Genomic DNA, 288,358 nt, shown 5'->3' on the forward strand with positions numbered 1-288,358 from the left:
ACTTTATTAGTGCACTATAATATCCAATAAACATCAAAAAAATAATTCAAGGTGTGCAAAAGGGTTTTTGTAAAAGAATGGTTATTACAACATTATTTACCAAACTGAGAAAATGGAAACAAATAGTCAAAAAGTAGAGAACTGATTAAACAAATTATGATACATGCACACTGGAATCTTGTATAATCATAAAACATTATATTGCAGTAATTAAGTTCCTAAGAGAATTTTGTGATATATATTAAGAGAAAAAAACAGGTTATAAAATTATAGAGTCTAAGTTAACAGTGGTATCTCTGGGGTGATGCCAAAAAATCCTGAATTTTTTCTCTGCCCTTTTTTAAATTTTCTTTGTAATCAAAGAGCAATAACTTGTCATAAGAAGACATTTCATTTGCAAATCTGCTGAAAAATGGTGCATACTTTAATCCCATTTTTACACAAGAACTCTCAGATTACTTAGCATGTCAGAGATGCATCCACTTACAGTTCTCATCAATTTTTAAAAAATACCCCATAACTTCCTCCCATGTTTGGAAGCTTTCTGCTTTCTGTTTATGTAATGCATTGGGGAAATTAAGTTTGCTTGTGCCAAAGTCATCAGAAGTGGCTTTAATTTTGTTTCTGTGAAATTTCTTTAGAAGTTGTTAGGCCGTGTTAATAGGCTGTTAAGTTGGTCAAGAGGCTATCAGGGCTGCAATAAAATAGCTCTTTATGACTACAAAAATCTCCATGGACAAACTCCATCCCTAAAGCAGCAGGCACAACTCAGAAATTGCAAAGAAGACCGACATGTTAAGTCAGGATGCTCCTGTATACACAGCACAGACCAAGCTACTTCACTAAATACGGAGAATTGAGGCTTCCAGCAGTAAAAGTGTAGGCCGGAAGAGATCAGTCCGAAGGTTAATACATCCTAGTGGGGGAGGAACCCTGTCCACTGCAGTGTCACAGCACAAATGAGAAAATGAGTCTTGGTTAGGCAGGATATTCTATTAAACAGTATTATCCGAGCATGTCAGGAAACAGTGTCCCTGTTCTAACTGCACCTGATTTAAGACTCATCTGTTGAGGGAAACCACGTTTTAAAAACTACAAAATCTCTGCAGTAGTATCTCATTTCAGCCGTGTCTGTCTGTCTCTCATGTACACACACAATAGGGAGAAAGATATTTTAAGATGGGAGTGTCTGGAATTCTCAGTGTTCCCTCCTGTCACATCTCTGCCTGTGGCCTAGAGCTCTTCTTTTCCCCCTGGGTACTCATATTTCTTCCCTCCACCCCACACCATGTGAAAACCCCACTTCATGGAGGATAATGAAGTAGCATTACTCCAGTCCCCAGCTGCCCAGGTTACATGCTCTAGGGAAGGAGAAACTCTAGCCCACACTGTGACTACAGAGTTGCTGACTGTGGGTAGAGAGGCCCACAAGAATGCAGTTGTTTGGTGCCCACTCCACAGAGATGAGGAAACTGAGTCAGTGGAGATGAGTGAACTGAGGATGAGTTGAGATGAAAGAGAAAGGGTTAATACTGTGAGCGAGATCAGGACACTGAAGCATGATCTAGGCGGGGTGGAGAATGAGGCAGATGTGTTCTCAGGGTGAGCTACTAAAGAAGGGTCACAGTAGGAGGTGTGATCAGTAAAGACTGGCTCTTGCAGTGGAGATCTGTGCATTGTTCATTGTCTTGGTTTTGTGTATCCAAAAATTTCTTTATTTTTCTGTCACTTAAGGTGTAGTCTACCTGGATGTAACTCTACATTGACTGTTTTGTTCTTTCAACACTTCAAAGACTGCTTTCTCCATTGTTTTGTAGTATTTAGGGTTGCTGCGGAGAAGTCTAATAGCATTCTTATTTCTCCTCCTCCTCCTCTTCTTCTCTTAAAAAATAATCTGCATTTTCTTTCACGTGGGTTTAAGATCTTCTTTTATTCTAAATCGTATTACAAAGTTCTTAGCTGGGGGTTTATTTTTTATTTTTACAGTATCAAAAGTGAAGTTTCAATGTGAAGATCTGTGTATTTTCTCTGGAGAATTCTTGGCCGGTACTTTCTTGTTAAGCACCTTGGGTTGCTTCTCTCTCATTCTTTTCACTCTCTTCTCCTGGGATGCATATTATATGCCCATGACAACTTTTTTGTATGCTTGAACTTTTTGTCTTTCTGAGTTGAATTTGGGCATAAACTCTGCCCTATGAGCTTCCTAGTCACTAGTACTTCCTTTCCTGAGTCTAGAATTCATTCCATCTACTCAGCACTTTAATTATTTAATTAATTAATTAATTTATTTATTTGGTACTGGGAATTGAAACCAGAGTTGCTTTACCACTGAGCCATATCCCCAGCCCTTTTTATTTTCTATTTTGAGACAGGATCTTGCTAAGTTGCTTAGGGCCTTGCTAAGTTGCTGAAACTGGCCTTGAACTTGGGATCCTTTTGCCTTGGCCTCCCCAGCTGCTGGGATTATAGGCTGCACCATAGTGCCTGGCTACTCAGCATTTTTAAAATACCAAGAGACATGGTTTCACTTCCAAGAGTTCTGTTTGGTTATTTTGTGCATTCATCTGTTCTCGATTCATTTATGCCTGTTTTTGTTTCATAATGGCTAGTTCTTTTTGTAACTGTTATTTATAACTTTTGGGGCATTATTATTTTAACCAATTTGTCATACATCATTAAAATTAATTTCATACCAGAGTTTTATTCTGATTTTGTATCCTACTGACTGTGTTTTTTAGGATTAGATTTCATGAATTTCAGATTTTTGATTTGTAAGCTATTTTTGAATTGAAGTATTGTTGATATTTGCTTTTTTTCTGTCTCTCTTTCCTCCCTGTGTCCATTTTTGTAAGTCCAGAGGTTCTGTGGTTATGTTTTTACCTGACTCTCTGGAATCCCACTTCAAAACTGGGCAGCTCAAGATTGTTGGCCATAGTGATATCACAGTTATCTCAGGCCTAGTTACCAAGCCAGCATGTGCCTGTGGTCTCTTCCTGGTTTGGAGTCTCTATCTGTGTTCTCTCACCTGGCTGGGCATGCAGATTCTCCTCAATCACAGCTCACACAGCCTCTGGTCAATGATCTAATTCAGGTCCCTTGTGTCAAACTCCCATGCCCAGCCCCCACCACCTGATTCTGGTCCTAGAGACCAGCAGGTTAGTGGCCTCAATCCAACTCACTCTTTTGCATTATGGGTTTTTTAAAAAATAATTTGCAGACATAGTAATCTTTTTTTTTTTTTTAAACAGTTTATCTATCTTTGCCATGTGTTTGGGGAAGAACAGCAATTTCAGTGTGAACTTCCTGACTAATTTTTTTACACATTTTAAAAGTTTTATGCAAAATAATTTTGCATATAGTATGATACAGCATGATATGATACATACATTCAATGTGAAGTAATCAAATCAGAGTGATTAGCATATATATCACTTCAACTATTTATCATTTGTTTGTGATAAGAACATTAAAAATCTGTTCTAGTTATTCTGTAATATGCATTAAATGACTCTTAACTATAATCACACTACTGTGCTACAGAACACTTGAACTTATTACTCCTAACTATGACACAAATTTTAACGTATTATGATTTCATTTTGATTTGGTTTAAAATGTTCCTTGCATATTCTTTTTTTTTTCATTTTTATTGATTCCTTTTTGTTATACATAGCATTAGGATTCATTTGGACATAATTATATAAGTTTGGAATGATTTGTCCTAATTCAGTGCTTAGTACTTCCGCTTTCTGTCTCCTCCTTCCTCCCCCATTCTCTTTCCTCTATTCTACTGATCTTTCTGCTATTTACTTATAGATTTTTTTTTAAGTTAGTGTCTTGTAGATATACATGATGGTGGATTCACTGTGGTATATTTATATATTTATATAGGAAAATTAGGTTAGATGCATTACTGTCTTCCCTTATCCTGTCCCTCCTCTTTCCCCCTCAATCCCTTTCATCTGATTCACCAATTTTGATGGAATGTCCCTTATTTTTTTCCTATCCCTCCTCATTCTTAACCCCTTATTTTGAATAACTTCCACATATCAGAGAAAATGTTCAACTTTTGACTTTTGGGATCTGGCTTATTTAGACTGATAGTCTGGTTCCATCCATGTTCCAGTAAATGCCATAATTTCATTCTTTTTAGAGTTGAGTAATAATATTCTGTTGTGTATATATACACCACATTTTCTCTATCCATTCATCCACTGAAGGGCACCTGGGTTGGCTGCATAGCCTGGCTACTGTGAATTGTGTTGCTATAAACATTGATGTGTCTGTGGCGCTGTAGTACGCTGATTTTAAATCCTTTGACTATTCTGAGTGGGATAGCTGGTCTTACAGTAGTTCTATTCCCAGTTTGTGGTGGAAACTCCATACTGCTTTCCAGGGTGGTTGCACTAATTTGCAGTCCCACCAACAATGAATAAGTGTACCTTTTCCCCCACATCCTTGCCAACATTTATTGTTACTTGTATTTTTTTTTAAATATTTTTAGTTGCAGATGGACACAATACCTTTGATGTATTTATTTATTTTTATGTGGTGTGGAGGATGGAACCCAGTGCCTCACACATGCCAGGCAAGCGCTCTACCACTGAGGTACAACCCCAGCCCCTGTTACTTGCATTCTTGATAATTGCCATTCTGACTGGAGTGAGATGAAATCTCAGTTAGTTTCGATTTGCATTTCCCTAATTGCTAGAGATGTTGAACATGTTTTCAAATATTTGTTGACCATTTGTATTTCATCATTTGAGAAGTGCCTGTTTAGTTCTTTAGTCCATTTATTGATTGGGTTATTTGTTTTTTGGTGCTGTTTTTTGAGTCTTTGTATATTCTGAATATTGATGCCCTGAGGAGTAGGTGGTAAAGATCTTCCTGTTCAATTTTATTAGAAGTCCAGCAACTGTCTTTAAACATCTACCTTGCTGTGCTCCTATTTTTCTTAGACAAATGACCATTACAGTACATAGGAAATGGGTTGTCATGCTTAAGGAAAAATTGAGAATTTTGTATTTAGCAAAGCTAAGATGACTTGCCAAATATAAAACTAATGGGGCGGGATTTTCCCTATCAAGAGAAACTGTTCTCACTGGAACACCAGCTCTACATCTAACTGGGCATGGTGGCACATGCCCGTAATCCCAGTAGCTCAGGAGGCTTGAGGCAGGAGGATCACAAGTTCAAAGCCAGCCTCAGCAACTTTTTGAGGCCCTGAACTACTTAGTGAGACCCTGTCTCAAAAATAAAAAATAAAAAGAACTGGGGTTCTGGATCAATGGTAAAGTACTCCTGGGCTCAATGCTGGTATAAAACAACAAAACACACAAAAAAACCAATTCTGCATCTGAATTGATTTTGCAAATTTGGTGGTCTTTCAAGATCTAAAATCCAGAAAAAACAAGTATATGTTCTCAAGATTTTATGTAAGCACAGAATTTTAGAGACCAAAGGAACATCAAAGATCATATATTACGTGTCCCTCATTTCTGGATCTGGAAGAGGACACTAAGAGAAATTAAAGGTCTTGCTCAAGGTTACATGATAAGCTAGAGTTTGAATAACTGGGTTCTTTTAGGTTTGTATTTCTCCAACAAACTGGTCTTTAGCATATAGAAGTGATAGAACTAGGAGTTTGAAAAAAGTTTTCTACTAAAGTGTTTAATTATTTACAAAGTGGAGGTACTTCACAGAACAAATCACATCCAGGTATCTTAAATTCTCAATTTCAGTCTACTGTGTGTTTTGTAAGAGGCAGTTATGTACACACCAGCATTTCTTGGTTCAGAAAGAAAGCTGATTTAGTAAGGAGACTCCTTATTCTGTCTGTCACATGGCCATGCCCTTTTCAATGTCTGATTCAGGTAAATATGAGATTAAAAAAGAAAAGTAGCTAAAAACATAAAGCTTATTATATATTTCAAAGTGCGGAGTCACAAACTTCAAATTCTGACTCTGATTCAGCAGAAAAGTAGTTTACTACAGAGTTTTGTGTAACTCACAAACTCATGGAAAGGGCTGGAGAACCAGACTTGAGGATAAGCTTCCAGAAAGGACCCCACACTTTAGAACAAGCTTGCTGAGAAAAAATCCCTGCTGCTGCAGGCACTGAGCACTAGGTGCTAGAGTGAACCCAATGCTTATGGGAACTTGACTTTACTGACACTATAACTACCATCACTATCACCACTATTTCTGCTATGGATAATGCCCTCTAGGGTCACCACAGCTTAAGTTATGAAAATCAGTCACCTCCCTGCCCAAAGTGTCCTTTATCAAGCAAGAAATTGGCACACTATGGTTCACATACTAACAAGCAAGGGAGGAGGAAGCAAGTTTTCTTTCTTCAGTCTTGGAGAGACAGGGCTCTTGATGTGGAAACTTATTCTGTTACAGTCACAATGTTCAGAATGCTTACTACATTACATAAGTTAAAATTGCCAAACGAAGAATTTGAGGTGACCATGGGGTTGCATGTGAAATAAGAAGGCATTACTATTGTTTTTGTTCATTTCATTACTATTGTACAACATTCAAAATATTGTAATGAATATCTTTGTGCATGAATCTTTGGGCACAGTTGGGGAATTTCTCTAGGCTGGATATTTGGAAGTAGAATTATTGCTTGAAAGGCATGTCCACTTAAGGTTTTGATAATGAAGGCCAAAATCATCCTCCAGAAAGAACATTTCAATGTATACTTCCACCAAAGTATCTAAGAATAACATTTTCTCACTCTTTCAATAATATTGATTAGCACTATTTTTGGTGTTTACTAACCTGAATTACTCTGATTATAATGAGCCTGAGCATCTTATATTTCCTTTTTGAAGAATTTCTTATTATTTTTATAATATTCTCTTACTATAATGTTATCTTAGGCACCAAAAAGGTATTGAAGAACACAGGAATGTACACAGAACTATAAACAACCTTACAGGCTTTCTCTACACTGGGTGTACATCTGCTAACAAAGAATTAAATGCAGTTATTTGATGAGCCACAGATCTCCCTGTCAGTCTACAACCTGGGCAACATCAAATGAGTATTATGAGTATTTTTGCAAAGCACTCTGCTGAGAAAAAGATTCACTTTACCTGGCATTTCTATATTCTGTATCTTTTAGTCCTATCGGAAAATAATATGAAGGTTGTTTTGTACTTTCTTAATGATTAGTTAATGTTTATGTAATGTGCCTTTGGGAATGTTTTGCAGAAAGTAATGCTCGACTCACTTTATAGATTCTGTAATCAGTTTTCTTTCCATTTCCATTTCCATTTCTTTCCATTAAAAAAAAAATCTGTATTCTTGCTTGGCTTGTATTTCTGGCACTTACCAGTGGTTCTGAGACCTATAATCTTTGGCCCATCTGCAAGTCTGTATACTGAGTTCTCTCTGACTCTCCTCACTTCAATTAACTCTCTGTGTTACTTGTTACACCTTTCCCAGTTTGAAGATCAAGTTCCTTGCTGGAGAATAAAGAAGCAATTGAGTGGCTCTGCCTTTCTTCTGTAAGAAGTCAGTTTATTCTTTTCTTCATCTTTCTGCTTCAAACTGTGGTGTGTTCTTTAAAGTCCTCTCTGTGGTCTTCCTCACTTAGCACTTCTCAGCTCCTTCTTGAGTTTCACCTTACAGGGTTTATGTCACTGTCTTTCTCACCTTGGTTTGTGTCCTTTCCCTAATTTTTGCACGTGTCATTTTGAAATATAGATTTATCACATAGGGTCACATTGACTTCTGCAGTTAACATTATAATGCAAAGTTTCATTTTTAAAAGTTTCACAATAAAAAAAATTCCTTTTTACTGTCTGTGGCCTTTGGATTATATTTATATCTCTACACATTTTTTTGAAGTTTGTTTCCCTTAGAGCCTCAATTATACATCTACTGTGATCAAAGGTTCTTTTATTTTTTCTATTTCAGAATCTGGTATAACTTAATCCCTTTATTTCATCTTTAGGAAGGCAAAGACTGCATTTTGTTTCACATTTGTTGAAGTGAAGATTTCCTCTCTCTCTCTCTTTCCTTCTGTAATACTGGTGTTTGAAAGCAGGGGTGCTCTATCACAGGGTCTTGCTGAGTTGACCAGGTTAGCTTTGAACTTGGGATCTTTCTGCCTCAGGCAGAAAGATGCAGGCATGTACCATCACACCCAGCTTGAAGTCTAGACTTCTGTCTTATAAATATCACTAAAAAACCCTTCCTTGCTGGTTAGAATTTACTGTAGGGTAGCAGCTCCTGCCACACCTTTCTAAAAATGGAATTATCCAGAAGGCAAATCAAGAATGCATTAAATTCTAAGATTGTTGTAGAGATTTAGAACAGACGTCTAAATAATTGAAGTAACACATCAGTATCATGTCTTGCCTCTGACATTTTAATTATTTGATTTAGGAAAACATCTTCCATCTCCTTCACTTAGTCTGGCATTCCTAGCGTGCTCCCACAAATAACAGTACCCCTTCACTCTTGTTTAATTCTCTCCACATGCTGTACTGGTGGAGGCCACATATTTTCATAGACATTTGGTGGTAATATATACCCATTTTTACCAGATTTGTTTGATATTGAGAAGAACACACCATTCCATTGCTTCACCTGGTTCCACTTCCCAATAACACAGAAAATCATATTTATCAATGTAGGGGTGCTATGGTACCCCACGCCTTCCCCTTTGGCAATAAAGGAAGTAATGTGTGGCATGAGACTTCTAACTACTAGAAACCTGGTTTTCATTTCTCAGTCCCTTTGGGGACTGCCTCAGCTGAAGGGAGTGTCCTCATCCCCAAGGTCATTCTAGGGCAGCTTACATTCATTTACTGATCAATGTGGGTGGTAAGGGATTGGGTGGCCCTCTTGCCCCAGTTCAGGACAGCTCTGAAGGGCCATTACATCTTCAGAGCTCCATCCGCAGGGCTGGTTGAGGCATTCCCCTGAGACTGCATGAGTGCTCCACTTTTCCCCTGCTTGGTCTTGCTTCTTTCCTTCCCTTCCACAGAACTTAATTCCCCAAATCACTGCCTAATAAATGTCTTAAATGCCAGTATCCATCTCAGGATCTGCTTTCTGAGAATCCCAACTGGGGACCATCTGCTTATTTTTTGTTATTGTTGTTTTGTTTCTTTTTTCACAGAGTCTTGCTGTGTTGTCCAGGCTGGCCTTGAACAGAATAGCTGGGACTGCAGGCATGTACCACTGTACTTGGCTCAATGTGTTTGTTTTAAACTTCAGTTATATTGTGTTATCTTGTACATTGAAATGTGAATAATTAAGCCACAAGTATTATTCACAGCCTAATTCTTAAATGTTTTATTTTCTTGGAATTACTGGGTTTCTCTGTATTCCTCTGTGAATATTTTTAATGCTTTTTATGTTAACTTCTTATGGAATTTATTTTTTTTCTCAGTCTTTTCTCCCGTCCATATAAACTTCATGCAAAGACTTATCGTCAATCCCCAAAGCATTTTTTCTATCCTTTCTAACATGCATTGTTTTGCTTTTGGCAAGAATTTGTTATTTTGGCATTATAAATCAGAGTTGAGAAGAAAATATATTAGCAACATCTTCTGAGACACATTTTCACCTCCAGCAATCTTCTTTATCCTCCAAAAGCACAACTTTGAACTGGAGGAGTCAAGAGAGTATTGCTGCAGTAAGTCCTTCACCCATAATCGTCCCTGGCCAGCAGCTCAGGGTCCTCTGTCTGCAGCCAGCAGGGATCTGAGTGAGAAGGGCCAAGCGGGCTCACATTTTTGTAGGGGTTCTGAGGGTCAGTGTTTGCTTCTGGGAGCAAGATAGGACAGATTCAAGAGTTCAAGAATCAGGATGAAGCAGGAGGGAGCATACTAGAGCAGGGAAAGATTTCAAACCCTGGTGTGGATCTGACATCAGTGAAGGGAAAGTGAGGGGGAACAGAGTTGAATAGGGAGAACTTTAGACCGTGCCACAGATAGAACAAGGTCTCAGTCAACCCAGTGGAGAGATTTGGAGCAAAGACTATTTGTTAGCGATGTTTTATAATAAGCAGGAATGGCCAGGTCCTCATATCCTTCCTGTGCTCAGTCACTGACTGGGGGCTACCTGAGAAGATCCTGGCCTGGGCTTGAAAGTTGAGGTGCATCCTAATGGCTGATTGACAAACTCTTGCATTAGCTGCCCCAGTTTCCTTCTTTATACAAGCAGGCAGTTCCTCCAGGATCAACTGGATCTGTCTTCCTGCAGGGAGACTTAGAAAAGGAAGGTTGGTGGGATGAACTACATCTTTCATCACTCCAACACCATTCAGGAGTGGCCTGCTCGTGGCTAAATGGTCAATGGATGATCCAGGCCCAGCATCTCATCTTATCACTTCCTTTTTTGAACCATTGTCTATTATCAACTGTGTCATTTGGGTCCTCCAGGAAGAGATGCTGAGAAACAACTGATAATGCATGAGTTTTGAGGTAGAAGACACCCGAGGAAGATAAAGGGAAGGAAGCGGGACAAGGTAGATCTAACCTCCTCTGTGAAAAGAAATGTCAAGGAAGCAGAATTGGAAAGGGAGAGAATCAGATTGAAGTGCAGAATTGAAAGTTTTGGTAAACCTAATGGGGAATTCTGGATTAAAGTTGATTTGGTTAGAGAAACCTTGCAGTGGGAGAAGTGTCTGGCCGGCTTCATGCTCACTCTTGACTAGAGCTATATGGGAAGAGCATGGCCTTGGCATTAAAGCTGCAGAATGTCAGCTGATTGGGTCTTTTCAGCTAAACAGCAAGTTCTTTTTTGAAGGGAGATCTAAGTGTTGCACCTCTCTGTTACCACATCTTGCCCAAGCATGCCAACTCAGACTTGATGGCACTAGAGAACTGGGTTTTATATCCTCTTATGGCACAGTCACATATCCTGGTTTGATCATGGCTTCACAAAGTGAACTATATAATGAGGGGGCCTAGCAGTGTAGTTTGCAGTAAAGGAAGGGACCCCTTGTCTACAGAATAAAATAAATCTCATTTTGGGGGAAGTTGCCTTTCTAGAATACTAACATGATCTTCAGTGCTCAAAAAGATTAAAAGCTCTACTGCTAACTCTGCTATTAGATTCTGAGACAGTCAAAGACATCTATCCATTTCCAAAGAAGGGCCAGGGCACTAGGCTTTGTTGAGAGGGTAGACTTTAGGCAGGCCATGGGAGCCCCACCTGTCCTTGGATAGGTGCCTAGAGGCCTCGTTGTCCATATGTGGACTGTAGGTTGGATCCAAGTTCCAGGAGATGGAAGATATTTAAATTCCTGGACCACAAGCCATGCTTGTAATTTAGGTTGTAATATTAATGGTATCTTCAGTTTTGATTTCTCATTTGTTTATTCCTCCTGTCTAGTTCAGCCTTTTAATAAACAGTTCTGTCTCATACAGACTGTGCTAAAGTTATCAAGGGAAGGATTGTTAGTCTATGCTTGGACCTTGCTTTAAAAATGAGATATTACAACAAATACTAGAGGGGCTAACCTAAAGTTCAGATGACCAAAGAATGATCTCCCCACAGGGGCGTTCATCAACTCTCCTATGCAATAAATACTTTTAACTCCTCAGGCAGAAACAGCAGATCCCTCATGTTCTACAATATCTTCCTCAGAGAGTGAGAGCATACTTTTTAGTCCCAAATCCTTCCTTATGAATAAATGATTTTATTAGTAGTAGTTAGCATTTAAGTTGCAATTACTACCAAGGGACTCTTCTGAGCATCTTATAATTGTAAACTTTTTATTTTTACAACAATAAGCTGTTCAAGGTGGGTGCTATTTTCCCCATTTTTCAGATAGTGATCCTGGAGAATAAGGAGGTGCAGTGTCTTTTTGAAGGTCATATAACCAGCAGGCGGGCAGTGAAACCAGGTATACATCAAAGTAGCCTGGTTCTGAGTCCACCTAGAAACCCCTAGACTATACTGCCCATTAAAAGATGCATCAAATCTCCCTGTGGTGCCTCAAGAAATCTTACAAGAAGATTCAAGAATAGGTCACTAATTGTTAAAATTTGAGCCAGAGATGGGTTGTTTGTTGGGTGAGATCTTCCAATTTTTTTCCCCTTGGAAATCAATATTGCCATATGCCAAGCCTCTCCACCAGGGCTGCTGATTCTGGGGCTGCAGAGATGTTTTAGTCTGAGGCTGGTCTTCTCCTAAACTGTTACTCTCTCACTCTTCCTTTCTACACAGGCTTGACCTATCAAGTAAAGTAGTTAACACCTGAAAGGGAGAGCCCCTTCTTGGTGGCAATCTACAATAATTAATTTATCTCTTCTCACCTGTTTGCCAAGACCATTCTGTGAGCCTCTTGGTCTAGGAAACTGTGAGAAACATTTTAATATACTTTCTTCTTTTCTAAATTATATTTTCTACCCTTAGGAAACAAGCAAAGCAATGAATATTTAGAAATAAATTAAGGTGAAAGTAGACTAATCCATTTTGGAAAGATTTTTTGTACTGAAAGATTTTTTCCCAGTTAACCTTCCATCTCCCATTACACAGAAAATTAAATTAAAAAGAATGTCTAATTCCCTGAGCAAGATGGTTAATCCATATTTAAATGGAAAACAAAGTTAATATTTACAGTCATTAATCTGATTTTCCTCTAGAGGACCTGTTCATTGGATTAATGGGTTTTTTATTTTTAAATTTGTTCTAATTAGTTATACATGACTGTAGAATACATTTTGACACATTGTACACAAATGGAGCATAACTTCTGGTTTTTCTTGTTGTACATGGTGCAGAGTCACACCTGTTGTATAACCATACATATATATAGGATAATAATGTCTGTCTCATTCTACTGTTCTTCCCATCCCCACCACCCATCCCTCCCCTCTGCAAATCCAAAGTTCCTTTATTCTTCCCCTACCTCCCCACGTTACCCTGCTATGCATCAGCATCTACTTATCAGAAAAAAAAAAAAAATTTGGCCTTCTGTTTTTTCAGATTAACTTTTTTCATTTAGCATGATATTCTCTAGTTCCATCCATTTACCTGAAAATGCCATAATTTCATTCTTCTGTAAGACTGAGTAATATTCATTGTGTATATGTACCACATTTTCTTTATCCATTCATCTGTTGAAGGGCATCTAGGTTGGTGATTAATGTTTCTTACTTGTAACTCTATTACCTTGTGAATATCTCCAATCTTGTTTTTTTTTTTTTTAACTTGTTTGAGAATGGTTTAAGAATTCTGCCCTAAGTATAAGAAAATGTTTCTAGAATTGGTTCATGAGATAAATATCACAGAGTTACTTGTGGAAAATGAAAATGTACATCATTTTTCTTATGATGTAAACTGGAATAGATAAACATTTAAGTGGTTCTGGTTTGTGTACTAGTACTGACTGGATCCTATTGATTTGCTATAATTTTGTATGGCATATATTTATCAGCTTTTAGAAATAACTGTGAACCCAGTGTCATGTCCTTTCACCAAGTTTGGATATAATATTTACAAGATTCTTCAAAACCTGTGGAGCATTTCCTAGATTACAAAGAAGCTAGAGTTATGGTCCATGATCACCTACATCAGATCCCCTTAGGGACAGTGTTAAAAATGGATATTCTAAGGCTACTTGCAGGACTATTGAATGAAAAGATTCAGAATCAGACCCAAGAATGTGAATTTTATAATTCTTAGGTACATTGAAGTTTAAGAACCACAAGCTAACCATGATAAATAATGCAAGTTAATATGGGTAACTTAAGGTTAGGGTTTTTTTTTTTTTGTAGATATCCATAATCCAATTATATAATTTATATAGAAAGGCAAACAGAATAGTCAATTTTGAAAAAGAGTAACAAGGTTGGAAGAGTCATATTACTTGTTTCAGGACTTACTAAAAAGTTACAGTAATCAAAACTGTGTGATGTTGGCAAAAAAGTAGGCACATACACTGGTGAAACAGAATAGAGTTCAGAAATAACTCACACAAACATGGACAATTGAACTTTGGCAAAGTGCATATGTAATTCAAAAGAGAAAGGACAATCTTTTCATCAAATGATGCAAGAGTAATCTAATGACCATTTGCATGAAAATGAACATCAACCTATACCTCACATTTTTTACAGAAATTAACTCAAAATGGATCATGGGCATAAACATAAAACAAAACCATAAGAAGACTTTTAGAAGAAGACATAAGAGAAAAATCTTTGTGAGTTTGAGTTACTCAGAGTTCTTAGAACAGCAAAAGCACAATCTCCAAAAGAAAAACATTGAGATGGTGGACTGGAGGAAAGCTTCTTTTCTCTTAGCTCCATGACACAGGACTCAAGCAGAAGGAATACTCTTTGAGGTGGGTGAAAAAAGGGACTTCCCTGGTGCTCAGTAGTGGACAAAGAGCCTTGGAGACTTGGGAATTTGGGGTGCATTAAACAAAGAAAAGGAACAAAATTGGAGCTGGGCTCCTGGTGGGAGCAGGGAATTGGTACAAGAGGTTGGAAAAGGCTGAGATGTGCTGCCCACAGCCTTGGCGTGGAGAACCCTGCAGTCGGAGGGGCAGCCTCCCCCGGGCCCACCCAGAGGCCATTTGGCTCATTAAATTGGTGCACAAAAGACATTCTGGGTTTGCCATTTGTGCATGGGAGCTTAAGTAGGAGCCATCTTGATTTGACTGCCCTGTAGCGACACCAACAGACACCAGGAGCTCAGATCCCTGAGTTTGGGTCTAAGTCCAATACATGCAGCCATGGGATCCAGACTGAGCCTAGCAAATCTGGAGAATTTCAGGCATTGAGAGTATTTTTCCTGGGGGTAATGCAGGTCAGGGAGACCAGAGATAGCCCTCCTCCCTCCCCTCCTTTGAGTCCACCAGCATGCAGGTCCAGCAGCAGCGGGTTGGGAATTTGAACAGGCAGGAGTGATGGTGCTCAGAGACAGACCCCAGGAGGCCAGGAAGGGCAGTGTCTGTGAACAACAGAAGAGGCTAAGGATTGGTTCCCCTATCCTACAAGTGGAGCCCTGGGGAGGCTACTGGGGGTACAGTCCTAGAGGTGCATTGATTTAATATTACCTCCAAATTTCCCACCCAATAAAACACGTGGGGCCACACTAGACCTAAGTCCTGCTCCCTGGAGCTTCACCTACAGAAACTAATTTCCCAGAACCCAGAAGCATCTATATCTTGGAAGTGGAGCTGACAGTACTTCCCACATCATTCTGCTGAGAAGAGAAGCTGAGAAACAGAAAGACAGTTCAGCATAGACAGTGAGCATATTCTCTCATTGACTATTCTGGTTTTTTAAAAATATGTTCTTATTGATTCATGGACATTTATACATATACATAATTGTTCCTGCTTTCTCATTTCTAGCATTTTTAACAATTTTTTTGTTTTAATATTTTTTTAGTTGTCAATGGATTTTTAAAATTTATTTATAGGTGATGCTGAGTATCAAACCAGGGCCTCACACATGCCAGGCAAGCTCTCTATCACTGAGCCACAACTCCAGCCCTAACATTTCTTGAAGGTGTTATTTTCCTTTATTTTGTTTTTTGAGGGTTAGGGTTTTGGATTAGTATATTTTTTGGTTTTGTATTGTCTGTTTCACAACTCCATTTCTCTTTCTCCTTTCTCTTACTAACAGCAAAACTCTATTGTTCTTTCACTCTTCCTTTGATTCGTTACTTCCACTTTTTCTCCTCTCTCATTATAAACAACACATCCTCCATCACTTCTGCATCTGCCCTATTCACCTTTTGAAATTGCAAACCCTTTTCTACCCTCCAATCTCTTCTTCCTCCCTCTTAATTAACTCTGTTCTTAAGCTCTCTTAACACTAATTGCTTTATAAAATGCCAGACCCCGCTACTAATGCTATGGCAATGATTAAAACAGCAGAAGTTATAGATAACACCTATTGACTGATTTTTATGACAGAATAATTAATGATTACTTACTGTCTTTATTACAGAAATTGCTGATCCTACCATTTCTTTTTTAAAAAAAATTTTTTAGTTGGAAATGGATCTTTATTTTATTTATTTATATATGGTGCTGAGAATCAAACCCAGTGCTTTGCACATGCTAGGCAAGCTTTCTGCTACTGAGTCACAACCCCAGCCCATAATCCTACCATTTCTTTTTATTGTGTCAATTAACATTGTAAATGTCATAATAGGAACTAAGTACTTAATTTAGTTCTATATACTGTATGCATAGGTTGTTGCTATTAATTGGCAACCCCTAATTTGTGAGGCACTGGAGACCTACAGGATCACTAAAAACTCATAGAATAGAAGCTCTGCTATCCCTTATCCCTATCTATCCCTTAAGATAGACACACAAACAATATGAAAAAGCAAGGGAACAAATCATCCCAAACAAACCAGAATGACTCAACAATAGACTCCACTAACACCGCAGTGGAGGGAATGGCAGAGAAGGAATTTGTAAAGTTTATTTTTAAACTGATCTATGAGATAAAAGATGACATAAGCAGTGACATCAGAGAGAAAACACAAGAAGTGAAAGATCACTACAATAAGGAGACTGAATTTCTGAAGAAGAATCTGTCTAAAATTTTCCAAATGCAAGAATCAATAAACCAAATTAAAAATTCAGTGGAAAGCATCACCAATAGATTAGACCATTTGGAAGACAGATTTTCAGGTAACAAAGACAAAGCACATAATCTTGAAAATAAGTTGATCATGGAGAAAAGATGTTAAGAGACCATGAACAGAATTTTCAAGAAATATGGGATAATATTAAAAGGTCAAATCTGAGATTCAAAGAGATAGAGAAAGGCTCTGAAGTATAAACCAAAGGAATGAACAATTTTTCAATGCAATAATAACAATAAACATAAGAATGAAATGGAAAATCAAATACAAGAGGCATACAGGACTCCAAATATACAAAATTACAACAGAACTACTCCCAGGAACATTTTGAAAATGCCTAACATGCAAAATAAGGATAGAATTTTAAAAGTGGCTGGCAGAAAAATGACTGATCACATGTAGCAGTAAACCAATCCATATCTTAGCTGATTTTTCAACTCAGACCCTAAAAACTAGGAGGCCTTAGATTAATATATACCAAGCTCTGAAAGAAAATGGATGCCGACCAAGAATCCTATATCCAGAAAAACCAAACTTCAGATTTGAAGGTGAGGTAAAAACTTTCCATTATGGACAAAAGTTAAAAGAATTCACAACTAGAAAGTCGGCACTGCAAAACATACTCAATAAACTATTTCACAAAGAAGATATGGAGAATACAAAGGATAGCCAGCAGAGGGTGAAAGTACACTAGAAGAATAGTATATCAGCAGAGAAGGTAATTCAACTTAAAAACTAGAGATAAATCAAAATGACAGGAAATAAAAATCATCTCTCAATGACACTGAATGTTAATGGACTCAACTCATCAACTCAAAGACCTAGGCTGGTATATTGGATTCAAAAACAAGACCCAGGGCATCCAGGAGACAAAAGTGGCCATGGCTAGTGATTTCTACCTGCACCACTACATAAGGCACAAGGGCAAGTTTGGACACAAGTTTCTAGAGTTCAAGTTTCGGCCAGAGAGAAAGCTTAGATATGCCAACAACAGCAATTACAAAGAACAATGTCATGATCAGGAAAGAGGCATATATACGTAAGAATGCAGCGGAAGAACTGAAGAGAATTACTGATGACAGTGAAATTACAAAAGAAGATGATCCCTATGGCCTCCCCCTGACAAGGCTGGGTGAAAGGAGCTTGAAATTGTAATTGTAGATGAACACATTTCTTTTACCACATCAAAAGTAGTCGAAGGATCCTGAAGACATTCAAGTATTTACTATTTGGTACAGGATTTGAAATGTTTAGTTTTCAGTCTCATTGGATTACACTTCAAGATTAAACCAATTTAACTTGTGTTTTTGAAGCAGTTTGTATATTTAATTAAAGGATAAGTAAGGGAGGGTTTATTTGCCATTACCAATATTGGGATTTTTATGAATGTGAAACAAAATGTTTTCTTTTTTTGGTACATAAACTGAATATTGAAAATAAATGAATAGGCTTAATGGTTTTTCTCACTTAGGGTCAAGTAGGTTAGATGTCCCCACACACATTAAGTTCTGTAAGTAAAAGTCACTTTTTGTTGAAATTTTGTTCTAATAAAACATCAAATTCTGGGGGGAAAAAAAAAAAACAAGACCCAACAATATGCTGTCTTCAAGAGATTCACTTCATAAACAAAGACATCCACAAACTGAAGGCAAAAGGATAGGAAACAACTTATCATTAATATGGATCTCATAAACAAGCGGGGTTTCTATCCTTGTATCTGATAAAGTGGACTTCAAGTCAAAGTTAATCAGAAGAGACAAAGAAGGTCATTGCATACGACTTAAGGGAGTCATACAACAACAAGAAGTAAGAGTTGTAAATAGTTATGCCCCAAACATAAACATCAATGTACATCAAACAAACCTCTTCAATATAAAAAATCAAATAGACCACAACACAATAACGCTGGATGACTTTAGCATGCCTCTCTCATCCCTAGACAGATCATCCAAACAAAAACTAAGTAAAAAAGTGACAGAACTAAAAAATACAATTAATAAGTTAAACTTAATAGTAGAATATTTCATCAATGACTGAATACACTTTATCCTCAGAAGCACATGGAACAGTTTCTGAAATAGACCATATTTTAGGCAATGAAGTAAATCTTAGCAAATAAAAAAAAAAAAAAACTGATAGAACTGCATTCTATCAGTTCATAATGGAATGAAATTAGAAATCAAAAATAAGATAAAAAATAGAAATTACTCTGACATTACTTGAATACTTAGAAGCTAAATAATTCATTATTGAATGATGAATACTTAGCAGGAGAAATTTATTTCAGGGGTGAAATAAAAAATACTTAGAGGATAAAGGAGAATAGTGACACAACATACCAAAATCTCTGGGACACTATGAAGGTGGTTCTAAGAGGAAAATTCATAGCATTGAGCTCATTCATTAAAAGAATAGAAAGATACAAAATAAAAAATCTAACATTACATCTCGAGGCCCTAGAAAAAGAACAAATCAACAACCAAATCAGCAGAAGTCAGGAAATAATTAAAATCAGAGCTGAAATAAATGAAATCAAGAGAAAAATAATTCAAAAAAATTAATGAATCAGAAAGTAGATTCTTTGAAAGAACAAACAAAATTGACAAACCCTTAGCCAAGTTACCTAAAAGAGAGAAAACCTCAAATTGTTAAAATCTGTGATGAAAATGGAAATATCACCATAGACACGACTGAAATACAGAGGATAATTGGAAACTACTTTGAAAATTTATACTCCAAAAAGCTAGAAAATATTGAATACATCAACAAATTCCTAGAGACATATGACCTAGCCAAATTGAACCAGGAGGATGTAGAAAATTTAAACATATTAATTTCAAATAATGAAATTTAAGAAGCCATCGGAAGCTTACCAGTGAAGAAAATCCCAGGATTAGATGCATTCTCAGCAGAGCTTTAGAGAAGAGCAAATACCAATCCTCCTCAAATTATTCCATGAAATAGAAAAAGAGGAAACTCTTCCAAACACATTCTATGAAACTAGTATTACCCTGATTGCAAAGCTAAAGATACATCAAGCAAAGAAAACTTCAGACTAATATCCTTGTGAACATAGGTGCAAAAATTCTCAATAAAATACTGGTAAATTGCATACAAGAACACATTAAAAAGATAGTGCACCATGATCAAGTGCAAGGTTGGTTCAACATATGGAAATCAAATAATCAAATAAATGTAATTTATCACATAAATAGACTTAAGAATCATACAATTATCTCAACAAATGCAGGAAAAGCATTCAACCAAATATAGCATTCATTCATGATTAAAACACTAGCAGAAGTAGGGATGGAAGGACTATACCTCAAAATTATAAAAGCTATGTATGACAAACCCAAGGACAACATCATTTTAAATGGAGAAAAACTTAAAGCATTCCCTCTAAAAATAGGAACAAGACAAGGGTGCCCACTTTCATCACTTCTATTCAACATATTCCCTGAATTTCTAACCAGAGTAGTTAAGAAAAAGAAAGAAATTAAAGATATATGAATAGGAAAAGAAAAGCTAAAACTATCTCTGCCCACAACATGATTCTATATTTAGAAACTCAAACTACTCCACCAGAAAACTCTAGAACTCATAAATGAATTCAGCAAAGTAGCAGGATACAAAATTAACAGTCATAAAATCTATTGCATTCCTATATTCCAATGATGAAGAAGCTGAAAGAGAAATTAGGAAAACCATCTCATTCATAATGGCTTCAAATAAAAAGAACAACTAAAAACCTTGGGAATCAATCCAACAAAAGAGGTGAAAGACTCTGCAATGAAAACTACAGAACACTACAGAAAGAAATTGAGGAAGACCTCAATATTGTCAAAAATGGACATACTACCAAAAGTGCTTTACAGATTCAATGCAATTTCCAACAAAATTCCAATGATGTTCTTCATAGAAATGAAAAAGCAGTCATGAAATTCATTTGGAAAAATAAGAAACTCCAGAACAGCAAAAACAATTCTTAGAAAAGCAAAGCAGGAGGTGTTGAAACATCAGACCTTAAATTATACTACAGAGTTATAGTAACAAAAGCAGCGTGGTATTGGCACCAAAACAGGCAAGAATACCAATGGAACAGAATAGAAGACACAGAGAGAAACCCACAAAATCATAGTTACCTTATACTAGACAAAGGTGCCAAAAACATATATTGAAGAAAAGATAGCTTCTTCAACAAATGCTGCTGGGAAAACTGGAAATCCATATGTAGAAAAATGAAATTAAACCCCAATCTCTCACCCTGCACAAAACTCAATTCAAACTGAATCAAGGACCTAGTATTAGACCAGAAGCCTTGCACCTAGTAGAATAAAATGTAGACACAACACTCCAACATGCCAGCTCAGGGAATGATTTCCTTAACAAGACTCCAAAAGCACAAGATGTAAAATCAATAATAAAAGGAATGGCGCCCACCCCAAAGTCAGACCCAGTGCTGAGCCCCCCACCCGCCCCCACACTGAGGACGGAGGCTGGTAGCTGAGCCTGCCTACATGTTCCCCTACTGCTGAGAGACACTGTGCCTGTCTCCGTGCTGACTCAGTGCACCCTTGCTGGGGCTCCCCAGCTGCTTTGGAGGCTGGTGCAGGCATTTTGAATTATTCCCGAGGGTGTGGCCATCATCATTGGAAGGACAGCTCCCTTCCTGAGACACCTACAGAAGACTGGAGTCCCTTTGACAGGAACCTCTATTTACTCACTTCCATCCTACACCCTTTCCCATCCTCTTGTTCACAACTAGAAATACTGTAAATAGAAATCGAACTGATCCTGTTCATTACAATAATGTTGAAGTCTTTATAGGGGCTGTCTGGTTCAGGGCTGCATTTTCTCTGTATTGGATGCTACTGGTATTGATCTATCCTTCAAAGGAGAGGTAGTGGAAAACTGCCAGGGGAGAACTTCAGTATCCCTGCTCTTCACTGCTAGAGGGGAATATATAGAAAAAACATGAAAAAACAGGGGAAGAAAGTGTCCCTAAAAAAACCAAGATGCTATGACAGCATGGCAGTAGAAATGACAGAAAGAGAGTTCAGAATCTGCATAATTAAAATGATCCACGAAGCAAAAAACGAGATAAGAGAGCAAATGCATGACCATTCTAGTAAACAGTTAAAAGAGCAAATGCAGGAAGCAAAAGAACATTTCAATAAAGAGATAGAGATTCTGAAAAAAAAAAAAAAAAAAAAAAAACAGAAATACTTGAAATGCAAGAAACAATAAACCAAATTAAAAATTGAATAGAAAGCATCACCAACAGAATAGATCTCATGGAAGACAGAATCTCAGACAATGAAGACAAAATATTTAATCTTGAAAATAAACTTGAACAAATTGAGAAGATGTTAAGAAGTCATGAACAGAACCTCCAAAAATTATGTGATATCATGAAAAGACTGAATTTAAGAATTATTGGGATTGAGGAAGGCACAGAGATACAAACCAAAGGCATGAACAACCTGTTCAATGAAATAATATCAGAAAATTTCCCAAACCTGAAAAATGAAATGGAAAATCAAATACACCAGGTGCACAAAATTACAACAGATCCACACCAAGACACATTATAATGAAAACACCTCACATACAAAATAGAGATAGGATTTTAAAGGCTGTGAGAGAAAGGCATCAGATTACATATAAGGGGAAACCAATACAGATATCAGCAGATTTCTCAGCCCAGACTCTAAAAGCAAGAAGAGCCTGGAACAATATATTTCAAGCTCTGAAAGAACACCGAGGCCAACCAAGAATCCTATAACCAGCAAAACTAACCTTCAGATTTGATGATGAAATAAAATCTTTCCATGATAAACAAAAGTTAAATGAATTTACTAATAGAAAGCCTTCCCTACAGAACATTCTCAGCAAAATATTTCTTGAGGAGGAAGTGAAAAGCAACAATACAAATCGGCAAAGGGAGGAACTACCCTAAAGGAAAAGCCAATCAAAGGAGAAACCAAGTCAAGTTAAAAACCAAAAATAAGCCAAAATGACCAGGAATACAAATCATATCACAATAATAACCCTGAATGTCAATGACCTAAGCTCAATAATCAAAAGACATAGACTGGCAGATTGGATTAAAAAGAAGGACCCAACAATATGCTGCCTTCAAGAGACTCATCTCATAGAAAAAGACATCCACAGATTAAAGGTGAAAGGATGGGGAAAAACATACCATGCACATGGGCCCATTAAAAAGGCAGGGGTCTCCATCCTCATATCAGATAAAGTGGACTCCAAATCTAAGTTAGTCAGAAGGGATAAAGAAGGACATTTCATTTTATGCTTAAGGGAATCATAAAACAGCAAGATATAACAATTTTAAATATTTATGCTCCAAACAATCAGCATCTATGTATATCAAATGAACTCTTCTCAATTTTAAGAATCAAATAGACCAAAACAAATTAATAGTGAGGGACTTTAACACACTGCTTTCACCGCTGGATAGATCCTCTAAACAAAAACTGAACAAAGAAACTATAGAACTAAATAATACAATCAATGATAAAGACTTAATGGATATTTACAGAGTATTTCATCCATCATCGAGCAAATGTACTTTCCTCTCAGCAGCTCGTGGATCCTTCTCCAAAATAGACCATATGCTATGCCACAAAGAAGCCATTAGTAAATACAAAAAAATAGAGATCCTACCCCATATTCTATCAGATCATAATGGAATGCAATTAGAAATGAACAATAAAATAACAAACAAAAACTGCTCATACACCTGGAGACTGAATAATATGATATCGAATGATGCAATGATAACAGAAGACATCAGGGAAGAAATAAAAAAAACTCTTAGAGGTAAATGAGAACAATGACACAACATATCAAAATCTCTGGGACACTCTGAAAGCAGTACTAAGAGGAAAGTTCATTGCACTGAGCTCATACATTAAAAAAATAAAAAGTCAACAACTAAATGGCCTAACATTACATCTCAAAGCCCTAGAAAAAAAGAAGAACAGATCACCACCAAAAATAGTAGAAGACAGGAAATAATTAAAATCAGAGTTGAAATCAATGAGATTGAAACAAGAGAAACAATTCAAAAAATTGACAAAGCAAAATGTTGGTTCTTTGAAAAAGTAATCAAAATCGATAAACTTCTAGCCACACTACTGAAGAGAAGGAGAGAGAAAACCCAAATTACTAGCATTCATGATGGAAAAGGAAAGATCATGACAGACACCATTAAATTACATAACATAATTAGAAGCTACTTTGAAAATCTATACTACAACAAAATAGAAAATATCAAAGATATTGACAAATTTTTAGAGACATATGATCCTCCCAAACTGAATCAGGAAGACATACACAATCTAAACAGATCAGTTTCAAGTACCGAAATAGAAGAAGCCATCAAAAGCCTACCAACCAAGAAAAGCCCAGGACCAGATGGATTCTCAGCTGAATTCTACAAGACCTTAAAGAAGAACTGATGCTAATACTTCTCAAAGTATTCCAGGAAATAGAAAAGAAGGGAACCCTTCCAAATTCATTCTATGAGGCTAGGATCACTCTGATACCAAAACCCACAAAGACACATCAAGGAAAGAAAACCTTAGACCAATATCCCTGATGAACATAAATGCAAAAATACTTAACAAAATACTGGCAAATTGCACACAAAAATATATTAAAAAGATAGTGCATCATGATCAAGTGGGGTTTATCCCAGGGATACAAGGTTGGTTCAACATCCAGAAATCAATAAATGTAATTCATCACATCATTAGGCTTAAAGTTAAGAATTGCATGATTATGTCAGTAGATGCTGAGAAAGCATTTGGTAAAATACAGCATCCCTTCATGCTTAAAACACTAGAAAAAATAGGAATAGTAGGAACATATCTCAACATTGTAAAGGCTATCTATGCTAAGCCCATGGCCAACATAATTCTTAATGTAGAAAAACTGAAAGCATTCCCTCTAAAAACTGGAATAAGACAGGGATGCCTTCTTTTACCACTTCTATTCAACATCATCCTTGAAACACTTGCCAGAGCAATTAGACAGACCAAAGAAAATTAAAGGGATACAAATAGGAAAAGGAGAACTAAAGCTGTCACTATTTGCTGATGACATGATCCTGTATTTAGAAGATCCAAAAAACTCCACTAGGAAACTTCTAGAACTAATAAATGATTTCAGCAAAGTAGCAGGATATAAAATCAATATGTGTAAATCTAATGCATTTCTATTCATGAGTGATGAATCCTCTGAAAGAGAAATTAGGAAAACTACTCCATTCACAATAGCCTCAAAAAAAATTAAATACTTGGAAATTAATCTAACAAAAGAGGTGAAAGATCTGTACAATGAAAACTACAGAACACTGAAGAAAGAAATTGAAGAAATCCTTCAAAGATGGAAAGATCTCCCATGTTCTTAGATAGGCAGAATTAACATTGTCAAAATGGCCATTCTACCAAAGGCACTATACAAATTCAATGCAATTCCATTTAAAATCCCAATGACATTCCTCATAGAAATAGAGAAAGCAATCATGAACTTCATTTGGAAGAACAAGAGATCTTGAATAGCCAAAACAATCCTGAGTAGAAAAAGTGAAACAGGAGGTATCACAATACCAGACATTAAACTATACTATAGAGCAATAGTAACAAAAACAACATGGTATTGGCACCAAAATAGTCAGGCAGACCAATGGTACAGAATAGAAGATACAGAGACAAAACCACATAAATACAGTCACCTCATACTAGACAAAGGAGCCAAAAACATACAATGGAGAAAAGATAGCCTGTTCAACAAATGGTGCCAGGAAAACTGGAAATCTATATGCAATAAAATGAAATTAAACCTCTATCTCTCACCCTCCATAAAATTCAACTCAAAATGGATCAAGGACATAGGAATTAGACCAGAGACCCTGCACCTAATTGAAGAAAAAGTAGGCCTGAATCTTCATGATGTTGGCTTAGGATCAGACTTCCTCAACAAGACTCCCAAAGCATAAGAAATCAAAGCAAGAATCAATAAATGGGATGGACTCAAATTAAAAAGCTTTTTCTCAGCAAAGGATACAATCAAGAATGTGAAGAGAGAGCCTACAGAGTGGGAGAAAATCTTTTCCACACACACTTCAGATAGAGCACTTATCTCCAAAATTTATAAAGAACTTACAAAACTTTACACCAAAAATACAAATAATCCAATCAATAAATGGGCCAAGGAACTGGACAGACACTTTACAGAAGAAGACATACAGGCGATTAATAAATATATGAAAAAGTGTTTAACATCTTTAGTAATTAGAGAAATGCAAATTAAAACAACTCTAAGATTTCATCTTACTCCAATTAGAATGGCTATTATCAAGAACACAAGCAATAATAGATGTTGGCATGGATGTGGGGAAAAAGGCACACTTTTACATTGCTGGTGGAGTTGCAAATTGGTACAGCCACTCCGGAAAGCAGTATGGACAATCCTCAGAAAACTTGGAATGGACCCACCTTTTGACCCAGTTATCCCACTCCTCAGTTTATACCCAAGGACTTAAAATCAGCCTACTACTGTAATGCAGTCACATCAATATTTATAGCAGCTCAATTCACAATAGCTAGATTGTGGAACCAACCTAGATGCCCTTCAACAGATGAATGGATAGAAACTGTGGTGTATGTACACAATGGAATACTATTCAGCTATAAAGAAAAATAATATTATGGCATTTGCAAATAAAATGGTTGGAGTCGGAGAATGCTAAGTGAAATAAGCCAATCCCAAAAAACCAAAGGCCAAATGTTTTACCTGTTAAGTGGAGAATGATATATAATGGGGGTGAGGGGGTGGGGAGGGAGAGCAGAATGGGGGAACTTTAGATTATGTAGAAGGAAATGAGAGGAAGGTGGGTATAAAAAATGATGGAATGAGACAGACATCATTACCATACGTACATGTATAATTACACAAATGGTATGAATCTACATCGTGTACAACCATAGAAATTAAATGATGTCCCTATTTGTGTACAATGAATCAAAATGCAATCTGTACAAAATTAAAAGATAAATAAAAAAATAAAATTAAAAATTAAAAAAAAAAAGAATGGCATCAAACTACATAGCTTCTTCACAGCAAAGGAAACAATCAAAAGCATGAAGAGAGACTCTACGGAATGGGAGAAAATCTTTGCCACTTGCACTTCAGATAGGGCATTGATTTCCAGGATATATAAAGAACTCAAAACAATACCAAAAATAAAAATAATAATCCAGTCAAAAAATTGGCAAAGAAACTGAACAGAGGCTTCACAGAAGAAGAAATAAGAATGGTTAACAAGGGGCTGGGATTGTGGCTCAGTCATAGTGCACTTGCCTAGCATGTGTGAGGCACTGGGTTCAATTCTTAGCACCACGTATAAATAAACGAATAAAATAAAAGTCTATTAAAAGAATGGTTAACAAATATATGAAAAAATGCTCAACATCTCTAGCAGTTCGGGAATTGAAAATCAAAACTACAGTGAGAATTCATCTCACTCCACTCAGAAGGACAATTATCAAGAATACAAGTAACAATAAATATTAGTGAGGATGTGGGACAAAAGGTACACTCATATTGCTGTTGGGACTGCAAATTAGTGCAACCACTCTGGGAAACAATATGGTGACTCCTCAAAAAACTAGGAATGGAACCACCATTTGGCTCATTTGGCCCATAAATCCAAAAGATTTAAAATCAGCATACTTCAGGGATGCAGCCACATCAATATTTACAGCAGCACAGTTCACAATAGCTAAGCTATGGAACCAACCTAGGTGCCCTTCAACAGATGAATGGATAAAGAAAATATGATATATATACAATGGAGTATATTACTAAGACATAAAGAAGAATGACTTTATGGCATTTGCCAGTAAATGAATGGATCTGGAGAATATCATGTAATTAAAATAAGCCAATTCCAAAAACCAAAGGTCAAATGTTTTCTTTCATATGCTGAAGCTAACCCACAATAAGGGGAGAGGATAATAGATGTTCAGTAGATTAGACAAAGGAGACTGGAGGGAAGGGAGAGGGATAGGAAAAGAAAAGACAGTGGATTGAAGGTGACCTAATTCTCCCATGTACATATATGAAAACATCACAGTGAATCCCACCATCATGTACATCCACAAGATTGGGGTCCTAACTAGAATAAGATATATTCCATACTTGTATAATTATATCAAAATGGATTATACTGTCATGTATAACTAAAAAGAACCAATAAATAAATTAAAATTGGTAAATGAACTGGATGAAAATGTAAAATTTTGCTTCACATAAATATCATTAAGAGAATGAAGTATAAGTGTTACAGATTGGGGTAAAATATTTGCACATTGCAAATATGATGAAGGATTTTATCCAAAACGCATAAAGAACTCAAAATTCAACAATAAGGAAATAAACAACTCATTAAAAAAGTAAAAGATTTGAACAAGTACTTCATTAAAAAAGATAATGCATGAATGGCAAAGAAACACATGAAAAAATGTTCAACACCATTATTTATTAGGAAAACACTGATTGAAATCACATTGCACAATGAGATTACACTCTACATCTATTAGAATATCTAAAACAACCCTTGCAAACACACACAAACAACTCCAAGAGCTGATGTAAATGTTATGGAGAAATTGAAACGCATAATTTCTGATAAGAACACCATGGTACAGTCATATTGTATTCTTACATAGCATCAACAAAGTAAAGTTAAACATACAATTAGCTTATCAGTCTACTACCCAGGAGTCTCACTTTTAGGTGTTTGCTGTAGTTTGTAGAAGAGGTGTCCCCCAAACCTCCTGGGTTTATGCAGGCAGGGAAATAATTAGATTATGAGCTGTAACCTAATGGATGGATTAATAATTTGAATTGACTAACTTGTAACTATCAGCATGTGTGGAATGACTGGAGGAAGTAGGTCACTGTGGGTATGCCTTCGGGGTTTATATTTGTCCCTGGCACTTTGCTCTTTCTCTGTTTCTTGTCTACCATAACCTGAGCAACTTTGCTACGCCAAGCTCTTCCTTCACCCTTCACCCTGATGCTTTGCCTCATTTTAGGCCCAGAGCAAAGGAGTTGGCCAGTCATAGACTGAACCTCCCAAACTGTGAGTTCAAACTTTTCCTCCTTCTGCCTGGTCAGTTATTTTGGTCAGAGCAATGAAAAACTAAATTCGTATTTATCCAAGAGAAATGAAAACGTTTGCTCATAGAAAAACCCAAATGCAAATGGTTACAACAGCATAATTCATTATTGCCCCAAACTGGGAACAACTGAAATATCCTTCAACTGGCGAATGGATAGACTATGGTATATCTATACAAAGGAATAGTACTCATAACAAAGAAAGAACCAAAGTACCCCAAAATGAATGACTCTCAAATGCATTTTTTTAACTGAAACAACCATATAATATATCCATTATATGACAGTTAGGCAAAGGCTAAACTGGGCAGAGAACTGATAGTATTTTCCAGGGACTCAGGGAAAGGAAAGTTTTGACCATGAAGGGGCAGCACATATGAGGGAGCTTTTTAGAGGTAAGGAACTGTTCCAAATGTTAATTGTGGTGGTTATACCACTCTGTGCATTTGCCATGACTCAGGACTATACACCAACCAGTAGAAGTTTTACTTACATGAATTTTAAAAAAATGTTTTAATACATTGGCTGAGGCATATCTGATTTGAAACCACCCATGGAGGCAAATCAATATTTGTTGAGCACCTATTATGAACAGGGCCTGGACTGGTGGTGTGAGGAAAAACGAAGCCTCACAGTAAGCTCCTGTGCACTGATGCCAGGGTCCTGGGAGACAGGACAGTACACAAGTAACTACACCGAGCAAGTGGTGGGTTTGTTCCAAAAAAGGAACAAATAATGTGTGGAAAAAAAAAAAAAAAAAGAACACTGAATTCTTTCCATGAAAATGGTAAGCTTGGGTAACTGTAAGGATGAATGACAGAAAATAAAAATAAGATTTCAGAATAACCAAACTAAGACAGGAGAAAGTAATGAATGAGGAAAAATGTGGTGGTTGATCAGGAAGGCAATATAAGTAGACTCTAAATGCACTGAGGTTGAACCCACGAATGTGATGCTGTTTTTAACAGGGCAAGTCAAGTAATTCAGTACTGATTCTTCTCAAGGAAGGTAAATGAAGAGATAAGAGGGTATGTAGTTGTGTTGGCTTCAGATTCAATGGGAAATTTCTTGATTCTGTTTCTACCTCCTGTAAAAATATTTTCCTACTCTGAGAACTACTATTGAAAAGGAACATCTCCCCTAAGTGGAATGTTAGGTTATTATTCAGAGACCTTTGTCTTTCTTGGGTGTGAGGGAATCAAAATAGTTAGACTTTGTCTTCAAAGAGGTATAAAATTAAAGTATATGTCTAGAATAGTGCTTCTGAAACCATGGATCCTGGCCCAGTTGCAAGACATCATTTGGCACTTGTTAGAAATGCAAATTCTGAGGCTTTATGCCAGAACTACTGAATGAGAAACCCTGGAGTTGACCCAGCAACCTGGGCTTTAGCAAGCCCTACAGGTGATTCTGGTGATTGAAACTTTGGAGAGGAGATGTTAAAACTCAATCACAAAGATATAGTGGAAATTGGAAGTAAGACAATGAGAGGGAGGGAGGGAGGGAGGAAAGGATAAGGAAAGAAATATGGGAACAATCTAACAGAACCATGTTATATACATATATAAATGTACCAAAGGGAATATCTCCTTTCTAGATGTATAAAGAACAAATCAAAACAAATAAAGAAAGGAAGATCAGTGGAATAGAGGAGAAAGAAATGGAGGAAGGGAGGAGGGAGGAACAGGGAGGGGAATGGGAACTGAAATCAAATTCCTTGTATGTATATTTATGTCAAAAAGAACCAGATTCTATGTATAAATATAATGCTATAATTAAAAAATCTAAAAAGAATGTAAAGGGTTATCTCTCATACAGGGAAGAAGAAGAAAAAAAAAAACTGAATGCTGTGCTTGACTTGGAACCTACTGAAGCTAATAAAGGGATGTGAACTTTTAGTGATGCTCCTTAGGCAGCCCCTCATTGGGCCTAACTGAAGATTCTCCTGACCAATAAGCATTGAGGATTGCTTTGACCAATCAAGTAAGACTTAGCAAATGGGTCTGTCCTATCCATAGTATTAGTTTTCAATGCTTAATTAGCACGACCACCTTGAGTCACCTCCACCTTTCTAAAGCATCTGTAAAATTCTGACTTTTCCTTCTCAGCACAATAGTTGGTGATTGTTTTTCCCCTGACAGATATTTTCTCTTTTTAGGCATGAAATCAACTCTTAATTTGCTTTCTTTTCTAGAATTAAAGGTCTGGTGGGCTTTGTTTTACTCATTTACAGACAGCAGGCAGTCAGCAAATGACTCTAGGAGGTCAAGTTTTAAGTTTACATTTTCATCTCTGGACAAGCACTTTAGGATGATTGGAAGACCTCTATTCTAATCCTTGCGCCAACCCAAATTGTGGGAATGTCTTGGGCAAGCTACTTAATGTCTCTTAGAGTCAGTTTACTCATCAGTAAAGACCCAGGGGCTAATTATCCCTGTCCATCTCAGTTGACATAATGGCCATAGAGTTGTTTGGCAAAGTAGAGAGTGATACACATGTAAGTGTTATTATCATTTTGTGAGATTTTTTAAATACTGTGCTTAATATCCTGAATTTCCCTCCCCTTGTCATCAGAGCACTGTACTGGGAAAGTCTGCAGCCTGGCCATGGTCCAGACTCTTCTGGAGGCCTAGGCAGCAGTACAACTAACATAATTTTGACATTACTCTGGTAAAATGGAATAACAGACAATGTTCCAGCCTAGGGGATGATGGATAAAAACATTAGATGACTACTGGAATACATAAAAGACTTTCCATCAGAACATGGAAATGACATTGAAAATTGGTCTGTGATTTCACAATAGAATGTGCTTCAATCCTTGGAATGAGTAATGGGCTTATAGCAAATCTTCTGAGCTTCCCCCAAATGATAATCCAGAGAAAGCATTTTGTATGCTGAACATCTCATTACCTGCAGGAAACAGATAGGGTACAGCTGATGTCAATGTCTAGCCATCTTGGAAATTAACTGCTGCTTCTGGCAAAGAGGTGGTAATTTATGCTGAATTATTTGCTAAGGGTCAAATTAGTTCTTGCAGTGCAAACAGCATTTCTGAAACATTTTCCTGATAAATAATGCCTTGATTCATGCAATTATTACTACATATGATGTAGAAATGATCCAGAAACGTTTCCAGGACCTGTAGGAATAAGGGGTTTTCCAAATGTATTGAATTCCCACAGCTCTAGAGAATGGCAATTCCAAGGTCAAAGCACCTTGTTGGTGTATCTTCATAGGGTGGGAGGGGCAGAAGGGGCAGAACTCATTCTCTCAAACCCCACATTTTTTTTTTCTTTTGTTTTGTGTTTTGTGTTTTTTTGACATAATGAACATTGAACCCAGGGTCTTGGGCCTGTCAGGCGTGTGCTCTAATACTGAAGTACTTGCACAGGTTTTTTTTTTTTTTGTTTTTGTTTTTTTTTCCTGAGAGTGGTCCTCCTGTCTTGGTGTCCCAAGTAGAGAGGATTAGAGCCTGTTATGGTTTGTATGTGAGATGTCCCCTGCACAGGGTCCTGTGCTAGTGCAGGGAGGTGAAATGATTGGATTGGTAGAGCTGCAACCTTCATTCTATCCTAGGGGGAATGGACTGACTTGCTGGTTACTATCAGCAGGTGGGACATGGCTAGTTACTATAGACAGCAGCTCAGTGGGGTCAGGCACTGGAAGGGTTCTTTATCCCTGTAACATTGCTCCTTCTCTCTCTGTTTCTGTCTCTGCCTCTTTGCTGCCCTGCAGGGAGCATCTTTCCTCTACTGGAACCCTTCCCTCATGATGGCCTACCTCAGCTTGGGCCTAGAGCAATAGAGTCAGCAATCTGTTGACAGAGACCACTGAAACCTTGACCCCTGTGTAAACATTTCATCCTCTAAGTTTTTCTTGTTGGGTGTCTAAACGACAGTGATGATAAAGTTAATTAAAATACAGCCATAGGTCATCATTCCCAGCTTGACATATATACTCATGTGTGTGCCTGTGTGTATGTGTGTGCGTGTTTTCATGTGCACTTACACATGCATTGCTGGGAACTGAACCAGGTGCCTGAGCATGCTGGAGAAGCACTCCTAAAGTACACATCCCATCCCTGGGGTTGGAGCCACATGGCCAGACCACCTGCTTATGCAGTTGGTCTCCACTAGAGGTGTCCTGTGGGAGGGGAGTACTCAGTACTTGGGAGAGTACTTGGATTAAGTACTCAGATCTTGATGAAGACAGAAAGATGTTTGGCAAAGCAAATTCATGGCAATGATAAAAGCTAGTGCCACTTTTGTTTTCTACAAGATGTGGAAGAATAATGTAGCAGAAAAACCCCAACTGTATTCTATGGTACTGAACACACAGTGTATCTGCATGTAACATTGTGACATCACTGACTGAAGGGGTGGGGATGGAGAGGCACAGCAGCAGCATTCTCTACACTAGTGAAGTTGCCCTGCTATAGTTTAGTATTGGGGTGGTGTTTCTCGTGTTAAATGGAACCCCCATGGGAACCACAAAGAATTACCTATAGGACATAGCCAAAGTGAGAGGTATGGAATTGAAATGTTTCACTACAAACATCAACTAAACAGGAGAGAAGACAGGCATATGATGACATAAGTCACACTGAATCAAACTTGCCCTGGTCTCCTTATGAGGATGCAAGCCACACTGAACCATGAGCTCACCCTAGAACTTTATGACCCTGTCTTAGGTAATCACATCCTCACAATGCCATTTCTGGCAAAAATGACTTTTTTCAAATATATCTTGCATACATGTATAACACTTGGTGGCTAGTCTGGGATCTTGACTGTGAATTTTTCATGACATAGTATACATGGTCAGATCCATGCATGTGCCACATGGAAATGGGTCCAGGAGCATCTTTATCAGGGTTTTCCTTATCCCCTCCCTTAAAGCAATCTCCTCATTTTTATTTTTCTGGGCTTCCTCTTTGGTTCTCCAATCAAAAATTTGGAGCTCTGTTTATTCACTGTGTCGTTACATACTTTTCTCAAGTTCACTTATGTCTGGATAGAGCCATGCAGCACTAGGACATAAACAAACAAACAAACAAAATCTGAAAATCATCTCTGACCAGAGAAGGTAGGTTCTCCTCTCTTCATCTACACTGTGGACTCCTGCAATCCCTGTTTTGGCCACTGATGCTCACTCTGCCATGCTACTGTGGGATTTCTTTGGAGCTGGGCATGAGAGAGTGGAGAAACAGAAAGGCAAAAAGTTATTTTCTCTCATTCTCTCTGATCACGGGACCACCTTTCCCTGGTCTTTGAACCAGAGCTAATGGTGGCTTCTTTTGGAACTCTGCCAAGGCAGATGCTTAATTCCAGCTTTTGGGTAGCTTAGAGTTTAGCCTGAGTGTATTGAGTTAGTAAACTCATCACGTATTTTATGGTGCTTCAAATTCTGAGTTTCCTCACTCACCAGGTGTCATTCAATTTTCAGAATCCTCGAATAGCTCCATTCATTGTTTCCTCCATTTTGCCCAGAACTGATACCTGTTTTGAACTACTGAATTATTGTTGGGTTGTTGTTGTTGTTTTGTTAAAGCAGCTAGGCCTAGCCTAACTTACTGAGTCCATTCCACCACCCCTTTGTTCTTGCATTGCACATTTCTGCAAAATCCCTTAATCTTGGATCAATCCTCAAATCCACCTCTCTGTCCACTATACCTGAGTGATGTGGTGGGCTGGAGAAAATTGATTTAGCCATGTGGCCTGGTGAGTTCCTCTTGTGAAATATCTCTTTCCCATTTTTCATTAAATTACTCTTTTTTATTGTTTGTTCTATTTAGTTATACATGACAGTAGAATGTATTTTGATTCATTGTATGCAAATGGAGTACAACTTTTCATTTCTCTGGTTGTACACAATGTAGTCACACCATTTGTGTAATCATACATGTACACAGGGTAATGATGTTTGTCTCATTCCACCATCTTGCCTCCCCACCTTGTTGCCTCCCCTCACATTTTCCTCTACACAATCCAACTTTCCTCCATTCTTCCCTTACCCACTCCCCTTCCCCAGTTATATATCATCCATCCACTTATCAGAGAAAACATTTGGCCTTTGGTTTTGGGGGGATTGGCTCATCTCACTTAGCATGATATTCCCCAACTCCATCCATTTACCTGCAAATGCCATAATTTTATTTTTCTTTATGGCTGAGTAATATTCCATTGTGTATATATACCACAGTTTCTTTATCCATTCATTTATTGAAGGGCATCTAGGTTGGTTCCACAATCTAGCTATTGTGAATTGAGCTGCTATGAACATTGATGTGGATATGTCACTGTAGTATGCTGATTTTAAGTGCTTTGGGTATAAACTGAGGAGTGGGATAGCTGAGTCAAATGGTGGGTCTGTTCCAAGTTTTCTGAGGAATCTCCATACTGCTTTCCAGAATGGCTGCACCAATTTGCAACTCCACCAGCCATATATGAGTGTGCCTTTCCCCCACATCCTCACCAACACCTATTGTTTGTATTCTTGATAATAGCCATTCTAATTGGAGTAAGATGAATTTTTGAGACAGGGTATCGCTAAATTGCTTAGGGCCTTACTAACTTGTTGAGGCTGGCCTCAGACTTGTGATTCCCTGCCTCAGTCTCCTGAGTTGCAGGAATTACAGGTGCAGGTTACCATGCCCAGCTGGACACACATTTCTTGATTGTGGCAACTTATACTGTGCATGACTATGAAAGAAGTAAACTCATCAGCCTTTTCTCTCAAATCAGAGAAATTCCATGACAGTCCCTCACTACCTGATTGCCATCTTCTTACAATGACTAATCTGCACCCCTGCATCACCACCTTCACTTCTTCCACAGGTGTGTATGTGCCAAAGGCACTCAATCTAGGGGAACTTTCCTGCCACAGGGACAAAAGGAGGTGAGGATAATAACTAAAGGTATAATTCTTTGAGTGACCCAATAGGAGATAGGGTAATCAGTCCTAACTAACAAGCAGTGGCCTCTGTCCCTTTCCTTAGCAGCAATTTGGGCCAAAGATTGTGCGGTCAGCCCCACCAATGGGCAATAGCCAAGTACTTTTGCATCAAGGATAAAAGTTGAGCAAACTGCCTGCTGGGTACACCTGCTTTGGTTTTGATTGCTGTGTGTCCTTTGGCATGTAGAAGTAAAATTCTTGCCTTACCTACAGAGCTAATTAGTCACTGAGTGTTTATTCCTGGTTTCCAGGGTGTCCTGGACCCCAGAACCCCTGTTATTTCCAACAACAGGACACCTAATATCCTTGGTTCCCTCTCAGTAAATGCCATCAGTGCCGGGAGACAAAGTTGTCTCCTGGTAACTTTGACAACCAAAAGCATCCAATATATGCCTTAGGGAGCAGTATTCCTGCTGTTTAGAGGCACTGAATTAAGTAAACAAACCCATATGAGGGTCCAAGAAGACTAATGTGCCTGTCCTGTGGCACAACCATTCCGTGGCCTGGTGTAACAGAGAAATCCAGCTGGTGGGGAAAAGGGACAAGGCTGGATGGATTGGATTGAGTATCTAGTTTAGAATGGAGAAACAATTCCAGGTGGGATAATAAGTCAGAACTTAGAGTGGAAACCAGGGAAAGAATTTCAGGGACTCAAGTCAACATATGGAGAGAGCAAACCTAGAAAGAACTGTGGCTGTAGGCTACATGAATACCCAGGTGTTATAGTTTGGATCTCGAATGCCCAAAGTCCATGTGTTAAAGGCCACCAGCCTGTGGTGCTATTGGGAGGTGGTGGTACATTTAAGGAATGAGGAAGTTAGGTCACTGAGGGCAAACCATTGAAGGGCATATTGGGACCTCATTCCATGCTTCTCTCTTTGCTTCCCAGCCACAATGAAGTAGTTTCTTTGCAACGTGCTCTCGCCATTATGCACTGTGCTGCTACAGGTTCCAAAAAAAAAAAACAAAAAAAAAACCAAACCCACAGGTCCAAACAACCTTGGACTGAAATCATGAGCCAAAATAAATAAACCTTTCCTTCTTATAAGTTGATTATCTCAAGTGTTTCTTCCCAGTGATGGAAAGATGACTAATAGCAGATTCGTTCTCAATGCCTGAGACCCCAGATCTACCTAAAAGGGAAGAATTCTGGGTGATGACAGGAGCCTGGATGTATTGGCTTTGTTTCTGAGATTTAAGCCTGGGAAGGTGACTTGTTTCCAAACTCCTATGCACAGCTCCAGTCAGAAATGCCTCTTTATCAGGCATGAACTCAAGTAGCAGCAGCTGAAAAGAAAGCAGAGGCTGCAGAGGCCAGTAGCCTCAGTTTACCAGCCCCAAGCATGTGCTCTTGAGGGTATGTCTTACATAGCAACATTTGAGTTTCTTGAATTATATTTTGCCCTCATTTTAACACAATCTGCTCATTACTCAAATGAAAAAATATCTTTAAAAAAACAGGACTTAAATGGCATTTGCCGTCATTCCTCACTTCACCCACATACCAGTTATCTGTTGGTTTCCTCGGGGTAGACACAAAACAGCTGCTTTGAACTCATTTGCCGTCCATTTCCAAAAGTGGGGTCATGAAGGTGTGGCCATGAATTCAGGCAATGTTTATACTGAATCCCACAATTTAGAAGGATAAGTACATAATTCTGCTTGGAGCCCAGCCTGAGATCAGCCCCACAATCCACGCTTTGTGACTCAGAAGCTGAGCAACACTTACACACACTTGATATTCCCTGAAGTCCCTCTGAACAGATCATGCCTCATCTCCTGTTCTGTTCCCAAAGCCCCATCCAAGGCAACTATCTAATCTCTGCTCAGTATTCAGATTACTTGATTGTTTTTTTTTTTTGTTGTTGTTGTTGTTAACTCCAGTGGGTTGAGCAGGTTCCTTTGTACACACAGTTCCTGGAAAAGTTAAAAAAAAAAAAAATGTTCGTTTCAATTACAGCCTTTTCAGAGGTTCTATTACTTCATTTGTCACATTAACTATAGTAGAGGGTCATCTATAGAGGAGGGTCATGAGAAGAACAAGTTCAGGTTTATAGTCTTTGATGGAATGTATTAGCAAAATTTAGTCTTAAAGAGAAAGGAAAGTTTTCGTGCCTGAGAAAAGATTTTACCATGTAAAAAGAGCGAAGGAATTACAGAAGAAATTATCTGCAATTACAGAACAATTAAGGAGATAGTTGGCTTTTTTCCTTCCAGGAGCATCTCAATCATGCTTGAGATAACTGCGGAAGCACACCCCTGAGGTCCTGAGTCCTTTGGATGACCTTTCGCCTGTTCCCAAACACCTCTGTCCCTCCACTCTCCCCTCTCCCTATCCATAGCAGTCTCCAATCCTGGCTTAGCCCCTATCCTTTGAACACATGGCTGGGCAGACCTGAGGGCCCCTTACCTTTTCTTTTTCCCTCAATGTCACAGAACAATGATTTGATCCCTTGGCAGTTGAAGACCTGAGAGGCCACCAGAAGTAGATTTGGAAAGATACTTGGTGAAAGGAAATCTATCCACATGTGCTAATCAATTCTCAGTGCATTTTTCTGTATGAATGTGTCCTTTGCATTTTCTTGTTTGTATCTCAATTTAATCCAGATCCACTCCCCTTTCAGAATATCCTTAAGGTTCCCTACTGACCACAAAATCAAGCCTACATTTGTTAACATAGTGTGCAAGATCCTCTAAGATTTGCCCCCATAAGCCTTTCTAACAACTTCTTTCATTGAAAAAACAAAAACAACAAAACAAAACAAAACAAAACAAAACAAAACAAAGCTGTAGGAATCAGCGACTGAATATGTAGCCTCAGGACTCAATTCTGGCTTCTTCACTGTGCATTGTGCCCTCAGCTAAGTTACTTAACCCTCTCAATGCCTCAGTTTCCTCAACTGAGGAAATGGGATAATATTAGTAATAATTTGAGTTGTGTGAGAATCAAGGTAATTAATAAATATTAGGTGTTAAGAATATCATGCTGACACATGATAAGCACCATCTATTGCTATGGTTGTTATTACCCACTACCCCCTATGAACTTGAATTTTTCCAGCTTTATGCCTTTTGATTATGGTTACCAATTTCTGAAATGCTCTCTCCTTCTTTTCACCCTTTAAGTTCTTCCTAACTTTTAAAGTACCCATCAAATTCTTCCTCCTCTGCAAACTTCCATGGACCATTCAGTTTACAGTGTTTTCTTATTTATCCATTGTTATAATGATCTATTCCAATAATTTTATAAGTAGTCATTTGTTATATCCTGAAACTTCTTTTACGGCTGCTTTGTGTCAGTAATTTTGAATGTAATTTTTTCTGAACCTACTGCTTTCTACCCTGGGAGTTCTTTGTACAGAGCTAAACAACTGGTATATTGCCTTTCCAATATTAGCTCAGTAAATATCTATTTATTTGAATTGATTTGATTCACAGGTTGAATGCAGGTTTGCTGGATGCCTTTGGGACCAGTGAACCAAAGTGAGGGTGGAAGAGCCCAAACTTTTTCTTTACTTATGGAACATTTAGGAAATGTCTGTGCCAGAGGCTTAACTTTCACCTTGCATATGGCAAGATATCACCCACCCTGCCTCACTCCAGTAGGAAATTCCAGGATGGTCTGACTGACAAATGTCCACTAGTAAGAGATTAGGCACTGTTTTGGGCCAAAGGGAGTCGGGTTTGGCAGCCAAAGAGCTCTTGGAACAGCAATTTAGCTAGATGCAGAGAGGCAGGGGCAGAGTTCCCAGGCATGGCTGCAAAATAGTTGCTTCCACAAAGAAGTGTTGTAAATTCAAACTTCCCTTCCTTGGCTGCTCAGATTTCTCTCTGGAAATCTTTGGCATTTAAGGGCCAGAACCAAGTAAGATAGGAAAAGAGCTCATGTATTGTTGGGTCAATTCTTTGTGTTCTACAGAACCAACCAAATTATATTGTTATTTTGTGTGTATGTATGCATATGTGCAAATCTCACTCTTATGTATAATTATAATACATCAATAAAACCAAACCAGTGTTTGTGTTCTAGTTCAGATTCTTTTGTGTTCTAGTTCAGATTCTTTCAGTAACTTCCTGGGCAGCCTTGGACACATGTCAGGGACATGCAACTCCCCTATCTACCAGTAAGGGTGTTGGATCAATGTATACTCTCATGGGTTTCTGATGACTCCAATATCTATCACACTTGGATTCTTCTCACAGTGGAGTCACTGGTATCTACGAAGGGAGAGAGAGACCTCCTTCATCTTCCAGCTGGGGAAATCCAATGCACTGGAGCTCAGCTGAGTCAGTCCCCAGGGTGTGGGATGGTCTCATTTCCTTGGGAGTAGCCCTCTTACCACAGTCTTGAAATCCTCTTCCTTCTCCACCCCATCTGAGAAAGTAAGGACTCAGAGACTAGGATAAGGAAGAGAAAGCAGAGCAATAATGGACAAAGGACTTAAATTAGGGTGATCTCTACTTACTGGGCCAATTCTACTTCCCTCTGGATTACCAGTGAATGTTGCTTCCTTACTGTCCCTCCTGAAAGGACCAATATCACAGCTATTGGTGACAGTAGGAGATGAAGCAGGATTCCACTGAGGCTTGGTAGCAAGTGTGTGTGTACCAGTGGTCTGAGAACCCATCCGGACTGTGGGCTCAGTTCTTACTTCGGCATTACGCTTGCCCACCTCCCCTCCTGCAGCCAGATAGTCACCCAGGATGTCCTTGGCAGCCTCGTTCAGATGCTCTGGACACTCTCTCTTCAGCACCACCTCTCCCACCCAATTTCAACTCACAGCAGCCCCTCCCACTAATTCTCTTTTCCCTCAGCCAGGGCAGTGGACCTGCCTTCTTAAGTCCAATTCCTGGGACATGCAAGGCCAGGGCCTCATGTTTCTGGCCTGTAAGTCCATCTTGTGCCTGGAAAATCGTGCTGAGGAGAATACTGCTGCTGTTATACTGCCACCATGGGAAACTGCGCTATGTTCTAGGAGTTGGGAAATATGTGTGGCAGACAGGATATGCACAAAGATATCAGTAGAGGTAGAATGAGTGGCCAAGTGTGAAAACAGACATCCGTTCCAGTGACCTGCCAGTGAAATTCCTGCTTTCTTTTCTCTCTTCCTAGCAGTGCAGCAGCCTTGCTAGGTGCTTGGCTCTGTTAAGACTTGCTGGATCGGGGAGGGAGGGAAGAGAAAACACGTGGCCTGGACCTCCAAGGAGCTTTCTATCTGGTAGAGAAGTAAGGCAGGCACACATGTGCATATGCACACACCTGTTCGTAAGGGAGGCAGAGGGAATTTTATCCTCGAATCCAGGTTAGGTTTAGGGAACCTAAAAGCCCCTCTATGAGAGAAGATCCATAGTTATTTGATTTCAAAGGCACAATAGACCCCCATCCCCAAGAGGATGAAGAATCAAGCTCAAGTTGGAAGGCCTGGCTGTAGTCCTAGGTTTCCATTTGCTATCTATGTGATGACAAATAACTTAACCTCCCAATCCTCCATTTCTTAACCTGGAAAGTGGGAAGAATAATTCTGTCCTGCTCATCTCTCAGAGTTGTTGAGAGCACCAAATGAGATAAGTAGGTGAAAACATTTTATAAAACATCATACAGGTAAAAGGTATCATTGATACTTAAAACTAAATCCTAAGACCATACAGAATGACAAATATAGGGCTTACTGGAACCTGGGAGATGTCTACTCCAATATTTTCCACTTGCAGACAATGATATGGAGACTGGGAAGTGACCCAGGGGCAAGCAGTTACCCTAGGGCAGAGCCAAGACCAGAGAACAGTCTCTTCAGGGCTGTGCCCTGGAGCTGCGGGGGTTACAGCTTCCAGATCACCCAGTACAGCTCTCTGCCTCTATGAATCCTTTGCTGCAGGCAGAACCTCTTGGTCCCTCAGCCTCATGGAAAACACTATCTGGCTAAACCTGGGGTTATTTACTTCCATATGCCACACCAGCTCCATTTCTGTTCCTTACCACCAGCCTGAAAATGGCTTCTGATGGAACTGGATTTCAAGTTACATCACCACTACATAATCAATGACATTGCAGAAGAGACCCAGAGACAAGATTGGGACAGCTTGTATGGAAAATTGAGAGTCCTAGCAGCCAATCTAATATTGCATACAGAATTCTTGCCAGGATGGCTCACACCAGTGCAAGGCAAACATCTAGGTACAAGCTCATGGAACAAATGGTACAGAGGCAGCCTTGGAGGGCGACCCTAGCATGTTGGTTGCAGGTGGGTGAGGAAGGACATGAGCTTTTCATCTGTTCGTTTCTCTCCAGCTACTTCTATGGCCCTCTTATGTTTATGAGTTCTTTTGTTTTTTAATCTAGAAGCAAACCTTGGAAGTTAGCTCATTCAGGTCATGCTTCCATCCCTACGCTGGATGTTGCGTGCGGCTTTCAGAACACAAAGGTTCTGTTCTTTCAGTGAATGCTTCTGGAGAAAAGTGCCCAGTCATTCTCTGTGGCCCATTCTAATATTAACTGTTGTCAAATCTTGAAAAGTGGTCCTCACGTTGCCCTTAAACCGCCACCCCCCCCCCCACAGTTGGCCTTCTTTTCCTCTGATTCTGAGGTGGGGAATAGCCACTCCCAAGTTTCCCACTTAAAAGTATTCTGTTAACTATTTGATCACAATAAGCCCCTTTAACCTACATTTATCCAGACCTAATAATTTTAGAAACATTTTATCCATTTACCTTAATCATGTCCTTCCTGACTGTTCTATACTCTCTGTTACCTCACTGTAGCTCCCCTCTCCCCATGGTGCTGCCCACTCTTTTCTAGGGACCCACCTCTTTTCCCTAACTAAGAAAGAAACTTTCCCATTTTCAGTTCACCAACATTTGAATAAGCACAAAATGTTTAATTTGGGAACAGTCTTTGTGGGAAGGAACGCTTTGTTAGTTTCCTAAGTAATGTGAAGCTTAATTTAGAAAGTAATATAACCTTGTTGTTGGTTTAGAAGGCACAGATTATGAATTGCACTGCAGAGGCAGCCTGCCCGATGATTTTGCAGCACTGGGTTTTTCTGCAGCAATTGCATTTCACTCTCATTCATTGACACAGAGGGTTAGCCCAGTGGAAGCATTTACTCCTTGGGGAGACCTTTGTCTTGTTCAGTCTCTCTGTAAGGCCAGGACCTGGCAAGGGCAAGTACGTGGGGAAAGTTTTCACATGTTGAACTGTATCGCGTTGCCGGTCTGGCCCCTCCTCCCTACCTTGTTCATAAACTTAGTCCAAACAGGTTCTAGAACTAGGAACTAACAGCAACTACCTAGCATTGAACAAGGCAGGGACAGGTATGATTAGATCAAATAGGTGTGATCAGATCAAATTGCCTACTTTCCTTGATTCCTGGAGAAAGTGAAAGTGTCCACATTGAAAAGTACCCTTTTCTACCAGATCAAAACTAGTCTCTTCCTCTCAGGGACACACAGGGCTAGGGTCTGAAAATTGAAGGGAATATAAATAGAATAGGACAGATTTGGAGGCAGGGCCCATGAAATGTAGAAATTAGGAGGCTACCTCACCCCCACCACCTTAATACAAATATTCGGGGCTGGAACTGAGACAGACTGCTTTTGAGCCTCACTGCTATAGAGCCCTCAGTGAGTTCCAGGCAAAGCAGTCTTCTGTTATTCAATGGGGGTGCCTCCTGACTGTCATGGAATGTTCTGGCACCTTAAAACAATGATAATCCACATTTTTTTTTTTTATTCCCCAAGGCCCAAAATTCCAGAAAGAGATATAAAATTCTGTTCCTTCAAAGGTTGAGATGTATCTAGTCTATGTGAGGGCAATTTGGAGAGAAAGTCAAAGGGTGTGAGGCTGAGTATCTCTATTTTTCACCTGGAGTCCCTCAGTCCTTAATCCTAAGAGTTTAAGAGTTCTAGTATTTTCTGGAAGTGGTGGGGGGCTGTCTTGTTTAGAAAAAAAAAAAAACAAACAACAACAAAAACAATAATGCTGTCACTAGAGTTATACTCCTGGTGTAGGCAGCTTCTCTAAAAAAAAAAAAAAATAAGGAAACTCTTGTGGGTTGATAGGGGAATCAGTGGCTTGAGGGAGGTGGGCAGAGTAGGCTGCAATAACCAGCAGGCAGCAAAAACACGACAGGGCAAGGGCAGCCCACCTGGAAGACAGAGACATGAAAGATGTGGCTTCACCGCCACATGCTGGCAGAGTTAGCCATTTTTGCTTCACAGCATATTTTAGGTTATATTCAGTGTTAGCTTGTGCTAAATCCTGAAACCCCTCAAAGCTCAGCCTGTGGATCTCCATGCATTTTTTTTTCATTAGCTTGACAAGTGGGTCAAGAATGATACAAAGAAACAAGAAAACAGCACTTACAGACACACAAAGGCAGGGAAACCGATGACGACAAAAAGATACACACAAAGAAATACTGGGAGAGCCTGAGAAAAGGCGTGAGACCAAGAGTAACGCAGAATGCCATTTGGTTCTAGAGATAGATTCGATGAAGATGGCGTTTCCTGAGAGATGCTAGCTGGGTCCCCCAAGATGGGCATCAAGCCACTCTGGCTGAAGCCTACCGGGATTAAGAAGCAACCCGAAGAGAAGACACAAAGCTTCATTGTTCTGTTAGTCCTACGGTTTGGCTCCTGCAAACTGTGCTGGGTTTCTGACACACGCCCTGAGCTCCCCCTGCTGGACGCTCTTTAGAATTTCATCGGAATCCAAAGTGAAATCGGATTACGTAACCCCTTTTCGAAGTGCCCCTCCCACCTACACTCCCCAGCCAAGTGGCTTCTGCAAAGCCTGCTATTGCCTGAGCCTTAATATCCTAATGGCCAGGGCCCTAAGGCCCAGAGAGGTCAGTCCTGAGAGACCCATGCTATAGACAGGGCACGCAGAAAGCTAGATGAACAAACCTCTATCGAACACGTGCCTCATAAAAAGCGCTGCGGAAAGATCTGAAAATGGACGGCATTTGGCCTTCAGTCTTCTTGACTCTAGAATTAATCTGGCTTTCTGAGCCTGGGGAGGGGTATGCTCCCATCCAGGTCTGACCAGCTGGAGCAGTCTTCCAAAATAAGTCTGAGCAAAGCCTGGAGGGGTAGCAGCGACGGCCTTCCCTTTCCTTGCTTTGTCTCTCCCACTTCATCACCGGCCCCCCCACCCCCACCCCACTCTGCATGAAAAGGAAGAGTTGCAATGAAAAGAAGAAATTGCAAAGATCTTGTGGGCAGGAGAGAGAGAAACACAAGTCCTCCGAAATGCCTCACCTATTCTACTACCAACAATGCTTTTTATCTCTGGGAGGAAGGGCAGAGAGCTGGTCCCCACCCCCACCCCTGCTCCACTTTTCCCTCTCCTTAAGGTTGAAGAAAAGGGGTATCTAAAGTGATTGAGATCTGAGCCACAAAGGCTGGATAGAGACCTATGGGAGGACAGAACCTACGTTCAGAGAACTAAGGCAGGAGGTGAGGGAGAAGGAAAGAGGAGGAATAATGGAGGAGAAACAGGAAAAACAGAATACAGGAGTCTGCAATACCAGACCACTAGACAGAGGTAGTCAGACTTTCCCCAAGAGACCATAATGGGGCCAGTTTGGGCTGTAGACAGTGGACCCCAAATCTGGCTGTACATGAGCATCACCTTCAGAGAGGGGAACAGATGACCAGACCTCTGGCTAGGGTGTATGCTCATAAAAGGAATTCTTTTCCCTCCTCTCAGTTCCTCAGAGGTTAGAAATCCAAATCATCTCTAAAAATCAGCAAGTTTTTCTTTCATAAATGTGCTGCACTTTCAGGGCAGAAAGTAAAAATGCTCCTAAAATATTAGCTTAGTGGTATAGGGCTATTTTCAAGGCCTGATTCCCTTTCCTTTGTTAATGATGAACAAAAACACAGTAAAACACATTGCAGAAAGCAGTAGCTGCCCTCGGGAAATAGGCCATTTGTGCTTTCGCTCCCTTTTTACCTGCTTGGCCTTGGCCTTCTGGGTCTTTCTCTTGTCCACCTTTCCTCCCCAGCTCCCCTCTTTACCTCTTATTCTATCAGCCTTTGGCTTAGGCTGTCTGTTCTGGTCTCCCTGAGCTTCTGACTTCTTGCCTTACTTACTTTCCTGTTGCTCCTGGATCTACTTCCCTGATCAGGGTGCCAATGTGGAAGGAAGGGGAAGGAAGCGTAGCTTATCTGTTTAGAGTCCCCAAAATGTGCGATGTCCAGTCCGGTTCTAATGGGACTAACAGATATTCCACAAAATGAGGACAATCAGGCTCTGGGACTCTTTTACTCAATATTCAGTCTGCAAACCACCCATGAAAAACTACTGGCCAGCTGACAGCCCATAAGTTATATTATTTCCTATCTTAAATAGTCCCTGTTCATTTATTTTTTTAAAATTTTGTTCTTACTAGTTATACATGACAGTAGACTGTATTTTGACATATTATACATATATGGAGTATAACTCCTCCTTCTGGTTGTACATGATGTCCCTGTTCATTTCTGCCATAGAAGAGTATTTTAGTGACTTGTGAGTCCATGGTAGCAGATGGGCCTTTATCTCTGGGAGGAAGGGCAGAGAGCTAGTCCCCACCGCCACCCCTGCTCCACATTTCCTTCTCCTTAATGTTGACATAAAGGGGTAGCGAGCCCCTTATACCAATAATCATTATACCAATAATCATTATCACCAATGCAAGTGTCTCATAAATAACTGAAACTGACCCAGTTTTGTTTCTGTTGAATAAAAGGAAAAAAAAAAAAAAAAAAAAACCTCAAAAATAAAAAATAAAATGGAAATGCTCCGTGGAAAATGTCACTTCTCTGTGTTGTTATAGCTGAAAAAATTGTAGCATTTTTTTAATGCTCCTGGAAGAAGAAGGTTACAGCAAGAAGCCTGCTCTGCTGCCTGGTGGTGTGGCTCTCACCAGGTCATAGCCAGCAGGGGGCAGCCTTCAGTTACAAACAAAGACTGCAGGGTGGATAGCAGGGACAGGGCAAGTGAAAATTCCAAGGTCATAAACTGATTATTCTGTGCTGTAAGTACCTGCTTGGGCCTGTGCACACCCCCAGAGATCTTTGTCTATAATTCTTAGTAGAAGAATCTAGATTTCTTGTAACAAGTTCCTTGAAACACGTTTTCTTTTGTTTACACGGTTAAAACCCAGGCAGAAAATGCTGGATCGGCATATCGCCCTCTGGGTGCGGCAAGCTATTTAATGTGTAGTCACTGCAGTGATTTGTGCCTGTCCCAGGCCTGACAAAGTCACTTAAAGTTATATAATGTTTGGAGTGGGGATGTTTGGGCTTATACCTGACTTGGAAAAGCAAGTGCTGTGTCACAGACTGGGTGAAAGAGTCCCTTCTGTCCGCCATTCCCTTTTGTTAAATAAGTGAGGAGAAACCCTGGGAAAAGCAGAGATCAGAGGGAAGACTGCTGGAAACGTTTCCTTGTGATCTGGGCCAGCTTAGAACTCTGCTCTTAAGTGTATACATTCAAGGGATCTGAAAACATCTGTCAGCCCAAAAGCCAGTACATGAATGCTCATGGCATCGTTATTCATCATAGGTAAAAAGTAGAAAGAAGCCACTGTCCCTTGACTGATGAATGGCTAAACAAAAGTCATAAGAATCTATGAAATATTGATATATCAACATACCATGGATTAACCTTGGAAACTTTACTAATTGAAGGAAGCCAGTGATAATAGATCATGATAATAGATAGATAATAGATCCCCATTTATACCTATTTATATGAGGTGCCCAGAACATGAAAATCCATAAAAACAAAAAATAGATCATCAGTTGCTGGGGGCTAGGGGAATGGAGGAATGAGAAGTGACTCCTAATAAAAATGAGATTTCTTTTTGGATTGGTAAGAATGTCTTGAAATTAGATAGTGGTGTGAGTTGCACAACTCTGTGAATATACTAAAACCCACTGAATTGCACATTTTAAGAGAGTCGGTTTTAAGTATGCAAATTATAACTCCATAAAACTATTAATATATATTTAATAATAAATATATATTTTAATAATAATTTTATGTAGATATATCTCTCCATCAAAGTATTATATAATCATATATATATGTGTGTGTGTGTGTGTTGTGTGTGTGTGTGTGTGTGTGTGTGTGTGTGTATAAATACATTTGGCCAAGACAGACATTTTAGAGGAGGGAAACAGAGCAGGAATAAGGAGAATAAAAAGAGAATATCTGGCTTCTAGGAGAACCAGTCACATTCCCAATCCAAAATAAATTTTTTTTGGATGAGAAAAAAGTAGATTTAATTCAGGGTAGAGACAGAGGTAGCCAAAATCAGTGTAGGAGGCAAGAAGAATCGTCCACTCTGATGAGCCGTCCCCACCTCTTCTCCGGCTGGCCCACTTGTGAAGAGTTTACACATTCAGTGTGGTCATGCTGGCCGTGGTAGAGCAGGTGCTGTTCCATTCAAGGTATGAGAACTATGAAAAATTGATGTCATGGTGACCCCTGTGCAGAGGGAAAATCACACTCTTTAGGCCACAGTAACATGAAAGGCTTCCCAGGCTCTCAGAAAGTGGCAAAAAAGGAAGGTGATAATAGTTGTCGCCAGCTTAGCTGCTGGGACATCACAGTCACACTGGAGTCCCAGGTGTGTTATCGGTAACATCCACCAGAGGCCAAAAATTTGTGTTCTTTCCTTCTGGAGTCCCCACAGCACTTTATGGACACAAGACCCCTTAATAAATGCTCGGAAAAAGTAGAACAATCCTGGAATAGATAAGGACGCAACTGAAAAGGCCGGGACGCACCCCAGGTGCAGCCTTGGTGGACACATCAGATATTTCACAAGTGGAACTCATCAGGCCACATGGCTAAATTAATTTTCTCCAGCCCACCACATCACTCAGGTGTAGTGGGCAGAGAGGTGAGTTTTAGGATCGAGCTAAGTTTAAGGGACTTTGCAGAAATGTGCAATGCAAGAACAAAAGGGTGGTAGAATGGACTCAGTAAGTTAGGATAGGACTAGCTTCCTTAACAAAAAAACGAACCAAGAACAACAACAAAAAGTGTCCTATGAAGAAGACAGGGAGACTCAGTTCATACTATATAATTGTGAAGAAGGAGGAGGAGGTAGTAGGGGAGGTGGCAGGGAGAGGAGGAGGAGGAATAGGAAGAGGAAGAGAAATAAGGAAGAGAAGAAGAAAGAAGGAGGAGGAGGAGGGGAAGGGAGAAGAAAGGAGGAGGGTGGAGGTGGAGGAGAAGGAAAAATGTTTTCATTTGCCTGCTTTTTAACAGAACCAGAGGTTATGCAGGCCAGCGATGTCCCACACCACCTGAGCATACCCTTCCACTACAGCTCTCTTGCTATGTCTTTCATCTCCTACCTTCATTCAGTTTCTGGACAGAAATTGAAATATATTAATATCATTATGTGCTATCAAATCAGAATTTGTTTCTCAGATACATTGTGAAGAAACTATACAAAAGTATACCTTTGAAAATTTGTGTTTACTGATTTAAAAAACTCAACAACATCTTTCTGTCCTGTAATTGTTCCTGGTGACCAGAGACGACAACGATTCTATAGTGTGATAAAATATTTTCCAGTCTTGTGTTTGTCTCCAGGTCTAGTCCTCTGGGTGAGTGTTACGCATTTTGGGGAACTGGGGAATATGTCTGACTACATCTTCCGAAACTTGCTTAATTATAGATTCAGCCAGGAATTGGGAACTCAGTACTTACTACATAGCTAAAGTTTCAAATGAGCCTTGAAACTGGAGCACATAACACTTTCAGCTATGTAGTAAATAAGAAGTTAAAACAAATGGTGAAATACCAATTGTTTTTAATAAATTGCATGAATTTAGACGTGAAAAGGATTGATTTGGGAGTTGAGTAGATCTGGGTTTAAACCTGACCTCTTCCTTCAGTTACTCCTTGAGTAAATGTGTATTGATCATCTACCATGTGCCAGGCACTGTGTGAGGTATTGACAATAAAAGCACATGAGTGCCAGGCCTGGTGGCACACACCTGTCTTCCCAGTGGCTTGGGAGGCTGAGGCAGTAGGATCTCGAGTTCAAAGCCAGCCTCAGCAAATTAGCGAGGAGCTAAGCAACTCAGTGAGACCCTGTCTCTAAATAAAATACAAAATAGGGCTGGGGATGTGGCTCAGAGGTCTAGTGCCCCTGAGTTCAATCCCCGGCACACGACCCCTCCTGCAAAAAAAAAAAAAAAAAAAAAAAAGTACACGAGGAAGACCAGAGCTTACAGTTCCACAGCCCCAGTAAATACTTGTTATCTTCAAAAAAGTATTAAACCTTTCTGCATCTAGGTCTGTAAGATGGAAAAGAACACACCTAATGTTGAGTGTTGTTATAAGGGTTCAATTGAATCCCTTAAACAAAACGCCTAGGATGTTGCATTTTAAAAGTGTTCTTTCCTTCCAATGTACACACCCTCTTAGTGTCATTTCATTATTTGATACCACATACTATTACCTCTAACTGAAGCTTCCTAGCCTAAAGGGAGACCAAATGGGCAGAGGTTTGGATGGAAATCACAAAGCACCTCCATTAGGAAACACTGAGTATTACAGTTGAGAACTTGGGGGTTGGCATTAGAAATACCCAGGTTAGAAACCAACTCTGCAACTTGCTGATTTGGGGCAAGTTATTTAATCTATTGAGCTTTCAGTTTCCTCCTCTGTAAAATGGGGCTAATAATCCCCATCCTCTTGTAGTTGTTGGGGGAACAAGGGGATACTATACATAAAACACTTGGCTCAGTGTCTAGCACATAGCAGGGGGTGGGTAAAGGCTGCTATAATTATTTGTCTTGTAGAATATCAGTCTTCAGCGCTGGCACTGGTCATGATTGGCATCGTGGCCAACTCCACACTTTATAGATGAGGAAGATGAGGTTCAGAATTGTTTGACCAAGTCATGCTGTTAGTTGGAGGCAGAACAGGAATCTCTGATTCTTGCCTCAGGGTTCTTTGTCTTTATTTCATGTTCACAGATGGATTTGGCTAGAATAGTCAAATTAGTTGGAGGATCATTGAGTTTGCACATGGAGGGTGTGATAAAAAGCCATGCCCCTCTCCTTAGACTCGTTTCTTTATGTACAGTGTTGGAGTTGGCTAATTGATTCTACTCAAGGTTCTAAGACACCATGCCTTTCTAAGGAGAAGACATGGAAAATAAATAACCATGAACTACTTCACCTGACCCTTGCTAAGTTCAGGCTCTTGCTCTATTTCAATATTAGAAAATAAATACAGGATTCTCCCTCCATGCTCCTCTGTACAAGGCAGTTCTGCCTGACCTTGCAGGTGGCTGCTTATTCCATGACAGCGATTTCCAAACTGCAGATCATAACCTATTAGTGAGTCTTGACATGAAGTGAATGGGTCAATAAATGAAATAGAAGAAAATTTAAAATATCAAAGGGTATCCCCAGTAGTACTATTATTTTGTAAAATCCTTGCTATAGATGTGCAAGTTGATTTATGTTCTATGACATCACAATTTGAAAATATTTTTTAGGGTGGGCAGCAACTAAAAAAAAAAACTGAAAGCTACTGCTTCAAGACAAGATCTTAAAGCATTTTAATTGCCTACAATTAAAATTTTTTTCACTTTGTTTTTTACCCCTTCATTCATTCACTCAACAACCATTTGTTGAGCACCTCCTAAATGCCAGGCCCTGTTGTAGGCCCTAAAAAGAGCAGTGAGTAAAACAGAGAAAGATTCTTGTAGTTATGGGGCTTGCTCTTTGGTGAGGGAAACACAAGAAATACATAGATAAGGTATAAAAATTAGGAATAGATAAATTACAGATAAGGAGAGGGGCAAGAACAAAGGAAGGAAAGAATTCTGGACATTCATAATCAACAACCCAAAGAAAGCACTGTTACCACTTTGGTTTGTGTCCTCACAGACCTTTCTCCATGTGCAGATATCATTCATCTTGACATTCTGTGGACATCAGGATTGCAGGTGTCAGGTTTTTACACATGGTGGATTCTGACCAAAATCTGGTCCTTGGAAGTATGGGTTTCTCCAATTCGACTTCTCTCCCTCTTCCATCTGCCCCACAGCCGGCTCCATGTAGCCGCTTTTTCCTTTCTGTGTTAACTGTATCATCAAGTCCCCAGCCCTAGGGATCTGGACCTCTATTGCTTACGAAATGGGCATGGTGCCAGCATTCTATGCACCTGGAAGTTCTGTATTAGGGTTCTGTTGAATACTGATTTCGAATGTCATTAATGATTTAATCACTTTATAGATTAAAAAAAAAACAAAACAAAGATGGAGTTCCAGAAAGGCTGTGACTTGTCCAAGTTCTCCCCAACGGCAAGCAGAGGCAAAAGTCTGAAATGTCTATGTGTCACCATTTGAGAGCTTCTGTTTGGTTTCTCCATCTACCATGTATTTTAAATTCCCTCCTTATTGTGACAACAGGTTTAAAAAAATTAAAGATACTACACTTTCATATTTGCTGTTTTAAGTGGCTGTTTTCTAAGAGGTGTAAATTGGTTAGATTTATCTTGGTATAAGAGATAATTCATGTAGTAAAATTCCTGGTATTTTGTGACCAACATACTAAAAGTCATAAAAAGAAATGGGTCAGGTGCGATGGCACATGCCTGTAATCCCAGCAGCTGGGGAGGCTGAGGCAGGAAGATCATGAGTTCAAAGTCAGCCTCAGCAACTTAGCAAGGCCCTAAGCAATTCAGTGAGACCCTGTCTCTAAATAAAATACAAAATAGGGCTGGGGATGTGGTTCAGTGGTCAAGTGCCCTTGAGTAGCACCCTCCCCCCACCCCCACCCCCAAAAAAAGAGAAATGTAATAAGAAGCTATACCTGGGCCCAGCAGCCCAGGAGATAGAATTGAATCCTTTCCAAAACCAGGGTTTATGCTTCGATGCAGCTGGCTTTCTCACTCACTTTAACAAGTTAGTTCATGAGGTAACTTTATCCTTAAAAACACTGGAAAGTTTTTGAAGAGATGGCTTATGGGAGAGAGTAAGGAATGTAAAATCAAAAGGTTTGGGTGACCCTAGACTAGTCACTTCCCTTCTCTGAGACTCCCGCCCACACCCAATATACAGTGTGGACTACATAGAATTTTGCAAACCATGGTCAGTGGGGCTTTCCAAGACATATTAAGTAAAGGCTCAGAAACTGGGGTTCCAGAATACTGCTTCCTCACCCAAAGAAAAGTTCTGGGTTTTTGTTTGTTTGTTTTGTGGTTCTGGGGATTGAACCCAGGGTTTCTTGCATGGTAGGCAAGCTCTCTACACTGAGTTACACTCCTAGCCCAGTTCTACTGTTTAATAGCATTTAAAAATCACCAGAACAGTCAGGTGTGGTGGTGCATGCCTGTAATACCAGCTGCCCAGGGAGGCTGAGGCAGGAATTTTTTTTATGTTCAAAGACAGCTTCAGCAACTTAGCAAGACCCTGTCTCAAAATAAGAAAGGCTGGGGATGTAGCTCAGCGATAGAGCACCTCTGGGTTCAATCTCCAGTAATCTCCTACCCCTGCAAAAACAAAACCACTACAGATGCTATGAAAGATCCTTTCCACTTCTAACATTCTGTAGTTTCTTTGCTCTGTGGACATGCCCACCAATCACTCCTAAATTATAATATTCTCTCTGCTGACCCGTAGTGTGCAGCATGTATTATGCTGATCATAAAGCTTCTGGAAAAGAGCTTGTCTGGTAATCCTGCTCTAATAATGTTGCAGCCGGCAGGAAAGAACATTTGAGCAGTGCTTTTTGCTGACCAGGGATTTTATTTTATTTTCTTAATTTGCAGGCATTTGTTCCAAGCGCTTTGGAAGAACAGTCCCAGAATTGTCCGCAGTCCTGGCCAGCACGGCAGCATCTCGGCATCTCATTTGTAAGCTGCCCCTTTGTGTAGCAAAAGGCATTGTGCGACGCCATTCCTAACTGCTCCCCACTGTGGTTAACAGCGATTCGGGTTGCAGCCCACACCCTCTCCTGCACATTTTGTTTTTCTGGTTGTCTGTCTCATTGCACGCTCCCAAAGTTGCCTCTGAAAGCTAGCGATCTTTAGCTGCCCCCGCCGTCTGGGCTGAGCCTGGCTGTGCCTGCCCAGCCCTGCCTAGTGCACAGCCTTTGCTAGTACTGATGAATTTCACACGCAAGGCGGCTGCATTGCCCAGAGTGGAGCCAGAGCATTTTTCCTTTACAAAGAACGATTTAGACTTCCATTAAAGTTCACTGATGATAAAATCAGATAGAGATAAATCAGCGGTTTCTCCTCACTGCAGGTCAGTAAGGTTCAAGAATTTGCTGGAAGACATGTACATCAGGATGTAAACAGGAGGGTGAACACTGCACAGAGCACTCTGAGTGTGCTTTGCCTCATTTAATCTTTATAATAACCCTCCTAAGTAGGTATTGGACCCTCATCCCCATTTGAAAGACGAAGAAACAGGCTGGGAGAGGTAGAATAACTTGTCTAGACACATGTTTAGGAAGTGGCAGATGCAGGAATTGAACTTGTTCTATCTGGCACCAAATGCTCTGTTCTTCCCACTACACCATGCTGCCTTCTTGAGCATGCTGACTCATTTGGGAAGTTATGTAAGCTTGTAAATCACTCTGAGATTCCCAGATAATGTGACTGCATAAAGAAGAACAAAGTGTTGCCATGAGGAGCTCTGGTGCAGTGGCAGAAGCACGCGCTAGGCACTGCGCAGTTGGGAAGGACTCGGCAGAACTGTTGAGAGGGAGAGGGCTGCACCAGTGGGCTCTGAACCAGAGGCTATCCTCTGTCTGTTCTTCCCCTCCCAAACTGTTCTGCAAATAAACACACTTTTCATGATAAATATAAAGGTTGGGGTTGTGGCTCAGTGGTACAGTGCTTGCCTGGCATGCCTGAGGCACTGGGTTCAATTCTCAGCACCACATATAAATAAATATATGAAAAAAGGTCCATTGACAATGAAAAAATATATATTAAAAAAATGAAATAAATAAATAAATCTATCCCTACATTTAATATATAGGTAGTGAATGAAAGACTGATCCAAACTTCGGTCACCTGCAAGAGGTATGCCAAGTTGCCCAGGGTCAGGCAGTTTGGTACCACACAAGACAGTACTTCATCAGGGGAAGTAAGCAAAGCTGGTCTTTAGTATCATCTGCATATACTTTTTATTCACTAGAGAAGTGTCACAGTCAGATTTGGACTTCAGGAAGTTATCCTTGGCCTCTCTGTGGGGAGAAAGGCCATTGGGGGTTGTCAGGGCCCTACCAAGGTCTGTGGCCCCTGCAGCCTGGCTCGGCAGTGTGCTCAGCCCATACACAGCACAGATTAGAGGTGCTGGGGAGCTCGTGCCCCTGAGACCAGCCTCCAGCAATGATGAGTGAAGGGTTGCAAGGTAAAGACCCCAGCTTCCCTGCAAGTCCATTGGGACGACTCTGAGCCCTGTTCTATACTCTCTTCCAGAGTTTCCCAGTAGGATGAAGCTCCAGTGCCCTGGAGTGTTTGATAACGTACCTTTTATTGGCTTCCTTCACTTCCCTGTCTCAGTCTTACCTCTCAAGCAAGTTATTTATCATCAAATCCTATCTCAGGCTGTGTTTCTAGGAGAACCCAAATCAAGACCATTTCATACTTGGTGTAAAGATAGGTAACAGGGCCTGGACCAAGGGAGCATGGGAATAAAGAGGAGGGGATGAATAGGGGGAATATTTGCCCTGAGATTGACAACTTCAAACAGGGAACTCCTACAACCCAATAGGAACAAAAGAAACAACAACAACAAACCAATAGCCCAATTTTAAAATAGTCTAAGGACTCGAACAGTCATTTCTCCAAAGAAGACACATAAATGGTCAACAGGTATATGAAAAAGCGTTCAACATCACTATTCATCAGGGACATGAAAATCTAAACCACAATGAGATATCACCTCACACCTCACAAGATGATTAGGATAAAGAAATAAGACAATGTATGTTGGTGAGGATGTGGAAGAAGGTGGAACCCTCCTACAGTGCTGATGGGAATGTAAAATGGTGTAGTTGCTATGGAGCCTCAAAACTATTAAAACAGAACTATCAAGTGAACATGCGATCCCACTTCAGACTATTTATCCAAAAGAATTGAAACCAGAATCTTGAAACAGTACTAGCACACTTGTGTTCATTGCAGAACCCATCACATCAGCTAAGTTGTAAAACAGCTTGAATGTCCATGGAAAGATGAATGGATTAATGTGTATTATATTTATATGTATTATATATGTAACATATATTATGTACAGTATATAATCTATATACTATAATATGTAGACCATAACATACATTTAATACATATGGTATACAGACTATATAGTATATAAAATATAAATATATCTACATGCTATCTGGGTTAAATATATATACATATATTTGTACATATATAATAATTTGTATATATACATAAATATTTGTATATATATATATATAAAACCTACATACAGTAGAATACGTTAGTTTTAAAAAGGAAGGAAATTCTGCAATAGAGGAAAATGATTGAAACTTGAGGACATGCTCAGTAAAATAAGCCAGTCAGAGAAAGACTAATATTGTATGAGTTCACTAATATGAATATCTAAATAGTCATATTCACAGAATCATAGAATGGTGTAAAATGAAACACTGTCAGGGATTGCTTTCAGCTAATCCAGCAAAAAGAAAACTGAAGTGTATATGGATAAAACAATATTGGCAAAATATTTAAAATTGTAAAAGCTGGGTACTAAAAAGCATGTGTTCATTATAACATTTCCTCTACTTTTGTATGTCTGAAAATTTCTGCAATAAAAAGAAGTAGTCTGGTACTTTCAAAATGCTCCCAGGAGGATATTCTAAATAATTGTCTTTAACACCTGTGAACACCTGTTTTACAAGAATGGGAAGTTATACTCCATGTATGTATGATATGTCAAAATACATTCTACTGTCAGGTATAACTAAAAAGAACAAATTATAAATAAATAAAATTTTTACAATGTGCGTTTTAAAACTTTGATTGCATTTTATGTTTTTTGAAGCAAAGAAAGCTGATTCTTTCAAGAAATAGATTTGTAGGTGCTGGATTTTAAAAGAGAAGAAATCTGGATTCAGATATAGAATGTTATACAGCTAGTTGAGCTTACCTAAGAGAGCCTAACAAACCATCTAATGACTCTACCACATCCTCCCACGGTGGTTCTACATCAGGTGATTTGTATGCATGATCTCATTTTATCTCCAAAACTTTGTCTAGGGATCCAGAAAGGCTAGAAAGGTCAGATCTTTAGCTTAAAGATATAAAGCTATCTTTATATCTTTATAAAGATATAAAGTGATATCTTGCAGGGGTATTAGACCCTGGGTTTGAAGCTCCATGTGTCTGGTTCCAAAGTCTGGTATATTTCACAGCCTTTGGCCCAGCTCACTGTGTTGGACCTAAGTCAGCTTGCCAATCCAAGAGGTGATCATTCATAATCTGGCTCCCACTGAATTGATTTCCCGAAAATTGGCCTTCGTTAGGACAAGTCTAAATAACGAGAAATTAAAAGCATGCTCCATGGGCAGGGATGACAAGGTGAATAGACCAAGTGAAGATTGTCAGGTAAGCATCAAACCTGTTCACCCCAGATTCTAGAGAGACTGACAGGTTGCCAGGAAGGCTGAGGTGGACACAGCACCTAGAAGAGCTGACTGGGAGAGAAGGAAAGATAAACTGAACTGCAAATAAGCAAACAACTCCACAAGCAAATATAAAATGTTTAGAAAAGTGCTTATTTACTTAAAAAAAAAAAAAAAAAAAAAAAAAAACAAAAAAAAAAACTTTAAGGTCCATTAAAGGACACAATTAAATAAATTAATTTTTTTCCTTCTGTTGGAGTATGTCCATAATATTATGAATATTATTATCTATGATAAAACTCTAGAAAGCTGCTTATTTTTAAAACTTTAGGAAAAAGCAGAATAAAGTAAATATATATTACATATACATACAACTTTTTTTTTCAGTACTGGGGATTGAACCCAGTCAAGTGCTGTACAACTGAGCTACACTCTCAGCCCAAATTAGAATTTTCTAAAACCACTTTCTATTTGGAAAAAAGATTGAAAGAAAAAAATGTTTAAAGTTATATTAGTTTTTGGAAATATGGATTTTTAAGATTTTTATTTTATTTTAAATTTTTCATAATGAAATGTATTACTTTATTTTTATCCTGACTTATTCTGGGTAATGAAAATGCTTATAGGAATGAAAGAAATTAAAGATATTTATAGTTTCTTGTTGATAACTTAAGTATAATTTGGTAGGAAATCTGAGCAAACCTTATCACTGGATTTCCATCTCTTTTGCTTGATCTTAAACTTGAGAAATTCTGTTTCTAAAGCTCACACCAGTGATAGCACAATCCAGACTTCTAGCAACAGGTCTCTCCCTAGACCACAGGAGGTTGAATACATACAGAAATATTTTAAATAAGCCAACTTTTTGGTATATGCAGCAAGACTCAATAGTTACTTTGTAAATGATAGTCTTTCAGGGGTTAGACTTGTGCTGAACTTTAGAAAGACAGAGTCAACTGGAGAAAACTTCTATATCTCCCACCTGGATAGAAAACTTCTCCCTAAGATCCTTTAACCAAGAGCTATAGTATACCCACTCACAGAACCTAGAGTGCTTTGGCAGGTAGTAGTGGTTTCTTTTCGCTGACTCTGAAATGGAAACATTGGATATTTGGTATTTAGAAATACGAACCTCAGTAACTTTTTTTTTTTTTGGCACTGAGGATTGAACCTAGGGGCACTTAACCACTGAGCCACATCCCCAGCAACCACACCCACCCCCGTTTTTGTATTTTATTTAGAGACAGGTCTCATTAAGTTTCTTAGGGCCTCCCTAAGTTGCTGAGGCTGGCTTTGAATTTGCGATCCTCAGCCTCCCAAAACACAGTAGCTTTCTTTTTTTTTGGGGGGGGGGGGGGGGGGGCGGGGCATGCTGGGGATTGAACCCAGGGCCTTGTGCTTGTGAGGCAAACACTCTACCAACTGAGTTATCTCCCCAGCCCCTCAGTAGCTTTCTTGAAGAGATTTTAACTCTGAAGAAAAGAAATGTATGTTGTGCTATAATCCAAACAGCATTAGAACCTGCCATGTGTCCTGTATCTAGGACAGGTTCTGCAGCAGGAATGTCCAGTAAGAAATAGAACTTGCTTTAAGAGGAGAGGAAGAAAAAACCAAGTATAAAATTGTCTGTACCTGGGGGCTTTATGGAAAGGTTTTCCAGGGGATGTGATCTTTGAAGCAGACCTTGATGGACATAAGATTTCAGTCAGCTGCAGACAGCAGGAAGGGTGTAGGATGGTATTAATGGACTACCAAGCAAAACACAAGATGAAAAAGAACCAATGCTTTTGGTTCCAAAATTTTTAAAACACTTTTTAGTTATAGTTGTTGATGGTCCTTTGTTTTATTTATTTATTTTTATGTGGTGCTAAGGATCCAACCCAGTGCCTCACACATGCTAGCACTGAGCTACAGTCCCAGCCCCAAATTTTACAATATCCCTATGAACTGAGGACCCCAGGAGTCATGGCCTGGCTTATGGGTGGGCTTTGTTTTGATGGGTGTGGTTTGGAGCCCTGGGAGGCAGGTGAAGGAGGAGGCAGCCTGGCTGGAGGCGCTCCCAGAGCAGACTCGGGATGAAACAGTTTCTACTGCTAGAGAGATAAAAACTTACAGGCAAAGAGATGTTAGAAGGGCACGGTGAGGGGCATTTTATTTTGTGATATGCTCCTCCTCTTCTGTATCTTCTGAAATCTTTGGTAAAAATCTGTATTTCTGGACAATGTGCTGAACTTGAATGTTGAATTATTTGTGGGGGGCAATAGTGAGGGGCAGCAGGTGTGGTATATGGCACCTGGTCTGGAGGTGCATATGGGATGGAAGGAGAGGCAGAAAGAGGGGTGTAGAGGCACTTGGTTAATATACTCATTTTGAGATGAGAAAAGGTAACTATTCATTCATCACTGTATGATGTACCAACACTGTGCTAGTATGGGATGAGGGTAAGCCAAGTGCGATGTGGTCTTGGTCTTCAAAGAGCTTACATTCTAGTGGTAACTGGGGGTGCAGGGTGGGCAGAGATTGACAAAATAATAAAAATGGTAAAGATTGCAATTGGTATTATGAAAGAGAAGTCTACAGTGCTAGGTCAGTTCATAGAGGGATTTGACATTGTTGGTTAGCTAAGGGGCTAGAAAATTGAGTTCTGAAGGATGAACAGGAGTCCAGTGTAGTATAATGTTTGAGGCAGTGTGAAGAGAAAGTGCAGAGGCCCTGGAAGGCAGGAACTGAAGCGAGCTGGTATAGCCAGAGCACAGACAGTGATGTGGAGCAAGGAGCTGAGGGGAGCTGAGGAGGCAGGAAGCAGAATGCAATGAGTGCTGTAAACCATGTAAGGGTTTAATTAGAAGTGATAGATCATGTATATTTTAGAAGAGCACGCTGGCTGCTGTACAGAAAAGAAATGGGAGTATGGAAAGAATAGACACATGTGAGAAAACCAACCTGGAGGCTGTGCTCTCCCCAAGCAGAAGATGATGACAGGGCAATACTTGATCTCCAAGATGAAGACACGGCATAGCCTCAACTACAAGGATCAACCCTATCGCACATAAATGGAAAACTTCTAAGAAAATGTCCTCTTACACTAGGTACAAAACTTCTTGCTCCATTCAAGTACAAATATGCACTTATGTAAGTGACTTTAGTAATAAGAACAGATATATACTAACATAAGAAGCAAAGACTGTCTCTGAAAAAGAGGAATGCAAAATGTAATATTCATAAGCTTTTGGATATGTCTACATGACAGATGTGTTTCTAAGTGTACTGTATATTTTTAGCAGAAATCTTTTTTTTTCTCTCTCCTGGTAGGTTTGTATACAGCACCCTAAATGGATGGAACAACGAAACCATTATGTAGGCGTTACTTTGTCTTTTTGATTACAATTAACAGAAGCATGCATTTAAAAATATTTCCATATCACCTTCAGTTCACACTGAGGTCTCTAATCTTGCTCAAGGAAAAAATGTCAAACTATAATGGCTTTCAGAGATTATAGTAAAACTATTGGAATTAGATCAAATAGATAAAATGAATAAGGATATGAAGAGATCCAAACCACACAATTACCAAGCTTGTTCTAACTTTGTACTCACTGATTACAGAATAAATATTTTTAAATTTACATGGAAGTATTATAAAAGCTGAGTATGTATACTTAGAAAGATGTGTGCACTTTGTAATAACTCATTGAACAGAATACGTATTATTTGTGCATTTTTCTATCTGAAAGTTATATTTCAATAAAATGTTTTATTTTAAAAAAGCCAAGCCAACTACAAGATAAAAAAAAAAAAAATGACCACATATAAAGTCCCAGAGAGAATCTAAGAAAATTTCAAAGGACCAAAGTTCTCTTACCAAAGTTCTCTCATCACAGTTCTCTCACAATAGGTAATTAAATTAGAAATTAACAATAAAAACATGGTTAAAACATCTTTTGGAAAGCAAGAAATGCATTTCACAGTAATACATTAATTTAAAGATAATAAAAATTATGAAATATTCAACACTACATGACAATGAAAATATTAATAAAAATTTATGAAGATGTAACTAAATGTACAGAAGTATATGCAGATATTATAAGCTATAAAAACAAAAACAAATAAGAAAAGCATTTCGTTTAAAAAGCTAGAAAAAAGAGTAAAACAAAAAAGTAGTAGAAAGAAGCAGAAGAAATAAATATAAATGGAAAAATTATTTATAGATGATTAACACAATAAAAATGGAATCCAAATTTTAAAAATCTCAAAAATTTATTATGTGGATGATGACAGTCTGATTCTAAAGTTCATTTGGAGAGGAAAAAAAAAAAAATCAGATTAGCAATATTTTAAGAATCTCCCAGATTAGAGGCAATACAGACTCCTAGATTCCCTGTGAATTTCCAAGAACATAACAGAAATTAGAGTTAAAATAAACTCCTTAGTTTTTAAAAAAATTATTAGAGTTTTATAGTTATGCATAGTAGTTGGGTTCATTCTGACAAACTTACACATGCATGGAAATTTATTTCAGTTCATGATCCTCCCTTTTCTCCCCATCCTCCCCTTTTCCATTCTCCTTCCACTACTCGACTAGACTTCCTTCTGCTCATCTATTAATTTATGTATGTTATCCTATCCTTCCCTCCCCCTTTCCTTCATTATACTCTAGCTTCCACACATGAGAGAAAACATTGGACATTTGAGTTTCTGAAAAAAACTCCATATATTTAACAATCATCCTAAATGAGCCTTATGATAATCAGCAAAGTTTAGAAATAACCAACTACCTAAACTCATCCAAAGATCTTGCTTTAACAAAATTTCTCTTTCCCTCTTAAATCTTATTTAACATTGTGGGCTAGCTTGTGCGCACTATACTCTTTCCTTTATCTTTTTATTCTTTTTAATTCCCCTCTTCCTAGAGCAGGGTCAAAAACAAAAGGTTTTTAACATTTTATCTATGTAGTCTTTAGAATTTTACAACTTGCTCCTGCTTTTCATATTTTTTTAGTAATATTTCAAAACACCTCCAAACAAATCAGAACTTCCTTTTTTTAATCTTGTGCTATTTTAAAGTTGAGTGTGAATGATGTATCTCAAATTTCTTTTTTCTACATTCTCTCAGCCTGCATTCTCATGAGTCTATTATACTCCAAATTCATAGGTACATTAAACTACTTGCAGATACTACCCTGCTCTGCCTGTTCTTGCACTGTCTGATTGGCAGCTTCTGGAAGACAAACACCCCAGTCTCCATTTCTTCTGTATTTTCCCCACTGGGACTAGAAGACTGACCGAGACTGACTGGTGTGCAGTGTGCTTCACGTGGTGGGTACTTAATAAATATTTTAAAACAGTATTAAAATGCTGAATTAATTTAACAGCAGTGTTGCTCCTCATTAAAGTGCCAACACTTTCTAGCTCCCTTCTCTGCCTAGCAACCATTTTTCCACGTACCTTCATATCCCCAGATAGTTCAGCCAAGCTGAGGCTCTCTTGATCTAGCTTTCCTTGCTTGAGTTATGGAAAAACTGTTTACATTTTTTACCCTGAGGAGTATCTTTATTGGTACCTAAAAACACTGCTGAATAACTTGCTTCTTTTTCTCACTGATGGTAGTGGGGGACGGGACTGGGAGCTGGGGAGGGGAAGGGACCGAGGAATGAAGGTTACACTTAGTGTGTTACTCCCCCATCCCCAAACTATTTTTTTTTTTTTTTTTTTTTTTTTGTACTGGAGATTAAACCCAGGGATACTTTTTCACTGACTCGCATCCTCAGCCCTTTTTAAATTTTGAGTCAGGGTCCCGCCAAGCTGCTGAGGCTATCCTCGAACGCGGGATGATTCTGCCTCAGCCTCCTGAATCGCTGGGATTACGGGCATAGTCAATCTTGCCGGACTCTCCAAATCATCTTTCACAGTGAGATACAATGCCCCTTTGTGTACCTTCATGTCTATAAGAATGTTTTTCATTTTTAGTATCCGAAATGTGCTAAGGATTTTAAGTACGAGGTTTTAACCTCTTAAGGTATTGTTTCTTCAGGAGCTTTATTCAGTATCTCCTTTCCCGCTCACTACACTCAGGCAACCCTCCTCGTATATCATCCTTACCATCTTATGAACATTGTTTCATTCCTATGAAGTGTTATGTTTGTGACCTAACGCGGTAAGGTACAGACTAGCTTTTTATTTTGGATAGGGAATTATGTTTCACAAAGCACTTCGGCGTCTACTCATTAGTTTATTTAACTCTCATTTTTGCTAGAAGGATGAAATAGGGGTCATTATCTCCAGGATAAGGAAAAGGAACTCTAGAGACATTAAATGACTTTTCTAAGGTCACACAGTCTGGATAGACCCACACCGAAAACTAGGACTTTGCATGCCTGAGTCAGCCCGGTTCCCCTGTCCCAGCCAGTCTCACAGTTCAACCTCACGAAGATCTGCTAGGAAGCTTCAGAAGGGCTGGGCGCGGGGAAGTGGAGCCGAGGCAGCACAATACGCATGCGCACACCGCGGATAGCGCGCTAGCAAGTGGAGGAAGGTCGGGGACAAAGACAGGCTTTTGGCTAAACTCCACCCCTGCTGTCCCAGTAACGCGCAGGCGCACTTCCTGAGGCTGCGGTTCAGAGCTACGCAGGCGCACTTGCGCCAGGGCGCCAAGATGTCGTTCCCGAAGTATAAGCCCTCGCGCTTGGCCACTTTACCCCCTACCCTCGACCCAGCCGAATATGACATATCTCCGGACACCCGGAAGGCGCAAGCCGAGAGGTTGGCCATAAGATCCCGGCTTAAACGGGAGTATCTGCTTCAGTACAACGACCCCAACCGCCGAGGGCTCATCGTGAGTGGGGGGCCGGTCGGGCGGGACTCGGGCCGGAGTCTGGAAGGTCGGCTCAGACTGAGCAGCCCAGACTCGCCAAGGTGCACCACGCGGTGGGCAGCCGCCGTTCCCAGTGTCTTAGACATGGGCCCTCATCCAGGCCCCGAAGACAGGCCGACTTCTAGCCCTTTGACCTTGGCCAGAGAGCTTGGTCAGGATGGGTTCGAGTCCCGGCTTGATCACTTCCCTTCTGTGTGATCTTGAGAAAGTTTCTCATCTCTGCGTAGCTTTGTCTTTCCTATCTGAAAAACGAGCCTAGCATATTTCTTCCTCTCTAACCAGGCTGTTTTCAAGATTGAATGAGATAAGACACGTGATTGGCCTGGCATACAGCAGGCGTGTTCAGGCCCCCCCCCCCATATATGTATAATTAAAGAATATTTTATACTTTTCTGATCACAACTAGTAGGAATACTGCTCACTCCTGATGGGAATATAGTGATTCTTCATCCTATATTTTTAAAAGACCCCGCAGCTTACTGGAGCTTTGGACTTAAGAGTAAGACTCCAAAGCACTACACACTGGCAAACTATGACCTCGGGCAACTTACCTAACCCCTTGAATTCATAGTTATTTTGTTTTAATGTTCATACAAAAATGATGTGTATTCTTCAAGGACTTGAGATTAAATGAGGTAGTGTAACATTCTCAGAATATATGCCCAGTAAGCTGATAGTTATTATTTACCAAGTATGCTTTTACATAGTTTTCTGTGCTAGAGCTGTCAAAATATCTCAAGATTTAAAAAAGACGACTTTTGCACTGCTGTTCTATAGGAATTTTTGGAAGTTGTGAGGATTGAAGGAAAGTTACAATGTGCCAGACACTATTCCAAAACCTTTCTGAATATTTCTTTATTCACATGTCACAACTATTCAGTGCATTAAGGTCTTTTACTCTTCCATTTTTCCAGTTGAGAAGATAACAGAGGAATAACAGATATCTCATACAGATATATCCACTAGCAAGTCGTAGAGCTGAAGTTGTACCCTGGTCTCTGCAACCCAACAGCATTTGCTTTTATTTAGTTAGCTGTACTTTTTCCAGCCAGAATTTGTTTACTTGGGAAGAAGGTTCAGAAAAAGCACATCTGTTATGTACATATGCACATAATTCAGTTTGATGTGTTAGATAGTATGTAGTAAAACAAGAAATTAAAAGGGTGAACTTGAGACTCGAACCCTAGATATTCTGTTTTCCAACTCTGACCCAGAGCAGTTTTCAGTTTTCTCACCTGTAAAATAGAAGTAATAATACTCGCCTCTTTAATTCTGTTAATTGAAAGTGTGGCATGCTCATTTATTAATCAATACCTGTAAATTCTCTTTCCTAATCTTTAGGCATTTAAGAATAATTGATTCAGTCAGTAAATAACTGCCAGGGTTTATTATGGGCCTGTTTTAGATGCTGAGGTAACAAAGGAGGACAAAGCCAGCAAAAATTTCTGTCCTTGTAGAGCTTTATTTCCAGTGGTAGAGCAAGCAAGTGGTAATAAGCAAAAAATGAAATCATTAACAAATGATTAAAAAATGAAATCATTTAACATATTAAATAGTGGTAGGAAAAGAAAGGAGAAGGGATTAGGAGTGTATGTAGTAGAAAGGATAAGCAACTGCTTGGAATGTGACATTTTGAAGATCTGACAAAAGTAAGGCCATGGAGCTAGCCTCATATAGGAAGTAGCATGCTGGTTAGTGGGAATGGTAAATACAAGGGCTCTTAGGCAGGAGTGTGCCTGGCTAATTCAAAAATGTCCTAGTGATTCTGGAGGCTAAGGCAGGAGGATGACACATTTGAGACCAACCTAGGTGACTTAGTGAGTCCCTGTCTCAAAAATAGAAAAATAAAAAAGACGGGATGTAGCTCAGTGGCAAAGTGCCTCTGGGTCCCCAGTACCCCACCTCAACTTGCTGTCTTAAGTAGAGAAGGATGATGGCAGAGTGGAAAAGATGGGGTCTGAGAGGTATTTAGGACCAGGTCACACCAGCCTATATCATTGTAAGGATTTCTACTGATAAGGGAGTCACATAATCTGAATTTAAATTTTAACAAGCTCTCTCTGGTTGATTAGTTGAGAATTGAATATGGGGAAGCAAGGGCAGGAACAGAAAGATGAGTTAAGAATAACAATGCTGCCTTAATTGATAGTTGCTACCAGGGTGGTGGCAGTGGAGGTGGTGAGAAGTGGTCAGTTTGGGGTAGGTATTAAAAGTAGAGCCAAACGGATTTGCTGGCAGATTATATGTGGTGTATGAGAGAAAGGGAGAAGTCCAGGATGACCCAACATTTTCGACCTAAGCAATTAGAAGAATGAAATTGCCTTTTAAAAGAAAGAGAAGGAACCAGTATGGTGATGGAATGGAATATTATGAAATCATAATTGGGATGAGTAACATTCAAGATGCCTGTTAGACAATATGTCAGTGTTGAATAGGTGCTTGGATATTAAGTCTGGAGTTCAGGGTAGCAGTCTAGGGTTAGAGGTATAATTTGGGGAGTCATTAGCCTGTAGATATTAAAGTCATGTGACTGGATGACATTAGTGGAGTGAATGTAGATAGGAAATACCAGCAAGGTCTAAGTCCCAATATTAAAGAGATTGGGGACATGGAAGGAAAAGAGCAAAAGAGATGAAGAGAACATGGCCAGTTAGGAGGAAAACAAAGCAGGCGTGGGCCCTGGAAGTCAAGGGAAGAAATGGTTTCAAGGACTATTCACTATGTCGCTTGCTGCTGATACTCCATTAACTGATGAATGGAGTCACAGAAGGGAAAGCTGTTTCCCATGGTGTGCCTTTTGAAACATCTCTTAATCTCTCTTAATAATAGTACTGTACTTAATGAACCATGGTCATAGGGCAATTGATATTTTTACAAAATGAAATGTCTGTTTATGGAAGGCAGATGTGGCAGATAGATATTAAAGCATAGAAAGGTGACTGGCAGGTTGAGAAGTCTGTTGCTAGATCATCATTCAAATGCATTTATAGCAGAAGTGATAAATAGATGTATTTATCCTTCATGTATTGAGCTCAAATATCCGTTTGAACCTATATCTTGCGTCCTTACCCTCTTTACTGTTTCTCTTCACACTATAGGCATAGTAATGAACACTGTGGCAGAATGCTGTTGTGTTTGTTTTCATTTTAACATGGTGTGATAATATTAATAGTTTCTAGAGCAGCAGAAGGTATTTTTGGATTTTGAGTCTAGTAGTGAGTGTTCACACCCTGAAGGAATTTTAGCCTGATTGAAATGAAGGGGAGCATTTACACTAAAAGGTTTTTTTTTTTATTTCTGAGCTCCAGCTGATGATTATCTTGGGTTGAAATTGCTATAATTTAGTTTGGTGTGAAATATGACTGTGGAAGACCCAGTTCAATTATTTTAGTCCTACCAGTTGTGACTTTATGTTAGTTAGGACCCTGAATGTTCAGTTAATTGGAGAGAATAACTTTATAAAAATCATTTGGGGATTGAGCTAATTAAATTTAATCATGTGTTTGGGTAGATTTGCTATTCTTAGATAGTTATTCTAATATAAATATATTACAATGGGCAATTACCTTTTTTTTCTTTAACCAAGACAAGCTGATTATTTTTCTTTAACAACTTTGACCTTTCTATAAAACTTTTAATAGTGTGAAGTACACTAATTTTGATTTTAAAATATCAACTTAAGAAACTTACAGTTTTGGTTGGAGTTGTGGCTCAGTGGTAGAGCCCTTGCCTTGAATGTGTGAGGCCCTGGGTTTGATTCTTAGCACTCCATATAAATAAATGAAAAAAAGGCCCATCAACAACTAAAAAAATATTTTTTTAAAAAAGAAACTTGTAGTTCAGTTAACCTACTTCTGTCTTCATCTTCCTGCAGCTATTTGTAACCTGGAAAGACCAGTATTGGAATGGCACTAAAAGAGTTCCTAGACAAAATTCAAAGCTTGATACTTCCCTTATCACCTTGTAGCTCCTCTTCCTTTCAATCGGGTTGAAATCTTCAGGGCATGAACACTCATTCCTTAACTCAGAAGTTCAAAAATACCTTCTGCTGCTCCAATATGATCACACCATATTAAAATGAAAGCAGATACAATAGTGTTCTGTAGCAGTGTTCATTACTATGCTTGTAGTGCAAACACACAGTAAAGAGGGTAAGGACACAAGATACAAATTCAAAGGAATGTTTGAGCGCACTATAATACAAAGGTATGTAATCTTCCTTCACAGGGAATTCTGTGTGGTTCTGATGGTTATACTTCAAGAAAGATAATGATGCTGAAAACAGTCTAGAGAACAATAGATAAAAATGATGATGGAGGAAAAATGGCTTCTCTGATAGTTTGGAAGATAAGGAGTCTTAAATGGAAAGCTAAAGGGCAATAAGAATATTTTAAATTCTGAAGAATTTGAACAGGATTATCAGTATTTTAAAAATAGCTAGAAATGAAAGATCTTTACTGCAACTATTTAGGAATATTCAGGATATATCCTTAAGTATTGTAGAGAACAAAAGATGTCTTCTATGCTCCTTCGCAGAAGTCCTGATGAATTTGTTTCTCAGTATTGCCCAAGTTTTGTAATTTTTTGTTTTCATTAATTTTAGGAAGACCCTGCCTTAATTCGCTGGACCTACGCAAGATCAGCAAATATCTATCCAAATTTCAGACCCACTCCCAAGAACTCACTCTTAGGAGCTCTGGTTGGAATTGGACCCCTCATATTCTGGTATTATGTTTTCAAAACTGATAGGGTAAGTGTTAGAGCCAGATGTTTAGTATTGGTGTGATAGGTTCCTTTAGCAGGTACCAGCTATAGCTCTTCTAATGATTGCCCCCAGTGCCCCTTCCATGTTAGCCCTGAACTCTTCTTTCCCTTTCTTCTTTTATCTTTATTCCTTTCCAGTGAGAGTTCAAATAGGAAGTTTTTAATTAATTAATTGGTTTTACTGCTTTGCTGTTTCAACTCATATAAACATACTTTGTTAAAAATTGCAGTAGCCTCTTTGCCTTTCAGATTAAATTTAATGACTGCTATACAATTTAAAGAAATAAAATGGCCAATTTAAATTTCAAAAACTTGAACTTGGCTTATGAAGGTGTTTTTTAGATAACATAAGGACATTACTGTGATTGTTAGGCAAAAGAATACTGAAATAACTTTTTTAAAGTTTAACTTTTTTGCATTAGAAGATATGTAGAGACTAAACTTTTATGATTAACTTTCAGATACCTTTGCAAAATTTTCATTTAGTTTCTTTGTTCTAAAGGAGATGATGTTGATTGAGTCAAGTATTAGCTGAATACATAAATCATGTAGCATGTTCCTTGTTGGTATGAATCTAGTATGTTGGTCACATTTTGTGAATTAATGGTAAAACATGTTGATACCCTAACAACAGAGAAGCAAAAGCAGCCTGGGCTGGGAATCACTGCATTCAGAGGTCTGCATGTATGATTAAAGAGAAAGCCAAGCTTACCTTTGGAACTGGGCCACTCACTCCTGGCTCTGGACCCTGAGCCACAACCCCCCAGGCTTTATGCTGCCATCTGGACTGGAGCCCATTCATCTACCATTGATTTAAACTAGCCAACCCACTCTCTATCAGAGTTCATGTCCTTTGATTATCTGATAAATTGGTCACTCTTTCCCACAAGGTGTTTGATTTTGTTTTCAATATGTACTTTTTAGTGGGGTTAATTTATTTCTAATTTCTAAAATGTGGGTAAGAAATTTTAGAGTAGGAGCATTTTCTTGTTGTCTCTTTAATTTTTCAGCTTACTACCTCCTCCCACTCCTTGAACTGTAGATGATGAAACTGCAATTAAGTTTGGAGTATGTTATTCTGATTTTCAGAGTTGTACCATGAGTTGTTCCAGAATGCATTGTTTTTAATATACTTTTTTTCTGTCTCTACAGGATAGGAAAGAAAAACTTATCCAGGAAGGAAAATTGGACCGAAAATTTAATATCTCATATTAAGTCTGACAAAGATGACTAATATATTCTTGCTTAAATAAATCTTCTAATAATCATTAAATAGTTTCTCCTTCTTGGTATTATTTTGAGTCCGTGTTAAAACTTACTTATACCTTAACAACAGAGAAGCAAAAGTGTCCTTCTGGGAGTCACTGCCCTATCATTGTGATATGTGCTAAGAATACAACATGGTAAGGCCGACTTAGTATGTGTGCTTAAGGAATACATACTCACAACTGTTCATTGAGCAGTTATTACTTGAATTAGCTTACGTGTCTGGTACCACCTAATACCTAACCCAGTTATACTGCAGGGGAATAGTAACAACGGTTTAAAAAATAAGTGATATTCAGGTAAAATGATGTAGGTAAGCTGATGAAGAAGCAGCTCAGTTTGAATCTAAGGAAACAATATTTGATCTAGGTTCTCAAGTTCACAAAGCAAAACAGGAGCACAAAAGGGCAGAATGTGTAGAATATGGCTAATATGGCTGAATTGGGTTCCTTGGCGGGGTGAAAAGAGGGAGGGTGGAGGTCATGGTGAGGAACAAAAGTGTTAATGGGCTTTGGAGGTCAGGTCTGGGTTAAAGATATTTAAATTTAGCAATTAGAATTCAGGGCTTCTGTTACAGCATGGCAATAGTCACTACCTCAAAAGGTCATGGAGATGAAAATGAAATAACAGTATTAATAACAGCTACTCCCTGCTTTGTAGTTCAGTCTTGAAACAGTATGGTGACAATTTCATCCATAAAGACAGTAAAATCAAGTACTGTAGACAAACAGTATGCTTTGTAGGGATGATTTACATGAATACATTAGTTTTGAACTTTCAAATCGTATGTACTACTGTTCTCATTTGATTTTGGTATTAGCCTTTATTACACTAAAAACAAAGCCAGAAGGAGGCTTGTATGCAGGTAGCTTATGTTAGGATCTGAAAGAACAGGAGTGGGAGACTGGGAAGAGTGAAACATGGAAGGAGAGAGAGCCCATCAAGTGCATGCTGTTCCTCTGAGAGGAACAGGCTCCACGAGGGCCTTCTGAGGAGACCTGTAGAATGTACAGTCTTTTTCCCTCCAGCATTTTGCCGCTGAACCACACCCCAGCCTCTGAACTGGTTCTTCCAGGCATACGTGAGGAGGAAGGAAACTTAGGGCAGAAAGCAAGTGATGGGCTGTGCAGCTGAGGTAAATAAAAGTATTGTCAAGTCACACCTGCAGGCAACTGATAGTGACAACCATAATTGGAGTCAGGAGACAGATCAAGTGGTTGTGAGGAAGGCCCAGAGGTATATGATTTCTTTATTCCATCTTCTATGTAGATGTGTTTGTGCATGGAGTCTAATCTGTAATATGTCCTCAAAGGTGATGGCTAGGTACAATCTACAGAACACTCAGTGTAGGAGGGTCAGTGAAACAAGCTACAGTCCATGCTATTGCTACTGGCCCAGAGGCCATGACATAGTCACCGTCTCCCCCAACCATGTCCCTTTCTTGGTCATCACTTTAGCAGATCTAGATTGCTTGCCTAATGGAGTCACCAAGACCTTCATTTCCAAAGACCAGAACCTTAGTTACTCTACTTATCATCAGGCCTTTGCTGCAGCAATCCCCCGTTCACAGTTTCCCTGGATGTGAAGGCATCAAGATGCTCCAGTGAATTCTTGGTCTCCAGATATATCCCTTTCTGTCCTCATTGGGGAGCAGTTACCCTAGCTCCTTGTAATTAGTGTCACTGATGCCAATATGGAAATGTTGTACTTGTTTCCCAGATACAAGAAGAAGCCCAAATAACCAGTAGGTAGTCATAGCTTCAGATTTTTTTGATTCCCTGACATAACTGTTCTCCCCATGCTCCACCATGCTGGGATTTCTTAAGCAGCGAAACAATATTGAAGAAGCAAAGCACACATTCCACAAGTTAGTTGCTGGAATGACAAAAGGGGCCAATCCTACTTTTCTTGGTTCTCACGCTCAAGAATTCTAGCTGTTGGGGCATAGCACTGTATCAATGGCCATTGCATCCACATGGTCAACCCTGCAGTATGTCCCCAAGCAGGTACCTTAGCTTAGTCTTTAGTAGGCTTAACCTGTATTCACTTGTGCCCTAAAGTCGCTATGTTCACCTGCCATCATGACTCAGTGCTTCTGAAATGCAGATCATGATGGAGAGCTTTTGTTGAATGATTACTTGAGATGGTTGATGCTCAACTGCTTTTAGAATGGTGAATTGTTCTCCACTGCAGAAGGCATAGTCTTGCTTTAGACTTTTAGAAGTCTGCATTGCAACTATACTGTTTGCAAGAGACTCTAAGCAGCATCTTTATATACCACAAATTGCTGGAGTATTGACTCTATTGCCTATTCTGGGCTCCATTTAAAACTGGCAGCGTGACTGACGTGTGAGGCCTTGGGTTTGATCTCCAGCACCACAAAACAACAAAAACAACTGGCACCTTTATGAATCACCCCATAAGTACGTCAGAGCAGTGTTTCCAAGTGGGATATGCATTACCTCCAAAATTCAGAGACTGACGAAGAGGTGCTTTTTCCTCAGTAAGACCATGCGTTATGTGGAAGAACTTGCCCTTGACTTTGGAGGTGGCTGTGTTGGCATACTGAAAACCACTGGACCCCTACAAATATCCCTGATATGGAAAGCTTTAAACCCTTATAGACATTATCTCCCACCTTCTGCTATCTCATTCTATGATACTGAAGGAATGAGAAGCCTAATCTAAGTGAACTGAAGCTTTGAGGCAGAAATAATGGACAGTGCAAGAAACAGCAATTCAGAGGGGCCAGAGTGATAGACACATGGAGAAGCTCTGTGTAATGGGAGAATGCTGGAGTGAAAGTCCAGGAATTTCTGCAAAACCATCTTGGATCTATAACCAAATCATGTGATTATCATTTCAATATCCATGGGATTCCTGTTTTTAATTTGCTCCTGACTATATCATTACAATTACTGTCTGCCCCTGCCTCTCCCAGCCCTCTTAATGACCATTACTCTTAAATTGTTCTCCAGACTTTAAATAATTGTAATATTTCATTCTTATTTTACCAGAGGGCAGAAGCAGGAGGAATCCTACTTTGACCTTCAGTTTTCTTTTAGAGGTAGCTGTGGTGTATTATTTTTATGCAACTGTGTAAGTCTATTTTAAGAAACCTAGAAGATAGTTAAGTAAGAGAATGAAATAAAAATCACTCCCAGTTCCATCATGCAGGAATAATATTTTGGTACTATCTTTCTAAAGTGTTCTTTTTGCCCTCTCTGTTTATATATCTTCACCCCCTGCAACAAAATGAGATCCACTGTGCATAATGATTTAAGTTTCTGGTCCCAGTGATTTGTCTTGAATATTTTTCCATGGAATGACATGATTTTCCTTCAATTTCTTTCTCTCTCTCTCTCTCTCTCTCTCTCTCTCTCTCTCTCTCTCTCTCTTTTTCTTTTCTCTTATTATGTTACCAGGGATTGAACCCAGGGGCACTTAATCACTGAGCCACATCTGCAGTCCTTTTTACATTATATTTAGAGACAGGGTCTCACTAAGTTGCTTAGGGCCTTGCAAAATTGCTGAGGCTGGCTTTGAACTTGTGATCCTCCTGCCTCAGCCTCCTGAGCCACTGGGATTACAGGCATGTGCTACCACGCCCAGCTTTTTCTTTTTAATGCCGGGGATTGAATCCAGGACCTGATGCATACTATGTACCTGTGCTACCACTGAGCTATACCACCAGCCCTACAGCATTTGTTTAGTGATTGCTATTAGAATTCTATTATATGTATCTATCATAATTTACTTATTCTCATAGATGAAAACTTCATTTTCCAAATTTTTGCTGTTAGGATCAATACAATAGATAGCTTTTTTGGTGAATTTTTGTTTATGTCCCTAAATTTTTTCATAGGATAAATTACTGGGAGTGGAATTTCTGGGTCAAGTATGCAAATGTTTTCTGTCTGGAATAAATATAAAAGGTTTTATAATTGTGTATTTCCAATCAATGAATAATTGATTCCCTGTTTCCCAGCACTGAGTACTATTAGTACATCATACTGTTTAACACAGCCTCCAAAGCCAAATTCCTTGCCTTTACATTCCTGCTTTACCACTAAGTGGTGAAGTGACCTGGAAAGTATTTAAAGTCTGTGCCTCAGTTTCCTTATCTCTATAATAGAAATACTGATCACATTCATAGTATTGTTTCATGAGTTATTATTTATAAAAGACTTACAAAGTGACATATAGTCTCAATGAGTGTTTACTATTATTATTTTTAAACCTGAATGATGAAATATATTTAAGATTCATCTTGGGTTTATTATTGATGTTTAACATTTTTTCACATACTTTGCCCATTTATATTTATTTTGATGTTTGCTTGTTCAAATCCACTACCCATCTTTTCTGATGTAATATGTTTTTTTTCTTAATGATTTTAAGGCTTAAACAAAATAAAGATATTAATCCTTGATCATACCAATCATCTTTCATCAGGAATTATCTAGTATCCCTACTCATGGGAAGAATATTTACATAGTATCCTTGATGCCTAATTGTTGAAAGAAAGCAGTACCCAGAGCAATTTTTGCATAGCAGGAATTTTTAAAGCATTTTTAACACTGAGAATTATTGAGAAGTGTGTTTTTATGAGTCTAATCAATTTTAAAATATTTTTTATTAGTTAAAAAATGTCTCAAATGAGTAGTCTGATGAGAACACCAATTGCCACCTTGTCTGAGTTCCAAATGCTGCCATCTGTCTCACTGATGCTGCTAGAACTGGGCACTGAAGCCCACACTGGTACTGCTGAGCATCCAAAAAATGACAAGTGTATAATGAGGAAGGTAACCAGGAACCAGATCATAAGGCCTTGTCACAAAGAGCTTAGACTTCTGCATAATGGTAGTGAGAGCCCTTGAAGGTATTAAGCAGGACTAATCTGATTGGATTTGCATTCCTGGAAGATCACTCTGATTCCTGGGTGGAGGATGATCACAGAGCAAGAGAAGCTGCAGGAAGACCAGTAATGAGGCTGTGAATTTTCAGTTAGACATGATTTTCAATTTTTGAGACAGCCCTCATTACAGAATAAAGCAGCCCCTGCCAATCCCAGGATGACTCATGTGGATGTGAACTTGTCAAAAGATTTATGAACGTCTAAATATATTATCTCTATTAGTTTCCCTTTATGCACATGCATGAGGAGCCAGTCTTCTTAATAATTCCTTATCCTTGTATGACATCTGTTCCCCTTCTCTGAAACAGTCTTGCTTTCCTGACAGACTGGTTTGTTTGAGTACTATGTCTTTTTACCTTTGAGCATGGATCCTGCCTGTAGAAAGAGGTCATATTTATGCTCTGAAATCGCTTGGATCCAGTCCCTGATTTGTTTTCCTTTATGTGTTTTTTCATTTCTAGTGGAACCTGATGTAGCCTTCACATAACTTTGGGGGAGTTACAGAGAACTTGTTACCTATCTCTGTATTGTTCAGGATAATCAATGAGGCATCTGAAGATATTAGAAATCTGTAAAAGAATCTGTTTCCATCAAATTTTCATAATTGTAAAATATAGACAGCACTTTAAAATTACTAAAAATATGGGCTGGAGTTGTGGCTCAGTGGTAGAGCGTGTGCCTAGCATGTGTGGGGCACTGGGTTCGATCCTCAGCACCACATATAAATAAATAAATAAAACAAAGGTCCATCAACAATTAAAAAATTATTTAAAAATTACTAAAAATACAATTCTATAATATATTAAACTATTCTGGGTATGTAGCTCCACAGTAAAGCACTTGCCTAGCATGGGTGAGATCCCAGTTTCAATCCCAGCATGGCATAAAAAGAAAAGAAAAAATATTCTGAATTTTCAAAATTTCCATTGCCATTTGCTATCTTTACTTGAACAAAAACAGTTTTATCATGTTTCTATTTCTTTTCTGGCAGACCTGTTTGTACCTGTATCCATGACTATAATTCTTCCCCGCTGACTGCCTTAGTTATTGCCATTTTTCTGGCTGAGATAGAGACTTCTCAATCTGCTGATACTCACTGGGACCTGGGGAAACACCAAGCCATGCCATCTACCTGGAGACTCTTCATTTTGAGTTACTAAGAAAGTGCAGGGTGAATCAATATCTCATGATCAAACTTCAGATTCAAAGGATTAAAGAAAGTTCAACATCTGACCTCTAAATTTCTCTGGAGATGGATGGCTGGTGGAATGTCTGAGATGCCTGGAGCAAACCTGGCACTAGAGTTCAAGTTAATTTTCCCCCTAATCACAAGGAGCAACACTTTAGTTTTGAGTCAATTCTTTACTGCTATTACCAGTTGCTTTAAAATCATATATCTCTTAAAATTAGGTTCTGGAAGAATTTGGGGGCTGGGTGATGGAGGAAATGGCTAAGGCTACTATAGCAATCAACATAGGAGGCTACAATCTGGTATGAAATTGTTAAGGGGAAGAGGGACATCTATTTTTTAAATGTCTTCATTAGTGTGTTGAGTTATACATTATAGTGGGGTTGATTTTGACATATTTATAAATGTATATAGCATAATTTGCTCCATTTCAATCCCCAATACTTCCCTTTTCCCTCCTTCTCATCTCCTTCCTCTATCCTACTGGTCTTCCTCATATTTATTTATTGTTTTTTAATTGGTATAATATAATTATACATAAAAGGGAAAACTCATTGTGATATATTCTCAAATACACATAGCATAGTTTGGTCAATTTCATTTTGCAGTCCCTCCTCTCTCCTACCCCTTCTCTCTCCTCCTGGATCCCCTTCCTCAACTCTACTGTTCTCCCTTCTATTTTCATGAGATCCTCCTCTTTTTAAATGACTTTTCTTTAGCTTCTGCATATGAGAAAAAGCATTCAAGCTTTGACTTTTGAAGTCTGGCTTATTTCACTTAACATGATGTTCTGTAGTTCCATTTGCCAGCAAGTCACATAATTTTATTCTTCTTTATGGCCCAGTAGAACTCTACTGTGCATACATACCACATTTTTTATCCATTCATCTGTTGACAGAGACCTAAACTTGTTCCATAACTTGGTGATTGTAAACTGTACCACTATAAACATTGGAATGCATTTATCACTATTGTATGCTCATTTCTGCTCTTTTGGAGAAATACCAATGAGTAGAATAGCTGGGTCATATGGCGGTTCTGCTCCTTATCTGTTGAGGAATTCCAAGCTGCTTTCTGAAGTGATTGTACTAATTTGCAGTAGGTGGGTAACTTCTCTGGATGTTCTTTGCACACTTAAGTACTTAAAAAAACTTAACATTGCATGTTTCATACAATTAAAAACAAAGTTTTCTAAAGAGGTTTTATTCATATTTTATATAGGATGTAGAGAGCATCAGTCTTACTATTCTATATGAGGTAGCTGGGGTGATGATGGGATTTATCAATTATGCTGAAGCCATCTCTTACAAGCTAAATAGGTAAATTTTCCTCCAAAATTATACTTTGCAGAAGGGGTAACCCATAAATGATTTGGTTCTTTCAGGTATTTGAGAGGAGACCCCAGTATAGGCCACAAGAAGGATGAGCAGCCATTGGTCTGCAGATCCTGGGGATTGATTTTCTGGAGACACTGGGCAGAGAGGAACCTGCATCTTATTGAATTCTTGTAGGACAAAAAATTGACTTGCAAGACTTCTCTGTGCGTTGATCGAACACTTACTAAGCCCCTGTTATTTTCTAGCATTGAGAATACCAACATGAAGAAGGTAAAATCTCTCTTAGAGAAACTCATGGTTGAAAAAGACAATTATAGCAGCCAACACTTAAGAAACTCTGATGTGTATTCTAAGCTAAACTAAGGGCTTTACACATCTCCTAAAATACCTCAAAACAACCTTTGTAGGTAGGTCCTACTATCCTCATTACACAGGTGAGATTTAGAGGGGTTAATAGTGCCCATGTCCAGGGAGCTAGTAAGAGTTGAAGTAGGACATAAATTTGGGCAGCCTCCCTCTGAGGTGTGTCTTTCACCATTCTTTGAACTGGATAAGGACAGACAGAGTGGGGAGGTGGGTACAGAGAAAAGACACCTAATTCAGCATAAGAGACATAAGGGCATGAGAGACGTTGCCATACAGAGCAGGGACTTAAACTTGCACTTTTAGGCTTTCTAGGACATTCATAGACTTATAGAATATTAAAGCTGAAGAATCTTTAAAGATCTGCTAGCTCACAGCCTTTCTACAGAAAAGGTTCGAATAGAAGAAACGACTTGTCCAATTCTTGAAGAAACCCTGCTAATTTGAAGATTAGGATTTTTTGGGGGGGAGGGAGAGGTGGGGACACTTAAAACACTGACTCAAATCCCCAGGCCCCTTTTTATATTTTATTTAGAGACAGGGTCTCTAAATTGCTTAGGGCCTTACTAAATGGCTAAGGCTGACTTTGAACTCGTGATCCTTCTGTCTCAGCCTCCTGAGCCGCTGGGATTATATGCGGGCAACACTGCACCCAAAAAGAGTAGGATTCTTGGTTTTGGTTAGGAACCACTACTCTGATTGCCCTTGTCACCTACTTCTGATTAGAAGTGACATTGTCAGTTACTAGACAATTGCCCATTTTCTGACCTCATATGAACAGAAGACTGACAAGTCGTTTTAATCAGGAAAGATTTGGAAATAAATCAGGCAGATGTTTAAAGCATTTTATGTGTAAAGCAAGTATTGGCAGACATCTTTTCTTGAGACTGTGAGAATGAAGGCATTCAAACCCAGTGCCTCCTGTACTAATAGCTAAAGTGCCATTAGAGGTTATTTATGGCAGGAATTAGGTGTTGCCCACAGCCCAGTTGCACAAGGGCAGTGGGATATGTCACTGAGAGAGCAAAGAAAATATCCAGAAACAACTTATGAGACATAAGGTTTATCAAAAAATACTTTTATAAGGAAGGTCCATTGGTGATGGGCTGGATAAGTAGTGCCTCCATTTTTCATTGTCTATCTGGTACTTAGCCAGTGAACATTTCTCCATCCCTCATGACACTTTATCCAGTGGTGGTTGGCTGGACAAGTATTTATCCTCTCCACAGTGCTCTGCTCTGCACCAGTTACCACAGTATGGGGGCTTTATAGTGACATCATCAGCTTATCTCACTTTGATCCATTGTATGACCAACATTCTAAGAAATTTGGCATGCATGCAAGAAAGAAGCTTTTTACCAGTAATACTAACTTGTCCCAAATCCCAGCATGCATGAGAGAAAGCCAGTGTTCTTTAAGAAAATTACCTGGAATAGTGGATACATATGCTTTTATTAAAAGAAGTGGAATCATAATATATGCCTGCCCTTCTGATTTTAATTTTATGCATATAATCCAAAAAGAAGGCAGTATATGCTCATGAATGAGCGAAACAGCTCCATTAGTTAAGTTGTTCTCCCACGAACCATGTAGCATTGTATATGCTTAATTTTTACAAGGTATCACCATTAATAGTGCCATAGTGGTTTGTGTTGAAGCTTCTGATATAAGTTTACAAACCTCGATTTGGCTATTAAGAGTCCCAAGGGTCCACATCATTAATCAGGATTGTTCTAGGAAAAGCTCTGTACATAGTCACATGGAAATGCTTTTATCAAAGCCAGTTTAAAGCCTGTCTTAACTTCTACTTCAATTGATCTATTAATATACATCGTTGAGATTTTAAATTAAACTTCAATTAAAACTTTCTTTCTCTTAGACCTAAAATGACCAGAAGGATAAAACATTTCCTTTCCCCCCTACTTTGGACATCTGTTACTTACTGTATTAGAAGAGTACATACCTTTCGCTTCTGCTAAATGCTTATTTATTTAGGAACAAGGACTTCAGCTCACTCACTCTGGTATCTCCTACAGTAGGTGGCACTATAGCCTCCCTGAGGCAGGAGCTGAGGATTCACTGAGCCACAATGGTTAATGGTAAACAATAACAGTAATAATAGCTGGCATTTTCCTGTGCTTCCCATGTATTGAAAACAGGTGGGTGCCTTCAACACATCAGATCATTTAATGCTCACAAAATCCCTGTGAAATAAATCATTTCTTTTTTCCAAATGAGGAAGGTAAGGTTTATAAATTTCTCAAGCGCACTTGATTATAAAAGTATAGTCTGAATTTCAGATCTATGTTCATTTTGTTTGTTTTTGTGTTTGTTTTGTGTGTGCTATTGGGATTGAGCCCAGGGGCATTCAGCCACTGAGCTACATCCACAACTCTTTTAAAATATTTTGAGACAGATTCTCACTAAGTTGCCAAAGCTGCCTCAAACTTGTGATCCTCCTGCCTCAGCCTCCCAAGATCATGGGATTACAGTTGTATGCTATGGTGCCCGGGTCAGAGCATATATTCTTAATTAGTATTCTTTCCAAAAGTTGAAATTCAGGCATAATAGTTATTGTTATTAACTAACTAACAGTAAAATTAAAAACTAGTATTATTGAAAGGTGAAATAGTGGGAAATGTTATTGGCCAAATTATTTTTGTTACAGTATGTGCATAATAATGAATCCCACTATTATGTATAATTGCAATGCACCAATAAAAATATGGGAAAAATAGAATTGCTTTCCATTTTAAAGACTCTTTAAATTCCAATATTTAATTACAATAACAATAAAAACAACAAAGAAAAAAAACCCTAGTGTATCAAGGTTAAGATTTTAAAAACCCACTCTGAATAATAGTTACGTGTTATACAGTGCTTGTTATGTGATAGGCATTTTTTTGAGCAATTTACCTATCTTAACTCATTTACCTAACACTGCGAAGTAGGTACTATCATTATTATTTTACAGTTAAGGAAAGAGAAACTTGTAGAGGTTAATTGCTCAGGGTCACAGAGCTAACAAGTTGTAGAACCTGGATTTGAACCTGAGCAGCCTGGATTTAGCATTTGTGCTCTTAACCACACACCATACTGGCTGACAAGAGCATACATTTTAGATATACATCAGATTTTGTGACATAATTATGTAAAACTGATTATATCAAATTGAATGCTTGCTGATCACTAAGCATAACAAATACGTTTAAATGTCAGCACTCAAGCTACTTTTGTTTTAGTAGCAAAGTATATCCAGAAGGACAAAATTTCCTTCAAACTCAGTAGTGATAACTCATCACTCTGGAAATTCATAAAACAGAAACTGCATGTTAACTTCTCACTTAATGGTTTATATCTAGGCCTCAGCTTCCATTAACAGCCCCTCCCCTAACTCTCACTTTCTGATGGAGATGGTCTCGCAACACTGCCCAGGAGCGTGCGATCCCTGGGCAATCCCTCATCCCACACTGCCATCCTATTCCATTTCATATTTACTAGAAATTGGAGGAGGTTTAGGGATTTTTTTGAACTTCCTTTTTGTAGACCCTAGGAAACCCTGAGTTGAACCAAGATCTAAGGTTGGAAAAAAGATATTTTCACTACTAATTTTAAATTTCTGAAACAGTGGTCCTTGGCCTTGCCTGTGCATTGAACTCAACTGAAGAGTTTCAAAAAAGTTCTCACAGTTGGGCTCCATCTCTAATGTTTCTGATTCAGTTGGTCTGTGGTATACCCTGGGCACTGGGAGTTCAAGAAGCTGCTGGAAGCTCCAAAGTACAGCTGAAGCTGAGACCCACTTTGCCTACTGACATTTAGCACAGGACAGTTCTTTGTTGTAGGAGACTTTCTTGTGCATTGTAGGATGTTTCTCAGCATCCCTAGCCTTTATTGGCCAGTGCCAGTGTTCTCTCTAGTTGTGACAATCATACATTCCTGTAGATTTTGCTAGATGTCTTGCTAGGGGGACAAAACCACCTGCTTTGAGACCCACTGGTGCAGAGTCATTGTTAGTAGCCTGGGCTGTGAGACAAGTCTCTCAGAAAGGAAAAGAGAGGGTGGCTGCTATTACACCCTCCTCTAATAGCAAAATCTGCCAAGATGCTGTTGGGTGCTGTCAGAAAACCCTCTTGTCAAGGCAGGAAGCCTAATCAGGTACTTTTTGTTCTTTAGGTTTTCTATTTCTATTCAAAGAGATGGTATATTTCTTGAGGAACACAGTAAAGGAAGGCATTATGGAGAACAGGGAATTAAGGAAATGATACAAATCTTCATAGATGATCTGAGGCACAACAGAAGGAAACTAAATCTTTTTTAATTAGAGCGAACAGTCTGGTCTGGGTAAAATACTGTCTCTAGCTGGAGTGTTGCTGCCAGGAGCAAGGAAATAATGCACAAGGGCTTGGGTGCTAAGTGTGTGGAAACCTGGCACGTTGGGCCTGGCCCAGGAAGGCCCTGGCACCAAACCAATAAAAGAGTGAAGTGAAAAGTTCAGAGTGTGGAGGTACCATGTGCATAGGAGTTGGGGTAGAATGAGCTCATGCTGGGGCTAGTGGTATTTTAGTTTGGGGTTGAGGGAAGAGCCCCATGAGACAGGGAAAGTGAGAGAAAGGAAGGAAGCAAATAGTGATGTATTAGCAATAATTTGCCATGATGGGTGCCTGGAACTTACTCCCTTGTGGAGTCTCAGGGAACCAAGGGCTGAGCATAAGCCTCAGAAACATGGGGTGAGAGAGCTGCCATATTTAATCACCAATTCCTGTTTGTCATTTGTTAGGGCCATTTATTTCTTAGCACTTTGTCTGAGCTCTGGTTTTGTCCTCAGGTGGAGTTGCAGGTCCTGGCCGTTGAGAGCAACCAATTGGCAGTGAATGGTGATTGCTGTTGGAATATGGGAAGGAGTGGGGGACACTGGCAGCTTCTGTGACAGTGGTCAAATTTTAAATTTATTCAAAGGCATTCATTACTAGTTAACAATGTTTAGTTTTTAATGAATACTTCATTATTAAAGAATATTGGGAAAGCATACCAACTTGTCACTCTCAAAGATACTTCTACCTTATTTTTTTGAGATTATGAAGTACCACTGCCAGAAACCCAGCTGTCATCCCTGCCCTGCTCTCAACTCCTTTCCCTCATTCTTTACACCCTATGCAACAAGCCTTTCAGATCCACTCCAGAACATTCTGGAAGTTATTAGACCCTGTCTCTGTTGCTACCCCAATAATTCAGGATGATGTTACTTCTTTTCCTGGACTATTGCAATAGCCTCCTCCTGTGCTTCTCACATCTCTTCTTTCAGCTCCTTGAACCCACAAGGCACTTTGTTGGAATGTTATTCCTCTTCTTCATTTCACCCCACTCCCACCCCCACCCTTCCAATGACTTGCTTCTTCCTATCCTTCAGATCTGGCTAAATGTCACTTCTTCATTGAGGACCTTTCTTTTTAAAGAAAGATCTCTCCCATTCATCCTACCTGTTGTTCTATTTCTATCCCTGTTTTCTTCTCAGCATGCTTCAACTGTTTGTAATTATTTTGTTTGTTGATTTTGTTTGAAATGTAAACTCAGTAAGGGCAAGCACCATGTCTATCTCCTTGAACCCTACATCTCTCCTAGGATTGCCAAATTTAGCAAATATAAATAGTTGATTCCAAGTTAAATTCGAAGTTCAAATAAACCATGAATAATTTTTTAGTAAAAGAATGTCCAAGAATAACATGACATACTTACACTAAAAATGATTTGTGGTTTGTCTGAGATTCAAATTTATCTGGGCGTCTAGCAGAATTGGTAATTCTAATCTTTAGGTCCTGACCCATAGCTAACTCTCGTTACATATTGTTGAATGAGAACTTGGTAGCAGCATTTTGAAACTGCTACTATGGCAACGAAGTGGGGGAAATGTGCTAAAACTAACAGAACTGAAACAGTGTTGAACAACTCTCCCTATCATGTTTCTGATTTGTGTGTCTTCTTACCCCCAGAGCACTCAAAGTCTTGGGCAACCCAATAGTCTGGGCGGGATGCTCACTATAGTAAGGGAGCTATTAAGTACAGCCTTCTACATGGTACTGCCTCATTTTTATCAGGGCCCTGTGCCTCAATCTCGATTCCCTTTGACCTTAATCTCCCAGACCATCAGCAACCTAAGGAGAGATACTGCTTCTTCCTTTTCAACCCATCATCCCCAGCATCTTGCTTTGTAGCTGGGAGTAAGGACTCAACACATAGGTACTAAATGGTTTAATAAATAAGTGTGTAGTAGGTTGAACAACTATTCCAGCTTGACTAGGACTGAAGGGTGTCCTGGGATACAGCGCTTCGATTGCAAAAATTGGAGCAGTCCTGAGCAAATCAGAACAGTAGATCATCCAAGTGAATGAAATCTCTCTTCTTTGGAACAGGGGTTCTTGTTCAATATCATCATATTGGCTACTACATGACTACCAAGATTAGACAGACTACAGTCCTGGCTACCCATCTATTTTAGGCTCACAGATGTATGTTTGGAACTCTGCTGACCACTTGGATTTCCCCATGCATGAAATAAATCCTAAGAATTTGACCTTGCGCTTCAGCCTCAGCTCATGCCCTAATGCTTTGCCTATCCTGCCTGGTCTTATGGACTCAGAGATGATTATACTTGTGCTCTTAAAATAAAGGTTCTCTGGACAACTACATGGGAAGGAACACTAGCCTTGGTCCAATCTCTTGGATTTACTTGGCCCACCAGTCCTGGTCACTATAGATCTGCTTCTTCAAGTCTTGATATAATCATTCACCATTTTGACAGAATACAAGCAAATTTTATTGAGTAAGTAAGCTGACAGCCATAGAACTTTCCAAATAGATTTCCACAAATGTTCTGTTACTACCAGAAGGCATGAGATTCTCAGGAAATGGCACAAATCTATTCTCTATGGTAACAATGCTCCAGGTTCAGTTTAATCCTGCTGGTTTCCTGGAATTGGGGGTGAAGTGGCTCTTGAGAGGTTCCCAGCATTTATAGTAGTTCTCATCCAAACAATTTGAGGTCTGGAGTCCCCATTTGGTGACAGCCAAATTTAGGGAAGATTCAAACATAAATGCCTGTAGAAAATGAGGATGGAGATGAGAAAGAAGGGATGAGGTAGACAATAAAGAACATTTCATTAACTGTCAAGAGAAGATGAAGGTAGGCAAAATCTTCAGTTCGTCAATTGGTGAGGAGAGGAAGTCCAAGACCTGGTTCTGGTTCTGGTCCTACTACTCAGAAGCTGGTGAGACCTTGTGCAAGACCTTTAACTTCTCAGGGCCTCAAGTTTCATTCTGTGAAGTAGAATTGGGTACTTAGGCATCACATTATCCTTCTAGTATTATGGAGCTTATTTTACTACATCCAAAGGCAGAGGTGGAAGAATCCTGGGATATTCTTCTTCTCAGGGATCATCACTTACCATGGCCATGTCCTTGTGAGAGAGGGCATGCTCTCTGTTTTGCCAAGGAGGAAGCTAAGGCTCAGAGCCGGGAAGTGAGTTGTCTCAGGTGATAAGTTGTGGCAAAGCTGAGATTTGAGCTGCTCTTTCAAGACTCTGACCAAGAAATAGACTGGAAAAAGGAAATGGAGGAAGAGAAAGAGAGGAGAGGAAAAGGCAGGAATAACTGCAGCACTTTTAAAGCCATATCCTGGTAGGGTCTGAACAGTGTATCTCACACTGTTCTGGATGGAGATTTTTGTCAACAACAGAAAGAATATACTATTACTCTGTGCAACTTAGACATTTCAGCTTCATCAGTAGCTAATTTTCCTATCACAGTGGCCTTAAAAAATAAGAGCAAAACCCGAAAAACAAACCCTATGATTCTTATATACTTACATTAAGAAATTGAAAGAATATCGCTTTCGTGGGGGGAGTGGGGGAGGGATGCTGGGAATTGAACCCAGGGCTTCACACATGCTAGGTAAGTGGTCTATCAACTGGCTACATTCCCAGTCAAGATATTTAAAGAATATAGACTGACAAAAGAGAATGATACAATTTTCTCATGATACTATCTGGAGCACCCATATTAATGTTTGATGTCTCATATACATTAGCTTCTTTTTGCCTAAATCAATGGAGATGAATGTTCTTGCCTGACTTCCTATGGCAGACTCCATGTGAGTTCTGGATGAGATTGAATGGAGTGCTATTATGTAAGATATAAAGCACTATTCAAGTATAAGCTATTATGGCAATTAATATTACTGTCTTTTGCTGACTGCTTCCTAGAGTACCAAAAGTCCCATCCCAGTTGAGCTACAAAGACTGTATTATATCAAGTTAATCACTCCAAATTAGAATAAGAATAAGGCATATTCATTGACCTTAGGTCTAAATTATATAATGGGAATGAGTGAGGGAGGCCCAAAGTTGGGTACAGTGTTGGGTACTCCCCACCAGGTATTGTGGGCTCCCAGATACCCTGGGACTCTCATCCTGATACCTCTACATGGAGAGCTCTTTCTCATGTCTAGTCTAGGCCCAGACATTACCTGAAGTCTTGCTCCTCATAAAGACTGCTTCCTGGTAACAATGACTATCCAAAGCCAATTTTTGGGACCAACAAATGGCTATTGAGTGACAACTCAGGAGTAGCCTGTGCACTTTCAGGAGCCTTCAGAGACAATCATTTAAATAAGATTGTTAAACCATGTGACATAGATATAGGGGTCTTATAGGAACTCTGCAGATACCCTTGCAAGGGACCTCAGCATAAACCAAGTCCAAGCAGATGGGAGTACTCTATACTCCTTCCTCCTCAAAGAAACTCCACCAACTCTGACTTTGGGGTTGAGATTGAAAGCAAACTGCATTGGGCAGATGGACAGCTAGGGTTCACTGCTTAGGTAATTTACGACTGGGCAAGGAGTCAAACAGGTCTGTGTTATAGATTTTAAACCAGGTAGCATTGGAGACATTTGTTTAAAAATGTAAAGTAAATTTGCATATGATTTAGCATAAAATTACTTCTTGTGGTCCATTAACTCTACCTCCAAGAATGCAAAAATAAAATAAAACCAAGTACCGCAGCTAACTGCAATTGTGTTCAGCCTCAATGTTTACAGCCTGACATGGGAAGAATACAGAACAGCTTCTAAATCCCATCAGTTTCATTCTATGCCAAAACAGACCTAAGGAAAATGAGAAAACAGCTGAGAATTCTTGCTCACAAGCCTTGACCAGAGTAAGGCAAAGGCTTCCTGATCCTCCTTGGCTTGAGTAACAGGCTGAAGGTGACATCCTGCCTCCCCTGCTGTTGTGGCCCTGGAGAATTATTGCCCAAAGCAGAGGACTCTGAAACAGCACAGGCACAGGGATGCATATGGATATTAATAATATTTCCTTGCATTTGAACAGTTCACAATATTAACTCACAACCATCTGTGGGGCTGGATAGCATAGCTTTCCTACAGATGGGGAAAATGGAGCACAGAGAAGTAAAGTGACGGTTCAAGGTCACACAAGAATTAAGGATAAGATTTGAATGGAGGTCTGACTCCACGTCCAAAGGTCTTCCTACACCCTATACCACAAGTCTAGTATGTATACAAGTGTGTGTATTTATACACAAGTAAACTTGTACAAACACACAACTCTCCTTAGTCCACCTCTGTGACTCTGGAGAAAAAAGGCATGTTCCTCTCAACAAAGTTGGGGAGCCCAGAGGCCACCAGAGCTGGCATTTGATTTGCTTACCATGGTGCCATCAGCAATCCTCTCAGGAGCCAGCTTGGCCTTGCTGGCCTTTTCAAAGCAATCTGCATCAGGGCCATGGGGGGTCATGGCACTGTGCAAGCTGCCTCCCCCTGGCAGGAATCCACCTTGTTTTGCCTCATAGTGACCTTTGATGAGTCCCATGAATTCACTCATGCAGTTTCCTGGAAAGGTTGAAGCAGCATTATTCAAGGCAAGAACAATAAAACATCAAGACCTCTCAAATATTATTTCTGTAGAACGCCAAGAAGATAGGTAGAGCTGATAATTTTTTTAGGATTAATAAGGAGTATGGACTGACAGAAAAACAACAGAACCTTCATCAGTCTAACATTCTTGCTAGGCAAAACTCTACTCCATGGTTATGTAGATTATCTAAAGTCTCGAGTTCCAGCATCTGAAAGAAACTAACTAGATCTAAAGAAACCAAGGACAAACAAGACAATGATAAAAATGTAAATCATAATAACAAGTGGATAGATTCCCACATTAGAGTCGTCTTCTCTTCCAGATCAGAGCTCCTTCCTCAATAGCTGCTGCACAACAGTAAATGGTATCATCACATCCCTGGTTCCCAGTCTAGAAAGATGAAATGGGGTTTGTGTGCATGCACGCGTGCGTGTGTGCATGTGTGTTGATGGTCAGTGATGTAATGAAAAGAAGCCTGGACTTAGAGTCTATTATTAAATGATAATCTGTGTGACAGAATCTTGATATCTACAAAACACAGATCATAAATGATATTCATCTTAACAAACATTAGCTTCTCTATCTAAATTGGATATCATCTTATTCTTCTGTTCTTCTATAATAATAAATCTTAAAATTGGAAAGGATTCCTACTGCTTGCTCCTCATCACAGAAAAATTTTCTACATCTTTCCTGACAGATTCCTGGGTTCTGCCTGTTAGCCTTCTATGAATTGAAGTTCTCTATTCTACAAAGAAATCTATCATATAATTTAACCACTTTGGGTGTTAGAAAGTTCTTTTTTTTTATTAAATGGAAATTTGCTTTCATGTAAGCTAAATTTATTAGTCTTAGTTGTGCTTTCTGGAGTAATACACAATTTGACAGACATTACCATGCTTCCACTCTTTCAGTCTTATGTTTTTATTGTAATAAAGGTCTTTATTAGAATAATAACACATTTAGAGGGAGAATTAAAGAAATACAACAACTGCGTGAATTTAAGTGCCTTTCCATCTCCATCTGCCATCTACCCCATCCCTCCACTCATTTGCCCATTTCCCACTTCACCCATCTGCCCATCCTTCCAATGCATATAATTAGACACTGTGCTAAGTTCGGTGATAAGAAGTAACCTGTTTAATGCTATTCATAGTCTGTCCTGCGAGGGTGCTGAGAATGCAAACCGTGGACAGAGACGAGACACGGAAGTTACAACCCTTACAAAGTCAAACATTTGTCATGATCCCTGCCCTGCCCTTCTTCCTTACGTGCACAGTATAAACAAGTGCTAAAATACTTCTGTAATCCACTGAGCACTCGCTCCCACCCCATCCCCAAAGCAAAAGTGCTGTGGGGTCCTACAAAGTAAGTGAGAGAGTGACAATCTCTACCAAGGGGGTGAGACCCAGGTCGTAGTCCTATTTGCTTCTCCAGAAAGTAGAAATAGAGGAAAAGAAGGGAAGGGAAGCAGGAAGAATCCACATTTTTAAATAGTTCTGCTCATGACTTAAATTTGCTGTCACGCTCCCCATTCTAGTATGTGTCCTCTGGGTCACCTTCACAGCTTAATTTTAAGAAGAGAGCAAGATGGAATTTAGCTTTGATCTGAATATGAATTTAGGTAGCAATGAGTTTGGCTATGACATTTCTACATCACTTTCGATATTTCAAAGGACAGCGGGAGGGTAGACCTTGCCTTTCTGATTAAAGCCGAATCTCATTGACTAAAGTGCATTAAAATGACTGGAGGCAATATTTCTAGAGAAATAATTCCCTGCTTCTCCTTTAAAGTCACATCAAAGTAGCAAAGATTCTGAGTATTGCTAAGGCAATATTTTTAATATCTCTAGCAAAACCAATTTCTAACTTAGGGCTCTGTGTTTTTTTCTCAACCAACTCAGGGTGACCATACCTTTATGAGGTTTATCCTTTGACCAAATTACTTAGGGAGTCATTAAAAAAATTATAGAAGGCATTTCACAAGGCCATTTTCCCCCCACAAGGTCTGAAGTACAGATCAAGATGAAGGGGTATGAGAATTTGTAGTACAGTAGCAAACCTGACCATGTCACTACACTCTATTATCTCTCTACGTAGGTGGGGTGACAAAGCCACACCACTATTTCTCAACATAAGGTCTGTAGACCTTCTTCTACATCAGAACACCTTGGCTTGTTGGCTTAAAATGCAGATTCAGAGGTTCTACCTTAAAGCCAGCAAATTAAATTCCATGTGTGGGCCTTGAGAATAAACTTAAAAAGAAAAAAAGAAAGGCACTCTTGATAGTAACACCTGAAAGGGGAGATGGGGACACAGGGCAGGGCCATGACGTGGGTTCTTTCATCCCACGGGCCTTACCTCGCCACCCTCACAGGTGCCTAAATTGCCCATCCAGGGCAGTTTAGGCATTATTGAGCCTGGTGCCTGGCAACTGTTACAGAGAAGATCCTCCTAGAAAAAGAAGGTCCTGTTCTAACTAAAATCTGTCCTAGAGTCTTTCTAGAGTTCTACATCCAAAAATATAATCTCTGGGAAGCAGAATTGTTCATCAACTTTTAGATTTGAGTTTTCAGCTAGCTATAGAACAATTAAAAATGTTAACTTCACTAAATATAGCCATGACATAATGCATTCATTCTTGATGATGTATTCACTTGTTGAATAAATATTTATTAGACGTGTATTATGTGCCAGGCACTAGGCCAGCTACATCAGTCAATGGTCATAAGTGTCTGCTCTGGCATCAGACGGTCTGCAATTAAATCCTGACTCTTCCACTAATTAGTTTGTGAGGCCTTGAGAGTTACTTAATCCCTCTGTGTCTGTTTTATCTACTGAAAAACAAGAGGATAATGATATTATCTATATCTTGCAGCTAATTTATATGAATTAATATTTTTCAAGAATTTATAATAGAGGCTTAGAAACTGACCAACAATCATTAACCATTAGTCACAATAATTTTAATAAAACAAACATAGTAGGTTTGTTAGCTCCAGTTCTAAGCAACAAATGCTCTGTAGAGACTCCTTCCAGAATAGGGTCTCTTCCCTAGGGCAGACAATAATCAGCTCCATACTGCCAAAGTAACTGGAATAGGTAAACTTCCTCAAATCAACAAACAACTAACAACATCACTGCCATTCCCCATCCTATAAAAGAAAAATCTGATGGAAACTTCTTGATTCCTGCTTTACCAACTTTTCTGCCTCTCTTCAGGTCCAGAGAAATGGGGATCTGGGTTCCAAGTCAAGGCATCCCTGCCATCCGCAGGAATTGTGCTTGAGCAGCTTGAAGCCTGGGAGTAGCAGGGGGCCTGGGGAAGCAGGATCCTGGCTCGGGGCAGGGCAGGGAGTCCAGAAACAACCTGGGCACTATTCCCAGTGCATAGTGCTCACTGCTTTGCTGTCTCTAGTTCCCAAATGTGGCTTGGTAAAAGAAAGACTTACTGTGGTAATAAGGAGGCCTGAAAGTCTTATCAGCAACCCCCCATCGAGGTGGGAAGATGACAAAATCAGCAATGGCCACTCCAGGGCGGACAGACTTGGCAGTCAACACTGTGAAAATGGATGGGTCCTGTAACACAGAAGGAGAGGCAGAATGCAAGATGCCAGGGAAGTGACTGGACAATGACAAACATATCAACAGCACATGAAGCTGCTTTCAAGTGACAGTCTAATTTCTGATCAAATGACAGAAGTCTGGACTTCTGCTTGAGGTGCACTAATCACTCATCTGACTGTTCCCTTGCTGTGCTTGAAGCAAAATGAATTCACACCAGCTAAGAGCATTCTGGCTGCTTTCTCACCCTGTTGAGCCCACATTATACACACCCTGCTACCTCAGACTCCAAGAGCCATGTGTCTTCCTTCCAATCTTGGGCCAGGGCAGCAGAGAGCTCCAAGCAAAAGAGATGCTCAGAGAAAAGTGGACACAGAAAGAAAACAGCCTTAAATTTTGGTGTAGATGTGCTTCTCTTTGGGGTAATCACAGAGATTCCTGATAGTATCCATGGGCAGGAAATTCTGAAGACTTGTTCTTTGCTTTCTGATCAATTGATGGTCAGATCTAAAATATACCATTCACGTGGTGGATGTGTAGAGGGGGTAGGTCGAGAGTCAAGATTATGCTTTGTAAAGATCTTTGGGCTTTTTCAGTGGAAAGACTGAGATTCAGTTTAACTGAAATTAACAATCATGTTCAATTTCAGATACCACGCCAACATCTAGGGAGTTCAACATGATTGGGATCTAGTCCCTGCTCTGTTAGTTCTGATTAAGGGGAGAGGAAAGAGACTATTTCTATCCAAAAAGATCAGAAAAGACTTCAAAAAGGAGGTGTCATTTAAGCTTGGTGTTGGAAATTCACAGAAGAAAAGAAAGAACGGAGGGAGGCAGGGAAGGAAGAAGAAAGTAGGAAAGAAGGAGGGAAGAAAAGAAGGAGGCCTTTTATCACAGAAAACAGAAACAACATCCAAGTGCACAGAGATTTTGTTAAGAGGAGAGAAAGTTAAAACCCAGGGTGTATTGACAGAAGGAAGAGGGGCAAGAGGTGGTATTTAAAAAATGAGTCCAGGACCAGATGGTGAAGAGCAACAAATACCACGCTTCAGAGCTCAGACTTAATCCTAAGCCATGGGGAGCTTGCAAAGGTTTTCTAATGCAGTGGTGGAATGGTCAGATCTGAATTTTGGAAAAATAACTACAGCAGCAGCAGCACAGGGAAGATTGAACCTGTGTGAATTCAAATGACAAAAAAAAAAAAAAAAAAAAAAAAAAAACCCTTATTGCTTGGAGAGTTAACATTGCTTCATCTATCATGGGAAATGGCTAAAACTATTAAATAAAAGAAAAGGTAGTGAGGCTAAAGTAAAGCTTTATCAGTGCCTCAAGATGCTTCTTCATGTTAGTTTGGGCTTGGTGTCTCAATTTTATTTTTCCCTTTGGCTTTATTAAGAGTTGCTCTTATTCAGAAAGGTAGTTTTGTCCCTCCAGAGATAAACCAAACTGACTCAGAATAATCCCTCTTTCTATGATTTTCTGGCTTTGGACCTAATTATCTCTCCTCCTTGTGGGTTGTTAATCTATTATGAACTAGGCTTTCCCCCAGGATCTCAGAACTTACACTTTATCAAGAATGTGGGGCCTTGGGAGGGTCTACACTATAGACTAGGGATCTGTTATGCTCCCCTAATTGATTGAAAAATATGACCAACTTCATACACTAGCATTTCTTTGGTTGAAGTTCAAGCACTCAATATTATGAGTGACTTTAGAAGAGGGTTATCTGCTCTATCACTGTCAATAACAGCCAGGAGTAGAGGTACCTGGGAGGAAGCCAGAGCAGTAGGGTAGACTCCTAAGATGTGAGGAGTACAGAGACTTCTCAAAATCTATAAATGTTCTTTTCTCCTGACTCCAACACTACTATTAGAAGTTGTATTTTTTTTTAAAGTTTTTACCCACTTATGAAAATTATTGTGATTGTAGAGAACTAGGTTGTGTTCATGGATGAATGTTGAGTTCTTGGCTTCCTCATTAGCTACATTATTGACTCCTTCACCAATGGACAAATGACTCTATCTAGGCCTGCCTTCCAAGGGTGACCTTGGAAATATGAAATCTATTAATGCTACTGATCTGCTGCAGATCCCTTTTGCCCAAAGGTTGCCCCATCCCCAGGACCCCTTTATGGTCCAGACTTACTGCATGGTCAAAGGCCACTGAGTTGATGACCATGAAGTTCTCCAGGTTGTACTTGTAGGGTGTATAGTTTCCGTGCCAGGCCACGACATTGAATGGGGAAACATGCTAATCACAAGAAGCAGGAAAAGACGATCTTAGTATCTAATGTTTTTGTAAATGTGATCTTACAATATGTACTAGACATAACTCTCTTTTCATTTGATATTGTTAAAAATTTAATTATACTATCCTTTGAGAGAAGTATATTCTTAATCTCTCCATGGTTGTTTCACACACCCTTGACCAAGCCCTCACTTAGTTACTGACCCCATCTTTCCAGTTCATAAGCTGAGGCTGACTTTTGATTACATGTGCAGCAGAAGCACAACACAGTCACCAGATAGTGGTTTTTCAACAATTTTTAACATAATCATGGGAATCTGTGGATGCCAGCATTTCTCAATCTAGGTTCCCTGTTTCCTGGTGCAGTGGGTACTTGCTGTGACAAATCTCCAGGCTTTTGCAACCTAGAAGAGCTACCCATGGACATAATGCCTGGGTTGGTGAGTATAGAGGTGGGGAGCAGACCTCTAAGAGTTCCAGCCCCAAGGATCTGCAACTTCAGAGTGATCTAAGGTCCTTCTTGATCCTGTTTGAGGTAGGAGGGGATCAGTGTTCTGCTATTGGAAGGAGGTCTCCAGTGCTGCTCTGGGTCTATTTGGGAAAGAGAATCCCAATCAGAATGTTCTGAGGACTCCAGTGAACAGACTACTCACAGAGATGCAGTTAAGTATAAGTAGAACGAGTAGAGGTGTGGAGGTATCTGAGCCTCACAACAGTGGGAAGACATTGTCATTCCTAGGCGCAAGGAATAAGGGAGGGAAATACTGTTGCAGAACTCCAGCAAGAGATAGAATCGTGAAGAAGGGGGTTCCCAGAGGTACGCTAGTATATATTTAACAACTGGCTTTCTGGAGGAAAAATAATCATTGATTTATAGCATTTGCTGATTTCTGCAGGACAGATACTCTCATCATGATCAATTTTGAGCAACCAATGTGACATTATTGAAAACAGAGTTGTGAAGAGGTGTGCATTTCAGCATTTGTGAGTTGGTATGAATTGGTTCCAGCACACCCCTGGGACTACCACCAGGAGCCAGGTCATAGAGGGATGAAGCTACTGTCAGGAACCCAGTCTAAAACAGGGAGGAACCAGGAAGAATACCTGATGTATCATTCCTCTGGCCTTCCAATTTCCTGAGGGTTGAACCATACAAAAGTCAGGAGAATAAGGAGCCCGGTCCTTAGTCTTAGGCCAACCTCCCAGACACAGGTTGTGGCAAAGGAGAGAGTGTGTCAGTGGGGCTCACTCAAAGAGTAACACAGGTCCACGTGGGAAGTGAAAACCCTTCTGGAGAGCTGCTGGCTGCTTGTAGGATGATGGTTTTCTATCCACCATACATAAAAATAATCTGAGGAAGATGCTTAAGTTGAATGCAGATTTCCACCTCTCATCCTCATAGGTTATCATTTTTGCCAGGCGGAAATACTATCTAAAGATCTAAATTTTAAATAAGCTTTTCTGAAGGTTCAACACAAATAGTTCCTGAATCACTTTTGAGAAACCCCAATCCTAAAATGAGGGTGACAATGTATGTTCCTTCAGGGTTAATTTTCAGAGTCAAACTGGTTGGCCTTTGCTAGGTGGCATGACCTCCAGATGCTGTACAAGGAAAATAATATACCTTGTCAAATATAAGAAATAAATCAGATGGACAAGCAAATAATGTTAATAGAGAGATCTTTGGGTTCTTTTTATTATATGATTAATTTAGCTTTATATATATATATTTTATGATTTACCTTTATATATTTCTTATGATTAATTTACCTTTATATATACATATAATAGTTTACATAACAACACATAGTAACATTATCAATTATATACTGTTTTCATTTTAAAAATTATTTTTATTATTTTCTCTGCTTTTGCTTATATCCTGAGTTTTCCAGGCTGGTGGTGGTATAAACCAAGTCAAGTTAATTAACTGAGTTCTACTTATTTTGTATTAACCATTACTTATATTTGAAATAAGGTAAACACTGCAGAACATAAATCTCAGCTGTCTTCTTGTTATCTCTTTTTCCTTTTCAGAACACATTCTCTGCCTGCATATTATGTTTTCCACATCATTTATAGAGAGCTACACATTGCCAGGATTTGCCTAGCTTGGTGAGCAGAAAAAGCATAACCTTAGGAATCAGAAAGAGGTGGTTTGAAGGCTGGTTCTGCTACTTATAGGGACATTAGTAAATTATTTATCACTATCTGGTCTGTTTTCATGACTGTGAATAAGATAAATAGTACCTTATGTGTGGCACTTTTGGTGGTGTGGTAAAGATGAAAGGATGTATGGAAAGTACCTAACACTCGTCTTGGCCATCAGTCAGAGCTTAATAACTTTATTCATTCCCTCCCCTGGGTGCCAACCCTCTTACTTTACCTGTTTGGAAGCAAACAACTTGCCCTGGTACTTATTAATCACAGTGTAACCACCCGGTACTTGACGATCTTCATACCAGGCAACAGGTATCAAGAAGTCACGAGGATTGGCCAAGCCATTGGCTCCTAAAACACAGTAACCCGAAGTCCTTTTAGACACTTGAAATCACATATGAAAGATGCTCACAAAGACAGCATCCTGTCAACAAATTGCTTTCATTGCTTGAAGACTCGCTTGATTCCCAATCTGGTACCTTTTCTGGAGGACCCAAGGAATTTGGTCAGGGAAAATTTTGCAGTTATCATCTTTATCATTACCAACATATCCTAATGGAGTGACTATGGTTTACAAAATCATTTTACATTCATTATCTATCTCTACAGGTGAGGAGAAAGGACAGGAAAGAACTAGAAAAGAGGAAAAGGGAAGATCTGACAGAATATCATATCTTTGTCTTTCCAAGGAAACTCTGAAGACTCTAGAACATATCTACAGTCCTTGATCTCAGGAAGAACCACACACCATTGTCCCAGGCAGTCCTCTGCTCCTTAGTCAGAACTCAGAATCCAAGACTGTAAAGTTGCTCTCCAGTCTGAAAAATCTGTCTGCCACTCAGGGAAAAAGTCTTCAGGATGTGCCTGCTTAGCCCTGCCTCAGAGCAAGTGTTCCCTCAGAGGAGGAAAATAAATCAAAAGACCAAATATGAAAAGCATAAGTGCGAAAACATAATTTAACTCAGAGAGGAAAGAACTGGGGAGTGTTTTATCATTTCCAGCTCCTGGGGTTAAATAAAATAAGCCCCCAGCTGGTTAGTAAATTATATATATTTTCCAGAGGGTACATGTTCCGGGGAACCTGGAGGCTATGCTGCCTGCAGAACAGCAGGAAGCCAGACCAAAGTGGGAAGAGTGGGTGGTGAGCAGGATGACAGACGGCCCACCAGGGCTCCAGCTGCTTCTCTGCTGCCTCCCACCTTCCTCTGAATATTTGGATCCCCCAGGGGAGTGACCAGAAGGCACATGCTGGCCTGTCCCTGTTTTGCTCTGAAAAGCTGTTGACAAGGAAAGCAACTGGGAGGTGTGGCCACAGATGGAACTGAGGGCCAGTTTCCCAGTTCTCCTTGTGCTCCAAGAAAGGCTTGGAGAATAACCCCTCCTAACACCTTCCCTTCTTTCCTGAATCTCCTGCCTCCAGCTTGCCAGAAGAATCAGGACTGGGGGAACTTGGTTCAGTTTGGGAAGTTTTAATCTGCCTCACGGCAGCTGTTGTTTCTAGCTCCTTCATAGTACTGAGCGATGTACCATTTTTACTGTTAAGGGTGTGGATTTTGTGCAGTGTGCTCAGGAGAAAGGTGAGGTTCACAGACTTTGTGTCACTCCGTCCACTTCCCATTTCCATAGGACTAGAGGTCTGGCCATTTTTATGGCTTTCCCCACTTTATTCTCTATACCCAACCCATTGATGTAAGAAAGCAGTTATTCCACAAAGCTCATTCCCATTTGTATGCTTTTGCTTAAGTTGTTCCCTTTCCTCTTCTCCTCACTTTTTCATCAAGAATCAGTCAAATCTCATCTCTTCTGTGCAGCTGTTCCTGGTGACCCCACCCACAGTAAACCAAACTTCTACATCCTCTGCAGAAATTTATTACACACTGTCTTTATCACCAATATTCTATTCTAGAGGGAAATTTGTAATGTGTTCGCTTGGTCATTTTCTGTTGTGTATATTTTATGCATAATAGACACTTGGTCTAGCTGAAGAGGAAAATTGAGATTTGAACAAGATGGTGAGAGGGAAAGATGTTTAGCTTTCATGCATTTCTGAGTCCTGCATCTCAAGCAAGGCTGAGAGGCTACAGTGAAGATTTACCAATGGGTCCCAGGTCAGGTAACTCGAAGTGAACACCATAGACTTCCAGGATGTAGCCCCTGGTCTCCTCGAAGACATCTATGCTGAACCTCATTCCTCTCTGGAATTGAAAGCAGAGACACAGGGGTGGCCTCTTAAATCAAACATGTTGTTATAAAGAAGCTGCCACAGAGCCACAAGCAAAAGCAAAACTATAGTTTGTTGAGATATGGTTGAGAGATGACCAGATCAAAGATGAGTTAGAAAGAAAAACTTCACTCCTAATCACACCTGTGACTCAAGCCAGTTCTAGTCTAATCTCTGCCTAGGTCCAGAAATACCAGTGGCCCTGATATAGCCACACTGAAAAATAAATAAAACAAACAACAACAAAAATAAATTTCACTGCCTCCTACCTTCAACAGAACCTTATGCAGAGTGGGCATAAACACTTAGAAAAGTGAATGACGAATGCTCTTTGCTCTGTGGTTGTGTGCTATATTAAAACCAAGCAGCACAAAAGCCTGCTTACCCTTCAGCATACGAAGCCTTCTGAGCAACTCAGACTCCCTCCCCCTTGCCCAGACATGACAGAGAAATTTTAGAGTTGGAAATAGCAGCAGTTGAAACATCTGATTGCTCCCAAATTAGGGAGAGGCAGGGAGGAGAAGGGGGCACATTACCAACCTGAATGACGCAGATCTCATTGGGCTGCACAAGCATCTTGCCAAACTCAGTGTAAATGAGAAGCTTCCCTTTCTGGGGAACTGATAAAAAAAGACAGGGCATTGGTGAGCAACTCTTTCTGTGCAAGAACCATTTCATAAAGCCTTAAGGGCTGCATTTGCTTTTTATTTCACATCAAAAGAGCTTTACTGCGTGTCTCAGGGGAAAATGTATAGTCCAACAACTTCAGTTAGCTATTTTACTATCTGGAGGAATGTAAATAATAATAATAATAAGCCCCATATTTTTTCCCAGATGCTAGGTAAGGAGCTTGTATATGCACAATTTTGTGAATTGACCAAAAAGGGCATTTGCATTTCTAATGTTTATACCAAAATGTTGGCTCCAAAAAAATCAACACTAAAACCACCAAATGGAATGGGAAGATCAGAATAAAACTCAGATGAGTCCTTACATTTTAGATGGTCTCATGAAAATTTGCATTTCTATTGCAGTTATCAATGACAGATGGGCTTTTCTTGGGTGAGTTTGAAGGCAGAGTTATCTTAATAAGTCAATTACATGCTGGTACCACTTATTTCTTTTCAGTTGCCCAAATCTCCCACATCAGAAAGACCTAGAGAATATGTGCAAAGGCAGAATCTAGGAAATGGAGTAGGAACTTTGAGATATGCGAGGAATCTTTTCCAGACCACCAGTGGCCTCTAGACCTCAGTCTATAAATTGCATTAAATGAAATAAAAAAGAGAGAATGAAGGAAAATAATATGTAGAAAATTAGAAAGAAGTTTGTGGCTAGAGATAATGAACAGTGAAGGGGTCTGAAATCTTCAGAACTTACCAATCAAGAAGTCTCCATCTGAATTATAAAAGCATCTGAAACATAAAGAGTATTTTCTGTCATCTTCATTTTTAACACGTCTAGACAAATAAATTCATTGCACAAATTATTGCTTTGTGCCTACTATGTACCAGGTTTAGCACTGGGTATACAATGGTCAGCAGGATGACCCAGTCTCTGCCCTGGTGGAGCTTAGAGCTTGATAGGGAGTCAGACTGCAAACAATTACAGAACTAAATCACTGCAAACTATAATGGCCCAAGAAAGTCAAGTTCAGGCAAATGAAAGAAAAAGGGAGAGGACAATCCAGACAAAAGGACCAGCATACACATGCTCTGGGGCAAATGGACCCATGCAGGTTGAAAGAAGTGAATTAAGGCCAGTGTGGCTTGAGTGGAGGAGGAGGTGGCCCAATATAAGACTGGACCCAAAGGGAGGTTGTCAAAGACTTGCCATAAGGTTGTGATCTTGGTCTTGATTTGGGGCTCAGAGAAGCTAAATGGCTCATGCAAGTTTGTTCCACCAACAAAACTAGAGTTGGGTTTTGGATGCAACATGTGGGTCTACTTGTAGTGCAAAATAGCTACCCGAGTCTGCCTCCCAAAGAAATACAGGAATGCCATTTACCTTTTTTTAAATTAAACAAACAAACAAACTAAAAAAGCCAGTCTGTAAACTGCTCTACTCAGCAACATGAGGCTTACAGAAAGCTTGAAGCCAATTCTATTAGCTTGGCCTGCCACCAACAGGTGGCCTAATGGCTGCCCATGCAGTGACTTTGGTCTCAAGAACAGACCTTAGAAATTAAGAATATTCTGACCCAAACCCACCTAAAGACCTTTTGAACCATGCCTGCATTCCAAGGTCCCACCTTCCCTTTTCTGCTTACACTGTTACATGACCTTGTTTGTCACAAGAGTCAGTAAAAATAGAAATGTTTATTTATTATTATTTTTAATAAATATAAATTAACATTGCTCTGAAGGAAAAAAAAATAAAAAAACAACAAAGTATGTGCATGTGTGACTTTGTAAAAGTGGACACTTGTCCTTCATCTTCTGGCCAACAGCCCTTGGAGAATGGGATGCCCACCCCCAGCACTGAGTCCCTTACCTGTTCTCCATGGAAGTGTTGCACAGGAAAATATGGATGGCAAGCCCATTGTTAGACCTGATGTCTCCAGCTCCACACAAGGTGTGCAGGCCCTGGGAGAGACCCATGGGAGACAGAGGTTGAGTACAAGTAGTGCCCAAGAGCCCAGCCTTCTCCCTGACCCCTGAGGGTCATGAGGCAATGTTTTAGAAGGCTCTTCCCTTGGGGGCCAGTGGGGACATTTGGGATCTGGGCTAACTCTGGGGAGCCTGGACTTTACACTTACATATGGTTGTTTGTAGCTCACCCTACCTGCCAGCTGTGGCCTAAATCTGACTGTCTTAATGACTACATCACATGAATTTATAGGCAAGAATTTATTATTTTTAATTACTTCAAAAGTGACAGTTTGATGCTTAAGTTCAACCTGGAGAAGTGATTCTGTTGGAGGTGATATCAGGTATCTAGGAGGCTTAGGGAAGATGGTTGTAGCTTCAGGTGCCAGTTAATGCCCCTCCAGTCTACCCCCAAGTGGGCAGTCCTCTGCTTGTGAAGAGGGTCAACCTAACCTCCAGAACAGGGAAAAGAGGAACATATTCTGACTGTAATTCTCTCTGCTGTGTGACCAGATGATTGATACACAGTTCAAGGAACTCGAATACACAGTCTTCAAAACTGCTCCCAGCCCCGAAGTTGTAGATGGAAAGCCCAAAAGGAGAGAGCTCTGCTCCTCAGAGACCCATAATTTATCCTGGAAGTGGGGAATTTCTTTTTATATTTTAATTTGATTTGCAAGTATGTGGTCTATTGAAGTGAGTCTACACAGGATTTTGGAGCACTTAATAAAGGTAAAGAAATCAAGACAATTTAAACAATTTGGCCTTGTGGCTGGACACCTAGATAGTCCCTAGGTAAGCTACGCCCCGAGTTGATCTGCTGAACACTCCACTGGCCTCTGAGCCCCACCTCCATATCATATAGCTCCCTCTGGTCACAGGTATTCCAGTACTCCCCCACCCTCAAATGCCGAGAGAGCTGCCAATCAACTTTGTATAACTAGAGGTGTTGCCCTGAGTTGATGCCATTCTAGCCCACTCATCCACTTCAGGGATTCATGAACTTGGATGGGAAAAGTTTTCTATTTATTTTCTCTAATCTCTGAGTGAAATTTATCATTCCCTCCAATTAACATGAATATAGGCAAGAAAACACAGGAGTATTAGAAGCGCCTGTGTTCAATGATAGAAATCATGGATATTTTCATATCTCATATCACAGGTATCCTAAAGCATCATTTATGCTCATATCGTAGTTATTCTCTCCAGTAGAACTCAATATTTAGTATACTAACAAGAAATCATATGTATGACTATAAATCAAACATTTTTTTTTCGGTGCTAGGGATTGAACTCAGGGCCTTGTGCTTGCGAGGCAAGCACTCTACCAACTGAGCTATCTCCCCAGCCCCCCACAATTTATTTTTAGAAATATTTTTAATATTGTGTTTCAATATAATTGGCTTCTTTCACACATAATATCTTTCACACATTAAAATTACAGGTATCTGTGGGCGCAGTGGCATATTCTTGTTACCCAGGAGGCTGAAGAAAGGATTGTGAGTTTGAGGTCAGCCTGGGCAACTTAGAGAGACCCTGTTTCAAAGTAAAAAATAAAAAGGGCTGAAAATGTAGTTCAGAGGTAGAGGGCTTGCCCAGCATGTGCAAAGCCCTGGGTTCAATCTCCAGCGCTACAAACAAAACAAACAAAAACCCCTGTGGGTGTCAGCACAGTATCAAAGGGGTCCCTGGAGTAAAAAGGATAAGAGCTTTGTTCTAACCACAAGAAAAGAAGCTCAAGGCAGGAACATGTCCACTGCCCTTGGTCTTTCTGAGATGTAAAAGCTCACTAGTGCCCTTTGGTGTCAGGAACCACATTGTGCCTATAAGTAAGACATCCCTTGGCCAGTCCCCCATGGCAGATGCAGGTGGTTTTGCTTCTGTTGCCTCCAAATAAGGCTGCTTCTGTTTGGCATTCAGCCTATGGATGGTGAGATCATTCACTGCAGAACAGGGGGCAGGGGGAAGGTGTAGCATGGACTTACGCTCACAAAGTCCACTTTCTTCTGAGAGGATTTAGGAATCTCAAACGGTTTCCATCTAAGCTGGAAAAGAAATACATAGGAAAATGATTTTAAAAAGGAAAACCTAGGCTTTCTAAATATGTAGCATCAGTTACATGGAAGAAAGAGGACAGCTACTCCCTCTCTGAGGTTTGGACCACTTTTGATTTTGTTATTTTAAAATTAATGATAATCCATCACTTCTTTAGAGGGGTTCTACTGGGATGTGTGTGTGTGTGTGTGTGTGTGTGTGTGTGTGTGTGTGTGATGTGTACATGTGTGTATGTGTGTGTGTTGAAACCTATCTGAATATAAACTGTCTTTGTTCCTTAGAACTTTCAATTATAAAAATAAAGAGAAATCATTGCTTTCTCCTTCAGAAGCTGTTTGTTTCTTTTAACATTTTATTCAGGCACATCAGAAGTTTTGACTGATGCCGCTTTTCCTGCTATTTATAATCAGCTCCCTTTCCTGGCACGCCAGCTTCTCTGTGTGGGCTCCTGACACTGCAGGGGAAGGTTCTACTTCTACTTCCAGCCCTTAAGAGAAAAAAAAAAAAAAAAGAGAGAGAGAGAAAAAAAAGCACCCCGCTGAGATTGGATTTGGTAAATGCAATACTGGGTTCAGTTTCTTCACCAAACCGCGCGTTTGTCCCCAGGATGCCTGATGGTTCCGTTTAAATCATAACAATCTTTAATTTTATAATGAACTGAGCTAAGGAATTGGGGAGAAGACTCAGCAGGTTCAGGCCTCTCTTGAAGTGTCAGCCCAGCACTTATTAATCCGTGTGGTGGCAGCCTGACCCAGCTAGGCTGGTGACTGATACATCCAGCTACCCCAGGGCACATCTCAGGAGTGACCTGCACCCCAGGGCTGGCTCCATTGCCTATAGTGCCCAGTGAAGGCAGGCTGAGAAGGGCCTCCATCAGGTCCCAGGGTTCAGCTCATTTTGTATGTCTGAAGGACAGCCAGGTAGGAAAAGGAAGCAGCAAATGCAAGAGGTGGCACTGGGATTATTCTGCCTCTCTGACATACACAGGCAGGTAGTAGCCTTCATTTCTTAAAAGCAAAGCAGATCAATCACATTCTGATACTTCTTTAAAAAGACATGAGCAGGGCATGTTGGCAAACGCCTATAATCCTGGCAGCTTGGGAGGCTGAGGAAGGAGGATTGCAAGTTCAAAGCCAGCCTCAGCAACTTAGTGAGTCCCTAAGCAGCTCAGCAAGACCCTATCTCTAAATAAATACAAAAAAGGGCTGAGTATGTGGCTCAGTGGTTAAGTGCCCCTAGGTTCAATCCCCAGTAACAAAAAGTAAAATGAAATAAAATGACATGAAAGATAGATTTGAAAAAGATCATTCAAATCATGCTTCCAAGAAAGAAGAAAATGCTTCTGGACTGATCCCATTAATGATGATGGCTCTTGGGGGAAGAGAGGGGAACCTGAGAGCAAGGATGTAGGAAGGGCACTATTGACATTTTTGTGCTGCATAATTCTTTATTGCAGTGCTATGCTTCATAGGATGTTTGGTATCAACCCCGACCTCTACCCACTAGATGCCAGTAGCATCCCTCCAAGTTGTAGCAAAAAAAAAAAAAAAAAAAAAAATCCCCAGACATTGTCAAACGTCCCTTGGGGAACAAATATCCCTTGGTTAAGAACTATAGCAATAGAAGGACATTCCCCTGACCTCAGGAAGAGCCACAGCTGAACACTGTTGGATGCTGTGCTTGTGTGTGCGTGTGTGCTGGGATTGAACCCATAGCCTCATGCATGCTCAGCACGTGCCCTGCCACTGACACACCCCCAACCCTGAGCACTGCTGGAGCTCTGAGAGGAGGTTCTGGTCTGCTACTATCTATACCTGCTGCTTCCCTCTAGGTAGCAGTGCAGTGTTTGTATACCAAGGAAAATTGCCAGAAAAAGACTCATCATTTTAGATTTCCCCATGGAAGAGATTTAAGTATCAAATCAATGGTTGCCTGGGCAACCTTTTAGCTCTAACCAGAGATTCTCAACATGATTTTCAACCCGATTCATGGAAATCACCTGAAGAGGTTTTGAAACCAAGACCAAATTAAGTCAGAATCTGTGAAGGTGGGCTCTGGCATTGGTATTTTTTAAAAGCTCTCCTAATGTGCAGCTACACTTTAAGACTCACCACATCCAAGACCATTGCAATGCTGAACCAAACGCCATGCTTGCAAAAATCCATCCAGTCAACCAACCAATCAATCAACTAAACAGTGGTATCCTGGGCCAAGTGGCGGTGATGATGTCGCTACTAAATTGCAGAGAAATTTAAATAATAAAGTATAAGGATTTATAATCCAAGAAAAGAGAGAAGAAAGCAAAAAGGGAAAGAAAGAGGAGAGAGAGAACCAGATTTCAATAGCAAGGGAAGTGAGAGGACTCGAAGGGCAGATGAAGAGGCAAGCATGTGATGATGCAGGAAGCACACCTTCCACAGGTCCCCGCCCTGATGAAGCAATGGCCTTGATGAACCTTCTCTAAGGCAAAAAACGATTCCTTCAGATGACAGATGGTGTGGGGAGAGGAATCATTTATCTCTTGGGTCTGATGGCAGCAGATTGTACATAGTCTATATTCCAATTGTACTGGGTCTATATTATGAAGGATGATAAAGACCCCAAGGTGGTTCTGATAAACTCAGTACCCAGAGAAGGAAGCCAGCTTTGGGTCCTCCACCAAGATTTTGGTCAAGAGCCCTGATGTGATATTTTGGTGAATGCAAGTAAGGAGATTTGGGGAGAGGATGAACAGGAAGAGTCCATAGAGTGCAGAGTATAAACATCTCCTGCCAAAGTCAGATGTTCAGCTTAATTGTACATATGCTGTGGAGCAGTACCTCTCTGATCCAAGGCCAGACCAAGAGGTTGGTGCATTGGACTGAACCTGGAGACTTGGTTTTTGCTACTGCCTCCATTCCCATTTATTCTGTGACCTCAGACAGGTCATTTTCTCTCTCTGGATTGTGTTTTCTCACATATAATAATGAGGTACTAGTAAGAACTATATAATTCCATAAATCTTTTCAGAGAAGAGCTTCTAAAAACAGTAAAGAATGCTTATTAACTGGTTTATTCCTTGCTGCAAGTTTACTAAATTGTGTCAACTCCAAATTCATATGTTGAATTTCTAACCTCTAATGTGATTGTTTTCGAGATAGGGCCCTTATGAGGTAGTTAGGGTTCAATGAAATCATAACTTGGGGGCTCTAATCTGTAGGGAACATTCCTCAACCTTATCTGACAGCAGTCGCTGATACCATGGTCTAAGTAAGCCAAACAGTCTGGACAGAGAAACTAGGTAATGGTAAAGATTTGCCATGGAGTGAAGGTCTTTGCAGCTGTTGAGGCTGAGTTATGAGCTGAGGGGAGGCCTCGGCTCTGTCAAGCATCCCAGCAGGCTGTGATGTGAGCTGCCTTGCCTCATGCTGTGTGCAGGAGCTTACTATCCCCCCAGTCCTTTGTCTCAGACCTGTTGCTGGGCAGAATTGCTTAGACATGGTTGGTTTGTTTACACTACCTCGACCCTTGACGTATAATTCACCTATAGGCTGACTTTTACACTTTAACAAGCATGTTAACCTGATTAGATAATGTGCCTTTATATGTCCTGTACAACCCTAAATAAAATTAGATCCGTGCCTTCAGAGCTCGATCTCTGACACCTGAGTAAGCACGCTGGGTAAGGCTAAGTAAGGTAGGTGTTGTTCATCCTCACCCTCAGCGAACCCTGTCTCTGAACATCTACACTAATCCAATAAGATCAGTGGCCTTTTGGAAAGATGAGATCTCACTCTCCTTATGTACTCAAGAGGACAATCCACGTGAAGACGTAGTGAGAAGGTAGCCATATACAAGCCAAAGAGAGGCCTTACCAGAGGCCTTACCAATCCTTCTGGCACTTTGATCTGGGACTTCCAGTCTCCAGACTGTGAGAAAATAAATTACCATCAGTCTAAGGCATTTTGTTATGGCAGTTCAATTAGGTTAATATAATCCAACAACTTTTTACTCGTAGGTTTTAATGGTATATTTTATTCATACTATATGTTATTGCTAAATGGTTCTCCCATGCAGAATTTCATTATTAAACATTTAAAAAACAATGACATCGATTGTAATGCATGATGCAGTGTCTTGACTATGATAGGCATCAATAAGTATTTATTGAAATATTAGATGGATGAATAAGTAAAAGGCACTCAGAACAATGCTTGTATTTCAAAGAACCAGAATAAAGGAAATTTGTAAGAGCTTTTGGACTCAAAATGACAGGCAATAACCAGCAAATTGACAAATGTTTTTAGAAGTTCAAAGATTATTTCCAAAATATAAGCCAGTTCTTCATGCATATGAAAAATCACCACTTCTATATCCATCCTGATTTTCTGTCCAGTTATATCAACTATTGAGAGAAGAGTGTTAAAGTCTCCAGCTATGATTGTGGAAATGAATGTCTAATTCTCCTGTAAGTTCTATCATTGCTTCACATATTTTGCAATTGTATCCTACAAATCTGTTTTAGTCAGCATTTTTGTTGCTGTGACTGAATGACACAACTATAAAGGAGGAAATGTTTATTTGAGGGCTCATGGTTTCAGAGGTCTTAGTCCATAGAAAACCAGCTCCATTCTTTGCAGCTCCAGGTGAGGCAGAATATCATGGCAGGAGAGGTGGTGGAGGGAAGCAGCTTACACCACAGTCATCAGGAAGCAGAGAGAGAGAGAGAGAGAGAGAGAGAGAGAGAGAGAGAGACTCCACTCTCCAGATACAAAATTTATACCCCACAGCCACTCCCCATTTCCCACCTCCTCCAGTCACACCCTGCCACTTCAATTCATCCCTCCTGGGATTAATCCACTGCTTGGGTTCAGACTCTTAGAACCCCATCATTTATCCTCTAATCCTTCCTGCATTGTTTCACATGTGAAGTTTTGAGGAACACCTCACATCCAAACCATAACAAAATCCTACTGGAAAATAAAATTTTTCTTTCTAAGAGTGAGATGGTAAAAATAGTTTTAAAAACAATTTCAAGGGTATCCAAAGTTATAACTAAAAATTATCTAATATTATCCAAGGAGGAAGACAGATAATTGATGGCAATATTTAATGATTAAGATTCAAAATTCATGCTCAGAGATGAAAAGGAAATATGAAAGAATTAGTCTCAGTATTTCCAAAGTTAGAAGACTGGGAATTGGGCTAGATGATCTGAATATCCTTTTCAACATTGAGATTCTTTGATTTATTGAGATTCCATCCAAAATTGTCATGAACTCAACTAAATTGGATGAATTGAAGGCTCTTAATGACATTAACTTGCTAGAGGTAGACATATCATTAGAAGTCACACCAACTATCCAAGAATTTTGAAGTAATTTGTGGGCGAAATTGTTATCTTAATGTTCAAGCAATTATTAGTGGTAGCTATGACTGGGAGAAGTCCAGGGTAGTTGGTAGTGGTGAGTTTCAGTCCAGATAGGGAATATAGGGGTGAATAAAATAAAACAGTGGCTCACTGAATTCCTCAAAAAATCCAGCAATTTGAGGGGAAAAAGAGAGAGAATCAGGCTTTGATTCTCTTTCTCTTCAATTCATGGACTTCTTTGAGGTAATGGACAAGAATACATATAGGGAAGATCCAAGTCACACTAATTTATTTAGACTTTCTAAAGTTTTTCATGAGTCTACAAAAAAAGATAAGCTATACTTTTCGACCTTACTTTTGAATTAAAACTAGGGGCTTTACATTCATTATTCAGTGCTATGGTTTAAATGTTATATCAGTCAACTTCCCACTACTATTATGAAATGCCTGAGATGAACAACCTATAAAGAGAAAAGGTTTATTTTGGCTCATGGTCCAAGATTTAGTAGCTGCATTTATTTGGGTCCTTGGGGAAGGAGGCATATAATGATAGAAACATGTGCCAGAGCAAACTTCTCACTTTATGAATAAAGAAGCAAAGAAAAGAAACACTCACTGACCCTCACTCACACACCCTCACTGACCTAGGGACCCACCAAGGCCCTACCTCCTAAAGGCTCCATCAACTCCCAATAGTGCCACTCTGGGAAACAAACCTTTGATACATTGGGGGACAATCATCCAAACCATAGCAAATGTGCTGAAAAGTTTATATGTTAAAAACTTAATCCCCAAATTCATATGCCAGTAGTATTTGGAGGTAGAGCCTTTGAAAAATAATTAGGATTAGATGAGGTCATGGAGGTGGGGACCCCATGATGGTATTAATGACTTTATTTATTTATTTATTTTTTATTGTAAACAAATGGGATACAAGTTGTTTCTCTGTTTGTACATGGAATCAAGGCACACCATTTGTGTAATCATAAATTTACATAGGGTAATGTTGTTTGATTCATTCTGTTATTTTTTTCCTTCCCCCCCACCCCTCCAACCCCTCTTTTCCCTCTATATAGTCCTTCCTTCCTCCATTCTTGCCCCCCTCCTTAACCCTAACCCTAACCTAACCCTAACCCTAACGCTAACCCCTCCCACCCCCATTATAAGTCATCATCCGCTTATCAGCAAGATCATTCGTCCTTTGGTTTTTTGAGATTGGCTTATCTCACTCAGCATGATATCCTCCAATTTCATCCATTTGCCTGCAAATGCCATAATTTTATCATTCTTCATGGCAGAGTAATATTCCATTGTATATAATATGCCACAGTTTCTTTATCCATTCATCAACTGAAGGGCATCTAGGTTGGCTCCACCATCTGGCTATGGTGAATTGAGCAGCTATGAACATTGATGTGGCTGTATCTCTGTAGTATGCTGATTTTAAGTCCTTTGGGTATAGGCCAAGGAGTGGGATAGCTGGGTCAAATGGTGGGTCCATTCCAAGCTTTCTAAGGAATCTCCACATTGCTTTCCAGAGTGGCTGCACTAATTTGCAACCCCACCAGCAATGTATGAGTGTACCTTTTTCCCCACATCCTCGCCAACACCTATTGTTGCTTGTGTTCTTGATAATCGCCATTCTAATTCGGGTGAGATGGAATCTTAGGGTAGTTTTGATTTGCATTTCTCTTATTACTAGAGATGTTGAACATTTTTTCATATATCTGTTGATCGCATGACTTTAAAAGAGGAAAAGAAACCTAGGTTAGCATGTTTGCTCTTTCTCTCCATGTGATGCCTTCCATCATGTTATGATGCAAAAAGAAGGCCCTCATCAGATGTAGCACCACACTCTTGGACTTTCCAGCCTCTAGAACCCTGAACTAAATAAACCTCTGTTCTTTATAACTTATCCCTTCCCATGTATTTTGTTATAGTAACAGAAAATGGACTAAGAGGGCTGGGGACGTGACTCTGTGGTAGAGCACTTATTTAGCATGCATTAGCCCTGTGTTTCACCACCATCTCCATGAAAGGGGGTAAATAAAGAAAAGAAAATAGATTAAGACACCTGGCATCTTGCATAGATCATGGAACACAGTAGGCATTCAATATATGTTAGGTGCTTAACCTTCACAACTCTCTGAGGCACCTATGATTATTAATCTCTCTTTTTTTAGTAGTAAGAAAGCTGATAACTTAGAGAAGACAAATTTTCTCTCCTAAGAACTGATGCCAATACTCTTTGGTCACTTTTATCAATGTGTACCCTGAGCACTTTGAGCTCAACCTGTCTTGATCTGCTCACAAACTACTCCTGATTTCCTTGCCTCCTGAACCCAGCTTTACCTCCGTTTAATGTTCTTGTATGTGATCTTTCATCCTGACCTTATTTGCTTCAGTGCTGAGTTGCCTTGATCTAGTTGGACTCTCCTCCTGGTAAGGACCTTTGGGATTGGCATTCTTGTCCAAACCCCTTATGTTAATTCATTCAAACAATATTCATTGAATCTCTACCTGTGTCAGATCATGTGCTAGGTGCTGGAGGGGAACACTACATAGTTTCTCCCTCAGGGAAACAATTCTAGAAAATCCTGGAAGTATGGAGACTTTCTGATAAGAAAACAAGGGATACAAATAATGTAAATGACTTTGGAAGAAAAATGTAAACAGGAATATTCCCTTAGGAATAAGTTCTGGAGCAGGGTCTATTTAACATTCTTATATATGAAAAATAGGAGGCATAAACAATGAAATCACCAGTTTGCAGACAGTTTCAATATCTTTCCAAGGAGTAAAATGTAAGTTGATAAAGATGTACCGTAAAAAAGATCTAGCAAGCTGTCCAAAAAGGGCTGAACAGGGCAATGTACACTGCAATGTTGGCAAACTCCAGTGAATGCATTTAGGGAAAGGCAATCTAGTCTATTTAAAGGATGATGAGATCTGAGCTATCAGGGAGTATCAACAAATGCTTGCAATTTTACTGTTTGGAAGAAGGTACGTGCTGGGTACTGCACATAAGACAAAGATGATGGAGATATAGATTCTTTTTCTAAAATAACCTAAGAAATACTGAAAGTTTAATGAAAAAAGTGGTATTTAAAATTAAAGTCTTAAATTATGGGTGGGATTCTGACAGGTGAATATTTATGAAGAAGAGGAATTCCAGGTAGATGAAATAGCATAAAGCACCAAGGAAAGAGAATTTAGGATATTTTCCTGGAAAAAATATGGTTCTAGTATGACTGCAAGTAGGGCACATGACAGGAAGTAGAGAGTTTGAAAGTCCATGACAGGAAACTGGGGTTCTTTTTTTTTTTTTTTTTAATTATTTTTTGATTTTTTTTTTTTTTTTTTAGTTGTTAATGGACCTTCATTTTCATCCATTTATTTGTGTGCAGTTCTGAGAATTGCACACAGTGCCTCACATATGCTAGGCAAGCACTCCACTGCTGAGCCACAACCCCAGCCCCAGAACTGGGGTTCTTGATCTCCCATCTTGAGAGCCTGTACTTGACTGTCTGGGCAGTGGAGGGGAGGGGTGATGGTGGGGGTTTAAAGATTTCACAGAGGGTAATTCAGCAAACTGAATCTGGCAATAGGATGTAAGATACGGTAAGGAAGACACATGGATCAATTAGGATCAATTATAATAGGCAAGGGCAAATGAGGTCTGTACTAAGAAGAGTCAGGAGAAGGAAGGAGAGAACCAGAGAAAGTTCTATAGCAATATTTCTTAAAGTGTGGTCCAGGGCCAATCTGAGTGGGAATCATCTAGAGGCACTCCTGAACACCACCTTATATCTACTAGATTGAAGAGCAAAATGTAGATTTGGAATCTACATTTTCAACAAGACTCTGTGATTCACTCTTATATATACTTTGGGAATCACCATTTTGTGGACTTGCCACTTAATTCCATGTGGAAGGAGAAAGAAAAAAGTTTTTTAAAATGACTTTAAGGATTCAAACCTGGGTATGTGAAAGAATGGTTGTCAGTAACAGGCTTAGAAAAGACAGAGAGAGACAATAATTTGGATGGGACTATGATGTTTTCAGTACAGGATCTCTTGAGTTGGAACATACACATGACAACATCCAATGTGGATTCTGAAATTGGAGGGAAGATTTGTAAAACATACTGCAGAGAGATGACAGTTAATGTCATGGCTATGAATGACATTTATTCATTTTTAAAAAAGGAAAACCTGGGAGATTCAAAAGATGATAAGAGGGAGAAAAAGTGGATGATAGGATATAAATGAGATTTCCACATTGACACCAACCCTAGAATGGCTTCTGAACCCCAAAGTTGTGTGACTGACTTCCTACAATGTGGCCTACAAGGTTATAGCAAGCTCTGAGCTGGAGTTATGTTGGGTAAAGTCATGCTTTTATAGAATTCTACGTACTGAGGTATGTACCTATACATGTGCTGAGGGGGCCCCAGGGAAGTGAACTAAAAAATCTCTGTTGTCAAGGAGTTCCTCCCCTGGGTTCACTCCAGTGGGGAATTTCTCATCAACAACTCTCCCTTCATCTCTAAGGCAAACAGAATCCAATAAAAGTGGGAACCAATGGCCAATATTTGGAAGGAAAGGGGAAGAAAGCAGAGGAAGAGTATTATGGGCTTTATTGCATTTTTCTCAAATTCATATGCTGAAACTCTAACCCAGTACCTCATATGCGGCTATATTCAGATAGACTCCTTTTTTGTTATTTTTAGATATATATGATAGTAGAGTATATTTTGACATATTATACATACATGAAACATAACTTATATAGAATCTTTATAGAAATAATAAGTTTAAATGAAATGAGGTCCTTCAAGTTGACCTAACTGAATATGACTTATGTCCATAGATGAAGAGGAAATATGGACACACACAAGGAGAAAACAACTGTCTACAAGCCAAGGAGAGAGGCCTCAGAAGAAATAACCCTACTGACACTTCAATCTTGGGGTACCAAACAGAGAATGTAAATCTTTGTTGGTTAAACCACACAGGCTGTTTTTGTTATGGCAGCCCTAACAAACTAGCACAGAAGGGATGTGGGAAATGTGTGTAATAAGAAAGAAAAAAGAAAGGTAAAAGGTCAATTAGGAAGAGGAGATGGGAGGAGAGAGTAAGTACTCCCCCATCTTCCAGGCAGGAGATGGAGAATAGGGGAAGATAAGAGTTTAGTTGAGGACCCTGGAGAGCACTCATTTTGCAGGTTTAGGAGTCAGTGCAATGACAGAGAACCCATAAAGGACAGAGATTCAGGAAAGAGGGAGCTCTTTTGTTCACGTTTTGGGATGCTGCAGAGACAAGGGATGGAATTAGCCATGGATGATTTATAATAGTGAAAATGGAAACAACCTAAATATATGGCAATAGAGGAATTGCTTTATAAACATATTGGATTATAATATAGCATTAAAAATTATCTGGCCTCAAGGAGTTTACAAAGACATGGGGAAAGGCATGAAATATGATGTTTAAATTTAAAAAATAGAATGTAACTCTGTATTACAGCATGACCATAATTAGAGTAAATACATATATGTATGTGTGTGTGTATGTGTGTGTGTCTGATTTTCAAAAAAAAACATTAAGAGCATTCACAGTCTCCTCTTCTTCCCATCTAGATTTTCTATGAAAAGTTCTGATTTTCCCATCCTCACTGGAATCCCGTGAACTCCAGTGTCACTGCAGATATCAGGACTTCGTGTGTGTGTGTCCTGGGGAGAAGATGGGGAATCTACACAGCAAGTGCCATTCTGTAGAGCAAGAAGGTAGGAGGAAGAGAAAAGCCAAGAAGCAGTGGTAACATGGCACCAGGAGTTTGGGGAAGGGAAGAGGTGAAGGGAAAGAGGATTTTGGGCAAGAGAAGGTAGAGTCTGGAGAAAATGGGGAAAAAAAGATTTTTTAAAAAGTTTTGCTAAAGTCAAGGGTGTTGCCCAGTGGTATGACACTTGTCTAAACACATGAGGCTCCGGGTTTGATACCCAGCACCACAAAAAAGAGGGGGAAAGGCTGGCTGCTAATAGAGACTTGGGCAAAAGCTTGAAAGATGTAGGAAAATCCGACATGTGTGTGGGGCGGGGTTTTCAGAATGGCAAGACTTGAATCGTTTGACAAATTAGAGAGCAAATACTCTGTAAGGCTGTATCATTTTGAAATATTTTTTGATAATTTGAATGAACTGGGGACAGAAGGAATTCTATGATATGCACTTTACTTAGCTTAGAGATAATTCCAATTTGGTAATTGGAACCAAAAGGTAATTTCCTCAGTTGATGTTTTAACTGGGTCAAGAGTCTGACTTCCCAACAATCAAAAGTTCAGGATGTAGTAATAAGAAGTTTTTAAGGACTCTATCTTCTCCACTGGAATGCTAATTCAAGAATGCTAATTGAAATCTGTAAAATTGTGGTTGAATCAGATGCAGGCTTATTCATTAAATTCTGAGATTTCACAAACTAGAGGAAAGCATATGATAAAATTAGACATACTTCTTATGTGAGGTATTAATGTACTGAATTTATGTCCATGGGCTGAGTTTAAATGTACTCAAGAGTTTGCATTAATTCTTGCATGACTGATTAAATATGTACTACTGGAAACGAAAACTTTGGGGGGATGGTCTCCATCTTCCTGGGAGGGTATCAAGGATGACAGTGATGATTACCTATCCCATGATGTTCTCTGTGGGAGTGAATGTTAGACTAGAGGAAACATTAGGCAGTTTTCACATCTTCAGATTTCCAGAGATGTCCAATGTGGGTAGTTGGCGAAGCTGTAGAAGTACAGGTTTTGGGCTTTGACTGATAGGTGAAGACATACCTATCATAGAGGCTTCAGTTGGGAAGGACTGTCAGGCACCTAAATATAATTTTCTCAGACTTTCTGGGTGAGAGTCTGGAGTACATATTTGGAAGAGGTTATGAAAGGAAAAAGTGATGAATGCAGAATGTTGTGGTTAATTAATGAGGCATAAAATTGGAAAGAGATATTAACTTGTCAAGGAGAAAATGAAAAGACAAAAGGTTACATTTTGCCAAGAACAGTCAGGGTGTAACAGAGAAGGGGAAGCAGATGGCAGGAGACAGGTCACAGGTCAGGAAGATGGTAAAGAGCTACCTCGTTGGAGCTGATGTTCACGGAGGCACTGTGGAATTCTGAGCCATGTCTCTCCCGGTATGTGAATACAGGACTGTGAATGAGCAGGGGAGATATTGGAGAATGGTCATTATCAACAAAATGTTCAAAGAATTCAAAATAGGAGAAAAGTAACAAGTTCAGGGGCAAATGCAAAGCAATGTTTGAATGGAAAACACAGGAAGCTTGTAGATTGAGCACGTAGGAATTTCTGATACAGCTCTTTTGTTGACTCTGTGAATTTCAAACTTTGAATATAATGCCATGAATTTCTCTGTCAAAATGTATGTTAACTGTGAAAGAAAGAATTGACATCTGCAACTAATACACACATCACTCTCACCTCTGATATGAGACTTCCGGTTTTTACTTTATTAATTCCTACATCATTTGAGGTTTTTATAAATATACGTTACTTGTATAATAAGATAAAACTAGAAAAATTATATTGGGACAGGGTTAGTTTTGATAGAAGAAAAAAATTTGAGATGTCCTAAATTTAATGACAAAAGCCAGAAGGTGAAGGGCAAAAGAAGTAAGGGAAGTTAACCAGCCAACGACTTGTGGCAAAACCAGCAAAGAAAAAAAAAAAAAAAAAAAAGACTGATGATGTTGAAATCTTGAGTGAAATCCAAACAGTGAGCACCTGTGTCACCATACCTTGTTTGCATATAAACTTTTGGGACTGTTAACTCTAACCCAACATCTAGAAGCATCTGTTACTCTCCTTATGACTGCCCTCCTATCCACAAGCTTCCCAGCTCACCATTATCCCACTCCTCTCATCAACAATGGCCAATGTAGGTTACAGCACTTGCCTACCCCAGATTTTGTTTTAAAATATTCTTGGCTCTGATCTGCTATGTAACCCTGCTACTGGTAGTTGTGGCACCCTGTCCTGAATTCCAGTCCTTTCCTTTTCTGGCTAGCATTTGTGAATGGCTCAATAAATCCTTTTATTATTTCAGAGATCCCTTGGTTGCTAGAGTTTTGGTTTCATGGCTTCCATTGATATGTCACCTGTATCTCAAAACAACTATAAAAAAGGTATAAAATGGACTTACAAATTGAATTATATAAAAGAAGTATATTAACAGGGACTTTACAAATAAATTATATTTTAAAAAGTCTGGCTCCACTGTTGCCCAAATAACTCCAAGCAAATACATCTATGAGGATGTAGGAAGGTTTGAAGGCCTAGACAACTGCTGTGAACAAGGTGAGCAGGTGGGGCACTGGAACTCCAAGGCCCATCCCATTTACCACTAGTGATTTGTTAGCTTGAAGACCACACGATTTGAATTCCTGAAATCTGCCTATGGAATTTTCCAGAAATCCTTCATTTAGTCTAGCTCAGTGGTTCTCAAACTTAGTATAGGTACAAATTACCTACTAGACAGCACATATAGAACTATGTATCCTATACTTTAGGGGTGATTAAAGGGATTTTCAGGTATAATGTTGCGCCTAACTTTTGTCTTACTTGCTGATTTTATAACCACTTTGTTTCTTTGTGTAATATGAAATTTTACTCTAATAGAGTGGTCAGAAACATAAAAGAATCACCTGTGCCACCCAAAGAAAGAACTAGAAAACTTACTATGATCCAAATATTTTTCTGATCTTCCAAAAGTAGTCTACAATAAATGTTTGGTGGACATTAAGCCTGATCAGGAATCCCACAAAAGCACAGAGAAGAGATTGAAAGTTGTTACCACACCCTGACAGGCTTTCTTCTCTGAAGGCAGCTCTAAGAGGTTACCTAAGAGGCTTTATCTGTACAGTAAGACTACCTTTGTTCACAGTGAAGTTTTGTCCCTCACCTTTATTAGAGTGAGACCTGAGGAAGAGGGAAAGTCAGGCTTTCTTGGGTTTAGTTGTACAAATTGTAGCCCTGTCCTGCACAAGGGATGAGTCCAGCTGAAGGAGAAGGGGCAGGAATTTCCTGAGCCCTTGTGTGGGCAGAGTCTGTGGTGTAGGGGTTGGAGCAGGGGTTGCCTTTCCCCCAACAGGCTCAAAGGCAATATGCAGGCCTGGGGTGCTGGGAGAATGTCTTTGGCACACATTAAACTTCAAAATAGTTAAGGGTCAGGTATTTAGACAAAATATGCCAGTTTCAAAATGGCTAATATTTTAATATTGGTATATTTTAAGATGAATAATTTTAAGGTGAATAATCTTTTAAGATGCAAACTCGCATATTCTTGACCCTGAAAGCTGGTTTCCCTTTCATCTCTCCTGGAGAGGGTTAGACAGCATGTAAGCTGTACTTAGCTCTTCAGGATTTCTATAATTAAGGGAAGAGATGGAGCAGGGCAGGAAACCAAAGGTGACTGTGAATTATTCCAGCTTTTGTTCTACAGAAAGTCTAAGCATTTAGGGGAAGTAGATTTGCAGAGATTTGCAGGTATAGATGAAATGTCTTATTGAACAAAAGAAAAGCAAGTGATTTCCTTGGCTGAGGAAAGGGGAGAGAGACAGGGCAGATGGGGACCTCAAAATAAAAAATAGCATCAAATTTAAAAAACAAGTTTACCCGAATTTTATAAATTCTGAGATTTATACTTTACTCTTGCCTTTAAGCAAATGTATCAAAAGGGCTGTCTCAGAGTCATGGTTCTTAGTGACTACATGCCAGGTAGCTTGTGAAGCACGTTCACACCTATTCTCTCATGTAATCCTCACAACAACACTCAAAGCAGATGCTGCTGTCACATTTTATAGGTGAAACAGCATGACTCAAGGACACAGCTGGTAAGTAGAAGGACCAGGGATGCAAACCTGCTTTTGCTTTTTTCCTGCTCTGTAGATGGATTATCAGTGGCATGTACCTTAACTCAGAGACAAAGGAATACATTGAGGTTCTCAGAAGGTTAAAGTCAAAAGATCTCAGTCCTGTATAGTATTTGAGTCTGTCTCGTTCCATGAGCAGATATCTCATTGACATGCTTGAGCAGAGTATATAAATAATACTGACACCCACAGGAAAAGCCCCACTCATCACTGGACTAAAAGGGGGAAACTCCTGGGCAAAGACTACAAGTTCCGAAGTCTGAAGAGAATGTGAAAGCAATGTGTCGGGAGACTTAAAGAATCCTGCTCAGACAATAAGACCCTCACGCCTGTGCCACATTTCAGAGGCCCTTCTTCAAGAATGTCAGTATTGAAGATATTTTCTATATTCAATGGTAAGTTTAGGCTAAAACAAAACAAAACAAAAAGCCTATGGGCATGAAGGCATTTTGACCAGCCTATGTAACTTCTATTCATCCAGTTCACCTGGGCACTCCCACCAGGTCTGAACCACTCCTGTGCTATCAACATGCCGTTAGGCTAGAAAGACACAAATGTACACACATGCCAATCAAGTCCCAAATCCCCACCCAAGTTTAAGCCCTAAACAAACAAACTAGCATTTATTTTTAAAAGCTGCCTTTCTTTTCAAAGGCCCTGGCTCTGGTTTAAAGATTTCTATTCAAGGCTTTGGACACATGAGTTTGCTCCAAGTCACAGGACCAGGTTACCTGGTTAGGATCAGGGCCAACTTCATCCCAGTTGTGAGTGACATGACCTTGGTCAATGGATTCAAAGGGCTTGTGAGAAACTGAAGGTAGAATCCTGTACAGCCAGCTAGGGAGAAACAAGAACACACAAACCTTAAGGTAATGTTCTAAGTGACACAGAGACTGGCTCAGGAGGTGCCATCAGGAAGACACTCAAGTCAACAACCATCTGTGGGCTTTAATGTGAGAAGCAATGACAGCATTACTTCTCAATAGCCATTTGCTGCCTGGAGCTCTGGCCCCTACTCTCCTTTCCACTATATCTATCAATTTTCAGATTGAGCTCCTGCTCCTGTTTATTCCCATACTGCCAAAAAATGAAGGACTCTCTTTCCCACCAACTGTAAGGGAAGAGGAAGTACCTTGAGGGATATCAGTGCAGTGAAATCCATACAAAAACATTAGTTTATTTACACCATAGGATGCTAATCCTTACTCTCAAAAGTTAGGACAGTGAACTCTATGTTGATTGAGATATATGAGTGTTATCTTTGTTATTTTTGAAATATAAATCCGTCTTTTTCTTTGAAAATTTTAGAAGTGATACATGGCAATGGTAAAAATAATTCAAGTAATTTAAAAAGTTGTGAAAGGTAAGTGGTTCCTTCTCTTCTACTCTCTTCATAGCGACTTCTTAGCAGCATCACAGCTTAATGGGTTTCTTACATATTCTCTTAGATACTTTCAATGCATATATAAGCAAAATTGTCAAATCATTTTACTACTTTATTCTCATAACAAGAATATGTGAGAATGTCTGATCACCCGTATTTTCCCCAAGATTAGGGAAGATAGTATTTGAGTATCTAATAGTTTTGATCATATATTTTTTTATCCTGAATGAGTAAATATTAGGGTTGGAATTAGGCTGAATATAAAAACATATGAAATTGAGATTTTTACATACTAGGTATAGGAATTGTTTTCATAAAAATCAGTAGAAGTTATAATAGGAAATAAAATAATAAGGAATAATATTATAATAAAAGAGGAGAATAGATTAATTATTTTTATTTGGAGTTGCACCAGTTTTGTGGTTCCTAAGATCAAGCGATTACTTCCATCCTTTAAAGGGTGAGAAAGCCACAGCATTAGATGTGGAGGCATGAATTGGCAGTTCTTGTATGCTTTCTCAGTAAATGAGTTTTAATCTTCTATTAAATCTTTCTATTATGAAGTATCATTAATAATTTTAGGTTTGTGGTGAAAAAATATTCTCTCATTTTATTTTATATTCCCTTTGTTATGAGTAAGGTTGAGAATCTGTTCATTTATTAGCACTCTGTAATTTTTCTATGAATTATCTATACAAGTTCTATACTATTTTCAATTGGGTTGTCTTTTTGATATTAATCTGTAGAGATTTTAAAATTAATACTTCTGTACTCCAAAAATTGTTAGAGTCATGTGCATGTTTCAATACAGTATACTTATGGTTTGTTGGGTTTTTCGTTTTCTTTTTTTTTTTCCCCTTAACTTCTACTCTCTGTATGTGTCAAGGCCTGAGCCAATGTTCTCTCTACCAGGACCAGATCTTCAGAAAAGGAAGAAGAGTCTGATGAAATAAATCTGAATGACACCAGGAGGAGAACCTTCCAGAAGTTGAGAGGGACACTGAAACTCACTACAAGGGACCCAAGCATTTCCAGAGGCCATAACCCTGATGGGGTACAGAAGGAGGCAGGACCCTACTTCTGACAATGAAACACTAGATCTATTTAATATCGTTTGATCCTGTAAGCCCAAGGACAGTCTACCCCAGGGAGTGGAGGCGATTAATCTGGCCTGGCCCAACACTGAACCATGTGGGAGATAAATTGGCTAGCTTTGTTCTTCCCATCTGATTCCTGTAACTCTTGAAGGTGTGATCTCAGACCTTGGACTTACTAAACCTCTCCAACACCCAGTGGTATATGGGATTGAAAGAATGTGTGTGTATCTTAGAACCAGCTGTGTGATTCAGGGCAAGTTACTAAACTTCCCAGATCCTATGTTCTTTGTCCTTATCTCCTCCTAATATTGTTGTGAGGACCGGAAGAGTTCATGTGCATGAAATGCCTGGCACATAGTAGGTGATCTCTTATTAGATGCTTGTTAAATTGTCTATCTTCCCCTTACTCTTTGGGGTTCTCATCATGGTCCAATTTTTCCATATCCTTTGTCCTATTTGTCACCTTCTCAGGACTCAAGTGTTCTAAGTAACCTAATAAAAATTAATCCTGATAAATAGATAGAATCCCTAATGGTTTTGTGGTTTCCTCCATTCTGGTTTAAGTGAGTCATGACTGAGAATTTCAGGCTGATGCACCTACAGATGGGGCTGCATCCATCTTCCTACTGGGAAATTCTTGAGGATACCCTTAGAGAGTTCTACACAGATGGGTGAGCCATGCCCAATATCCCTTATTTATTTATTTATTTATTTTTTAGCTGAGTTTATAAAACTCCCCAGGCAGCGCTACATTGCCCTGGACAGAGATTTAATTCTGACTCAGGGAACTTTGCCAGCTTCTTAATGAAATGCCAACAGCTCCTTTTCAGCCTCCTGGAACACAGCTCAGCTCCTGCTGGCTGAAGATATTGCTGAATAATGGGGGCAGGCAGAAGAATCCGGAAACCAGGTGGCCTGTTAGTGGATGGGCCATAAAGTCTAGAACATGGTCATGGGGCCAGATTGTCATAAATTAAAATGGATAGGAATTGTCTGAGTACTTACCTTACCCTGTCTACTTGGGTTTGCAGAAGGAGAGCTGATTAAATGCAATAGAAGTTACCTCTGATTTTGACATGTATGAGAAACTATCTTCCCCTGTCCTTCCATGCACACATCTATCAAGAGAAACCAATACTGATACACACTTACTGCCTCCTGAAACTCACCTTGTACCATAGCACCTGCTGTATCTTATGCTTCAGCTCTCTAAATAACCCTGAAAATATTACTAGAAATACTCGGGAATGGAAACAGAAGTTCTTCTATGGTGTCAATAATGACGATGATTTTAACAATAACTCATGTTAATTGATCACTAACCAGGTGCCAGGAAATGACCTCACCAAAACTCTGAAATAGGTGCTGTAATTATCCCTATTTTACAAATGAAGAGGTTCTGAGAGGAAAGATGATTTCCCCATGTTCACCCAACTGAAGAAGGAGCCTGGTTTTAAAATCAGGGGGCCTAACTCCAGAGTGGGTATGTTTCTGTGTTCACTATCTCATTGATTTCTCAAGAAACCCTGTGGGGATAAACACACCCACTCTTTCTAAGCAATGTGATACCACCTGTCCTCTTCCCCAGCTCTCCAATGTCAGCAGCAGCCCTCTTCACAGATGCCTTAACCTGAAAGTCCTCTGATTACATACTGCTTATTTCAATCATGACACTTACAGCCTCCTGAATCTACCCCATCTACTCCAACCAGCTGCCCCAGAGGAGTTAATCAAGGGAGTAAGTTCATTGACCTGCTTTCCAAGAAGGTCAAATTCCAAAGAGCAAAAACCTTACTAATTCAAACCAGGAGGGGCCACAATACAAGAACTTTTCAACTACTTAGGCTTTGCTTATCCAACATTTTCATGTATAGAATGTAATGTTTCTAGTTAACTGAGGAAGTCCTTGCTCTAAATCTTCTATAATTGTGACTCAATTATATGCAAAAAAACAAAAACAAAATAAGTAAATTAAAAAACAAAGCTCAACTGGACAATCCTTAGAAGATCAGAGCATTAGAAATGTTTTCTTTTTAAAAAAAAGAAGGAAAAAAACATATTTTCTTCTGAGTACTGGTGAGAATTTGTAGGTGGAACTGGACTGGTGTGTTTCCTGTGTAGTTTGTTCCCTCACCATCTCCCTTTAGTCACTTGATTCCAGCTGGGAACAAGTCCAGTCCCCTCTGCCTGTGATCCAGGATACAGCCTGAAGGATCTATGACCAGGGTATGGGAGGCAGGACCAGTCCTGGTCATAGTTCCACTGCCTGCAGGTCAGAATTAATCTAATCCTCTTACCTTCTCTTATTGGTGCTCCTTGGACAAGTGAAAGCTGATCCTGAGAGCTGTTCAGCATATAGATTATAGGGGCAGACTTGAGGATTATTCTAAAACCAAAAGAGGCAATAAACAATGATTCTTACATCCAAAAAGCATCCTCCCAAACCTTTCCACCAATCAATTCAGTGGGGACTCCTTCCTGAGTGGGGAGAGTCTGGGCCACTCTCCATGATCACCCCAAACTCATTTATACTTCTTGTAATAACTTTTTATGTAAATGTTCCCCCTGATTATAAAAACAACATATGCTTATTATTGAGAACTTATAACATATGAAATATGATATCACCCATTATCTCACCAAGTAGAAGTAAATCAATGTTCACCTAAGTGTATTTATTTCCCTTCTTATCCTCCGCATATAGGGATCTCATGATACCTGTAACTATAATATTCAGGATTTGCTTTTTTATAAGGAAATAATATAGCAAAAGCATTTTTTTGTGCTGTGAAATAGTCTCCAAAAAGTTTTGAAAGAATTTTTGTTTGCTGTAGTTTTGCTATTATAACCAACACTGGTGCAAACATCTTTATACAAACATTTCTAAAGTAACTTATTTTCTCATTATTGTTATATCTTCTGCTTTTCAAGGGAAGTAGAAGGAAAGATCCCTAGCCCTGGACTTTGGGGTTTCTCCAGGAAATCCTACAGCTAATTCTACTAATTTGAGTTGGGTACTTTGCATAGGTAATAACCACCAGTCCTCAAGTTGAATTTTTGTATTGTCATTGTTCTATGTCCCAGTTTTCCTAATAACTTGTGAAGCTTCCAAACAGTTCACCTGCTAGATTAGAAGAACCTTGTTGAGTGGAGACATTTTGGCCTGAGGGTCAGTCATCCAGGCTCACAAGTTAGCATTTTCCAAGCATTTTATTCACTCATACCTGGCCCTCGGGCAGGGAACCTGGACAGCGTGGGTCCTCTGAAGCACATTCATTCCCAAATCCAGAAATGTACTGCATGTGACAAAGACATAAATGCCACTATTAGTGGGATTTAAAGAGCATTTCATAACATTGACCGACCACAAAGGTAAGAATTTCTGTGTGGTCATGCGGGGGCACCTGGCTCTCCTTGCAGTGCTTGACAGAGTTCCACTCAAGGATGATTGCAGAGACTCATCCTAAAAGGATTGTAGCCAGATGTATGCCTCCCTAGCTTGGATGTTATTCTGTGGAGTTTTCCTAATAATATATCACTCACTTCAGTCTGAGGATCTTGCTAGAGGTGATGGGAATAATTCTACAAATTTCCAGGAAAATCATCATGGAGACAAAAACACATGTTGAAACCCTGTGATGTTAACCTCACTACAGGAGAATGTTTTTATTATGTTAAAAATCAAACACTGCATTTACTGGCATAGCCAGAACCTGTTGGGGCACAGAAACTTATAGATAACAATGTTTCCCCAAGTTCTAAGCACAAAGCATCTCCCACAGTAGCTACTAGATATGGACTAGCTTATTTTATCAATGGCAAGCCCTGGTACCCCCCTAAAGGCAAGCCCTTAGAGAAGGTAGATATCGATCTCCCCCTGTCTCCTACAAGGTGGTTTAATTCAGATGATGGTTTTGTTTATGTGTGGTGGTAAGGTAAAAGAATAAGGTTTCACAACATTCCTTCCTTCCTACAAAGAATATGTCACCCCTATAATAAACGTTGGTACACAATAACCATTGGGACCGCTGGCCTCCTGTAACCCTTAACTCAGCAATTTAGATATTAACCAGAAGGACCTAGCAGAGATGGTCACATGACATTATTTGTCTATCGCTTTACTGCAAAAATAATAAAAATAGTCTTATGTCATATAGAATTTAGATATTAAGGAAATAAACATTGTATTAGCTCATTGACGTAATTAGATATTTTTAAAATAATTGTGATTAAGTAAGGATAATCTGTAAGGTTACTGTTTTCTCATAATCTTTCGGTAAAAACAATTTCTGCCTATGCTTTGGAAACTTCTTTGATTTTATTAATAATAAGCCTGTCATCATAGCCTGAAGAAAAATGTATATAAACCCAGCCTTCCCCAGAATAAAGTGGGATTGATTGCACCAGAACTAGAGTCTGTGTCTTTCTTTCTCCATCCATCGCCGACGCCGTCTCCCCGTGCCCCCTTACCAGTGTGGAACCCATGGACTCCTGCTAGGGCTGGACCCCGGCATGGTCATGTGTCTGTGTATGATCCATACATAATATCTTTGCTATGTCTTGACACGTAAGTAATTTAGGAAAGAGGATGTATTTTGTGTAAAATTTTAAAGACTTCTACTTAATCAATACCCTTCATGGTACTTGGTTGATAATAGGCTTGTTTTTCCTTATCTCCTCTCAAGAATAAGCTCTTTAATTCCAGTTCCATCTGGAAGTTCCTGAGAGGGAAGATGGTTCAACTCCAGATTAGGAGGATCTTTCTGAACCTAGATTGCAACCTCCCTAAGCTTGGGACTCCATTCCCCCTCCTCCCAATATCCTAGAAAAAAAAAAAAAAAAAGCAACCAGGAAGAGGAATTTGGATCTAAAATCACAGCAAAATCCTTGCCAGAAAGCTCTCTCCAAACTAGCCTTGCTGCAGGCAGAAACCTGCAGTATCTGGCTCATCTATGGAGTACATGTATATTTATACTTTTATCTGTGAGGATATGTGAAAATGAAGTTGAAAGATAGGGGTGGCTTTCAGGAGATGTGCCAGCCCAGAATCTTTTCACAATGGCCCAAAGGAGCCTACTGTGATTGCCATCTCTTAACTTTATACCCAGAAGGGAAAAGTTAAAGAGATTTCTCAACAAGGCAAATTATGGGGATCCCTTGAAATTTACTTGTTTTTTTTTTTCATGGTAAATGAAAGTTAGTAAATGTCAATAAATATTGATTCCCAGAGAAGAGCTCTGATATTTATGAGATTACTGGTCCATAGAGAGTGAAACTGAACCCAGGGTACTGGGACAACTGAAGTCAATCCCACTTCTTGTGAAATGAGTCCTCAGTGAGCTAACATGGCACCTGCTATTCTACCAGCTGTAAGAACCAGGGTGGCTTGAAACAGGAAGGTATCAGCTACCCCACCCTTTAGATGTACTACAATTCCGTTATCCTCCTGAAACACCTTTGTTTCTATGGAACTTTTTTTTCAAAATGCCTGCAATTTATTTTATGCCTGCAGCATTTATGGTCCTCTGGGCAATCTGATGACGAAGCAGCAGATTTGTAGCATTTTGGCTCAGTTACTGCCACCAACCAAGACCTGAGATTTACTCTTGCAATACTTAATACACCTGTGAGTATTGTCAGGGGTCTGTCACTGGCTTCTTTGCTCTCCTATAAGTTTCATGAAGGCTGGGACTGTGGCAGTCTTGTCTACTCTATGTACTTGTGCCCTGGCCCACAGAAGGTATTCAGTAGCTGTCAGAGGACTGATTTGGTTTTTCACTTAGAGCTAGCTTCTACTACAAGTGCATGTAGGGTCTGTGAAGTGGGGTTAGAGACTCCTTCGCTCTAACTTAAACACCAATTGATTTTAGTCCAGGAGAAGGAGAGTGCAGCCTTGCTGGGTGAATGAAATGCCACCATCTGAGCACATTTCTTTAGAAGATATAAGAAGGATGGGTGTGGGTGGAGGGTAGGCCCTCCAGAGTTCTTGGCAGCATGGGGAAGGATGAGCTAGATGTAACATGCCTGGATGTGTGAGTGATGATCAGGCCAACAGTGTCTATATTTGGAAGGAATATTGAATGTGAAATGTTATGACCTAGAAAGCAATGGAAGTGAAATTATTCTTTTGCTTTCAGACACATTTTTTTGGGGTGGGGGGAGCTGGAGATTGAACCAGGCATCACATATGTTAAGTATGTGCTGTACCACTGAGTTATGCCTCCAGCCCCCACAATTTTTTGTATATTTGAAAATTCATCATCACACAAAAACCCCACCAAGTTATAATCAGATTTGTTCCCAGCAGCACCATTCCGTTTGGAATGATATTTTGGAGGAAAATGGCAGAGATTATCCAGCATCTTCATTCTTCACAGAATACTGTTTTCTTCTTTCAAAATGAAGTGCGCGCTCACCATCAACAAGGATTGAATTTGAGTTGCTGAGAATCGGTAATGACCCCAAATTATCTTTAATTCTGTGCAATGGAATTTTTGCCCAGTCTGTGACTGAAGCCACTGAGTATGACAGTGCCTTGTCTTTGTTCAGCTGCTGCATTGTTTCTCTCTGCAAGGAGGAAGGAAGGTTCCAGAGCTGCCCAGTACAGCTGAGCTTTCTGGCAGCATGAGTGGATTTACTTATTAACCTTCCCATTCTTTGCAACTGCTGGACTCAGAACAGAGGTCATATGTGTATTCGGAACAAGGAAAAAGAGAGTGTATGTGCCTCTGAAGCATTTGATTCAGGCTGTGCTTTAGAAAATAGAAAAGAAAGCAGAAAGAACAGCTGGTGGTCTGGAAGGGAGCCACCCCAGAGCTGAGAGAGGTGTGAGTTCTGAATCCCCTTCTCCACCTTAGCTGCGGTGCATTGGCTAAAGAAGAGGTGGAAATTGCTGAGTCACTACTGACTTCTTTGGTTTTCCTAACCTTCTGAGAGCAAAGTTACAGATGAGTATATTAGAGCTTTAAAATGCCATTTCCCTCACTGCTGAAGGCTTCTGAACTGAGGAAGCTGTACTTTGCAGCTCCTTTCTCAAGGCTTTGAGCTCAAGGACAGAGTCTGAACTCTGCTTTTATCAGGGATGAAAATCCAAACATTCAACTCCAGCTGGTTCAGTGATTATGTAGAAATGTACCTTATAGGAAAATGTAGCAAAATAAAAATCTGACATTCAGCCAGCTTGTTTGCATGCTTTCTTCATTTCAAATTTCTGAATAATTTGATTTAACATAAAAATATGATTTTCTTTCCAAGAGAATTTTATGCACATTTTCTAAACCAAAGAATAAATTATTGAACTCCATGTGACTTCAGTACCTTCAGTTCTTTGGCAGCTCACTAGTATGCAGCTTTTTAATTCTCACCTGGTCCCTAGGATGTGATTTACTTGTCAGAATAGTTTTATGAGGTGCTTTCTCCTGAGTCAGATTCTAAGCACTATCTAACAGGACAAGCAGATGGTATATCTCACTTCCTTTTACTGGTCATGAAGAAAAAGAAGTCAGGGTAAAGATGGCACTACTGCTCCCTTTTTTTTCTTATACAAAGAAAGAGTCTGATATTTCTGGCTAACATTAATTGCTAGGGAAACTTGTAGACTATTGCTGTAGGTTGAATAATGGCCCTGAAATGTCTTACTCCTAGAAATTTAGGAGTGTTACAATATATAGTGAAAGAGAAATTTGCAGATATGATTAAGTAAAGGGTCTTGGCATGGGGCAATTCCTTATTATTTGGGTGCACCCTGAATGTAATCACAAATACAGAGACAGAGAAAGAGGGAGATTTGACTGCAAAAGAGGAAAAGGTGATGTGATGACAGAAGTAGAGATCTGAGCAATGCCCTTTGAAGAGAGAGGAAGTGAGCACAAGCCAAGGAATGAAAGCATTCTCTGGAAGCTGGTGAAGCCAGGGAAACAGATACTTGTGTATCTGTTGTCCAGAAGAAAACTGCCAAGCTGATACCTTGATTTTAGTCCATGAAACTGATTTCAGACTTCTTAAGGCAGGAAGATAGAGTTAAAAGTTTAAACTGGTTGCATGACTGTAATCTCAGTGGCTCTGGAGGTTGAAGCAGAAGGATTACAGATTCTAAGTCAGCCTCAAAAACTTGGTGAGGCCCTAAGCAACTTAGTGAGACCCTGTCTCAAAATAAAAATAAATAAATAAATAAAAGGGGTTTGGGATGTGGCTCAGTAGTTAAGTGCCTCCAAAGGTAGGCAATCAATCTCTGGTACAAAAAAAAAAAAAAAAAAAATTAAGCTGGTGATGGAAAGGGACTGTATGCTTTATGTTTAAGAATAATGGTAAAAAAAAAAAAAAAAAAAAAAAAAAAAAACTCCCCAACTACCTTGGTTGTTCAAAATAAATGACAAGAAAAATTTTTTGTTTTTTTGAGGTTTTCTCTCTCTCTTTTTTTTTTTTTAATTTGGAGGATGGTAAGAATGAGGAAGAAAGGAATGACAAGAAAATTTTAAACTCATGCAAGCAGATCTGACCACAAGCCCTTGACTGAAAGTAACCAGAACCCTCATTTAAATGCATTTCCACGTTAAAAGACATGCTCAGGAGGGAGACCTAACACAATTTTAGACACAATTTTGACCACATGCGAAATGGTGCAGGCACAGGAAGAGATTGCAATACAATCATGAATTTTGTTATGTAATCTGTAAATATGGAAATTCCTGATCCACAACTATATAAATGTTGTTTACCCTATGACTTTGACTTTCTTGCCTATCTATGGAGTGATCATTGCTGCCTGGCTACTCTGCTTAAGGGGCTGCCACCTTACTATATTAATCAATGCATTTAATGATTTTTTTCTAACCCTCTCTTTGTTAGCCATGTCTGATTTCTATCTTGAAGGAACTGAAGTACCTGCTGAGCTGGTGACATTTTGGCCTCCAGAACTGTAAGAGAATAAACTTGGGTTGGTTTTTTTGGGATGTTGATAGACCTTTATTTTACTCATTTATTTATATGTAATGCTCGAACCCAGTGTCTCACACATGCTAGGCAAGCACTCTACCATTGAGCCACAACTCCAGCCCAGATTTGGGCTGTTTTAAACCAGTAAAATTGTGGTAATTTGTGACTGCACCAACAGGAAACTAATTATGTAAGCCAGTGGGTCCCATCTCTAGCTAATAATTAAAGTCTTTTCAGAAATATGATAAGATTCAAAGCTAGTGAATCAAAGATCTGGTGGTGGGCTCCGAAGTCTGCATGTAAAACCAGCTCTTCATTTTAGAAATGAAGAATCCAAGGCCTGGAGAAGTGAAGCAACTTAAGAAGTGGGCAGTCGATTTTTAAATTTAATTTTATTATTTTATCTTTTGACTTTTCTTCCCCCAGTTGTGCTTTAATGGAGATGTGATTTCATTTGAGGTTTTGTGCTGATATATCCATTAAAATGAAGGGAAAAAAAGAGAAATGTTTTCTGAAGTTATGTAATGTTTATTGATTAGAATGTGCATGATGCAATCTGGCTTTCTGCATTTAGATTTCTGACCTCTGCAGCTAACCTTTTCTTCTGGAGATTAGACAGCAGGCTGGGAACGCTTTTGAACTTGAGAACCAGCATGCAATTTACATTGGTGTGGTGATGCTACGCATAATAAATTGCTTAAAAATTACAGCAGGATAGGATTTAGGTATAATTTATTTATAAATGGTAAGGATGTTTCCAGCCCTGCCGAACTTCCTTGTGGAATTTTTATCAGAAAACAGTTTCTATGTTTTCTCCCTTCTCCATGACTCCAGCCAGCACCATTGACATGATGACCCCATATTTATTCCCCTAGCCCTGCCCACTGACCTGAGTTCCAGATCCAGACATCCAACTACCTCCCAGGTACTTCCATTTGGCTGGATCTCCATCAACTCCAATTAGGCTGGGATACTGGGACCCTAGAACTTGCAGAACTTTCTGCATATTTTGTGCTTTTGCATATGCTGTTTCTTATGGCCCCATCCTTCACTTCACTGATGCCTACTTTTCCCAAGACTCAGCCTAAGAATAGCCTCCTTGCAGAATTTCCTCTTGACTCTACTTAGGTTGGACTCACTTCCTACCCTATATTAATCTGCAGCATCACACACTGACACATACTATTTGCTGAATGAAAGAATGAGAGTTAACTCTCAGTCGGGCATAAAATAAACTCCTTTACTCTGGTGTTGAGTGTGTTTAGGATCCCTATCAATTAGGGAGATGCCAGATTCTTCAAACTCAGTATCAGGTAAAGGGCATCAGGGCATTCTGGGAAGTGGTGGGAGGGGGCCTATCCCAATCAGTTTGAACCAAGGTTCAGGGCAGTTCTGTTCACCTCTACTTGTATTAGGCCCTGATGTCAGTCTGCGCTGGGCATTAGGCATGGTTTTAGATACTGGGGATTCTCCTTTCCCTTGCCTTAAGGCTTCAGTCTAGGAGGAGCCAACAAGCCTCCTTTTTTGAGTCTGGGATTTGAATTCAGACAAACCTAAGGATGCCTACAGATGCCCAAGACAATATTTGAAATGAACAAAGGCAAGAGATGGTCAGTATCCTTTTCCTTTATCATTTCTCCTTTGTTTCCCCAACTGTTCTCACAGATACTACTGTGAAGCCTCTGAACACAGGGGTTTTGATTGAGTCATTTTCAAATCTGACACCCTGGAGTTTTCAGAAGCTTCTATAAATTCTGGCTGAAGAAGCCACTGCAAACTTGCCAGGTGGTTCCTTTTGGTGCTGGGGATAGAACCCAGAGCCTTGAACATATTAAATTCACTCTCTACCTCTGTGCTATTCCCCAACCCCAGCCAGCCCCAGCCAGATGGTTTCTTACCATCAACTCAGCCATTTCCCTTCTGCTTTAAGTGTGATGACTTCGGGAAATCCAGATCCAGGGAAAGTATGCAGCCAAATGTTCTGTTTCTCCTTACTACCTTCTGGATGTTCTTGTTCCCACTATGTCACTGTGCCTCACTGGTCAGCAGGTCTCTCAAGGGAGCCAAAAGACTTGCCTAACTGTTGAATATATTAGGCAGAAAGTCCAGTCATCTTTTATCTAAACATCTTATGCAACTGTTTTGTTTTTCTTTGCAGTGCTGGGGATCAAACCCAGGGTGTCACACGTGCTAGGCAAGCATTTTGCCACTGAACTACATCCCCAGCCTTTTGGCTTTTTATTAAACACAGGCTGTTTCTGGAAGAGTTGGCAGAAGCCTGGCTCCTCTTCACCTGAGATAAATATTGGCCAATTATTTGTTCCACTTAAAAGAAGGAGGCTTATTACAAAAGGCAGAGAATTTAACACTATCTAGAGAATTTAACACTATCTGGGAAAGGAAATATGAGAGTTAGTGCCTACTGACAGTGGTAGTGGATTCTCCACTGAGTCCTGCCTCAGGCCAGGAAGGGGTAGGGAAGAATGCTCATTTCTCCAGAGAAGAGTGAGAAAATGAACTATGCTCCCATCCAGGTATTTCCTCAGAGCTTCCTGAAGACAGGGCCTGGGCACAAGTGTCTAACCCTCTGTAGCTGCCTCCCAGGAATGAGCTCAGTTTCCTGGGTGAATTGTTCAGAGCCTGAAGCACTTCACTCACAGCAAACTGAAGTGTTTTATACTTTTTTTAAATTATTATTTCTTAAAATATATTTAGTTAATTTATTTCTTATACATTCTTTTGGAATTGTGTTCCCTAATGCCTTTCTCCCTCTAAAACCAGGTCAAGGGATTACTCTCTAGCCACTTTCTCCAAGGACTCTCCTGCCCTTTATCTTGGCAATTCTCCTCAGTCACCAGAAGGTAGTGACTTCGTGGCTGGTGATATTCAGGAAGGAAGCAAATGTACATTGAGTGCTTGCTTGTGCCAGGTTTTTCTACAGATACTACTTCATTTAATTTCACAAAAATATTTTTGTAAAGTAGGCTTTATTATCACAAACTCAATGCAACAGACCAGGTAGGAAATGTAAATGAGTAAAGCAGCATATGTGATTTTTTGAGATAAGGTATAGGTACAATTTTTAAACATTGGCAAAGGAAAGAAATATTAAGTTAAACTTTTGAGACTAAGAGGTCTTTGAAAATTTAGGATTTATTAGATGTACAGATGCTCCTCCCATTAACAGATAAAGTTTTTTTCTTAACAAACATGATGCTTAGGTCTTGTAAATTTTTTGCAGTCTGAGACCAACACGCAAATAAGCAGGGCCACTAACTTCCAGAGGTCCAGGTAACGGCTGCCCTAACTGCCAAATGTGTGAAGGAGGCAATTTGGTTGCCAGGTGACTGCAGATGCATGAGTGATCCTAGGTGAGCCAAACCGGATCAACCGTTAGCTAAACCCAGCCCAAGTTGCTGACCTCCAGAACTGTGAGCAAATGGAATGATGACATTGTATGCTATTAAGTGTTGGGGTCATTTGCTAAACAGTGATAGATAAAGGATTCATTTATGCAGTCAAAAACATAGAAAGGTAGCCAGGCAGTGGCTTGGGAGGCTAAGGCAGGACGACTGAGGGTTCAAAGCCAGTCTCAGCAACTTAGCAAGGCCCTGAGCAAATCAGTGAGACCCTGTCTCAAAATAAAATATAAAAAAGGGCTGAGGATGTGGCTCAGTGGTTTAGTGTCCCTGAGTTTAATCCTCAGTACCAAAAAAAAAAAAAAAAAAAAAAAAAAAAAAAATCCAAAAAACAAAAAAGCATATAAAGGCGTGAAATGGCTAGAGGTTGCCAGTTTGATACCCTCTCCATTAGACAACTAGGTCTAAGCACCCTCCAGAGGTCCCTGGGCTACAGCATATTCAGTAACAACAGAATAATTTGTCTGTGTGAGGTGGTCACACAGAAAGGGCCAGACAAAAGGGAAACAAGTGATATGTTGGTGACAAACTGTGAATTGATACCTGCAGACCCGGAAGCTTACTGGGCATCTCAGCATGTCAGCATAGACAGATGACATTGTGGTATTATTTATGTAAGCTTCTCCAGAATGTATGTGCAAACCAGGAAGAAGGGTGGAGACCCTTGCTTTATTGAGGATAAGTTTCCACTATTTGTGAAAGATGTAGGCTCAAAATAGAAAATAAATTCGAGGAAGATATCTCTTGCACATCTGAGTATATGAGTATCTTGGACCTTGAATCTCTATTGATCTTGGGAATTAGCCTTTGGGGGTTAAAAAAAGAAAAAAGAAAAGAAAAGAAAAGAAAAACCTTTAGTGCTTTACTTTTCCATAAACGTTCTGTGCTCTTTCTATGAAACCAGCTTTGATGGCAGATTTAAGAGGTGTTTCAGTTCTTCCTTAGGAGTGAGAGGTTTCCAAAGAAGTTGGAGAGCAGATCATTATATGAAAATAACTTTGAGGGACCTGAAAATATTTAAAATTGAATTAACGTTTTCCCAGACTTTAGGGATTCCTCCTAGGCAGATTAACTTTAATTCCTGTCCTTTTCTATTTTTGTTACAAAAAAATCAATGAAAGAAGTACTTGCTTTATAACTATTATAAGCCAGGCACTGTGCTATATACATAACCCAGTGGATATAAGATTAAATAAAACAGGTAGACAGCTCCGATTCTCTAATGGTTTTCCATTTGAATTAATATAATCACACATTCACTCATTTAATAAGTTTTGAGAACCATTACAGTATGTGGTAAGTGCTGTGATAGCGAAGAGCCCAGGGTGTTAAGGGAGGTATCAGGGAGCACAGCCCAGGCCAGCAGGATCAGGAAAGGCTTCCTGGAGGAGGAGATGTCTGAGCCACATCACATAGGATGGGAGGTGGATAGAAAGGGCCTTAACAGGGGGAAGAAGAATTTGTACAGATAGAAAAGCAGAAGTGCAGTGTATTCAGTGAACTATGTTCAGGACCCTCCGACCAAAATTAGCGGAGTGGAGGCGTCTAGTCAGGGAAGGCTTCTGGGAAGGGGAAAGTTTTGGCAGACATTCAAGGCAGGAAAAATGGAGATGGCCTTCTGGATAGGACCATCAGCTTTCAAAAAGATACCAGGGGTAGGAGTAGGCTGTATGGGGTTAAGTAAAAACAATATTGAACCAAAGCAGAGTCACAATGTCAAAGTAATGAACAACAAAAACAAAGTTGCTAAAATCCAGGCAACAGGAGGAAGGATTTGGTGAATCAATGTGGGGAACATGTGAGGCAGAGAACCTGAAAGGCAGCAGGAATTGGGGACAGCAGACAGCTCTCCCAGATTTAACACAAGATAGGGCTTTAACTCTGCAAAAACTCTGGAAAAAAGTCCAAACACACAAACACCAGGAAGTGAGGGGGTTGGACCAAAACCAAGTGTAATAAGCAGTGATGAAACCTTCAGCCCGCTGAGTGCCATGGTGTGCATCGTAGCCCCAGCTGCTCAGGAGGCTGGGCCAGCAGGATGACTTGACCCAGGAGTTCAGGCCCAACGTGGACAACACAGAGACCTCGACTCAAAAACAAAACAAACACTGCCAGGCTCCTTTGCCCACTGTACTTCCGAAATGCTATCAGCAAGTATTTTATTCTCCCAATATTAGTCTGGAAGATTATTCTTTAGGACAGTGACTTGGAAATATGATAATTTGAATAAATTGTTATTAAATATAAAATGAAAAATTTCCAGAAATACTTCTTTTAATGAAGTATATGTTTCTCTCCTTTAACTTATATACCCATAAATGAACAATTTCTATACCCATAAATTAACCCATAAATGAACAATTCTTATTTCTAAAGGGAAATGAGAATTTGGTATTATTCAGAATTCAGTATTATTTCATCCTATTCTTTTTGGTTTTACATATGTGAATGTTGAGAAAATTTGTTCACATAAATGATGTTTTGATTAACATCAAAAATCTCTTAGTGATTTATCATTAAATATTATTTTAAATATCATTAAATGATGATTTTAAATGATCAATAACTCATTGAGGTTATTCTTTAATTGCATTTGAAGGAAGTAATTGGAAATCTGATTGGAAAAGACTTTATTACCCAGCCATTTGAACCATTTACTTTAAATATTACACTTCCATTTAGAGGTACTTTGTCTAACTCATTTATTAAGAAGGGGCTGAGGAAATAGAGATGTTAACTTTTATATTCCTTTTTTATATGATTTTTTTGGAGGATACTGGGGATTGAACTCAAGGACACTTGGCCACTGAGCCTCATCCCCAGCCCTATTTTGTATTTTATTTAGAGACAGTGTCTCACTGAATTGCTTGCTTTTGCTGACGCTGGTTTTGAACTCAAGATCCTCCTGCCTCAGCCTCCCCAGCTGGTGGGATTATAGGTGTGTGCCACCATGCTCGACTAATATTTTTGATAATTTTTTGATACTTTTATAAACTAAGCCTTGCCATGAAGAATATGCCACAACCTTGGTTATTTCTTACCCAAACTCTCCTCTTTACTTTGAGGAATTTAAAAAAAAAAATTGTGGTGGGTAGGGTAGGTAAATTCTTAAATCAAACAAATATTTAGGACTGTCCTTTTGTTGGTATCATGAAGACATTTGCACACTGGGCAATATACTGTTGTACTATTTGACAAAGATACATACATATGGAAATCAATGCTCTGGAAAATGATTTCCTTAAAACTATCTGTGCTTATATACCTCTCAAAAGGGATACTTCTATCTATCCCAATTTGAAGACCACTGACCCACACCAAGAAAATGGAAAACATCAAAGAAGTTAGGGATTGTTAGAGGGCAATGAGAAGCAGGATCACAGAGCGATCACCCCAGGATATAGTTAGACCATAGAGAACTCCAGCACAGCTGCAAATAGATGGGTCTGAGCGAAGTTTTGCATCTTAACTGGGGTTTAGAAGTTCCATTCTTCACCAATCCTTACTGAAGGCTTTGGTAAAGTCAGGTGGTTGAACAGCTGAGAAAAAAGAGGGGGGATGTTTAAGATGGCAAGGTACTGACTAGAAACAGATATACCTGGATTATAAAGAACAAGTGGCAGCAACAAAATGATAGTAGAACATCAAAGACCAGCTCTTCCTGTTTGGCCAATAGGTGATATGATCTCATGTTCACCTTGGTATGTGTGACCTTAAGAGGGGGGAAATAGATTTGTTCCTTAAGGTGAGATCATGTAGCAGCAAAGAACTTTGATAACTCTTCTATAATGGTGCTCATAAAAGTAGAGTCTACAGTCTATGCATGTTCTCCTTTTCTTATTAATCTTTCTGAAAGGCTAGATCCTGACTGTACACCTGCATCAGAATCACCTGGTTTGTCAGTTAAAAATACAAAATCCTGGCCTTATCTCATACATATAGAATTGGCAGGGGAATGAGGCAGAGATGAAATCTTGGAATCTGTTTTAAATGAGCACTTTGGGGAATTTTTCTATACTTTTGAACTTGAAAACCTTTAAGTTCTTTTATGAAATTGCAGATTAATCCTAACTGGAAGTCAAATCCTTTTCTTATTCAATGGAGTGGCCCTGGCAAACTCTGGTTCCACTTTTTGCACAGGCAAACGTACTGTGGAGTATTTGAGACCCAGTTAGATTTCCTGAACATATCCTCTCCCACCACAATGATTTAGCTCAGTCTCGTGACTGGAGAAATGAATTTTTAATTTCCTTCTCTTCTTTTCCCCCAAACAGTATCCTCCTTTGAATTTTAACAGGTATTAAATCAATGCAGACATCCTGTTAGACCTTCAAACTTCCTAAAATAGGATCTACCTGTGCTTTAAAAAATTCAATTAAAGCACCATCTATTAAATATCCTTATAAAGCCCTACCCTTGTTGGGTGCTATAACACACACTACTGAAATGAAGACTCAAAAACATAATGGCAGCAATTAAGAGCTCTTCATCTCAGTTTAATGGCCCAGAACATCAGTTCCATGAAGCCCATTTTCAGAATGGATAGAAAAACAGTAGTGTGAAGCATAGTTGTGTGCTTCAAGGAAGGAAAATTATGAGAACCTGAGCTAACCCTAACAGGGACTCAATCCCTTGGGGAGTAGCTCTTAAGAGCAGTGAAAGGGGAAGAGAGATTTCTTTTCTCATTCATGGCTAGGTTCATGGCTGAGGCATCTCTGACAAAAGGCAGATTAACAGGAGAAAAGCATTTATTTAATGTTTATTGCATAATATACTTATTTAATATAAATTCGAAGACTCAGAGAAACGGAAAAAAAATCTACTTTTACAGACAGTTGTGCATTAGTATGATTGGAGGTTCATGCTAATGAACCTAGCAAGGTCTGTTTGTTCAGATTCCACTTGGTATCTATCTCTGTCTTCAAGGACAACAATGTTCCTTTCCTCCAGGTATAGGGAGGGTACTTCTGGAATAAAGGTTTTATGACCTATATCACAGGGAAGGCCAACTAGATTTTTTGACCTGCTTCAGGAGAGAAACAGTGAAGGGGAGGTGTGAGTGATCTTTCTGCAAATGCCCATGGCTATATTTTGGAGTAGTGTGTCCTGAACCCCATCAGCATTAAGGTGAAGAGATCGATCTAAATCCTTAATTGGATTCCAATTAAGGATCTTGCCCACCTGAGGAACAGATGAATGGCTATATGCCTTCACAACTGGTCACCTCTACAATGGGTGAGGATATTGGTTTAGAGCTGGACTGGGGTGGGGGCGGGAATGCACAAAACCTGTCTACTGTTAGCAACTTGCTCTATAAAAAAGGTAAGAAAATTAAAATTAATACTTTCTAAAACCTATTTTTGTATTTGTACTTATTATCTATAAGCAATTTTTATGACTAATTCTTAGCAAAAATTATGCTTCAAAATATTCCTTGGAAGAAATATGGTTATTAACATTGTGATGACAGTCTTATTTTACTGCTACTAAAGTAACAAATTTACCTTAGATTATTAAAAATTATTTTTTCTTAGAAAACTAATTCAAGGAATAAAGCTGGTAGCAAGAAGAAATGTAGTTGAAAAAAAACTGTTAACTTTTCAAACCTGAACCTGTAGTCATCAATGATGACTTACTTTTATTTTTATTCATTTATTTTTTTTTTTTGAGATAGGGTCACATGATGTTGCTCATACTATGTATGACAACTATTGAGCCTCAAACTTGGCAATCCTCCTACTTCAGACTTTTATTTCTTAATAAGAGAGAAAATAAATTGGGATGGATTTATTATTATTATTATTATTATTATTATTAAAGAAAAGGAAGGAGAGGGAAAGGAATTTTGACATTTAAAAAAATTTTTGCAATGATAGGGACCAAACCAAGGGTCTTACATGTGCTAGGGGTTTCTATCCTTTATAAAAAGGAAAATTCAAAATATTTTAGCTGATTTTTGTGTAGCATTTGGTTTCTACTTCTCAACTGCACAGTATCTGGCATAACACACTTATACCATATTCCATATTCAGATCATGATTTGGATTACTCTCCTTTATGTTGAAAAAGAAACCAGAGTAAGGTCTTATCAGTGAGGAAGTGGACTGGAGAATAATTTAGCTGATGAAAAGTGCTTTGAAAATGCTTTTTTCAAATTCCCTAGACTGCCTCCTAAAAGCACTCACTAACATTATTTTTTAATATCCTGTTTCAGCATACCTTGATTTCTAAACTACTTTTGAAATTTAATTAAATGAATAAAAAATGAGAGCTGAAGTTGTATATTTATTATTATTTTTAAAATATAGAACAAAATCAGAGATTGTAGCAGTGATGGAAAGAATATAGATGATAAGGTAATAAAAGAAGACAACAAATTAGTTTTTTGAAACCAATTTTAAGTACTAAGGAAGAACTGGGGGAAGAGACAAGCAAAAAATAATGATGGACAATTATGCACACATGCACATGAACACACACACACACACACACGCACACACCATTCTTCAAAAGCTTTGGAGTGATTATGAAATCCAAGAATCCTAGTTCATAATTCATGGAAATGTGTGGCTTCTGTGAAACTTATTTTTACTTTTCTCCACACATACACTGTTGACACAGAATAATACAGTCAGTAAACTATATTTAAGGAACATTTCAGGAGTTGAATTTCTTTAAAAAAACAAAACAAACAGAAAAACACTGAAGTTGTAAATCTCTGACTCTCCTTGTATAGGTCTTAGATTTCACTCTACCTATTTCCAAATAGAAAACAGTAGAAGACTGCAGACAGTTGTAAACTAACAAGTGAAGGAGCTGTCAATTTCTCACAGAATTCCTCTTTTCTGGTACTGCTGTTCTCTATGTATTATTAATCCGTACTTATATTTAACTCCAACTATTAGTTGGCCTCTTCCAGCCACCAAGCCATTTGCAAAGAAGAGGAAAGGGAAACAAGGATTGCTATTCTTAGACATCCCTGTGTGTGATGAGGGGGAGACAATTAAATAACACCATTTAGCATCTTTGAAAATGACATAGATTGTTTTGGGTGGACAACTCAGGGCTGGTTAACAAACTTTCCTCTCAAGAAAGTAAATTTAAGAACAGAGATACATTTTTGAAGTAGTTAATTAAGGCTTCAGCAATGAGTGTGGGAAAATTACAGACCCATAAAAACCTTCCAGTTCCAGTCAAGAGTACATTTTCTCTGCAGTACTGTCACTGCTCATTTACTGCATCATGTTGACAATGTCTCATATTTCCACAAGGCTTTTATATAACCTATAAACAGGGACAGAAAGGTGAGGAACAGAGAGAACTGGACAAAGTCTGGACCTCCCACATTGTCACTTCCTTTCATTTTTCCATTAAAGGGTGAGGGTGGAGGATCATTTTAAGACAGTTTTGTCTAAAGGCTGAGATGTTAATAATTGACACAGCAAGAGGAAAGCTGTGAAAACTGCCACTGCTTGCTCGCTCTTCCAAAGGATGAGTGTAATTCAGTCATAATGAAGACTCTTTAATGTTCCTCCCCCAAACCTTTTTCGATCAGGAAAGCCTGGAATCTGCAGGCAAGAAAGACAATCATATTAAGATTTAAGTAGAAAAATTCAAATGCTAATACTAGAAATTTTTCCCTGTTTTTTTGTTTCTGTATGTCAGCCTGTTGTTCATTTTAGAACTAGCTTTCTGAAGTTTTGCTCAGAAAACCACAGATTAAATAATAAAGAAAATTCTACTAAAATGGAAAACATTTGCCAACAAATTGGTGATAATGTCAACTAAATCAGAAAGAATGAAGGTGAATCTCCTAATATTCACCTACTGGACTTTTATGTGCATTATCTATATTGTGACAGACACAGGTATATCAGACATATACCTTCAGAGTCACAGCAAATGGTTTTCCTCTATTATTTGTAATATAGCTTTATCCCTGAATTCTTCCTATATCTTAGATCCTTATTTTCCCTTTGCTCTGATTTTCTCCTTTTGCATTTAAATAGACGGGATAAAATAAGTTGCCTGTGCCTACAAAGGGCTCTTCCCCAACTTTTTAAAAAACTTCTGAAAATAAATTTAGAAACCATTTCTCTCCAAATCTGAGAACCCATTTTATCAGGAAAAGATAGATACCAACCTGATTACCTTCTCTTAAAAAGTATCTCTTTTCTATGACCTGCGAGAAACAAATAAAGATTTTAAGACTGCACACTGATCTGGAAAAAGCAGCTAATTGTAATGGTCAGTGATGGGACTAAAAGGAATACAACCAAATTAAGATTTTTTTTTTCCAATAGTTGTAGACATTTTCTACAGTAAGTTAAAATCAGTTGCGAAGATCAGGATTGTGGGAATATTTCCAGAAAGGCCTGCTTCATTCCAAAAAGCATGAGAGATGAAAAAAATAAATGAACAACTAACCAACCAAATGACAGAATGAGATAAAATCCCATGCAATTTCTAGAGTATGGTAGCAAATCTGACTCTAAGGTTCCTAGCAGTCAGCCTTAAAATGCACAAAACAGAATCCTTAGTAAAAGCAAAGCACTTGCCCATTATAATAGTATAGCTATTCTTTAAAAAGGACCATGTGATGTGGTGAACTGCCACATCCTACAGGAAGCAGTGATAAAATCTGCACATCCTTAATGATGACAGATGATTATGTCAATAACAGTAAATTAGCTTCCTTTATGGACTTCATCTGCACCTTAGTTCAGGGATTCTGAACTGTCTGTATATGATTAAGATAAACAAGTTAAATCAGTGGATGTATTTGCACAGATCTATCACTACTATTGAAAAGAAACCCTTAAAATATATGTTCTAATGTAATGAACTTAAGAGCACCGTATTTTCAGATGTTGAAAAACATTTTTAAAATTAATGAAATGCTGGGTGCAGTGGTGCACACCTGTAATCCCAGTGGCTTGGGAGGCTGAGGCAGGAGGATCACGAATTCAAAGCCAGACTCAGCAAAAGCAAGGCACTAAGCAACTCAGTGAGACCCTGTTTCTAAATAAAATACAAAATAGGGCTGGGGATATGGCTCAGTGGTCGAGTGCTTCTGAGTTCAATCCCTGGTACCCCATCCTCCCGCCCCCGCCCCCCAAATAAAGAATTACTCAGAATAAGAGTAGTGCATGTTCTTCCTGCCTGTACCAGTTACTTTCACTGGCCTGAGAGCCAAATTATCCAGATTTTTTTCTATCTTGGAGTCTATGGCTGGGTTATCTTAAGCCACAAGAAACCCAGAGTAAAGTTGCATTCATTGGCCTCAAGGGTAAAAAAGCTGGTTCCAAACTGGTGTACATCTCAAAACACTTGACCCCACAAAAACCAACAAGGAACTGTTTCCCTTTCCTCTGTCGACTGGATGAGAGGAAAATCTTACCATTCTAGAGTGGGATTACTACTACCCAATGGAGTCGAGAGAAGAAATCTCCCTTTTGGAGAAGAAATCTTTACATTAACTTCTGGAAGATATGATATATAGAAAACTGGGTACAATTTTACTGCAGTTGCCTAGGTTTTAGGCAATCATTTCAGATCTGTAGAGGTCTGGTCAACCTCATAATCCACATACATTTTGTTGAGATTTAGGCAGCAAAGAGAAAAATGACACTGTTTGCTTTTCTTGATAATTCTTTATCCCCAACTTGCAATGTCCTTTTCTTACCAAACCTTAATGCCTCAAGACAATCAAATTGTTTCTTCTTTTTTAAAAATAAACCTTGCCTGACAACCTGGCTTACTCTAGTCTATAACTCATTGTTTATCTATATCTTATTTTTTTAATTTCAAAATTAATAATTTAAAAATTTAAATAATAGGCTGTGGGACTTTTCTGGGTCAGACACAGACATTTATGATGTTGTTCTTTGGGGATAGAATTTTATATGAGATTGGGAACAGTGGGTACCAAATGGAAATTCTTAACTTTAGATTTGAAAACAATGTGGAGGGAAACTCTGGTTCTTTGCAGTGTTCCCCAATGTTTTTCATGTCATGACACAATTAGAAAATGCTAATATTTGTACAGCACACTGGGGTAAACAGAAGAGGCTGCCCCTTATTACCCAGACCCTCTGTCTGGAGGCTGTGGCTGCTCTGAGAGCTGTGGGAATCAATATCAGGACATATCTGTATCTTGTTTACCACATGCCACTCAAGAAGTTCTCAGTGAGACAAAAATTTTCCAAATGGGCTAATAGTAAACACAGAGGGAAGTGGGGCTTTTCTTATGGTGATATGGAAAAAGGTAGATATTCATGATCCTTAAATAGTTAAAAATTATTCATAATGAAGATCTACAAGGATGGAAGTGTTTTTCTTAGGGAATTATACTTAAAAAGAAATATAATACAGAAATTAATCTTTTTCAATGATACATGCAGGAAAGCATCCTATTTTATTTTACCATCCAATGTCAACATTAGGCAAATAACAAACTTGATTAATGTTACGTGCAATGCAGCTGTTTGGCCTTGTGAAGGAAAGACTAGTACACTGAGTCATTCTACAGTTTCATTCTAGCTCAGTGACAGTAAGATAACACTAGCAAAGAGTCAATAACTTGAAAGCAAAGGTTTCTGTTAGGGAAATATCATGGAATTAAAAAGACAACATAACCTTACAAAGTTACGGTAACACTTAATGGAGAATATTAATAGCTGAAAGAACAGAAAGAACTCAAGGTTTGAATGGAGCAGAATCTTCTCAGTTCAGTGACTTTTGGGGTGGGGAGTATGAAGAAGTACACAAAGAGCTAGAAAATGGGTAAGCATAAATTGTTTCAAGGAGAGGAATTAGGTATCTTTGAAAAACTCCACTTGAATCCAGTAGTTTTCACCCTTTGCTTAGAGAACATTGGTGATGGAATAAGTACGTCAGCAGGCCTTGAGCAATTATTTCAACAGATAAGAGAGATCAAAACAGGTATTATTCAGGCTGTAAAGTTTTGGATGAAGGAATAAAGGGACACAGCATTCCACAAAGACTTTAAACTCTCAAAAAATATAAATTAAGTTTAAAAATAACTTAATTGAAGTCATTACCTTATCAAAAAACCTACTGATCTTGACAGCATTGGAAGAACCTGCAGCTAAGTACCGAGGATTTGTACAATCCTAGAAAACATAAGATCCACAAATAAAAGTTAGAAGCAAAAGCTCTTCGTTAATTTTAACATCCTGTTGCACATTTCTATACTAAATAATTAAGAAACTCATAAAATATTCAAATAATTTTCAAATTATTATGCACAAAGCAAACAGGAAAGTACCAAAGAAAGATAAGGCTACTTACTCTTTGTCCTTTAAACAATTTTAGAGTGTAGGGAATCAATTCATCATCAATTCTTAAAGGAAGACAGAATTGCTAATAGTTTACTAACAAACGAACAAACAAAAACAAGATACTAGGCAGGAACCTGTCTGCATTTATCCTGAAAACCAGAAATAGAGCTATTATAAATAGTCCTCATTTTTTAGGACTAGGTACTCAGTAGTGCTCCACCAAATACTATATGGCTTATAAAACAGAAGGAAGCATTAAAATAAGGATTTACAGAAGTACAGAATAAACAGAAGAGCTGTCAAGGATTTCTCCATCTTGTAGGCCACAAAGATATACTCTTTTTGACAACAATAGATACATTACTATTATTCAGTAGGATTCTTTAAAATAGGAAAACAACATGGCACATTATATCATTATAGTAACTTGTAAAGACCTTAAAAAGCTTACTATCCTTCTCTTGGAATCTCAGTGGCAAAATGTCTGTGCTTGTTACCACGGACTTGCCACCTCAAGAGACAGAGTATACTTTGATGTTGATCTCAAATGCCACCTAAAACCAAACTATGAGTATATCCTGTTGGCTTCTTTACAAGGATATCTGTCCATGCCCCTTGAGAACTACTAAAATAACTGTTTTTGTATTTATTCTGTTTTGTAATCTTTAGGTTTACACAGTTCCTTTCTAATGAATTTAGTAACAATCACATATTTCATCCACATAGAACACTGCAAAGATCATGTTTTAAATTTTAGCCAGAAACTGCAATACATTTTCCAAAACCACAAAAAAGAGACAACAAAAAATTTCAAAATCAGAAGGGAAATCAGGGGTCTTTGGAGCCTGTGAGTTCTGTATTTGAATATCTGTGCCAATATTTCTACACTGTATAATGCTGTTTAGATGACTAAGCTTTTATAATTGGGCTTACTCATTTGTGAAGTGGGAATAATACTACTTATTCCATAGGATTTTTGTGAAAATTAATGAGATAATTCATGTCTTGCACATAGAAAGTACTGGAATATTAGTTTCCTTTTCCATTCTATGAAAATACAGGTTGAATTTGTGAGCATAAAAGCATCTAACACAATAAAGATAATGTATATGGATTAAATGCACCAAAACATCATCATTCACATTGTCATATTTGAAATAATGTGTGAACACATTTCTACGGCTACTGGGGCATAAAAATGAAAAACTTTAGACCTGCATTAGATATGTTTTGCAAAATAAATATTGATTACCTATTCATCAGAATGTCAAAAATTTCAAAGATGATTCTAAAATACAGTTAAATTACTAAATACAAAAACCAAATCAAACAGCAAACAAACCATCCTTCCCCAAAAACCTTAATTGTAGAGGGCCACAATTTTAAGTTGCCTAGGGAATCTAAAACTCTATGATTTTTAGGATGAAAATCTTAGAGCTGAAAGAGTCATCTGCCATTGATCATGGATGAAGGCAAGGTTTGAAAATTAATAGCTCTAAATAGCTTGTCTGAGCTTGAGAAAGGACTATTAACTAGGGAAGATGCTTCAGTATGATCACTTTGAAATAAACACGTAACCAAAAAGTTTGTACTAGACACAGAAAATCTAATGAGATTTTTAAATAGTAAGTAATCTTCCACCATATAATGGGCTTGAATTATAAACAATTTGCATTTACTCAGGCAGAACTTTCATTCTGCTTTTTGATGTATACATTTGTTATATTCTCACCTTTCTTTAGTCTTAAGTAAATTCATATAATAACTGATGAATCAGCACTAATACTAATACTGTTACATTAGTCTTCAATTTGAGGTTTTATATTTACTTGCTGAGTCTTTTTGACTCCTTTGTTTTGAAACACTTCCATTCAATTTTATAATTTTTTTGTTTTTTCCAGTATCCTCATCACTCTCTCCTTTCTTTTCTGCTCTGTTCTTAAAGCTACACTCTGATAAAAGCCAAAAGCATGATGTAATTTAAATTCTTTGGAGACTATGTGAGCTGAAGTCCCACTATTTGCATACCTTTACATCTTGCTAACAAATAAAGGTAGCCCTGCTTCTGTAAGGCAAATAGGAATAATATACATCTAGAAATTCACAGGCACTGGAAAGAGATATATTCAGAAATATATTAAAAGTTATCACTGGAACAAATTAAGTATATTCAAAGGTAAAATTATCTTTGGAAATAATGTTCAATGAAGTAATCCCAGCACTTCTTCAACGTGGATATTATATATTTCAAGAGTAGGAATCCTTTGGCAGCACTGACTACCTGGAGTACTTACATTGAATATTCCATGGTGGCAGCTGAGAAAAATAAGGCAATTTCTAGTGCAAAGCAGAATGTAAAAAAAAACAATGGAATGGCAGGCAGGAACTGACTCAGTTATGGGGGTACAGATGGGGTTAAATCAAGCAGGGTTCACAAATATTTATTCAAAGAGCAAGAGAATCAGAATCACCTGAAGTATCTGTTAAGATTACAGACATGGGGGTTGGGGTGTAGCTCAGTGGTACAGTGTATGCTTAGCATGTGTAAGGCTGTGGCTTGGATCCCCAGCACCATAGTTTGAAGAAAACAAAAGGGTGAACGAAATTAAAGCATCCTGGACTTCCCACCAGAGGTTATGAATGAAAATCTCCAGCTGTTGGGGGCAGGTACTCAAAAATTTCTCATAGGTACTATTAGCAATATAAATACCAAGTCAGGTTTGGGTAACTGTTGGTCTACATGATTTCCAAGAGTTCTTTCAGCTCAGAAACTGTTAATATTAGTTGAAGGATAAATAAGAGAGAAACGGGTTTAACTGCAGACAACAGGCTTTGGAGTCGAGAGAGTCTTATTTGACCAGTGTAATTTTGGCATAGTTACTTCTCTCTCCTTCTTGTCTTCCTGTTTAAAATGGGGATAGTAATAGTGTGTCCTTAATAGTGTTGACGTGAAGATGATGCCTGTGAGAAGACGTTTGTAAAGCACTAGAACAGAGTTTGGCATATAATAAGTGCTCAACACATCTTGGCCATTAGTATTATTAAACCACTTTCACTGCATATCCGAAATGCAACACACTCACTGATTATGTTACAGAAATCCTACTTGTGAACAATTACAAATAACCATGACTGAAAGTGCTGGCCAGGATCCTTATTAGGGGAATGCTAACTGGCTTATAGAAGAACAGTTTCTTAGCCCTTTGAGCCCTCAGTTGTAATTAAACTAGCTATCTCGATGGTGGGGGGGGGACGACTCTCTGTATGTATAAATTTATATACATCAGTCTTTATGATGCACCCCTAGTTTATAGTTTGCAATTTTCTCATAGGTCTATTTGGTTGCACTTTAGGATAAATTTTGTTGTTTAAGCAGATAGGAGGTTTTTCTAAAGTAAGAACAATCGAGGTATAGTGTAACCTTCATCAATTTAATTATTTTGATTTTGGTGTGATTTAAAAAATTACTCTCAAGAAAAAGCTCATGATTTATATTATTCATAGAATAAAGTTTGAACATTTCAACATATCAGTATACAAGGCTGAAGTGACTAAGACCAGCTAATCTAGATATGTGTACTCCAATCTTGTTTACATTTTGCCTTTACCTTGTAATAATATAAACATACATTAGTGAAAATACATACCAAATTAATTTCTTCTGCATTGAAATCCTCAGCCAGGAAAGCAGTTCTAGTTAAAACTTCATGACGCTTGGTTTCATGAATCTGGTCTAGTTTAGTGCCTATTACTAAAAGTGGGATCTGGTTATCAGCAAACTGTTCCTGATCATATTCCCTGTGATAAATAATAATGAAGAGGTGAATGGAATTTACCTTTCCATTGCAGATGTGCAACATTTAAATGCAAGTAGCTTTATACTATTTTCACTGATAATTCTTGATTCTTGCTCACTCATCACATATAACTCTACTTTTCTTCCAGTTTCTTCTATTTACTTGTATATTTATCAACCCTTCATCATCATCATCTATCAAAGTTCAACTGTTCATCTAACTACTCAAGATTTGTTCTTGTATGTCTTTACAATAGACTACTTGAACAACTACTTGAGTGCTCACCAAGTATACCACGGTCATCTGACTTGACTTCCCCAAGGTCTGTCTTCTACAGCTAATGACTCAGAAATTTTTAATTAGAGAAGCAAAGAGTAGATTCAAACTTCAGTGTAGGAAAAACATACAGGAGTCTAATATGGTACTCAGGCCTTATGCCAGAGAGGAAGATAGCAAGCTCCTTTTGTGTATGCACAAAATATATATATCTATCATACATATTTCTGTCTATGAGTAAAGAAGAGATCATTCCAGGAAAAGGAAGAAATAGGGAAGCTAAAGCCTAGAATAAACTGAATATGGTACACCACAGTCCAGAGAAAAATAAATTAAACAAATGGAAACAAATGAAGTGAAAATGAATAGTAAGAGCAAAATATTTAGTACCAAATAGTTATTTGTCCTGACATGTGAGCATGGGAGATTGGGCAATCAGAATCATTTAGGGTTAGTGGCCTTGGGTCACTGACTATTATAACAAAATTTTCTATATTTATCTAAAAGATAGAGTGATAATATAAATGATATTTCTAATTTCTGAAAGGAACATGAAGTCCAATGTTGAACTAATTGAAATTTTGGTCACAGAATTAAAAGACATGCAATTCTGAATGTTGAAGCTCAATATATAAAAGTAAAATCTGCTTTTGAAAAATTTATGTGGCTCAGTGGTAGAGTGCTTGCTTATCACGTGTGAGGCACTGGGTTTGATCCTCAGTACCACGTAAAAAAACAAATAAAATAAAGGTATTATGTCCAACTATACTTAAAAATATTTTGAAAAGAATTTATGAGTAAATAAATATTGTATAATCCAATCAACAAAACCCAGTTAAACATAGTTTTTCTTCTTTCTTTAATACCAATTTTCTTTCTTTTTGGGCAACTAAAATGAGGCAGAGGGCAAAATTATTAAATCTTTATGCCCTTCACAAACAGCTTGGAACACAATTGTTTTGAACTACATAATCTTCCATCACATTCAAAAATTATTATTCTATTTACTGCATCAAAATCAATAATAGATCAAGTTCAAGGCCTTTGAGTTTTCTTACCAGTATAATAGCAATTTGGAAGACATGAGTCAAAACTGAAATTTGATTCATTAGAGAAAAAAGATTTCAAAGTGTCCTCCTTAAGAGTGTTTTCCTCTCTTACATTCACTAATTCTTTCTCATAAAAATCTGTATATATTCTAACAAGTTTTTTTTTCTTTTCTCAGGAGTAGGGATTGAACCCAGAGTCTGTGCATGCCAGGCAATAACTTCACCATTGAGCTACATGTCCAGCCAGATAACATCTTTGACATACATAGAATTCTACCACTTGTAATCTATGTAAAGCACATACATATATATATATATATATATATATATACATATATATATATATGTATTTGTTCTCTTATTTCTTTCTGGCTTTCTTTGTTTTCTTTTATAACATCTTAGTTCCAATTTGATCTTCAACTGAGGGGAAATTTTATCATTGGGAGACAAGGCAGATAACTGCTTAAAATCAATTCTCTCCCATTGTGTAAGTACTTTTTAATTTGAAGTCACAGGATAATCTTTTCAACAAATGGTGCTGGAATAACCCAACATTCAAATGCAAAAGTTAACCTCAGACAAAACCTCACATCTTATATAAAACTAACTTAAAGCAAACCATAGATCTAAATATAAACCCCAAACTATAAAACCTGCATGATCAGGGACTATGCGAGGTTTTAGACATGATATGAAAACATATTCCAAAAAAAAGTAAGAGATTCGTCAAAATAAAGACAGTGCTTTGTGAAAGACCCTGTTAAGAAAATGAAAAGAACTGGGTATAGCATATGCCTATAATCCTAGAGAGACTCAGGAGGCTGAAGCAAGAGGATTATAGGTTCAAGGCCAGCTTCAGGAACTTAGTGAGACTCAGCAACTTAGCAAGAGCCTATCTCAAAATAAAATATAAAAAAGGACTGGGATAAAGTGCCCCTGGGTTCAATTCCCAGGAGAGAGAGAGAGAGAGAGAAAGAAAGGATAATCTATAGAGTAGTAGAAAATATTTGCAAATCAAATATCTTACAAAATGTTATTTTGCAAAGACCATTCCTTATGATTATTAAAACATTTCAAACAATTGTAAAGTAATTCCAAGCTTACCCATTTGTCACCAAAACTCCAGTTGGCACCAAATCCCTATTGAGAGCTTCCAATGACCAACGATACAAATTTTGGGATGACTTTTTATTTGTTAAGTCATGTACCAAAATAATACCTAAAATAATCAGAGACAATAATCTTAGTGTTGTAAACAACTCTTCTTCATATCACAATCGGCAAAGTTAAGCCTAATAAGTACAAACATTAGGTGGTTTAATCAATCTGATATTCTAGTATTACTAATAATCTCAGACAATTTTTAAAAAATTTCCTCTACAAACACTTAGAAATAGCTATAAAACTCTGTCAGTTTTATATTATGAAAAAAATCTTAGAAGGGCTGGCAAAATGTCTTTAAATATTTCTAATGTCTCTTCCTATTCTACATTCAACACTTCCTGAGTTCCTACTTTATGTCTGGTCCTACTTGCAGAACTACTTTATCAATCAAGAACATCAAAACTAAAGTATAATTAGAAATCATATTGGTTCAAAGTTATATTGTTTCTGCACTGTATATAGTCATGCAACACATATCAGTACAAACATACTCACTGAAAATCATACTAATAAAAATGTAGTAAAGTGGCATTGTTTTACTTTGCACAACTGCTTTTCCTTAGCAGACAAAATGTAGTCCTAAAGATACGTGGGCTCGATGAAAGTGAAAGTTTTGTTTTCTAGTTTTTGGCATTATGGTTAGCTATGTAAGCTTGCTACCTATAAGAGATTTAGTTAATAGAGCAAAAGAAATATGCTACCAGGAGAGCAGGAAGAGATAATCAAGCATACAAATAATATAAAATATGTAACTTTTGAGATATGGAGAAAAATAACAAAATGTAATGAAGTTCAGACATAAAATTAAGCTGAATCAATAAGATACTAGACAGAAAGGCAAAAGCAGGTTATTATTTTAATAAGATAGAGATAAAAGAAGAAAGGCTTTAATGCCTAGTCTCTTGTGGTCAAGACTATAGTTTTTCAAATTCCCAATCCTTTCCTATATTAGCCTAATTCTACTGTGAAAAGAGGACACAAAATTGATGATTTCTCCATTTTCAAATATGGGATATATCAAATTGAAAAAGGACAGAAGAAGCAGAATTAATTGGCTTCTCAAGTTTTTCAGCTGTCTGTATAACTAAGGTGCTTGTATACTGGATTTATTCCAACCAGCTCTGATAAACCTGTACCTCTCCTGCTGTCTTGAGCAAATACAGATCTGACACTTGCCCCCATATCCAACTGTACTCACAGAGGTTCTCATAGGCATCAAGAACATAGATTGAAAAAAAAAAAAAAAAAAACCTACCATTTAAGATATAATATTTTTAGCACTTATGTGCCAGATTTTTTAATTGTGTTATCTAGTTTAATTTTCAGAACAGTCCTATGAAGTATTATTATATATTTCTACACTTGAGGAAATGAGGCTCAGAGAGGCTGAGTAATTTACCCTAGGTTAACAAGTAAGTAGGGTAGTCAGAATTTAACAAGGACTCCCTGAACTGCAATTATGTCCTTTATTACACACCTCCATCTGGAGGTCTCCTTCTAATACTTGAATATTTATAACTGGATGAAACTTCTGCATTCCTAAAAACACCCTTAGGCAGCTCTTTAAAATTACAAAGGACTCTCTCTAAGGGGCAGATGAAAGAAATCTGCATCTCTGGATATCTGGCTTAAGACTATAGGATTGCTCTCAACTGACTGATGAAACAGCACTCCCAGGGACAGTGTTTTAAAAGTTCCATTTTATGCCAAGTACCCAAAATACAATTTTAATTTTCAATATTTTGTTTATGACAATACTATAAATAGAAGGACTTAGACAAAGCAAATGTTTACTGTTCTGAGTCACATGGTTAGAACCTAGAAACATAAATTGAAGTGTAATATCCATATTTAAGTCAAAAGTGGTATTTTAAATCTTTCTCAAATTAAGTTGAGTTTGGCAAGTCATTAGCATTTCATATAAGATGGTATATATTCATAGACCATTAAAATGTCGTAGAAATAAAAGATGCTTTACCATTCACGGAGTTGTAGAATACTGCTCTTGTGCTTTTCACACTGCTGGCACTGCCCACAGAGCCTCCAACATCCCATAATTCTATATAGTAGGTCCTCTCTTCTGGGGTTCCTTCTTTGTAGTCATGAACCTAACAAAGCAATCAACTAAAATAATTATTATAGCCACTAAACAAACTAATAAGCACCTCACTCAGTTTAAATCACTGGACATTTCATTTCAGCATATCATTCTCAGATCACCACCTTCTATCTTTCAAGCTTATTCTCTCAAACACTCCAACTCTAATCATCTTTGATCCTAGAAGAACTTATAGTTAATTGATTGTAACATCTGTTACAGATCCCTCTTCTACTTCCAAAGCTTTAATTCCTTCCTAACTAAGCATAAATCTCATGATCCATCGTTATAGGTACTTCTTTGCCTTCCTCTCACACTGTTTACTAACAAAATCCCAACCCTGGTTATTCCCCCTATTCCATGCCTATAACCCAGCTACCTGAACAAGGAGCTTGGAAAAATACACATTCAAGTTGATGGAATTCATTTTAATAAACATGTGCCTTTGGAGCTGCCCTTCCATCAATTCTGTAGTTCATTTACCCTTTTCTTCTCCCAGGTAACTATTTCATATTTTCTCTTCTTTTTAGAACTTTAATATCTCTTCCCTATACTTGGTAAGAGCTACTATCTTTGCTTTCTATGACAGAATCAATTTTTTAAAAAGTACTCCTATAATTTGCTCTTTCCATCTCTAACTACCTCTCTCCATGTATACCTATATCACCTGCTTTCCCTTCTGCTATTCCCCTAGGGGGCCTATGGTCCTACGGCTAAATCCTAAATGCTCCTCTGTGCATGAAATTCTTTCCCCACTTTCTTACTCAAAGATGTAGTTACACCAATTCTCCCCTTTCTTTCCAATTTTTCCTTCTCTGTTGGATAATTCTCACCAGCATAACAACATATTTTTCTTTTCTCTCTTTCTTTCCCTCCCTCCTTCCTTTCCTTTTTTTTTTTTTTTTTTTTTTTTCCCCCTAGTACCAGGGATTGAACCTATGGTTTCTCTACCATTGAGCTATATAGCCCCAGCGCCTCCACCCCAACATTTTTTTTTTTTTTTTTTTTGAGATAGGGTGTCACTTAATTTCTCAACTGGTCTTGAACTTGTGATCCTCCTGCCTCAGTCTTTCAAGTAGCTGGGATTATAGGTATGTGCCACCACACCAGCAATTTTTCCAATCTTTCAAAATAACCTATTGACTTCAAGTCCTCCTCCAGCTACTATGCTACTTTTGCGTTTCTTTTCACAGAACAACTCTTCAAAGAGTGTCTATTCTCAACTCTTTTTCTTACTCTTTTTTGAACTGATTCCTATGAAACTTTTGCCCTATCACCCTATGAACTATTCCTGGTCAAGGTTAACCATGGCTAACTACAATGGTTAAGTGACAGTTTTTATTTCATTCTGCCATTTGACACAACTAATCATTCCTGTGTTTTGCAATACTTCTTAAACTTCCAGGCTATTACACCCTCCTGGTTTTCTTCCCACCTCACTAGCTAATCTTTTCCAGTCTCCATTTGGGTTCTCCTTATATGACCTCCAATTGCTGAAATGTTCTGTAGCCTCTTATCTTCTCTATCAACATTCATTCTCTTGGCAATTTCATCTACTCTTATGATTTCAAATGTCATCTTTATGTTGATGAATTTCAAGTTTATATTCATCCTGGAAACTTCAGAGTACCATTTTCACCAGACCATAATCTGGATGTCTAAAAGGCAACTCAAATTTAACATATCCAAAAATAATTTTCCAATCTCACTCCCAAATTTATTTCTCTTGCCATTTTCTCTCTTTCAGAAAAAGGCAATTCTATACTTCCATTTGGGCCAAAAACTTAGGAATGATCTTTGACTCCTTTTATATTGTGAATTTGTTTTGTCAGTAAATCCTGTTGCTTTAACTTTAAAAATATGTCCCAGATCTATTCATTTCTAACCACCTCCTCTATTATCACTCAGGTCAAAGTCTCTACACACACCTCTTTGCTTGAGCTAATGAACTATATCCTGACCTATATATCTACTAGAGACATTCTAACCATCCCCCACTTGTTTTGTATACAGTAGAGGAATCGTTTAAAAGTCAAAGTTAGAACATATCACTTTTCTGCTCAAAACTCTCTGACTTTCTCACAGTAAACTCCAGAGTTTCCTTCTTATGATTTAGACTTTTATTGCCTATTTAACTGTTCAGAAACAAATTCTCACATATGGCACCAGATTAAAGTATGGTAGTTCAGGAGTACATATCAGAATCTTCCAAGAATTTTTTTAATTTAGAAATATACATGCTAGACTTACTGAATTAGAATTGTTGGGGTGAGTCCTAGGAAGGCGTATTTTGAATAATTCTCCAAATAATTCTGCTGTAACTAGTTAAGAACTGCTTATTTTATAGAATGGAACTATTCTGTTATCAGGAGGCCTAGATTCTCAATTTTAATTGCCATGGATTATCTATGGTATCTTTATGCCTCAATTTCTTTGCATTTATAATGAAGGAGTTGTATTATGTGATTTCTAAAATATCCACTAGATTTGAAATAATAATATATTATTTCTTTGAAATAATAAAGACAACTCAGGAGTTAAAATAGACTAAAACTCACGTATTTGATAGAATGCTTTACATTTTATTCACAATTTTTTGGCCTGAATTCTTTTGGCCAAGGAAAAGTTTAAGCAAATGTGGTACTCTAAAGATAGCCATGTTAACATTAGGAAGACAAGGATCAGACTGATGCCAGAGACAATATTGGACAGAAAAATCAAAATTGAAGCTGGGACCATTTTGGATAATGCAAATTAATCCTATATAATGCAATAAAAGTCACACTATTTTGCTATATGGCATAAGTAACTGATAACATGTGATCATGCCAAATAATCAATAGAAAAGTTACATTATGTGAGTTCTATTTAAGGAAACAAATGTATAAGACATTTTAGCAAGATTTCTAAGCAAAACATGATGCTATGAGGAATAAGTTATCTGTTATAGAAAAACTCAGCCACTTCCATAAAGTTTTCCAGATCCTGCCTCCTCCCTCCACAAACCAACCAGGACTGGTTAGGTCCTCCTTTTATTTGCTTCTATAACATCCTGTATATTTCCATCTTTTTACTGACCACACTGTCTTGTCTCCTGATATCTCTTCTATTATTAGACTCTGAGCTTGAGAGCAGGAACCATGTAGCCCCACCTTTGTAGCCCTAGAAAAGAGCATAATTCCTAGCACATAACAGATGCTTGGACATGTTTGTTCAATAAGTGAATAAATTTTGGATATCTCAGCCTCCAAGGTTTTATTACGTTTAGTTTATTAGGTTACTGTATTCTGAATCTTCTTAAGCACAGGTCTGAAAATGAACAAAATCAGAACCAGCAGAAACTTTGTTTAAAAAATATGGATTTCTGAAGCTTCAAGGATGGGGCTCAGAAGTCTACATATTTTTTTAAAAGTTCCCTATACAACTTTTGTACATAAGTTTAGAAACAATGGTAGTACACCACTTTTTTCTCTAAAAATATTTCAAGTGTCTAACATTGCCTCCCCTAAAAGGCTGCAACTCCCCTAAAAATCCTCATCATATAATACAATTCCTGAGGAGCATGCCCTCAGTCTTATAATATATCAAGTTTGTTAGCTAGGACCTTCTGTGGGCCAGATGACCCACTTATCTATACTCTCCATCACAAAAAATCATCTGAATCAAAACTTTTCATGTTTCCTTCTAGAATTAGAAGAGAAGGTATCTTTCTTTTTTTCCAACTTGCTCTAATACTGGCTAAATTTAACTTAATTCACATGGAATGAGTCCAGTAGGTTATAGCTTATAGCTATGATACTATATTTTTCACATGGGTGAATAATCTTCAAGGAAAAGACTGACATTATAACAAGTATTGCTCTTGACACAGTAAGTGGCACCCTCATGTTAGACTAGGAGCTCAACATGGTGGGGGTTAATACCAAACTGTAAGAAGTGTTTTATATTTAAATCAGGTCATCAAGGATCTAGTACTTAAAAGTCATAAAAGACCTTACAGCTCTCTAGGAAGTAATAGTATATGCTGATCATCAGATGGGAAAAGGCAACATACGCCTCAATGCTGCTGCCATTTTGGACCTTTCTATTTACTCACTGCTAGAGATTTATTGGAAACCAAATCAAGACAATGTACAAACAGTTTTGTCTCATTTGAAGATTTGACTATATTTTTATTTTTAGGTACTGGGGATTTAACCCAGGGGCACTCTACCACTGAGCTGTGTCCTCAGCCCTTTTATTTTTTTATTTTGAGACAGGGTCTTGCTAAGTTGCTTAGGGCCTTGCTAAGCCTCAAACTTGTGATCGTCCTGCCTCAGTCTCCCAAGTTGCTGGGATTACAAGCATGCACCACTGTACCTGGTTTACTGTAACTTTTAAAAAGCAGAAACAAATCTAGTAAGGAAAATGACCTACACCAAGAAGCAACGCTGGGTGTTACACCTCTTAATAATTAGTTTTAAGACATTATTACCCTACATACACATATGATAACATGAATGGTGTGAATCTACATTGTGTACAACCATAGAAATGAAAAGTTGTACCCTGCTTGTGTACAATGAATCAAAATGCAGTCTGAAAAAATTTAAAAAATTAAAAAATAATTAGTTTTAGTATCTATATCTACAGAATTATTATTAGAGAGAAAGGAAGATAGAAAGTCTTAGGAGAGGACTGGGACAAAAGACAGGGATAGAAAAGATATCCAGATAGAAAAAAAGATAGAAAAAAGATACCAGGGAAATAGGAATTATTTGTCTAATTTACTGCTATGCTTAAAGTACCTTGCCCAGGTCTGGGACCCAGTAGGTATACAACACATATAGTGAATGAACAAATGAATGAATAAATAGTAGAGGTTACTGTTAACTGCTCTTCCTTTATAGTAAATTCTCTATTTACTTCAAGTAACTTCTCTAGTAACCTGAAGTTCGTGTCCTCTATGTTTAAAACAAAACAAAACCCTTCCCTTCTATTCTGCACATATAAATTCCTTTAACTTTTAAACTTTGTGAAAGACTGATTTAAATGTCTGTATTTCTTTTTTTCTCAGATATGTTATAACAGGGACTCAGAGAGGCTGCTTTTGCTAAAAGCATTGATTCTGATACAGGTAGCCCAGCTAGGGAGCCTTCCTGGATCTCAGCTGCCTGGGTTTGGCACTAGCCCATATAAAAAAGAGCCAAATGATGGAAAAAAGGAAAAATAATTTTTATGTGGTTTGAGCAACCTGCTGGTCCTACTGAAGCAGTTACAATTTACAGAAGCAAAAGTCAGATTATATAGGTAGTTTTAGCTAGGCTGTACTTAGCCAGGGAATATGTCAGTCTTAATTTCCTTGGTGTCTGTCCTCAGCATGAGGAAGTGTTTATTATCAGAGTGAGGTAATTCGGGAGCTCTCTGCTTCACTTCCTCACTTGAGGACACAGATGTCCAATGGGTAACTAAAAGCAGAACAAAGCTTGGCATCTCTGCCTTAATTTTGTTCCTCTTTTGTTGCCTTAACTTTAGGGTCAGATTCCTGCTTAACTCTGCACACAGTCATGTCATGTTAATCATTGAAGGAATGTTCATCCCAAACTGGTAATCTGCCCCTTTTGAGGATAAAGACAACAGTAACTAAGGCATAAAAGTTACTAAGTTAAGACTGTCAATGCCAGTTTTTATAAGGTCCTGTTCCAGACTTCTGGAATGGTACCTGGAAGTCTTCAGTCATTTACCAACACCATCGAGAACAGTGGAACCTTGCAAGCAGATCACCCCACAATTAAACTGTCCTCTACCCCAATCCAAGCAGAATCAATTATCTCAAGTTTGACCAGGATTACTTAACTATGCATACCTTTTGCTCCCTGTCCCAATTCTCCCTCTAATTAAATCTAAAGCTTATGTCAGTACCCAGGAAGCCAGGCTGAGATGCTTAATCTCACTTGTCTTCCCAATATAACCATACTGACTAGTGTTCCTTTCCCGCTTTTTATTGTTACTTTTTTTCACTGTTTTCATTTGTTTTTTGGGATAAGTGGTTGGACCTGATTATTGAGAGCCCCAGAGTCAGGCCTTTGGCCTAGGTTTCCAGTAAACAACATAATCTGCTTTCTTTCACTAATATGCAATTGTTCTTTCAAATAACAGCACTAACTTCATTGTCACCAAATACAATGTTTGTTTTTCTCTCTTGATCCTTATATCTTTACAGCATTTCATACTAAAAATCAATCTATCCTTCATGAAATTCTTGTTTCTTTTTGCTCTTGTGGTAGTTCATTACCTCCTGCTCCTGATTAATCATTCTCTGACCCCTCTTTCACCTCATCTCTATGGATATTCTCCAAGATTCGTTCTTTTTCTAAATTTTCTTTTATAAAACATCATTTGTAGCCACATGTGATGTCACATGCCTATGGTTCCAGCTAGAGAATTCTGAGGCAGGAGGCTTGCTTGAGCCCAGGAGCTTGTGGACTCAAGTGTGGGCAAAACAGTGCAGCCCCATCTCATAAAAATATCCCATCTCACAAAAAAATACAAAACAAAGACCTAATTAGTTCTCACAGTTCAGGATTATTTCTATGAAGATGATTCCAACTCCAGAACTCTTTCTTGTGCTTTAGGACCTCATTTCCAAATACTTTTTAGACAATTTCTGTTGAAGGGCTCACAAATACCTATCTTCACCAAGGCCAGAACTGAACTTATTATCATTTTCTTCTCTTTTACCTATGATATAACTCCCTTCTTAGGGGAATAATTCATCCACCCAGCTACCAACTCCACCCATTTAATCATTAACACCTAGCAGAATTTTATATTATTCACATGCACACCACCCTTTTGGAACTACTGTAATAATATATTCTATACCAGTGCTGTCCCATAGAACTTTCATTAATAATGTAAATGTCCAATGTAGTAACCACTAGCAACATGTGATTACTGAGTAGTTGAAATGTGCCTTACTCAACTGTGGAACTAAACATTTAATTTTAGTTAATATAAACTTGCATTATCACATGGGGCAGTGGTTACTACCTTGAATACCAGCAGAATACCTATTTCTTAATTCAAAGTACAAAGTAATAATAAAAAATACAAGATCTTGAGGCAGATTGCCTGGGTTTGAATCCCAACCCCATCATTTACTAGCAATGTGACCTTGGACAAGTCAGGTTAGCATCTCTGCCTCAACCACTTCAAGTGTTAAACGGGACACTAATAGTACCCACCTTACTGAGTTGTTATAAGAATTAACAATTTGTATGTAAGTGGGTGCTTAGCCAAAGTAAGCACTAAAACAAGTTAGCTATCATTATTAATATTAAAGATCATATATATGTATATATGTATGTGTTGTGTGTGTATATATATATATATATATATATATATATATATATATATATATGAACATGTGAACCTTGTCCCCCCTGCTAGGTCTACCTCATATTCTTAGTGAGGATAGACTATGCCTTTTCTTATTTTCCCCCAGTGCCATTATTTGGACATTGTTGTCTAAAGAGGACATCAATAAATATTGATTGTATGCAATGTGCAAATTAGAGAGTTAAAATCCCATTAAAGTGAACCAGAAATGGGAAATTAATTTCTTTATTTATAATTATAATATTTGAAAAGATTAAAACTTTGAAAGTATTTTTATAATTAGGAAGACTCATGCATTTATATTACTCCATTAGACTTGAGGTAACAAAATGAGAAGAGAAATGAATGAAAAATACCACAAAATAAAACTTTTCCTTCATCTTAAAAACTTTTTTTTGTAATTGTAGATGGACACAATACCATTTGTTTATTTATTTTTATGTGGCACTGAGAATCAAACTCAGTGCCTCACATGTACGTTAGGCAAGCACTCTACCACTAAGCCACAACCCCAGCCCCAAACTTTTCTCCAATTCACCTCTATGCTGAATACCGAATCCAAAATATTAATAATTACTGAGTACATACTTTAAACTCATTAGCTTCAACCAGTACCTAAAATCAAACAATTATCATTTCTATTTTTAGTTGGCTTTTACCAGATCTAAAATGAGCTAAAATGGAGCAATTGCTTGTAACATTTTTGAATGGGGGTATTCGTGTATCTACATTAGTTTTGAAGATTCCTTTTCACAGGTCTCAATAACATAGAAACTATAATTGCAATATAAAAGTTGCTTTAAGAGACAACTTCCTAGCTATTTAGGCAAAGTCTTTATAAGCTTTAAACATTTTTTTTTTAAGGGAGAAGAACTATTTTACTATAATAACAGTAAAAATGATAGACGTGTCTGTGACAATTTATTATTTTTTAAAAAAAATTTTAGATGTTGATAGACCTTTATTTTATTCATTTATTTTTTATGTGGTGCTTAGAATTGAACCCGGTGCCTCACACATGCTAGGCAAGCACTCTACCACTGAGTCACAATTCCAGCCCTTGACAATTTAAGATTAGTTTAAAAAATGCCTTTTATTTATGTTGTCAAAAAGTGTATGCTTTTCAAAGGTGAAAGACAGAGATCAACCAGTTCAAGATAGCCCCATTCATCTATACAAATTCAATTCAGACCAGACTGGCTTTAAAGGAATCAATTAGTACCATACTCATGCCAATAAAATCAGTCACACTATTACATAACTTTTTTTTTTTTTTTTTTTTTTAACTATTTGTACTCCTGTCTCTGCTTGGGCAGTTTTTTGTCCTTCCAAGAATTCCTAGAACTACATGAGGAGTTCAAAAACCTGTAGTCTAGCATAAGCTAATTGTAAGGGAACCCTATGTACTTTCTTCAAAAGCAGGGGGTTTCCAAAGGGAACTGCTGTTGTTGCTTCTAAAATTTGGTCAGTCTTGAGAACTAATTTCATGTTGGCCTGCTCTCTGGGATTTGCAGACAAGTATTAATTGCAAACACAATCAAGTCCCCACTCTAATATACAGAGGACTGCTGAGATAGTTACTTTTGAAAGTTTTGCAACCAGTTATACTTAGGAAATTTTACATATCTGTTACCCTCAGTTACTTTGCAGGTTCAGTCCTTAACTAATCTCTCATATTCTTGTCCCCAAACTGCTCTCTGCTTTCTTTATACCTCATTCAATCCTCAATTGTTTCGTATCTCCAAATATTTCTATTTTTCTCCTGGAACATTACTCCATGATTACAAAATTCATCTTATCTTCAACCTCACTTAATTTCTAGTGCCTACCTCTATCCTTAATGCACTTCTCTTTTATGCCTCTCAGATATATGCCGTTCACTCTATAACAGTCTACCTTCAAGTTGAGAAATAGGAAATGACTTGCTTACACTCCAAAGGTACTTTTATACAGCATTATTCTATCCTTATGTAAGAAACCTATTCTTGTGAAGAGACAGCCTACAGAATGGGAGAAAATCTTTGCCACCTGCACCTCAGATACAGCATTAATCTCCAGAATACATAAAGAACTAAAAAACTTAACACCAAAATAACAAATAACCCAGTCAATAACTGGGCAAAGGAACTGAACAGAAAAATCACAGAAGAAACATGATGGGTCAACAAATATATGAAAAAGTGTTCAATATTTCTAGCAATTAGAGAAATGCAAATTAAAACTACACTGAGATTTTGTCTCACTCCAGTCAGAATGGCAATTATCAAGAATACAAGTAATAAGTGTTGGTGAGGATGTGGGGGAAAAGGTACAATCATACATTGCTGATAGGACTGCAAATTAGTACAACCAATCTGGAAAACAATATGGAAATTTCTCAGAAAACTTGGAATGGAACCACCATTTGACCTAGTTATTCCACTACTCAGTATATACCCAAAGGACTAAAAGTCAGTATATTATAATGATACAGCCACATCAATGTTTATAGCACCTTGATTCACAATAGCTAAGCTATGGAACCAACATAGGTGCTCTTCAACAGATGAATGGATAAAGAAAATGTGGTACATATACACAATGGAATATTAGCCATAAAGAAAAAATGAAATTATGGCATTTGCTGGTAAATGGATGGAAATGAAGACTATCATGGTAAGTGACATAGCCAATCCCCAAAACCAAAGAGCAAATGTTCTCTCTGACATGCCAATGCTAACACACAATAAATTAGTATATACCTAGTAATATAAGCTCAAAATATATAAGTGAAAAACAGAATTAAAAAATGGACAAATCTATACTTAGAGTAGGAGACTATACTACTCATTCCTTAGTAACTGATAAAAAAGACAGGAAAAAAATCAGTAGCCATACAGAACAACTGAACAAAAGGATTAACAACCTTGATCTAACTAACAAACATACTTAGAACACCGTACTCCACAATTATAGAACATACATTATTCTTAAATGCAAAAGTTACCAAAATTGGCCATAAAAAGAAACATAAAGCAAATTTCAATAAATTTTAAAGGATGAAATCATATGGTATCTATTTTCTGAACACAATATAAGTAGGCTAGAAATCAATAATCAAAAGATAATCAACACTGTCAAATATTTGGAAATTAAGAAGCACATTTTAAAATTACACATGAGTCAAAGAAGAAATCACATTGGAAATTAGACAATATTTTGAGCTGAATGATAATGAACAAAATTTCAGAGATGTAGCTAAAGCTGTGACTAGACAGAAATTTTAGAACCTCAGAGCTCTTAAAAAGAAGCCTGGGGGGCGGCGGCGGTGGGACAGAATACATGAAGCAATTTCTCATTTTGAGAAGTTAGAAAAAAGACTACAAATTAAACCCAAAGAAAGTATGTACATTGTAAAGAGCAGAAATTAATGAAATATAAAACAAATATATAATATAGAAAATCAACAAAGCCAGAAACCAGTCTTTGCTAGATCTCTGGCAAGACTGATCAAAAAATAAAAGCCACAAATTATGCACACCAGAAATGAAAAATGAATTTTTGTAGAATATGCAGTACATCTTATTGTTCAATTGTCTGACTGAAAGTAAGAGAAAAACAAGCTTCTTGACAATTTACCTGAAATAGACAAATTCTTTCAAAAACATAAATCACAATTGACATAAGGAAAAGTACATTTTCCTATTTTCTTTAGTGTTATTTAAAAGCTTCCCATATAGAAAAACTTAGGTCCAGATGGTTATACCTGTGAATTCAAATATTTAAGGGAAAAAATAACATCAATCTTTCACAAACTCTTTCAGAGAATAATACAGAAACAATATTCACCAACTTTTTTATGAGGCTAACATAAGCCTAAAATCAAAATTCTACAAGGAGGGCTGGGGATGTGGCTCAGTGGTAGCATGCTTGCCTAACATGTATAACAAGGGGATTGATTCTCAGCACAATATAAAAATAAAGTAAATAGAATAAAGGTACAGTATCCATCTACAAACAACAACAACAAAATTCTACAACATGATTATAAGAAAGAACAATAATAGGCCAATCTTTCTCATGAATTTACATGCAAATAACTGAAAAAAAATTAGCAAACTGAATCTAGTGATAAAACAAAAGACAGGCTCTTCAAGACAAGTTGGATTTATTCCAGAATTGCAAGGTTGATTTAACATTTAAAAAAAATTAACATAATTTACCACAGCAAAATTAAGCAGGAAAATAATGATAATCATGAAAACTGAAGTGATAAAATTCAACACCCACTCATGATACAAACTTTTATCAAAATAGGAATAGAAAGGAATTTCGTTAATAAAATGTACCTACAAAAAAATCCTACAGCAAACACTTTACTTAATGTTACAACTGAAAATTTCCCAAGATTGGAAATGCAATAAAGATGCTTGTTATTGACACTTTGATTTCACACAGTATTGAATTTTAGCTGATTCAATAAGACTGGAAAAAGAATGAGATGAAAGTGGTATATGAGCAGGCTGGAGGTAGAATATGGGCTCCAGGAGGGGACCAGAAAAAAGGGTGGGGTAAGGGTAAAGAAGGGACAAAATCTGATAGAAGTTCAATTTCAACTACAAATTGTAAAGCACTGGAGTATAATTTTGTATCTATTAAGCTTCTCTGATTCTCTTTATAAACTGACAGACTAGATAAAGCAGATACTGTTACTTATTTCTATTTTGTAGATGATATAACTAAGTATCAGGAGGTAAACTGGTGAGTCCAAAGTCACTCTTAAAGAAGCAAAAGCAGTTGCCTGCAAGAGACTCATCTCATAGAAAGAGATACCCATAGACTAAAGGTGAAAGGATGGGGAAAAACATACTATGCACATGGACTCAGCAAAAAAGCTGGAGTATCCATCCTCATTTCTGATAATGTGGACATCAAGCCAAAGTTAGTCAGAAGGGATAAAGAAGGACATTTCATACTGCTTAAGGGAAGCATAAATCAGCAAGATATAACAATCATAAACATCTATGCCCCAAACAGTGGCTCATCCATGTATGTCAAACAAATCCTTCTCAATTTCAGAAACCAAATAGACCATAACACAATAATACTAGGTGATTGTAACACGCCTCTCTCACCACTGGACAGATCTTCCAAACAAAAATTGAACAAAGAAACCACAGATCTCAATAACACAATCAATAATTTAGACTTAACAGACGTTTATAGAATATACCATCCAACCAAGAGCGAATACACTTTCTTCTCAGCAGCACATGGATCCTTCTCTAAAATAGACCATATATTATGCCACAAAGCTACTGTTAGCAAATACAAGAAGATAGAGACACTACCTTATATTCTATCAGATCATAATGGATTGAAGTTAGAAATAAATGAAAGAGTAAAAAACAGAAACTACTCTAACACCTGGAGATTAAACAATATGCTATTATATGATGAATGGATAGCAGAAGATATTAGGAAGGAAATTTAAAAATTCTTAGAGGTAAATGAGAACAAAGAAACATCATATCAAAAAAATCTCTGGGACACTATGAAAGCAATACTTAGAGGAAAATTTATTTCATGGAGCGCATTTAATAAAAGAAGTAAAACTCAACAAATAAACGACCTAACACTACGGCTCAAAGCCCTAGAAAAAGAAGAACAGACCAGCATCAAAAGTAGTAGAAGACAGGAAATAGTTAAAATCAGAGCTGAAATCAATGAAATTGAAACAAAAGAAACAATACAAAAAATTGACAAAATAAATAGTTGGTTCTTCGAAAAAATAAACAAAATTGATAAACCTTTAGCCACGCTAACAAAGAGAAGACGAGAGAAAACCCAAATCACTAAAATTCGGAATGAACAAGGAAATATCACAACAGACAGGATTGAAATACAAAACATAATTAGAAGCTATTTTGAAAATCTATACTCCAACAGAATAGAAAATTGTGAAGACATCAGCAGGTTTCTAGAGACATATGAATTGCCTAAACTGAACGAGGAGGACATAAACAATTTAAATAGACCAATTTCAAGTACTGAAATAGAAGAAGTCATCAAAAGCCTACCAACAAAGAAAAGTCCGGGACCAGATGGGTTCTCAGCTGAGTTCTACAAAACCTTTAAAGAAGAGCTCATTCCAATACTTCTCAAAGTATTCCATAAAATAGAAGAGGAGGGAACCCTCCCAAACTCATTCTATGAAGCCAATATCACCCTGATACCTAAACCAGACAGAGACACATCGAGGAAAGAAAACTTCAGAACAATATCCTTAATGAACATCGACGCAAAAATTCTCAACAAAATTTTAGCAAATCGCATACAAAAACATATTAAAAAGATAGTGCACCATGACCAAGTGGGTTTCATCCCAGGTATGCAAGGTTGGTTCAACATCAGGAAATCAATAAACGTAATTCACCATATTAATAGACTTAAAGTCAAGAATCACATGATTATTTCAATAGATGCAGAAAAAGCATTTGATAAAATACAGCACCCCTTCATGCTCAAAACACTAGAAAAAATAGGGATAGTGGGAACATTCCTTAACATTGTAAAGGCCATTTATGCTAAGCCCATGGCTAATATCATTCTAAATGGTGAAAAACTGAAAGCATTCCCCCTAAAAACTGGAACAAGGCAGGGATGCCCTCTTTCACCACTTCTATTCAACATCATTCTTGAGACTCTGGCCAGAGCAATTAGACAGACCAAAGAAATTAAAGGGATACGAATAGGAAAAGAAGAACTCAAACTATCCCTATTTGCTGATAATATGATTATATACTTAGAGGAACCAGGAAATTCCACCAGAAAACTTTTAGAACTCATAAGTGAATTCAGTAAAGTAGCAGGATATAACATCAATGCACATAAATCTAATGCATTTTTATACATAAGTGATGAATCTTTGGAAAGAATAATTAGGAAAACCACCTCATTCACAATAGCCTCGAAAAAAATAAAATACTTGGGAATCAATCTCACAAAAGAGGTGAAAGACCTCTACGATGAGAACTACAGAACACTAAAGAAAGAAATTAAAAGAAAACCTTAGAGGAACGTGGCCACTTGGATTCGGAGTGACTGCACCAGAGCTACAGGCGGTTGCCAGAGGAGAAGCTGCGCAGCGAGCTGTTTGGACTCAGAACTACGCTTCTGAACACCGGGGCCTGCCCTGAGGACGAGGAGGAGGAAGAGGAGCGCGGCCGCTTGGATTCGGGGTGACTACACCAGAGCTACAGGCGGTTGCCAGAGAAGGGGCTGCGTGGCGAGCTGTTTGGACTCAGACCACTTCTGAACACCGGGGCCTGCCCGGAGGAGTAGGAGGAGGAGGAGGAGGAGCGCGGCGGGTCCTTTGGACTCGCAGTGACTGCATTAGTGCTCCAGGCGGCCGCTCGGAGGAGAAGGCGAGTGGTGAGTTGTTTGGACTTAAAGGGACAGCTCCTGAACACAGGGGGGCTGCCTGGAGGAGAAGCGTGGTGGGTCGCTTGGTCTTGAGTGGCCACACCAGAGCTCCGGGTGGTTGCCCAGAGGACGCGTGCAGCGGGTCACGTGGATTCAGAGCCACTCAGAGCGACCGCTCCTGAACACCCGGGGGGTTATCTGGAGAAGGAGGAGGAACGGGGACGGTCACTTCGACTCGGAGTAATTGATTGCCCAGGGCTACGGGTGGTTTGTGGGAGGAGGCACGAAGTGAGTTTCTCGTACTCCTAGTGACCGCACCGGAATACTGGGCGGCTGTCTGGAGGAAGAGGCGTGTGGCGGGTCTCTGGGACTCAGAGCGATTGTACGGGGCCCCAGGTGGCTGCTCAGAGGAGGGGCTGCATAGCCAGGCGATTAGGTGCAGAGCAGGGTCCCAGGATCTAGGAGGCTTCTGGGTGGAAGAGCCGCACAGAGACAGGCTAAGGGCGGAGCGAAGGTTCCAGGCCTGCGGGCAGAACTCTGAGGAGGGGCAGCCTAAGGAGATTCATCTGCGAAGGGTGAGGCTCCCAGGCCCAGGAGGTAGGGCCGGGCCCCTGGGAACTTTGCAGAGGAGGCAGCCTAGCCCAGGCGGTAGCTGTAAATTGAGGGGAACCTCTACGAGGGAACTGACCAGCGAGACCTCCCCACCGGGTGAGTCTTCCCTGTTGGGGGAGGTTTCCCCACAAGGACGGTAAAACCAGAGACTCAGGCCCAAACAGGCCTTGCCTCAGCCCGCAGCCTAGGTCCCCTTTGGATGACCATTGGTCAACAAGTGGAGGCACCTCTGCCCACTAGCAGGGATTATACCCCACCTGAAGGCCACCACTCCTAGAGAGGCAGCTTCCTTGTGGAGCACCACATTATCAACTTCCTCCAAGACTTCAGCCTACTGAAGGCTAAGGGGGGATATATATAGAAATCTTCAGGGACATTGTAAGTCAATAGAGGAAATCTGCAATATCTCAGCGGTTCACTGATACCTGAACAGTATGAGAAAACAAGGAAAGAAAATGCTGCAAACAAATCTAGATGTTACATCAATAAAACCCAATGACAGCATGGCAGAAGAAATGACAGAAAAGGAGTTCAGAATGTACATAATTAAAATGATCAGAGAAGCAAACGATGAGATGAAAGAGCAAATGCAAGCATTGAATGATCGCACCAATCGACAGTTAAAAGAGCAAATACAGGAAGCAAAAGATCATTTCAATAAAGAGTTAGAGATATTGAAAAAAAACCAAACAGAAATCCTTGACATGAAGGAAACAATAAACCAAATTAAGAACTCCATAGAAAGCATATCCAATAGGATAGAACACCTGGAAGACAGAACCTCAGACATTGAAGACAAAATATTTAACCTTGAAAACAAAGTTGAACAAACAGAAGATGGTAAGAAATCATGAACAGAATCTACAAGAACTATGGGATATCATGAAAAGGCCAAATTTAAGAATTATTGGGATTGAGGAAGGCCTAGAGAAACAAGCCAAAGGAATGAACAATTTATTCAATGAAATAATATCATAAAATTTCCCAAATCTGAAGAATGAAATGGAAAATCAAGTTCAAGAGGCTTATAGGACTCCAAACACACAAAATTACAACAGACCCACACCAAAGCACATTATAATGAAAATACCTAACATACAAAATAAAGACAGAATTTTAAATGCTGTGAGAGAAAAGAACCAAATTACATTCAGGGGGAAACCAACACGGATATCAGCAGACTTTTCAATCCAGACCCTAAAAGCTAGAAGGGCCTGGAACAACATTTTCCAAGCCTTGAAAGAAAATGGATGCCAACCAAGAATCTTATACCCAGCAAAACTTACCTTCAAATTTGACGATGAAATAAAATCCTTCCATGATAAACAAAAGCTAAAAGAATTTACAAAAAGAAAGCCAGCATTACAGAACATTCTCAGCAAAATATTCCATGAGGAAGAGATGAAAAACAAAGAAGCAAATCAGCAAAGGGAGGAATTATCCTAAAGGAATTGTCGAATAAAGGAGGAAAGAAGTTGTGTCAAACAAATAAATAAACAAAATTTAAAGAATGAACCAATGACTGGGAAACCAAATCATTTCTCTATAATAACCCTGAATGTTAATGGCCTGAATTCATCAATCAAAAGACATAGACTAGCAGACTGGATTAAAAAGAAAGATCCAACAATATGTTGCCTGCAGGAGACTCACCTCATAGAAAAAGATACCCATAGACTAAAGGTGAAAGGATGGGGAAAAACATACCACGCACATGGACTCAGCAAAAAAGCTGGAGTATCCATCCTCATTTCTGATAATGTGGACTTCAAGCCAAAGTTAGTCAGAAGGGATAAAGAAGGTCATTTCATACTTCTTAAGGGAAGCATAAATCTGCAAGATATAACAATCATAAACATCTATGCCCCAAACAGTGGCTCATCCATGTATGTCAAACAAATCCTTCTCAATTTCAGAAACCAAATAGACCATAACACAATAATACTAGGTGATTGTAACACGCCTCTCTCACCACTGGACAGATCTTCCAAACAAAAATTGAACAAAGAAACCACAGATCTCAATAACACAATCAATAATTTAGACTTAACGGACATTTATAGAATATACCATCCAACCAAGAGCGAATACACTTTCTTCTCAGCAGCACATGGATCCTTCTCTAAAACAGACCATATATTATGCCACAAAGCTAATGTTAGCAAATACAAGAAGATAGAGACACTACCTTATATTCTATCAGATCATAATGGATTGAAGATAGAAATAAATGAAAGAGTAAAACACAGAAACTATTCCAACATCTGGAGATTAAACAATATGCTATTATATGATGAATGGATAACAGAAGATATTAGGAAGGAAATTAAAAAATTCTTAGAGGTAAATGAGAACAAAGAAGCATCATATCAAAATCTCTTGGACACTATGAAAGCAGTACTTAGAGGGAAATTTATTTCAAGGAGCGCATTTAATAAAAGAAGTAAAACTCAACAAATAAACGACCTAACACTACAGCTCAAAGCCCTAGAAAAAGAAGAACAGAACAGCACCAAAAGTAGTAGAAAGCAGGAAAGAGTTAAACTCAGAGCTGAAATCAATGAAATTGAAACAAAAGAAACAATACAAAAAATTGACAAAATAAATAGTTGGTTCTTCGAAAAAATAAACAAAATCGATAAACCTTTAGCCACACTAACAAAGAGAAGACGAGAGAAAACCCAAATCACTAAAATTCGGAATGAACAAGGAAATATCACAACAGACAGGATTGAAATACAAAACATAATTAGAAGCTATTTTGAAAATCTATACTCCAACAGAATAGAAAATTGTGAAGACATCAACAGGTTTCTAGAGACATATGAATTGCCTAAACTGAACGAGGAGGACATAAACAATTTAAATAGACCAATTTCAAGTACTGAAATAGAAGAAGTCATCAAAAGCCTACCAACAAAGAAAAGTCCGGGACCAGATGGGTTCTCAGCTGAGTTCTACAAAACCTTTAAAGAAGAGCTCATTCCAATACTTCTCAAAGTATTCCATAAAATAGAAGAGGAGGGAACCCTCCCAAACTCATTCTATGAAGCCAATATCACCCTGATACCTAAACCAGACAGAGACACATCGAGGAAAGAAAACTTCAGAACAATATCCTTAATGAACATCGACGCAAAAATTCTCAACAAAATTTTAGCAAATCGCATACAAAAACATATTAAAAAGATAGTGCACCATGAGCAAGTGGGTTTCATCCCAGGTATGCAAGGTTGGTTCAACATCAGGAAATCAATAAACGTAATTCACCATATTAATAGACTTAGAGTCAAGAATCACATGATTATTTCAATAGATGCAGAAAAAGCATTTGATAAAATACAGCACCCCTTCATGCTCAAAACACTAGAAAAAATAGGGATAGTGGGAACATTCCTTAACATTGTAAAGGCCATTTATGCTAAGCCCATGGCTAATATCATTCTAAATGGTGAAAAACTGAAAGCATTCCCCCTAAAAACTGGAACAAGGCAGGGATACCCTCTTTCACCACTTCTATTCAACATCGTTCTTGAGACTCTGGCCAGAGCAATTAGACAAACTAAAGAAATTAAATGGATACGAATTGGAAAAGAAGAACTCAAACTATCCCTGTTCGCTGATGACATGATTATATATTTAGAGGAACCTGGAAATTCCACCAGAAAACTTTTAGAACTCATAAGTGAATTCAGTAAAGTAGCAGGATATAACATCAATGCCCATAAATCCAACGCATTTTTATACATAAGTGATGAATCTTCAGAAAGAGAAATTAGGAAAACTACCCCATTCAAAATAGCCTCGAAGAAAATAAAATACTTGGGAATCAATCTCACAAAAGAGGTGAAAGACCTCTACAATGAGAACTATACAACACTAAAGAAAGAAATTAAAGAACACCTTAGAAGATGGAAAGATCTTCCATGTTCTTGGATAGGAAGAATTAATATTGTCAAAATGGCCATACTACCTAAAGTGCTATACAAATTCAATGCAATTCCAATTAAAATCCCAATGACGTACCTTACAGAAATAGAGCAAGCAATTATGAAATTCATCTGGAAGAATAAGAAACCCAGAATAGCTAAAGCAATCCTTAGCAGGAAGAGTGAAACAGGGGGTATTGCAATACCAGATCTTCAACTCTACTACAAAGCAATAGTAACAAAAACGGCATGGTATTGGTACCAAAATAGAAAGGTAGATCAATGGTACAGAATAGAGGACACGGACACAAACCCAAATAAATACAATTTTCTCATACTAGACAAAGGGGCCAAAAATATGCAATGGAGAAAAGATAGCCTCTTCAACAAATGTTGCTGGGAGAATTGGAAATCCACATGCAACAGAATGAAACTAAACCTATATCTCTCACCATGCACGAAACTAAACTCAAAATGGATTAAGGACCTCGGAATCAGACCAGAGACCCTGCAGATTATAGAAGAAAAAGTAGGTCCAAATCTTCACCTTGTTGGTCTAGGATCAGACTTCCGTAACAGGACTCCCATAGCACAAGAAATAAAAGCTAGAATCAACCACTGGGATAGATTCAAACTAAAAAGCTTTCTCTCAGCAAAGGAAACTATCAGCAATGCGAAGAAAGAGCCTACAGAGTGGGAGAATATCTTTGCCAATCATACTTCAGATAGAGCACTAATCTCCAGAATCTATAAAGAACTCAAAAAACTCTACTCCAAGAATTCAAATAATCCAGTCGACAAATGGGCTAAGGAAATGAATAGACACTTCACAGAAGAAGATCTACAAACAATCAACAAACATATGGAAAAATGTTCAACATCTCTAGTAATAAGAGAAATGCAAATCAAAACCACCCTAAGATTCCATCTCACCCCAATTAGAATGGCGATTATCAAGAATACGAGCAACAACAGGTGTTGGCAAGGATGTGGGGAGAAAGGTACACTCATACATTGCTGGTGGGGCTGCAAATTAGTGCAGCCACTCTGGAAAGCAGTGTGGAGATTCCTTAGAAAACTCGGAATGGACCCTCCATTTGACCCAGCTATCCCACTCCTTGGCCTATACCCAAAGGACTTAAAATCAGCATACTACAGAGATACAGCCACATCAATGTTCACAGCTGCTTAATTCACAATAGCCAGACTGTGGAACCAACCTAGATGCCCTTCAATTGATGAGTGGATAAAGAAACTGTGGTATAAATATACAATGGAATATTACTCAGCCATAAAGAATGATAAAATGATGGCATTTGCAGGCAAATGGATGAAACTGGAGAATATCATGCTAAGTGAGAAAAGCCAATCTCAAAAAGCCAAAGGACGAATGATATCGCTAATAAGTGGAGGATGACACATAATGGGGGGGAGGGAAGGGTTAGTGTTAGGGTTAGAGTTAGGGTTAGGGAGGGGGGAAAGTATGGAGGAAGGAACTACTGTATAGAGGGTAAAGAGGGGTCGGAGGGGTGGGGGGAAGGGAAAAAATAACAGAATGAATCAAACAACATTACTCTATGTAAATTTATGATTACAGAAATGGTATGCCTTTACGCCATGTACAGAGAAACAACATGTATCCCATTTGTTTACAATAAAAAAAAAAAAAAAAAACAATCAGCCAGTTAAACTATACCCACCTGAGTAGGTTGTAACCAATTAAAAAAAAAAAAAAAAAAAAAAAAAAAAAAAAGAAAACCTTAGAAGATGGAAAGATCTCCCATGTTCTTGGATAGGAAGAATTAATATTGTCAAAATGGCCATACTACCAATAGTGCTATACAGATTCAATGCAATTCCAATTAAAATCCCAATGACGTACCTTACAGAAATAGAGCAAGCAATTATGAAATTCATCTGGAAGAATAAGAAACCCAGAATAGCCAAAGCAATCCTTAGCAGAAGAGTGAAGCAGGGGGTATCACAATACCAGATCTTCAACTCTACTTCAAAGCAACAGTAACAAAAACGGCATGGTATTGGTACCAAAATAGAAAGGTAGATCAATGGTACAGAATAGAGGACATGGACACAAACCCAAATAAATACAATTTTCTCATACTAGACAAAGGGGCCAAAAATATGCAATGGAGAAAAGATAGCCTCTTCAACAAATGTTGCTGGGAGAATTGGAAATCCATATGCAACAGAATGAAACTAAACCCATATCTCTCACTGTGCACGAAATAAACTCAAAATGGATTAAGGACCTCGGAATCAGACCAGAGACCCTGCAGATTATAGAAGAAAAAGTAGGTCCAGATCTTCAACATGTCGGCTTAGGACCAGACTTCCTCAACAGGACTCCTATAGCACACGAAATAAAAGCAAGAATCAATAACTGGGATAGATTCAAACTAAAAAGCTTTCTCTCAGCAAAGGAAACTACTAGCAATGCGAAGAAAGAGCCTACAGAGTGGGAGAAAATCTTTGCCAATCATACTTCAGATAGAGCACTAATCTCCAGAATCTATAAAGAACTCAAAAAACTCTACACCAAGAATACAAATAATCCAATCGACAAATGGGCTAAGGAAATGAATAGATACTTCACAGAAGAAGATCTACAAACAATCAACAATCATATGGAAAAATGTTCAACATCTCTAGTAATGAGAGAAATGCAAATCAAAACCACCCTAAGATTCCATCTCACTCCAATTAGAATGGCGATTATCAAGAATACGAGCAACAACAGGTGTTGGCGAGGATGTGGGGAGAAAAGTACACTTGTACATTGCTGGTGGGGCTGCAAATTAGTGCAGCCACTCTGGAAAGCAGTGTGGAGATTCTTTAGAAAACTTGGAATGGACCCACCATTTGACCCAGTGTCCCACTCCTTGGCCTATACCCAAAGGACTTAAAATCAGCATACTACAGAGATACAGCCACATCAATGTTCATAGCTGCTCAATTCACCACAGCCAGATTGTGGAACCAACCTAGATGCCCTTCAATTGATGAATGGATAAAGAAACTGTGGTGTATATATACAATGGAATATTATTCAGCCATAAAGAATGATAAAATTATGGCATTTGCAGCCAAATGGATGAAACTGGAGAATATCATGGTAAGTGAGATAAGCCAATCTCAAAAAACCAAAGGACGAATGATATTGCTAATAAGTGGATGATGACGACACATAATGGGGGGAGGGAGGGGTTAGTGTTAGGGTTAGAGTTAGGGTTAGGGAGGGGGGCAAGAATGAATGAAGGACGGACTGTATAGAGGGAAAAGCGGGGTGGGAGGGGTGGGGGAAAGGGGAAAAAACAGAATGAATCAAACAACATTACCCTATGTAAATTTATGATTATAGATATGGTATGCCTTTACGCCATGTACAAACAGAGAAACAACATGTATCCCATTTGTTTACAATAAAAAAAAAAAGAAGCAAAAGCAATTAACTGAGGGAGTAGGGGTTTACATCTAAGTTTCTTTTCAATGTGCTATAACCATTTGTAGAAAGGGAGCTAGAAGAGTCTAAAGAAAAATTTTGTTCAGTGTATGCTATATTGTCTCCCAAACCTAAATAAAATTACCATTGAATTCACAATCTAAAACTCATATTTCTTCTGTAAGCATTTAGAAACATGGTAGGCTGAAATAACACAGAGAGGTCACTTCCCTTTTCAAAACTCATACAAATGCTATGAAAATATTTTCAGAAAGAGAAAGAAAGAGAGAATAAACTACCCCAAAAGAAAGTCAAGAGAAAGAAAGGGATATCTCCAAAGGATAGAAATGAAGATAGCACTTAACTCAGAGTAAGAAGTGAGAACTGACACAAATTCAGATATAGCTTCAGGGGCTGGTGACTGGATTTTAGTGTCTATCCAGGAATAGCAGACCCATTTTCCAGCTTTTAAGGTAAGACTCTGTGTGGGTGAATGATAAAAACTAAAATGTGATTTTTTTCTTGAAATCTGGACACTTGATGAGCTGCCTAGTCAGTGAAAGAGATAGTTGGAAAATTTCTGTCCACAGACTCAGGGAAACAGAAAAAAAACTTTGTCAAGGATCAGCTGGGGGTGGTAGAGAACAGGCAAAAGGTCTACAGAACCATACGCCTGTACTAAATCGGATGCTGGGAGAATTTATATGACATTATTTATATGACATGGAAACTGAGCTGAGAAATTACAAGAACCATGAACATTCCAGGGGGCTTAGGAAACAAAAGATATAAAAAGGCACTGTACAAGGATATTTTTACAACATCTGAGAATTTAGAAACATGTAGAACTTCAACAGGATGAAGAAAAAAAATTCTGCTGAAAATGTGAATATTTTCCAAGAATTACAAACAATACAAGGAGATATATTTTTACAAAATAGAGCAGCATATACAGTAGGTAGGACTCTTCTCCTATAACCACCGAAATAGTATAATCCAAAAGAAACTATAAGTATGCTGAAATGATTACAATAAAAACTGAAACCATACTGAGAAAAATAGTACATTTAAAATATTTTGGGCACTTGAAAAAGAACCAAAAGGTACACCGAGAAATTAAAACTTACAGTTACTTAAAATGAAAAACTTGATGAATACATTAAAAAGTAGATTAGATATAGTAGAAAGAGACTCTCAGTTAACTAGAAGAAAAATGAGTACACCATCCAGAATACAGCGAGAAGAAATAAAGAATAGAAAGTATGGAAGTACAATTAAAAGATACTGAGGGAAAACATAAAAATTCAAAAGGAAGAGAGAGTGAATGAGAAACAAACAGATAATGGTTTAAAATTCTGAAAAATGAAGATATGAGAAGTATAACAATTTCTGAATAGGATGATGAAGGAAACCTCATTTGTACCTAGACATATGTTAGAATAACTGCAGAACATTAAATATTTTAAAAACCCATATTTTTATAAGCAACTAGAAAAGAAATTAACCTTAAAAAGAATAGTAATTAGGTGAAGAGAAGATTTCTAATCAAAAGCAATATAAGTCAGAGTTCAAAGAAGAGAATAATAATAACATCAGTTTAGCTACCTACCTACTATTCCTTCCCTGTTTGCTTCTTCTATTTTTTTATTTTTATTTTTTTTTACATTTTTAAAAATTTATTTATTTATTTTATTTTTTTTAATTGTAAACAAATGGGATACATGTTGTTTCTCTGTTTGTACATGGTGTAAAGGCATACCATTTGCGTAATCATAAATTTACATAATGTTGTTTGATTCATTCTGTTATTTTTTCCCTTCCCCCAACCCCTCTCACCCCTCTTTTCCCTCTATATAGTCCTTCCTTCCTCCATTCTTGCCCCCCTCCCTAACCCTAACTCTAACCCTAACACTAACCCTTCCGTCCCCCCCATTATGTGTCATCCTCCACTTATTAGCGATATCATTCGTCCTTTGGCTTTTTGAGATTGGCTTATCTCACTTAGCATGATATTCTCCAATTTCATCCATTTGCCTGCAAATGCCATCATTTTATCATTCTTTATGGCTGAGTAATATTCCATTGTATATATATACCACAGTTTCTTTATCCACTCATCAATTGAAGGGCATCTAGGTTGGTTCCACAGTCTGGCTATTGTGAATTAAGCAGCTGTGAACATTGATGTGGCTGTATCTCTGTAGTATGCTGATTTTAAGTCCTTTGGGTATAGGCCAAGGAGTGGGATAGCTGGGTCAAATGGAGGGTCCATTCCAAGTTTTCTAAGGAATCTCCACACTGCTTTCCAGAGTGGCTGCACTAATTTGCAGCCCCACCAGCAATGTATGAGTGTACCTTTCTCCCCACATCCTTGCCAACACCTGTTGTTGCTCGTATTCTTGATAATCGCCATTCTAATTGGGGTGAGATGGAATCTTAGGGTGGTTTTGATTTGCATTTCTCTTATTACTAGAGATGTTGAACATTTTTCCATATGTTTGTTGATTGTTTGTAGATCTTCTTCTGTGAAGTATCTATTCATTTCCTTAGCCCATTTGTCAACTGGATTATATGAATTCTTGGAGTAGAGTTTTTTGAGTTCTTTATAGATTCTGGAGATTAGTGCTCTATCTGAAGTATGATTGGCAAAGATATTCTCCCACTCTGTAGGCTCTTTCTTCACATTGCTGATAGTTTCCTTTGCTGAGAGAAAGCTTTTTAGTCTGAATCTATCCCAGTCATTGATTCTTGCTCTTATTTCTTGTGCTATGGGAGTCCTGTTGAGGAAGTCTGGTCCTAAACCAACATGTTGAAGATCTGGACCTACTTTTTCTTCTATAATCTGCAGGGTCTCTGGTCTGATTCCGAGGTCCTTAATCCATTTTGAGTTTAGTTTCGTGCATGGTGAGAGATATGGGTTTAGTTTCATTCTGTTGCATATGGATTTCCAATTCTCCCAGCAACATTTGTTGAAGAGGCTATCTTTTCTCCATTGCATATTTTTGGCACCTTTGTCTAGGATGAGAAAATTGTATTTATTTGGGTTTGTGTCCATGTCCTCTATTCTTTACCATTGATCTACCTTTCTATTTTGGTACCAATACCATGCCGTTTTTGTTACTATTGCTTTGTAGTAGAGTTGAAGATCTGGTATTGTGATACCCCCTGTTTCATTTTTCCTGCTAAGGATTGCTTTAGCTATTCTGGGTTTCTTATTCTTCCAGATGAATTTCATAATTGTTTGCTCTATTTCTGTAAGGTACGTCATTGGGATTTTAATTGGAATTGCATTGAATCTGTATAGCACTTTAGGTAGTATGGCCATTTTGACAATATTAATTCTTCCTATCCAAGATCATGGAAGATCTTTCCATCTTCTAAGGTGTTCTTTAATTTCTTTCTTTAGTGTTGTATAGTTCTCATTGTAGAGGTCTTCCACCTCTTTTGTGAGATTGATTCCCAAGTATTTTATTTTTTTCGAGGCTATTGTGAATGGGGTAGTTTTCCTAATTTCTCTTTCTGAAGATTCATCACTTATGTATAAAAATGCGTTGGATTTATGGGCATTGATGTTATATCCTGCTACTTTACTGAATTCACTTATGAGTTCTAAAAGTTTTCTGGTGGAATTTCCAGGTTCCTCTAAATATATAATCATGTCATCAGCGAACAGGGATAGTTTGAGTTCTTCTTTTCCAATTCGTATCCATTTAATTTCTTTAGTTTGTCTAATTGCTCTGGCCAGAGTCTCAAGAACGATGTTGAATAGAAGTGGTGAAAGAGGGCATCCCTGCCTTGTTTCAGTTTTTAGGGGGAATGCTTTCAGTTTTTCACCATTTAGAATGATATTAGCCATGGGCTTAGCATAAATGGCCTTTACAATGTTAAGGAATGTTCCCACTATCCCTATTTTTTCTAGTGTTTTGAGCATGAAGGGGTGCTGTATTTTATCAAATGCTTTTTCTGCATCTATTGAAATAATCATGTGATTCTTGACTTTAAGTCTATTAATATGGTGAATTACGTTTATTGATTTCCTGATGTTGAACCAACCTTGCATACCTGGGATGAAACCCACTTGATCATGGTGCACTATCTTTTTAATATGTTTTTGTATGCGATTTGCTAAAATTTTGTTGAGAATTTTTGCGTCGATGTTTATTAAGGATATTGGTCTGAAGTTTTCTTTCCTCAATGTGTCTCTGTCTGGTTTAGGTATCAGTGTGATATTGGCTTCATAGAATGAGTTTGGGAGGGTTCCCTCCTCTTCTATTTTATGGAATACTTTGAGAAGTATTGGAATGAGCTCTTCTTTAAAGGTTTTGTAGAACTCAGCTGAGAACCCATCTGGTCCCGGACTTTTCTTTGTTGGTAGGCTTTTGATGACTTCTTCTATTTCAGTACTTGAAATTGGTCTATTTAAATTGTTTATGTCCTCCTCGTTCAGTTTAGGCAATTCATATGTCTCTAGAAACCTGTTGATGTCGTCGAAATTTTCTATTTTTTTGGAGTATAGATTTTCAAAATAGCTTCTAATTATGTTTTGTATTTCACTTGTGTCTGTTGTGATATTTCCTTGTTCATTCCGAATTTTAGTGATTTGGGTTTTCTCTCGTCTTCTCTTTGTTAGTGTGGTAAAGGTTTATCAATTTTGTTTATTTTTTTGAAGAACCAACTATTTATTTTGTCAATTTTTTATATTGTTTCTTTTGTTTCAATTTCATTGATTTCAGCTCTGATTTTAACTATTTCCTGTCTTCTACTACTTTTGATGCTGTTCTGTTCTTCTTTTTCTACAGCTTTGAGCTGTAGTGTTAGGTCGTTTATTTGTTGAGTTTTACTTCTTTTATTAAATGCGCTCCATGAAATAAATTTCCCTCTAAGTACTGCTTTCATAGTGTCCCAGAGATTTTGATATGATGTTTCTTTGTTCTCACTTACCTCTAAGAGTTTTTAAATTTCCTTCCTAATATCTTCTGTTATCCATTCATCATATAATAGCATATTGTTTAATCTCCAGATGTTGGAATAGTTTCTGTGTTTTACTCTTTCATTTATTTCTAACTTCAATCCATTATGATCTGATAGAATACATGGTATATTTAACCTTGAAAACAAAGTTGAACAAACAGAGAAGATGGTAAGAAATCATGAACAGAATCTACAAGAACTATGGGATATCATGAAAAGGCCAAATTTAAGAATTATTGGGATTGAGGATGGCCTAGAGAAACCAGCCAAAGGAATGAACAATTTATTCAATGAAATAATATCAGAAAATTTCCCAAATCTGAAGAATGAAATGGAAAATAAAGTTCAAGAGGCTTATAGGACTCCAAATACACAAAATTACAACAGACCCACATCAAAGCACATTATAATGAAAATACCTAACATAGAAAATAAAGACAGAATTTTAAAGGCTGAGAGAGAAAAGAACCAAATTACATTCAGGGGGAAACCAATACGGATATCAGCAGATTTTTCAATCCAGACCCTAAAAGCTAGAAGGGCCTGGAACAACATTTTTCAAGCCTTGAAAGAAAATGGATGCCAACCAAGAATCTTATACCCAGCAAAACTTACCTTCAAATTTGACAATGAAATAAAATCCTTCCATGATAAACAAAAGCTAAAAGAATTTACAAAAAGAAAGCCAGCATTACAGATCATTCTCAGCAAAATATTCCATGAGGAAGAGATGAAAAACAAAGAAGCAAATCAGCAAAGGGAGGAATTATCCTAAAGGAATTGTCAAATAAAAGAGGAAACCAGTTGTGTCAAACAAATAAATAAACAAAATTTTAAAAATGAACCAAATGACCGGGAAACCAAATCATATCTCTATAATAACCCTGAATGTTAATGGCCTGAATTCATCAATCAAAAGACATAGACTGGCAGATTGGATTAAAAAGAAAAATCCAACAATATGTTGCCTGCAGGAGACTCACCTCATAGAAAAAGATACCCAGAGACTAAAGGTGAAAGGATGGGGAAAAACATACTATGCACATGGACTCAGCAAAAAAGCTGGAGTATCCATTCTCATTTCAGATAATGTGGACTTCAAGCCCAAGTTAGTCAGAAGGGATAACGAAGGTCATTTCATACTGCTTAAGGGAAGCATAAATCAACAAGATATAACAATCATAAACATCTATGCCCCAAACAGTGGCTCATCCATGTATGTCAAACAAATCCTTCTCAATTCCAGAAACCAAATAGACCATAACACAATAATACTAGGTGATTTTAACACGCCTCTCTCACTACTGGACAGATCTTCCAGACAAAAATTGAACAAAGAAACCATAGATCTCAATAACACAATCAATAATTTAGACTTAACGGACATTTATAGAATATACCATCCAACCAAGAGTGAATACATTTTCTTCTCAGCAGCACATGGATCCTTCTCTAAAATAGACCATATATTATGCCCTGTTTGCTTCTTAACTCAAAGGTGAGCAGTGTGTCAGCTTATCAGACTTGTCCAGAACTAGCTGGAATTAGCAAAGACCAACAGTATCTGGGAAGATACTTAATTCATTGGAAACTGCACCTGATTCCTAAATGTGAGGTGAAACAGATAACCTAGACATGAGGATCCAAAAGCTTCTGCCTTTCCACTGTTTCTAAGCCAAAAGTTGCAATCTTAGTGGCACAGGCTTAGGCAGAATTACTTATAGATCATGTTAATCAAACTCTGGATATATATCATAGTGATTAAAAATGAAGTCTGTGGAATCAGACTAAATGTTTCAAATCTCACCCTATTTTTTATAAGTTGAGTGAATTAGTTGTTACTTGTCTATGCCTTAGATTTTGCACCTTTATAGCACAGCTTCAAAAAAATTATATAAGCTAAGACATGTAAAGCATATGGCATAGTACATGGCACATACCAGCTATTTAACAAAACCCAGCTTTTATTATTACTTAATCTTTACTGTAGTATAATTTGATCATTTAGTATGAAGGTATTATCTTTAGTATGACTACTAAAAATATGAAATGTAAGATATACATACTCTGACGTCCACTGAGCAGCCTACAGTCCATGATGGATTTCCCAGCACTTGATTTTGGCATAGAAGATGGACTAGTGAAGATTTCCCAACACCTGGAAAAGATACAAGAACTCTAGTCATTTAAAAGACATACTGAAATCTATTATGGTCAAAGTAATGAGAATATGCAGTAATAACTGTATTTAAAGCACAGTTGTTTAAAGGGTGTTCAGAACATACCAGCAATATAAGCTTTACTGAATGAAAGTGAAGATGGTTAAGGGCAGTGATCCTCTACAATTTAGCATAACAATCAGAAAGCTTGTTAAAACACAGAATGCTGGGTCTTGGCTCCGGGCTTTTGGATTTAGCAGGTCTGTAATGGGGTTCGGGATTTTAAAATTTCTATCATGTTCCCAGGTAATATTGATGCTACGAGTCTGAGAGCTTCACTTTGAGAACCATTGGAGTAGGGCAATTTCATAACTAATTCCTTTCCTGGTGAATATTTGATTATTTATTCAGCCTATTTTAGAACTATAGAATGTTACCAGATCTTGGAGGTAATCTATCTACCCTGCATACCCATGATGAATAGGTCCCTTTTCATGGCACCTTGTTAGCCTGTGCGTGAATGCTGTCAGTAGCAGGACTCACCATCTAACAAATCTATATTCAGGCACTCCAGTTCTCCCATTTTTTAAAAGCAGCCAACTGCTTGGCACAAATTTACCCTTTAGATCAAAAGAGAGACTTTATTTTCTTCTACATCATGGCCTTTTTCTTGGAAGCAGCACTTAATCCCATTTTAGATCTCTTTCTGGTCTTCAGGCAATCTAATTATTAATGCTAAGGGTGGCACTTGGAGATCTGTATGAAGAAAGGGAATGAACACTCCCCTTACATCCATCTGTGGAGTCTCTCATTCATTTAAAAGCATTTTGGGATTCCATCATGGCAAATATAGTTGGGAAATCTTTATGACTCACTAGCTACAGCAATGATTTAGATCATCTCTTTTTGTGAATTATTATGCATGAATCCATCACTTATGCTTATTCCTTGTTAGGAAAAAAAAAATATTTAAAGACATCTAGAAAGTACCAAAAAAAAAAAGAAGAAGAAGGAAAGAAAAATCATTGGGAGACCATTGTTGTCAACATGTAGGTTTATTTAAATTCCACTAGATGGGTTTTTCTATAAGCAGGTGGTTACTGTGATTATATACATAGTATACTTTAAAAACAATAAAAAGATAAATCTTTCCTCACAGAGCTTGCTCTACCAGGAACAGCCTACCCATCCTTTCATCTCCCACAATGACCTGGTCAATTGCTCTTTCGAGGCTCAGGAACATTAAAAAAGTATTTTATGACTCCATTCAGGTAGAACTAAGCACATCATCCACTGGGCTTCCACTATACGCAGTACTTTTTCCTACAGGGCACTTCAAACAGTCTCACTCGTTTCTCGGTTTTATTCACTGTTTTAAGTTCCTTGAGGGTTGGGGCTGGGTTTACTCATCTTCATCTATCGTACTCAGAACAGGACCTTAATTAGTATTTATTTAGTGACTCAAAGTTTGCACGTGAATGGGTATGGTTGTGTTATGTCTGTGACCTGGGAGGCTGAGGCAGGAGGATTCCAAGTTCAAGGACAGTTTGGCAAGTCAGCAAGACCCTGTCGCAATACATAGCAAATAAAAGGCCTGGGGGTATAACTCAGTGGGTAGAGCACATCTGGGTTTAATCCTCAGTATCATGGTGAGGGAGAGTTCACATGTTGTTATATAATCTTCATACACATTTTTAATATTCCCATAGTACTTTAGACAGTAGATATAATGATTTATTTAACTATATTCCCATTATTACATATTTAGGGTGTTTAAAAATATCTCCTTGGTAGTCTTCCCAGAAAAATCAACATGTACAAAGGAAAAAATTTAAAAGTTCTTAATACATGTTGACAAATTACTTTCATCTCATTACACTGTCACCAGTCACACACATGAATGTGTGTATTTTTATGTACAATAGTATCATATAGCTATCTTTCTTCAACTTTGCTATTTTGATAAGAGAAAAAAATGACATTTGCTTTAGTCTGCTTTTCTTTACTTTCTGAGAATGACATACATTATGATCATCTCTGCAGATCTTTCCCCTCTTATGAATTCTCTGTTGATGAGCTCTGCCCATTTATCTACTGGGTTTTAGTGTTAATTTATATGACTTCTTTATACACTGAAATTATATCATCTAATATAATTGAACAATTTTCTCAAGTTTTTCTTTTATTCTTTTTTTCTTAACATATTGGTATTTAGGATTTCTGAGTACTCAAATTTCATTTCATTGCATAAGTTCATTACTGCATTGCATATGTTATGGTTAATCTTTAGGGCACATTGTTAACATTGTGTTTACATATGGGTTTATGTTGGAGGCACATATCAAGGCATTTAGTTATCAGCCTGATGCAAGGCTTCAGTCTTAATTTAGCTTAACTGTATCAGGGTAAATATGCAGTTAATATTATATATCCCTCCATGAACAAACAACTTTGGATGGTAAGTATTAGTGACATTGGATCAAACTCTTAATAATTACAAACAGCTGAAATACTAGGGTATAGTGGCCAATTATTCATTTCTTTCACAATTTTAGGAGGTTCTTATTCTATGCTTTTGCCTTTACAAGTAAATTAGATCAAAAGAATGAACTTGATTTACTTTGGGAAAAAAGGCCCAATATAATCAAATAAATATCAGTTCCAAATACAGCTGTTGGTAATGTATAAAGCTCATCTCTAATCTCTGAAAGAACAAAAACAGTATGTGTATGTTATAAAATCCTTTCACAATTCCTTATTAGATCATCAGATATTTCTGTAGGATACAAAAGAAGCCTCTAAATCTCAAGTCATCCCTTTATGTATTTGTAAAACTCTCAAAATTTCACACGGGAAATAAGCCTTTATTCAAAAATTAACTTTAAAGTTTGAATAGTCAGATAAAGTGTAAAGTGTGTATTCTGACCTGTTAGATAGAAAATCACTGTTAAAAGGAAACTGATAAAAAGACAATAACTGACTTTGCACATAAAACCTAATAGTGAATGTGTGACAAGATTAGTCACTTTCCAGGTGGGCACTGTGTGGGCCCTGATGTCTGTTTTTAAAAATAATGAATAATGGAGTGGGGGAAAAGCTCACTAATTGCCTACTTTTCCATACTTAATACAGTAGCCAATTCCACCTGTTAATGCAATGCACTGATTCTATAGTTAAAAGCCCTGCACCTAACTCAGTGCCTACTGAAAAACACAATCAATAAACTAATTCCAACAGCAAGTAACATAAAGAGATTGCTAGCTACAGTAGAAAAGGGAATTATACATCTACTTTACACATCGTTAAGAACTGTTAGCTCTGGAGTCTAGTTTTACATTGTATTTGGTGATCTCTTGCCAAGTCTCTTCAGGCCACCATTACTTTCTTCATCTATAAAACTGAGTGATTTTATTGACAATGCCACTTTAAGCTACATAATAGAAGAAATGAAATTGACATACATTGGAATTATATTCATAGATTTTCATAATGCAACTTTCTTTGAGGACTATTAAATAATACTTTTTGTAAGATATTTTGTAATGTAAATGCTCCCAGGCAATGTGAAGCTGTTCCTCTCCCCACCACAATTTGATATACTTTCTGTAAGGCTAGCTTTCACCAAGTTCTTTGGGGTATGCCTTCTTTGTCTCCAAACATGGAACACAATGTTATTCCTCATAGCACACAAAGGTCAACTCCAGAAAAGCACATCTATAAATACACAGCATTTATTCAAGTTAAGGCGAGTAGGAGGTTATGGTAGGAAAGATTGTAAGGCTGCGGGGTCCAGTAATGGCGATGGTGCAGATTTCAACGGTAGTTTTCAAAACTACCAGAGTGTCAAAAGAAATATTTTAACACTAGAATTAAGTTGGGCTTAGCAGTAAGTCCTAGCCACTTCCGAGTGTGGCCTTCATTTTAATTTCTCTATTTCCTACCATTTAGAACATAGTAGATTTTTCAGTTAAGATTATATGAGAAAATGGAAATCCAGTTTGGGATTAAGAGTGAAATAGGGCTACCACTCACTATTTCACTGCATAATTTATGTGTTTAAACGCGTGGGTTCAAACCAGTTGTCATTTATAACTCTGCGTCTCGCTTTTCCCTCCTCCAAAACGGGATCAAAGGACTAATCTCGGAATTAAATGAGTTACTATAGCAAAGCGCTTGCCAGTATCATTTTTGGTGCACGTCTGACTTAACAAAATATCTTGAAGGCACTGTTCTACTAACTTCTGTCCCTTACAGTGCTCCCAATAAAAAAAACCAGTGCCAGCATTTTTTTTAAAATAAAGCAACTGACAAAAATAGATTATCATTATTATTTTTAAATAAATTAATTATCTTAAGCAGGGTTCACTCGGGAGCCAGACTTGGAAAATCGCGACGGCAGAGAAGGGCCATAGCCCCACGACTGCCACTCGCGCGACGACGACGCTTCGTCAAATGGAGCAAAGTCCTCTGGGAAGTGTAGTCTTTAGGCTTTGAAAGGGATCTCAGCTACGGACCGAAAAGCCAGGAAGTTGGGGGACAGCAGTGAGGGGTGAGGGGTATTGGATAACTGAAAAGTGTCGGGAGCCCCAGAGGTGGATTTAGTCGCTCACCTGAGTCTCCCAACACCAGTACCTTCACCCGATCCAGGGACGCCATCTTGCTACTGTTCCCCGGGGTCAACGCCTGTTCCGGGATTCTAGGCCAATCACAGCGGGACATGGAGGGCAGGGCTTCAATTTCATTGGCCGGTCGCAGCGTGACTGTCTTGATTGAAGGCTACATTGTACCGATAGGCTGGTCTGGTTAAAGGCAGCGAGTGGTTTCCAACGCTGGTCGCAGAAATAAGACGTTTTCTTTGTCGCACAAGTGGCGTGGGCTTGTTTAAGCCGGTAGTTGAGGTGCTGAGGGAAGCTGTAGTGGGAGTGTTCGAGGATTCGCTTCGGTAAACCTAATTCCCTTGTTCCCTGTGGCCTGGCGTCGTATTTCATGGCTTCTCTTTTCGCTCCTCTTTCTTTAACTGTCCCCCTCTCCCTAGCCACCTTTTATCTTTAGTCCTCCAAAGAACCATTGACCCCGGAGCGGCCCGTCTGCGACCTCGGGTAGGACGGACGTGGCTGCGCCAAGTGTGGCCCTCGACCCACAGGAAGAGCCTGAGGGAATGTGGGGTCTCGGGGTCTCGCAGTGGGGAGGACTGAACACTACTGAACGCGGCTCCTGGAGGGCTGCGGGGTCAGGAGGTTTCGCGGTAGTGTGCCGCTTTATGTGAAGGCGTGGAGCGTGCCATGAAATACAGTGACTGAGAAAAATGCAGGTAGACTTGTGGAATCTAAGTTCTTCTAGAACTGAGTAGTAGTATACTGGAATAATTCAGTTGGACGCCCTGCATCCACTCCTTTCTCCTTTTATTCTCTACCCAGTCGGCATAATCTTTCACAGTCGTGAATTTGATTTAGTCATAGCCTGCTTAAAACCATTCTAAGAAGGTAGCAAAGAGTCTGTCTTCTGTCGTGGAAGAAGTGAATCTTGGGGAAGCTGGCAGGGTGGGCATGTGGGAAGAACACGTGCGTAGCATTGAAAGTACTTGACTGGATGCTAGAAATTAATTAGTGAGCAAGATGAAGTCCCTGAACCTAGACATGGAGAAAGTACTATGGGGAAAGAGCTGTGGAAACATGTGAAAGGAGGTCATTCTGTGCTACAGTGGAGAATCTGGGAAGCCTCTGAGGATATGTGACTTGACTTGGACGGTTAGGGGAAAGTGGTTTGGGCTTAGTTTTGGGCACAGAGGGAACAGCATGTGCAAGTAGAGAAAGCACGTGTGGCTCATGCCGTCCTGAGTGTGTCAGTGTGCTGGATATGAGGCTTAGAAGGGTAGACATTGGGTAGAGTGTTTTCTTTTCAACTTTGTTTCTCCAGTTCCATGCCTGGGGCATAATAGTCCTTCAAGTGTGTGCATGATTAGGATATATTGTGAATCTGGACTGGGTAGAGAGGTAGTTGAAGCTGGGAGGTAACTGATGAAGTATGAAATAAGAAAAGGAAAGGAGGTCATTGAGAGAGCACACACTCAAATGTCTCCAGAGACCGGCAAAACTTCTTCCTTGTCTAGAAGTGTCAACTGCTATTCAGCTTCAATTTATTGTTCCTATGTGGGGACATGATCTCATTTCCCCCACCTGATATTTTGTTTTCCAGAGGGGCCGGAAGTTGAAATTTATGTGAACTCAAAATTTTTAAAATGTTGACAACTAATTTTTTTTTGACAACTAATTTAGAAAATGTTCAAACATTCTTTGGGTGAAACTGTGTATGGCCAATCTTTGCATTTCATAAGTAGCTTAAGAATGCAGAAATTGAGTAAGGAGATTCAGCATTCAGTGGGGAAGGGGAAGTGGTGGAGGAGAGTAGACCGTGATCAGGAAGGAGGATTTCAAAATGCAGAGATTTTTGAATAACGTAGTTCAGCTTGGAGCTCAGAACGTTAGCATACGGAATTTCCTCAACGATATGCAACTAAAAGTGAATGCCTCATTTCTTCCACACACTCCTTCAAGTGTTACCTGCTTGTCATAATACTACTTTTCCTAGTTACAGGGACTCAAAGCAAAGAGCTGTTTAAGATTTTTTCCTATTCTAGTTTCCAAAATATTGTTGGATCCTTTTGCTTTTGGTTTTGTAATAAATTACATTCATCTTGTCCTCTTTGAATTTTTTGCTTTCTACCTTAGTTTTAAGTTTTATTTCTACTGTTCCTTATACTTCCACAGTGCCTTCACCTTCATTTCAGTTCATTCCTCATATTGCTCCAAGACTCACTTTTATAAATAGGGGATTTTGTTATTAATGCCAGTATTTAATGAACTCCTGCCAACCCTGAAAACCAAACACTTGGTTGGGGATTTAACTCAGTGGCACTTGACCACTGAGCCACACCCCCAGCCGTATTTTGTATTTTATTTAGGGACAGGATCTCACTGAGTTGCTTAGCACCTCATTTTGCTGAGGCTGGCTTCGAACTCGAGATCCTCCTGCCTCAGCCTCCTGAGCTGCTAGGATTACAGGCATGCACCACTGTGCCTGGCAAGCCAAACGCTATATTAATGATTTTATTTAATCCATACTTCAACTGTATGAAAAAGACATTGTTAATCACTTTTTATATATGCAGAACTTAAAGCTGAGTATTTTCTGAGGTCTGTTGGATGACAGGGTCCTCATGTTACTCAATTGCTCTCATCTCTAGGGCTCACTAGGGTGTTTCAGGCAAAGGAAACAGGCTAAATAAGTGACACAAGTACCTTTCCATTGTGGAATGTGCATTGGTAGAGCAAATAATAGCCAGGGACCTAGATTATCTAGAGCAGAGGTCAGGGACTTTTGCTGTGAATTTCTTTTAAAATTAGTGCCTAACCTCTCAGACCAGTTGAAACAAAACTACTGGGAATGGGATTCAGAGTTAGTAGTCTTAAGATGCTCCCCAGATAATTCTGCTTTATAACCTGGGTTGAGAATCATTGATCTATTGTATTGGGTGGAGGAAAGGAGAAAACAATATTAGAAAGCAATACTGGAAAAATAGGTTATGTTGACATTTGTCTGCCATTCTGTGATCTTTGGATGTTTCTGAAGTCATAATGTATTCTGTCAACTGTTGAACATGTAAAACAACAAAAAACCCAAACTGAGTTTAAGTACAGTATATAGACCAAATTAGAAAGGAGAGCAAAATGTCTAGTAGTATGCCATTATTCTATGACATTTTTAAGCCCTGGGGTGACCTGAAGGCCCTCAGAGCACAGGTTTGAATTGAGATGCTACTTTCTTATCTCTCCTTGTATATACTTAGGCTTGAGAATTTACTATCTGAAGTATATTTTTTATTGTAAGAATCTTTTTCTTTGTTACTGGTCGGACCTTATGTTTTTCTCCCAAAATGTGTATATAGGTTGGTTATTTAAGAATTTTTTTAATAGTATTGTGGCTATAAAAGTATTATAAAAGGAATATTAGGGGCTGGGGCTACAGCTCAGTGGCAGAGCACTTGCCGAGCACATGTGAGGCACTAGATTCAATCTTCAGCACCACATAAAAATAAACAAAGGCATTCTGTCCATCTGCAACTCAAAAAAGTAAAAGGAATATTAAACTGATAGATAACCAATAATTTCAAGTAAAAGGGTTCAGTTGAAACTAGTTTTAATAGCAGAATATTAGTCCTTGTTGACATAGTTCAGTGGCATATCTCTGTCAAAAATCTCTCTACTCCATAAATTTCACCACATCTAAAATGTTGTGGATAGCCTGGCTATTTTTAATTGGACGTATCAAATCAATATGGAAACTGTCCTTGCTAATAAGCCCTCCTACATACTGTACTTATATTCTCATTTATTAATAAAAACACCCCTTTTATCCTTACTTCTTAGAGAAAATAATGTGGCCTCAAGTTGTTTAAGGGATTTGGTCATGCTCACACAGCTACCAAAACACAGGATGTCTAACTGAATTCCAGAGCCCATGTTTTTTGACAGTTCAAGTCTAAGAATGACATGACATGCCGGCTTGAACTTTGAGAGGACAGCTTTCTGGGCCATGCCATGGAATTACATCCATTTAGCTTCTCCTTTGACCTATAATTGATCCAGCATTTAGGGCATCTTGGTCTGTTTTCCCGGTCTATTTTATTTCTTTTAAAAGACTGGTTGTTATTTACTTAATTGTCAGATTTAACTTTTCAGGGTTGGTAAAGCCATCTGGATCTTAGTGTTAATTTCTTTCAAATTTATAATAGTTAATGATTTTTGTCAAACATTCTAACAGGTAATTACTTGTACTTTATTGTTTTGATTTCATTACAAAAGCATGACTGTGTCAAACATCCTATAGTCTTAGTAGAAAAATTAAAATAAAGACATTTTAAGTATGTGTTAACTACTGGGTTTCTCAGGGGGTTTCCAAAGATCTATATCATTAAGAATTGTTAGTACCTCATTGAGCATTTTTGTGTTTCTTTCTGAAATTACATGGGTTTGATGTAATATATCATTGTTATGAATAGCAAGTCACTCTTTTTGAATCAAGCGCACTGTTGGCTATGAAAGTAACCATTTAGGAAATATGTCAAGCTTTTTAGCTATGATCTTTTGTGCTTTATTGAGAAAAATTCTGTTCTTTCCCTATTAGATGCTTGGGTATTAAAAGTCTTTTAAGATAATGTTTGAGTACCCTTAGGCTCTCCAAGCATAGTAGTAGATATTAGCTAGCAGGTTGGTTTTTCTAGATTTAAAATGATTACCATGTCTTCTTGCCTACTAATCCTGGTTTTTTTTTTTTTTTTTTTTCTTAATTCAGAATATTTAAAGTTGAAGGTTGCTGCTAAAGATGGCAGACCCAGATGTCCTCACTGAGGTTCCAGCAGCATTGAAGAGGTTAGCCAAGTATGTGATTCGGGGGTTTTATGGCATTGAGCATGCTTTGGCCTTGGACATTTTGATCCGGAACCCCTGTGTGAAAGAGGAAGACATGCTGGAGTTGCTCAAGTTTGATCGGAAGCAACTTCGATCAGTTTTGAACAATTTAAAGGGAGACAAATTCATCAAATGCAGAATGAGGGTAGAGACTGCTGCAGATGGGAAAACCACTCGCCATAACTACTACTTTATCAATTATCGTACTCTTGTTAATGTGGTAAAATATAAATTGGACCACATGAGAAGGAGGATTGAAACGGATGAGAGAGATTCCACCAACCGGGCTTCCTTCAAATGTCCTGTCTGTAGTAATACTTTCACAGACTTAGAAGCTAATCAACTCTTTGATCCCATGACAGGTGAGACTTATTCCAGTTTGAAAATCCAGTAAAATATGTGCTCATTTTCTTTTAATTCAGCTAAATTTTAAACCAATCATACCTTATCATAAAAGTGAATGAATTGGTGTGATTCAGCATGGAAGTAGTTTGCTGTCCTGGTTGGCTGTCATATTACTTTGAGAAGCTTTTATAAAACCTTTCTCCTTCATAAGGGAGTATACTCATTTATATGATTTCCTGCCAATGACCCTTCTGCTTCTGCCTCTCGCCCTATCCCTACCCTTTATTAACAGTTGTGGCCTAAAGGATTGTTTTCTTATACCACTTTGAGACTGTTCTGACAACTTTACTTTTGACCTCTTCTTTTAACAAATATTTGAGCACTATGTGCAGTCACTGCACATAGTTACAACACAATATCTTTAAAAGTTTTGTTACCGGAAGTATAAAGTGCCATCAAGAGTACATAACAAGGGTGTATAATCTGGATTCAAGGAAAGCCTCCGTAAAAAGTTAACAGCTGAGATTTAAAAGGAAGAGCCAGATGAAATAAGAGGAGAGTCCTTTCTAAATTAATTAAAGGATAGATATATATTGTCTCATAGTCATGCATTAATAGAAGAGGATTGGCAACAACATTAACTTACCTCATTTAATCCAACATTTTGGTTTTAAGAATTTTTCTTAACATAGTTTACAAAGCATGTACTTTCCAAAAATATAATGTATCTAGCATTATGAGAAATTTTAACTTTATCATACTGGATTATGGAGTTATTTTTAAACTTGAAAAGAGACTAGTTTTGCTAATTACTCTGTGGATTGATTTTTGTCTTATTTTCTGGAAGTAAAAACATAGAAGGAGTCAATGCTGTTAAATTAGATTATCCTTATGTTAAATTAGAATTCAAGAGTGTAGATTATTTTTTAGTTTAATTTTTTTATATTTTATAATTTATAATTTTGTATAAAAATTTCTATTTTGAACTTTATACATGAAACCTTTTGTTTTGAATAATTACATATTTGTGTATGTGCTTAATTTTCTGTTTTGTGTATGTAATATATGGTTCATTTAAAAAATTTAAATGGGAAATAATCCCACTGTCAATTAGGTTATTAACAAATAGAACTAAAGTGACTTTTTAAATTTTATTTATTTATTCTTTCTTATTGTGAGGTGTTTATTTTGGGTGAAAAATCATTTAAAGAATTCTCCTTTAATTATTATATGTCTGAACCTATTTGTTTACCCTGGAAGGACTTAACTAGGAAAGATCATAAGAAAATATTAACTATTCTGGTATAATTGCTTGAGTACTCTACAGAGAAAGGTTTTAGAATATATCTGGAGCTCTTTCAAAATAGACTAAATGGGTCTTGTAATTTTTGCCACTTACTTGAACATATTTCTTAAAAGAGCTCTGGGTTTTGGTTTTGTGATTCTCTGCAGATGTTGGTGTTACAGTGGTCCTGTCTTCATCACTCTTGACTGCAGTGGAAGGTGTTATCCAGTTCCTCAGAGAGGATAATCTGAAGTAATATGCTTCTACTATATTTATTCATCATTTGGGTCTTTCTTAATTTCATGAAGCTTTCTAGAAAGAGGTGATTCCCCTATTTATATATCAATATTTAGGATATTGATCCATGATGCTCTTTAAATTTTACCCAGGATTAGTGTCTGAATGAAATTAGCCTACATAAGAGCTAGCCTAATACCCAAATATAGCCAGAGTTACGTGAATCAGTGAATTGAGATAGGGTAAAAAAGAGTAGTGACTATGTTTAATATGAGGGTTATGGTTAGCATGAAGTTAGAAGGGGGTGCAGAAAAGCAAGAAAAAGTCACTTAACCTTGATGTTACTCAGAGGAGGGGTACCCTGATCATCTTGGATACTGTTATTCAGTTAGCAGTTCTTTCGGTACATGAATGGAAGCTTGAGTTATCTTGATTGAAAATTTTATAATCATAAGCGATCCTCGTTCTGAGAATATACTTGCCTCTTGATTATAATTTGGCTTTTGTTGAGTTCCCTTTGAGAACAAAATATGCTAGTTAGTTGATATTAGCCCCAGTCTACTTATCAATTCTTTGTTTTTTCCTTTTACGAATACCTTCCCTTGATTTGTACATTCTCCTCAGAAATCTTTTCTTTTTGTTTGCTTCCTGTTTTATTCAGTTTTCATTCTTCCTCTCTTCATTATGAAAAGATAAGGAAACATTTGGTGTATGTAGCAGGGGAGGAAGTAACATCTCCTGTAGTGTTTATATATGGTCTGTGTTCATAGGTTGTAATTTTTATCTAACCTTAGTTCTAAACAAATGTACCTTATTTCCTGGTTTCTCTTAGAAACTGATTTTTTTTTGTTTTTAACCATATTTCTATCCAGATCATGGGGACAACTGATGGGCTCTATCTTTGTTTCTTTCTCCACTATTCTTATTCTTGAATTATCTTTTTATCTTAGCAATTGGAGAACATTCAGGAATTAGATTGAAGGCTTCTAGAGTTTTCTAAACTTTTTTTTCTTCTAGACTTTTTTTCTCTGATGAAAAATTCTGTCACTGAACAAAGGATACTGATTCCTAGATGAGCTCCAGAGGAGCACCTGAAAATTCTGGATCTGAGATCTGAGTCTGGCAAGGATCATTTTGCCACCATTAATTCACAATGGGCCAGTGATCTTCCTATTTTAGTTTACAGTGTTTCCCTGCTCTGTCTTTCCTTTCCTAAAGATCGTAGATTTCCTCCATCTTTGCCATTAAGATTTTGCCTTTGGTGTTCTGGGTTCAACTCTGTGTTTGACACTCACTATGTATAAATTCTCTCTTTATTTCATTAATATAGAATAGCTTAGTCTTTGCCCACTAGCCCATGGTTTCAGAAGCTTCATTGGACAAAACTGACTATTGTAATTACTGAAATATGGGTATTTATATAATTAGAACAAAGACAACATGACATGAACTCCTTCAAATCAGCAATACAGCATCTTCTGCTTCAAAAATGCATGTTTTAGATTTAGCAAGTTTTCTGACAATGTAAATAGACTTAGTATTTCTATTTTAGCTGTCTCAGCCATGGGTGACACATAGTTAATGCACTTCTAAGTTAAGCTCAGCAACATGTCTTACATTCTTTTTAGTTGTTAAGGTTAGATAATATGGAAATAGCTTTATGTTTTCTATTTTTATTTCAGTATGCAAACATAATATCAGAGAAAATTTCGAAGAGAAAAAAAATCACCCATAAAGCTACTAGCCTTTTGAGATCATAGCCTAAAGCAGTTTGTGTTCCTTGGTTCCTTAATGTATCAAACTGTTTCTGTTTGGTGTTCAAAGTATATTTTAATAGTTGTGACTTCTCCTGTTTTCCTTGTACCCCTTTTGGGTACTTTGATTTTACCTATTTTTTTGCTAGTATGAATAAGATACTTTGAATACCTTTGTACATATTGTATTTTATTTCTGTTTAAGTTTTTCTTTAAGAATTTGCCAATACTAGACATATTGGCTAAAGAATGTAGTCTTATGACTTCTGTAAAAACATATGGCATTGTAGTTTTATTGGGGGGGTTGAGTAAAATTGTTAGATGAAATAAAAAGTGGTTTGGAAGACCTACAAATAACTGAATTTATCTAGAGTCCAAAAAAATCCCATTTTAGGTAAACTTTGAGATAAGAGATACTTTTAATTTTTGAAAAAGGAATCATAAATATATTTAATAAAGTCTTAAAAATAGGAATTTTGAGATTATCTAGTCCAACTCATCAAATGATGTGTGTGGCTACTACATGTACCATGCCTATGTTCTTGGATTTGAAAGATTTTATGTAAGTCTAGGGATATATAAATTGATAGGATGTTTTAAACTGATTTAGGAAGAGTATGATAGCATTCGTGGAGATTCAGCTTACTATGTGGTTTCCAAGAAAAGATTTAGAGATAATAGGTTTTAGGGTTAGCATAAAGAAGTCTTTTATAAATAAACTATGTCTGTAATAAGTAACTCAAATATTACCAACAATAATCTAGTGATAAGTTCCAAATTATTTGGAATATTCAAGTAAACCTGGTATCTACTTGGGATATTTGTATATAAATGCTTGATGTTAAATCATGGGTCCCTTACTTCATGACTGCAAGAGAAGCTTTTTGGTTTTGATAAATCAACTATCTGATCCCTGTATCATTGAAATTCCTTTTGTATTCCCTTTTTGTAATATTTGCAAACTACAAAATACAAAACAAAATACATTTGTGAGACTCTCAAAGACTTGTTAATAATGTTTGCTACCGGTCAGTCTACTTTTCCTATCTTCATCTCCTAGTATTTAGGCCAGGAGATGCCTTATAAGCAATATTTTCAATTCCTAAAATGCTAAAAGCAGAGACAAACACAAAAGAAATCTAAGATCATTTGCTTAATTGCTTCTTAGTCATCTTTGGAATCTTGACCAGGATGAGATAATTAGAAAATTATACAAGAAAACTCAAAGGTGTAGATTTGGGTGGTGATGGTAAATGTGGAAGAGGTGATTATTAGTTAAAGTTAAATGAATATGTAAAAACAAGTTATGAAAAGATTGTAAGGAATATGTGCCTTCCCTCATTACCCTTCTCTATCTCCTAATCCTTTAGGTCTTGTACTTTTTAAATTTTGACAGTTGATCTTGAGAATTTGAGTGCTTTTTTTTTTTTTTTTAACTTTTGTGTTTTATGTCTTTTTTAAAAACGTATTTTGATGCTGACATAAAAGCAAACTTATTTGTGAAGAATTTCTTTTGCCTTTTACTTTTGATGCTGGCATACATGTTTAGTTGATTGTTGTCTTTCAAATATTCACATCAAAACCACCAACTTTTTGCCTGCCTACTGCATGTTGAGATGAATTTGATTTAAGCCTAATTTATAAAATTTTTTGCAAGCTGAATATTCATCCAAGGACCCTCCTTGAATTCATCATTTGTTGCCCTGCCCCCAGATGTAGTACATTTTTTTCCCTTTATAATAAGTTTCAAAATCTAGGAATTGTATATGACTAGACCAGTTTAACAGAACAGTAGCCAGTTTCATTGATAAATTGAATTGCAGTGGTGGCGCTTGGGGGTTGTATTGGGCACATGATGAATACATTTGAAATCTTATGAATTTCAAAAATTAAACCTTCTCTATTCTTGTCCTTTTATATGCACATGAATATTTTTGCAGTGTAATGTGTTCTGCAGTGAATTATTAAGGGTAATTTTTCAAAATTTTATTACAGGTAAAATAATTATATAAATGTACAACTCCGAGTCACGTGTACTGTTAGATAATAGCAGCTTTTTTCTTATATTTTTCTTTTGTCCAATTTAACTGAAGAAATTTGCTCTTATGAAAATTAAGTTTGGGAATTAGAATAAAAGGTAATTGACTTTTTTAGACTTTAGCATTTGACTAAACATTTTAATATATATCCTCTTGAATGTACTGAGTTATAAAACTTTTAACAAAGGGCTTGATAATTCTGTCAGAATAGCCCAGAAATAACTATATAACTTTCACATATTGTTTAAAAAGGAATTGAGTGCTTTGGAACTGTTCAAAATAATATTTGTTGGGATTGGAGATGTAGTTCAGTGTAGAGTGCTTGCCTAGTATGTATGAGGAAAGCACTTTGATCCCCCAGACCACAAAACAAAATAAAAATTTGTTTTCTTTTTAAAATATGTAAGTAACATATGAATGTAAACTTGTTTACATATGTGTAATGGTAGGAATTAATGTATATTAAAATTACAAACTTGTTTTTCTTTCTGTGGCTCTTCTACTCAACCAGTCCCCACTCTTAACCACCTTTCTCAGTCTTAACAACTGTTAAGATTGTGGTCAATCTTCTAGTCCTTTTACCTTGCATGCCTTCACCCACCCTCTGTTAAGCCCTTTTGAAATCTAACAAGGTAGTGATTCTTAGTTTATATTTTGTTATAGCAGTTTATGGTTATTATGCTTGTTCAACTTCTCACAGAATTGTAGTTTTTTTAGAACATTTATTATATGGGGTCCTTTTGCATAATCATTGTGTTCTGTGGACAGGTTATTTCCAGAAGGTGCTTGTTTGTTTGGTTTGTTTTTAAAACTGTGGCTTTAAAACAGTAAAATAACAGTACATTGGAATTCCAGAGACGTTTAAAATTAAGTTCAGTATGTTTTATACCATATATAGTTTGACTTGAAATTTAGGTTGTTTTATCCCTGCTTTTAGAGAATGATGTTAGTCACTTTTGGTTTATTTGGAAGCCTTGGTTAGGACCCTACAACTTCCATACATAGTAGTTTTCATATAGAAAATATGCTCTGTTTAATTATGATGTCTTCGGAAACATACTTGTGACAGTGGAGAATGATATTTTCAGTTTTAGGTACTCTTATTTTACCAAGCTTCCCACTTCACTACTTTTCTCAATATATACATAATTCACAAAATATTCTAGTGTTAGGGGGAAACAGTGTCCAAATGTGTTTCCTGAGGTATTTGATAGTATTTTTACAGTGCAGGAAAATTAACCATATGTTAATGTTATGCCTTAAAGTTTATAGTTTCCTATTTTTTGTAGTTCGGGTCTTCCTGTGTTTCCCAGGCTGGTCTTGAGCTCCTAGACTCAAGTGATTCTCCCATCCCCACCTCCCAAGTGCTGGGACTACAAGGGTGTGCCTGACTCTTAAGAGTTTCCTTTTTATCCCACTAAAGTCTTAGGAATTTTAGTTACGTGGAATTGATTCTTTTGTTGTTGTTGTTGTATCATTTTTTTTTTGAAGTGAAAAACTTATATTTAGAGGATTTTAGGGTAGTCTTGTCTGGAAAAGTTTGCAAGCTTTTATCTCTTGCTTGATTTTAAGCTACTCTAAGGGAGTCTCCTTGTTTTCATTAACCAATTCTCTTTTCACTTTTGCTGCCCAGAGACTGTTTGTTGCATTAGCCCTCTAAAGAGCACATCAGGTAATGTCACTCTTCCCTTCAAAACTCTCCAAAGGCTTCTTCCTTCACTCAGAAGAGTCAAAAGTCATTAACAGACATTATAAGGTCTTTTATCTAGTCCCCTCAACTTTGCCACCTCGAAACTTAAGAGACTTTATTTTTACCACTCTCTCCCATGTTCACAGGAGCCATCTTATTTATGCCTTGCAAATATCAGGCATGCCTTTGCTTCTTCTTGCCTTTTTGCTCTTTTTTCAGATATCTGCATGGCTTTCTGCCTTTTTTTACCTTGAAATTTCCACTTATGCATCTTTTTTCCCCATTATACTTTTCAGCACCTAATGTTATTTTTTTGACTTGACTAATTCCCACTAGCAGGAAAGAAGGTCAGAAGTTTGGCTAGACTTAGGAAAGCAGAATGTCAGAAATCTTGAGACATCAAACTCACTGTTATAGGGTGAGGTCTCTTCAACAGCAGACATTTGATCCTCCCAATTTCCTTGGCCAGCCTTGAGAACTTGGGCTGCAACATGACTCTCCCCCTTGTGCACTGCAGCACTGGTCCATAACAAAGCAGTTGTCCTTTTTTAAAAATTAATTAATTATTTTATTTTATTTTTGATACTGGGGATTGAACCCAGGAGTGCTTTACCCTGAGCTACATACCCAGCCCTTTTTATTTTCTCTCTTAAGACAGAGTCTAAGTTGCTTAGAGCCTCACTAAGTTGCTGAGGCTGGCCTCAAACTTGCAAACCTTCTGCCTCAGCCTCCTGAGTTGCTGAGGCTACCAGAGCATGCCACTGTACCCAGTGTATTATTTTTATTCTTGTAAGAATAAAATGACTGAATAGTACTCTAGTCACCTAACATCTTTGACAAATCCTTGATAATGAATTGTGGACATTACCTCATAGCCTACTCATTGTGTGTACTAAAGTGAAGAGGCCTGTATCAGAGAGATATCTCATGAATTTCCTATATATGAATTTCCTTCATGCCCTTTTTTTTAATCCTCCTTTCCTGCTTTGTTTCCCCCCATAATACTTACCAGCACCCAATGTTATTTTTTTTGTCTTGACTAATTCCCACTGAAATGTGAACTCTAGAAAAGCTCCTCACAAGAAGATTGTTTAGGACTTGATGCTTAATGTCTTCTACCCATAGTCTCATTTTATATATGTTTTATCAGTTACAAATTTTCAAAGCACTTTCTTGCCAAACTAAGGGGATAGTTTTTTCACTTTGTTATGTATTGTTTTATAATTAAAGTGACATATTTGTTAAAATGAGTGATGTACTAGAAGCAGTGAAGTTGAAGGCCTTGGCTAACACTATAGACACCACTTCTGTGTTTTCTCAGTTTTGTTGACCTTTATTTGTCATTTGTTGTCTCTGTCTTTTGTTTCTTGTTCCCCTTACTTTTCATATTTGAGGAGAAAGTTAAGATGAAATAGTATTCTCCCCTTGTCTTCTCCTCCTCCCTCTCCCACCTCACAATTAGTTCTCCATTTCTTTTCTCCTCCTTTAGAGTGATAACTTACTTTATTAGAAGAGTGCTGAACCATAGAGCATTTCTATAATATTGAATAGATAACCATAACAGTTTTGAAATGTGTATTTGTAAAATGTCTTTTTTTCTCTCTACTTTGAATGCCTATAATTTGCAACTTGATGTATTTTGATCCTTCTGGTAAACCTGATAGGTTAAGACTCAGCTAAGTAAATGCAGACTTGTGAATTCTTTTTATTCCATCTTAAAAAAAAAAAGATAAGACCTTTTATATATACATGAGAAATTTACTAAACAGTTGGTGGCAAGGATGAGAGGAGGTTGGGAAAGGAATGTGTAATTCAGGATGGTACAATGAATTTAGTGTTTTGAGTCAGACAAATTTGTGTATGAATCCAGGTTTAATGGATTTTGTTTTCAAGTTATGATCTGGCAAATTTAACATCTCTAAGTCTTCATTCCCTTATATGTCAGATTTGGATAGTATTATTGCCTAGACTTGTCTCTGATGAATACGTGAAAATATTTGTAGAGTAGCTTGCTTTCTTCTTTTGTAGTTTGTGAGTATAGATGTCAAACAAAAGTGTTATCCTTGAACTCATTTTTCCCCCAGTCCCATCATTTATCAAGCTTTGCCTCCAGAATCTTGGTAGCTTTCATTTTCTCTCTGCTATCACATCATCAGATCTAGCTTACATATATTCCCTTATGTGACTTAGAGTCACTGTTTCTGGTTTTTGCCTTGGTCTTATAGGTGGGAAAGATGGTACAGAGCACTACTACATTTCAATTTCAGTTTCTTCTCAAGAGAAGAAACTTGTTCTTGAGTAGTCAATTCTGTGCGTACAACTTAGTGTAGAGTGGTTTAGTTATAAGAAGAGTTGGAATATTTATAATTTCAATTACCTAACAGCAATTCTCCACCAAGGGTAAGCATCAGAATTCTTTGTGATACTTTAAAATTTACATTCTTGGGCCCCACTCAGACCAATTGAATTGGTGTCTCTGGGGCAGGGCCTAAGTTTTAATTCCACTATGATGAATTAATGTTTGTAAATATTATAATAAGTTTTGATCACCTCATGTTCTTCAGTGGCTTTCCTATTACTGAGGAATAAAGTCAAAATGATGCACAACATTCAAGATCTATTTATGATCACCTAGTTTCTTATAAATTCTGGTTTTTGCCATCCTCTCTGATAATTGTATTTCTACCATTGACATGGCAGTTTAGCATCATTTTTCAACCACCTACTTCTGTTATCTAAAATATCCCCTTTCTTTGACCTCTGTAGCAATGTTTTGTCTTCAAAAATCTGCCTCAAAAAGGTACACCTTCTTCACAATCCTTCCTTTATGCCCTCAGTTGGAAGTTATATTCCTCCAAAATATTTATGTTCTTTATTTTTGCACTGTTCTCTGGTCATGTTTAAATCCCACTACCTTTCTTCTTTACTAAACTCTATGCTTTTTGATGACAAGTTCTGTGTCCATGTCTGTCTCACCACTACTCTGCCTAATACATACAGTGTATGTACTGAGTATTCACAGCCTTCCTCTCTCCTTGCCTGCCACGCCTTCTGGTTTGGGAAAACTGATTTGCATTTTCATAATGCTTAATGAAATTCATAAAAATGCTTTTGGTGTGTTAAACTAATCCTAAATAATTTTCCATTAAATGTCAAATTTCTACTTTTGGCTTTTGATAGGCTGCTTCTCATTTACAACTTGTATTTTTGTGATAAACATAGGACTCAGAGATGTCAAGCTAGCTTTTCTTCTGGTAATGTTTGCCAGATATGGTAATTATTGGGGACAATTCTCCATGGGACTCTCATATGTTATGCATGTCTTGTAAGCAGAGGTACTGACTAACTGCCTTTTCTTTGTACTTTTTTAAGGATGTTAATATTGCAGGCAGTCTTAGAAAATAGAATGTTGCTCTCTAGAGCGAAGAGCAGGTTTACTTACTATCTATTATAATAAAAAGCATCTCCCTCAAGAACATGTTTACTTAATGTCCAGTAAAGATCATATAGGCCTTCCAAAGTAAAGCATTTGCATGCTTATGCCTATCATAAAAAATTCATATATGTACAGTTGTCCCCTGGCCTTCTTGTGTCACTGTATGAGAACTGGGGCCCAGGGACTGGCTTAAATACTGACACTTGTTACTTCTATTGCTGTGAGTAATAAAGTTCTTTGTCTCTGATCCTTGAATCTTATGTCTTCTGCCAGCATCCATGAAACTGTGGCAGATTAACTCGTAAGCTTGCAAGGAGAATAAAATCTCAGACCCTTCACAATTCTTGGCAGTAATATAAAAGTCACTCTTATTAGAACTGCAAGATGGGCCCTTTTGTAAGTAGGGTAAATCTGGATGAAGCTAGAATTCAGGTTCCTTATGACCAAATGTTGTTTTTTTTTCTTATATTTTTTATGAAAATAAATTTGTTCAACTTAAAGGAGTGTCATTCTGCGATTTTCCTTCCATGAAAATGATGGTACTCTCCTAACAGCAAAAAAATATTGCTATTTTATAAGGACAAGCTATGACAAGCATGTTGATTCGTTTACTTAAAGCTGAGGTTTGGAATATATATTATCTTCAAAATAGAAATGGGTGTTCGGGAGGACATTTAAACATTTTAAAAAATACTTACGCTCATAAACTAGATAAAAAGGCATATGTTGGATGATAATGTCAAGGAAAAAGAAAAATTATAGGATGGTTGGGTGTAGACAGAACAGTGTTGGAATTTTATATAATGATGGTGAAGGAAGGCCTTACTGAGGTGATTTTTGAGTAAAGAACTAAAGTGTGCTAGGAGATTAGCTATTTGACTCTCCGGAGGAATAGCATTCTGGGCAGAGATGAGCAGTGAGAAAGCCTCTGCAGAAAAGCGTGCCTGTTGGGAGACTTTGAGGAGGCTGGTTAGTCATGCTTCAAAAATTTGTGATGAGGGGATTAGGGTATTGCTCTTTGTCTTGGCTTTCTGTGCTTTTACCAGAACAGTAGCTGGTATATATTAGGCACTTTTCATGTAAGGAATGAGATTCCTTTTAAACTAGATAACTTGGCTTCTGAAGTATTCTTAGTTCTCCTTGATAGTCCTTATAAATGCCTATCTTTAAACAGTCAACTTAAATCCTATATTGATTTTTTTTTTAATTCAGGTATTTGAGAGCTGTATTCAACCTTATTTTTATATCATTTATTTTTTGACTCCCACATGGATTATATTCTTTATGTTTCTGTTGAAGAGGCTTGTAACAGAGTATAATCTAAGATAGTGTACCTCTACACCTTCTCTAATCAAAGTCAATACTTACCTTTTGCTACTAAATAGAAAAACTGGTTTTTGATTCTCGTTGACCTTGAAAAGTTAGGACCATACTATTTCCTTCAAACACATTCTGCCCCTCTGGTGATAACTGTTTCTGTTTCACAAGGAACAGAACCTGTTCTTTGACAACCTGTTCTTTTCACTCTCCTGAATGTCTTTGGATATTCTGATCTACCTTGGCTTCAGATATCCCTCTACGTTCTCATATCTAAATTTCTAGTCTAAACTCCCCTCTCAAAGAAACTCTAAGCAGTTGTAAAGTGAGCTTCTAACACACCTATTTCAATGACCAGTGTACAACATGGATTCAAATATCTAAAGTAACTTGATATGTTTTACCTACAAAAAGAGAAGAACTTCCTTTCTTTATCCTGGTAAGTGGTGTCCTTGTCCAGTTGATTAAGCCAGGATCTTTATGTTGATGCCCTTTAGTCAAAGTCATGCTATGTATGCCTGTAGCAACCAAAGTTATGTTTATGAATGCTTTCTGTAGCAAGAGGAGTCACATACCATGGGAAACTAGAGTGTCTCAGTAAGATGGTACTGGACGGACTTAAAGAATTTGGGCTTTTGTTGGGTAATTTTGGGGAGGATTCTAGAAAGTGGTGGGGTTTGCTCTAGACTAGATGCTATCAAGAAGTGGGGTAATTCTGTAATTTGGTACCTTAATAAATCTTCCCTACTAGGTGAGAGGAATAGGACAAAACTGTAATTAAAACTGTAATTGGCAAAGAGGGTTCACTGGGCATCCTCCCCACAAGTGGTTTGTACAGAGTCCTCGCCTTTGACTCCATAGTGGTTTGTTTGGCCTCACTTCATTACGGTTATACAGGATCTTATTGGATATTAGTGAGCTGTGAGTGCTGGGCCACCTCCTAGCTGTGAGGTTCTGCTTTTCTCTGTTTTTTTTTTTGTGTGTGTGTGTTTGTTTGTTTGTTTTGTTTGTTTGTTTGTTTTTACTTATTTGGGATAGACATGGAAAATTATGTAGCATTTAGATAGCAGGAAGATAGAAGAATGTTTTCGACAGGGTGTATGAATAATGAATTTACGTGCTATTGGCTATGGGGGAGGAACAATAAAGTAACCTATTCTGCTGGGAATATATATCAGTAAAATCTAGTATTCCATTGAAGCATAAATGCTAGTTTATTTTGTATCTGGGGTACAGAGGGTAGGAGTGAGGTTACATGTCATTCACTTATGGAGCATTTTAAAGCTGAATGTTTGAATACTTATTATGTGCTAGGTACTGTTAATCAGCTTTACATCACTGTGATCAAAGTAACTGACAAGAACAACTTAAAGGAAAAGTTTATTTCGGCTCACAGTTTCAGAGGTAGAGTTCATGGTCAGTCTACTCCATTGCTGTGGGCCTGAGGGGAGGCAGAACATCATGATGGAAGTCATGGCACAGGAAAGCTGCTCAGCCCACCGGGGCCAGGAAACAGCAGAGTACAAAGGAGCCAGGGACAAAATCCCAAGTCATGCCTCCAGTGACCTACTTCTCCAGCCATACCCTACCTGTCTGTAGTTATGACTCAGTGCAGTTGTCCTTTCAGATTATCACCCCATCAAATGAATTAGTCCACTGACTAGATCACAACTTAAAATGTAATCATTTCACTTCTGAGCCTTCCTGCATTATCTATCACATAAGCTTTTAGGGGGTCACCTCATATCCAAACCATAACAGGCACTAAATTACTTTTATCTTTTAATCCCTCAGGAAAGTTGAATTAGAAAGGATAGATGGTTCTTATGCAGAATAAGAACCAAACTGGAAACCCAAGTGCAGTGCTAGTGGTGTAGACTGTTAGATGACATGTGCTTGAGTTTTAACATAATAGTTTGGATTGATTTGATTCCTACCCTTCCTCCCAGCTCATATTTTATTTGTATGATCTTGAGCAAATTACTGAGCCCCTTAGAACTTGTATTTTACAGATTTATTTTTTCTTTCTTTCTTTCTCTTTCTTTTTTTTTTTTTTTTTTTTTTTTTTTTTTTTTTTTTTTGTTAGTTCTCAGGGATTAAACCCAGGAACTCTTATCCACTGAACCATATCCCCTGCCCTTTTTTTTATAGTTTATTTAGATACAGGGTCTCACTGAGTTGTTCAGGGCTTCGCTAAATTACTGAGGCTGGTTTTGAACTCTCAATCCTACTGCCTCAGCCTTCCAGGCTCCTGGGATTACAGGTGTCTGCCACTGTACCTGGCTTATTTTACACATTTAAATGGACAACACCAAATTCAGAGGGTTGGTGGTACCCGACACTTCATAAAATCTTAATATAAAATAATTGCTGTTTTTTTCTTATATTAGCTATGTGACTTTTGGCAAATCCCAAATTCCTAAGAGACTTAGTTCTAATATCACTTTCCAGGCTTGGTATAAGGATTAAAAGTAACAGGTGGAAGCATTTTAGAAACAAAGCACTGTACAAATAAAATAATTTTCTTGACAGATAGAGGATGGTGGTTGGTTATGAGGTTTAGGCCAGTTTCTGCAAGGTCTTAAATGTTAGGATGAGAAATTTTAGATTTTATGCTGTGCACATTAGAAATCCAGGTATCAAATATTTCAGAGCAAGAGGCTAAGGTGATAGAAGTACATGGCATAGAAAACTTGGAATTGGAAAGGGAGAACCTAGAAATTTAAGGCCATATTTAGGAAATCCTTTGAAGCTAAGTAGTGGTGGCCTAGACTTAAATAATGACAGTAGGTGTGAAAAATCTAGGACATTTCGGAGGAATTACTGAAGTTTAATACTAAGTTGGATATGAGAAATTATAGAAATAAGAAAAAGGTTTCTTGAATTTTAATTTTGGAAATGGACTGATTAAATTTATTTAGGTATAAATGGTTAATAAGTTTGAAGGAATAGCCCCCTGATGATGTACAAGATGATCAGAAGCTTTTAGTTTTAGGTATTTAATTGACTTTCCTTGTGATGTAGACAGACCCAAATGTATAACATGTGGAAAGGAAGTTGTTGGGAAAGGGTACAAGTAGACTGGTAAGTTGTAAAGAATTTGGCTTTAAGTTAAAATACAGGTAGATAACTTAGAAATGTGATTAAGAACTATTATGGGTGAAATTACTTTGAAATGAATAAAAAATGGACGCATAGAGAGATGAGTAGATAAGTGATAAATATAGCAAAATGTTAATTGTAGAATCTAGAATGTGGGCACATGGATGTTCACTGCAAAATTCTTTAAGCTGTTCTGCGTATTTGAAACTTTTACTAAAATGTTGGGGGAGGAGTGGAGACAAACTGTTTGCTAAAGCCTTGTCTGAAAGATTTTTACCTCTCTGACCTCAAAGTTTTGTTTTTTCTATAGGAACTTTCCGCTGTACTTTTTGCCATACAGAGGTAGAAGAGGATGAATCAGCAATGCCCAAAAAGGATGCACGCACACTTTTGGCAAGGTTTAATGAACAAATTGAGCCCATTTATGAATTGCTTCGGGAGACAGAGGATGTGAACTTGGCCTATGAAATACTTGAGCCAGAACCCACAGAAATCCCAGCCCTGAAACAAAGGTGAGTGGAGGCCCTGTGCCCTTACCAAGGACCCTTAAACTTACACTTGCTTTAACTTTGGAGAGCAAGAGTGGTAAAGTAATTTACCAGGAAACAAAGGCTATAATGTTACTTAGGCTTTCCTTGTGATGTAGACCCAAATGGGTAATGCATGAAAAGGCAGTTGTTGGGAAAGGGTACAAGTTAGCTCTGCCTCACTTGTGCTTGTAATGAAATTTGTTTATATTGAATGCAGAGCAGTGTGGACCTTAAGCAAAAATCTTTAAATAGTCGGGTTTGACTTCAGCTACTCACTCTGCTCAGCCCTGCAGTAAAGTAACTCAGCCAGTTTTTTGCTAGTTCTGAATTAGTTGTGCCTCTTGGGGATATTTGAATTTTCCTAGACTGATTTTGAAGACTGAAATTCTTCCATACAACATTTTCTTTTTTGTTTTTAAAACATTTTAACCACACATTTCTTGCCTGCCTTAATTTTAAGTGTAACTTCTTTGAAAGTATAGTTCAGAGTTACTTTAACAATGGTTCCCTATTTTTATCATTTGTACACTACTGTCTGAATTGCAGAGGCAGCCTTAGTTCTATCATAAAAAATGGTTTTATTCTTTTTTGAAAAACAAACAAGAACTGAGGTCAGTGAGTATTCTACCCTTTGTACTTTTCATCTCTTCCTGGTATGAAGATAAATTTTTATCCATCTACTCTGTTCTATAGAGCTCAATAAGTCCTCGTTGTACAGCTTTTAGGAATACTCTTAGCATTTTATTCCGTCTGGTCATGATGTTACAGAATAGAGTCTTGAGTTTCTTTTGGGTGGTTAAAAAAAGTTCAATTAGCCAGAGAAAGTTTGCAGTTATTGTGAATTTTCTAATCTGATTCCATATATCAGGATGGCCTTTGCCTATGATGACAGAAAATCCCAACTAGAAGTAGATTGAACAAATTTGTCTTGTGACCAGAAGCCCTGAGGCTTCTGTACAGTTCAGAATTGGGTAATTTCATAGCTTAGTTACATTCTAAAGGATCCAGATTTGTTCCATCTTTATACTCTGCTTATCTTCTCCTGCCAGTTGTTCTCTTGGAAGCTAGCCTATGGTGACCTGTCTTTCTAGAGTATCACATTGTTTAAATTTCTGTAATAGAATACTCAAAACAAGAATCTTTAAAGACAGTCTTTTGTTAACATTTATTTTAATTATTCTGTTCTTTCTAGTTTTCTTGTTTTTCTCTATTCAAAGTATTATTTATACCTTTATGAGATAGTTTTCAGAGTTAACACTAAAGATGGAGCATATATGAAAATTATGTGTTCAGAAATATGTATAAAGAGAAATAGATGCCAGGCCGAGTGACTCATACCTGAATTCCCAACTCAGGAGGCTGAAGCAGGAGGATCTCAAATTCTAAATCAGCCTGGGAAAAATTAAAAATTAAAAGAGCCGAGAATGTAACTCAGTGGTAGGGTGCTCCTGGGTTCAATCCCCAGTTCTGCAAGGAAAAAAACAAGAACAAAAACCGAGTAGCCTGAGAAAGAGTGATCAAACCATTTAAGAAGGAAAAACAGATAACCTTGTCTCTCCCAGGCGGGGTTAGCTAGCTAGCTCAAGAGACACAGTAAGCACAAAAACAAAAACAGATCAGGCCAAGAGAGAAAAGAAAGAAAAGTGAATGCTAATGGAAACCAAAATTCAAAAGCCAACACACCAAAGTAAGCAGAGCCAGATTACAGTGAAGGCATCTACATAGCCTTTTAGAAGACAATATGGAATGGGTAGAAAACAACAAAAATGACCTGGGACTTAGGTTGGGGCTGTAGCTCAGTGGCAGAGCGCTTGCCTAGCATGTGTGAGGCACTGGGTTTGATCCTTAATATCATATAAAAATAAAACATAAAATAAAGGCATTCTGACCATCTACAATTTACAAAAAAAAATTTTTTTAAATGATTAGGGGCAGATTATTCAATTGAGATAAACAGTAAATGATACAAAAAGTACTCTCACATGAATTCAGAAAGAAGATAGAAACCAGTTACTTGCAACTGTTGCTTGAAACTTCAGAATATAGCAAACAAATAGATGGATCAGATATATTTAGAAAAATTCAAGAGAGGGAGAGTAAGCAACTGGTAGAGAGTGGGAACCAGGAAGCAGATAGGGAAGAGGCAAAAGAAGTCCCTGAGATATGGAACAGATACAATAGGTGCCAGAAAGAAAAGGCTGTGTTAAAGAGGGGTATACAAAGTAGTCCTGGGTACAACTTGAATAATGAAAAGAATGCAGAAGCAGTAGCTGGAAAGCATGGATTACATGATGGGGTCAGGATGACTCAACAACTGGAAAGTGCTTGTTTGATTGCAGAAGTATCACTGAATCTGAAGATGTCCAGAGTCAGGACAGGAAGAATGGGACAAGTCCAAGTTTACCTCCTGAGGAAGTTCAGAAACAGTGTTCCAAAAGAGAGATGTAACAGGCTAGTCAGATACAACAGAGATGTATGTCAGAGAAACCTCAACTAAGCACAAGACAGAAAGCTTGAGTAGTTATGAAGTGGGCCCAGAAAGAAATATAGAACAATGTAGTTAGCAGAACAGACAGGGACCAAAATGAAGGAAAAATAAGAAATGATTTATGAAGAGAGAAGACAAATGAAGGATAGGTTATCATCAGAATGAGTCTTCACACACAAGGTGGTCCAGGTTCCAAGGAAAAGATTCAGAGATATCAAGGAGAAACATGAGGCTAAGAAATTCAGTAAGTGAACACTGAAAAGAAGATAGCAAAAGGTATAGAGTGAGCAGTTATTTCAAGAAACTTGGAAGTTTGCCATACCTATATAATATCAGCAACTTGGGAGGCTGAAACAGGAGGACCACAAGTTCAAGGCCAGCCTTAGCAACTTAATGAGACCCTGTATCAAAATAAAAATTTAAAAAGGCTGGGGATGTGGCGTAGTGTTAAAGTGCCCCTGGATTCAATTCACAGTACCCCTACCCCTGCACCACCACCACCAAAAAGAAAAAAAAAAAAAAAAACTTGAAGTTTATGGAATGAGACACAGCTATAGCTGTCTACACAGCAAGGGGGTGCCTAGGATGTCCTTTGGTGGTACAGTGCTTGCCTAGCATTGTAGGAGGCCTGCATTTAATCCCTACTACTGCAGTAAATATGTAAACAGAGGAATGGGGAGTTTTACATAGAAATTGTTGCCAAAAAAAAAATAATAATAATAGCAGACAGAAAGACGAGGCTTGAGCTCAATCAGGTATATTCAAAAGAATTTGGAATAGATTGCAAGAAGTAGGGAAATCAGGAAACAGCCAAAAGACTGGAAATTTGTCTTAACTCAGAAATGGGAGAACACAAGTGACTGGAGAAAGATGAGGAATGATCACACTTAAATTAACAGGGAAAGGTCAGGGGGAAGTAGAGGTAAAGAGTAAAGTAAACAAAAAAGACTGAAAAATAGATCATAGTCCCTATGGGGTAGAAACAGTGGTGGAGGACTTATACAGAGAGATAGCATTAGGTATGGACCAACCTGATAGAAAATAGGCTGGTCTTTGCAGAGGGATATGTGATACTTCGTGAGTTGTAAAAGGAGAATTTAATTCTGAGTTGAGGTTTTACTCTGTAGAATAATTTTCTAATAACCTTCTGTGGTCAGCACCCAAAATCACTTTGGATTACTCTGGGTTGAGTTAAGAAAATATTTTTAAAAATTATAACGTATTTTATTTTAAACATGAAAGATGTTACTAGGAAAGTTCCTAATTTTAGTTTTTTTATTTTTTTTTAATCTTTAAGTGAATTATGTAACCATTATCATTCCTGCCCTCTCGTAGATTTATTGAAACATCACAATCTATAAAACCACAGGATTCAGTGTTTGAGGAACTTAAAAATAAATATGATGGCTTTTAAAAAATTTTTAATATCTTTATTTTCTTTATTTTTATGTTGTGTTGAGAATCAAATCCAGTGCCTTACACGTTCGAGGCAAGTGCTCTACCACTGAGCTATAAACCCAGCCCCACGATGTCTTGCTATGATCCATGCAACTTTCTCCCTGAGTTACAGAAGAGATGCCTGAGAATTATTAAAGCTGAAGAGCATTTATTCATGACACTTTAGTGACCATCTTCTTTTCCAACACTGAGACTTAATTTTTCTTCTTCCTACTTTCCTCTAATCTTTTTATATAGCAAAGACCGTTCAGCAACTCCTGCTGGAGCTGCTGGATTGTCAGGTGGGCACCACCGAGAAGCATGGACTACCAAAGGCCCCTCCTATGAGGACTTATACACTCAGAATGTTGTCATTAACATGGAAGATCAAGATGATGTTCATCGCACATCACTGGAGGGTAAATCTGCCAAGGAGAGACCAATTTGGTTGAGAGAGAGCACTGTCCAAGGAGCATATAGTTCTGAAGAGATGAAGGAAGGTAAGAGTAGAAGTTTTTGTTCTTGGGTTCAGTAGAAAATGAACTTGACTTAGTGGAAAATAGCTGGGCAATTCACTGTACCTGTTTTACAAATTCATTTGTCCTTTAATCTTCTACTACCCTAATTTATATGTATTTTTATTTTTCTGAATTGAAAGCCATAACTATACATTAGTTCAAATATTTTAATATTATTTCCTCTAAAATATGAAGGTGTTTGTGCTACTTTAAATGTATACAAAATGCTACATATGTAAAGAATTGAATATCTCATATTCCAAGGTTGACGAAAATTTATTCTAAAGAATTTTGGGACTCTAGGAGCCAGAAAGGGTTGAGAATTGCATAATAATCTTCACAAGTTTGAGAACTATAAAATTTTGCTTTTTAAGTTCAGGTCTTGGATACTGGATTCAAGACTTTGTGTGATAATATAGAAAATGGGAGGCTAAGACTGGACAAGGACTACTCAGAAACTAGAAAAACAGGTGGCAGGGAGGCTCTGTTCCTCTGGTTAGATTTCATCAGCCCCTATTCCCAGGTTATATATTGTTGTTAGCATATCACCTGAGTATGGTTCTTTATTGATGAGGAATCATCAGTAACTGAAATTCACTAGGTTTTGGCCTTTCCCCTAACCTCTTTTCCTTTTAAAAATGAACATTTAGTATACTGTGTATTCTAGGGATTGTAAAGGTAATGTTGAGTTTTAGATAGTTTCTCTAGTGTGATTCTCTTTGACATTTTAACTCTAGTCAGAAAAAAGTTTTCTTTGATCACCATACTGTACTCTCCCCTCCTCACTAAATTAGTTTGGTGTATTTAGTTATTTTGATTCAAGTTGTTCTAGATTATATAGCAGTTAGACTGTCACTTTCATGAGGTGGAACAGACTAACAGTGCATGTATGAAGTGGGTCATATTTGTCCTATACTTAAATTTTCCTTAAACCTCAAGTCACGTTGGTATCTTTCCAGATGTTACAGACTTCAATCATGTCCTCGTTACTGTACTGAAAGTTCTAACTCCTTTCTATTCTGCTGTCCTTACAAATAGTCTTCTTGCCCAGAGCCATCCCCACCCATAGTTATTTTACTTTGTCTTTTTTCATACCATTTTTCATCCTAATATACTTGAGATGTAGTGACCAGAATGGTGTGTTTATACATGATTAATCATTAATGATTTCAGTTTTATTTCCAGTATATTTCTGATTTTTACCTGACATTTTGGTTGTTTCTTTGATTCTGGAAACATGATAATAGAAACATGTTCAGGAACCTTTTAGGATGCTCTTTTGCCCTGTATTTGATAGCTTGGATCATGTCTTTAATATATTTTAGATTATTTTTCTGTAGACACATTTATTTTGCATTTTTCTATATAAAAATAGATCTGCTACCTTTCTGTCCACTTACACAATCTTTAGCTCTTCCTATATTTTTTGTTGCAGCTTGACCTTTAAGCCCCAGAATTGCTTATTGTCATCAGTGAACTTGTTTCATAGTATACATCTTAATAATTTATAACTGTTAAGTAAGACTTTTCCTAGAATTGCTGTTTCTACTTTTCTCTCATTTATCCTTGCTTTTTCCTGTCTGTATCTTTAATAAAACAATTCCTTTCTTTCTCCAAACCTCTTTGTTAGAAATCTCTTAGTTATTACTTCATTTACCTTACAAAACTAATTTGTTTTTTTTTTTGGCTAATTTCACATTTACTTTAAACATAAATTAAAATCCTGTGTTGGTAACTGTTTGGAACATTCTTTTCTTAGCAGTTTTCCCTCAGAGACTCATGTGCATTCCTTGCTGTTTTCCATTGAAATAGATCCCTTGGGAAGAGATTCTGCCTTTGGCAATATTTTAAAATGGTTAAATTTGATTTTCTCTTTTCTTTTTTTTGGTACTGGGGATTGAACCCAGGGGCACTTTACCACTGAGCTACATCCTCAGCTCTTTTTATTTTGTATTTTGAGACAAGGTCTCCCTAAGTTGTTCAGGCTGGCCTTGAACTTGCCATCCTCCTGCCTTGGCCTCCCAAGTTGCTGGGAGTGTGCCATCAAGCCCAGCTGTTAAGTTTGATTTTTAACTCCAGCTTAGTTATCCATATTGTCATAAATCTTTTTTCGGACCTTCTTTTTTCTCTCTTATCTACCCCAAACCTAATCATAGGAGTTTTCTTCTTTCCAAAATGTTCAGTGTTCCTGTTCATCCATACTGATGTGTTAATGAGAAGATGTTTTTCCTTCATTCATGGCTAGAACTGACCATTTTTTAGCCTTCTCTTGGTGATGATGATGATGATGGTAGATAATACTTTCCTAAGTGCTAGGCCCATTCTAAGTACTTCACATCCATTTAATTGCCACAATAATTCAGTGAGGTAAATACTATTACTTTTTTCCCTTTATGTACTTGAGAAAAGTGAAGCAGAGAGAGATGATGTAAGAATCACACAGCTAATAAATTATTAGTATTTGAATCAAGGAGTCAGATTCCATCCAATACTTTTAATTCTTTTATATATTTAAATAGTAGTATGTTTGGTATTATCAGAATGCAGAATACAAATGTTTTTCTTAAATTTTTCTTCTACAACATATCAGTCAAGATGAATATACAAAATGATAGATCTGTGATGAGAGAATATTCTTGAAATCAGATACCTTTTTATAAAAAGTTTGAAGTATGCTTATTTTGCTTCAGGAAAATGAAACTGCCGTTTATTCACCCATTTATCAAATACTGATTCAAAGTCTAACAAATGGCAGGTATTATTCTGTGTGTGGACTATTAGTGAATTAAGAAAGATAAATATTTATTGTAGTAAAACCTACATCCTTGAATCTACATATATCTACTGTGACAAACACCGTAGGTAAATGTTATTTATGATGTTAGAAAATAAGTGCTTTGGAGAAAAAATAGAGCATTGATAAAATGACATTTAAGTAAAAACATGGAAGTACATAAGGGAGTTAGTTGTTTGAAGACCTACAGGAAAACTATTCCAGGCAAGAGGGAACAGGCATTACAAATGCCCCGAGGTAGAGGTGTGCCTGTATATGCTAGGAACACCATGGAGGCTACTGTGACTTGACACAGAATGAGGAAGCGGAAGAACAGATAAGAGGTAAGTGGTCAGGTGGTGTTCCAGATGGAATAGAACCTTATGGGCCATTACAAGGCCTTTGACTTTTACTCTGAGCAAGATGGGGAGCCATGTTTTGATATCCTATTTTGCCAGCTACTGTACTTGGTCCTTCATAGACATCATTTCATATGCTCATATTCAGTGTCTTAGAAGGTAGATTCTTTTATCATCCCATTTTATAGAAAAGGTACTGAACTTTAGAGGTTAAATAACTTGCTCAAGGTGATGTAGCTTGCATTGTGGAATAACCAGTATTCATATCCGCTCTATTTTATTCATAAAAATCTGTGTATTTGGCCATTATACTCTTTAAGCTATAGATTGTGAGAAACATTTTGAATATTTTATGGATAGCAACTCAATAAAATGGAACCAGTGAGGTCTGTGGTATTATATTATTACCTATTAAAACATAGCACATTAAAATATATATATTTCATTAGTTATGAAGGATTTCTTTTTATATTTAAGGATCTTAACTTTCTGGCTTTTAACCCCCAGGTGGCATAGATATGGATGCATTTCAGGAGCGTGAGGAAGGCCATGCAGGGCCTGATGATAATGAGGAGGTCATGCGAGCACTCCTCATTCATGAGAAGAAGACTCCCTCTGCCACAGCTGGCTCAGTGGGAGCAGCTGCTCCTGTGACTGCTGGCAATGGCAGTGACTCAGAGAGTGAAACCAGTGAGTCTGATGATGACTCTCCACCCCGTCAGTCAGCTGCTATGGCTGCACATCGTCGGGAAGAGGATGAGGAAGACGATGATGAGTTTGAGGAAGTAGCAGATGACCCCATTGTCTTGGTGGCTGGCCGTCCATTCTCATACAGTGAAGTGAGCCAGCGGCCAGAGCTGGTGACCCAGATGACACCAGAAGAGAAGGAAGCATACATAGCAATGGGACAGCGCATGTTTGAAGATCTCTTTGAATGATCTTTCCCTATCTTTTCCTCCTTTCTGTAATGCTCACTTCAAAAAGAAATTCCCCACCCTTGAAGAAAAGTATTTAAGAGTCTTTCCGGCTCTGTTGATGTTAAGCACCCGTTAATCTTGTACAAAGAATAATGGGAGAGAAAGTTCGATTTTTATGCCAGAAACTTCCCAGAAAGGTAGGTTGGCTATAAGCATTCCCTTCCCTGCTATTACTACAGTATTAATATTTTACTGTATTTCCTTCTCTTAATTTTTTTCCTTTCCTTTGAAAGACATTTTTCTCCCTTTTGAAATGAGTGAGGAAAACCCATAAGGTAAATTCTTCTTACCTGCCTACAGAAGCCTACTACAATAAATTCCAGTAATTCACTGATGACATCTTTTTATCTAGTCTGACCAAATATTCCAAACAATTCCTTTTATTGCCGCCAACCAGAGCAGCTTGCTAATAGGCAAACCACTAATGAGGAGAAACACACCAAAACTTCATATTTTCCCCCAAATAAGGTTGGGGGTCAAGATGTAAGGAGAGGTGAGAACAGAAGAGGGAAGGATATGCGTGAATCTTGTTAATTAATGTCTAATCTGGAATTCATGTCTTTAGAATTGACCAGACTGGTAGATTCTGTTTTGCTTAATGCCTTTTGGTTTGGATTTGGGTGATAGAATACAGTATGCTTGTTAAACCTTTGTGAAGAAATTAGAAAAACATGAACAAAAGACAAAAAGTTCATATAAAGGGTCAAAGAGTGAAGGGTATTGGGAACAGTGCCTTAGAATTGTCTGAGTTTGTTCTGATTTGAAAATCCTTTATACAAAGTTGAGACTGGTCCCATTTTTTTCCTTCTACAGGCCTCTTGCCAGTGCTACAAGTTAAGGAGATCATTCCCTCAGAAATAAGCATGGAAAAATTGATTATACTCATACACACTCTCTCCCTCTTTCTAAACATCGTTGAAGGCTTACTTTGTCTTGATTTTGATTCTTGTCAGACATGGTATTTTAGAGTGCATTCTATATATTGTTGAGCATTATAACCTTAAGGAACATAGTTTATTTGGATTCTGATATGTAGCATGGTATTATTCCTGAAGGCAGAACTTTAAAAATAAAGGACTTTCATATAAGGATCTATAGCAATTGTATTTTTTGTAATATTTTTTCTTTGCATTGTAATTTTTAAGTATTTATCGTTTTATAATCCATGCGTGAAATTAAAACATTTTAGAGTATCTGCGCCTTGTATGAAGTGATGTTTCATTTACCTGAGTTGTATTAATGACTGAATATTGACAATAAACCTATTTTATACTAACTGAAATTGGTTATTTTCTAGCTCTGTAACATCTTGGAGCATAACTAAAGTGTGTATTCTTACTATTTAAAAAAGTTAGTAACTTTTTTCTTATAAATCATTATTTCATATAATAGGTATAATTTTATAGAATCTAAAGTTTTCTGGCAGTAATTGCCTTAAGAATGACTTTATGCCAGGTGGCAGTGTCACATGACTATAATTCCAGCAGCTCAGGAGTCTGAGGCAGTATGATCACAAGTTAAAGGCCAACCTCAGCAACTTAGTGAGACCTTTTTTCAAAATTTAAAAATTGATGGCTGGGTGTTGGTTGCACATGCCTGTAATTCCAGCAGCTCAGGCAGCTGAGGTAGGAGGATTGTTGAGTTCAAAGCCAGCCTCAGCCATTTAGTGAGGCCCTAAGCAACTTAGCAAGACCCTGTTTCTAAACAAAATATAGAAAGGGCTGGGGATGTATCTCAGTGGTTAAGTGTCCCTGGGTTCAATCCCTGGTACTGCCTCCCTCCAAGAAAGATCTAAAAATTGCACTGGTTGGGGGTGTAACTCAGTGGTTAAGTGCTTCTGGGTCCAATCCCCACCCAGTATTAAAAAAAAGAAAAAGAACTTTATGTATGTATCTTATATACATGGGGTTATTAAAAAAATTGTTTTTTTAAATTCTCATAGCTCTAGAAAGAAGTCAATTTAAATAAAATGATAACCAGATGTTGATTTTTAAAACATAGTTGCTTTTTAAACTATATGGTCTTTTTTATTTTTTGTATGAGTAGAATTGTATTGTAGAAAAATGCTACAAGGGTACTCATTGTATCAGTTTATTCACTAAATGTGCATTAATAAGGAATTGAGTATTTTCCATGAAACCACATAGCCATTAAAAAGAATACTGACAAGAAAAGATATTCCTATTGTGTTAAATATAGAAGGGTTCAATTTTTTGGAGTCAAAACAGGGGTATGTGTAAAGGAAAAAGTAACTAACATATAGTGCTATGTATAGACACTTTTAACTCCTTTATATGTGTTAATTAAGCTTGTCTAGCAAACCTTTGAGATTGGTGTGTATAAGTTTATATATATAAAATTAATAAATATTGGGGATAAGAGTTGAGTGATCTGAATGTTATAGAAAAGATTCCCATTTTGGGAAAATAATCAAAAGGGCATTTAATGAATTTCATGTAGAAATTACCTGCAGAAATTGTGGAGTGGTAAAAAAGCAAGTTCTTTTTATGTTAATGTTAGGATTTTTAGGTGTGCTCTATTTTTTTTTTTTTCTTTTTAATCATGGGCTTATCATTTCCTTGGCTAAACATCTCTGAATTTATACTGAAAATTAATAGGAAAATACAATTTAATATGTAAAGGTTTGACTGTTACCTCCATATTTCAATAATGTATAGTAAAACTCAGTAGAGTTTGATATTTATCAGTCCAGGTTGTCTCAAGTTGTACTGTAATTTGATATGGAAATCTAATCAGGGACAGAAGAACCAAAAATGGGAGCACTGCCATTTATTAAACTCTGAAGCTCTAGTAAGGGCAGACTTACATACTGAGGTGATAGATACATTACACAATGTCTTTTTACCCCAGGACAATTGAAATTATCACCCCCCCCCCCCCCCAATGAATGGCCAGGAACATGGTTTCTCTGAATGTGGTTGACTTTATTAATATAATTCAAGTGTCAACTGCTCAGAAACTTGTTTTTTTTTTTTAACATGGAGTTTCTCAGGTTGTCCAGACTGGCCTGTAACTTGCAATCCTCCTGCCTCAGCCACTCAAATTAAATGGAACTCTTATCCTAACCTGGTAAAATACTTCTAGCAAACTAGAGCACAAACAATTGTTAATTAGGTTTCTCTTTTCACTTCTAGTTATCTGAACAAGGGAGAAATAATTGAATATTTTATAACTCTGTTGTTATTGGTTGAGAGAATTAGACACTGAATGAGAACAAGATTGGGGAGAGCAAGTTCCTTTTCGTCTGTTCTACTGGTTGGCTCTGTGGCTAGATTCCCAGCCAGGACCACAATAGAAAGACTTAAATTTGTACATTTTTTGTTCTCTTTATTCCCGAGTTTTAAAAAAGGAACTAGGAAATGAAAATTTCTTGTTCTCTTTATTCCCGAGCTTTAAAAAAATTTAGGAAATGATGATAAAAGACTAATATGAAATTCTTTAGAATTTAGAAACTGGTATAATTCTGGATTATCCTATTTGCTTAGCATTTTATTTTCATCAAAGCTATTTCACATGTATTATCTTTACTTATTTATTTTTGGTACTGAGGATTGAACCCAGGGGTGCTTAATCACTGAGCCATTTCCCCAGTTTCCTTTTTTATATTGTTATTTTTAAATTGTTACAGGCATATGCCACTGTGCTTGGCTCATGTGCATTATCTTTAACAGAGGTGGACTACTGTCATTTTTTTTTTTTAACATAAAATCTTGGCAATGAGGAAGATTTTTAGAAAGAAACCCACCCGATGATAAATTTATTATCTATTCTGTTTGCTCTTTCTGCTATTTAAAAAAAATCAAACTCTGGATTAGATAAATGCAAAGACTCTTGAAACCTGTGAAATCAAAATGGGTTGTGAAGGGAAAAGAATCATGAAATCTTCCTTTGGGAAGAGAATGTGCTCTTGAGGAAGAGCAAGTTCATTTTCTTCTGAGAGATTAAGGGATGAACTAATTCTGGCATGCCATGGAGAGCAAGATCAAGTACCCTAGCTTCTTGTCAGAAAGAGCTTCATGTCCATCTGAACACCAGAGACAGCCTTTCCTAGTGCTTGACCCGCTTTCAACAATCAACTCACAATTCCAATTACACAAAAGTGAATAATTGCCGACCTAATGTAAATAAATGTGCAAAATTAGTCTGGGAAGAAGGCTAGTGCCAGATTATAAAATGCCTTGAATCATGACTTACAAGATGGCTGTACAATTTTGTTGTTGCTCTTATATGAATGTATTAATTATTTTGAAATTTGTCCAATAAGAAATGTATATAGTAAAAACAGAAATTTCTCAGTTCACACCATACTATGATGTTCTGCCCCAAGGTACACATTGTTGGTAGTTTAATGTATACTACCCCAAACCTCTTCTAGGCCTTTAGACCCCCCACATGCACAGTTACCACATTTTTTTTTAACATAAATGGAATCATCTATTACAGTTTGAATCTGGGATGTCCCCCAAAGGCTCATGTGTTGAAGGCTTTATCCCCAATGCATCAATGTTCAGAGGCGGGGCTTTTGGGAAATGATTGGAATGAGAGCTCTGATCTCATCAATGGGTTAATCCATAGCTGGGTTCATAATTGGATTATTGGGAGGTAGTGGCAACTAGGAGGTGGGGCCTCAATGAAGAAAGTAGATCACCAAGGATGTAACCTAGAAGAGGGTACATCTTCCTACAACCCTTCCTTCCTTACTCTCTGCTTCCTGGCCATCGTGAGATGAGGAGCTCTTCACTATCACATGTTCCCTGCCATGATGTTCCACCTTACCTAAAGCCACAAGCCATGAGGCCATGTGACCATGGACTAGAACCTCTGATACTGAGCCAAAATAAATCTTTAAATTGGTTTTCTCAAGTATTTTCTCACAGCAACAGAAGGCTGTTCAACACAATACTATAACAGGGCTGTTTGCTGTTTTAAAAACAACTACATAGAATTTTATGATTTAGTTGTATGGTGGTTTAATAATTCCCTTAATTGATGGACTGTCACTATTTGCTATAGGAATTGTGCTTACATTTTTAATGTTTGTTTCCATAAGAGAATCATAAAAAACAGCCAAACAAAGGGTGTAATAGTCTATTTTGTGTTGCTATAACAAAATACCTAAGTCTGGATACTTTAGTAAAAAAAATAGGTGAAAGTCCAAGATCTGGCATCTTTACACCACAACATGGTAAAAAGAAGTGAAAAGGGATTTGGCCATGTGCACAGGAAGCCAGGTACATTGGGTGGACTTGCTTTATAATAACCCGTCCTTGGAAAGAACTGATTCATTCCAGAATTAATTCCTTCCAAGGGCTGTGCCCCCAGTAACATAACCACCTTTCACTAGGCCCCACCTCTTAAAAGTTGCACTACCTCAACTCCACCACACTGGGAATCAACCTTTTAGCACATGAACCTATGGGGACTATGATATGTCCCTTTTAAATTTCAGTAGATACTGCCAAATTGCTCTCCAAAAAGATTGCTGGTTAATTTTAAGTGGAAGAACAACTTGCAGTATTGATACTACAAGTAATACTGATACTACAAGGGTTGATACTTAAACTATTTTAAACTTGAAGATTATTAAGGCCATTTAAATAGTCTCGGTGAATAATTTGGTCTAATGACCTGTGAGTCATTGAGATGGAGAGGTAGGAACAGATTTGAGAAATTTGAAGTAGAATTAATGGGATTTGGTAACTTTGGATAGGATAGTCCCTTGGCTGAATCTCGGGTCCCTAGGAGGATAGTGGTCCCATCCACTATGTTTGGAAAGATAAGGAGAAGCAGATGGCACTACCATTTCACCTACGAGCTCAAGCCAAAATGTTTTAACAACTGGCCATCCTTTCTTATTTTCATCCCACATCAAATTTATAAGCAAGTCCTGTCAGACTCAAAATATAATCTAATTTATATAACCTAATTTTGAAGATAGAGTTGACAGAACTTGCTGATAAATTGAAAACATATTCTAAATCTGACCTCATTACTTCCACCACCCTGTCTCAACCTCATCAACTCAACCTTGGCTCCTGCAGCAGCTCCCTCACTGGTCTCCCTACTTCCATTCTTATTCTGCCCCACCCTACATACAGAATTTTAACCATTTCCCTCACACAGAGGAATCTTTTTTTAAAAACGTAAATCAGATGATCTCACTCTCTTGCTTAAAGTCTTTCACTGATTTTTTTTTTTTTTTAAATAACATCTGAACCTTTTATCAACTTTTTCAACAGTTCTACAAGGTCTGGACCCTGGCTATCTGCATCTCCCACTATTCTTGTTAGTGCCTCACCATACTGACATTCTCTCTGTTTCTCAATAGGCCATCCTTTTTCCTGCTTAGGTCTTTGCCTGTATGTATTCTCTGCATAAAAGTCTCTTCTCCACTCTTGTCCCTGTTATTTCATTCTTGGCTTCAAAGCCTCTTCAGAAAAGCCAGCTGTTTCCCTATCTAAAGTGATCTCTTCCATTCACTATCATACTTTATTGTCTTTTTATTTATTGCAAAATTTCTATATGAAAATAATTTATTATTTAATTATCTATGTCTATCAGTTCCTCCCCTAAAAAAACTGTAAGTCCCTTGAAGGCAGGATACCAGCATATAGAGTTAATTCTGCTGCATAGCAGGCTCTCAAATATCAAATGGTTGGATAGACAGATGAATTAGCACTAGGGAAACATAACCTTTTCTCCACCAAGGCTGATGATTTTTGTTCCTGCCTGAATTGCAAATTAGTTAATTATGTTCTTAACCTGTTAATCATGTTCATCTGTGGTTCATGGTACATAGGGCTGTGTCTCCAGGACTATCAGTAGGGGGTGCTGGAATATAGCTTCTAGAATACAGACATCTAGAAACTTCAGTTCTGGGAGCCATTGTGAGTACTTTGAGGCTACACTGTCCAATAAGGTAGTCATTAGCTACATTGGTCTATTGAGTACATGAAATGTATCTAGTCCAAATTGAGATGTGCTGTAACTATATAATATATGCTGAATTGTGAAGACAGCATGAGAATAAAGAATGGAAGAGGTCTTAATTTTTTATATTGATTATGTTTTGTAAAGATAGTACTGTTGATATGTTGGGGTAAAGAAAATACACTTTTAAAAATAGTTTCACCTCTTTACCTTCTTTTAATGTGACTATTAGAACATTTAAAACTGTATAAATGGCTCATATTTGTAGTTTGCATTATGTAATTCTAATGGACAGCTCTACTTGAGGGCTAGTTACACACGTAACCTTATGTATTGGACCTAATAATTATTTGCATTTTTTTCCTCACATGCATTACTAACCTGAACGCTGCGCCCACCTTCTTCATGTCCCCAACCCTCTACCAGAGGGTAGGCTTTTATTTTGTGGGTGAGTTCCTTGTTCTGGGGAACTATTATGGATTTTGCTTCTGGTTTATTTTTTCTCCTTTTGGCCAGGGTGGGGGTGGTTGGGGTGGGATGTTTTGTTCATTTGCTTTTTTCCTGAAGTAGAATAGAATGGTGGGAAACTGGCAGTAATTATGTTAAGGAACCAGAAAGAAATTTCTGAGACCCATGGTGTGATATGGAAAAAGCTTCTGAATTCTGGGTAATAGAAGAACCTATGCACCCTATGAAGCCATGTCAGAGATAGGGGAGTTTAGGGCCAGTCCTAAAGCAGAGGACAGTTGTAAGCCCAATGTGTTGATCTATATGCATTATATTAAAATACATTATGTGTTGAATTGCTCATATGTTTACTCTCTTTGGTTCACTCCCCTACCCCTGCAAGAGTGTAAGCTCCCTGACAGCAGAGGATTTATGTTTTTTGCTTACTGTACTATTCTGGTTCATGTCCCTGACTCAAGTCCTGGCACACAATAAGTAGTCACATTACATATCTGTTGAATAAATAAACAACTATGTGACCGTTTCTTCAGGCCACGAAGAAACTGTGACCCTATTTTTACTGTCTGTCGTTATTTGTATATCTAATGTTTGTGATGCTATTTTGTGCTAATTATCTATCTAGCACTTCCTGTTTGAAATGCTTCCAGATGATGAGTGCTGATCTGTGTAGCAAAGAGCATTTTTTCCAGCAATTGGTGAAGCTACCTAACCAAAAGTTCATCTAACAAATACATGTAACCCAAGGCTTGCACATGAATTTGTTCACTTCATCTATGCTAAGATCATTTTTTTTTTTTACAAAGGAAAAGTATAAAGAACAAAGATTGCACTGTTACTTTCTTTCGTTTTTTAAATAACCAGGGATTTTATTTTTCTCATAATAAAATTGGTGATTCTGGGTTGCCTTCATGATATCAAAGACCCAGGTTCCTTTTATCTTTATGCTAAGCCTGGCTTAGCAAGTGCTTGTTGCATCATTATGGCTGATCCACCTTCACCATCAGAACGAAGGGAGGAGAAAAGGAGGATTCTGGAGCTGAACCAGAATCCTTTCCCTTTAAAAAAAAAAATTGTGAAGTTCATGTGGCATAAAATTAACCATTTAAAGGTGAAGAATTCACCGGCATCCAGTATATTCACAAAATTGTGAAACCACTACCTCTATCCATTTCCAAATTCTGTTACTCCCCCGAAAAAAGGAAGTCCTGTACTTATTTAGAAGTTGTTCCCCATTCTTCCCCCTCTACCCCCAACCACCACTCTTCTTTCTGTCTCTGTGGATTTTTTAATGTTTCATATAAATGGACTCATACACTTTGTGCTTTTCCATGTCTAGTTTCTTTCACTTAGTGTAATATTTTCAAGGCTTATATACCCTGTTGCATAGATCAATATTGCATTCTTTTTATAGCTGAATAATATTCTATTATATGCATACAACACAATTTGTTTATCCATTTAGCTATTGATGGATAATTAAGTTGTTTCAATATTTTGGCTATTGTGAATAATGCTTCTGTGTACACTTGTGTACAGGTATTTGAGTTTTCAGTAGGGGAGTATATACCTAGGAATTATTGGGTCATATAATTATTCTAGGTTTGTACTATTTCTTTTTAAAGCAATACCTCTTACTGCACTGCAATAGTTACTATCATTCAGTGGGGAGTGGCCAGGGACAGGTAACCAAGATGTCTGTTTTGGATATGGCAGTCTCCAGAGAATACCAGAACCTGTGGCTTGAGATTAGAGAAATTTTCTTGGCAATAACTACAGAGGATAGAGTAATAGGAGGTATCTATATGAGGTAAGGATTCAGGAGTCCTGGAATTTTTTTTCCTTGCTTCTCTAAGTCATCCTTTACATTTATTCCTGAGATTCAGTCACAATATGGATTCATCCTGGCTTTCCAGTGACTAATCTGGAACTGTGAAGTCTGTGCTCCAGTTCTCTGGCACACAGTCAAGCCTTAAAGGCCAGGGTCAGAGTGGGGCTAGTACCCTCGTTTGGTTAAGATGGAGGTGAGGCCATTCTATTTGAACATGCTTGGAACTGTACCAAGATCAGGGGTAGGGATGATGGCACTTGTCAACATCCAGAGGATGGATCTAGAACTAAATTTCCTCTCACAGTATTTGCTCAGTATGAAATCAGCTTTAATCAGCTCTATTCCACTGGCTTCAAAAATGGGAGGCTGGTAGCTTTTCATTTCAGGGCAGTGACCAGCCTGGGAGGCCTAAGAATGATTCTGACAATGTTCTAAGAGAATCCTTCCCTGCTGTTAGGTGCCTGTGTGCAGGCATAATGTGCATGTGGGAGGGTGGAAAGAAGGCAAGACCTGGCGGGCCTTTATGTTTAATGTGTGGGCGGAAGGCCCTCCATGTGGTGTGTGTCAGTCACATTTCACATATCTATGACAGGCTGTAACTTCTAGTAAATTTAGGATAATTTCTTTGCTGCTTTTTCCCACTGAGACTCATTAAGCTATAAAATTTTTGCAGTGTTATGGGCACCTATGTCCATGTCTCTAGCATCTGTCTAGCTGTCTAGCTCCTTCCTACTGGTACTGCCTTCTCACCACCCCCACCTCACCTCACACCCTCCCCTGACAACAGGAACAAAAACACCCACCAAGCAAATAACTAAAGGAAAGTATGTGACAGTGGCTGCTCTTCCCTCTAAAACTACTATTTCTCAAAGTGCATGTTGAGCCATTTTGGGAATTTTTAAATATGTCCTTACTCTCCTCCCCTTTGACTCCCAGATTTCTTTCACCATTTGTCTCATGACACTATCTCTCCAGCCTGCAAAGCACAGTTGTAAGTCCCTTTTTGAACTTGCCTTTCTCCATAAGTGATACTTTGCAGCCTTGAATCCTTCCTTGGCATTTTCCCCTTCTCTGTCCTGTGTCTTCTTCTCCACAATCATCACTCCTGGATCAAGACTCTTAAACCTGCTTTCTATGGTTCACTTGCTCCCCATAGTTGCATTCCTTTCCCACTCTGTCCATGTGATTCACCTGGGACTGATGCCTGTCATAATGATTGATTCAGAGATGGGTGTATGATCCAGGCCAGATAGTGAATTACCTAAGGATTTTTGTTGAAATAAGGGTTACTAAACTGGTGGAACATAACTGGCAGCTTCTGGGGACAGTCTTTGTCACTATTTGAGGACAACCTGCCTGAAAATAAAAGCAACAGAAAGAAAGGTAGAGACCCAGGTGAATTTCCTGACATACCACTGGAGCCAGGGAACCCTACAATGCAATTATTTCTTGCACATGAGTCAATACATTTTATTTTATTCTTGGCAAATTTGAGTTGGGTTACCATTCCTTGCAATTAAAAGTTTTGTCCAAAACAATGCCTATCAGCCTACAGATATCTCCACCTCATCTTCACTTGTGTCTTTCCCCCTGGGCTCTATTCAAGCTCCTGCTTGTAGTCTAAACCTTCTCAATTCCTCCCACAGACCCATGTCAGTATTATAATGCCTTACATACACTAGAGGTTTTTAGTCTTCCGAGTGGTTTGCCTATCTTATTCAATCTTCACATAAAGCTCTGAGGAAGGTAGTGGGGACATTGTTATCTCCATTCTTCAGCTGAGGAAGCAAGAACAAAAAATGATTTGCCAAAATCATGCTATTTATAGGCATTGATGGGACTCAAACCCAAGTTTCCTGACTGCAGAGCCAGAGTTCTGTGTTGCCTCCCTTGGGTAGAAACATGGATTTAAAGTAAACTTATACTGTCTTTTCCCATGGAGACCTCTTTTCTCTAACACCTGTTGGCCCTCTGGGACAGAAGCCTCATCTTTGTCTCAATATCTCTTTTGGGTTGACTATACTCCATTTTCCATCATTTGGAATCCATTTCATCTGTACCAGCTACCACAAATCTTTATTACTGTTACATGTTACTTCTCAAGGACTTATCCTAGTGTAAGACTATGTCTTGTGTTCCAAGTTACATTGTGACTTTGGCCCTGGTGCTCATTTAAGACCTGCTTGACTTCTTCAACTCTCTGACTTCCAACAACCCAAGTCCTACAAAGCCCCTGAAATCATCTCTCATCCCTTCGTATTTTCCTGCTCTGCTGTTAGCTCCCGCTCCTGGAGCTAGGGATTGCTGCAGCAAAGATACTACCTCATACTCTGCTGTCCTTGCTGCCTCTTTTCACCTGGACCCTTTCTGCCCTGCAGATCTCCAGGTGGTTCCTAACAGTGACTGCCTGTTTTCTTCTTGACCTTTGCCAATCTGTTCATGATCTTGCTTTCTCCATTTTTTTTTAATATCTGAGATCAGTTTGCCTTCATATAACTTCTTAAACATTTATGGTTGTCTACCCAGAATTACCCTTGCTAATAATACCTGATTTTTGCTAAAGAATCCCCTTCCCAAGGAAGTACACTGTGCTTCAGGAGATGCTAGCTCTATAGTCATCTGTACACTTGGTCCTGATTGAGCCAAGGGTAATTATGGTAACATTTTGGACTATTCACACATATTCCAGTTCTACTCCTGGATACATTGTAGGGTTGCATTTTCCAAATTGTAGAAGTTAGGGATGGTTATGTGACTGGTTTCCACCAATAAACTATGGATAGAAATGATACATGTCCCTTCCAGGCAGAAGATTTAAAAACCAGTGTATAATTTACCAGCTACCCTCCCCTCTGCTGCAGTGATTGCTAAACCATGGGTCAAGAAGAAGCCTCCATCGGCCTGGGTCCCAGAGTGACTTTAATGGATGAGCTCCCCCTGCTGACCCATACTGGCATGTAGTGAAAGAAAGAATTAAATTTTAGCTGAATGAAGCCACTGAGATTTGGGGGTTGGCTGTTACTGCAGTTTAAGGTCATTCTAACTGATACAGTGATTGTGACCTCTTACCAGTGCCTGGAACCTAGCTTAAGCGGAGCAGTCGATAGCATTCAGTGTCCAGGAATCGGCTGACAAAAAGACTGTGACTCAGTTGGTACACTGAGGTGATAAGGCAGGTTTCTTGAAGTAGGGACCTCAAGAAAGGTTTTTCTCTTTTAAAAGAGCCATAAGAAAAGACGAATACTCTCTTTCACTGGATCTTATATGTAAATGCAAAGCCTGGAAATACTACAGTAGTCTTGCTACTAGCCTGAGGATAAAGTCAACATAGAGGGAGAGTGGTACCAAAACAATCACAAAGAAATGAGGCCAAGGCCCCTACTGAATCATAACCAATCGTTACCCTATCTGAACTTTTCAGTTAGGAGAACTAATAAATCCATTTTATTGTTTAAGCCATTTTCTGTTATCTGCTTCCAAAAGTATCTTGACAGTCTCAACTTCCTTCCTCAGCTTTTATTTTTATTTCTCATTCTTCCTTTCAGTCTCCAGGGAATAATAAGTAATAATGGCATCCATATATAAAGACTTCTATGTGTCTGACACTATGCTAAGTACTTTCTAGAAAGAGGTTATATTCCATCTCAGAGTAGCAAATATTATATGTGTGAGCTCCTTGAAAACAAGAATCTTATTTATATTTGTTTCCCTGGCAACTGTGCTATGGTGCAAAGTGGGTGTTGAACAAATATTGATTAACTGAACAAATATAAATTGAGCTTACCTTTAAAGAGCTTACAGTATTATTGAATATCTAAATCTCTCAAACCTGAGCAATTCAAGACCAATATGAGATGGTATATGCTGTTAGTTCTAAACTGAAAGTCCAAAGGGCCTGGTACTAACAATAAAGGCTGAGAAGAAAAGATAGCATTATTGCCTGAAGGCTGGAGCATTTTTTTTTGAGAAGGGCTGGATTTGATCCTAAAAAAGAAAAATCAGAGTTGAATAAGCATAGCTGAGTAGGGGAGTAGACATCGCCTAAAGTTAGGACAATAATAGAGAATACCATGGTGTCGAAAAGGAACATGGAGCATTGAAGACGTTGGGTACATTCAACTGAGATGCTCAAAAAATGTTGGATCTTTTATTTCATTTTTCTCTTCATAAAAGACAATGGAGAGCCATTTGCCCTTGAATTGATGGATGTAGGTTTGATATAAAAGAGGTGTGATATAAAAGAGGTGAACTGACTGTTCAGCTGCTTACTTACTCAAAACCCTTGCACATAGTAGGCAAAGATGTTTATAAAATTGCAAGTTCAGCCAGACACGAACTATTTCTCCCCAGAGAAAGTAGAAGCTTCCAAGGGTTCATGTACCAAGCACTTTGCTTCTTTTACCTCTTTTAACTCAATGCTGAGCACACAGTGACTGGTGCACAGTAGGCCTTCAGATAAGTACTTGTTGAGTTGATTCAAATTATCTAGTTTGGGGGACAAAGTTATTTGCCTAGTGAAGCTGGTTTCTCGGCACATCAACACTTCATCAAACCTCTGTCAGATCAGATTCTCAATAGGGTATCTTAAATACATGCTATTAAAATACCTAAATAGAAATTCCATCTGTTTGAATAGACTGAGCCTGATGAATCAGCGAAGGAGGTGGGAGGCTGATCTAGCTAGACATGAACCCTTTGGGTGGGGAACAGGCAGCAAGCTCTCTCTCGTTTTGCCACCCCAGAGTGATCACACCAGAATGTACAGATTTACAAAGAAAATCACCCAGTTTAGCAAAACATGAAGACTGAAGTGAGACATAGGGCAGTGTCCTGGCTCATTAACGGAGGTCTGACCTTGTGTCCCAGCTGTGGACTATGCTGAAGCTTGTATCACAGCAGGAGAAAGAGAAGTCCAGAGACTTGTCCCTTTCCCAGTTCCTGGGCCTCCGGTATCTAGATTTTGTTTTCATGCAATTGTATAAAGCATTTAAAAAGCCAATTTATTTTGGGAATGTCACCAGTAAAGTCGCCCAGGACTTAAAGAACTAAGATAAAATACAATGACGGGAAAGTGTGCAGAACATTGTATCCCAAAGGGTTTTGCACAAACATCCATCCCTGATGACACGTTATCAAATCCTAACTTCCAAATGCTCTGGTTGCCAGAATCCTGATCATAGACAGCTTCTCTCCTTTCCCACTTCTCCTTAAATGTCATGGTTTTAGATTATACTCTTTGCCATTAAAGAAGGAAAACAACAGGGCCACTCCTCACCACACCAAAATACACGTTTTAAAATGCTCTTTTCTGAGCCCTGCTTCTCTTGGTAGCACTCAACACACCACGCCTTGCACACACAATAGTTGTTCAGTTAATTAACAGTTTGACTTAATTGAATTGGTCCCCAATTTTCTGGACTAAGAAAAAAAATTGACTATGCTTTCTTATTACCAAAACCACTCTGATTTCTGCTATTCTGTCAACTTTTCCTTCCACATTTGAGTCCTTATGCTACCCCTGCCACCTTCGCACACATGCAAACACAGTCCTACTCTGTTCCCAGGGTTTCTAATGCTCCTTTATGGATCTGCTTTGGGTATTTTCTTTATTAAATGAGAAAAGAATTGAGGTGATTATGTATAAGAAGCAAAAAAATCTGGATTCTGGTCCCAGCTGTGCCATTTATTTTGGGTCTTTGGTAAGTGACCTTATGCTCAGATTTCTCATCTCTAGGAAAAATATGCCCAATATGCCTCCCAGAATTGTTACAAGTATCAAATGAGTAATGCATATATGGAAGGCCTTTGAGAACAGAAAAAAAGTTTTTCTAAAGAACTGTTTTTATGTGCCCAATAGAGCACACACAGTATCAAGAAGATCTCCCACAGTGTGTTTCCCTGGAGAATGGTCTCCTTCTTGCCTCCCGTCTGCAGGAGTGGCCAACTGACTGACTTCATAGGGCCTGAACGGTCCATATTTGCTCTGATCTATTCACTGGGGTCCAGGGTCAAGCTCTTAGCTTTGCAGCATCAGAAACTTGATCTTGGCAGAGACTCTGAGTTGATCAGACTCAGGGATGCTGACTCATACCAACCCACAAGAGACTGATATATAATCGGCACGCCAGTTTATTAATTTACAGTGGGAAACATTTGGCCTGATCTGCCCCTTTTTTCCCTATAGACCAGTTGTATGGGAAGAGATCACTGGAAGGTTGCTCAGTGAGGAAGAAATTTTGACAGGGGGCATTAGATGATTCAAATGTTTAATAACATCAGGCTGTTCTCACCTGGAACTTCTAGCTCCTCAATAGGAATCCACTCTCTAGATGATCTGGGTGTTTCAGGCATCTTGGCAAGAACCCCACTCTAGAGCCATGCTTCCATGAGCCAGAGAGTGCCAACTGCCCCTTCTCCCACTTTCTCCTTGCTGACCAATCTTCTGACCAAGACCTTGCGCTTTATATATATGAATCCTTTCCTGATCTTTTGCAATGGAACTGTGGCTTCCCAAAGCCAGTCTGCTCAACCGGGTGAGGGCCTTTGCTGCAAAAGCACCTGGGCACTTCTAAAGAAATACAGACAAATTTTTTTTAAGCTTTACTGGAAATTCCAATTTATTAGGTTTGTGGAAGGGCCTAGAAATTTGAATGTTCACAAGGATCCCAAGTGATGCTATTCATCAGTCAGGTCAGGGAACCACTGGTATAGAAGTCTTATTTGGATAAGAACCTATACTGTCACTTTAAGATGACTTTGCATATTCTGATCTGATCCATTATGGATTGATTGAATAGATTGACTAAGAACAAAATGTTATTTCCTGGTTCTCATGGCTAATCATTGTCGCATCCTTGAACCAACCTTTCTTCTTTCCTTTTTTTTCCCTTTCTTTCTTCCATAAATGTTTATAAACACCTAATGCATAAAGAAGCTTAAGCAGAGGAGGCTGTGGCAGTTGACACTTGAAGTGCCAAAAGCAAAAGCTGCTGTAAGGCGATAATAGACTCTGAGGATTAGGATATATAAGCCTGGTGCATAGACAGCCCTAGGGCCAGCCAGTAAAACCAAGGCCGGACATTGAGCAATCTAGACAGAGTTTCCCTGAGGTAAGTAAGCCTGAGTCTTGGCACACTGCTGAGCTGATGTGCTCTAGGAAGCAGCCTTCTACTCCCAAGTGGCCCTGAGGGAAACTCCAGGTACCATGACTCCATCCCACTTACAACAAAGCCAACGGCTGCCTTTCTTTCCCCTCCAACGCCGGTCCCCGTCTCGCTAGCACCGAGATCAGGGGAGCGATGCAAGGATGATCTAGGGAGGGGTCCACCGTGTGAGGGGCCTTTCTTCATAGCAGGTACCATGTTCCCATCCTTGAAGTCTTATACACAACAAAAAGCACTGAAATGGGTTTTGATATTCCCATTTCTCAGATGAAATTGAGACTCAGAGGACTTAAGTAACTTGCTAAAAGTCACGTGAGCAGTAAGTGATAGAATTAGGATTCACATTCAAGTTCAACAGTTCCCAGGTTCTACGTTCTTTCCATAATACTATGTTGCTTAGTGGGGTGGGAGCCGGGGGTTGGAAGTGGAGTTTTGAGCCTAAGCTTCATTGAGTTATGCATGAATATTTACAGATAATTCAATGATTTCTCTCTGTAGAATGACATATCTATGGTATATACATGTATCTATGTTATTTGTGTGTGTGTATATATATAAATATATCTTTTAAATATATTCTATATGACAATTCTCACATTCCTACATATAAAATATGCTAGCACCGAAATCTGCATTTGGTTACAGAGCTAATTCCAATTCCTTTCTGGGAAAAATGAGGGCCCTAACTAGGGATTCACTCATTCTGTGTCATGGGAAATTCCTTTTTCCTTCTTGTGCGTCATTTCCATTATCTGTAAAACGGGTTGGATTAGGTTTTTGAAAACATGCTAGGATTTGAAGAACCTGTAACAACTGTTTCCATGTTTTCTAATTGTAGATCAAATATAGAATTTGAATCCTAGAAAAATAAATCTGAACACATTTATTGAAAGGCTATTTAATAATAACTAATATTTATTGAGTACTGTATAAATGCCAGTGACTATGCTAAAGAGTTCACTTATTTCAACTAGTTTGTAACACATCAACTGTTTATATATATATATATATATGTATATATATATATATATTTTTTTTTTTTTTTTTTCCCATCTCTTAGAAACAAGGAGGTAAGTAATTTACCCAAGATCACATGCTTGGTAAACGGAGAAGCCAATACTGAGACCCAGGCCTGATTCTAGGCCAGCTCCCATAGGGTCCCATACTCTACTTTCTTGCTTTATGGCCCTTACTCTGATGGCTACATAGGACATTTATTAAAGTTCCACTTGAGAAGATATGATCTTGGGATGTGAGGAGAAAGGAGAACTCATATCAACCTACATAATAGGATTTTCTAGAGACTATCATTATCTCCCTCAGGAACTGGGCTATAAGTCCTACAGCATGTGTTTAGGTTCAGAGGGTGTTTTTATTTCAATCGTATCAGAGAAAACATTATTCTAGTTAGCAGGCCTGGCCATTGCATTGTTTCTGTTCCTCAGTATTGGTAGTAAGTTTTGTTTTGTTAGCATTAAGGTCATAAAAGTTAGGCTTCAGTTTCTCTGATGGGGCCTAAAGAGGAGGGAAGAAATCAACATGAAGAATTTCTTTTCTGGGTGTTACTGATACTTGGAGGTGAAAGGAGGAGGGAGGGAGGGATGGTTACTGACAGAGAGATCTATCAAAGGGTTAAGTCCTATGCAGACTGAGGCTGCTGCATTTGACATCCATTCTGTTCAAATGGTACCTTGATACCAGCCTACTGCCTCTGATCCCCCTGGACAGGCAAGTTGGATGGCTAGGCTGAGCCATGGTCTAGCAGGAGCTACAAACACATCATCCCAGGGATAATGCTTGGACCAAACCACAAAACTGTTCAATCCTGGGAGCAGGGATAAACTAGGGAAGGCAGTTCTGGTAGTGTTGCTACTTCTTTCTGTTTTCATCCGTGCTCCCCACCTGCATTAAAGAGTCTTCTTTTTCTTCTTTGTGCGCTTTGTATTACATGTCATGCAGGTGGGTTGGAAAGAATTGAATAAGGCTGTCTATAAATTGCTCTAGCTAATTTAGAAGTCATTCTGCATCACACTCTGAAGCTTACACTTTCAATAATGTCAGAAAAGTTTGCTTTACTTTTGCAATGCATCAATAGGTTAAATGGCATTTTTACTAAACCTACAGGTGACACAAAGCTGGAAAGTTCAGCTATGGAGCTAAATCAGATTTCAAAATTGTCTAGACAGGCTGGAGTGTCTTGTCTAACTCAATAAGATAGAATATATCAGAAATAATTGCAGAATTCTATATTTAGGGTAAAAATAAAACCAGTCATATAAATTCAGGATGGAAGTGATTACATGGACAGAGTTTGTTCATATGAAAGGATTGGGAATTTTAATTATCCACAAGTTGAATATTTGCCAACATTATGATGTGTCTGCAGAGAAAAACCAATCCAATCTTTGACTGCATGAAGGGAAATGAGGCAAAGATTACAGACAGCCCTGGTCCAACTGCAGTGGGCTGCGGTCAGACCACACTAGAATACTGGGTTCTGTGGTAGTTACCACAATTCTTGGGGGAATATTGACCAACCAGAGTAAGGTTAATAGTATGGTAAGGGTCAGGAAATCAGAAATAGTTGATAGAAATACTCATTTAGCTTACAGTGGGGAAACGCCATAGTTGAATGAATACTGAATCATGGTCTACAAATATTTAAAAGGCTCTTGTGCAAAAGACAGAATAAATCTGCTCTTCCCTGTCAAGATGTAAAGTTAAACCAAAGAGCAAAAACTAAAGAAGGCAGATTTCCCTGGATTGAGGGAAACACCACCATCTCTGGTGTGCCCTGATTGGATTCATTGCTTTTTTTCACCTGAAATTGCATATGTATTTTTGTGTCCCTAGTTGGATGCTACCAGTGCTATCTGAAGGACTGGGCCTGAGGATACACAATTCATGAGTTTCTGAGCAAGGACCTCTGCTTTGAATCACCTGACTCTACGGCCCAGTCCTTTACTCTCCCCACAGTGAGATTTAAGCTGTTGTACTCACCTGTTTGCCTTATAACAGAAGGGTCCATGTTGCTTTTGGGGGCAAATATTAGGCAACTATTATTTCTGCTGTAGAGATTTTTTTTATTATTATTCCATATGTTATACTTTTATTTCTTTGAGATTTATTTGGTAATTCAAAGACACATTTTTCTCTGCTTTTAAAAATGATGAACAAATCTTTGATAATGTGAGGAAAAAAAAGATGGAAATTTCTGCTCTGAGGCTTGACTTAACAGTGATACCAGAGACTTCTCCTTGCAAAGTGCATCCATTTGGTCCAAAGATTGAGCATCATGTCCCAGATCTTCCTTACCCTAAATCTCTCCTGCTAGGAAAGGGAGGCATTCTCATTTTTAAAGATTGAGCATCATGTCCCAGATCTTCCTTACCCTAAATCTCTCCTGCTAGGAAAGGAGGCATTCTCATTTTTAAAGACCTTGATCCAGGAGCTTAGGAGAATGACAACCCAAATTTCTTTTCAGGAAATGTTAATAAATTGGAAAAACCAAAGCACTTTTCCTACGCTCAACAGAACACTTTTCCTACACTCAATAGAACCCTTCTAATGCCAGATGTGGTTGTTTTTTTTTTTTTTACACACTACATACCAAGAAATTCTCCAGTGGATAAAAGTTTGGTATCCTGTAATTCAATTCTTACCCTACCTGAAATAAAGTGAGTTCTCCCCCACAGGGTGAGAGCATTGGTTGAGGGTCTATTCCCTTAAGACCACCCTTTTAGATGCCACTGTGACCAATGCTTCCAACCTACTGGCTTACATTGGAGTTCTGTCCTTGGTTTCAATTAATTTGCTAGAGCAGCTCATAGAACTCAGGGAAACAGTTATTTACATTTACCCACTGGTTAAAAATGATTTCATGAAGGATACCAAGGAACAACTGGCTAAAGAGATACACAGGGCAAGGTACAGAGGGAGGGGATAGAAGCTTTCATACCATCTCCAGGATCTTTCATGTGTTCAGCTGAGCACAATCCTTCTGTTTTTCATGGAGGCTTCATTACACTGCATGATTGATTAAATCATCCACCGTTAGTAACCAGTTCAATGTTCAGCCCCTCTTCCCCACCCAGAGGTCTTGGGTAGTACTGAAAGTTCCAGTCTTCTAATGATTGGTTTCCCTGGAAACTAGCCCCCATCCTGAGGCTGTCCAGGTCCCCTTAAGCACCACACCACAAACACAAACACACAAACACACACACACACACAAACACATACACACACACACACACACATGAGACCAGTCATCCATCAACATACAAAAAAAGTCAATTTTCACTTTAAAGATGCCAGAAAATGGCAAAGAAGACCAAATATATATTTCACAATATTTTAAAAATTTATTTATTGTGGTGCTGGGGATCAAACTCAGGACCTCATGAATGCTAGGCAAGCACTCTACCACTGAACTATACCTCCAGCCTGGTATTTCACAATATCAAAGGAGAATATAAGTCTGGCTTCAAAATATCTTGGAATAAAATAATAACAACAGTAGCAACAACTACTATTACTGCTACTTCATAGCACTTCCTATGTGCCAGGACCTATTTAAGTATTTTACATATTGCAATTCATTTAATCTTCACAATGACCCAATGATAGATGCTATTATTATATCCATTTTATAGATAGAGAAAATATAGCATGGTGGAGTTACGTAACTTGCTCAGGGTCACAGATCTCACAAGACTGGAGGCTGGTTTATGAATTCTGGCTCTAGAATCTAGGTTCTAACCACCATACTACATATACCTCCATAGCATGTATCCTCTTGTTTTTGCAACAGTTCAATTCCCTAAGATAATCTTATGACTAATGTTTCTAATTTCAATATCTTATGAACATTTTTATGTGTATTTTTTTCCATGATACAAATAAATGTAGCCAGGCACAGTGGGTACACTGTACACAGTGGTAAACCCCTGTTATTCCAGCAACTCAGGAGGCTGAGAATGAAGGATCACACGTTGGAGGCCAGTCTGGGCAACTTAGCTAGACTTTTTCTCAAAAGGACTGGTGATGTAGCTCAGAGTAGTACAGCACCCCTGCATTCCATACCTAGTGCTAGAAAAATAACAATTAATCAACTAACTAAATAAATAAATATAGTACTCAGAGTTTTAACTTTAATGTCAGATAGACCTTGACTCACATGCAGGCTACCCACTGATGACTTAATTTCTTTAATTTATCCTTATATGTAAAGTCACAGATTTAAAAAGAGGATTAAGAGAGATAGAATATGTAATGTGCTTAGCAGAGTGCCTGGCCCAGAGTCAGTGCTCAGGAAATGTTTGTACTTATTAATATGTATTATAATCAAATAAAATATGGTAAGACTGAAAATAGAAAGAAGAAAAATCACCCATAGTTTCACTACTTGAACTGATTTTGAGCTATTTTCATTTTGACTTTTATCTATGTGTAAGAAAATATTGTTTTGTTTTTCATGATTTGAAAGGAGGTCTTGGTAGCTAGAATGCCTGTAGTTTGCCAAGTCATCATAGGTTGGGGGATAAAGTAGAAAGGGAGGTGGGTAAATGCAGAATTTTTCCATGTAACAAAGGGAGAAATTACTTAACTCCTGGATTAGATCTTCTGAGGAGTTCCCAAAGACAGAGGATGATGCTGGTGAGGGTCGTGAGTCTCAGAACTGCTCCTGTTAGAATAGACTACCCGTGTGATGTCTCCTACCAGTTTCCAATTTATTTAGAGTAATTATAAGCTTCTGAGAGCTGAGCATGAAACATTTATGCCAAGAGCCCTTGATCCAGCCGACTGCCTCTGAGTCATTCTTCTCTCACCCATTCCTTCCAGGGCAACCGGGGTGGTCTCTTCCATGTTTCCCTGTCCTGGACAGGTTCTTACGAAAATGGGAGCACATGTGACCTGACTTAAATCACATTAGTCACTAGTCCCTGTGTTAGTCAGCTTTTCATTGCTGTGACCAAAATACCTGACAAGAATAATTTAGAGGAGGAAAGATTTATTTTGGCTTACAGTTTCAGAGGATTCAGTCCATAAGTTGGCTGACTCCAAGGCAGAAACATCATGAAGGAGGGATGTGGCAGAGAAAAGCTGCTCAATTCATGGCAGCTGGGAAGCAGAAAGAGAAAGAGAGAGAGGGAGAGAGGGAGGGAGGGAAGAAGGAGGGGGCCAGAGAGAAGACAAACCATCTAGGGTAAGTCTCCAGTGACCCACTTCCTCCCAACTAGGTCCCACCTCCCAGGAGTCCATTCAGCTATCAGTAGATTAACTCATCAAATGAATGACTTTATCAAATGGATTAATCCACCAACCAGGTCAGAGCCCTTATGATTTAATCATTGCCTAAATGCTCCACCTCTGAACCTCACTGAATTGTGGACAGTGTTTTCAACACATGAGCTTTTGAGGGACATTCCAGATCCAAACCATAACATCCCCTGAATGCCTCATTCCTAAGGATTTGGATTAAGGATAACCACTAGAATCCAAAGAGGAAATACTTGACCAAGCTAATTTATAATTACCAGTTAATGTTGTAGAGCTATCCCCTATGGAAGATACCCTTACTTACCAATTAAGACCCAGTAGTAAGATGAAACATGGTTACTTAATAATTTACATTTCTTTGCTTATTTCTATTCACAAGTTCTATATTCACAAGCTTATTTTTATTGATTTGAGGGTTATCACTTATTAAGTAAATCTGGACCCAAAAGATTAGAGATCCTCTGTGTTGCCATAAACTTAACTCGGAATTATTAAAAGATAAAATGAATAAATGCAATAGGGCATATTTCTGTGATTAACCTTTAGGAAAAAAATTCCACAGTAGCAGAAGTTTCTTCACGAGTCACCAGACATGGTGAACTATGGGGGACTATCACTTGGTTTGAATGAGATCGTTAGGAAGGGAAATCTGAAATTTTTAGATAAAAATCATCTTGAAAAGATCTTAAAAGAAGATCCTGTAAGCAAATATTACAGGGAAATCTTCTGTTAAGCATTTGATGGGAAGTTGACCACAATGACCCTTAGAAGATGCACCAGCTAATTTAGGGTGGGGTGAGATTTAGAAGCAGCAGCAGATTCTCGGCTTCACTGAACACTTTCAGGGAATGCTGTTGGAAATTGGGGCACGGCACGGGAAGAAACCCAGCATCAAGAGCCAAGAGAGTCAAGCCCAAAGGGTCCAAGGACTGAAGTTCCGGCTTTGAGAAGGTACTAATGTGAAAGTAGAGATGCACAGAGGAGACTGGGAAATTCAAACACCAAAGAGGTACAAACTCAGAGGAAATATCAGGGCATCCAAAGAGGGTGTTCCAGGGAAGCTCTTCCTTAGAACGTTTCAGGGTCGTTTGACTCCTATTAACAACTAGTAATATTTAGCTTCCGGTAAAAGGTATATGACTGTGACTTAAGCAAAAATGTGGCTTAAACAAGATGGAGATGAACTGTTCTCTCAAATAGCATAAAGTTGGTAGTCCTGAGTTAGTGTAGTAGCAGTACAATATCTTTGATGTCCCAGCCTTCAGAGACCAACATCCTTTGCATGTAGTTTCTACTTTAAGGATTGACTGGTTACCGTTAGTTGCTGCAGCTCCAAACATCACATCTACCATGTAGGTAGAATGAAAAAAGCAGCAGGGAAAACAAATACTTATCAACTGAGTTAGCCAGTCACCTTTGAAGAGTATTTCTTACAGTATTCCACCTTGTGATTTCTAGTTGTCTTATTACCACTTTTGTTTGATGTGACAAATTCTAAGAGAGAGTCTATATACTATGGTTTGGATCCTAAATGTCTCCCTAAAGCTCATGTGTTGAAGGCTTGGCCCCCAACTGATGGCACTGTTAGAAGGTGGTGGAACTTATTAGGAGTTGGGGCCTGGTAGAGAGCAGTTAGATCATTGGGGGGTGTGCCCTGGAAGGGGATATTGGGACCCAGCTCTTTTTGCTCTCTCACTTTCCAGCCCACCATGAGATGAACAACTTTGCTCTACCACATGCTCTGCACCATGATGTTCTGCCTCACCACAGTCCCCAAAACAACAGGGCTAAGCAGCTGCAAAATAAATCTTTTCCTTTATTAAGTTGATTTTCTCAAGCATTTTGTCACAATGACAAAAAGTCGACTAACACAGTATGGGAATAGTTTTAAAACTTGGCATTGGATTTCCTTAAATATGGAGTTCTTTCAGTAAGGTAAAACGGATAGCAAGTAGGTAAGTAGTGGTCTCTGCCACAATCCCACAACCATACAGTGGCAAAAAAAAAAAAGATTTTCCATTCCCAATTCTGTGTCAGATGAGGCTCTAGATGTTTTGGTGTTCTTAGGATGTGTTTTTGCTATGTTTTGGATATGAAATTCCCCCTACCCCGCAAAACTCCTACGTTAATGGAGGAATATCCAGAAGTAGAATGATCAGAATTGTGACAGCTATAACCTAATCAGTCTAATCAAGTTTGAATGGACTAAATGAAGGTAATTGTAGGCAGATGGGGAGTGGTTGGAGGAGATGGGTCACTGGGGGCATACCCTGGAAGGTTTCATCTTCCCTGTGGCCCCTCCTCCTCTCTCTTTCTCTGCTTCTCTGCCAGTCATGAACTGGAGCAGCACTCCTCCACCACTCCCTTCCTCCATGATGGTCTGCCCCACCTTGGGTCCAGAGCAATGGAGTCAGCTCACCATGGACTAAATCTCTGAAACTCTGAGCCAAAATAGGTATTTTGGTCGCAGAGATGCGAACCTGACTAACACACATTTCATTGATTCCAAGGAAAGGAAAGACAGTTAATAGTTTATTCCAACAGTGGGTTTGGGTTAAGTTGGGTTAATAACTATTATTTGCTATTTAAAAGGATGCCTATGAGAACAGCCTGGAAGCACACAATATAAAAGTTACAGTGGGGGGTAAGGAATTGGTATCATGGCTTTTTTTTTTTTTTTTCCTGTTTCTGTGGTGCTGGAGATGGAACCCAGGGTCTTGTACATACTAGGCAGGGGCTCTACCACTGAGCTATGTCTCTAGCCCTGAATCAGAACTTTTCTAATTTTCTGTTATGTTTATATTATTTTAAATTTTATTTTTAAAAACTACTGAGTTCCTACTTTAAGCCTTCTCATAGAGGGAAGGCATTTGGGCCAGCCTACTGAAAGTGAAACTTATGCCCAATGTGCAAACTAGGCCAAAAGGCCCCAAAATGCGTTAAAGAAACAAACGAGGGGGCAGGAGACGGCACTTGTATAAACATATTGTGTGTGTGTGTGTGTGTGTGTGTGTGTGTGTGTGTGTGTGTGATATTGATCTCTATGCCATAGGGGGACTGTAATGAGCTGGTGAAGGCTCCAGGGAGAGAAAATTAGAAGATGAGACAGCTACTCCATGAGAGTCACTAAGGAGCAGGTGGCACGGCAGGAGGCCTGGTGGAGGAGGATCTGGCTTCCAGGTCTCCTGCCGTTCTTGCCTTCAGTCAGCTGCAGGACCCTGGGAAAATGAACCCAGCTGGTCTTTGTTTTCTTACCTATATAACGAGATAAAGGGATGAGATGATAATTGAACTGCTTTGCAATCTAAACAGTTTTATTTTCTATAATTGTTAAACCAAGGGAGGAAACTGAACTATTTTGAGAGGTAAGGTGAGGGGGAGTGGAAGCAAAGAGATAGGTTAACATGTGGAGAAATTTCACCAAGAGGGAAAACACTCAGGAGAGGAACGTGAAAGCATGGAAACCATTTGGGGGTGGTTTTATGGGCAGAGCAGCTATATGTACTGCTGCTCTATTGGTAGGACTGACCCAATTGATGTATTGAACCTCTTGTTGAATTGAGCAGGCGGATTGCAATTGTTGTAGCATGAGTGACTCTTTGTGTGCATCTGGCTGTGGCCACTCAATTAAAATTCCTGGAAAAAGGAGCTACTTCTATAATCATCCCAGTCAATGGAATGTGCTCATTCTTATTAGAAAGATTTTTAATGCAATTATTTAAAAATAGCATTAATTCCACAATTCTCTTAACCTTGCAATATAACTTTATCTGCTGACTATTCCTCCAGCTTCTAGACCTTTTCTTCTTAACCCCCCACAAGTTCTTCCCATATCTAAATTTAGGAACCTCCAGTGACCAATTTCTCTCACTTTTTGGGTGCTTTTTGTTTGAAAAAGTGTGTATGTGCTTTTTTTTTTTTTTAATTGGAATATTAAGAGTATGTGTATCTCTGTGTATGTGCATGTGCAAATGCAAAAGATTGCTATGGCATTTCTGAAATATTTTTCTGGAAAATATTTTATAATCTGATATGCTACTTTAATGAGATTGTTTTTCAAATGCAAATAAGGCCCTGAATTCTGCAGAAGGAACGAAGTGTCTCTACCTGGCCTATCACACTAATTACAATTATTTTGTTATAATAGCTCTTCTTTGAGCAAAGTCTTTTGCATTCTCTCTGCCACCAGCAACTAGAGGATAAAAAATAAAGTCTGGGACTGGGGTTGTGGCTCAGTGGGAGAGCACTTGCCTGGCATGTGTGAAGCACTGGGTTCGATTCTTAGCACCACATATAAATAAATAAATTAAATACAGGTCCATTGACAATTAAAAATAAAGCAAAATAAAAATAAAGTCTGTTTCCTGGCTTGGTGGAGACAGCAATGAACAGAATGCTAAGGAAGAGTAAGTATGGTGAAAAATTAGCCCAAATTCAAACTCTTCCCCTGGAATGTGACCTCGATGCAGCTTCCACTCTAGTCTAGCTAAGCCTCAGCCTTCAGATTACTTCATCAACTTCAGGATTTTAAAGCTTCTGGTCCAAGTCCCTGTTTTGATTTTCAGCAAATAACATTAACATCATTCCATACAAAGATTTTTCTTTCAAAATCTCCCTTTAACATAGAGAAAACCCTTTCCTTCTCATCTTTCTTCCCTCATCTTATTCTCTAGATCCTAAGAAACAGGTGTCTCTTTGTCTAAAGTTAATTCCTGTCATATACACCCCTCCTAATTCCTGGCAGTCTCTATCTCTGGGCAAATTTGAATGAGCTGAGCTATCTAGCTCTCACTTTGAGACCAGCTTAGGCACATTCTTGGGAGACTGAAGAAAACCCAAAGCAGAAAATTCTGAAGAGCAACAATGTAGGTCTTTACTGGAGTTTCTCAAGATGAATAAGGAGCATGGGAAACTTCTTTAAACTATCTTGTGAACTCTTCTTTCTAAATCTCACTTCCTTAGTGGCATCTGCTCCTTTCACTCCCCACTACCCAATCTTGCCTTCTGGAGTGTAGCTTCCTGCTGTCTCCAGTTTGGTGCTTTGCATGTGCTCTTTCTGATCCTGTCTGCACCTTGGCCTGATTAACGCCGCCTTGTCCCTCACACGTCTGTTCAAATGATTTTGTGAAGAAAGCCCAGGTTAGGTTCTGCATTTGCCTCTCTTACGGTTTCCCTTCACAGCATGAGTAGCCATGGAGGTACTCTGAGTGGCTCTCCCTCCAAGACCTGGAAATCTGCTGCCAGGAGTGCAGTGGACTGAGTGCGCCTGCTGTTGGTACCTTCAGGACCTGCCTTAGCTTTCTAGCCAAGGCCACACTCTTCTGGAGCAACCCCAATCTAATGACTAGGCACAGTGCGGGGTCCTAGCACCTGGTCATGACTTCCCAGTGTGGAGTTCCTCTAATGGGTAATATTTGTTCCCAAGTCCCTCTGGAATTGGCCAAGCCTTTGACAAAAGCATTGTGGTCTGAGGCTCTTCCTGCCCCATCCTTCTTCCTCTACCTTTAACTTTTCTCAGACATTAACTCCCAATGAATATTTTATGCTTCTAACTCTGTCTCTGTATCTGCTCCCTGGGGCACCCAGATGACACATAGCACTTATCACTGTTTAAGCTTATAAATTTATTTGTGTGATATCTAATTAATGTTGACTTTACAAGTAAAATCCAAGTGGGGAGAGGCCACGTTTATGCTCAATATTGTATCCATAGTTATTTTTTCAAAGTGATTGGCACAAAGAAGCTCTCAAAAAGTATTTGTGGAAAGAAAATGAAGAAGTTTTACAGGTATTATCTTACTAATTCTTTGAGAGAGATACTATTTTTGTGCCATTTTAAAGCTGGGGAAGCTGAGCATGGTGGCACATACCTGTAATCCCAGTGACTTGGGAGACTGAGGCAGGAGAATCTCAAATTAGAAGCCAGCCTCAGCAACTTAATAAGAGCCTCAGAAACTTAAAAGATAAAAAGAAAAAAGGACTGGGGATATAGTTCAGCATGAAAGCACCTCTGGCTTCCATCTCTGGTACCAGACACACACACACACACACACACACACACACAGTTAAAAAATAAATAAATAAACACAAGAAAACTGAGTAGGAGACACTAACTTGCCCAAATTTGAATCCAGGTGTGTTTGCTTTGAAAGAGCTTTTTCCAAACCTCTACTTAATTTACTTCCTGAGTAGGTGAAAAGGGGTACCAGTAACTGTCCAGCCTGGATGCTTGGGTTTTTGCCTTGCTGGGACTACCAAGTATTGTGAACTTGATTTGGGAAAGGATCTACCTAATTCATTTTTTGTATTTCTAATAGTGCACGTGAAAGTGCTCACGCCTCGTGGAGTAAGCTTGCTCGGCAGTGGAGGGCAGAAATGCTGCTTAAAGAAGACACGTGATCTCCATGGGTTCCACTCTCAGGATGGATGGATGCTGGGGCTCTGGAGCGCAGGCTCTCTGATAAAAACTCCCTTCCTCCTGTGTCTAAGACTGCATGAAAACAGTTTCCATTCATGCTGCAAAGAGAAGTGTGTTAGCCTTTGTCTTTGGGACCAAAGTACCCAACAAGAACAACTTAGATGAGGAAACGTCTATTTGGGGCTCATGGTTTCAGAGATCTCAACCCACAGATAGCTGACTCCACTGCTCTAGGCCTGAGGTGAGGCAGCACATAAGGGGGAGAGAACCAATGGAGGAAAGCTTCTCAGCTCATGGCAGGGTCAAGAAGCACAGAGAGGGGAGGTGGGAAGGTCCACATGGAATATGCACCCTTCCAGGGCATACCCCCAGTGAACCACCTCCTTTACCCATACCCCACCTGCCTACAGTTACTTCCCCCATAGTCAATTTATTTAACCCAGAATGAACTGATTGATTATAGCTCTCATAATCCAATCATTCACCTCTGACTATTACTGCATTAACAGGAGCTCTGGGGGTAACACCTCAAATCCAAATCATAGCAAGTCAGTGGAACAGAGAATCAATTATTTTCCTCTTGCCTTCAGAATTGTGATGTACTTGATGCAGTTAGAAGTCAGTTATTTTAGTACAGTCTGGAAGAAATTGTAAAGGAAGGTTTAGTCTGTTTTGATTTTCTTTTTAGTAGGGGAAAGAAATTGAGATCCAGAGAGGTAAAGCAAATTGAGATAGGACTGTGTCTCAGTCCTTATTTGCTATAACAAAATAACCAAGGCTGATATTTTAAAAAGAAAAGGTTTATTAGCTCACAGTTCTGGAGGTCCAAAAGTATAGTGTCAGCATTTGCTTGGGTCTGGCGAAGATCTTTCAGGCAAATCATAACATGATAGGTGACATCAGGGAGGGAGTGTATGAAAGAGGGAGAGATCACATGGCAGGACAGTAATCAAGAGAGACTAAAGAGGGGCCAGGCTCAATCTTTTTATAACAATCTAGTCTGGCAGGAACTAATCCACTCTATAAGACCAGCATTAATCCCTTCTGAAGGTTGTGCCCCAAGACCAAGAGTTGTGCACACAAATCTTCATAGGATGTGACCACATCTAAACCATACCAGATCTCCTGTCTCTCCCTTTCTTACTTCTACCCTGTAGAATAAATGAAGGCTCTTGCAGGCAGCAAGACTGAATTTTGACTTAGAGTCATGTAACCACTTTGTTGGGATGCAGCCCAGGGGAGGGGAATGGGAGGTTCTGAAATAGCAGTATTGTGCAAGAATCAGTCTTTCCTAGAGAAGTCCAGTTTCTAGCAATAAGATATATTCATTGGAAAGAGAAATGTAATTGCTTGACTACAGAGTTACCTAATCTAGTTTGGATCTTATTGTTGGAAAGTCTGATCAAATTTGAGTTCTCCTGCACCACTTTCTCAGATCTTTAATGGAACTCGCCTAAAGCAGCCACTGCTTTCTCCCAAGGAGCACTTGCCATCGCTCTGACATTGAGAATCTCTCTTTGTGAATATCTGTACCTTCCTGGTATTATTTTCATCTTATAAATAAAATCAGGAGACACAAATGGGCAAAAGTCCTGCCAAAGGTCACATCACCTCAAATGAGGACAGTCTCTTTTCATTTACAAAGGGTCAAAGCAATTCTCAGGTCAGGGAAGATGAACCAGGCAGCCCCAGTTCTGTTCCAGTGCTGGTCTTAAGTTGGTCAGCCTGCCAAGAGTAAGAGCCATAATTCTTAGTACTCATTCTTATCCTGGTTGGCTTGGAGACCCTGCTGGGTTGGGAGAGGGTCAGGGCAGAAGGCCAGGCAAGATGAGAGGCCACGGAGAAGAAATAAAAAAATATCCTAGAGAAATGCATCAAAACAGTGCTGAGAGCAAACTCTGGCTGTGGATTGAGGATTGGCAAGAAAGCGAAATAGCCCTGCTCAAGGTCAAGGCAGTACAGACATTCTCAAGTTGGAAACTAAAATCAATTCTTCTTCCCTTTCAGCCTGGCAGTTGCATCTGGTAGGTGCCTAGGAAGCTATAACGCTAAAAGTCAGCCCTGGCAGAAGCACTAATAAAAGGCAAAAGGGACCAGAGACACAGGGCTGGAGCCAGAGGGGCACATTCTTTGAAACTTGCCATTGGCCCCTTGCTGACAATGGCAGAGCTGGTCCCTGACCAAGGAAGGGCATCATGGGTGACTCTATTCCTTGGATTTCTATTTTCATGATGATTAGGTTTGTTTTTGAATATAAAAATTACGCATCCTTGTAGCTAAGTCCATGTTTTGATGAGGGTGGGGATATGAAGAGACTCTTACTTTGTTAGGAAGTTTAAAATTCAGGGCAGGAATACTGCCGTACTTCTGACTGTCAGTTCTTGCCAAAACAGGTCCCAAGTATTTTGGATCAATGAAATGTAGAGGAAGGGAGGTGGGGAATGTAGGGAAATAAACATTTTTCTCCTCTTTTTTGCTTCACTGCTTGGTAGAGTGCACAAAGATGACTACAATGTAGGGCGGAGAAAGAAGTAAGGAAAAACAGTGTCCAGTGAAGAAAAGTATTACAGAATGACAATTTTTAGAGATAGGCAAAAACCTATATTTTGAAATTTTCAGTGTGACAGATACATTTTCACACATAAATACATTATGTAAATCTATAAATAAACAAATCGATAAAGATGGGAAAGAAGAGTGTCTTAGTCCATTTTATGTTGCTGTAACAAAATTCCTGAGTCTGGGTAATTCATAAATAATAGAAGCTTATTTGGCTCACTGTTATGGAGGCTGGGCTGTTCAAGAGCATGGTGCCTGCGTCTGGTCAGCTTCTGATGAGAGCCTCTTTGCTGTACCACAACGTAGTGGAGGGCTTCCCATGTGCAGGCAGAGCGAGCATGCCAGCTCAGTTCTCCCTTCCTTTTCTAATAGAACCACTAATGCCTTCTTGGGGGTCTCACCCTCACAATCTCATCTAATTCAAATTGTCTTCCAGTCACCCCCAATACTGTTAAGCCTATGAGTTTGGGAATTACATTTCCAATACATGCATGAACTTTTGGGGGACCCATTAAAACCATATTAGGGAGAGAATACGATGGCCAAAACAAGGTGGGCTAGAGGCAGATCTCACAACCTCTATAATGGAAAATGAAGAAAAAAGATGTGGTGAAGGCTAATAGTCAATTCAACCCACATTTATCAAGAACCAGTTAGGTGTCAGGTATTGTGCTGGACACTGGGCATTCAGAAGCTACCAATATAAAAGTTATGCCAGTAAGGGGCTCCTTATTTTAGAGAAGGGAGAAGATCTATTCTGAGACAACTACGAAGCAAGGTAAATTGTGACGGATTCAATAAAGATTCAAACTATAGGCTACAGGAGACAGAGGAAGCTAAGATTAATTCCATGTAGCAGACCACAAAAGCCCTAATAGAAAAGGTGGCATTTGATCTGAAATTTGAAAGATAATTTAATTTTTTTTGCTTTGCACGTTGATACTTTATTTGAATAGTAAATTCATCAGTTTAAGAAAATTAAATCTTTCCACTTTTCATTAGAACAATAGCAACAAGAATATGTTTGATGGGAATATTAGCATTATGGGTCAGAGCTAAGGTCCATATTAAACCACTCCATTAACCAGGAAAGTGTCCCATGGTAATGGGAGAAAGCAGAGTCTAGAGAAAATGTAATAAAAGACAAAAAAACAGAAACTTCTCTGGAGAAAAATGACAAAATTCTTGCTTAGGAAAAACAACAGTTCTTTCTTTAATAATTGAATTCTTGTGATTACAGCACAGATCATTTTTAAAATCCACTGTTATTTGTATATGTAAAATTGCTTAAGATCCTTGTACATATTAAAGTCAGAGACTGGAACACTTCACCTATTTTAACCAGGGGTAGCGAACTTTAACCTTTTCATCTTCGTGGAGTACATGGTCTCTGTTGCAACTATTCCACTGCTGTGTTCTGATAAAACTTTATTTATAAAAAAGCGAAATGGCTGGAAATGACTGAGGTTGCTAAATGCTGGATTTGGTCCTTGGGCCATAGTTTGTCTACCCCTACCTTTATTTAACCCAACTCTCTTCCATTGTGGCTACTCTCCCACTTCTACAAGATGAAGTTCCAGTCCTCCATTAGGATTTTCCAATCAATAGCTAATAGCAATTTTATCATGTGCTGGGTCCTTTTCTAGGTACCAACAATGAGGCAGTGTATAATAGAAAAAAATATGAAATTCAAACTTTAACAGGAAGAGACAGGCTAGTAAACAGATGATAAATGTGTAATGTCAAGTAGCAATAAGTGCTATGAAAAAAAATAAAGCAGAGAAAGAAGAGAGAGGATAGCAGGATGTTACTTTTGATAGGCTAGTTCAAGAAAGCCTCTCAGAGGAAGCTAAATCCCACAGACCTGAATGAATTGAGAGAGGAAGCCATGGGTAAGGATGTTACTGGCAGAGGAAACAAAGTGCAATGAGCCTAGGGCAAGAACACACTTGTAGTGTTAGAATCAACACAGAAATCAGCTGCAGCTGCAGTGCTGAGAGCAGGGGCAAATTTGTAGATATTGTCTAGGGACCAGATTAAGTAGAGCCCTATGGGGCATGGCAAAATCAGACATGATGTAAGTTACAGTTTAAAAGCGTCATTCTGCCTGTTGTGTAGAGACTGACTGCAGGAGTCTGAGCAGAGATGTCAGCTAGGAAGCTGGTGTAGTAATTCAGAGTTAATGGTGCTAGCCCAGAGAAGGACGGAGGTAGAAGTGGTTAGATTGGGATAAATTTTGAAGAATTTTCTTTTGATTATCAAACAAGAAGAGGTATAAGAAAGCAAAGATGATTTAAATGTTTTGGCCTGAGAAACTGGATGGTGTTATTTTCTGAGAAGAACATTGGGGAAGAGCAGATTTAAGTAGGGCAGATCAAGAAATTGATTTTGAGTTTGTCAAACTTTCTCGTATGCATGAGCTTATTTGATTCTCTGAAAGCATCTGTTCATCTCAATGATGTCTCCATAGCACTTAAGATAGTAAATTAAGCACGTTAATTGAGACACTTTTGAAGATATATAGTCATAATTTTCATGATCTCTAGCAACTTCAGTATTGAAAATGGTAAAATAATAACTGACTAGTACTTTCTATGTATCTGGCACTAATCTAAGTCCTATATATTAAGTTAATTTATTGTTCAAAAAAATCTAAGGGGAAACAGGAATAGAAAAGTTTCTGACTTGCTCCAGATCACACAGCTGGTAGCACAGCTAGGATAGAAAGCTATGTATTTGATTCCAGTGCCTACGCTCTTTATCAATATACTCCAATGTCTCACAATTTCGTCCTTTATTGTATTTACATTGACCAATTTTCATATGTGGAACCACCAAGGTGTTCCTAAGATGAATCCTATCTTGTTATGATACATGACTCAGACTGCTAGTATGTTGTTGAAGAGTTTTGCATCTGTGTTCAAAGGGGATATTATTAGCCGTAAACTTCCTTTCCTTGACTTCACATATTCAGTTGGCTAAAGGATCACCTCTTTCTATTTTTTTGGAAGAATTTGTGAAGAATTGGTGCTAGGCTTTTATTTGTGTGTGTGTGTGGGGGGTAATTACTACTACTCATTCAATCTCTTTACTTGTTAGAGGTCTATTCATATTTTTCTATTTCTTCTTGAATCATATTTTTATGGTTTGTGTCTTTTCTGAAATTTTCCATTTTCATCTACATTATATAATTTATTGACATATAAACATACATATTTCAAAGTATTCCTTCCTAATCCTTTTCACTTCTGTAAGGTCAGTATTAATGTTCCCTCTTTATTATTTAGTAGTTTTTTGGTATTTTTTCCCTTTTTTTCAATTGTAAACAAAAGGGATACATGATGTTTCTCTGTTTGTACATGGAGTAAAGGCATACCATTTGTGTAATCATAAATTTACATAGGATAATGTTGTTTGATTCATTCTGTTATTTTTCCCTCTCCCCCACCCCTCCCACCCCTCCCATCCCTCTTTTCCCTCTATACAGTCCTTCCTTCCTCCATTCTTGGCCCCCTCCCTAACCCTAACTCTAACCCTAACACTAACCCCTCCCCCCCATTATGTGTCATCATCTATTTATTAGCGAGATCATCCATCCTTTGGTTTTTTGAGATTGGCTTATCTCATTTAGCATGATATTCTCCAATTTCATCCATTTGCTGCAAATACCATAATTTTATCATTCTTTATGGCTGAGTAATATTCCACTATATATATATATATATATACCACAGTTTCTTTATCCATTCATCAATTGAAGGACATCTAGGTTGGTTCCACAATCTGGCTATTGTGAATTGAGCAGCTATGAACATTGATGTGGCTGTATCTCTGTAGTATGCTGATTTTAAGTCCTTTGGGTATAGGCCAAGGAGTGGGATAGCTGGGTCAAATGGTGGTTCCATTCCAAGTTTTCTAGGGAATCTCCACACTGCTTTCCAGAGTGGCGGAACTAATTTGCAGCCCCACCAGCAATGTTTGAGTGTACCTTTTCCCTCACATCCACACCAACATCTGTTGTTGCTTGTATTCTTGATAATCGCCATTCTAATTGGGGTGAGATGGAATCTTAGGTGGTTTTGATTTGCATTTCTCTTATTACTAGAGATGTTGAGCATTTTTCCATGTTTGTTGATTGCTTGTAGATCTTCTTCTGTGAAGTGTCTATTCATTTCCTTAGCCCATTTGTCGACTGGATTATTTGAATTCTTGGAGTAGAGTTTTTTGAGTTCTTTATAGATTCTGGAGATTAGTGCTCTATCTGAAGTATGATTGGCAAAGATATTCTCCCACTCTGTAGGCTCTTTCTTTGCATTGCTGATAGTTTCCCTTGCTGAGAGAAAGCTTTTTAGTTTGAATCTATCCCAGTTATTGATTCTTGCTTTTATTTCTTGTGCTATGGGAGTCCTGTTGAGGAAGTCTGGTCCTAAGCCGACATGTTGAAGATCTGGACCTACTTTTTCTTCTATAATCTGCAGGGTCTCTGGTCTGATTCCGAGGTCCTTAATCCATTTTGAGTTTATTTCATGCATGGTGAGATATGAGTTTAGTTTCATTCTGTTGCATATGGATTTCCCATTCTCCCAGCACCATTTGTTAAAGAGGCTATCTTTTCTCCATTGCATAATTTTGACCCCTTTGTCTAGTATGAGAAAATTGTATTTATTTGGGTTTGTGACTGTGTCCTCTATTCTGTACCATTAATCTACCTTTCTATTTTGGTACCAATACCATGCCGTTTTTGTTACTATTGCTTTGTAGTAGAGTTGAAGATCTGGTATTGTGATACCCCCTGCTTCACTCTTTCTGCTAAGGATTGCTTTAGCTATTCTGGGTTTCTTATTCTTCCAGATGAATTTCATAATTGTTTGCTCTATTTCTGTAAGGTACGTCATTGGGATTTTAATTGGAATTGCATTGAATCTGTATAGTACTATTGGTAGTATGGCCATTTTGACAATATTAATTCTTCCTATCCAAGAACATGGGAGATCTTTCCATCTTCTAAGGTTTTCTTTAATTTCTTTCTTTAGTGTTCTGTAGTTCTCATTGTAGAGATCTTTCACCTCTTTTGTGAGATTGATTCCCAAGTATTTTATTTTTTTGAGGCTATTGTGAATGGGGTAGTTTTCCTAATTATTCTTTCCAAAGATTCATCACTTATGTACAAAAATGCATTAGATTTATGAGCATTGATCTTGTATCCTGCTACTTTACTGAATTCACTTATGAGTTCTAAAAGTTTTCTGGTGGAATTTCCTGGTTCCTCTAAGTATATAATCATATCATCAGCAAATAGGGATAGTTTGAGTTCTTCTTTTCCTATTCGTATCCCTTTAATTTCTTTGGTTTGTCTAATTGCCCTGGCTAGAGTCTCAAGAACGATGTTGAATAGAAGTGGTGAAAGAGGGCATCCCTGCCTTGTTCCAGTTTTTAGGGGGAATGCTTTCAGTTTTTCACCATTTAGAATGATATTAGCCAAGGGCTTAGCATAAATGGCCTTTACAATGTTAAGGAATGTTCCCACTATCCCTATTTTTTCTAGTGTTTTGAGCATGAAGGGGTGCTGTATTTTATCAAATGCTTTTTCTGCATCTATTGAAATAATCATGTGATTCTTGACTTTAAGTCTGTTGATATGGTGAATTACATTTATTGATTTCCTGATGTTGAACCAACCTTGCATCCCTGGGATGAAACCCACTTGCTCATGGTGCACTATCTTTTTAATATGTTTTTGTATGTGATTTGCTAAAATTTTGTTGAGAATTTTTGCGTCAATGTTCATTAAGGATATTGGTCTGAAGTTTTCTTTCCTCAATGTGTCTCTGTCTGGTTTAGGTATCAGCGTGATATTGGCTTCATAGAATGAGTTTGGGAGGGTTCCCTCCTCTTCTATTTTATGGAATACTTTGAGAAGTATTGGAATGAGCTCTTCTTTAAAGGTTTTGTAGAACTCAGCTGAGAACCCATCTGGTCCCGGACTTTTCTTTGTTGGTAGGCTTTTGATGACTTCTTCTATTTCAGTACTTGAAATCGGTCTATTTAAATTGTGTATGTCCTCCTCGTTCAGTTTAGGCAATTCATATGTCTCTAGAAACCTGTTGATGTCTTCAAAATTTTCTATTTTGTTGGAGTATAGATTTTCAAAATAGCTTCTAATTATGTTTTGTATTTCACTCTTGTCTGTTGTGATATGTCCTTGTTCATTCCGAATTTTCGTGATTTGGGTTTTCTCTCATCTTCTCTTTGTTAGTGTGGCTAAAGGTTTATCTTTTTTGTTTATTTTTTCGAAGAACCACCTATTTATTTTGTCAATATTTTCAGTTTTTTCTTTTGTTTCAATTTCACTGATTTCAGCTCTGATTTTAACTATTTCCTGTCTTCTACTACTTTTGGTCCTGGTCTGTTCTTCTTTTTCTAGGGCTGAGCTGTAGTGTTAGGTCGTTTATTTGTTGAGTTTTACTTCTTTTTTGTGTGTGTGTGTTGGGGATCAAACCCAGGGCCTTGTGCTTGCAAGGCAAGCCACTCTACCAACTGAGCTATATCCCCAGCCCTGAGTTGTACTTCTTTTATTGAATGCGCTCCATGAAATAAATTTTCCTCTAAGTACTGCTTTCATAGTGTCCTGAGATTTTGATATGATGTTTCTTTGTTCTCATTTACCTCTAAGAATTTTTTAATTTCCTTCCTAATATCTTCTGTTATCCATTCATCATATAATAGCATATTGTTTAATCTCCAGGTGTTGGAGTAGTCTCTGTTTCTTACTCTTTCATTTATTTCTAACTTTAATCCATTATGATCTGATAGAATACAAGGTAGTGTCTCTACCTTCTTGTATTTTCTAACAGTAGCTTTGTGGCATAATATATGGTCTATTTTAGAGAAGGATCCATGTGCTGCTGAGAAGAAAGTGTATTCGCTCTTGGTTGGATGGTATATTCTATAAACTTCTGTTAAGTCTAAATTATTGATTGTGTTATTGAGATCTAAGGTTTCTTTGTTCAATTTTTGTTTGGAAGATCTGTCCAGTGGTGAGAGAGGCGTGTTACAATCACCTAGTATTATTGTGTTATGGTCTATTTGATTTCTGAAATTGAGAAGGATTAGTTTCACATACATGGATGAGCCACTGTTTGGGGCATAGATGTTTATGATTGTTATGTCTTGCTAATTTATGCTTCCCTTAAGCAGTATGAAATGACCTTCTTTATCCCTTCTGACTAACTTTGGCTTGAAGTCCACATTATCTGAAATGAGGATGGATACTCCAGCTTTTTTGCTGAGTCCATGTGCATGGTATGTTTTTCCCCATCCTTTCACCTTTAGTCTATGGGTATCTTTTCTATGAGGTGAGTCTCTTGCAGGCTACATATTGTTGGATCTTTCTTTTTAATCCAATCTGCCAGTCTATGTCTTTTGATTGATGAATTCAGGCTGTTAACATTCAGGGTTATTATTGAGATATGATTTGGTTTCCCGGTCATTTAGTTCATTTTTTAAATTTTATTTACTTATTTGTTTGACACAACTTGTTTCCTCTTTTATTTGACATTCCTTTAGGATAATTCCTCCCTTTGCTGATTTGCTTCTTTGTTTTTCATCTCTTCCTCATGGAATATTTTGCTGAGAATGTTCTGTAATGCTGGCTTCCTTTTTGTAAATTCTTTTAGCTTTTGTTTATCATGGGAGGATTTTATTTCATCGTCAAATTTGAAGGTAAGTTTTGCTGGGTATAAGATTCTTGGTTGGCACCCATTTTCTTTCAGGGCTTGAAAAATGTTGTTCCAGGCCCTTCTAGCTTTTAGGGTCTGGATTGAAAAATCTGCTGATATCCGTATTGGTTTCCCCCTGAATGTAATTTGGTTCTTTTCTCTCATAGCCTTTAAAAGTCTGTCTTTATTTTGTATGTTAGGTATTTTCATTATAATGTGCCTTGGTGTGGGTCTGTTGTAATTTTTTGTATTTGGAGTCCTTAAGCCTCTTGAACTTTATTTTCCATTTCATTCTTCAGATTTGGGAAATTTTCTGATATTATTTCATTGAATAGTTTGTTCATTCCTTTGGTTTGTTTCTCTAAGCCTTTCTCAATCCCAATAATTCTTAAATTTGGCCTTTTCATGATATCCCATAGTTCTTGTAGATTCTGTTCATGATTTCTTACCATCTTCTCTGTTTGTTGAAGTTTGTTTTCAAGGTTAAATATTTTGTCTTCAATGTCTGAGGTTCTGTCTTCCAGGTGTTCTATCCTACTGGATATGCTTTCTATGGAGTTCTTAATTTGGTTTATTGTTTCCTTCATGTTTAGGATTTCTGTTTGGTTTTTTTTCAATATCTCTAACTCTTTATTGAAATGATCTTTTGCTTCCTGTATTTGCTGTTTTAACTGTCGATTGGTGCGATCATTCAATGCCTGCATTTGCTCTTTCATCTCATCGTTTGCTTCCCTGATCCTTTTAATTATGTACAATCTGAACTCCTTTTCTGTCATTTCTTCTGCCATGCTGTCACTGGGTTTTATTGATGTAACATCTAGATTTGTTTGCAGCATTTTCTTTCCTTGTTTTCTCATATTGTTCAGGTATCAGTGGACCGCTGAGGTATTGCAGATTTCCTCTATTGACTTACAATGTCCCTGAAGATTTCTATATATATCCCCTCTTAGCCTTCAGTAGGCTGAAGTCTTGGAGGAAGTTGATAATGTGGTGCTCCACAAGGAAGCTGCCTCTCTAGAAGTGGTGGCCTTCAGGTGGGGTATATTCCCTGCTAGTGGGCAGAGGTGTCTCCACTTGTTGACCAATGGTCATCCAAAGGGGAACTAGGCTGCGGGCTGAGGCAAGGCTTGTTTGGGCCTGTGTCTCTGGTTTTATCGTCCTTGTGGGGAAACCTCACCCGGCAGGGAAGACTCACCCAGTGGGGAGGTCTCGCTGGTCGTTCCCTCCTAGAGGTTCCCCTCAATTTACAGCTACCGCCTGGGCTGGGCTGCCTTCCTCTGCAAAGTTTGCAGGGGCCCGGCCCTACCTCCTGGGCCTGGGAGCCTCACCCTTCGCAGATGAATCTCCTTAGGCTGCCCCTCCTCAGAGAATCTGCCCGCAGGCCTGGAACCTTTGCTCCGCCCCTAAGCCTGTCTCTGTGCGGCTCTTCCACCAAGAAGCCTCCTAGATCCTGGGACCCTGCTCTGCACCTAATCGCCTGGCTATGCAGCCCCTCCTCTGAGCAGCCACCTGGGGCCCCGTACAATCACTCTGAGTCCCAGAGACCCGCCACACGCCTCTTCCTCCAGACAGCCGCCCAGTATTCCAGTGCTGTCACTGGGAGTCCAAGCAACTCACTGCGTGCCTCCTCCTCCCACCGACCACCCGTAGCATGGGGCAACCAATCACTCCGAGTCAAAATGACCCTCCCTGTTCCTCCTCCTCCTCCTCCAGGTAACCCCCTGGGTGTTCAGGAGCGGTCACTCTGAGTGGCTCTGAATCCACGTGACCCACTGCACGCGTCTTCTGGGCAGCCGCCCGGAGCTCTGGTGCGGCCACTGGAGACCAAGCGACCCACCGCGCTTGTCCTCCAGGCAGCCCCCCTGTGTTCAGGAGCTGTCACTTTAAGTCCAAACAACTCACCACTCGCCTTCTCCTCTGAGCAGCCACCTGGAGCTCCAATGCAGTCACTGTGAGTGCAAACGCCCTGCCGCGCTCCTCCTCTTCCTCCTCCTACTCCTCCGGGCAGGCCCCGGTGTTCAGAAGTGGTCTGAGTCCAAACAGCTTGCCACGCAGCCCCTCTTCTGGCAACTGCCTGTAGCTCTGGTGCAGTCACTCCGGATCCAAGCGGCCCCACTCCTCCTCCTCCTCGTCCTCAGGGCAGGCCCCGGGGTTCAGAAGCAGTCGCTCTAAGTCCAAACAGCTCACCGCGGAGCTTCTCCTCTGGCAACTGCCTGTAGCTCTGGTGTAGTCACTCCGAATCCAAGCGGCCACGCTCCTCCTCCTCCTCCTCAGGGCAGGCCCCGGTGTCCTGAGTCCACACAGCTCTCCTCACCGCTCCTCCCCTAGGCAGCCTCCGGAGCCCCAGTGGTGGCTCCAAGTCCCAGCGCTGTGCTGAGCGGCCTCCTCTCCGATGCTCCCAGTTGTCTGAGTTCACTGCTCCAGTGGGGGGAGGGGCGTCTCGCCGGCAGCTCTACTTCACAAAGTTCCCTGCGTTCCGGGACTACCGCCCCATCCGGGACGCCTCCCCAATGGGAGAGACTCACCCGGCTGCTTTGAGTTGGTCCCAAGTCTCTCAATTTCTCCTCTTTTGAATCCTGAGTCCTGGAGCAACATGAAATGCAGCCACCCTCTAGGCCGCCATCTTGAAAAACCTCAGAATGTGTTCTTTAACTTCTACATATTTGTGGTTTTTCCACATTTCCTTTTGCTATTGACTTTTAATTGCATTCTATTGTGGATGGAGAACATACTTTGCATGTTGTTAATCCTTTTATATGTATTGATAATTTTTTATGGCCCAACATACGGTATATTGTAGAGAATATTTTTTGCACACTGGCAAATGATGTGTATTCTTCGGTTGTTCGGTGTAGTGTTAGATGGCTGTTAGGTCAGGCTGGTTTATAGCTTTGTTCAAGTCTTTATTTCCTTGTGTGTCTTTTGTTTACAAACTTAAAAATATTAAAAATGAGGTCCTGTAGTCTTCAATTGTTATTGCTGAATTGCCCATTTCTCTCTTCAATTCTGCTTTGTACTATACTATGGAGCAATAGTAACAAAAATGACATGGTATTGGTACCAAAATAGACAGGTAGACCAATGGCACAGAATAGAAGACACAGAGACAAACTCATATAAATACAGTTACCTCATATTTGACAAAGGTGCTAAAAATATACAATGGAGGAAAGATAGTCTGTTCAACAAATGGTGCTGGGAAAACTGGAAATCCATATGCAGTAAAATGAAGTTAAAACTCTATTTCTCACCCTGCACAGAACTCATCTCAAAATGGGTTAAGGACCTAGGAATTAGACCAGAGACCCTGAAACAAATAGAAGAAAAAGTAGGCCCAAATCTTCATCATTTTGGCTTTGGTCCAGACTTCCTTAACAAGGCTTCTAAAGTGCAAGAAATGAAAGCAAGGATCAATAAATGGGATGGATTCAAACTAGAAAGCTTTTTGTCAGCATGGAAACAATCGATAATGTGAAAAGAGAGTTTACAGAGTGGGAGAAAATCTTTTGCACACCCACTTCAGAGAGAGCACTAATCTCCAAAATTTATAAAGAACTTACAAAACTTTACACCAAAAAATACAAAGAACCTAATCAATAAATGGGCTAAGGAACTGGGCAGACACTTTACAGAAGAAGATATATAGGCGATTAACAAATATATGAAAAAGTGTTCAACATCTCTAGTAATTAGAGAAATGCAAACTAAAGCCACCCTAAGATTTCCTCTTACTCTAATTAGAATGACTATTATCAAGAACACAAGCAATAATAGGTGTTGGCATGGATATGGGGAAAAAGGCACACTCATACATTGCTGGTAGAGTTGCAAATTGGTGCAGCCACTCTAGAAGGCAATATGGAGATTTCCCAGAAAACTTGGAATGGACCAACTATTTGATCCAGTTATCCTACTCCTCAGTTATATCCAAAGGACTTAAAATCAGCATACTACTGTAATGCAGTCACATCAATGTTTATAGCAGTTAAGTTCACAATAGCTAGATTGTGGAACCAACCTAGATGCCCTTCAATTGATGAATGGGTAAGGAAACTTTGGTATGTATACATGATCGAATATTATTCAGCCATAAAGAAGAATAAAATTATTGCAATTGGAGGTAAATGAGTGGAATTGGAGAATATCAAGCTAAGTGAAATAAACCAATCCCAAAAAACCAAAGGCCAAATGATTTCTCTGATAAGTGGATGATGATACATAATCAGGGAGGAAGAGTTGGGGGATAAGAGAAGAATGGAGGAACTTTGGATTGTGTAGAGGGAAATGAGATGGGAGAGGGGGCAGGGGTGTGAAAGATGGTGGAATGAGACAGACATCATTACCCCATGTACATATATGATTACATGAATGGTGTGAATCTACATCATGTACAACCATAGAAATGAAAAGTTGTACCCCATTTGTGTTCAATGAATCAAAATACAGTCTTTAAAAATAAAAATAAAAAATTCTGCTTTGTATGTTTTGCTTCATGTATTTTGGGGCTCTATTATTGGGCATATGTATGTTCATAGCTATTATGTCTTCCTGATGGATTGATGTTTTTATAGCTTAAAATGTTTTTCTTTGTCTCTAGCAACAATTTTTGTCTTGAAGTATATTTTGTTTGGCAATATTACTTCCACTTCAGCTCTATTTTTGTTACTGTTTGTGTGGTTTACTTTTTGCATCCTTGTTTATTTACTTGACAGCACTAGAGGCTCAATTCAGGACCTCGCACATGCTAGACAAGTGCTCTACCACTGAGCTTATTCTCAGCCCTTTTAATTTTATTTTGAGATAGAGTCTTGCTAAGTTGCCCAGGCTGGCTTCAAACCTACAATACTCCAGCCTCATCCTCCCAAGTAGCTGGGACTACAGGTGCATTCCACCATGCCTGGCTTTGACTATTATTTTCCTTTTTGCACTTTGATTACATCACCCAGCCGTTCTAGCTTTCATAATTTCTTAAGATAAGTCAACTGTTATTCAGATATAATGAGTTTCTTGTCTTACTGAGTGCAACATTATCTGCCTTTGACTTTGAACAGTTTGGTTATGTCTCATTGTAGATCTCTTTGGGAAAATCCTACTTGGAGTTTGTTGAGCTTATTTGGTGTATTTAATATTTTTCATTAAATTTTGAACATTTCTGTCTATTATATATTCAAATAGTCCTTCTGCTCTTTTATTTCTTTTTTCCTTTTAAAATTTCTGCTATATATATTGATATGCTTGCTGGTGTCTGTGTTAGTAAACTTTCTGTCCCTGTGGAAAAATACCTGATAAAATCAACTCAGAGGAAGAAACATTGATTTTGGCCCATAGTTTTAGAGGTTTCAGTCCATGGTCATCTGGCTCATTCACTTTGGGCCTGAGGTGAGGTAGGACACCTTGGCAGAAGTGCATGGTGGAAGAAAGCTTCTTACCTCATGGCAGCCAGGAAGGAGAAAAGTGGGGGCAGATATCTTGACTCCCAAAGGCATGTCCCCAATGACCCACTCCCTTCAACTAAGTCCCACCTCCTACGGTTTCTACTACCTTCCATGAATCCATTCAAATGATGAAACTCTCAGTGGATTAATCCATTGATGAAGTCAGAATTCTCATGATATAATCACTTCCTCAAAGTCCCATTTCTGGATGTTGCTGCACTGGGGACCAGACCTTCAATATGTGAGCCTTTGGGGGATGTTCTATATCCAAACTCTAGCAGTATGCCATAGGTATCTGACACTCCGTTAATCTCCTTCATTCTGTTTTCTTCCTGTTACTCAAACTGGGTAATATCAATTGATCTATCTTTAGTTTGTTAACTTTTTTTTCTTCTTCCAGTTCAGATTAGCAGTTGAGCTACAGTAGTAAAATTTTCATTTTAGTTATTGTAATTTTCAACTCTAGAATTTATATGTAATTCTTTCTTTAAAGTTTTGAATTTTATCTGTTTAATGATATTCTCTATTTGGTAAGACTTTGTTATCATATTTTCCTTTAGTTCTTCAGATGTTGTTTCCTTTAATTCTTTGAACATATTTATAATAACTGATATAAAGTCTTTGTTTAGAAAGCCCAATGTCTGAACTACCTCAAAAAAGATTCTGTTGACTGCCCTTCTCTTATGTTTTTGCCTATGTCTTAATTTTTTTTTTGGTATCTAGGCATTTTAGATAATACAATATGGCAGCTCTGAAAATCAGATTGCTCCCTTTCCTGGAGCTTGTTGTTTTCACTCTTGTTATTGCCATTTCTTTGTTTACTAACTTTCTTGAACTAATTCTGTAAATTCTTCATTGTTTGTTATGTTCAGTCACTGAAGTCTCTGTTTGGTCATCTTAGTGATACCTAATTATTGCACAATGATTTCTTTAAATGCCTTGAACCAGTAAGTCTCCCAGCTATTACTCATTGGCTTTGTGTGTCTCTTGGGGCACACCTTCAACTCTGGCAGTTTTCAACACTGCCTTTGCTGGCACTTACTATGTATATAGAGCCCCACATTAGCCAGGGTCCAGAGATTAGGGTCTTCTCAAGTCTTACCTAGGCATTCATATCACATTGCGCATGTTTGAGGCTCTCTAGATTTCTAGCAACATGTTGGAACATTCTAAAACTTCCTATGAATATCTCTTTCCCCAGGTTTTTAAAGCTTTTTAATTTAATTTAACTTATTTATTTTTGTCGAATTCTTGTTTACTCTGACAATTCTCTCCCCTTCAGGCAGTAGTGGTATTAAACAATTGCTGTCGATTATTTTTGACAAATTCCCAGGGAGGAAAGGCTAGTCACACTGAGTGAGTGTCCCAGTGATATCAAATAGTTCTGTGAGTGGAGTTTCTAGGGAGCAGACAGGCCAAATGATGGCAATCTGGAATGGAGATGTTTCAAACTCATTATGCTTCTTTCCATAGGCAGCTAGCCTGCTGTTTGAATTCACAGTTACCATATTTGTAAAACTGTTATTTTTCAAGGCTACTGATCTTAGGAAGAGAGGGATGAGAAGGTCAAGTTAAAGCAACACAAACCTCACTATTTATACTAAGTTTTGAAGAAGTTGATTTTGACAATTATTATTATTATTGGCTGTTTTCTCATTGCTTGGAGGAACAGATTTTTGGAGTCACTCATTACCTCTACAAAAATGTTTCTTTGAATATGTTATACTTGAATTATGTGGCAGGGTGGCAAAATCAACAGAGAATGAGAACCGTATTTACTTGAGTTCATAATCTTTATTCTGCCCATTTCCAGCTGTGTGATCTTTCACCTTTTCATGTAAAATAAGTATATTAGCAGTGTCTACCTTTTATGATTGTTGAAAGAGTTAAATTAATTCTTTGCAAGTAAAGCATCTAGTTTAATTTTTTGTGTGTGTGTGAACTGGGGATTAAACCCAGGGGCACGCTACCACTGAGCTACGTCCCCAGCCCTTTTTATTTATTTTTATTTTAAGACAGGGTCTTGCTGAGTTACTTAAGACCTTGTTAAGTTGCTGAGACTGGCCTCAAACTTGAGATCCTCCTGCCTCAGCCTCCCAAATCACTGGGATTACAGGTGTGTGTCACCACACTGCAAGTAAAGCATCTAGAAAAGTTGTTGGCAAGCTATGAGTTGTGGGCCAATCCTACTCACTAGTTGTTTCTTTTTACTATGAGCTAAGAATGATTTTTACATTTTTAAGTAGTTTAAAAATCAAAATACTATTTCTTGACACATAAAAATTATATGAAATTCATGTTATCAGTATCAAAAAATAAGTTTAAATGATCCACAGCCACACTAATTCATTTGCATAGTGTCTATGGCTATTTTTCATGTTATCACAGCAAAGACAAGCAGTTGTGACCAAGGATATATGGCCTGCAAAGCCTTAAATATTTACTAGCTAGCCATTTTTAGAAAAAGTTTGCTGACCTCTGATGTAGGACAAGAGGTGGGACAGAAAATCACTCCATACAATCATGAATTTCTTAATAATGGGAATCCACCCTGAGAAACGCATCCTTAGACAATGTTCTCATCGTGTGAAGATGGCAGAGTATACTTACGCAAACATATGGTGCAGGTCACTCAACACGACCCCTGGATGCAATCAGGACACACAGTAAGAATAAGATGTATGAGGCTGCTGCTGTCATAACATGGAGACTGTTTTGTGGTAAAAATTTTTTTACAAGTAGAAGGAGGACCCCTGAAGTAACAATAGGTTGTGGCTCAGTGGTAGATCTCCAGCCTAGCATGTGTGAGGCCCTGGGTTTGATCCCCAGCACCAGGTAAAAATAAAATAAAGGTATTAAACTAAAACAAAATTTTTTTAAAGTATGGTACATACATAAACCAGTAACATTGTTATTTATTATCATTATCAAGTATTATGTACTGTATATAATTGTATGTGCTACATTTTCATATAAATGGTAGGGAGTAGGTTTGTTAACACCAACATCACCACAAATGCATGGCTAATGCATTGTACTATGATGTTACAATGGTAATAACATAACTAAGTTATAGGAAATTTTCGCCCTGTTATGATCTTACAGGATAAGATCCATGCATGGGGTAGTGCATGCCAGTAATCCCAGCAGCTCGGGAGGCTGAGGCAGGAAGATTGAAAGTTCAAGGCCAGCCTCAGCAGTTTAGCAAGGCCCTAAGCAACTTATTGAGATCTGGCTCAAAAATATAAAATAAGAGGGGCTAGGAATGTGGCTCAGTGGTTAAGACCTCTGGGTTCAATCCTCAGTACCCCCCCCCCCCAAATCCATGCATTATATGCAAATGAAGTTATGCAGGTATGACTTAATAGTTAGCTATACATTTTATTACATAGCCTCATATTTACTGCTCAGTCATGACTTTTTAAAGGTATATGTCATGTAGTCCACACTGGCCTCCATGCTGTCCCAAGAGGTTGCCCTATACTCACAACAGCTTCCCAATCTCTGCATGATCTGGCACTTGTCTTCCTCTCTGATCTCATCTTTCCCTTTTGCTCACTCCTCTAGTTGTCCTGGCTGTCTGTCAGTTCTGGAAATGTGCTGAGCAATTTCCTTCCTCAGTGTTTTTGCATCTGTTTTTCTCGGTTTGGAACATTCTTTCCCCAGGACCTATATCATTCTTTAGGTCTAAGTTTAAATATCTTACCTCAGCTAGCCCTTCCCAGACCACCCTAGATAGAGAGTAGGGCTTTCTCCCTTGCTATTTCTTATCCAAATATTTTGACCTCCTAGATGGCAAAAATAAGCATCCGTGATTATTTCCTTCATTTGTTTTTGTCCTCTTCTGCATTAGAATGTTACCTCATTGAAGACAGAAATGTTATTTTTCTTATTCTTATTTTAACATAGTAGTAGCCTCAGTAAGTATTTGTTGGATGAATGAATATTTTAATTTCAATTCTCCTGGCTAAGTGTGTTAATTCTCTTCTTTATTTGTTTTTCTCATATTCCCATGCTAAGGAAACTGATGTCCTTACCTTTTTCTGCAAGGATATTCACAGGTGTTTGGCTGGGTTACAGTTTTGCTGTCTTTGGTCAAATACCCTTCCTTGGTCTAATCACCTATGGTCAGGAAGTGGTAATGAAATAGAAACACAAGGGACAAGCATGATTTCTTTCAGCAGGGACTGTGGACAAATGTGAATAAGTAGGATGCAACCAGAAGACAACTTTGTACTTTCCTTTCCCTACTGGGGCTGTTGCTTCTTTCTATGCTCTTCAGAGGAAATCCTGGGCAGATCTCACAGCTTATATAGTCACAATTAGATAATAAAATCTGTCTCCTCTGGCCATTTGATTTCCTAAAACAGTCTTCATTCAGTAATTAATATACCCAGTCCAATGTAAGCAAAAATTCTGAACTTCATTCACAGGTACATCTTCTCCTTTTCTCCAACTTGGACTTGCTTCAGCTGGAGGCTTGCTGTGCAGGTGGGTGTGGGTGGGAACATGTGGGTTGTTTCCTTTTCTTCAGCTCTCTCACTAGGCTCCCTCTGGCTACTTTAATATTAGAGTGCGGGGAGACAGAAGAGGTGTGGGACAGAAAAATCTAGCACTACTGTAGGGGTCTTAATCTCTTCTGGCTGTGGCACAGATGCAAGTTAACCCTGGAAGGGTACTTTTGGAACTGCCTCAATGATTCCTCTGGTGGGGGACAACTGTCGTTCCTCTCCATGGCTACAACCTCTACATTCTTAATGACTTCTGAGCCTCTTTCTACTGCAGGTTGTCTTGCTCTTACAGAAAACCCCCCAGTCACTCTCCTAACCAGTTCCAGTCCACAATGGCAGCATTGCCCACTACTGATCTGGAGCGAACAAGCAACTTGGTCCTGTTGGCAGTGCAGACATGGTTATCTACCAGACGCAGTGCTCTGTTCTGCTGCCTGGAGCTACTTCAGGCAGCCTCAATCCCTTTAGAATTTCTCATGTTTGACCTAGAGACACACAGAATTCTCTGGTCCTCTACTTGGTTTCCCTCTCACTGGACTGGAGGTACAATGGGGACTCTGTGTTGGTGCAAAGTAAACAAGATGGGAAAGAAAGTAACACTGCAGTTGCACAACTCACCTACAAGCATTTTTTTTTTTTTTTTAACCTCCAAAAACTCTCTCAGGGACTGAGAATGTAGGTCAGTGGTAAAGCGCTTGCCTAGCATGCACAAAGTCCCAGGTTTAATGCCCAACATCACAAAACAAAGCAAAACAAAAACTCTTATTGGTGTCTTCAGTCTTATTTTTTAGAGGCTGGATTTTTATAGGATGGATGACCAACAAATGGTCACAAAACTGCAAGCTCTGCTCTGGGGATCTAGAACCTCACTTTGGAATGTGGGAGTGGCATTCATTATTTTAGGCTCTGCCAAACAGAAATAGAGTCCCATTTTAACATCCCATTATGTGTGGCTGGTCCTCTCTGAAACATTACCTATCTCACACATGAAACACTTACTTTAATTGGTGCGCATGTAACAGTTTTTATTCATTTTAAATATTGCATCATACATTTTTCAAATTGCTCTAGAGAGTTTGCAAAGGTCTATGGCTAAAAAGTTTCAGCTTTATTTATTAACTAATACTATTGGGACTATATAAAAATATCATACATAAATATATATATATATATGTTATATATATATATTTGTAATTTTTTCAGGTGTTCTGGATGGAGAGTATAGTTTTATTGCATGGCAGATTCTACTTCCATCTCTTGAGGCATCATTTTTGTAACACAGCTTATAAAGGCAGCAGAAGGTAGCTCTGCGTTTATTACTTATGTGTTGGTGGAGTGAGAAAGAACAATTTCTAATTTCTGCCAGTAAAATTCTTTTCTGTTCCTGTCTGTTGAGCTTGTGCTGGCAGTAGTCATATTCTCCCTCCCTCCTCTTTCTCCCCCAGCCTTAACAGAGATACATTTGTGCTCATGCTGGCTTGATGCAGGAAAAGTGGAAAAACTCTTGTTTTTGTGGAACCATTAATTTCTTCCTGAATTCAGAAATTAGAATTGAGTAGCCTACATATCTAATTGTCTTCTCTGCCATAAGCTGGAGAGAGCTTATGAAGACAGATGAAAAGTTCAATGCTTTGGGGCATTTTTATTAATGGCCTGTATCTCTTTAGCCCTTATTAACTATATTTTCTCCATTCTGTCTGTGTTAATTGACTCACTGCTTTCTGTACCCTTGTTTTTTTGTGTGCAGGTGATGTTGTCCTGGATCAAAATAAGTACTCAGTATATATTAAATGGATGAATAATTTTATAGTAGTATTTGCTTATATGGGTGTCCATGGGGATTACAAGATTTAAGAGGTCTTAAGTGAGGGCTGATTGATTAGAGAGCTGTCCAGGTATGTAGATCTGAGGTCAAGTGACCATGAAGCTGGAGGGGAAAAATATCACATAGCAGAGGTCCTTATTCTAATTGATGCTAACTGCCCATAGATTGACCCAAACAAGAATAGTTGGACCTACACTGTGTGCTCCCAACATAGATCCTAAATGGTTAGTAGAAGAGTAATGGTTGATTCTTATACACTCTGGTTTTAATCAAAACAGATTCTTGGGTCATATTTCATATCACTCCCAGCTAATGTCTCAATGATCAATTGATAGAGCTCGTGGGAATTCAACCCACCAATAAAGCTGTTAATATTTTGTTTTTTTCTATAGTTGGTACAGAGTTTAATGGAAGATGATCCTTGGGAGCCCTAGAGTATCTTTATGCTGAGGTAAGCTCTCTTAGCACTGAGACCACATTCCTATCAGAGATGGGAGTTACTGGAAATCACCATGTAAAATCTCTCTCTTTCCTTTGAAAGTTCTTTCTCTGCCTTTTCTTTTCAAACTGAATATTTCCCCCCTTCTTTCCTTCCTTCCTTCCTTCCTTTTCTTCTTTTTTTTATTTCATTGCTGGAGATTGAATCCAGAGCCTCATACATGGTAGGCAAGCACTCTACCACTGAGCTGTACCTGCCCCCAGCTCCTATTCTTTAAAAGTACCATTTATTGATCTTTTACTCTATGCAAGCCTCTGTGCTAAGTACCTTCCATACATCATTCCATTGAATTCTCCAGTAGTCCATCCTAAATCCTGAATTATGCTCTCTCTTTTCTTGATTCACTGGGGAAGCTCATCTGTTCCAATAGCGTCAACTATCACCATCATACTCAATCTCCATATCTGTTTATCTTCATGTCACGAGGACCACGTCACCAAAAGCTCAGTTAATGTTTCTGCATGAATAACTTGCCATCATCACTCTTTAATTCAACACCTCAGAAGCCTTTCCCACTTTTCCCTCCCACCTTCTTTCTCTGTATATTACATCACCATCTTTGCCATCACTCAAGACTTAAACGTTTTAGTCATTTTTGATTTGTATATTTAAGTGAGAGAGACCAGTTATACTGAGTTTTCCTCCCTCTGTTTCTTCTACTGCAGTCTGCTTCAGGTCTTCTCATCTCATGTACAAATTATTGCAACTGACTTCTGGAGAACTTTCTTGATTCTAGGCAACTTGCTCTTTGATTCATTCTGTCACCACCTTTGGCCAATGTTTTGCACACCCTTTCTTAAAACACCAGTTGCCAGTGTCCTACTGAGTCGAATTCATATCCTTATTCTAGCCCTACTTATCTAACTCTATCCATGCTATCCTCTTATTTTATTTATTTATTTATTTTTCTTCTTTCAATTATAGTCTCTGCCCTTGTCAATCCCAGGGTTTTCTGTCACCTTCAACTTTAGGTCTCTGTTCACAAGGATCCCTTCACCTAGAATTTTCTTCCTCACATTTTTTTTTTCATGAAAAACAAAGACTTGGAGAAGCTGAATTATCTCCCTGAGCTCACGCTGCAAGTGACTGAGCTGGATTTAAATCTATTCCTTTGATCCCCAAGACTGTTTTTTTTTTTTTCCCCCTTAGCTGTAACAGCTTGCTTCTGAGTCACATTAACATAGGATGGAATTCATATGGCAACTCAAATTGCATCTGTGTAGCACCTGCCTGACAATAAAAATCTACAAGCCCAGGCCAGCATTAGCCCTTGAATGACTGTCTCTCTTGTACTGGACTCCAGCCATGGCAAATGAAGACATTTTAACACCTCCAGTCAAATTCATCTGCAAAATATAGTTCAATTTTTTAATACCTTTTCAATCTATGGCTCTTTAAAGAAAACTTAGAATTCAAAGAAAGTAGTAGTGGGATGACTGCAATTTATTTCAAAGGCACTGAAATTCTCCATTAAATTTGAAATTCAGTCTTGGGGCATTGCTCCTAGTTGTCCCTAGTACTCTAAGCTGCAGCCAAAGTTCCAGCACTGGTTGTTTTTTTTTTTTTTTTTTTTTTTTTTTTTTTTTTTTTTTTTTTTATGATTCTATAAAAGGATCAGATAGCATATGTTCAAGCTGAGCAAGTTACTAGGATGCCAATAGTATGTTTCTGTAAACTTTTGATTGTGGGTTTCCTATGCAAATAGGACTTCTCTGGGATTCTGCTAGAGCTACTTTAAAATGAGGACATGACCTTTAGTTCAAAAGGATCTAAGTGATTATTCGACTCTTATCCAAAGTCTGTCTTAGGGATCCTTAAAATGCAGAGATGTGGATTTGTGATTTGGTTGGCAACTTGCTGAGTAACCAACAAATGTCTTTTTCCATCTTTGTTTCCTTCTCTGATAAAGGAAAATAACAGTTGTCTACTTCCCTTCTTCAAGGGCTATTAGAGTATTAAGCATCTTGGTAAGCATTATTGAAAAGGGGATTATATTTTATTGCGCAAAAATCTCACAAATAGAATGAAGTCATGACAATAGCTGAATTTTATTACAGGTACATTCAATGGGAAGTTTTTGTTATTTAGTTAGCCTCATTCATCAACACCATATTGATTTTAGTCTAAAAAACTAGATTCTCAGAAACATAAACATCAATTTTGATTCAAGCTAGCAAAACTCATGGCCCTGACAAATCATGAAGAAGAATTAGAAACTAGGTGGTTGTCAAAATCTATCTCTGGAATTTTGTACTCTTTTCTAAGATATTAGTGTTTTGGCTCCTGAGGTTGGTTGCTAATAGCAGAAGAAGATATGTCAACCTCATTCCAAACTCTCTAAGCCATAATAAAAAGCTAATATGTGGTGAACACAGCAACATCTTTCCAACGTCTTCCCAGTGAAAGAAAAACACATCATACCACAAATAGATATAATTGACCACTCTCTCTTTTATTATTTCAGCACTTACTGTGTATTAAACATTCTTTGTTAACTATGGGGGATGGAGAGGAAAGTTCAAAGATGAATAAGACAATATCTCCCCTTAACAAACTTACACTCCAATCGAAATCTGTTTCACTGTCAAAAGCTTAATTTATATTTCATATCTAATAACTTTTTTTCCTGCCTGTCTTTTTTTTTTATACTTGGAATGATGTGAAAATCATCAGATGTGTGGTTCAAAGACTTTGGTCTTTGGACTGGCTTTGCCATTGACCAGCTTGTTTGACCTTGTCACTTTACTTCTGTGGAATCCAGTATCCTCAAATTATGAGATAAAAAGATCTACTCCTTCTTCCAACTTTCATCACCTATTGTGAGAGCACCTACTGTATGCAAGGCACTGGGCCAGTTATAAGGGATACCTTAGTGACCTAAGCAGATATATATTCCTGGCCTCCTCTTAACATTCTGTAGGAGTGGAAGACAGACAAGGAACAATAAACAAAACAATAAATAAATAATATAGTATATAAGAAGGTTATAATGCTTTGGCATAAGGAGCACAATGTAAGGGAGAATCAGGAGATGGACGAGTTACAATCTTGCGTAGTCAGGTTTGCCATTTAAACAGATTTGATGACACTCTATCTGATGCTTTCTCAAAGTGTTTTTTGTGTGATCTAATGGGGAAGAGTATTAGAGAAGTGCTAGAGTAAACACCTTAGAAATGATCCACACTTTCTTGCTCTATTCTTCTTTTCTTGCAGTTTGAAGTCAGATATATGACCTGGAACTTCTCTATCCAAATCAGTATCCACTAGCCATATGTGGCTATTAAGCACTTGAAATGAGGCAAATCCAAAGCAAGATAAACTGTAAATAAGAAGTACAAATAATAGCATTTCAAAAAATGTAAAATTCTTCATTGGAGCTTTATATTGATTGCATATTGAAATAATACTGTGTGTATGTTGGTCTAAACAAAATATATTCCTAAAATGAACTTCATTCATATATTTTGTTTTTTTAAATGCAGTTACCATAAAAATTTAAATTATACACATAGCTCACATGATATTTCTATCAGGAGGTACATATCTAGAACTTGAAATGGGAGTTTCAGCTATTAGAATATATGTCAATCTTGCCTTGCAAGGTAATTCATTTCTTATTTTGCTGAGTGTTTTTCTTTTGGTGTTCCTCAAAGTCCTTTTCTTTGTGGCCTTTGAGTCAAGGAATGCAAGCACAGGATTCACATGTATAGGATCCAGGATACTTTAAGGTTATCACTAGCATATAATTTGGGAGAGGCAGGGGAGGAAAAGAAATTTAGGTTCTGGCATATAGCATATAGCATAGATTCACCAAGGCACATTTTAGAAACCACAAGACGGACCATTTTGATTAAGTTGTTTTGCTAATGAAGATATATTATTTTTGCCCATTGTCTTCATTCTGAATTAATGATAAACAAAGAGCTATTTTTCCTAAGTGGTGAATGAGGGTGATGCTTGTGTAAAATAGGAGCCATTTTCTCAAGTCACAGCTAATTATGGAGATTAGCTAATTTTGAAGAGTCAAATTTAAACTTAGGAAAAAGTCCTACATAAAATACAGATATCTCTTGTTTCATAGAAATTTAGGTGATAGCATGGGATCAATTCAACAACATATAGCTCTAAACATATAGTTCACATTATAGATTCCCAAGTTCCCCTGAATCATGTTTTTGAAAATAGTCAAGGATCAGGGCAGATGCTGAAGGATTACTCAGCTACCTTTCTTCAAGCAAGCAGAGACCAAATCCTCCAGCTCAGGGAGTTTTCTGTTCTCTTCATGATGATTTCCCAAGGACAGCAATAAATCTTACTGACTGATTACAGATTTCACAATGTCCTTTCAGTATTTCATCTCTCTGATAGTAAAGACAGCCTTACTGGTGCACAAGCAAAAATGTTCTTGATTCGAAGCCAATTTTCTTTTCTTCTTCTTTCTTTTTCCTTCTCTCTCTTTCTTTTTTTGTTCTATGGAGAATAAATAGTGAGAACTAGTCTCTAAAAATTTTCAAGTCCATTAGCAGTGGGAATGCAATCTTCCCTCTCTTCTTCCCTTCTCCAGATCATCAGGTTAGCTGCAGAGCTCCATACAGTTGCACAGTAGTGCTCTCTATCTTGTATTTATGTTTTTGTGCTTCTGTCTACAAATCAACTATCTGAAATTTTCTTTATTGCATTTCATTCTTTTGCTCTCTTTTCTCATTTGTCAATGTCACTATCAATGTTTTTTCTTTTATCTCATCTTACCAAATAGATGTGTTCCTGAAACTGCAGTATCAGAAAGTCATAAACCATGGTGATTCTAAATCATATGTTCCAACAGGAAACTAAGAGCAACCAGGTTTCACTGAGGAGCACAGAAGCAAAAGAACAAAGACTGTGGCATCCTGAGGAAATCAATAACTGAAAACCAGACAGGAGCCACTCAACCACAGAACATCAGGGAAGAGAAAAATATAGATTTTATTGAAAACAAAATGGTTCCTAGGTATCCAGAGTTAACTTATATAATCTGGATAGGTAATTATATAGTCATATAGTTGATTTAGAAGTTCCCTGGCCATCTAGTTTAGAACAATTCAGTTTGAGCTCTTTTATTCAGAACACTTTGTTTGTTTGTTTGTTTTGAGAACACAGGAGAGTAAATCTTGTCTGAAACCCAAGACTCTTTTAGTTTTCTTTTTAGACCAGTTTCCCCACTGGTGAGTTATTCATTCTAACTGCAGTTGTCTTCTGGCAACCAAATAAAATTTCAAGTGTAGGAAATATTACCTTGTTTCATTGGTGGGAAGAATCATTGTTTCAATAAAAATGTAGAATACTCATGAGTCAATTGTTTACTGATGAACCAATCAGAAAGGGTAAGAGAAGGTAGGCTGAATGACCTTTTTTGACTGTGTGGGTGGGGAATGGCAATTTCTAGAAAAATATATGACAATTCTAGGTGTCAGATACGATTGCAACTATCTAATTTCTTTTCTGTCTCCTTCGCTGGACTGTGAGTTCCTTGAGGGTAGTGACATTGTCTTACTCATCTTGAGATCTCCAAGTCTCTCTTTGGGTCTCAGAAAAAAGTAGGTTTTCAATAAGTAGTTCATCAGTGAATGAATATATGAATATGAACTATACAAGTAATCTCTCTCTTCATGAAGAAAAAGTAAGTGGCAATGCCAGTTTTTCAAAGCAAAATTATTCATTTCTTTCTTCCAAAAGGATTAGTAATAATATAGTTTGCGTATAGTCCCACTTTACAATGAGGACACAGTCAAGTAGTAAAGACTTTTCATTTTATATAGATTACTTTAGAAAATAAACTATATCCTTATATAAAAAGAATTTCATATATGTAGATGTATTTTATCCGATAGTAGATGGAAATGAAAATCAAGGTGATCATCAGTATGTCCTAGGTTTGATCAAAGAAAGTAGCAAGCAAATCTTGAATATGATTTGAATTAAATGATAGCCATGCATTGATGGGAACATGTTGAGAGGACCTCAGAACAAAGGAAAAATCATGAGCAAGTGAATAAAAATAGGAATGATAAAGACTCGAAAGAAAACTGATAAGGGTACAAATTTGACTTATGCAGAAAATACCAAGAAAACATTAATACATAGACATGTACCTACATATTTACTAATATTTGAAACAATAGGCTGTTGGAATTAGTGGGGTTTTTTGTTCGTTTGTTTGTTTTTGCTCTATTGCCCATGCTGACCTCAAGCTCCTGGGGTCAAGGGATCTTCCTGCCTCAGCCTCCCAAGTGGCTGGGACTACAGCTGCACACCACCATGCCTGGCTTGAATGGACAGTCCTTAAGCAAGAGAATTACATGATACAAAGTTTGTTTTGAAATCTATGCCAGGAAAAACTGAAGACCAGAGGGAAACATGTCCAGCTTAGAGGACATCATGAAGATACAATGGTGAGGTACCTAGGGCATCTAAGAACGATGACAATGGATTAGTTAGGAAAGGAGAGATAGGAAAGATGTTCATTGAAACAAACCATAGGACTTTCTACTAGGATGGAACACAAAAAGTAAAAATTAAATTTGGGATCGTGTTCAAAGACTGTGAGGATACAAGTGTCACTAATGATATCAGAACATTTAGGAAGGTAAGATATTTGAAGAGGACAGTTTTTAACATGTTTAATTTGAGTGTCATTAAAATAGATACCTTTGGAAGTAGTTGGAAATGTGGGACCAATGAGAAGTAACTGGAAATTTGGGAGTAATGAGAAGTCGGGGTTAATTTCTGAAGCTTCCTTCTTTTCAGCATGATTGTAATCTACTCCAGAAATGATTTTCTGTTTTGTTTTATTGGCTGGCGTTGGACCAAATTGGAGTATGACCCCTGCCTTTATAAACCTTTGAACTGAGGAAATTCTTTCATTTATTTCTTTATTCAAGAAATTTGAGCTGGGCATGGTGGCACCCACCTATAATCCCGGTGTCTTCGGTGGCTGAGGTAAGAGAATTGCTAGTTCAAAAACAGCTCAGCAACTTAGAAAGGCCCTAAACAACTTAGCGAGACCCTATCTCTAAACAAAGTATAAAAAAGGGCAGGTGATAAACACCCCTGGTACCAAAAAAAAAAAAAAAAAAAAAAAAAAAAAAAAAAGAAAGAAAGAAAGAGAAGAAAAAGAAAAGAAATATGAATCAAATACCTTCTCTGCGATACAAAGAGTATTTAGTGCTATGGATACAAAGATGAAAAGAGGGCCACTGAGTAGTGATGCAAACAAATAATTACAGTAAATACAGCACAACTAAGAGTAATCTGTTTTAGTTAGCTTTTGCATCGCAGGGATCAGAACACCTGACAAGAACAATTTAGAAGAGGAAAAGTTTATTTGGGGCCCACAGTTTCAGCGGTCTTGGTCCACAGATGACTGACTCCCTTGCTCTGGGCCTCAAGGGAGCCAGCATATGATGGAGGAAGGACCCAGCAGAAGAAAGCTGCTCAGCTCATGGCAGGGTTAGGAAGCAGATAAGAGATCTGGGGAAGCAGCTTCAGGCAGATGAACCCTTCCAGGGCATGCCCTCAGTGACCCACCTCCTCCAGGCATGCTCTACCCACCCAGCCAGTCTGTTCTAACTAGGATGGACCAATTAGGTTATAGCTTTCATAGTCATTTAACTCTGAACATCCCTGTATTAACACAGGAGCTTTTAGGGAAATACCTCATATCTAAGCCATAACAGCATCCTTGCCTACGGGCAAAGTTCAGGGTACAAAACTCATCATAAAACTCTGTCTCCAAATAGACAACCTCTTCAACAAATGATACTGGGAAAACTGGAAATTCATATGCAGTAAAATGAAACTAAACCCCTATTACTCACCCTGCACAAAACTCAACTCAAAAGGGATCGAGGACCTAGGAATTAGACCAGAGACCCTTCATCAAATAGAAGAAAAAGTAGGTCCAAATCTTCATCATGCAGGCTTAGGACCAGACTCCCTTAACAAGACTCCCAAAGCACAAGAAATTAAAACAAGCATCAATAAATGGGGATGGATTCAAACTAAAAAGCTTTTTCTCAACAAAGGAAATAATGAAGAACATGAAGAGAGAGACTACAGAGTGAGAGAAAATTTTTACCACATCCACTTCAGATGGAGCACTAATCTCCAGACTTTATAAAGAACTCAGAAAACTTACCACCAAAAATACAAATAACCCAGTCAATAAATGGGGTAAGGAACTGAGCAGATACTTCACAGAAGACATAACATTGACAAAAAAAAAAATGTTCAACATCTGTAATAATTAGAGAAAAGCAAATTAAAACTACCCTAAGATTTCATCTTACTCCAATTAGAATGACTATTATCAAGAATACAAGCAACAATAGATGTTGGTGAGGATGTGGGGGAAAAGGTACACTTATATATTGCTGACGGGATTGCAAATTGGTACAGCAGTATGGAAATTCCCTAACTTGGAATGGACCCACCATTTGACCCAGTTATCCCATGCTTGACCTATACCCGAAGGACTTAAAATCAGCATACTACAATGACACAGCCACATCAGTGTTTATAGCAGCTCAATTCACAGCAGCTAGATTGTGGAACCAACCTAGGTGCCCTTCAGCAGATGAATGGATAAAGAAACTGTGGTGTATATATACACAAAGGAATATTACCCTGTCATAAAGAAGAATGAAATTATGGCATTTGCAGATAAATAGATGAAGCTGGAGAATATCTTGCTAAATGAGATAAGCCAATCTCAAAAAACCAAACACCAAATGTTTTCTCTGATAAGAGAATGATGATACATAACAGGGGAGCAGGGGATAAGAGAAGAATGGAGGAACTTTGGATTGTGTAGAGGGAAATGAGGGGAGGGGAGGGAGCAGGGGGAAGGAAAGATGGTGGAATGAGACAAACATCACTACCCTATGTACATGAATGGTGTGAATCTACATTATATACAACCAGAGAAATGAAAAGTTGCACTACATTTCTGTACAATGAATCAAAATGCATTCTGCTGTCATGTATAACTAAATAGGATAAGCAATAAAAATAAATATAAAAAATTCTGTCTCCAGCTCTGCCCCCACCTGCTCAGCAGAACATCTTGCTCATTTCAAAATCCTCAAAAATAGTTGAGAATTCCTCAGAAAGTACCGTAAATTTCTCTCAGCTACCACTAAAGTGCATAGAAAGTTCTGGATCTAAACTTATTTCAGAATTGTTAGACTAAAAATACGTAGAGTAAGGTCTAATAGTCCATGAAGTTGAACAGGCAGGAAATCAGAAGTCTATGTTGCTTCTGATTTCTGTAAAATTGGTCCCTAATTTGCTTTTATGAAATGGTACCTAGTCTTCATAGGAATGTTCCATAAGGATTCTGATGGCTGAGAGAAATAAGGAAAGGCAAACATGTCTGTTCTACATATTTGGAAATGTTTTGGTGTGACCTGAGCTGGCTTCCTCTAATGGAATGCTGCTGCTCGCCTCCTTTGGACTTTCTGTCTCTTTTGTTTATCTTCTTTTTTGTCTGATAACAGAACCTCTCACCAATTTAATCTTGGTTCTTTAGGCCTAGATAATCTTTTCTCAGGCCTCTACCTCTGGCCTGAGTACTGTCTTTGAGACTTTTTCCTAATGGGATCTTTAGAACTGCTTGACCTCCCTTTTTTCCTTCTTTCCTCCCTCCTTGTTTTTCTTCTTTTCTTCTACCTCTCTTCTTCCCCTCCTGTTCATCCTCCCTTTCTACCCATTGAAATTTGCTAAGAAAATAGGTTTTAAGCGAACTCACCACAAAAAGTGGTAACTAGGTAAGGTAATACATATGTTAAAATACTTTAGCCATTCTACAGTGTATACATATGTCAAAATATCATATTGTACATCATATATATATATGAGTTTGTGTACATACACATACGTACATGTGTATATATATGTGTATATATACACATAGGTATGCATGCCATCTTACCTGTGAACTAAAAAAATTAAATAACTTTTAAAAAATTTTGACCTCTTTGCAACTGTTCTGGTCTAGCATTTTCCCTTCTCCTTTATACACAGTGGTTCCTTCTTACACAGTGTTTCCTTTCTACAATTTATGTCTAGCTTAGGCATCACGTTCCAGAGACCCTGCAGCTTTAGCTAAGATATTCCCACATGTTCTTTCCACTCTTTTCACTTTATTCTTTTTGTTTTCTTCCTAGTCTAATTGCAAGCTATGTGTATATACTTACCTCATTTATTTTTAATCTATTTCACTAGTCTATAAATTCTAAAAAGAGATAGGAAGCATGTTTTATTGTTTGACATTATTGTATTATGCATATTCTTTAATAAGCATTTGGCAAATAGATGCTTGAAATGGGTCTAACCTCGATTAAAGATAAATATGCCCATATTAACCCAACAAAATTGTGTCATAAAGAGTGTTTTAAGGCTTGCCATTGATGGTGAATGCCAAAACTTTGAATTGAATTAGGCCAACTGAGAAGCCTGTGGAAATATTTATACTTAAATTTTTCTGTTAAAATTGTGCAACCCAGCTGAAGTCATGAGGAGTTCTATAATTCCATAAATCCCAGTTGGGTTTCAAGGCTAATCAGCCATTGAACATGGTTGATCCCTTGACCTAGTTTTTGCTGAAATCCCTCCTGAGACATCAAATGATTAATTATTGGATTAACAAAATAATGATCAGCAGTGCCTCCTGGTTCGGATGGTTTGCAAAGGTAATGTAAGGCATTCATATTCCTTTTGTCTGTCTCTTGAAAGATTACTCTTTTCTCTTTGCCTTTAAATTATTTTCTGTGGCTTCTGTATATTACTGAAAGGATTGTCACCTATTGATTTTTGTTTTTCTTTCAGTACAGTTAAAAAAGTAGATGTGAGTTTCACAAGGTGAACAGGGAGGAGGAGAACCAGTACAATCAAGGAATGGAATTCTGCATCATCTTAGAGAATATAACTATATGTTTAAATCTCCCTGAAAACAGCACAGATTATTAAGATAATTTTTCTGTCACAGTTGTGAGAATGGAAAACAGGAACACAGAAAAAGCTTTTATATAACATTTTCAGTCTCTGTTCTCAGAAAAAGTCTCCGTTACATTTAGATTATTTAACCATAGTAAACCTAGGTAAAACAAGTAAGTTTCACATAGGGCATAACACACATGAATGTGGGTGAATGTAGCTGTAAGAGAAGGTAAAGAGAAAAGTCATTTTGTGTACAGCAAAAAACAAGTTTTGTTTTTCCCCATGGAGTGTGAAATCATTAGAATTCCAAAAGTGCTTGGCAGAACTAAAGCCAAATGTGTGCTTATCATGTGACTCAACAATTCCATTCCCAAGTATATACCCCTAAAAGACATATGTATATATTTGCATATATAGAGAGGCACAATTTATAATAGTCTCAAGCTGGAAACTATCACATGTCCAATAACAATAGAAAGGAAAAAGAAATTGTCATATATTCACACAATGGAATATTATCCATGGAAAGTTAAGATATAAAACTGTACTCAACAGAATGAAAAGAAAACCCTCATGAATATAATATAGAGCAAGAGAAAACAGACAAAAAGATTACATATAATATAATGTAATTTAAATTATATAAAATATGAATATAGGCAAATATATGCTATTAGAAATAAGGATAGTACTTATCCCTTGAAGAGGAAAGTAGGCATTAGAAGGAGACAGGAGTGTCGGGCTTCTGGAATGCTGGTAATATTCTTCCTGACCTGGTATTGGTTAAATGGTTATATTCAATTTGAAAAAGTCTGTCCAGCTGTATGCTTATGATATATGTCCTTTTCTATAGGAATATATAGGATATTAAGTTTTAAGTCAGTTCTCCTTAGGAGTAAGGATTCCCCATTTCCTCAACAATCAAATAGTTGTTGTTTTTGTCCCTCTCTGATTTCATTCTTTTTGGTTAGTCTCTTGAACATTTAAAAGAGAAATAGGAAGCAGTGATTTAAATGGCTACACCCAGATGGAAAGAGTGAGAAAAAAAGAATATTAAGTGGGGAGGAAAGCAAGAAAAAAAAAGAAAAGAAATCCCATCACCCAGTGTCAGCCCTGGTCACTCCTTTCTGGCAACAACCACCAACTTGTCTTAGCCTATCACAAAAAAAATAGCCAGTTCTACATTGTCTGGGGCCTTTGTCAGGAAGACATGGCCATAATTGTATGGCCATAATCACATGCATAAAAATATTCACACTTCTCTGAATGGAGAAAGAGGGAAAAATAAAAAATGAGAGAGGCAGGGGATGGTGGACGGAGACAAGGAGGAGAAAGGAATAAAAAGAAAGGAGAACTTCCATCTTCAGTGAGACTTTTGTAAATTGTCACCTGCAGACTTTTTGAGAATGTTTCTTATTTGAAAACTATCGAGTGACTACCTTGGGAAATGCACTCAATTAAAAAAAATCATTAAATTACAGTTTTTAATTCAAATGCATTTAAATTATATACTAATTTTCTGTTTATTCCTTAATATAATAAAAAACACTAAACTTATTTTTTTCAATACCATCACCAAATTTTATCTTTTATCTATTTTGAGCAGTGTTTATATAAGTGAATTGCTTTGGGTCTTGGAAAATTTTATTGGCCTACAGGAGATAAAACTAAAAATTGCTTGCTGACAAGGATCTTTCAAGCGGTTAAAACTTGACCTGGCTCAGGTCAGTGAGTTAAGTCACACAATAAAATGACAAGAGTTAAACATTTCAATTCTAGATATCGCTGATGAGTGGCATCATTTATGATGACTCTTATCTGCTTCTGGGGTGTCTACATAATAAGTTATAAATGAAGAAAGCCAAATGGCTTTTTTATCTACGTGATACCAATCTTCAGAAACATCTGGATGACCCACTTTCCATCCAGAAATGAAATATTAACATGGCACTGTTACTAGTTTGCAATAAGCTGGAACCCAAACTGTCAAAATCAAAAGAAACCTCATGGCCTGCAGTGCTAGGTGGAAGAAACTGCAGTGTGCACCTGGTGCCGATTCCTCACTCTTATAAATAACAAGTCACAGCTCATTCAAAGTTACAGATAGTAGGTGATCGGAGCCCAGGCCCATTCGGATGTCTCATCCTTGGTACTATGTGATGTATGTTATATGTTAATTTTTAAAAATCTGGTTTCTGATTGATTTTAGAGCACACGGAGTTATAAAATATTTTCAGTTTTTAAATTCTTGATATCAAATAATTATGGAACTGAGAGTACAGATTGTAGCATAACTGTCTCCCAAAGTCTCCTTTAAAAAAAAATGTTCCTATGAGAAAATTTTCTCTGTCCCTCATCTTTTCTTCCATAGATTTCCTTCTCAACTCCCCAATATTTCCTCAGTATTCAATAACTGAGTTTCATGCATTTGTCCTTTTTATTTCTGGATACAACAGTAGAAAGATTTTTAAATAATCGTATGCATTAAAAAAGTCACATGTAGACATTTCATTAGGACCCAGTTATAAGAATATTGAAATATGAATAAAATTCTTCCATAAAATTGTACCCCAGTTCAATTTCTTTTTGAAAAATAGTTTGGGACAGAATGTTCTTTTGAATTTAAAAATAATAAATTAGTTTTCTCCTCAATGTTAAAAATTGTGAAAGTTAAACATATTTGGTAGTAAAATAATATTTTTTAAGTACATTTTTTATAACATCCTTAAAAACAACAAAAAAAATTCTTTTTCTTTCTTGGAAAAGCTAAGGTTTAAATAGTTAAATTAGACACCAGAGTATTTTAAGGTAATGCTATAATATTTTACAGCTTACTGAGTATTGTGACACAAATTAATCTCATCCTGATCCTTATAAAAGTCCGAGACCAGGCAGGAGAAGCTTACTGCCATTTCACAGATGAGGAAACCCAAACTAACAGAGATGCTCGCATAGTCACAAAGTGGTTTAGTGACAAGAAATGACTGAAAACTAGATTTTTGGTCTCTAAGTCCCGTGGGGTTTTGTTGTCATTGCTATGATACTGCCACACCTCTTTTTTTCACTCCCGGGTCAACGGCTCTCCCCTGTCCACACGGTGCTTCTCGGGTGGACTATTCGGAGATCATACTCAGGAAGACATATTGAATTATGGATTCTGGCTATGTAAGCCTCCATCCTCCTACCTAAGTGAAAAAATGCCGGCAATGCCATCTGTTTAGTCAAGCATTTGCCTGATGGCTGTGGGAGGATCGACAACTGCACTATCATGGATTCAGGCCCTGGCGAGTAAATATTGAAACATGTGTTTGTTTCTGTACATGTGCCTCAGGGCTCAGTGATGGGCACATTTTAAGGATCTAAATAATAATAGTTATGGTGATGCTGCCAGCCCCAGTGCTGCTGCTGTACCTGAGCGTCACTGGAAGGAGAGCTATGGTCCTTTTCCTGATTACACACCCTCATTCATTCACAGAGTGTCTTCAACCAGATCCCTGCTGTCCCTATTTGCCTGCCTTGATTCTCTTCTTCCTGCTTTCCCAGCCATATTTTCTCTTTTGAAAGGGCCTATTTTGTTCTCCCATGGGTTTTTGACAATGGATTTCTTCCAAGGAGATGCCTAAATTTATATTTTTTTCTCCTCTGCATGGTGGGCTACCTCACTCCATGTTTCAATAGAAGCAAATAACAGTCTTCAAGGATTTCTTGAGTCGGGGCTACATCAGACAACATGGGACTATATAAAACAAATAGAAAGTTATACCATCAAAATTGATCTGGAAGACAAAAAATGAGATGACCTAAGGAAAACACTCTTTAACTAGGTCCCAAATTTTATGACAGTACATCTAGGATAATCATAAGACCAAAGGAATTGGCGAGGATACATAGGTGTGGTAGAAGAAGAAGAGAAAGGATGTCAGTGGTGATTTAGGTGGGCTTAGGGCCAGTAATCTCTCACAGTGCTCACACCTAAATGACCTCAATAAAAATACAGTCCAAGTTTTAAAAAGTGAGTGTGCTATGCAACCTCAGCTTCAAGATAAGGCTACTTCCTTCAGACCATATTGCCAAATAACCCAAGTTCCTTATATTTCAAAATCATGGAAGTACACTGGGAAGTGAGTTTCTAAAGAAATGATGCATGCAGAATTTTAGAGAAAATTTGAGATATTTTTCTAGTCAGAGATAGAGGTTTGTACAAAACCAGTAACAAGTATAGACAAAAGAAAGACATGTTGGGTTGCAGAGAAAACCTAACATAGAAATTGGAAGAAGGGTAAATCTTGGAGATTCCTGAAAACCAGCAATAATTATAGCTAACATTTACCAATCTTCAGTTATGTGTTTAGTATACTTATCATAATATATTATCTTATTTTAGTTTCTCACAATTCTGTGAAAAAGTATTATGAATCCTATTTGAGATGATAGAATACAAGGGTTAAAGAGATTGACCAGAGACACACAGCTAATAGGAGGACATAGATAAATCTGCAGTTCATACTCTTTCTCTTTTCCATATTTTGACTAGCAAGTAGTTTAAATTGGCTATGCTAGGAAGTTGGGAAACTTTATAGGTTTTATTTATTTATTTATTTAAATTCACTTAATTCATGATTTTGCAAACTGGGGATTGAACTCAGGGGTACTTTACCACTGAGCTACATCTATAGCCTTTTTTTAATTTTGAGACAGGGTCTTGCTAAGTTGCTGAGGCCGACCTTGAACTTGTGATCCTTCTACCTCAGCTGCCTGAGTAGCTGGGATTACAGGTGCCACCGGGCCCATCTAGGTTTTATATGTCAATTAAATTTTATTTTTGTCAGAATAAAATATGTACGTAGTTTAAAAAGTCAAATACAATAAAATTTAGCAGTTCCCTCTCCACCTTTCCCTCCTCATCTCCAGGTACTGCTCCTAGCAGGCAATCATGTTCATTTTTCTTTGTTTCCTTTTTCGTTCTATTGCATTTTCCATATTTCAAAATGGCATGCTTAGATTCCTATTTATTGTCTTGCCATTTTAAACACCGTTGATATTGTTTTTATAAATTAAGATTTGTCTTTTGTGTACATTTTTTCTTCCTCTCTCACTCCATATTCTTATTATATAATGTCTAGATAAATTAATATTTAACATTCATATTATGATGATAACATAAATATCATTCACTGTCTAGGTAGGTAATGTATACTGATTATGTTTCCTTGTCGTACAATGTTTTGTTTTTCCTGGAGTAAAAAATTGCCTCTGTTTTTTTTTTTAATTTATTATTTTTTTATTTTAATTAAAAATCATAAATTTACATAGGGTAATATTGTTTGATTCATTCTGTTATTTTTTCCCTTCACCCCACCACTCCCACTCCTCTTTTCCCTCTATACAGTCCTTCCTTCCTCCATTCTTACCACCCTCCTTATCCCTAACTCTAAACCTAACCCAATCCCTAAAGCTAACCCCTCCTACCCTCCCCTTATATGTCCTTATCCGCTTATCAGTGAGATCATTCCTCTTTTGGATTTTTGAGATTGGCTTATCTCACTTAGCATGATATCCTCCAATTTCATCCATTTGCCTGCAAATGCCATAATTTTATCATTCTTCATGGCTGAGTAATATTCCATTGTATATATATGCCACAGTTTCTTTATCCATTCATCAACTGAAGGGCATCTAGGTTGGTTCCACAATCTGGCTATTGTGAATTGAGCAGCTATGAAAATTGATGTGGCTGTATCTCTGTAGTATGCTGATTTTAAGTCCTTTGGGTATAGGCCAAGGAGTGGAATAGCTGGGTCAAATGGTGGTTCCATTCCAAGCTTTCTGAGGAATCTCCATACTGCTTTCCAGAGTGGCTGCACTAATTTGCAACCCCACCAGCAATGTATGAGTGTACCTTTTTCCCCACATCCTCGCCAACACCTATTGTTGCTTGTGTTCTTGATAATCACCATTCTAATTGGGGTGAGATGAAATCTTAGGGTGGTTTTGATTTGCATTTCTCTTATTACTAGAGATGTTGAACACTTTTTCATATATCTGTCAATTGCTTGTACATCTTCTTCTGTGAAGTGTTTGTTCATTTCCTTAGCCCATTTGTTGATTGGATTATTTGTATGCTTGGTGTAGAGTTTTTTGAGTTCTTTATAGATTCTGGAAATTAGCGCTCTATCTGAAGTATGAGTGGCAAAGATATTCTCCCACTCTGTAGGCTCTCTCTTCACATTACTGATAGTTTCCTTTGCTGAGAGAAAGCTTTTTAGTTTGAATCTATCCCTGTTGTTGATTCTTGCTTTTATTTCTTGTGCTATGGGAGTCCTGTTAAGGAAGTCTGATCCTAAGCCAACAAGTTGAAGGTTTGGACCTACTTTTTCTTTTATAAGATGCAGGGTCTCTGGTCTGATTCCGAGGTCTTTGATCCATTTTGAGTTGCGTTTTGTGCAGGGTGAGAGATAGGGATTTAGTTTCATTCTGTTGCATATGGATTTCCAGAAAAATTGCCTCTGTTTTTTAATGATTTTGTTTCTTATCCACCTGATGCTTATTTTTTCTAAATGCTCCATAAATTTTAAAACACCTCACAATACTATTCTAATATTGTTAAGTGCATCACAGAACCTATCAGGTGTTTGTTTGTTTGTTTCTTTCTTTTAGTCCTTGAGAACAATTTCTGCCCTCATCTCCTGCCCCAATCCGGACCAATTGCCCTCTATCATTCTCTACTTCTCTCCTGTTCTGGAGTTCCTGTTTCCTGTTTCCTGAATTCTTTCTATTTCTCCATTTACTCTATTACCTTTAGTGTAGCACACACACCAGAAACATTCTAAGGAAGGACTTATGGAAGGTTCAGTTCTGAGTCCTTAAATGCCTAAAGATTCTCCACTCACAATTGATTGATAATTTGACTATGTATAGAATTTAAGGCTGAATTTTCTCTTAGATTTTTGAGGGTATTTCTACACTCTCTTCCAGCTTCCAGTGTTGTTTATGAAAAGTCCAATGATTTTCAATCGTTTGTGACTTGACTTGTGTTTTAGAATTTTCTTTCATGCTATTATTTTTCTATAAGTCTTGGAGCCCGAGTCTTTTTCCTGTCCTTTCTCCGTTATTCATCTCTTTGTCATACATTTTACATTTGAATGCTTTCTATATCTTTGTCTTTCACACCTTGTTTCATTTTTATTATCATATTTTTATTTACCAAGAGTTCTCTCTTAGCCTCTAGTTATTTTTTCATTTGCATTTTTGTTTCAAAAATGCAATAGCTTCTCTGTTCCCCACAGATATTAAGTGATGCGTATTTTGTTCTTGGAAAAATTTTCATCTCCCATGTTTTCATTGTTTTTTTTTTTTTTTTCCTATTCCTTTTTGTTTGTTTGTTTTGACCTGTTTTCATGTTGAAGGGTTTCTTCAGATATGTGGAGTCTTTGTCTGCCCATTTATATTTAAGAAGGAGGAACTATGAAACTGGAAGTTCTGCATATGGAGGCAGCAGAGAGCGACTGTGCTTTTGCATCTGTCTCCAGGGACTCCTGTACTTTCAAGTCCTGAAATTTTGGAGGTTCTACAAAAGAAATCACCCCGCTTCTCATTGGTATTCTTCTCTATAACCATTTTTTTTTCTTCCTCCTTTCATCTAAGACAACTATTCCTTCATCCACTGTATGTTTTTATTCTCTCTGACCCAATGAGTTGAAAAATAAAATTACTTTGCCTTTGCAGATATAATTACCTTTTAGATATAATTCACATAACACACCATTTTAGTGGTATTTCTGAGATACATGTATGCCTAATCTGCCATGTTTAAAAATTGGTGCAGATTATGTTCCCTGGAAGCAGATCAAGAGTTGTGAAGGGATGAGGGGAGGAAGCAGATTGATCCTGGGGAGAAGACAAGCTGCAAGGCAGCTCTGATGAAGCTGTGGCTAACCCAGCAGGGAGCTCTGGAGTGAGCAGCCCTGGTCAGAATTGTCCTTTTTCCAGCAGAAATGGCGGGGCCTTTCCTGGATGTGGATTGCCTTGGGAAAAGTGGCTCCTCCGAGTTGAGGCTGAGTCTAAGGAGCTGACGGCTGGATGCTTCCTGCCAATTTATAACCCTCTCAGCTGGGTAGCAAGTCCTTCCTTGCGCGGGGGTGGGCAATCATGTCTGTACAAACAGGAAGCTCCACATAGATAAAGCTCACTTTTATTAAGATAAAATTTATATAACATACAATTCCCTCACATAAAGTATACAATTCATCAACTTTGAGAATGTTCCCTGAACTGTGCATCCATCAATGCTATTCATTTTAGAATATCTTTGTTACTCCCAAAGAAGCCCTGTTTCCCTTAGCTAACACCCTTCAATCCCTTCATCACCTCCAGTCCTAGGCAACCACTAATCTGTTTTGTTTCTATAGATTTGCCTATTCTGGACCTTTTATATAAATGTAATCATACATTATGTGACCCTTAGCATAATGTGTTCAAGGTTCATCATTGCAACATATATCAGTTCTTTATTTCCTTTTATTGCAGAATAATATTCCATTGCATGGATATGAATTACATTCATCATTTGAGAGGTATTTGGATTATTTCCACCTTTTGACTATTGTAAAAATACAACTATAAATATTCCTGTACAAATTATTGTGTGGCATATTTTCATTTCTGTTAGGTATATACTTGGTGAGGTTGTATATTCCTAGCTGGGTTGTATGATAGATCTGTTTAACTGTTTGAGGACCTGCCTGACCGCTTTTCAAAGCAGGTATTCCATTTTACAATCCCATAAGTAGTTTATGGGGGGTCCAGTTTTTCCATATCCTTATGAACGCTTGTTAATTGTCTCTTTATTATAGCCATTCTGGTAGTGTAAAGTAGTATCACCTCATTGTTTTGATTTGCACTTTTTTGGCTGATAATTTTGCGCATCTTTTAATGTGCTTATTATTCACTTGCATAGCCCTTTGGAGAAATGTCTGCTCAAATCCTTTTTCCATTTTAAAATTGAATGTTTTGTCCTTTGATTATTGAGTTCTAATAGTTCTTAATAAACTCTAAATATACGTCTCCTATTATATATAAGTCGTAAATATTTTCTTCTATTCTTCAGGGTATGTCTTTTCACTTCATTTAATGATACCCATTGAAAAACAGAATTTAAAAATTTTAATGATGTTTGGTTCTCTATTTTTTCTCTTTAATTCATGTTTTTAGTGTTCTGAGTAATTATTCAATAACAAGTTCCATGAAAATTTCAATGTGTTTTAAGATTTTTATAGTTTTTTAAATTTATTTTTATTGTAAACAAATGGGATACATGTTGTTTCTGTTTGTACATGGAGTAACAGCATACCATTTGCATATTCATACATTT

At 38.2% G+C, this 288,358-nt stretch overlaps 4 protein-coding genes, 1 long non-coding RNA gene and 1 pseudogene across 9 annotated transcripts; 4 read left to right on the forward strand and 2 right to left on the reverse strand.

Moving 5' to 3' along the window:
* The first annotated feature begins 15,942 nt into the window (after window positions 1–15,942).
* LOC306670336 (protein mago nashi homolog) lies at window positions 15,943–18,665 on the forward strand (annotated as a pseudogene). The gene has a single exon. The product of its transcript is annotated as a protein mago nashi homolog (transcript).
* Window positions 18,666–64,006: 45,341 nt separating this feature from the next.
* On the forward strand, window positions 64,007–70,307 carry NDUFB4 (NADH:ubiquinone oxidoreductase subunit B4). The gene is made up of 3 exons (XM_079100339.1): window positions 64,007–64,231; window positions 68,874–69,020; window positions 70,187–70,307. The coding sequence occupies exons 1-3, from the start codon at window positions 64,052–64,054 to the stop codon at window positions 70,247–70,249; spliced, it is 390 nt and encodes a 129-aa protein (XP_078956465.1). The 5' UTR covers window positions 64,007–64,051; the 3' UTR covers window positions 70,250–70,307.
* Window positions 70,308–84,980: 14,673 nt separating this feature from the next.
* HGD (homogentisate 1,2-dioxygenase) lies at window positions 84,981–131,640 on the reverse strand. 2 transcript variants are annotated; one of them, XM_079155320.1, is made up of 15 exons: window positions 131,481–131,638; window positions 123,873–123,944; window positions 122,946–123,034; window positions 118,899–119,004; window positions 115,357–115,429; window positions 102,801–102,860; window positions 100,721–100,812; window positions 99,608–99,642; window positions 98,768–98,847; window positions 98,102–98,201; window positions 96,233–96,357; window positions 93,745–93,849; window positions 91,489–91,615; window positions 87,830–88,011; window positions 84,981–85,199 (listed from the first exon to the last, which is right to left on the reverse strand). In XM_079155320.1, exons 2-15 carry the CDS (start codon window positions 123,923–123,925, stop codon window positions 85,050–85,052), a joined length of 1,377 nt encoding a protein of 458 aa, XP_079011446.1. In that variant the 5' UTR covers window positions 123,926–123,944; window positions 131,481–131,638; the 3' UTR covers window positions 84,981–85,049. The 2 variants fall into 2 exon arrangements, with proteins under 2 accessions (XP_079011446.1, XP_079011447.1); XM_079155321.1 differs by lacking the exon at window positions 115,357–115,429 and having other exon boundaries at window positions 131,481–131,640.
* Window positions 131,641–131,826: 186 nt separating this feature from the next.
* Window positions 131,827–133,126, forward strand: LOC306670623. The gene is made up of 3 exons (XR_013766460.1): window positions 131,827–132,116; window positions 132,364–132,511; window positions 132,824–133,126. It is a non-coding gene; the product is annotated as an uncharacterized lncRNA (long non-coding RNA).
* Window positions 133,127–139,273: 6,147 nt separating this feature from the next.
* RABL3 (RAB, member of RAS oncogene family like 3) lies at window positions 139,274–187,302 on the reverse strand. Its single transcript, XM_079155354.1, has 8 exons — window positions 187,214–187,302; window positions 182,511–182,602; window positions 152,569–152,698; window positions 150,531–150,645; window positions 147,952–148,102; window positions 144,065–144,136; window positions 141,145–141,183; window positions 139,274–140,569 (listed from the first exon to the last, which is right to left on the reverse strand). The coding sequence occupies exons 1-8, from the start codon at window positions 187,257–187,259 to the stop codon at window positions 140,504–140,506; spliced, it is 711 nt and encodes a 236-aa protein (XP_079011480.1). The 5' UTR covers window positions 187,260–187,302; the 3' UTR covers window positions 139,274–140,503.
* A 100-nt stretch (window positions 187,303–187,402) lies between these two features.
* On the forward strand, window positions 187,403–217,550 carry GTF2E1 (general transcription factor IIE subunit 1). Of its 3 annotated transcripts, XR_013766456.1 has the most exons (6): window positions 187,403–187,545; window positions 191,955–192,432; window positions 207,586–207,787; window positions 211,989–212,230; window positions 215,888–216,494; window positions 217,171–217,550. XR_013766456.1 is itself a non-coding variant. In XM_079155322.1 (5 exons), the coding sequence occupies exons 2-5, from the start codon at window positions 191,985–191,987 to the stop codon at window positions 216,316–216,318; spliced, it is 1,323 nt and encodes a 440-aa protein (XP_079011448.1). In that variant the 5' UTR covers window positions 187,403–187,545; window positions 191,955–191,984; the 3' UTR covers window positions 216,319–217,550. The 3 variants fall into 3 exon arrangements, 2 of the variants coding, with proteins under 2 accessions (XP_079011448.1, XP_079011449.1); XM_079155322.1 differs by having other exon boundaries at window positions 215,888–217,550; XM_079155323.1 differs by lacking the exon at window positions 187,403–187,545 and adding an exon at window positions 187,571–187,914 and having other exon boundaries at window positions 215,888–217,550.
* The last annotated feature ends 70,808 nt before the right edge of the window (window positions 217,551–288,358 follow it).

Source organism: Sciurus vulgaris (genome assembly GCF_902686455.1).
Source record: "Sciurus vulgaris genome assembly, chromosome: 10".
NCBI classification, from domain to species: Eukaryota; Metazoa; Chordata; class Mammalia; order Rodentia; family Sciuridae; genus Sciurus; species Sciurus vulgaris.

Coding starts and splice junctions, on each gene's coding strand:
- NDUFB4 (XM_079100339.1), top strand. CDS start 64,052: ATGTCGTTCCCGAAGTATAAGCCCTCGCGCTTGGCCACTTTACCCCCT. Junction 64,232..68,873: donor CCAACCGCCGAGGGCTCATC/GTGAGTGGGGGG, acceptor CATTAATTTTAG/GAAGACCCTGCCTTAATTCG. Junction 69,021..70,186: donor ATGTTTTCAAAACTGATAGG/GTAAGTGTTAGA, acceptor CTGTCTCTACAG/GATAGGAAAGAAAAACTTAT.
- HGD (XM_079155320.1), bottom strand. CDS start 123,925: ATGAATGTGCTTCAGAGGACCCACGCTGTCCAGGTTCCCTGCCCGAGG. Junction 88,012..91,488: donor CAGGCCTCCTTATTACCACA/GTAAGTCTTTCT, acceptor CAACCTTTCCAG/GAAACTGCATGAGTGAATTC. Junction 85,200..87,829: donor GGATTGCTGATGGCACCATG/GTAAGCAAATCA, acceptor CATTTTCTACAG/GCATTTATGTTTGAATCTTC.
- RABL3 (XM_079155354.1), bottom strand. CDS start 187,259: ATGGCGTCCCTGGATCGGGTGAAGGTACTGGTGTTGGGAGACTCAG. Junction 182,603..187,213: donor ACTGGTGTTGGGAGACTCAG/GTGAGCGACTAA, acceptor TATCTTTTCCAG/GTGTTGGGAAATCTTCACTA. Junction 148,103..150,530: donor GGAGTTTTGGTGACAAATGG/GTAAGCTTGGAA, acceptor TATTTATCACAG/GGAATATGATCAGGAACAGT.
- GTF2E1 (XM_079155322.1), top strand. CDS start 191,985: ATGGCAGACCCAGATGTCCTCACTGAGGTTCCAGCAGCATTGAAGAGG. Junction 192,433..207,585: donor ACTCTTTGATCCCATGACAG/GTGAGACTTATT, acceptor TTTTTTCTATAG/GAACTTTCCGCTGTACTTTT. Junction 212,231..215,887: donor TTCTGAAGAGATGAAGGAAG/GTAAGAGTAGAA, acceptor TTTAACCCCCAG/GTGGCATAGATATGGATGCA.